Here is a 288358-nt window from a genome sequence, read left to right as displayed (position 1 = left end):
ATGCTCATAAAATTTGTTTGTAAAAGAAGCCCTGTGTTACAAAACAGGCATAAAATTTGGCTAAACTCAGTTGAGACTCTCTCAGAGACTGGACTTTATGCATTAAAATAAAGTGCCAGATTTAGAGATACTAGAATGTAAAAAGATGTAGGCCATGATATCTTTTCTGTAGGTCCTTTAGCAAGAGCAATCTCTTTTAGATGTAACACTTTGGGCCAATGTTACTCTATAAAATCTCCTGTTAGTTCTTGTTTTCTAACCCTAATTCTGAAAGTCTAAAATGGGCAGGAATGTGAGAGCCTGGCCTACACCAGAATTTCACAATATACTGGAAGGGCTTAAACTTGTTAGGTACTGCTGACATTTCCTACTCACATCAAGGTTTGTGTGAGGGACGCTCAGGACGCCAAAATTGGCTCACAACTTACAAGCCAAAGTGAACAGAATATAATGTACAATATATAAATATATATAATACATTATATTATATTATAGGGTGCTCTCAGTGTGAACCCTCAGTGATAGGAGCACAGCTCCGACACTTCACTTCTGGGTCAAGGCGGTAAGCCTCCACCCACACACCATCATCGAGCACCCTGAGTGTGCTGAAATCAAACAAATCAACCAATCAAAGTGAGTAAATCAAACTCAACACAAACAACCTGAGCGACCCCCACACAAACCCTGCCAGCCAGACCCCCCAAGAACGCACAACAAAATCAAAAAACCATACAAAAAATATATCAAAAAGGTATCAAAAAGAACACAATACTTATCTAAAGCTATCTCACAGACTGAAAATCCACGCCAGGAGGAGAGGTTCAACTGCGCTGGTTTCGGGAGGAGCCCTTCTTCAGGAACCTGACCCCCGACGGAACACGAACAAAGAGGTCAGCTGGAGGGCGGGGTGCCCGAGCGGAAGAGCACGCCGCCTAAAACGAATCTACAGGTGACGTCATGCACAAACCAACCAATCATACAACTCAAACACTCAACCAATCATATACAAGGACGAAAACCCACCCATCCATACACTAACCAGAAACCGATTAAAACGCCTCAGCCTAAGAAACCCCCCCCACCACACACACACTGAACCCAAAACCCAATTAGAATCCAAATGGCCCTGTTAAACAATGGTTTTCCATTCCACGCCTTCATTGAGGCCATTGGGATGAACAGATTGTAATTGGAAAATCCAATATTGTTCCCTGAGATTTAAATGGGCCTGTCTATCCCCCCTGAAGTCCCAAGGAACTTGCTCAAGCACAAACCAAGACAAATCAATGAAACGATGACCAAGTTCAGCACAGTGCGGTACAAGGGGGGCAGAATAAGATCCAGTACGAATCCGACTTCTATGTTCTTGCAGTCTGACCCTAATTCTTCTGCTGGTCCGCCCCACATAGCACAATCCGCAAGGGCAGATGATGACATAAACTACCCATTCAGAATCACAAGACGTTTGAGATCTGAGGTGGTAAGTACGTTGAGTCCGGGGATGTTGCCAGGTGGAGATAGACAGAGATAAAGGGCACATGTCACAATGCCCGCATGGTTTATAACTGCCCCCAATGTGAGCCCGACTCCTTGTAGCCAATAAGTCCTTCAGATTCTTAGGACGGGCATAAGCTATACAGGGAGCCTCCTTGAAAACAGAGTGATGACCCAAGACATGCCAGTGCTTTCTCACAATATTTGCTATCTGGTGGGCTTGGTTGGAAAACGATATAACACACACCTGCTGATCTAAAGGTGGCCTGATAACAGGAGCCCTTAATAATTCAGGGTTAGCATAGCGGGCTCTGCGATACGCTCTTCTGATGATCCACTCAGGATAGCCGCGGGCCTTAAAGCGCTGGGATAATAACTTCGCTTGAGCCTTGTTAGTGTATGGATGGGTGGGTTTTCGTCCTTGTATATGATTGGTTGAGTGTTTGAGTTGTATGATTGGTTGGTTTGTGCATGACGTTACCTGTAGATTCGTTATAGGCGGCGTGCTCTTCCGCTCGGACACCCCGCCCTCCAGCCGACCTCTTTGTTCGTGTTCCGTCGGGGGTCAGGTTCCTGAAGAAGGGCTCCTCCCGAAACCAGCGCGGTTGAACCTCTCCTCCTGGCGCGGTTTTTCAGTCTGTGAGATAGCTTTAGATAAGTATTGTGTTCTTTTTGATACCTTTTTGATATATTTTTTGTATGGATTTTTGATTTTGTTGTGCGTTCTTGGGGGGTCTGGCTGGCAGGGTTTGTGTGGGGGTCGCTCAGGTTGTTTGTGTTGAGTTTGATTTACTTACTTTGATTGGTTGATTTGTTTGATTTCAGCACACTCAGGGTGCTCGATGATGGTGTGTGGGTGGAGGCTTACCGCCTTGACCCAGAAGTGAAGTGTCAGAGCTGTGCTCCTATCACTGAGGGTTCACACTGAGAGCACCCTATAATATAATATAATGTATTATATATATTTATATATTGTACATTATATTCTGTTCACTTTGGTTTGTAAGTTGTGAGCCAATTTTGGCGTCCTGAGCGTCCCTCACACAAACCTTGATGTGACTTGGTTGCCTTTTTGTTTTTACTAGTTTACGATTTCTTCGGCAAATTTGGAGTGTTTTGTTGTTGATTCTTTGTCTCACTCCATGGAGTTGCCCTAGTGGCAGCGCACTCTGTGCTTTTCGGCAGATCAGGTGACGTCATGGACGACCAAGACCTCCCTATTTCAGGAGGATCTTGATGTGAATGTGTATGTGCCGGATTTTGTTTCTAATAAAAACACGTGGTGCAATTTACAGAAGGAATTAATTAAGTTAGACTTGCACAGTATGTCTTTGGTGGAATACATCAAAAATCACTATATCCCACGTGGTCTGAGGGTTCATAAACCCCCTGGTATGTTCACCAATAGGGACCCCTTCCGGCATAAATGGGCTGCAATTCTCAATAAGTGCTCCCTGGACCTGATGGTGTTGTTGATTGACACCATCCAGGAGGTTTTTCACGAAATTAATGATCAGAGTACGGAGATACAGTCTAAATTAACTTCTGACCCCATTTCATCACCTTTATTTGCCCAGTGTTTGCCTGATTTGCAGGCAGCACATGAACAGTATCGCAACAAAATCAAGCAGGGTAAAATCAAGAAATTTCATAGGGACGCTGAGGATTATGCATCGGGGTTTGTATACTCCTGGATGCAGCCTCAGGGATCCTCTATGGTGGTGCCGCAAGTCACCACATATCCATCTGATGATGGCTCATCCTCTAGCGATTCTGGCGGACGCAGTTCTTATATGGGGTCAGGTCGTTTTTTTAGGCCGAGGTTCCAGGAGAGGCCCAAGAAGACGGTCCCGGGGCCGCAGGGGTTATCCGGGCCGCAATGCAGCTCAAATATACAATCTTCCAGTGACTCGTTCGCAGGTAGCGAGGGGTCCCTAGTGGTCAACATATCGGGGGTTTCCCTCTCCAATGCACAGACCCTAGTGTTGGAGAAGGGGCTTTCTTTTGTTCCCACCACCGTTTTGGATTTTTTCACAGCGCACAGGGATATGGCTCGGTTTGTTAGGGGCCTCCAGATCAAGCTGTTCTTTTCTACTCAGGAGGGGCCCCGGGATGACTCTTTATTTAGGGTCAAATCTCATTGGATCCCCCCGGGGCCCATGGACGCTTACATCAAAGTATTCCGTGATTTGGTATTACGTGACATTGACCAGCTTAGGCAGGTCCATCCTGGCCGTCACTTTGTTAACACTACTAGGGTTCAACAGCTTGCCCTGGAGGCCCTTAGGAACGCCCCCGACTTGGACATTAAACCCGCCGATAAGGGCAGGGCTGTGGTCGTTCAATCTTTGGCCCAGTATAATGCCCAGGTGGATGCACACATTTCCAACGCAGACTGATATACAAAACTTGAGGAGGATCCCTCCCCCACTCTGCGTAGGGAAATTGCTGTTGTTGTGCAGGAGGCATTGCAGAATAATATCATCACCAAATCTGAAGCCAGATATTTATCCCAGGCTCCCAGCCGCAACCCCCACTTTTACACTGTACCCAAAATTCATAAAACTCTCAATAACCCCCCGGGCAGACCTATTGTGTCGCTCCGGGGCACGATTCTTGAGTCCTTATCCAAAATGGTTGACCATTTTTTGAAACCTAAAGTTGCTCAGGCACGGTCCTTTGTATTAGATACTACCAACTTTCTCAACAAAATCGAGATTATCCAAGTGCAACAATCCGATCTTTTAGTAACCATGGATCTGGAAGCCTTATACAGCAATATACCCCAGACTGAAGCTTTAAAGATCGTTGAATACCACCTATCAGTGGGGCCTCTTCAACATCGTATAACTAAAGCTTTTCTAATGCAATTAGCCACCCTGGTGTTACAAAAGAATTTTTTTGAAGTGCGTGGGGAGTTTTATCTCCAAACGCACGGGGTAGCCATGGGTACAGCCATGGCTCCCAGTGTGGCTAATCTTTACGTCACAAATTTTGAGGAACAGCTGTTATACCCGTCTGGGTGGATGACTCACATTGCCACATGGCTTCGTTTTATTGACGACGTGTTCCTCATCTGGACTGACATCAGGGCCAGGTTTTATGAGTTTCTGACCTGGCTCAATAATCTTGATAGGCATTTAAAGTTTAATGCCACTATCAATGCAACTAGTGTCACCTATCTGGACACCAGAGTTAGCAAAAACGAGGGGAAACTGGTTACTACGGTGTTCCGGAAATCCACGGATCGGACTTCATACTTACACTACACCAGTTGTCATCCGGTCAGGTTGCGTCAATCGCTGCCTGTAGGGCAATTCCTCAGGATTCGTCGTATTTGCTCATCTTTGAGGGAGTACAAGGCTCAAGCGAAGTTATTATCCCAGCGCTTTAAGGCCCGCGGCTATCCTGAGTGGATCATCAGAAGAGCGTATCGCAGAGCCCGCTATGCTAACCCTGAATTATTAAGGGCTCCTGTTATCAGGCCACCTTTACATCAGCAGGTGTGTGTTATATCGTTTTCCAACCAAGCCCACCAGATAGCAAATATTGTGAGAAAGCACTGGCATGTCTTGGGTCATCACTCTGTTTTCAAGGAGGCTCCCTGTATACTTATGCCCGTCCTAAGAATCTGAAGGACTTATTGGCTACAAGGAGTCGGGCTCACATTGGGGGCAGTCATAAACCATGCGGGCATTGTGACATGTGCCCTTTATCTAAGTCTATCTCCACTTGGCAACATCCCCGGACTCAACGTATTTACCACCTCAGATCTCAAACGTCTTGTGATTCTGAATGGGTAGTTTATGTCATCATCTGCCCTTGCGGATTGTGCTATGTGGGGTGGACCAGCAGAAGAATTAGGGTCAGACTGCAAGAACATAGAAGTCGGATTCGTACTGGATCTTATTCTACCCCCCTTGTACCGCACTGTGCTGAACTTGGTCATCGTTTCATTGATTTGTCTTGGTTTGTGCTTGAGCAAGTTCCTTGGGACTTCAGGGGGGATAGACAGGCCCATTTAAATCTCAGGGAACAATATTGGATTTTCCAATTACAATCTGTTCATCCCAATGGCCTCAATGAAGGTGTAGAATGGAATACCATTGTTTAACAGGGCCATTTGGATTCTAATTGGGTTTTGGGTTCAGTGTGTGTGTGGTGGGGGGGTTTCTTAGGCTGAGGCGTTTTAATCGGTTTCTGGTTAGTATATGGATGGGTGGGTTTTCGTCCTTGTATATGATTGGTTGAGTGTTTGAGTTGTATGATTGGTTGGTTTTTACTAGTTTAGGATTTCTTCGGCAAATTTGGAGTGTTTTGTTGTTGACATTTCCTACTCAGCATACGCAACCTACCGACACACCCTTGTATCTTTTGTCCCATCTATACATTTGCACGACAGCTTAGACACACACATGCATCAGATCAGTGGTCTCAAACTTGCGGCCTGGGGGACACATGCGGCCCGCCAGGTACTATTTGAGGCCCTCGGTATGTTTATCATAATCACAAAAGTAAAATATGCCTATTTTGAGCAGTTTTAGGTGGTGCATAATAAAATAACCAAAATATTAAAAACTTAAGTAACCCATTAGATATCAGACAATCAAAACAGATCAGGCAATACCATACATACATGTTTTCTTTGTGTTATCTGAGCTTGACTATGGATCCCATTTTCAAAAAAGAAAGGTGTCCAAAAAGTGCCATAAAGAGGCAGATAGACTTTTTTCTTGCCAAATCCTTCCAATTCGCTATTTTAAAAACCTGTTTTCTAGATGGATGTCTATATTTTTCATCCACACTTTGTCTAAATCTAAAGGGAGCGTGTTAGAGCCATGGTGTGGGCGGGACTACGGCATGCTTATGACTTGAATGTTTTTTTCTGTCTTAATCAAACATTTTAGAATACATCCAGGGCATAATTTGGACATTTGGGGCTAGGCCTGTTTCAATAATGAATAAGTGCCAAAAAGGTGCCCAAACTGACCATATGACCATGGTTCTAGGCATGAACCCCCACACTCCCCTAGTAGTGACTGACCTCCCTTCCACCTACCCCCAAAGAGTACCTACCTGCCTGTATGTCAGCTGCAATAGAGCAACAAGCAGGTGTCTACAGTAGCCTGGTGGTCAGTGCAATGAACTACAGAGAAGGGGACATAGGCCCACATCCCACTCTAACTACTATTGTTGCTGTCTAACTTCTACGATACAGATACAGCTCTCTGCATAGTCTTTAGGTTTTTGTGCTGAAACAAGGACTTCTCTAAGTTACTGGCCACTGTAAGAGCTTCCTGTTCAGCCAACCCCTAATTCTTTAATCTTTGATGTCACCAGTCAGACTCTGAATCAATTCTTTAATAATGAAGCAAACAACTTACAGTCAGATGATAGTTCAATGTAGTTCAAACCTGTACTTCCCTTCTCACCACTAAAATATCACATCTATGCCCACACCATTGAGAGCATGCTAAATTGGTTAGCATCCCTTATATGAACTTAGAAGTAATCTAAGCTGTATTTGATTGTCAGAATTAAAAGGTTAAAAACCTGGTGACACCACTCTCAGGCTCTCACTCTGGCATGTGCTCAGCAAATATGGCCACTGCTCTCTGACTGAAGAAGGAGGTGGGCTCATGCTCTGTGGAAGCAGCCAAGACCACTGGAAAGCAAAGCCCTCTTGGAATTTGAGTCCACAGAGCACCTATAACTACTACACCAGGGGTGCCCAATACGTCGAACGCGATCGACCAGTAGCTCAGGAAGGCAACGTGAGTCGATCGCGGAGCCCATCCCGGGCTCCGTGATAGACTCGTGTTGCCGTCCTGATTTACGGGCCGATCAGCCTTCCTCTCCAGTGTTCTCCCTAGGGCTTTTTAGCTGGGCGGTCCGCCCAGCTGTCATCTGCCGCTGCTGAACATTAAAAAAAACAAACAAAAAACCGGCTTGGAGATTTCAGCCCGTAGCGAACTTATGCTCCGGGCTCTAACGTGTGCATGCCGACTTCTCTTCTCTTCCCTGCGAAAACGGAAGTTATGTCCGGGGGGGGGGGGGAGAAGGGAAGCCGGCACGCACATGTTGAGAGCCCTGAAGCAAGCGTTCGCTACGGGCTAATGCAGGAGACAGGTTAGTGAAGCATTTGTTCTTCTTCCTGCCGGGTCCTGCCTACTTTCTGTTTCTGCGAAGGCAGGATCCGGCAGCATTTCCCCCAATAGGCTGATCACGATCTTAGGCTGATCAGCCTTCCTCTTCCCGACGGCAGAATTGACGTCGGGGAGAGGAATGCTGGTTGGCCGAAGCAGGGAGAGCTTGGGTCCTGTTATTGGTGGCGTTTGGGTCCTGGTCCCCGATGGCAATGGCAGTGGCAGTGGCTTGGGGGAGGGCAGGGAGAAAGAAAGAAAAAGGGCAGGCAGGGAGACAGAAGGAAAGAAGAGAAACAGAAAAAAAAGAAAGGGAGGCAGAGAGAAAGAAAGGGCAGGGAAGAAGAAGGAAAAGTTGGGGGAAGAATGAGGTCTGGAGGAGAGGAAGCATACAGGCTAAAAGAAGGGAAGAAAGATTGTATGCACAGTCAGAAGAAGAAAGTGCAACCAGAGACTCATGAAATCACCAGACAAGGTAGGAAAAATGATTTTATTTTAAATTTAGTGATCAAAATGTGTCTGAATTTATATCTGCTGTCTATATTTTACACTAAGGTCCCCTTTTACTAAACCGCAATAGAGGTTTTTAGCGCAGGGAGCCTATGAGTGTTGAGAGCAGCGCTGGGCATTCAGCGCAGCTCCCTGTGCTAAAAAACTGCTATCGTGATTTAGTAAAAAGGGAGGGCGGTATATTTGTCTATTTTTGTATGGTTGTTACTGAGGTGATAGTGCATAATGCAGCTATTCTAACCAATTAGTGCTGGGCACACCTACTCTCTACCCCCAATATTAAAAAACATTTTCTATTTTTTTAGCGCATGGGTAGCAAGCACCAAACATAAACCTACTGTGGGACACTTGAGCACATCCCGAGGTAGTGCTTGCATTAGTGCTTGCTGCAGTTTTGCAAAGGAGAGCAAAATGTTTTCAATAAGAACAGCACGCTACACCAGTGATTCTTAACCCTGTCCTGGAGGACCACCAGCCATTCGGGTTATCGGGATAGCACTAATGAAAATGCATGAGACAGATCTGCATATAATGGAGGTGACAGGCATGTAAATCTGCCCCATGCATATTCATTAGGGCTAGCATGAAAACCTGACTAGCTGGTGGTCCTCCAGGACAGGGTTGGGAACCACTGCGCTACACAATTTGACCCTGATTCAAAAAAGGCGCCTACCAATAGGCACCTACATTGGGGCATCTGCCAATCTAGGCACCTAACTTCCCTCGCCCCTCTTCTTTTACTAAAGCATGGTAGAGGTTTATATCACGAACCAGAGCACTAAATGCTTTGATGGTGCTCCAACACTCGTAGAATTCCTATGAGCATCAGAGCAGTATTGGAGCATTTAGCACCCCAGGCCACAGTAGAAACTTCTACCTTGGCTTAGTAAAAGGGGGGCGGGAGGTAATTTTTAAATTGCTTTAATTGGTGCTGATAATTGAACATGCCATTAAAAACTGATTAAAAAACAAAACATTTAATTAGTCGGCAGGAACCTAACTCAATAGGCGCTTACCATCTTGCGGTAGGCGTCTACACCAAGGAGCCTACCAGTGCCTACACAGAAAGTAGGTAGGCGTTTACCTTAGGCACTGGTATATTAGACCATGAAATCTCTGGCTTAATATACTGGTGCCTAACATTATGACACCTACTGGCGCCTAAAACGATTTAGGTGCCATTAGGCTCGATTCTACAATGACATCTGTGATTGACAAGCGGTAAGTGCCGCTTTTCTAGGCATCTACTGAGTTAAGCGCCGTTTATAGAATCTGGCCCTCTGTGAATAACCCCTGAGGAAGCCAGCATGTGTTGAGTGAAATGGCGGCTCTGTTGTCAGGTGTCCAGATAAGTGTTCTTTTTGTTTGATATGTAGGCATAATGCAGCTATTTACAAAGATTGAACCTAAAAAGATTTTGGGGGTGAATTTCAGCAAGTTATAAAGATTTTTGTAATAACTGAAGATTATAGGAGTTTTTTGAGTAGACTAATGAATGAAAAAGGAATTATTAATGAAGGACTAAGTTTTATGTCTCACTTGTCAGTTGCTGAGGTCACTTTTTCTCTCTGAATTTTATCTGTATTGAAGAGATATACGGTGGTGTTTTGTTTGGTTGTTATAATTAGAGAATGACACGGGGACAAATTTGTCTCCGTTCTCGCAGGAACTCAATTTCCCCATCCCGTCTCCAAGAGTTTTGTCGCTATCACTGTCCCTGACCCATTCCTGTAAGCTCTGCCTTAACTGCACAAGCCTCGAACACATGATTTTAAAGTGTTTGAAGCTTGTGTAGATGAGGACGGAGCTTAGGCATTGGTGGAATGAGGCATTATGACATCACAATCTAAACTAAGGAATGTTGCTACTTATGATTTTAAAGTGTTTGAGGCTTGTGTAGATGAGGACGGAGCTTAGGCATTGGTGGAATGAGGCATTATGACATCACAATCTAAGCTAAGGAATGTTGCTACTTATGATTTTAAAGTGTTTGAGGCTTGTGCAGATGAGGACAGAGCTTGCAGGAATGGAGCAAGGACATGAAAAGAACTTGCGGGGACGGGACAGGAAAATGAGTTCCCGCGGGGATAGGGAAAAATTTGCCCTGTGTCATTCTCTAGTTATTATCTCGTACATTGTACTGAGCTGTTTTTTGTTGCTAATACATAGGCACCATCATTTCAAAATGGTTGGAGGTGCTAAACACAATACAAATGATCTCTCCGTGGACACAAATTAAGGGATTTGTTCAATATTGAGGGTGCTCAGCATCCAGAGAGCTGGCTTCTATGAGAAAGCCCCACAGAAAAATGTTTTCAAAACCCAAAGATGATTTTTGTGCTACTTTATTTTCTCTCTTCTTTTATGCTAGACCTTGAATCACTCTGCTTAGCTGAGCTTGAAATAGAAAGGGAAGAATTTGGAGGGCAAAATCTCTGCATGGTGGTTTTGATGATGGATTCCTCTCCCCAGCTTTTGATTCTGCTTCAGGCTGGATGATCCCAGCATGCCATTATAGTGAGAAATGCATAGGAGCTTCACAGAACTTACGTGGTCTCTGTACAATTGTATAAAATGAATCACAGCCAGTTCCACTTTGGTGCCTCACCATTCTTCCTACTTCTCCCAGTGAGGTTCCAGCTAAGCTGAATACATGAATAATAAGCAGCCTAAAGTTATAGGGAGGATGAAAGCACTATTAAAATGAGGGACTAGCCAAACATTTTCAAACAAGTAATTTCCCACTGATGTTAGGATTTTATTTTTTTTTAAGAGCGAGACTAGATTCGAAGAACATTCCCTTGCATATGAGCACCCCGTGGGAGTGCAACCGCTGTGCTTCCAGTGCATTAGGGATCTGGGTTAATTTAGTAATTATACAACAAAGAAGAAATGGAAAACTACCATTTGGGGCCTGGATTCCCATTGAGGGATTCTAGTGGCATTGCAATCACAACAAAACAATCAATCTCCGATCTCTTTAGAGCTATGAGACTGAATCGGAATGTAAAGATGGCTCCGTAGAACTCTGCAACCATTATGCGATCAGAGAGAATATTATCTTAGGATTTGGGAACCAAAAATTGGCAAATTACAGTAATTTAACATGTTTGAATATTACCGTGAAAAACAAAATATTTTATGTTAATCAACCCAGCAGACAAATTTATTATCTGTACATTTCTAACTCTAGGAAAAGTGTTGAACACAAAGTGTTGACCACTGGCTGGAAGCTTTTAAGGTTGCTGATGTTGTGTAATTAATTTAGTGGAATTAACTTGAATAGTGAGCATACTTGTAGTCATAGGTACAAATATTTCAAAATGATTGAGGGAGTCAAACACCCCATAAATTATCCTTTCCTAGACTCAGTAAAGGAGATTGTTCAGATTGGGAGTGTTCAGTGCCAAGTACACAGAGCTTAAGGTTAATTAGCCATTTGACCTTGTTCTCAGGCTTCTGTGGATGGCGTCATGATTGCCACATCACTGGAAATCTTACCAAGAGTAGAGGAGTAGCCTAATGTTTTGTGCAGTGGACTGAGAACCTGGGAACTGGGTTCAGTTCTCACTATACAAGGGGCCACTGACATTTCTCAGCCCAACCAAGAAGAGAATGATGTGGAGGCATGAAACCTGCAAGTTATTCCACACTTTTCTTGACACTTTTCATTTCATATCATTGAAATGAAAAGTGTCAAGAAAAGTGTGGATGTGTCTGGTGAAATCCAGACATCTGGTAACCCTAGGCCAAATGGTCCATAGTTGGAGAATCAATTGCTTATTTAGCTTTTGGAAGTTTGGACTGAAGTCATTGTCGATAAGCACTCTAGCAAATAACCTTTTGGCTCTCTTTGGATTGCTACGACCTTGCTTTCAGATAGTATTCTGGTACTATGTGGATTTTAATGCATTGACCCCTGACACAAATATTTATACCCATGCCAGGTCTCTTTAAAAATTCTGCTATCCCTATCCTGGAGGTCCTTGGACCTTTTTTTTTTTTTACTATTATTTAGAACAGAGACAGGTCTCTCTGTCATCCAGCACAGTACTCCCTCGAAATTCGCAGGGGTTCCATTCCAGGAACCCAGTGAAATTAGAAAAACTGCAAATGTGGTTTTTCACCTGTCAAAAGGCAGGGGAGGTAGGAGAGGGCAGCTGGAGCGCCGTCAGGTGAAGAAAATCACTCATGGTCTGCTCTGACTGCCTCTTCCTGTAGTAAAGTCGGGCTACACAAATTGGGAGTTGCTTTGACACGCAGATCCTGATTGGTGTAGCCTGACTTTACTACAGGAAGAGGCAGTTAGAGCAGACCGCGAATGAGCGAGTCTGCGATTCACAAACCGCGAATGAGCGAGGGAACACTGTATAATCAACTGGAACAAGAACAAAGGAAGTGCCTCTCCTCCTTTGACTCTGTCTAATCAGATCCAGTGTGGTAGTCTCCAGTGAATATGCCAAATTGATTTGTATGTGTTATGTTTCTATTTATTGTACTTTATGAAGTTCATAATCGAAATGGAAATACGTCTAAAAACCCACCTAAATCGGTACTTGGATGACCTAAAAGACAGGTTGTCCAAGTGCCGATAATCGGAACGGATTTTAGATGTATCATAAAAGCAGCTTAGGCCTTTTGACTGCTGCTGTGCACCCAGAGTGAAAAGGGATATTTTTCGAGAAGTGGTTAGGGCGGGAGGTAGGCGGGATGTGTGCTGCAGTCGTCCTGCAGTTTAATGAGACTGCCTAGATGGAACTTATACATTGTGACTTAAGCAATCTAAAAACAGGTATAAGTGCTGAGAAGGCATCCAAAGTGACCAGATAACAAATGCAGGGACAAAGTACAGACCCCCCACACACTCCCCAAGTAATTACTGACCCCTCCCCCCCACACAGCCATTTAAATCGTAATAAAAACGTATATACCTGCCTCCAGAACATGGCATAGGAAAGCCTAGTAGAGCTGCACAGAGGTATCTTATGTAGTTTGGGGGTGGGTGGGCTAATGAACCATAGAGAACCAGGCCTATAAGCCACTCTAACCACTGCATTCATGGTGGAACATGTGCACCCACCAACCCCCCACCCCTACCCTACCTGCTGCCATAAGGGCTATTGGGGTGGTAAACAGGTGGGTATAGTAGGTTTTGGGGGTGTTTTGGGGGGGCTCACCTTGACCTATAAGGGAGTTGTGGTGAGATGTTTATGTGGCACCCTTTTTTGTGAAGTTCACAGCAGTGCCCTGTAAGGTGTCTCACTATTCAGTTGCCATGTCTGGGTGGCCAGTCCATCACTTTGCTGGTCCCTCCCACGTCCAAAAGGCATTTTTCTAGGTATTTGGGACTTGGATGATTTTTTTTGGACAAGAATGCGGTATAAAGATAGACAACTTAGCGTCTGGATGATCAAACGGCTAGATGTAGAAGTAGACGGTTCTCAAAAAAATATATATATATTTTGGACTTATTTTTCGAGAATGGATTTTAGATGCTGCCGAGTTTGTAAACTAGCGCTCTAGGCCCAAAACAGACTTAGTCGTTCTTTTTTATTATGCCGCTCCATGTATCCACAAGTTGGACAGGAAGGCATAAATGAAATGCATTAATAAATAAATAATAAATTCTGATATTCTGATTTCCAACAGAACTTAATAAGGTAGAAGTGGCTGTTCCCTGAATAAGTTCAATTGACTGGGTCATTCTTGGATTGTTAGTAGCATTTTCCTGGATAGTGCTGCCTAAAATACAGTCAGAATGCCTTGGCACTAGTTAGCCAGTGCCAGGGTGGAGTCTGGATGGAGACAGGAGTTACCCAGTTAGCTGTGATATTCATTCCACAATCTGAATGACTATCTGAATAAAGATAGGACAGCAAAAATTCCCTGTAAGAGAAACTACTGTATAGAAAGATGAACCTGGAAAGTGGTCAATATATTACTCTTAATCAAGAAAGTTCATCCCCACTCCTTTCCTGAGAGAGCAATTCTGCACCTTCTAGATCATTCTTGTTACTTTTTAAATAAATTTTAGTTGAAAATAAATGCAAAAAAAAAAATGCCTTTATTAAAATAAGAATTCTTTGAAATGCAGACTGATTTTTTTTTTTCTCAGAGAGAGAGAGAGAAAGAGAGAGAGATTGGGAAGCAGGGAACGGCTCCCATAGGAAATATGCAGGATCAATCCTGGCAGAGTGACACTTTGTCATATTATTAAAAGTGACTGCTACATCTGCTAGCAAGGTCCATTACTTGCTCCCTTCATTCCCAAAAGAAATTGTGAAACAAAGTGGGTCACAAGTCGTCCTCAATAAAAGACATCTCCATTGTTGGAGGTGTCATTTGTGATTTCTGTTAAGACAATTATGTACCGAGGCTCTTGTAAGTCATGATATTACATTAGAGTTTACATTTGTATAATGTAAACATCCATAACCAAGCAGGAAGCTCAGATAGACCTGTATTTTTTATCTATATATCTATGAGAGAAAACATTTTGTTTCTTCACCCATTGAGGTTATGAGTATACTGAAATAAGTTGCTATTCTGGCATCCTATGTAAGAAATTTCACAAAAGTCACTGATGAAGTACTGAGGTTGTAATATTGTGGAGAGATATGGAATATGTGAAGAGTGTCCTAACAATAACATATCTGAGAGATCCCACATGCCTATCCCAGGCCCTTTTGAATTCAGACACAGTTTCTGTTTCCACCACGGAATAGGACCTGAGATAGGCACATGGGATCTCTCAGAGAGAGAAAGAGATAATGGTTACTGTGGATGGGCAGTTCTATGACCTCACAATGCAGGTGCAAAGAGCCTTAGCCTATAAGAATAGGAGATGCAAATGTTAAGAGCCTTAGCCAATAGGGAGAGGATGAGATTGTGGATGCTGAAGATGGGTAGACTAGATGAGCCATTTGGCCTTTATCTGCCATCATGTTTCTATGTTCACATATATATAGAAACATAGACATGTAACCCCTTTGTTCACCCAGATGCTGGAAAGGAGCACACAAATTTATTTTATTTGTTGAGGACCAGAGCACGAGCCAATTTCCATGGCTGGGCTCCACAGGAAGCATGCACCAGACTTCCAAGCGCCCTCCCAATGATATTAAACCATACCAGTAAGCTACTTGAATAACTCTAAACTTTATTTCTCCTTGGAACACAGAAAAGGCAGTACTTTTGATTTGTAACAGTTTCTATTAGCAACACTGAGGTATATACAAAGTCCCAAAAGATGTAGTGATTTTCCAAATGATAAGGAATGCCCCCCTTGTTGGGTGGATTCTGTTATAACTCCAAAACACTATTCTATGGTGTGGGATAGACCAAAAACCTGATTCTGGTTTTATTATTCTGGTCAGTCGGTGGGTTCTACCCAAAAAAGACAAACCACTGCCAAAACTAGGGCTTAAATTTCCTCTAGAGCAGGGGTCTCAAAGCCCCTCCTTGAGGGCTGCAATCCAGTCGGGTTTTCAGGATTTCCCCAATGAATATGCATGAGATCTATGTGCATGCACTGCTTTCAATGCATAATCATTGGGGAAATCCTCAAAACCCAACTGGATTGTGGCCCTCAAGGAGGGACTTTGAGATCCCTGCTCTAGAGTGAGGTCACTTTCAAGAGACTACCCTCCAGGAAGTTCAAGAGCTAGTTTGGTTTCTCACATTGCTCTTTGGCTTCTAGAAGTTGTTGGAAACCAAGAGCTGGATCCCTGGCAGTTCCAGAGGCGCCTGTCTGCACCTTCTCTCCAGTTCCCTTGGTAACCCAGGTGCAGATAGCTTCAGTACACACACACAGGTCACCAGCTCAAACATCCTCCCATTGTTTTTTCATTACCACTTCTTTCTGAGACCAACTGCTATACAAACTCTATGCAGTTCTAAGAGTTAAGGTTGTCCCTTGCCTCATAAGGCTGCAGAATACAGCACTGATTGTTTTAAACTCTCCTCCATAGCAGTCATGCGGAATATATGCACCTCCTTTATTTCTTTCCTCAGTACATAATATTCACTCATGGATACAGACATAAACAAATGAAGGCAGATAAAGAGTATCTAGTTTGCCCATCCATGCTATATACTCTCCCTTATACTCCAATAGAGATCCTATGTACTTGTTCCAAACTTTCTTAAATTCGCATACAATTTTCATCTCTAGCACTTCTACTGGAAGGCCATTCCATGAATTCACCACCCATTCTGTGAAAAAGTATTTATTTAGGTTACTTCCGAGTCTGTCCACTTCCACTTTCATCCTTTGCTCCCTTTTTCCTTTATTCCACAAAAGTATCTAAATGTCTCTATCATATCTCCCCTTTCTCGTCTTTCTTCCAAAGTATAAATATTAAAATCTTTAAGTTTAATAGAGTACAACAAAACAGTCTTGGAGGCTTTGGGGTCTTGGTGGTCCTACTTGTTTTCAATGAATTTAGTATTTGCTAATGGTTAGCGTTACCAGATGTCCGGGAAAACTCAGACATGTCCTTTTTAGAGCGCTGTCCGAGTGCCTGGAGGGATTTCCGAAACCCAGCAGTTTGTCCAGGTTTTGGAAGGCCCCAAACTCATGGCCATGTCTGGATGGCCTCTACTCATGTGTGGGAGTTGATGTGATTGGGCGGGGCTTGGAGTGGAGCCGGGTGGGGGCCAGGCATCCATTTTTTTAGAGGAAATCTGGTAACCCTACTAATGATACCCAATTGATACCAGTTGAAAGCAAAGTCCTTCAGGAGTTCAAAGAAGAGGTTTAACATAGGGCAACCTCGGCCCTATTCCTAAGTGGCTGCCTACACGAGTGAGAAGCTAATGCAGTTTCCGTGCTTGTGTAATTTCAGTCTCTTTGCTGAGAGAGACACCAATGATGTGACTAATGATGGAATGAGATGATTTAAGTTTGGAAACCAAACAAGCAGTATTTATTTAAAAAATAAATTGTACTACTCATTCACAGTGTTCTAGGCAGTTTACAAAAATTAACACAAAAATAATACAATTACAAATTAAAACATAAAAACATCTGACCCAAAAAAAATAAACTCTGATCACTCCTTCCCAATAGAGAAAGTTCACTTATTTTATTTGGTCAGTATAATTTGTGGTCATTCCCAGCCTTATCCGGATTTGAAGCAGTAATCTGGAACTGAAAGGCTCCATAAGCCTGAGCAGATTTTTTTTTTTTTTTTTTTTGAGCCATATAGCCCTTGAGAACACAACTATCTAATTCTGGCTGTGACTCATTTTTACAGATGAATATTTGAACATAGGAAAAGATAAAAGGAGGGAGTAGCAATCAGATTGCTTTTGTGTGATTAAAACTTTGCACAGTTCTCTGACCACTGCATATCAATGTGTTTTAATAAAAAATAAATTTCATGATTTATTGCTTTTATCAATAATTAATCATGCTCATCATATCCTCATAAAAAGTGCAAGCCCTTTCGTGCTTTATTCTCTGAAAACACATTATTTAAGCAGTTCAGCACAAACTTCTCTATCCCGAGTGTCTGTCATCATTAGGATGTCATTGTCCCTTTCTTATCTTGTTTCTAAACTAAGGGTTGATGTACTAAACATTTTTCCCAAAGATACAACATAGGTGGTCACCTGCCAATCCATTGAATGGGATATTCAGCGGGAGATTCCTGGCTATCTCCTGCTAAATATTGGCATAGCAAGGTTAGTGATACTTAGCCTGCTAGGAGCCATTCCCTGCTGGCTAAGTGCCGCTGCATATCAGGTGGCTAAGCTCTAAGCAATCATAAATGACTTGAAATATGAAGATCTAATAAATGACTTGAAATATGGAGATCCAAGAGCTGCAGAGAAGAATTAAACTAACTGAAAATCTACAAAGAAAAGGAAAAAAGACAAGAATAACAAAGGGTATACATAATAATTTGCAGCTCAATAAACAAGCAAAATAGGTGCATTTAAATGACTACCCAGAGCCCACATTGATTACCAAATATCCTGGACTTAACCTAGCCTCAAGAGAAACTTTTAGTTGCTCTGGCTTATAAAATACGTAGTATTACTTTCAATTTTCATCATACATTGATGTGGAAATCTGAGCAGAAAATGAGCCTCAAAGAGACAGCTGTCTGCATCATAGGCAGAAATGCCTTATGTCTCTTCTGCTCCAAAATCTTGATGACAGAATCCAAAATATATCCAGAACACTCATCAAAATTCTAAATAAAGTACTGGTACTCTAAGGGTAAGACATTGGGATAAAAATTTAATTTTCAAAAATTTGGGAAAAGGCAGATTTTATCTAGGGGAGGCCATGTCAAATGTGGCAGGTGCTAGTGGTGTAGTATGACCATTGAGGGCGATTGTTGGCAAGTCCCGGGGAGGAACATAGTTTTTAAATCTAAGGGACCCACCAATTGCACCAGTAGCTATGTAGTGTATGCAATTGTCTGCCCGTGTAAGTTGATCTATATAGGACGCATGAGCAGACCGGTGAAGCTGAGATTGACAGAGCATAAATCACAGTTGATTAATGAATGCCTTCAAGCCCCAATGGTCCAACACTGGATCAGAAAAAGACACAGGGTGGAGGAGATGTAGTGGCGTATTCAACAAGGGTGGGGGGGGGAGGTAATATGGAGAAAGTTTTAAATGAAAGGGAACAACGATTAATTTATCAAGTTAGATACTGTGGAACCACAGGGTCTGAATATGGAGGTGGAATGGGCATCATTGATAGGATAAAGACTTCGTCCAATGGGAGGCAGGAGTTATCAGCTGTTTGGAGGGAGCGTACTTAAGCACGGAGATAGGACGCTGCCACCATCTTGTTCTTTAAGCAGTATAGGAGTCGGATGACAGTAGTGGCCACAGTGATTTTTTTTAAATTTGATTGTTAAGCGAATATATATAGATAGGTGAAGCAGTTTAATGGAGGGTATTGACTGTTTTCCATTTTTTGTAGGGGGACCCTTGATAAAGCACAACAGTGCGAAACATGTCAGGTCATTCCCTTCCGGGTTACGCACATTAAGCTAAGCTAAGTTAAGTTTTTGAACTTATATTAAGTATTATTAATTTCACTTTAAATCATAAAGAATGTGTAAAGATTAGGCCATGAGTAATAATTTGTTGGGCCAATGATGAAGAGCCATGTAATTCTCTCTGCTAAAAGTTCTTGCTAGGCGGTGGAGTGGTGGGTCTGAGGCCAGTAGAACAAAGAATAAATAAAATATTGACATCCAGTACTTTATTTAGAATTGTATCTCTTCTGTGCAGACCTATATAAATCAGGAACAAAACCCCCCATATTTCTCATAGCTGGAAAACCTAACACAGAAAGTAACCATCCATGTGCAATCATACTCTAATGCAGGGGTGTCAAAGTCCCTCCTCAAGAGCCACAATCCAGTCGGGTTTTCAGGATTTCCCCAATGAATATGCATGAGATCTATTAACATGCAATGAAAGCAGTGCATGCAAATAGATCTCATGCATATTCATTGGGGAAGTCCTGAAAACCCAACTGGATGGTGGCCCTCGAGGAGGGATTTTGAGACCCCTGCTCTAATGCAAAGGAAGTTCTTAAAATGCTGTAATATGAAACTCTTCAACTTAAGAGTCCAAAGAGCTTGGTCAGGTTCAGACTATTCACAGACAGGCCAATATTAAAACATTGGTGCAATTGCTTGTAGATAATGCCCCTTTAAAACTGACCCCACCCAAACTCCATCCTACACATAATAACAGCTGCTATACAGTTCAAGTATTATCAAGAAAATTTAAAAGAAATTTGTAAAATACGAAGGGGTGCTGAAAGGTTTTCAGCCCAACCAAGAAGGGAATGATGTGGAGCCATGAAACTTACAAGTTATTTCACATATTTACCGCTATGTTCAACACACTTGGAACATCATGTCTGAGTTTTCTGTAGCCCTGGTCACTGAAATACTAATCCGTTCCTGCAATCACCTCAGAATCACTCAAAAATTGTCACTCTTCAAATTCTTTTTTAACGTTTGGAAACAGAAAATAGTCAGATGGAGCACGATCTGGTGAGTGGAGTGTATGGTCCATATAATGAAACCCCAATTGCATCAAAACATCCATTGTTTTGTCAGCTTTGTGGCCAGGTGCATTGTCTAGCAAAATGAGAACTCCTTTCTGCAATTTCCCTCTCCTTTTTTCTTTCAATATCTCCTTTATTCTGCATTAACTATTTGGCCCCTTGGAAGATAGTCAGTCATTACAACACCTTCCCAAAACACTATGGCCATGATCCTTTCCTGCTGACTTTTGGAACTTGAATTTCCTTGGCCTTGGAAAACTTGAGTTCTGCCATTGCATGGATTGCTGTTTTGATCCTAGGATCATAGTAGTGTAACCATGTTTCATCAACAGTGACTAGTTGTTCCAAAAAGTTGGCACCAGCTCACTGAAAATGCTGTAAAATCAACTTGAAAGTGTCCACTTGATGTTGTTTCTCATCAACATTCAAACATTTGGGCACCCACTTGGCTAACAACTTCTGAATTCCCAGCTGTTCATAGATTATACAACTAACACACATTCCCTGGATTTCTGTAATGTCTTGGCTATTGTTTTAGCCAATATTGATCGATCCACCAAAATCAGGCTATAGATATGGTCAACAATTTCAGGAATTGACATTGTTTGAGTCCTCCCAAACCTTGCTGCATCCTCGCTCTCAAAATCTCCATGCTGAAAGTTTGCGTACTACCTCTTCATTGTGGAGTATGATAGGCTATTCTCACTCAGTGTTTGCATCATACATTCATAGATTTCCTTTAGAGTTTTCTTCTGCAGGAATAGGAACTTCATGATGGCTCGGAGTTCCACACTTGAAAATTCCCCGCTTTTCGTTGACATGGTTCAATCAATGATCTGAAACAATGTCAAAACATAGCATTAGGATTCTGTGAATTGGCACTTTGCACAATAAAATAACACTCTTTTCAACTACAGTGGCAAAATAATACTCAGAACTTAGGAAGTTGGTTGGGCTGATAACTTTTAAGCACCCCCTCGTATAATATTTACCAGGGGTACATAATAACAGTCTATGAGGATTGTAACTAGCCTTTATACAGAAGTCTAACCCTCCTGCCCCATGTTCTCCTGTCCCCAAACACCCTGGTGGACCACCAGGTACTTAGGTAGACCTAGAGGGGCCTACCTAGGCATGGCTGGTAGGTGGTGAATGAAATACGGCCTTGTGGGGGGAGGGTATCCTTGAGTGGGGGATTGGAAGGGGAATCAGGGGCTCAGGGTTTTGTGGATTTTTAAAAAATTTTAAACAGTAAAATACTTATGTTGGCCTAAGCTCGATATTCAGCCAGGGCCTGCATAAAATGAGTGGGCAAATTTAGGACAGCTTTTGATCTGTCCTAAATTCACCCGTTCATCATATGTGGGTCCTGTCTAAATAATCAGAGCCCACAAAAGCCTGGCCCACCCCTGACTAGCCCTTTTTTTGGAGCCCAGTCAGAGCTGATATTCAGCGGTACTACCCAGCTTAATGCCGCTGAATATTGGTGTTTAGATGCCAATGGGTGATTTAAGGGGGCCAGAGGCTCTCTGGCCGGCTTAAATCACTGAGTATTGGGCCCTTGGTCTTCACTCCTAGATCTTGAGAGCCACCAATGGGTTAAGTTTCAAGGATATCCTTAATAAATATGTATGAGAGAGATTTGCATGCCTTCTACATCACTGTAATCAAATTTCTTTAATGCATATTCATTAGGAATATTCTAAGAATCTGATCTGTTGGTGGCCCTTGAAGAAAGGAAGAAAAGGTCACGTTTCTAGACTAACCGATGTATTGAGGCATGAACATTCAAGGAAAAGTCTACTTTGCCAGATGCAGTGAACTCTTTTTTTTCACAAGCTCATGCCTGCATTAATAGGGTATTTCTATATGATGCCTCCAGTTTCTGTCATTTTAGCCTAGGTTCAATTTCATTTCATACACTGCCCCAAATTACTCTTAAGCGGGAGGCAATTTGTATGAAGGCACCGGAACGCTTAAACAGCTATCAAAAGCACAGAACATTTTTCCCTGTGTTAACCTTTAGATTTTCAAGGCACTTCCTTTTTTCCTGTCAAAGTTAATTTTAACTGGGCTGAAACAACAGGATAGAAATTTAGGCAGACAGCTGTCACAAAATGGTTGATTATATATATCTCAGTTCCGTAAAATATTTCTGAGCCATATGCATATTAAAATATGTTAAAATATTTAGTCTGTGCTCATTTTTCCGCATGGTAAAAAAAATATTCAGATCCATATGTGGAAATGCTTGCCTTTGTACCACAGATACTTCTATACATAATGAGGTAGTATTCAGTATGGTTTAAGCAGGCAGGTCTCCTCAACTTTAGGGAAGCAATAAAAACATACTTCTTCACCTAACTTCCCTGTCTATGGCTGATGGATAACAAAGAAATGTATATTGATACTAGATCCTCAGTATAGGTCGCGTTAGGATATAAACTTGTATTGATCAATCTTGCATTGTAACTATGGCAAATGTAACCTGTAACCTGTATATTATGTATATTAGTATTAGATCTCTAGTATGTGTCAAGATAAAGACTTGTATCGAAATAACTTGTAACCTGTTAACTATATATTATGTACGTTGACCTGTAACCCATTCTGAGCTCTTTGGGGAGAATGGGATAGAAAATGAATTAATTAAATAAAAGGAGAGGCTCCTGCCTGATTAAACTACACTGAACTGGCCAGCCACTAATATTCAGATGTCAGCTCTTACTGCTATCAAATTCTCCAGGTAGTGCCAGGTCAGTTTAGGGGTAGTTTATGGAACAAAGTGATAATCAATGCCTGTGCCTTACATGGCCAACCAGCAATTAAGAGTGCACAAAAATGATGTGGGGTTTACGCCAAAAGACGTGTGAGACTTGAAGTCGAATTTCTATACCTTAGAGGAAAGGAGGGACAGAGGTGATGTAATACAGATGTTTAAATATTTGAAAGGTATTCAAATAGAGAAGGGTAAGTGGTAGAACTAGAGGATATGAATTGAGGTTATGAGAGGGTGGGGGAGGGGGGAGGATGTTGACACAGGAGTACGGGGCACTCTGTAGGGCAATCGGTTCCAGCACTCCCTTTAATTGATGGACAAATAGCACTAACTTCCTTTTCATTAAATATATTAGATAGTGATTTTTTGAAAATGATGTGGAGAGCACTGAATGGAAGTAGGGCACCTTTTTTTAGCGATGTTTAAAATGAAGTCTACCACAAAGGATGTCTTTAGTAAATATTGATCTTAAAAAATTCACTTGTTTGGTGGACATATATGATGTGTGGAAGCTCAATGCTTTATTTCATGAGTTTCCCCATGACTGATTTTGTCCACTTAGAACAAATTTAGTGCAGGTCTACACCCATATATTTATATGGGATAAGACTTATTAAGAAAGGCCGTTGTGATATTGAGAGACTCGGAGCAGGTTTTTCTATTGTAATTGTGATTTATAACCTCCTCTGGGAAAGAAAACTCTTTTTGAGGCTCGTTGAGTTTTGGACACAGGAGTAATGCCAGGAAGTGCTTTTTAGAGAGAGGGTGGTGGATGCCTTCCCATGAGAGATGGTGGAGACGAAAATGGTAATGGAATTCCAGATAAACACAAAGAGGACCATTTTCAATAGTGTGTCCGACTTTGGATTTTTCCTGCAAGACGTCCAAAAGTTGGGAACGAGAAACATCCATTTTTGAAACCACCAGATGTCCAAACCTTTTTTTTTTTTTTTTCTTCAAAAATCACATTCTTAGATGTCTTGACTGCCAAGACATCCAACCTTAGGATGCCTGTCTTTTTTTGGCCATTTTCAGCCATAAAAATGTCCAAGTTGAAAACTTCCAAACTCAAGCCATATGGACATAGGATGAGCCACCATTTATACTACATTGGTCACACAGACATGCTAGAAGAGCAGTGGGGCACCTACCAGCCATGTGAACTTCACATAAAGAGTGATAGAAATACATCTCATCATAACCCCCCTTATAACGTACGGAATTGGTGAGCCCTCCAAAACTTACTTTACCCACCTGTCTACCACCCCAATAGCCCTTATGGCTGCAGGTGGTACCTACTGTATATGACAGTATAGTAGCATTTTGGTGGGCTCACACTGTACACCATAAATGTAGTAGGTAGAGTGGCTTATGGGCCTGGGTCCTCCTCTCTATGGCTCACTAGCCCACTCACCGAGCTATTTAAAACATCTGTGTGATGCTCTACTAGGATTTCCCATACCAGATACTGATGTTCTAGAGACAGATATGTGCTGTTTCATCTTTTTGGTGGTTGGGAGGGGGTTAGTGACCCCTGGGGAGTGTGTGTGTGGGGTCATTATTTAAATCCTCTAGTGGTCATTTGGTCAGTTTGGGTACCTTTTTGGCACTTAGACGCTTTTTAAAACAGGTCATGATCATCCAGACATCCAAGTTCTGTCCTGGACATCTTAGGAAAAGTTCAATTATTACCACAAGATGTCCAAGTCTATGCACACTCAAAGCTCGCTCATAACACACCTCCAGCATGCCCCCCTTCAATTTTTTTCAGACTGAATATCACACTGTATAAGTAAATATCCCAGTCACTCCTCCAACATTGGCCAATATTATATACTCAGTATCAAAGGACAATGTCTCAGCTATCTCATCAAGTTTTTATCGATTTTTTTATCGATTTTTTTTAGGGCTTCAGACATGCCATTTTGTTTGCCCATTTTTTTCAGCGATACAAAAGTCTTAGTGGCTATGGCTGTGGCTTCTTCATTCGCCCACTCAATAAAAAAATTTTTAACGTTTTTAAATATATTTTTTGTCTTGTTTTTATCTTATATAAAGTGCATAGTGCTCTCATAAATAATTGCAAAGAAATAACTTATCTTAAAAAGGTTGTTTCCTTGATAGGATCGGGTTAGGGACCTGTCACATCGACATGTTTCGCCGTGAGGCTTTTTCAAGATTAAGTCCCCCTTTCTCAGTTTTAACAGACCATCCCGATATCTGAACTTTCTGATCTAACAAAGATCAGAGAAAGGGGGACTTAATCTTGAAAAAGCCTCACGGCGAAACATGTCGATGTGACAGGTCCCTAACCCGATCCTATCAAGGAAACAACCTTTTTAAGATAAGTTATTTCTTTGCAATTATTTATGAGAGCACTATGCACTTTATATAAGATAAAAACAAGACAAAAAATATATTTAAAAACTTTAAAAAAATTTTTATTGAGTGGGCGAATGAAGAAGCCACAGCCATAGCCACTAAGACTTTTGTATCGCCGAAAAAAACGGGCGAACAAAATGGCATGTCTGAAGCCCTAAAAAAATTGATTAAAAACTTGATGAGATAGCTGAGACATTGCCCCTTCAATTTTTGACACACAGTTGCTGAGATGCCTTGTAAGACTTCCAGAACATTGGTTTTAAAAATCAGCACTTGGACGTCTCAAATTAATTTTTTCAGCAAAATTTGGATAAAAGCATGCAAAAATGCATCAAAGTCTATTTGCTTGATAGTTTTTAGGAAAGTTTCGTTTTGACCTAGGTTTTCAGTTCCTGCAGCTTCTGGAAGGGAAAAAATATATCCATAAAACAGTGTGTGATTTTTGCTCCTCTTGGTCCAGAGAAATGATCCCTTTCCCTACTGCAGCCTCTCTGCACATGCACTGTCTGTTCTTCACAACCCCTTCCTGTCTCAGGCGCGCCCTCATGGCCACCAGTGCTTCCACTTTGGGCCTTCCCAGGCCTGATTCTGCTCTTTCCTGCCCTATTATTGAGCTGGGCACACTTCCACGCTTTTCTTTGGGCCCTCTGGGCCTGCCTGAAGATCTTTGGCACATGTGCAGCCTACCATGCAAGTGCCCTTTGCTCTCCCCCTCCGGTCTCGGCGGCCAGTGTATAAGATAAACACGTTGTAGCCACCAAGAACGCACTGCCCCAATGCCGGGCCCTGCCTCCTCGCTTCCCCGACGACCAATGGAACAAACACCGCGGCCACTGGGAAAGACAGCTGATGCCTTCCTCTTCTCTCTGGCAATCAGCCTTCAAATAAATAATGCTGCACTGCTGGAGACGCTGCTCCTGCCATTGGGTCCTGCCTAAAGCCATGATAGCTTGTTACACCTGCAGACAGGGCCCCACTCTAAGCAGCTGCTAGAGCTCATGCCAAGGAGGAAAGGCGAGGCGTGGCTTTCCAGGCACCTGTCAAACAGCAGTGGTCATCAAGATGCTCCAAGGCATCCACACTTACAAGCTGCAGCTGGCTGCTCAGAAGAAGGAGCTAAGGAGGCACCACCTGCTCTCTTGCCTTGCCTGCTCAGCCAATCTGCTGCCTGCTGTCAAGGGAACTGGACTGCATCAGAGCAAAAGCTAAACACCGTTTTACAATAGGGTTGAAAAATGGGGCATACTCCGTACAAAAAAACCCAGTGATTACGTTCAGGTAGTCTTTTTTTAGCACTGAAATTTCATTGTTTAAATTTGCTGTACTTCTGAGGATTCTTAAAGTGATTTAAAATAAATTAAAAAAAAAAAAAAAAGTTCAACCACATAGACTTTATTGCTATTTGTTCTTTATAATTGTTACATTTGAGGTACAGAGCACAGCAGGAGTCTATATTTAGAAGTCTGGGACATTGCAAACATGGTCTTTTGAGCACCAGTTTTGGCACAAAAACTTTTCAAATATATCACTTAAAATTGTAGAGAGAAGAAAATGTGTTTATTACTCGTAGACTTGAAATTTTGGATTTTGGCCCAGAAGAAGCAAATATTGTAAGGAAATGTACAGTTTCATTAGGAGAACAGCTGAACATAATGCAAAGGAAACAACTAAAAAGCTAGCTAAAACTTCCAAGGATCTGTTTTTTAGTCATCCCTTATTAAAATGAATTGATAAGAACATAAGAATTGCCATCAGAACCTGGGCCCATCAAGTCCAGTGATCCGCACACGCGGAGGCCCCGCCAGGTGTACCCTTGCATAGTTTTAGTTCCCATATCACTGTATGCTTCTCAGTGGAGATGTGCATCTAGTTTACCCTTAAAACCTAGAATGATGGATTCTGCAATTACTTCCTCTGGGAGAGCATTCCAGGTGTCCACCACTCGCTACATGAAACAGAACTTCCTGATATTTGTCCTGGACCTGTCCCCCTCAGCTTCAGTCTATGTCCTCTTGTCCATGTCACATTGGACATTGTAAATAACTGCTTTCCCTGCTCCATTTTGTTGAATCCTTTCAGTATTTTGAAAGTCTCGATCAGATCCCCTCGCAGTCTCCTCTTCTCAAGGGAGAACAACCCCAGTATCCTAAGTCATTCCTCGTAGTCTAGGTTCTCCATACTTTTCACTAGCTTCATTGCTCATCTCTGCACCCTCTCTAGCAGTTTTATATCCTTCTTTAGTTATGGAGACCAATGCTGGACGCAGTATTCCAGGTGCGGTCTGACCATGGCTCTGTAGAGCGGTATTATAACTTTCTCTGATCTACTCATAATTCCCTTCTTTATCATGCCTAGCATTCTATTTGCTTTCTTCGCTGCCACTGCACATTGCGCTAATGGTTTCAGGGTCCTATCTATCAGTACACCCAGGTCCTTTTCCTGTTCGGTCTTTCCCAGAGTTACACCTGACATACTATACTTGTGATCTTTATTTTTTCTGCCTAAATGCATCACTTTGCATTTTTCAACATTAAAATTCATCTGCCATTTATCTGCCCACTTCTCCAATTGATTCAAGTTGCTCTGGAGTTCCTCGCTGTCCTTCTGCGATCTGATTGCCCGGCATAGCTTTGTGTCGTCTGCAAACTTGATGATTTCACTGGATGGCAACAGACAAAAAAACATATTCAGTTCTAGAAGAGATGAAGACAAAAGCAAAGAAGGAAGTTGAAGTTATGCATAAAGTATGCATAGGCAGCAAAACGCTGTTTGGTTTGGGGTGGAATCCTGCAGCATGGCCCATCACCATCTCCTGACTCCACCTCCTACCTCTTCCTGATGTTGTACCTTAAATCTTCGGGGCAGCCACCACACAGCGTCAATGAGAAGGCCTGCCCCTGGAAACAGAATGAAGGGTTCCAGAGCAGGCCTGCTTGTTAATGCTTGGGAAATGGGAGGACGGACACCAAACAGCGACTGCCAATTTTTGAGGAGGCCATGGCCCCTGTGGTCTCCCCCGATCCGACGCCTATGAAAGTATATATAAAAGGCCATCTAGCAATAAGCAGTATATATTAGTAGTTTTAGTTCTAAGACTGATGGTTCAGAAAGGTTGATTGTTGTTGTTTTTTTTTTTTTAAGGAAAGGGTCCTTACAAAATAAGATGGCATGATTCTCCTAAGTCTTTTTTCATTTTTGTATTTCACCACTTGGTTTAGGTAGAGTTCCAGCAGTGCTTTAAATATTGATGAAATATCTCTTTCAACTTATATGTACAGTGGCGGCCGCGCTTCATCTGGAGTATTGCGTTCAAGTCTGGTCTCCTTATCTCAAAAAAGATATAGTGTCGCTAGAAAAGGTTCAAAGAAGAATAACCAAGGTGGTAAAGGGGATGGAACTCCTCTCATACAATTTTTGACAGTGAAAATCGATCCACTTGTATCCATTCTACTCCACTCAGGATTTTGTAGACTTCAATCATATCTCCCCTCAGCCGTCTCTCTTCCAAGCTGAAGAGCCCTAACCGTTTTAGTCTTTCCTCGAGCTACCAAGATGATAAAGGAGATGGAACTCCTCTCGTATGAGGAAAGACTAAAACGGTTAGGGCTCTTCAGCTTGGAAGAAAGTCGGCTGAGGGGCGATATGATTGAAGTCTACGAAATCTTGAGTGGAATAGAAAGGCTACAAGTGGATCAATTTTTCACTCCATCTAAAATTACAAAGACTAGGGGACACTCGAAGAAGTTACAGGGAAATACTTTTAAAACCAATATGAGGAAAAAAAAAAATTCACTCAGAGAATAGTTAGGCTCTGAAATGCATTGCCAGAGGTTGTGGTAAGAGCTGATAGTGTAGCTGGTTTTAAGAAAAGTTTGGACAATTTCCTGGAGTCTGTTATTAAGAATAGTCTGTTATTGAGAAAGACATAGGGGAAGCCACTGCTAGCCCTGAATTGATAACATGGAATGTTGCTACTCCTTAGGTTTTAGCCAGGTACTAGTGACCTGGATTGGCCACCATGAAAATGGGCTACTGGGTTTGATGGACCATTGGTCTGACCCAGTAAGACTATTCTTATGTTCTTATATAGAAACCAACAGATTCTGTATAGGTCATTCAAATTTAGGTGCGATCCCAGATCTGCCCAAAAAAGCAGTTAATTGGCAGTAATTAGGAGCAGTGGTGTACTAAGGGTGGGGTGGTGGGGCAGCCTGCTCCAGGTACATCCAGTAAGGGGGTGCATGGAGAAGCTCCGGGGCCATGATCTGGTATGCACAGTAGTTGACTCCACCTGCCACTGCTCACTTTGATGCCAAACTCCTGTTCCAGGACAGTGGACTGGCAGAGCCAATAGCAGTGCCTACCAGACCTCAGCCCTACAATCTACTACTACTATTTATCATTTTTAAAGCACTGAAAAGCCTATACAGTGCTGAACATGACCCCTCTATACCCTCACCCACTGCCTGGAGAAGGGGGTGGTAACCAATGCAGGTATGCCACTGATTAAGGCACAAAGTTATTTAATACCTGGATTTGCATACCTCTCATTAGTTAGGCATGAGCATCTACACTAGATTTTGGCAGGTGTAATTGCTCATTCCCAAATTTAGGAGCAAGAAGCTCACCAGGCTAGTTTTCTATAAAGTACACTATGCTTTATAGAAAACTATCTTAGTGTGAATCATAATGGCACCTAACTTTGGGCGCCATTTATTGAATCTGTTCCAATATGCTGCAGCTATTGCATGATGCGATAATTTGCCATGTAAACTGAACAGACACTGTAGAACAGGGTTTCCCAAACTGTGGGTCATGCCCCCAAATGGGGTCATAAAACTTGCACTTGGGGGTCACAGCCTGGGTGGGCTTTACATAGAAACATCACTGGTGCTTTCTGTGGCCATGATAATGGGGGTCTGTCAGTGCATGGAGCTTAACAAACAGCATTTAATTTATTTTATTTTTTCATTTTTTTGGACATATGCACTAGGCCCAGGCATAGCTGAAGCACCAGTGAAGCAGACAGAGAAAGAGTTAACCACAAGGGAGCTGGATGGATGGAGAAATTCTGTACAAAAATGTTTGCCTTACAAATAAGGCCTGCATGTCTAATTCTTTCTGATCTCTCCAATTACTTCTTATGTGCCTGACTCCAATGTAGTTTATGTGTGTGTCTCCGAAATTTTTAGCAACAGAAACAGGTTTTCTTAACATAGGCCATTCCTTTTAATTGGGCCCTGTCTTACCTTCACTATCTAGCATATGAGTAATGGCTGATGGATGCTTCTGGCCCAAAGTGTAGTTCCCCTAGTTAGATGATTTTCTTTTGGGTACATTTTCTTCTCAGATTAGGTCTACCAGTAATTGGGCTGATGTCCTGGGCATGAGGCCTAGCTTGCTAAAATAATGGACCTTGTCCTAGGGAATTCCTACTTTTACCAACCGATCACTGTGACATTTGATCTTTTTCTGCATGACTGGGACAAGGTTGTGCTGCTTAATTAGTCGTACCCATAAAATTATGTTTTGGGCCTGGGAACAAACAACACCCGTGTATGATCTCATTATAACAGAAAAAGTATTATCTTTCGCTCATTATTTTGCAGAAGTATAGTTATGATTTATGTGAGAATACTGACATTTAAATGAACAGATTTTTATTTACCTGACCCTGAAGGTCAGGAGGAACCAATTGGCATTTCCCATTGTGGCCAATGGAAGCAGAAATATATAAATATCTGTCCATTTCTAATGTTGGGGGAATGAACTACTGGGCTAGTGGTCTGACCCAGTAAGGCTATTCTTATGTTCTTGTGAGTGCCTGTGTAAGCCCTTGTTGGCCGGCTTTCCAGAACTCAGTAGTATGTAAGTCTTTCTGTGTGTTTGCAGCTTTGAGTGCTTGTGAGACGTTTCTTCTCTTTTTGTGTGTGTGCGGAGTAAGGGATTTAGATTTGCTGCTAATCTATTGCTTGCAGATATCTATCCTGCTAGACGTCATAGAGCTATTCTTACTTATACTGTTATAAGAGCATTTTCTCTTCTAGTCTGCTCTAGCTGTTCTTATTACCTAAGAGTCTATTTTTTCAGGTTCCTTAGACATCTTAGGAACGTCCCTTCTATTGTGTTTGTGTTACAGCTTTGCTTGCTAGTACCTCATATTTCAACTGATTAGGAGAAGCTTTCTCTCTGTGTGCATATGTTCTCCCTGAGCCTGCAGCCCTTGCCCGCACTTAGGTCAGGGGTGTCGAAATCCCTCCTCGAGGGCTGCAATCCAGTCGGGTTTTCAGGATTTTCCCCAATGAATATGCATGAGATCTATTAGCATACAATGAAAGCAGTGCATGCAAATAGATCTCATGCATATTCATTGGGGAAATCCCGAAAACCCGACTGGATTGCGGCGCTCGAGGAGGGACTTTGACACCCGTGACTTAGGTAAAGACATTCTTCCTTCAGTAACATTCCTCCATGTATCATACTACTCTCTTTCTCTCACTCTTCTGTGTTAGAGTGTGTACAGAAGCTCTCTGTATTTATTTTTTTCTCAGGTACAAGCATATATTTAACCTTTTCTCTGTAAGTTGTAGTTATTATACATATATTGGATTATACGATTTTCCTTGCATGTGTATTTTTTATATACTACTAGTTTCAAGTTTCAAGTTTATTGACTTTTTAATATACCGACCATCACAAAGTATCTGGCCGGTTTACAATAAGCTTTATAAAAATTTTAAATATAAAATGTAGTGAGTGAACATTAAAACATAATTTGACTAACATGAACGTGCGGATAGAAGGGAAAGGGAGGGGGAAAGTTACATATTTTAGAGAAGAAAGGGAGAAGTAGGGATGGGAAAAAACATATTGGGTATGCACGGGTATTTAATTATAGCAATAACACTGTAAATGGATTCAAATAAAGATACTTTATAGTAGTGAATGAAATTATTGTTTTACAGCTTAATAAAAAGTACAATATTCAAATTATAATGTGAAATATTTGACAAAATGAATACAATACAACTAACGCAAAACGTGATTATAAACAAAATTTTTAGTTTCACCTCCAGGAGCAAGAACATATAAATTGTTGGGTGAACCCACCCTTGAGCAAGCAACATAGAGTTGTGGGCCGAGAGACCCCCAGAACATATCACCTCAGGTAGTGAGGGATCTGCATACCAAGTTTCGTTCAAATCGGTCAAGCCGTTTTTGAATTACTGAGAGAATGGCAGCTTTCTACAGTTTTTCCATTGACATGAATGGGTGATATCTGTTTTTCTGTTTGTAGCTCCGCCCATGTGTGCAGGTGGGCCGCGAGACCCCCAGAACATATCAGCCCAGGTAGTGAGGGACCTGCATACAAAGTTTCGTTCAAATCGGTCAAGCCGTTTTTGAATTACAGTGAGAATGGCAGCTTTTAACATTTTTTCCATTGACATGAATGGGTGAAATCTGATTTTCTGTTTGTAGCTCTGCCCATGTGTGCAGGTGGGCCGCGAGACCCCCAGAACTTATCACCCCAGGTAGTGAGGGATCTGCATACCAAGTTTCGTTAAAATCGGTCAAGCCGGTTTTGATTTACTGTGAGAATGGCAGCTGTGTACATTTTTTCCATTGACATGAATGGGTGAAATCTGATGTTCTGTTTGTAGCGCCGCCCACGTGTGCAGGTGGGCCGTGAGACCCCCAGAACATATCACCCCAGGTAGTGAGGGATCTGCATACCAAGGTTCGTTCAAATCGGTCAAGCCGTTTTTGAATTACTGTGAGAATGGCAGCTTTTTACATTTTTTCCATTGACATGAATGGGTGAAATCTGATGTTCTGTTTGTAGCTCCGCCCATGTGTGCAGGTGGGCCGCGAGACCCCAAGAACATATCACCCCAGGTAGTTGGAATTACTGTGAGAATGGCAGCATTTTACATTTTTTCCATTGACATGAATGGGTGAAATCTGATTTTCTGTTTGTAGCTCCGTCCACGTGTGCAGGTGGGCCGCGAGACCCCCAGAACATATCACACCAGGTAGTGAGGGATCTGCATACCAAGGTTGGTTCAAATCGGTCAAGCCGTTTTTGAATTACTGTGAGAATGACAGCTTTTTACATTTTTTCCATTGACATGAATGGGTGAAACCTGATGTTCTGTTTGTAGCTCCGCCCACGTGTGCAGGTGGGCCGCGAGACCCCCAGAACATATCACCCCAGGTAGTGAGGGATCTGCATACCAAGTTTCGTTCAAATCGGTCAAGCCGTTTTTGAAGTACTGTGAGAATGACAGCTTTTTACTTTTTTTCCATTGACATGAATGGGTGAAATCTGATGTTCTGTTTGTAGCTCCGCCCATGTGTGCAGGTGAGCCGAGAGAACCCCAGAACATATCACCCCAGGTAGTTGGAATTACTGTGAGAATGGCAGCTTTTTACATTTTTTCCATTGACATGAATGGGTGAAATCTGATTTTCTGTTTGTAGCTCCGCCCACGTGTCCTGGTGGGCCGCGAGACCCCCAGAACATATCACCCCAGTTAGTGAGGGATCTGCATACCAAGTTTCGTTCAAATCGGTCAAGCCGTTTTTGCGTGATCGCAGCACATACACACACACATACATACACACACACATACATACCTCCGATTTTATATACAGTATATAGATATGCTATCATATATTATCTCTCTATGTGTGTGATATTTTTTGGTGCTTCTGAAATAAAGGGCTATTTCTGAGAGAAGAGGTATTGGGGTTATTTCTGAGCTCAGACATGAGTCAGACATGTGTGAGTGATTTCTTGGGCACTGAGAAGGTTGCCGTGGTTGTGGGGGTGAGTGGTCTTGGGTGTGGCTCTTGAGGGCCCCTTACAGATCATGACCACAAATCGTTTGATATAATGAGAATAAAATGGTAACTCATGACTTAGGGGTCCTTTTACTAAAGCCCACTAGCCCTTTTTGCGCACGCTAAATATTAGTGCGTGCTAAACACTAACGCGTCCATAGGTTATAATAGATGCATTAGCATTTAGCACACGCTAATATTTAGCATGCGCTAAAATGGCTAGCGCGACTTCGGGCTCCTTTTACTAAGCTGCAATAGCACACACAAGGCCTTAATGCCAGCATTGAGCTGGCATTAGTTGTAGCTGCATTGCGCGGGTTTAGCACACTAAAATCCTGCGTGCGCTAAAAACGCTATCGCAGCTTAGTAAAAGGAGCCCTTAGTAAAAGGACCCCTTAGTCCTATATAAGTTGTGCTAACTATAAATTAAAGTCTTCCTCACAATGAAAATTATAACCTGTAGATTTGTAAATACAATTTAGCACATAATTCAAAATTATTCTCTAAAGTTTAAAAAAAAATTTTGTATGGATCTTCAGAACGCCGTCGGAGATGAAAAATAACCGACTGCATTGGTCTTTATCAATCCAATTACTGTGCCTATAATATTGCATATAACTATGATTTTTCTTTTTAGTTCATTTTCATTTTCAATTTTTTTACATCTGCGTGATATTAAAAGATATTTTCATCACTTATCTTTTGCGTTCATACTTCTATTGTATTCAATTAATGTCGCCACCTCTCCCAACATGCATGTTTCAAAGAAACTTTCTTCAGGGTCAAGGGGTTGTATTATCATATCTGCAACTATAATGGATTCATATGAATGCCATGAAACATGGCGGCAGCATCTATTGCCGAAAATATAAATGCTCAGCTGATTAAATTGTCGGTAATAGAGGCCACCGCCATGTTTCAAGGCATTCATTTGAACCCATTATAGTTGTAGATATGATAATATAACCCCTTGACCCTGAAGAAAGTTTCTTTGAAACATGTATGTCAGGAAAGTTGGCGACATTAATTGAATAATATATGCAAAAGCAATGTTATTCACAAAGTGGTGGAGATACCCACTGAAGCACATTTATTAATAGTGACGAAAAGGCCTCAACTGCATTAAACTGCTTTCTTTTCAGACAGCAACCCAACAGGTTTCTAGCTTTTCAACATATGTATCATGGGCAAAAAACTCCACAGAGACAAAAATGTAATTTTCAAAATGGGTACCCAATCACCACTGTGCACAGGGAAAATAACAACAAAAAGAACAAGAGAGCAATGCTGAACTTAGCTTCGCATGATGAAATCCTCACAGATCGTTGTGCTTTATCGACATCGCTGTTAAGGAACCAGAATTCACTCGACAACGCTTTTTTCCCTCATTTTCCTTTTCAATTTATTTTCTGCATCTGTCTAGATTACGTTCTTATTACCCTCTCATCAATGTCCTTTTTTACTGTCTACCTAAAGCTTGCCACCTCTTTCCCTCACCCCTCCAGTGTTTCCCTAACTCAATCCTTTTCTCCCCATCATGTGCCCTCCTTTTATTTATCCCCTCCTTCCATCATGTACCCTCTTTCTCCAACCCTTCCATCTAGTAACTTCTCTCTCTGTCCACTTCATCCAGCGTCTGCTCCCCTCTTTCTCTCCTCCCATTTCCTTCCTGCATTTGCTTCCTTATCTCTCCCATCTGCACTTCCATCCAGCATAGGCTCCCCACTACCATCCAATGTCTGCCCTTTCTCTCGCCATCCACCCCTCTTCAATCAGCATCTGTCCCCTTTTCTTTCCCTCCAATATCCTTCCCCTTATGTCTCTCCCCTTTCTCTGTACATCAATTCCATCAGCACCACCCTTCCATATCACCCTGCCCCCTTTCTTTCCCTCCACCACTCTTCCATTCCAACAATCCTGCTCCTTTCTCTCCCTTCATGCAGCAAGGTCCCACGATGACTGTAGCTGCTGGCTGCCAGTCCACCTCACTCCGACTTACTTGCTCTGGAGCGGACTCAGCAGTAGCATGCTGGAAGGTCCTGCGATGACTCGTCTGCTGGCTCTGCTCCGGAAGAAGTAAGTTATGTCGGAGGGGGTGGACCCGGCAGACGCAGGGAGTTGTGGCAAAGTCCCACAATGACTGCGTCTGCCGGGTCCACCCCTTCCAACGTAACTTACTTCTTCCGGAGCAGAGCCGGCAGACAAGTCATCGTGGGACATCCCTGCACCTCAGCGCGGCTGCCGACTCTGCTGCAGAGAAAGTAAGTCAGAGGTAACGTGACCATTTATTTTTTTCATCAAAAGGGGACATCTATTAATTAACTGTGTATCCTTTCTTTCATTTCTTTCTTTCTGCACTCAGGCCCAATAATTGTCCCTTTTTATTTCCTCCCTCCTTCCTTCCCATGTCTTTAATGCCCCCAGTGCCTCCTTCCCGTGTCCTTAGTGCCCCCAGTGCCTTCATCCTGTGTCCTTAGTGCCCCCAGTGCCTCCTTCTCATGTCCTTAGTGCCCCCAGTGCCTCCTTCTCGTGTCTTTAGTGCCCCTAGTGCCTCCTCATGTCCTTAGTGCTCCGTCCTGTGTCCATAGTGCCCCAGTGCCTCCATCCTGTGTCCATAGTGCCCCCAGTGCCTCCTTCCCGTGTCCATAGTGCCCCAGTACCTCCTTTCTGTGTCCATAATATTCCCAGTGTCTACTTCTTATGTCTCCCCACTACCTTCCAGATTTTGTCCACCCCCAAAGCCAGCCTGCTTGCCTGCTTGCCTACCTATCTATCTCCCTCCCTCCCTGTCGCGCTAAAGCCAGCCAGCTTGCCTATCTACATCATTCCCTCCCTGCCGCGGAAAAAAAAAGTGCCTCTCTCCTTCCTTTCCCCCGGTCCGCGCCTGCAATCTTACCTCCCCGCTGCTGCTGCTAATCGCCGACAAGAAGTCTTCTTTCCAACGTCAATTCTGACATCGGAGAGGACGTTCTGGGCCAGCCAATCGCTGCATGGAACATCCTCTCTGTCAGAATTGATGTCGGAAAGAAGAATTCTTGTCGGCGATTAGCAGCAGCAGCGGGAAGGTAAGATTGCAGGCGCGGACCGGGGGAAAGGAAGGGTAGGAGGACCCGGACCTGGCCGGCTGTGCATCCCCCCAAGCCATGCACCCTGGGCGGATCGCCCCCCCCCCCCCTTGGTACGCCACTGGGTTTCTGTTTGTAGTTGTGATGACTGGTATTGAGTAGATGTAGTTTGCATTTAAATTTTCTTGTGTGACATTAATTGGATACAATATAAGTATGAACACAAAAGATAAGTGGTGAAAATATCTTTTAGTATCGTGCATATGTAAAAAAAAAAATTGAAAATGAAAATGAACTAAAAAGAAAAATCACAGCTTTATTCAATATTATAGGCACAGTAATTGGATTGATGAAGACCAATGCAGTTGGTTGTTTTTCATCTCCAACGGCGTTCAGAAGATCCATACAAAAAAATGTAAAAACATGAGAGAATAATTTTGAATTATGTGCTAAGTTATATTTACAAATCTACAGGTTATAATTTTCAGTGTGTGGAAGACTTTAATTTACAGTTAGCACAATTTATAAAGGACTGTGGGAAGTCGTGCTAATTGAAGTAGCAGTTATATATTTGAACTCATTACTTAGGACATCTCCTGTATATTTTGTGATTAAAATCCAATTTCAGGGATTTTTGAACAACTATCACAAAAGTACAAGTTAAAACAATCTGAAATTTAAAAGCTTATTATTAAAAGTTTGTACTTCCTTTTTCAACTATATCAGTATTATTCAAAGATCTGCTGAAAAATTTTAACTTTAATTGAGCACAGTGGCAATTCTGAATAAAATGCAACATTCAGATATTTAAGAAAATCATTTGAAATGAACTAAAAGTAGAGTTCATAGCCAAGATTTTTCTTCTACTTTTGGCTACATAGTGATGCACTTGTAGTTCTCTTTTTTTTAAATAAATCTTTATTGATTTTCAAACTTTGACAGTGCAATGCAATTAATTGAACATAAACACTGTATAAAACACACTATTAAATATACAATTAATATATAAAACAATCATTTTCTCACCCCTCCTCCCAATTATTAATACAAAAAGACATATTATGGGATTACAATATTATAATTAAGTAATTTTAATAATCAAAATACATTTCCCTCCCCCCCACTCCCAGATGCGTAAGGAAATCTAATAAAAAGATAGATACATAATAATTATTGCGGTGCAACAAATGCAGTCAATTTCCTCCACATTCTATTAAATGTATTACTAACCCCTAAACATTCCGCATTCATTCTCTCATACTTATAAGTGGTACAAACATTTGTCCACCAAAATGTGTAATTCAATCTATCGTATCTCTTCGAATTATGTGTAACCATTTGAATAGCTATTCCCGTCATGATCAAAAATAGACCACTTTTATATTTATCCAAAGAAGGCTTAACGTGTAAAAGCGTACCACAAATTAAGGCTTCATAAGTTAAGGGAATTGCTGATTCAAGAATAAGATTAATTTGTCCCCAAATTGACTTCCAGAAATTAAGTATCAATGGACATAAATATAACAGATGATCCAAAGTCCCTATATCACTATGACAATGCCAGCATCTATTAGACTTAAGACAAACTGTCTTTAAGAAATGTGTTAAGATACTAAGAAAATTATTTACAAGAAAGATCACAAATTAAGATTAAGGTAGTGAAAATAACGTATTATCTATGGAAGGTTTTTCTAACCAATAAGGGCTCAGTTATTAGGAGTGCAGGTAATGACATTCAAAAGCCTGATTCCTAGGAGCACCTAATGATTTTTTTTTTCCTTCCTTTCCATTATTAAGACAAGTAAATGGTGTTTGTACAAGATAGTATCAATGGATAAGTGAGCCATAGCGTATTCCTTTAATTATATATTCACAGATCTGCCTGCTGCCTTCTTCTCATGATAAATATGTTTAGTTGATACTGCGCTCCACAGAGATTCATTCCAGATTCTCAAATGAATCTCTGAGGAGCGCAGTATCAACTAAACTCGATAATATAGTTGCTGGGAGCCTTGACCCTGAAGAAGAAAAAAATTTTGAAACATGATCGTGTTGGTGGAAGTGCTCCCGCAGCAGTATTGATAAAAGATAAAGTTTATCATTTAACTCTATACATAAAGAAAAGTTTATAAGAATAATTTATATATAAAGAAAAAATTCACAAGAAAAGTCTATGATATACATAGTAATAAAAATATAAAAATAAAAAATAGCACAGAAAAAGATCTGGCGAAGAAATGGATCATGCCATGTCGGCATGACAAGAACACCTATGAGGTGACAGGAGCCTACTGGGGATCGAATGCAACTCTGTATATGATAATATGTACTGGGGCACACTTAAAACCCACTAAAATAAAATTGCCTTTATTTCTGAACGTATGTCAAACAAATACTCCAGCATTTCACAATATAGCAGTTCAGCACAGACTCCAAAGAAAACAAGGCATCAAACAGCTCTAAATTCGTTCACTGACCTCAATTCTAGAAACCGAATCTATCAAAATTCTTGTTCATTCTCTAATTATTTCTCACCTAGATTACTGTAATTCCCTACTCAATGGCCTCCCACAAAAAGAAATTCGCCGCCTCCAACTTATACAAAACACCGCAATAAAACTCATCTATAACCTAGGTAAATATGATCATGTTACGCCAGCACTAAAAGAAGCTCACTGGCTACCCGTGACACATCGAATCACCTACAAAATCATTCTTTTGTCATTCAAAATAAAATCTTCTCACCTGCCGCTATATCTTCACAAACTTCTCATTCCTCAGTGCTCTACTCGAACTTTGAGATCTTCAAATCAAAATCTCTTATTGATTCCGTCTATAAAAGAGTTTTATTACACACGCAAAATAAATTTTGCGGTAACTGCCCCGACATTGTGGAACTCCCTTCCACAACCACTTCGAGACGAACAACACCTTGACAAATTTAAGAAAAACTTAAAAACTTTTTTATTTCGTGATGCATTCTCTTCTATTTAATTTCTCACTTCTTAATTTCTCTTCTATCTAATTTCTCTCTTTTACAAACATTCCATATATTTTATTCCCATCCAACATGTTTTTTTCCCAACCCCTCTTTCTCCTTTTTCTTCCTACAATGTAACTGTACCCATCCATTCCCTCTCTCCTCACTGTCAAGTCCGTCTTGTTAATGTCTTTAATGTTCACTATATATTATTTAAATTACTTAATATTTCTTCAATTGTTCCTACTCCTATCTGTCATTTTTAAATCTAATGTAAACCGTCCAGATATTTGCTTGATGGTCGGTATATTAAAATCTAATAAACCTGAAACTTGAAACTTAAACACAAACCTCATGTAGCAGATACAACTAATGCTTGTTTCTTAAACAAGGATAAATTTGTTTGCTTCTTCAGGTCCATAGGTAACTTGTTCCATTCATAAGGTCCAGTCACAGAAAACAGACCAATGATACTCATCTGGTGTGGGGAAGCATCTAGTAGCTCCTCTACCTTCTTGAAAAATGGTTGTGTCTGACCCTTAACAGTGCATTGGGATGTACCATTAAAGGTCAGTCTGCCAAAAAAAACAATACTTCCCAATAAGGGAGGCAATCATTTCTCTGGCAAACCCCAGGTGGCATATTCTGAGGGTCAGGCGCAATTTTTTTTTTTTAAGATTAATGGAGGTAGGCAGTGAAAACTTATTATTTTAAGATGAGGTGTGGTGATAGAGAGAATAGGAAAAGGTTTCATGTGTGATTTAAGAAGACAGAATGTAAGACAAATGAAGGAATTAGAACTAATGTAGGTGAATCTATAAGTGAGGAATTAGTGGTGGCGTGGAGTGAGTTAAGTGAAGAAGAGATTGGAGGGGTATGACAGCTATACAAGTGAGGGTCATCAGCATAAAAAAAGTATGAGAGATGGGGTACATCCTCCCTCATTCTCCTAATCCTAGAATTTCTCTTCCATGATGCAATATTCCTCTGGTTCCTCTTCTCGTCTCCTCAATGCCTCTTCCCTATCCTTATCCTTCAGTTCTCTGTCCTACAACCTCTTCCATCTCCTAGCCCCCTTCCTAGGGTTACCATATGGCTCCAAAAAAAGGAGGATGTATTGAGACATCCGGGTTTTACTTCCATTGAAAGTAATGAAAGTAAAACCCGGATGTCTCAATCCATCCTCCTTTTTCTGGAGCAATATGGAAACTACACCTTCCACTTCACTCCCACCCTGAGATCCCTTTTCATGCTCTCTCCTCACTCCCATCTCCCTCAAGTTCCACCCCCACCCCCATTCTTCAGATGCATCCCCTAACTTTATTACATGTCCCCTTTCCTTCTTCACAGAACTGATCAATAAGATCCATTTTGCCTAAAAAGAAATTTACTCAGACACCCATGAAATGTCATAAAACAACCTTGTGTTTAATAAAGTCAAAAACAAATTTGCATTATTTAATATGCAAATCTATGCAAGTATGCTACACCCATGGAATTGTCTAACTCCTACCACAGAGCCACCCTTGAACTACTGCAAGAAACTTTGGGCTATGGCTATTGGTTATATATGGATCCAAATATATCTAATTTATATAAAAAGGGAATTGTTCCAATGGCATTCTTCAGATGTACTGGAGATTTTTTTGTGTTGGCACGAAATGATAGAAACCTTTCCAATAACTCTTCCTTTGAGCACATTGAGAAATTTCATCCTAGTATGACCCTGACAAATTTCTGATAGCATTGATACATTGGTAACTACAGAAAGAGAGAAGGGAAAATGAGCTGAAAAACATACATTGTTAGAAAGCTATACTACTGTATTCTATTTTTGCTTATCTACATTATAATGGAAAAATCAAGGGCCATCTAGACATTGCTTTCTTCAATATTATTTCCTCTTGCATTTTACTGATGTCATTAGTTTAAACAGACATCTACTGTGAGTTCTGATTTTCTTTTATACTTTTGCCTGATGCATCGTAGTTATTCATTTTCACTTAAGAAGTAATTTTTAAACCCTGCAGGCAGTTTGCAGATCTCTATATACTTTGTACCTGTGGATCTGAAAGCTAAATTTCAAAAATAATTCTGGTGCAAAAGTAGCAGGGAGCTTAGATTTGAACTAAATGAAATGATTTTTAGAAAATTATTAGTCATGGTTGTTCCCTTTTAGCTGGGGTTCATTTTTCCGATAATAGCTTACGGATTTGCATCTTTCAGGATATTCAGGAAGTCCACTGGTCAGATCAAAAGGTTGTGAAATTTGCTTTCTCATCTAAGATAGCAGTTCAGATTGTTGGAGCACAGGAATTGGTGAGGAACAGAGAAGTTGCCAAGCTAGATAAATTTGTGGTTGACATTGAAGGGCAATTGATAAGATTAGAAGACAAATCAGTTGATGAGTTTGTGAACAACTGGGATGGGTTTATTAGAAATATATTGGATAAAGTGATCCCATGGCATTATAGAAACAAAAACGTTAGTGTCAAAAAGCTGAGATTATGGACAGGTGGAGAGCACTGAGATGCCTACTTGGTGAAATCAATGTTCCTTGAAAAATTAGATTAGAGCCTGATATGAAAAATATTTTGTATGATGTTAAAAACCTATTTGTTCCTGAGGGGTTCAACAGACAGAGGTTCCATGGAAGGTAATGGGGCTAAAGGAGGTTTTAGTTGTTTTTTATAAAAAAAAAAATTGATTCTTTTATTTGGTATATTAATATGTGAGGTCAATATTCAGCCCAAGGTAGTCAGCATTTTTTTTTTTTTTTGGATACTGCTGGATTTATGCCCAGATATTCAGGCATGGGTCATATCTAGCAGAGGCATTCAATATCTAGCTGTATTTAGCCAGTTAAAACATATATAGTTAAATGCAGTATTCAGCACTTAACTGCATAAGATGAACTGTATAAAGACAAGTCTGTGTTTTATGCAGTCCCAATTATGTGATCACTTTATGTGGTTAAGTATTCAGTATTGACACTTAACCACATCAGTGCCACATAAGTGCTGACTCCACTCCTGGACCACCCACAAAATAACCAGTTTTGTATTTGGTGATTAGTGCTGATATTTGGGGCACTAACTGGTTAAGTATCACTGAATATCAGCAGATAACACCATTCAAGTGATTTAAAAGCTAGAAGCCATTCCTGGCAAGTTAAGAGGGATATTTTTGATATGATGTCTAAATTAAAGTTAAAAAAAAAATTCACTTAAAATACCAGAAAAAATATATTTTAAAAATCCTATGCCACAACGATATAGTGTTAATATAAAAATTAGTGCATAAAGTGCTCAGACCAACCACCAGAGTGCTCAATAGGTTGAGCAAAGGTAGCAACGGGACCATCATAACACTTTAAAGGTCCCTGGTGTCTTAAGTGAATTTTTATTATTTTTGGATACAGAGGTATTAAATTGTTTGTACTCCTTTTTTTTATTTAGGCTAAATCAAAGTTAAAACATTTACATAGGTCTGCTCCATACTTCCTTGAAATCAGTCTTTCTCTCCACTACCTCTACCAGGAGACTATTCCATGTATCTATCACTCTTCCACACATCTCTCCACTTCCAGGACTGTGTACCGGTTCTTCAGTTCAAGGGCAGATGGAGTCACAGTATCAATTCTGCATGGACCTGTAATCTGAGTCCAGCTGTCCTCCCTCAGCACGGTCTCTTTAATGCCTCATAAAGCATTTCATTGATGTACTCTCATTCTCATAGATGCTTCTCAGTCTTACCACCATCTCTCTCAGTTCCTTCACTTCTGCATGAGGGATTCAAGCTGAAGACAACTTGCACATGGAACCGCCCTCTGTGCTTGGGTAACATTTTCTGTCTGCCCAGAGACAGAAGCTGTAACTTGGGCAACAGATTTGTTGGCACAATGTTTTCCAGCCATATTGCAGTTGCAGAAGTACCGTATTTTCACGTAGATAACGCGCACCCGTGTAAAACGCGCACACGGGTATAGCGTGCGGAAAACACAAATTTATGTACAGAAATTTTTATATAACGCGCACACCCGTATACCGCGCATGCTGCCCGACTCTCCTTTCACCCGCCCCGACTCTCCTCTCCCCCTTGAAGTCCTGAAAACAAGGGGGTTTGCGTCGAGGGCAGGAGGGCCTGGGATCCCTTCTGCCCGTAATGTAGTGCGGGGTGGGGTAGGGGGGTCGCCGTGGCCAGGAGGGTTTGGGCTCCCTCCTGGCCCGATATTGTCGGGGAGTTGGGGAGTCGGCGGGGCAAGAGGGCTTGGGCTCCCTTTTGCCCCGATCGTGTCGGGGGGGGGGCAAGAGGGCTTGAGCTCCCTCTTGCCCCGATCGTGTCGGGGGTGCCACGGTTGGCTGGGGCAAGAGGGCTTGAGCTCCCTCTTGCCCCGATCATGTCGGGGGTGCCGCGGTTGGCTGTGGCAAGAGGGCGGGAGTGCGTGCGAGCGATCCTTCAGGGTGGGGGTGCGGGTGCGGGTGGGAGTGCGTGCGAGCGGTCCTTCAGGGTGGGGATGCGGGTGCGGATGGGAGCGCGTGCGAGTGGTCCTTGGGGATGCGGGTGCGTGCGAGCGGTCCTTCAGGGTGGGGGTGCGAGCGGTCCTGCGGCGGGGGGGGTGAATCGGACGTCGGGGAGGGGGAAACTATGTAAAAAAAAATTTTGTACAACGCACTCACGCGTATACCACGCAAGGTTATGCTCGGTTTGTAAAAACACGTATAACGCGCGCGTTATATGCGTGAAAATACGGTAATCACACCTGATGAAAGAAAAGAGAAGAGAAAGTAGAAAAGCCAAATGTCTTATTCCTAATTGGCTAAAGACCCTATAAATCAAAAGATCAGCCTTGGGGTAGGTGTGAGCTGGGGAGTGTGCAAGGGAATTAAACACGAAACGGAGCATTCCTCAACTGCTATCTATGCTGTAAACTGATGTTAACTTATGTTTTGAAATGCAGCCTAAACTGCTTATCTAGATTAAAACACTTTCTACATACAGTAAAACCCTAACAAAAGTTCTAAAGGCTACACGATTGTCTAAACCAGTGATTCCTAACCCTATCCTGGAGGACCGCCAGTCAGTTGGGTTTTTGGGATAGCCCTAATGAATATGCATGAGAGAGATTTGCATATAATGGAGGTGACAGGCATACAAATCTGCCCTATACATATTCATTAGGGCTATCCTGAAAAATTGACTGGCAGGTGGTCCTACAGGACAGGATTAGGAACCTCTGGTCTAAACTGACTTAGCTGACAAAGCAGAGCACCAAACTAAAAATGTTAAAGAGAAAGACAATGATATAACCTACTGAAGCCCAAGATTACCTTTCCCCAAGTCTGAATGCTAGCAGATAAGATATTCCAATGGAGTTTTTCTTCCACTTAGCAGCTCCTTACTCAGCACCTCTTCAGATCAAAAAGTAGCTGAGGGCTAGATACACAAAACACAGTCACTAAGACCATGCAAGTCGCTGTTGGCCAATTTTTTGGCAGATTGCAGAATAGCGATCGATGTTTCAACAAGTATCCATGCAAATGATTTGCACAGAGGTTCCCTGTAATCCCCATCAGACCAGCCACCCTGAGAGTGACTGGACACATGTGCAGAGCTTGTTTGGGGAAGCCCAACAGCTGAGCAGCAGGGGAAGCCCCAAAGTAGCCTCCAGCCACTCAGCTATTAGGAATTTTTTCATTTTTAAAGGCACAGATGTGCATGTGTTACACATGCACAATATCTGCCCCATTAAAAAAAATTCCTGTGCTACCCCCCCCCCATGTCTGTTGATGGCTCCCCCCTCCCAATGACCCACTCACTCCGGAACAAGAATGGAGGCAGAAGGGATGCCTACTCTCTCCTGCCCACTGTGAACCTCCCGTGTACTGACCTCCACGCCGCAAGGCCCCATCCCCAAACCAACCCCTCCCCTCTCCACTGTCCTTCCTACAAAAAAATTTAGCAGAAGGGATGTTCAATCTCTCCTGCCACCAGATGCTACCAACCCCCCCCCCCAAGCCCCCCACAATAACCCAACCTTCCCCCCATACCTGTAAATTAGTTTACAGCAGGAGAGATGCACAGTCCCTCCTGCTCCTCAGACCCACCTTAGGGGGCAGGACTTCCCCTTCCCAGTGCATACTGGGATGCACAGGGATGGGCCTAAGGCCCTGATTGGCTCAGATGCTTAAGTACGACTTGGATATTTCAATAGTATAATGGGGCGTCCAAAGTCAGAAGCACAGAAATGTCCAAATAGATTTTTTTGTAAAAAAAAAAAAAAATAATAACCTACATGGACATCTTGGTCACCAAAATGTCTAGACTGCCATTCACCATTTTCTACCACAAAACCATCTAAGTTAGAAACATCCAAATCAACACCATTTAGATGTAGGAGGGGCCAGAACTGTAATGGACTAGTCACAAAGACATACCAACAGAGCAGTGGGACATCTTAGAGAGCACTGCTGTGAACTTCATTTAAAGGGTACCAGATATATATCTCACCATATACCCCTTATAATTTATGGTAAGCCCTCCAAAACTCCCCCAAAACCTAATATACCCACCTATCTATCACCGCATTAATCTTATTGGCTTCAGGTGGCACTTATATGGCAACATAATAGGGTTTTGGTGGGCTCACACCTAACACCATAAATGTGGTTAGAGTGCCTTATGAGTCTGGCTCCTCCTCTCTAAGGTTCACTAGCCCGCCCTCCTGGTTAATTAAGACTAGGATTTCCCATATTAGGTGCTGCTATTCTAGAGATTTTTGGAGGATGGGATGGGAGAGTGTTGGGGGGGACATTACTTAATCTCTCTAGTGGTCATCTAGTCAGTTTGGGTACCTTTTTGGCACTTATACATTTCCAAAAGAGGTCTAGCCGAAAACATCTAAGTTCCATCCAGGATGTTTTGCAAAAGGTTTGATTATCCCCCACAAGACGTCCAAGTCTAGCCTGTCCAAAGCACACCCATAACATGCCTCTTAACACGCCCCCTAGAACTCTGGACGCGCAGCGGGTGAAACGTCTCATTAGAGATCCAGGAAACGGTTTTAGTTATTGACCCTCGGACGTCCCAGCAATTAAGACGTCCAAGTGCCAACTTAAGTGTTTTTTTGAACGTTTTAGTTTTTTTTTATTATGTCCCTTAATTGACAGATAAAATAGAGTAACAGGAGTTAGTTAAAAGTAAGAGTGACTAACTTCAGAAAATATTACACATGAAATCAGAGAAGGTGCATAAAAATGGTTAGAGTATGAATTCATAAGCACATCCTCCTACAATATGTGCAGATTATGTTAGTCCTTGTGTACTGTAACTAATTAGTTGCTTCTTCATTAAAGGCTTGGGAGAAGAGCCAAGCTTCCTGAAGTAGAGATAGTCTTGTGTTAAGTGAAACCTTTTTGTGAGTACCTAAATTGATTACTGATTTCTGCTTAATGAAACAGCAGAAGGGTAGAATAATGAGTTTTTCCTGTAGGAGCTGATATTATCACTAACACTTTTGGAGTATATGTAAGATTGCAAGCCTTCTGGGATCGAGCGCTGAACCTGAATGAAACTCACCTTGAGCTATCAATAAAAAAAAAGTGTAATATCTTTCTTTCTGGCACTGAGAAAGTATATCTCTTGTGCTGAAAGCATTCCAGAGAGAGACCATATTTTCAATAGCTGCAGACAAGAAACAGGCTTGTGATGTGGCTTACCTTATGACAGGAAAGAATTCAAGATTCTTCTGCTAGTTTCATTTTTTTAAAAAAATTTCTGGTATAGAAAATTGAAAAACAGCAATAGTAGTGTACACATATTAGTTAAAAGAAAACAAGCAGGAGACTAAGACAGTCCTATTGTGAAATTGTTGAGCTGGAAGAAAGGTTCCCTGATATTATCAAACTTGGCTTTATCACATTTCAGTTATTAAGAGGAATAAACTATATCATTTTACTAGCCAAGCCTAAAGAATATACTGTAGAGAGTATAACCAGAAAACAGGCTAAGCACATTAGCAATTATATCAATAGAGACTATACAAGTTTCAAATAGTTGAGAAAAAAAGACCTCCGATATCTTGTTCCAGCAAGTCCAAACTTCATGAGACTGAATATATTTCATATATAGGAGCTTCTCCAGTGGCATACCTCAGGGATCCCCTATATCCCCCACACTCTTCAACCTCTACATCGCGTCCCTCGGCACCTATCTAGATAAATCAAACATAATCTCCTACAGCTACGCAGACGACATAACTATTCTTCTCCCTTTTGATCAACCAAAACCCTCCATGGTTGAAAGACCACGAACTGAAACTAAACTCAGACAAAACAAAATTCATTCTCCTAGAAAATGACAAGACCCCATCCATAACAGACCTAGTAATCAACTCAACCACATTCCCCATGCAACCCACTCTAAAACTACTGGGAATGACGATTGACAGGTGCTGTACCATGCAACCACAAATCAATAAAATAATACAGAAATCCTTTGCGATCATGAGAAACTTAAGACAAGTGCAAAAATTCTTTGACAAAACACAATTACGGATCCTAGTCCAGGCCCTAATGCTGGGTCTTCTAAACTATTGCAACATTCTCTATCTCCCCCGCCCCGCAACCATGATTAAACAACTACAAACAATCCAGAACACAGCCCTGAGACTCATCTACTCACTAAGGAAACATGACCACATCACCGAGGTGTTCCTCCACTCACACTGGCTACCAATTCAAGCAAGAATACAATTCAAGTTCTACTGTCTTCTTTTTAAAACCATGAACGGCAACAGCCCAACATACCTAAACAACCGCCTAATCCGAACCACCTCAACCAGACAAAGGAGAACCCACGCTCCATTCACATACCCCCCAATCAGAAGTCAAAAGGAAAAAACTGTACAATGGCCTCCTGGCCACACAAGCAGCGAGATTAGATCACCAACTCTCTACTTTGTTGATAACGACCCCAGACTACAGAACATTTAGAAAAGAAATAAAAACCATACTATTTTTTAAAATCCTGATACCCAAAAATCGAAACCAACCTAATGCCATCCCTACTCTCTAAAAACAACCTAACGCCACAAGAACCATCTCATCTCTACGAACCAACCTATCTATTCTATAATCCCTCTGGAAATGGCCAGATAGATCCTTTATGTAATTCGCTTTGAACCGCAAGGTAACGGCAGAATAGAAATCACTAATGTAATGTAATGTAATTGGTCAAAAAAACTCCACTTTAAGTATATCACTCTATTTCAGTCTTCAAAAAAATTGCAAAAATGTGTCTTTAAGCACAGTTTTCATAGACTCTATCCCATATCATTCACAACTCACAACCATAACAGTTGGGAAAAAAAAAGAAAAAGAAAAAAGCAAAGCCTAGCTGCATTCTTTATCTCACTTTCACAAAAATGCCCAACAGCGGCCCTGTTTCACCTCCAGCTTTATCAAGGGCTGTAGCATTAATTCTCCATTAGCAGTCTTTGCCAAACACAAAATTCTTCACTCTCATGAAGGCATTGTACCAAACGGCTCAAAACCCAGAAGAAACTTCACCAGAAAATGTAATATCTCAGTAGAATTATCTCCCTTCTTTACCTAGACCAATGTTCAATTTAAGGGATATATTTCCAGGAGCAAGCAATAGTAAAACAGACAGTTAGCAGTAAAACTAAGAGACCAGTTTTCTATACTTATAGAGTATGTTTTAATCAAACCAGTTACCCAGTAGATACATGAGAAGTGTTAGAAGTAGAAATTCTTAGCTATTTCATCCTTTCATCCCAATGCAAGGAAACACTGAAGCAATCCTACCAAGTTTGGAAACAGGAACTCAGTGCACCAGATTTTCTAATAAAGGTTCATTTTGGCAAACATATATGGAGTTCCATAGTTTTATTATCAACTCCACTCTTTTAGTACAGATAAACAGTCTCTGTGATGCTAACCAGGACATTTTTTAATTCCTAATACCTATATCTAGATCTTGGTCTTCATTCTAGGCCAGTGTTTCTCAACTTCTTCAAGCCAAGTACCCCCTAAATCTAACAAATATCAACCAAGTACCCCTGCCCAAGCTCCATCCCAGACCTGCCCAAGCTCTGCCCCTGGCCCCACCCCCATAATAATAGTACTAATTGTAATGAAATTTATTCCATTCATTTTTCATATGCACACAATATAATCTTATTAATACATAATGGTAACCACAAAATTATAAAAAAATTCACAAAACACACTGTACACAGAGAAAATGTTAATTATCATTTATATTCTTTTTTTTTTCAACGAGGTCAAGGCATTTTGCTGGCCTACATTGTACGTGTCTCCCGCTAGACTAGGGAAATACATTCGGCCGCCTAAGGCTTGTTCCTGGGCAAACCATGCCCATGCCTAGCCTTAGGCGAGCTTAGGCGGGCATGCAGGCCTCCCTAGGCTCCTGGAGGTGCCGCCAATGTAGGCAGCCTGTCTCGGGAGCTTTTTTTTAAAAAACGTGCATCCTGATTGGCTGGTTAGACAGTGGTAGTACGCCTACCGCTGCCTACAGTCAGGACGCTGTTTGCAGAATCCGGGCCTTAGTGTCTGGATGAAATATCTACAGTACCACATCATTCAAACATTGCTGCTTCAACAACATTTTTACCAAGGTCTTCAACACATCTGGAAATATTCCTTCCTTTAAAGAGTTCCTCATAAAATTTCTTCAAGCAGATATGTTTTGCTCCCCGCTGACAGAGTTATTCCTGAATATTCAAAGCCAGGACCTATGTGGGCTTTGGTTTTGAATATCTGATTATTTTTTACCCAGTTAAGATATAGCCACTTAAGTCATAACCATGACTTAAGCAATCATGGATTACCACATAAAAATAGGACAGACTTTTATGCTGTATAATTTATGTGGTAAACATGGCCGCTTAAGGGCTGAATATCAGGCCTTAAGCGGCCAAATGCTGGCTCCACCTCCGAATGCCCTCAATATAGTGAGCTTTGAATTTGGCACTAACCATGATATTCACTAGCACTTAGCCAATGCAAGCAAGAATACGATTCAAATTTTACTGTCTATTATTTAAAGCCATGAATGGAGACAGCCCAGCCTACCTTAACAACTGCCTTATCTGAACTACCACAACCAGGCAAAGGAGAACCCAGACACCATTCACCCCACCCCCACCCCCACCCCCACACGCCTACTGGCCACGCAGGCAGCGAAACTTGATCACCAACTATCCAATCTACTGATCAGGAAAACCAGACTACAAAACTTTAAGAAAAGTTGCTATTCAAGAAATCCATCAAGACAAACTAACTCCGCAGGAAGCATTTCAATCCCCAGAAGTAACCCGCTCAACTCATCTGGAAATGTCCAGCTAACCTCTAATGTAATCCGCCTTGAACCACAAGGAATAAAAGTCACTAATATAATTAGCCAGAATGAGGTTTTTACTATATATTCTAAGGGGTGACTATTGTTCTATGGGTGATATTTTTTTTTTAAATATATGGTAATGTCACTAACTGTACTGTATTTACTAATAGGGGCTCAGGGTCTTATTCTATAGCGCCTAAAAAACTAGTGCTGACTAGAATGGTGCTTAGCGCTATTCCACACGGTATGCATACCTTTTATAGAACTGTTTTAGGCGCTGGTGCGTCACATATCTTTAAGGTGCACTCATTTAGACCAGCGGTCACCAGGTCTAAATGTCTGTGCCTAAGTTGTGTGTGGATTGGGTATGTTCTATAACAAAGCGCATAACATTTAGGAATGCCCAAGATCCACCCATGCCTCTCCCCTGGCCACTCCCCCTTTACAAATTTGCACACTAGAACCGTTGCATATTTTTATAGACTTGCACTTTCCAAGTTGACATGCAACTTTAAATTAGTGCCAATTAGCATCAATTATGAGGTGCTAATTGCCAATTATTGGCACCGATTGGGCTAATTAATCAAGTTGTGCATGCAAATCGGCTGTGTGTACCAACTTGCACACACAACTTAAGGCACCATATACAAAATTTGAAGGTCAGTGTTTAACCAGTCTACTTTCTGTTACATCAAGAATGATGTAATAGAAAGTAGGATTTTTTTTGTTGAGTCAGGGTAAAGTTTCAAGTTTTATTTTGATTTGATAAATTGCTTATTCAAATTTACTAAGCGAGATACAATACAATAAAAATGAACATACATTTAGACATATTGTTTAAAATTTAAAAATAATGGGTTAGACCAACAAACTTACAGACTAATTGATACACAAGCGATGGAGGAATAAAGTTACAAATCAGTGCTTTAAAGTAGAAAAAAGAACCATAGATGGAAAAAAAAACATTAGAGAGGGGGTAGTATAATCCTGGAAGGTAACTACTTTACAATTTGAGTATAATTTAAAGATTAAAAGCCTCTTTAAAAAGAAAACTTTTAAGTTATTTTTAAAACGGCTGAGATCATTTTCCTCTCTTATATATTGAGGCAAAGTGTTCCAAAGTTGTGGGGCCATCACCGAAAACATATCATGGCGTCTGGTTCCGATAACTTTCACGAAAGGGACTACTATGAGCTTTTGGATTGTAGATCGGAGGGAGTGCGGTGTATTACAAGAAATAAGCATTCTATTAATAAATTGTGGTTCATTGGTGGACAGAGTTTTAAATACTAAGAGTAATATTTTAAAGGTGATACGATGGTTGATTGAAAGCCAGTGTGAATTGATCAGGAAAGGAGTAACGTGATCATATTTTTTACCGTTATGAATAAGTTTAACGGCTGTGTTTTGTATTATTTGAAGATGCTTCTTTTCTTTTTGTGTGATGTTTATTAATAATGAATTGCAATAATCAAGTTTAGCGATAATTAAGGAGTGGATTAAAATTTAGTTTAGTTTAGTGATTTTGGCTCGAGAAACTTAGAAATCGAGCGAATCATGCGTAATATATATTAATAGTATAATGTTTGCATAGTTTCCAGTTGATGAGATAAGCCACCTTGTGGAAGGTCTTTTTATAGCAGGGCACCTACTGTAATTTATGAACATACATAGGCACCTGTATATCTTTATAAAATATAGCTTATGTGGCAGAAATCACACCTTGAATGGAGGTGCAGACATTTATACCTTCTCAATAGTGCCCATAAATTTTCAAATATGTCTGTTGATCAAAGTATTCCTTAATCACCCGTGCTCTGCTCAGAACATTGCTGACTCCAATTCATTCAGAATTCAGCAGTACCACATTGAATTACCTTTAAAATTCTCTCTTTTATTCACAAGATATATTATTCAGGCTCACCTCTTCATCTCTCTCAATGTTTAATTCCTTACATGCCTACCAGGTCTTTAAGGTCCTCACGACTAATTTGTTATATATACTTGTACTTTCCCTCTGCCAAATTTGCTATGACTCAATTCGCTCCAGAATTTTCAGTGTTATAGGTCCTACATTATGGAACTCATTACCCCCTGAAATTAGACTCCAACCTTCCTGTCCCTATTTTCAAACAGCCCTTACAACTTTTGTGTTTAGAGATACATTTACCTTTTTCTCTCACAACCTTCTCTCGGGAGGTCTGCTTTTGGTTGTAATATGTGACCTGCTCTTCAGCATATTAGCACTGACACTCAAATATTTTTATCACCTATACTTCTCCTACTGTCCTATTATGAATGGAATTTCTTCTCACTCTACCTTTACTATTAAAGCAAGAATTAAAATTATAATAGTGAATTAACTTAGGCTATTTTAACAATATGTAAACCACGCTGATGGCTGCTGTTCTGGGACAGTATATCAAAGTCTTAATAAGCTTGAAACTCCCTCAGAACACATCCCTGGATGCATCTACTGGCAAAGTACACATCTTGACAAGGTACATATATTTAATCCAACTGATATTTAATGAAAAACCTGCTAAAATTATCTCTATTGTGTCTTTCTGCATCCCATCAGAATTTTGTAGCCAGCAGTGAGATAAGTAGCCATTTCTAGCTCTGTAGGAAAGAATTGGAAATAATTATTTGTCTTATTACTGGCTGCAATTTCTCATCCACTGGAACTGTGCAAACACTATAACACAAGGATCTCAAAGTCCCTCCTTGAGGGCCACAATCCAGTCGGGTTTTCAGGATTTCCCCAATGAATATGCATTGAAAGCAGTGCATGCACATAGATCTCATGCATATTCATTGGGTAAATCCTGAAAACCTGACTGGATTGCGGCCCTCAAGGAGGGACTGTGAGATGCCTGCTATAACACCTCTGTATAAGAAAAGCACAGAGAGAATTGTGGAGAATGAAGTTATTGATCATCTGAGTCATTCCAAGGTTTGGCTGTGAAGACAGCAAAATGAACAGCACAATGTGAATGTGATGGAGTGGGGGACACTCCCTCACTGATACTGCAATTATACCGCTATGTAGCAGGGGGTGCTACCTCACTGGTACTGCAATTGCATCTCTGGACAGCAGGGAGTGCTAGCTTTATAGAGGTTACAAGTAGACCACTTTGGGGTAGGTGGGATAACCCTGCTGTGTCATGGGGCAGGACTCAGGCAACAAGGAATTCATATGCCCTAGGGTGGAGTCATTCAGAGGCCCTGAGAGAAGAGGTCTCCAGAAGGAAAGATCTTCCATAGCAGTGGACTGAGGAGAAGCCTGGGGAAGTAGAGGGGCTTTGAGAAAGACTGCCACGGTAAACCGTTTGTTCTCTACTTGATTGAGGTAAGCCAACTCCTTAGGTTGAATATATATGGACTGTTTTCGGATCTGGCTGAGACCAGCCCATGGTACCTGACATGAGAAAGACTAGTAATCTGTGTTTGGGGCATGGCAACCATTGGCCATGGACAGTATCTTGGGCCCTGTAAGCCACAGGCCCATTTCAACACTTTTGCCTTTGAACTAAGAGACTATTTTTCTTTCCCTGAGCCTGTAAAGTAACAGGGCTCAGGTTTTTGAACTAAAAAAGAGTTTTGTTGCACATTTCATGTGTGTGTACAGGCTTAACCCCAAAACCTGCTCAGGCAATTACAGTGAAACAAACTTGAATACACTGATGATCCAAAAACAAAGACACTCAAGTTCCTATGAATTTTGAGGTGCTGTATGATTTTTATTATTTTAAAATGCATAATTTCACAGTAGGATACCTATGTAAATGTCTAAAAATGTGAAAATATGATGGTTAAAGCAAGAAGGCTGTTGGCTGTATAGGGAGAAGAATGGCCAGTAGGAAGAAAAGGTGATAATGCCAATGTAAAAGTCTCTGGCAAAGCCCCATTTAGAATACTGTGTGCAGTTCTGAAGACCACACCTTCAAAAAGGTGTGAGTATAAATATTTATTTATTTATTTATTTATTTATGTATTTCGATTTCTATCCCGTCCTCCCAGTAGCTCAGAACGGGTTACATGCAAACATTCACAGTGGAATACATTTGAACAGTACAAAGACTAAACAGCAACTTAAGTACAGGTTAGGAACGGCGAGGAGGGTGCAGAAAGGAGGGGGGAATATTCTCATATTGATACATTGTTGAATGCCGTAAATAATGGCTAATATGAAGGAATTGTTATACTTACTGTTTGCATAACATGTGTTGTATGTTTTTGTGTGCTTTTTTAAATATGACTGGTTTTGGTTTTTTTTTTTTTGTAAAACCTAGTTATAGGCGATTAAGAAATCTTTTAAATACCGTATTTGCCGGAGTATAAGACGACTGGGCGTATAAGACGACCCCCCAACTTTTACAGTTAAAATATAGAGTTTGTTATATACTCGCCGTATAAGACTACCCCTTCTTCCGATTCGCGACCCCCCCCCCCCCAAGCCGGCAAAAACAGCTTTGCACCGCAGGCCCAGCCGCCCAAGACGAGTCGGAGGCCCCTACCCGCCGCATCCTGCACGTGGGCAGACTCACCACAAACGCTGCTGATGGCCCCAATCGACACGCTGACCTCCCCGCGCACGCTGACCATCTTCTCTCTGCCTGCACTTTCCCCGCGGCCCTCTTCGGCAAATCAGCAGGGGCAGCGATCAAGACAGGCTGCAAACGTCGGGACCTTCCCTCTCTGAGTCCCGCCTATTTTGTTTCAACTTCCTGTTTCCGCATAGGCGAGACTCACAGAGGGAATGACCACCTGTCTTGATCGCCCGAAGCTGGGAGGAACAGAAGATTTCTGCAAACACCATCGGGGCAGAAAATTTAACGGGTCCATCTTGCCGGTCCTGTGCGGACCGGCAGGAATTTTCTGCGGACCGGCACGTAAACAGTACCCGGCGTATAAGACGACCCCCGACTTTGGGGAGGATTTTAAGGTACTAAAAAGTCGTCTTATACGCCGGCAAATACGGTAAATAAATTCCTACAATGATACTCAGTAACACACAAATTTATGCCTACTCTAAGAAACTGTGACTTTATTCTGTATGTACGATGGGAGGAAAGCTGGAAAAATGTTCATTTCTTGTTATTACACATGTCGTTTCCAGGTATTTTCATTTTATTTGAGTTTTCTTGATACACTATTTGCAAAGAGAGTGTCCTCTTGTGGAAAGAATATGCATGCTTTCTTGTTCATGTACACATGGGAAATGATTCACACATACACGTCACCCTCTGAATTCCCGGTTTCAGCATTTGCGGTTTCGATTATTCACAGTTTTTAGCTTGCTGGCTCCTCCCCCCAAATTACATCAGCTTGCCTGGAGAAATCGCTGATTCCAAGTGTTTACAGAGAAAATCGCTGATTCCCAGTATTTTCTTAACCATGTTTTGCCTCTCCTTCTGGAACAGACCAGGTCTCCCACCATGTTATTCACGGTTTCACTATATTCATGATAGTTTTTAATAGAAAACAGCGAATAACATATGAAAAAGGTTTTTCTGTATTTGCGGTTCTGTTAATCCCCTATCACGGCGAATATGGAGGGAGAAGTGTATGTGCAATATAACGAGTGCATGATCTTTCCAAAAGAATGTGCCCTCTTAACAAATAGTGAGCACTATTTGCAAAGGATGCATCCTTTTTGCAGAATGCTCACTATTTGCAACGATTGAGCACTGCTATTGGCAGCAGAAAGAAACTTGAACATGCAATGCTTTAAAAAATTAACCTCGCCCCCATAAGATAATTGTGTGAGACTCTCCATCAGAATTATCCACTTACCACTCCCCTGCATGTGGAGAAATTGTACCAATGCTATGAGTACTAGGGGGTAGAAATTAGACAACAAAGGTCCCCTTTTATCAAACTGCGTTAGAGTTTTTTTTATCGCTGGCCGCTGCAGTAAAAGCTCCGATGCTCCTATGAGCATTGGAGCTTTTGTCACAGCAGCCAGCAATTAAAAAAAAAAAACCCTTAATGTGGCTTGATAAGAGGGGGCCTAACTAAGCAATCTGTCTAGCTGAACTTTTGCCCCTTCTGACCTCCTGGTGTTTTATGTGTGTTTTTTAAGCCAGTCCTGGAACACTCTTAGTCAGCTGGTATTCAGATTATCCACAAAGAAGTGCATGACATAAAGTCCATACAATGAAGGCAATCCAAGTCCATAAGAACATAAGAAGTTGCCTCCGCTTAGGCAGACCAGAGGTCCATCTCGCCCAGCGGTCCGCTCCCGCAATGGCCCATCAGGCCTATTGCCTGAGCAGTGGTCCCTGACTATCCCTATGACCTACCTCTACTCCTATCTGTACCCCCTCAATTCCTTTATCCAATCATATCAAGCTCATAATTAGTCATTACAGATGTCTTGAAAATGTGCCTAGATAGGATGTACTCCAGGTTCATCTAGAGAAAAATTGCTTAAATAAATTGAACTGGAAACTTGATAACCTGCCACAGTAAAATAACTTAAAAATAACTAAAGGGGTATTTATTCATTGCCTGTAGAAATTGTACGGTCCATGGCCATAGTTGGGAGGAGCACTCTTTAGGTTTTCCAAAGGGAGCAGAGATTCTGAAACTGAAATGATTATTGCGGCTTTTCTTAAAAGTTCAATTTATGCTTGCATATGTTGCTGGAATGTTTGCAACCACTTACTTCTTGTGGAAAATGGATTTTTTTTTTTTTTTCATTTTAAGACAGCAAAGATTCTCAATAAACATTGATAAAAATAAAATTGGCATTATGTGGCAAATGAGAATCCTTCTAAAATGTCAATGAGAATGATGAACAGATGGTGAATTAAATTAACAGGAACCATACTGCGATCAAAGTCCAATCTAGAATTATTTGTGTTATGCTGCATTTATTTAAGGTGATGGTTAATCCCTCTGTAGCACTCCAGCAGTGAGGATTCATGATGCCAAGTTTTGCACATGGATTACAGTTTTTCCCAAGCATCAGCTTAGACAGGTTGGGCTTAAGTGGTACAGACTGCATTGCTGGCAGCAGAATCTTTATACCTTGTCAACTCACACATAAAGCCTTCTTGCACGTTGCAACGAAGATATACGTAAACTGATTGCCTCTATTCCCTTAAGGCATAGGTAGCCTTTACTCTGATCAGAAATGTTAATGAACGCTTCAGCTATTGAAATATCTTCATTTCTTTGTTCATAACCATTTGCAGAGCAAATGAATTGCTGAAGAATTGTTCCCACATGGCTTGATATTCATATCCTGTAAAGTGTGCCAGGTCAGACCCTCAACAGTTATTTTCCCAGAGTTCCTGTGTTGGTAAGAATACCAGGTACTTCCAGGAAAAAAACTTGTTTTGGGGTTTTGGTTTTCACCTATTGCATATTTGAAACTGTAGTCCTGTTCTGATCCCAACACAAAACAGAAAAAAAGTGAGGGCTGGCTTATTCTGTCCTTGATCACCTAGAAGAGCAATTTGTTGAGTTTACCTCTGTCTCTTTCGATATCATCATTCCTTTGAAAATGGCATTCTGCATAGATGAGCCTACTGGTGTACTGATGCTTATGTTTATTGGTCATTTAATATACCACCTTTCATAAAAGGCAAGGTGGGTTAAAATACAAAATCAAGAAAACAGGAGGTAGAAATGAACTACAAGAAGAAAGGAAGAAGAGAGAGAAAGAAAGAAAAACCCCACAGCAACAACAGATGAGAGAGTACACCAAATATCCATCCATTCAACTGAAGAGTTGCATCACACTGATACTTTAGTGCTACTAGACATATGCAACACCATACATCAAAATACAGAAGGGACAGTCCCTTCTCAAAAGAACTTACAATCTAGTCAAGACAGACAAACTGAAAAGAAGGTGCACCAATACATTGTGCTCAAGTGTGTGTGTGTGTGTGGGGGGGGGGGATTATAGAGGGAATGATAAGACAGATATTGGTGCTTAAAAAGTAGGTTGGAGTTTGGAACTGAAAGCATCTTCAAAGAAGTGGGTTTTGAGTCTGGATTCGAAAACTGCTAAAGATATACCTGGAAAGACTTGAGAGAAATGATGAGTCTTCAGTAGGACCTGAACCTTTAAGTAGGAGGTTTAAGCATGAATTGAAAGTTATAGAATGAGAGGGTATTTGCAAGTTTCTTTGTTATTACACATCCATTGCTAGGAAATTTAAACCAGTTGTATTTTGTTAGAAAAATCATATCTGTGAATCTACATCTATTTTCCTGTGGGATAAAACCAGAACTAATATAGCCTGATGACCTAGATCCATCTGGTAAACCAACTTTGACCAGCAGTGCTGAAACACTCAGGTTTTCTTCTTCCCAGGGCGCATCATTCAGTATAATCAGACTGATAAAGCAAGCTATAAATATAAAAGCAGAGTAGCCCCTAGCCCACCATCATGTCAGATGAGGAGCCTCTTACAAGCTTGGAGGCTATTGTACAACCCAAACTACTGGGGTCCTTTCCTTGCAGTGGGGAAAAGAGGTATTTCAATGCCCTTGGTTGATTGATTGCCATTAAACTAAAGTTTAAATTTAAATTGACTTTCTTCAGAATGTCCTGTCTTCTATTTGTGTGTAGAAACTTTTAATTGGGCATTCACTGTTGTTATGATTGTGTCAATCCTTGTAGTTGCAGGCATTCCACTCCATCTTTTACCTTCAACCTTTCCCTAGTTTTTTTCTATGGATTCTGTTGCATAATATTGCCAAAATATGGCCCTTCGAGGTCATTTGCCCATGAGAAATCCTCTTGCAATGTCTCGAGGAAACAAAAACCACACCATGCACTAGTTGGGTCATTCTTTAATTCCATAGTACACTAGCAAATTACTTGATCTGTGCTATACAGATAGACACAGGGCCGCCATCAGAAATTTCTGGGCCCCTTACTGAGCAATCCTATTGGGCCCCCCATGAACCCCTTCCCCCCCCCCCCCCCCCCCCCTTCTTCCATGGGCCGAATACACACATACTTTTCTCTGTCGCCGCACTCTTTGACCAAAAGATTTGTAAGCCTGCAACCATGTCAAGGTAGACTCTTTCAGCAGCTCCCCTTACCTTTGTGGCCAAGTCAAAATGATCTACCAACAATAAAATTTTAAAAACACAAAGCACGCTGTACGCAGAGAAAATGTTAATTATCATTTATATTCCGCGGGTTTTCAAAGAGGTCAAGGCAGATGACTTTATGCAATGTCACCTCAGTAACAACTATAAAAAATAGACAAATATTCCCCCTCCCTTTTTACTAAACCGCGATAGCGGTTTTTAGCGCAGGGACCTGCGTTGAATGCCCCACGCTGCTCTTGAAGCAAATAGGCTCCCTGCGCTAAAAAACGCTATTGCAGTTTAGTAAAAGGGGGCCATAGTGCAAAATATAGACACCATATATAAATTCTCAAAATGGACACATTTTGATCACTAAACTGAAAATAAAATCATTTTCCTACCTTTGGTAATTTCATCAGTCTCTGGTTGCATTTTATTCTTCTGACTGTGCATCCAATATTTCTTCCCTTTTTTCAGCCTCCTGTATGCTTCCTCTCCTCCAGACCTCAATCCCTCCCCAAACTTTTTCTTTGTTTCACCCTGCCCCCTTCTTTCTTTTTCTCTCTCTCCATACCCCCTTTCATTCTGTATGTCTGTCTTTCTCTCTCTCTCCGTGCCCCATTTTTCTTTGTTTCACCCAGCCCCCTTTCTTTTTTTTTTCTGGCTCCCTGTCCCCCTCTTTCTTTCTTTCTCCTTGCCCTCCCCTATGCCACCACCATTGGGAAAATGCTGCCACCGCCACTGGGGAATAGGCTGCCACTGCCGCTATCGGGAACAGGCCGGCGCCGAGTTCGCCCTGCTTCTCTTCCCCGCGGGGCGAGTTGGTCGGCCCCACAGGGAAAAGCAGGGAGAACTTGGCACCGTCCTGTTCCCAATGGCGGCGGTGGCACTCAAGTGGCTAAAGAGACACAGTTTGCCAGCCTAGGGAGAACACTGGAGGATGGCCAGCTGTTGACCCCCTTGGGGCGTAAACCCGGGGCAGACCGCCCCCTCCCCACCTTGGTATGCCACTGTCTGTACCTCACTCCCTCCCTATGACCAAAAATTCTCCTTTCTTCTATTCCCCGTGTACACAACCATCTCTTTCCCTCCCTTCCTCTCTCCCAAGTCCTTGCCTTCTGTGCCCAAAAACACATTCCCTCCCCCACCTCAGCATCTCTTTCCCTCCCTTCCTCTCTCCCAAGTCCATGCCTTCTGAGTCCAAAAATGCATTCCCTCCCCAACCTCAGCATCTCTTTCCCTCCCTTCCTCTCTCCCAAGTTCATGCCTTGTGTCCAAAACGCACTCCCTCCCCCTTTTGTGTTCCCCGTTTGCCTCCCAGCCCATCTTAGCAACTTTCTCAGCAAAATGTAGCTCGAGCCGCGTAGGCTTGTCTTCTATTTCCTGCCTGTCCCACCACGCACACATAGCCGACCAGAAGTCTTCCCCGACTTCAGCGCTGATGTCGGAGGGCGGGCTTTGCTTAAGCCCTCCCTCCGACGTCAGCGCTGACGTCGGGGAAGACTTCCGATCGGCTGTGTGAGCGGCAGGGCAGTCGGAGTAGAAGACGAGCCTCGCGGCTTGAGTTATATTTAACCCCGCGGGTCCCCCATCGTCCCCGTTCAGCTCTCTCTCCTGTGCACCCCCTTGGGGCGTGCACCCTGGGTGCACCGCCCCCCCCCTAGGTACGCTACTGGCCCGGGCCCCCTGTCAGCTCCGGGCCCCTGAATGCAGGACTGGTAGTACTGCCCTGATGGCGGCCCTGGGTAGACAATTGGAAAAGAAATGACAAAACACTTCAATAACAGACAATTTGGAATATTGTTTCTCTCATTTAAAACAGTATAGAGTAGCTGTTATGACAGCAAAAGTAGTATTTTTAAGACATTAATAGCGAGATCTAATAATGTGCAAAAATTACCTCCAAAATTTTGATACAATTGAAACTTGTTAGTAGGTGTGGGTGAGAGTGATTTAACCTCAGATATGTATACTGAATTTTTTCAAAGAACTAAATACTTAGAGGAATTTACCTCAAGCCCTCCTGGAGAAGAGAAGAGACAATGACTTACAACACTGATTATGTGATGACAGAGAATATTATGGGCTCTGCTCCGTCTTCTTTTACTGATTTGACTGAGGATGAGATTCAAGAATTGTTACATACACTGAACTCTATGACCTCTAAATCTGATCACTGTGTGTTATATTTAATTAAAAGGGGAATCTGTCTGGTATGAAAGCTTTGAAGACAATAGTGAACTCTTTGCTTGAAGAGGGTTCATTACCCTTATCTTTAAAGAAGCAGCCGTCTGCCCAAATGCTGAAATTCTGGAGCTGAAAGTAGATGATTTCCATAATTACTGCCAGGTAGAAAAGTTGCACTTTTTAATGAATGTGATAGAGAAAGAAGCATTGACCCAATTAGCAACCTTTTGACATGAAGTACATTTTTTAGATCTAAATTATGCTGGATTTAATCATAAGTGCAAGAATTTTTTTCACTCATTCATCCTAGCTACATTCTGTCCCTAATTTAAAGACAATTGAAGAAATATCTGAATGTCATCCGCAAGACACTAAAATTGAACTCCATAATTATGCAGCATTGATTCTTAAACCTGTCCTGGGAGAAACCCCCCCCCCCCCCAGCTGGTCAGGTTTTCAAGATATCCCTAATGAATATGCATGAGAGTCATTTGCATACAATGGAGGTGGAAGGCATGCAAATCTAGCTCATGCTTATTCATTAGGGATATCCTGAAAACTCATCCTCCAAGACAAGTTTGAGAACCACTGCTATAGAGTATTCTTACCAATAGAGCTATGTGAATAAACAAAAATTGATAAAATAAGATCCCTGGGTGCTCCAGAGTCAAGTAACACCTAATTCAAATCCCTCTGACTGGATAGTTTAAGCTTTTTCAGATACAAATGAAGAAAACCATTGAAGTGCCTGAATACAATTGTTCAAACTGAATTACAAGATCAACTACATCAAATGCTGCATTCAAATCTAAAATTACATCAGCACCCTGTCTATCATGTAAACTACGATAGACATAGGTAGATAGACATTGTTACACAGAAGCTCCACCAGGGTTAGGGCTACCATATGGCTCCAGAAAAAGGAGGATGGATTCCATTGCTTATAATGGAAGTAAAACCCAGATGTCATAATCCATCCTCCTTTTTCTGGAGCCATATGGTAACCCTAACCAGGGTCAGAACACTCCATTTGTCAGATAGAAGGTTCACCGGCCTCAGCAGATAGCCCAATAAGGACTCAACACCACTTTTAACCAAAGGGGCATGCCAGGCTTTAAAGCAGGGAACCCTCTGTAAAGGGTCCTTTCACAGTTAGGGTAAATTTTACTAGAAACTCTAATGATGCTTCCTAGGAATACTCTGTTGTATGTAAAACAGCCTGCAACAGTTCTCTTTCAACAAATTCAGATTATTTGCACTTTTATTCTTTAAACACAACAGCAATAGATTGTTTTTTCAGCAGCAAGAACATATGCAAATGAATTCTGCCCTTCCTCAGCAGCCTGCAACATCGGTGCCCTTCTTCAGTAGTCTGCAACATTGGTGCCAACTGCTATCTGTTCTCTAGGCTTTCACGTCAATTTGAGAAATAGCCAGTATTTTTTTTTCACTTTAAGCTGTCTCAAAGCTTTCAGCAAAAGTCTTGTTCCATTAGACACTATCCTTTAGATTCTGTAAAGGTCACCAAAATTTGGGTGCAGTTTGAGAATGGACCCAGAACTGCCTACAAACTAATCAGCTAATTAGGTGATAATCTATTATTGGCCTTAACAAGCACTTAATTAGCAGCAATTAGGAATTATGTGGAATCTTCCCTATACCCTCTTCTATAACATGTGTGCCTAAATTTCATAGCATACAACTCCCAAAGGCCATATGGGAGGATCTTGGTGTTCTAGAAATTATGTGTGATGCTATAGAATACCTGTATTTGTATGCCATCAATTTGGCACAGGCATTTATACTAGCTTTTGACAGACTTAAATGCACGTGTCAAAAGTTAGGCATGAAAATCCTGATTCTATAAATGGTGCCTAGTGGATGGTTGACAACTGTGCCATTTTTAGAATCACACCTAGCAGAGCCTAAGCATTCATAGGTGTCGGTAGGTGTTAAAGTCTTAGGTGCACTGCCATTTAGGCCAGGGTTTTCTTGGCCTAAATGAGAGCACCTACGGTAGGCGCCATCCAATGCCTAAGTGAAACCATGCCCAGAATCTACCTCTAACCATGCTTACTTGCCAGTAGACACCATGGTGTAAACACCTATCTTGAAGTGGTAGGTACTAGTGCTGCCCGATTCAGGAAAAAAAATTTTGATTCGATTCGATTCAGCCTATTGCATTGGTTTTTCGATTCGATTCGATTTTCCTGCCCATTTGGGTGTTTTGTTTTGTTTTTAAATCCTGGTGGGTTTATTTTACAGCCTCCTCACCCCCTTTGCCTTCTCCTAACCACACTGGCGCTGTGGTGTAAACAAAATAAACAAACAAAAAAGACTTCCTCTCTCTGTTAAATCCTAGCTCATGTTTGCGGTCTAACACCAGCTCTGGCAGGAAACACATTTCAAATCTGACATATTGTAATCACAAAACTGAAAATAAAATTAGTTTTTCTACCTTTTGTTGTCTGGTCATTATTCAAATTTTGTTGGTCTCAGGCTCTGGTTGTCTTCTGATAACTTGCTTGCCAGGGTCTCCTTCTTTCTTCTTTCTCCCTGCTAACTATCCATCTTCTATCTCTGTCCTCCCCTTCCGCTTCCCTTCCATCCCCTGGAGGTCTGGCATCTTTCCTTTTTTTCGTCTCCCTCCACAGATCCACCTTTTCTCAACTACCCTATCATCCAGCATCTCTCCCTCCTTCCCCACAACCCCAGGGTCCACCATCTCTCCCTTTCTTTTCCCAACTACCCTCCTATCCAGTATCTCTATCCCCCCTCCACACCATCCCTTGCATCAACTTCTCTCCCTTTCTGTTCCTTCCCTCCCTAAATCCCATTGTCCATCATCTCTCTCCCTCTCCTCTATTTTCAGACCCATTTCTTCCTCACCAAAGTCCAGCATATGTACATCTCTTTGAACCCCCTTCCCTCCCTCCATGTACTTCTATACCAGGTCCCCCCTCCCCTGAAGGTCTGTCCCCCCTTGAAGGTCTGTCCCCCCCGAAGGCCTGCACCCCATCCCTAAAGGCCTGTGCCACCATCCCTGAAGTCCTGTTTCCCTCTTGAAGGCTTATCCCCCCTCTTAAAGGTCTGCATCCCACCCCTGAAGGCCTGCCTGTCCCCCCCTTGAAGACGTCCCCCCCTTTAAAGGTCTGCCTCCCCCCCTTGAAGGCTTGTGTCCCCCCTTGAAGGCCTATCCCCCCTTGAAGGCCTATCCCACCCCTGAAGGCCTGCCTGTCCCTCCTAAAGGCCTGTCCTCCCCCCTTGAAGACCTGTCCCCCCCTTTGAAGGCCTGCCTGCCTGTCCCACCCCAAAGGACTGCTCACTTCCCCCCCCCAGAAGGCCTGTGTGCTCCCCCTGGCCTCCTGCTGGGGTCCGGCTTCCCCCCTGGCCTCCCTGCACTATTTACCTTCCAGGAACAGCCTCTGAAGTCAGAGGAGGGGCGGGACCACGACAGAGGAAACAGCTCTGAAGAATTACAAAGATCGCTAGCACCGCAATCTTGTTTGCAGGCTGTTCCTGGAAGGTAAACAGTGCGGGGAGGCCAGGGGAGAAGCTGTACTCCAGCAGGAGGCCAGGGGGGGATGGAAGCCGGATGCCGGGGGGAGGGAAGCCGACAGCAGCACTTCCCGACTGACCCTCCCCCCTCGCCCTCTAAAGCAGGTGCAACAGCTGCCGGCCAGCAAGAGTAGCACTGACACTCCTGCTTTAGGGAGCAAGGAGGGAGGGTCAGGCGAATTGGGAAGCCGATTTTTTTTGTTTTGAACCGAGTCGAATCGATTCACCCGAAGTGAATCGGTGAACCGATTCAAATCGTGAATCGGGCAGCACTAGTAGGTGCCTACTAGCTTATTAATTGTTTAATTGGTTTTTCATACTTTTTAAAAAATTTTATTTATATTCTTTTTACAAGTTGATAAAACATCACTTGAAAGGAAATATAATAATTGAAAAAGAAATCAAAAATCAAACTATAAATTAATTCCACATTAATAACTAAACCTAAAGTCCACATATGAGGAGAGAGAATTAATCACATCCAAGGGAAGTTGGATTCCAGGAAATAGTCTAAACTAATTCAAATTACAGAGTGCAGCTGAAGTCCATTAATTAATGGCCTGGTTAGGTGATTCCATGGAGATCTCTGGAATTCTTTTAGTTGCTTTACCCTCAAGGAAAAAATTTAATTGATCAGGTTCATAAAAAATATATCTGTTACTCTGATATATAATGCAACATTTACAAGAAGAACGTAACTGAAAAGTTGCTCCTAAACTCAAAACGGATTGACGATAAGCCAGAAATTTCTTACATCTGGCTTGTGTCCACTTCGATACATCAGGAAAAATTGAAATTTTGAATCCATGAAATTCCACGTTATCAAGTCCTATACAACAGACAAAGAATTGCTTCTTTATCTTGAAGAAAAACAAAACAAGTCACCAATCAAGTGGCTCTGCCCACAATTTCCTCCTGAGATGACTCCAGCGTACCAGTGAGATCCAATTCTCCTGGTGCTGCTTCTCCTTTTTCTTTATCCACCTTAGGCACATTAAGGAAATATAACTTTTGTAACGGTGGCATATTATTTTCAGGAAATTTCAAAACTGAATTTAAAAAGGAATGAAATAAGCCTCTAGGTGACTGAAATTTGGAGACTGGAAAATTTAAGAATCTCAAGTTCAAATTTCTATTTGCATTTTCCAAATTTTCTATTTTCCTAGTGAGCAAAAGATTTTCCTTCAGTTGTAAATTAGAAGAAACCTTCACTTCTGCCACCATTTTCTCCAATTTGTCCATTCTATCAGACTGTTTTTGGAATTTCTCTTCAAAAGTTTTAAATTGAAAATTAGTATTCTGTACTGAGGCAACAAACTGGGAGCATACCTTGTGTAAGGTTTCCAAACCACTCCAGATTGCCTCTATGTCGATCACCGCTGGTCATATCAGGGGAGCAGGGAGAGATATTCCAGGAGGCTCCCCAGATGGTTTTGCCTCCTCCTTCCCTGCTTCACTCCGGGTTTCAGTTCCTCCAAACTCCAATGCCGGCTGTGGTGAGGTTGGCAAGCTATAATCCACATCCGGGGTCATGGGTGAAACCAGCAATGCCGACAGAGACATCAGCTCCGGCGCTTCCCGCGCTGTTGAAGGCATCCCCGACATCATCCTAGGACGCAGAGGAACTCCAGGCTTCAAAGGGCTAAGCGAAACTTCGCCCTCCAAGACCGAGTTCTGCCCACCTCGGTCTTGCAGACGCGCCCACTCCAACTGGACCGGCATACGCTGTTATTGCCGCCTGTCGTGTCAAAGAAGTGGAAGAGGAGGCAGGAAGAACGCTCCTCTGCTTCATGGTGCTTTTAATTATCCTTGCTGATTAAGCTAATTTAAAAAAATTAGTTAGGTACTTAGATCAGCTAGGCTCGCTGATCTAAGCACCTAATTTCCAGTGCCATTTGTAGAAACTGGGCCAAAATGCACATTATTAGAATATTCTATAAAGGTTATATCACATGAGCCCTTTACAGAATGCCAGCTTAGCCCGCATCATTTTAGAACCTATCTTTGAGTGCTGTTTACAGAATCTAGCCCTATACTTTCCAATCTGCATTCAAATGGCAGGGTTGTCACTCAAGGCTCACTTTCTCCAGGGCCTGGATTGGGGCTCCTCCTTCTCCCTTTCTTCATCCCTTATGTTTATGTTTTATTACCATTTGATATACCGCTTAAGTTTATCTCATACCTGGGAAGTTTATATGCCTTGCACTGGAATTAACATCGCTCCTCCCCTCCTCTGAGATTGAACCACTTTACCTCCTTAATAATGAAGCTAGGATCAGCTCCTTCTTATTTGGTGAATAGATTTTCCTTAGCTTCATATAAACACAGCAGAAAAACTCATCCTTTGTTTAATTTTCCTTCTGTCCAAGGCTGTAGAAGTAAAAAATGTCTTGATCATACACTAGAATACCAAGCAGCCTCTCACGACAAAGGATTTTGAGCGTTATTGCTCACAGCTTATTCTTATAAACATTTTAGAACACAGCTGAAGACATCTATTTTCCAAGTATCTGATTAATTAATTCATTTGTACTATGCTTATCGTTAATAGTCTTTTGTAAACCACGTTGAACTTGTAGTTACGCGGTTAACAAGCACAATGTAATGTAATGTAATGCTAGGGAGTTTCCTTAATAGAGGACTAGTCTTCATAGAAGTTCCTTCTCCCATCCCCTTTCCTTAAAGGATTTGGCTAGTCATTTTCCTTTAATACCTCATGTTAAGACATTGCTACCCTAAGGCATTCTTTTATTAAGGCGTGCTAACCGATTTAACATGTGCTCAATATTAGCACGTGCTAAATGCTAAGGTGCCCCTAGAATATAATGGATGCCTCAGTATTTAGCGTGATAGAGACCTTTTAAGGTTCCTGACTCTATTCCCTGCCACAATAGATAGAATAGACAGAGTGAATGAGTGACTGATTGATTGATAGATGCAGGTGTTAAGTTTAAGAGTTGATGCATGGCCAATATATCTCATTCCTATTGATTTTGGATATGATAAAAACCAGACTGGTTGGGAAGGGGTGAATTTGAAAACCAGTCTGAGAATCAACAGACACCCTTGATATTTTTTTCCATTTCTATTGTTCTAGAATTCTACCAGAAAGCTGTTTATTTTCACTATAAAATAGCATTGCCATTTGCACTAATGACCCATTCATGGCATATAACTAATGTTATGTCATTTAAAGTCATAACTACAGTAATGTGAAAATGAATTGATAGCTTCATCACTGAAGCACCAAGGTCCAGAACAATTTCACAGCAAAATGTTTTCTATTCTAAAGTATTTGAACTGTCTCTGTTACCATGATTGCAAGATCTTTGCTTTCTTTTCTTTATTTCGTTATTTATTCTGCACCAGTGAATAGAAGAACATAAGAAATACACTAGAACAGTGGTCTCAAACTCAAATCCTTTGCAGGGCCACATTTTGGATTTGTAGATACTTGGAGGGCCTCAGAAAAAAATAATGTCTTATTAAAGAAATGACAATTTTGCATGAGGTAAAACTCATTATAGACGTGGGAGGATTGCGAAGTCCTGCAACGTGACATAAACACGCTCGAGAAATGGGCCACGACATGGCAAATGAGGTTTAACATGGATAAGTGTAAGGTGATGCATGTCGGTAACAAAAAGCTTATACACGAATACAGGATGTCCAGTGCGGTACTTGGAGAGACCCCCCAGGAAGGAGATTTGGGAATACTGGTCGACAAGTCAATGAAGCCGTCCACGCAATGTGCGGCGGTGGCAACAAGGGCAAACAGAATGCTAGAATGATTAAGAAGGGGATCACAAACAGATCAGAGAGGGTTATCATGCCGCTATACCGGGCCATGGTACGCCCTCATCTGGAATACTGCGTCCAGCACTGAACGCCGTACATGAAGAAGGACAGGGTACTACTCGAAAAGGTCCAGAGAAGAGCGACCAAAATGATTAAGGGGCTGAAGGAGTTGCCGTACAGTGAGAGGTTAGAGAAACTGGGCCTCTTCTCCCTTGAAAAGAGGAGACTGAGAGGGGGCATGATCGAAACATTCAAGATAATGAAAGGAATAGACTTAGTAGATAAAGACAGGTTGTTCACCCTCTCCAAGGTAGAGAGAACGAGAGGGCACTCTCTGAAGTTAAAAGGGGATAGATTCTGTACAAACGTAAGGAAGTTCTTCTTCACCCAGAGAGTGGTAGAAAACTGGAACGCTCTTCCAGAGTCTGTTATAGGGGAAAACACCCTCCAAGGATTCAAGACAATGTTAGATAAGTTCCTGCTGAACCAGAACGTATGCAGGTAAGACTAGACTCAGGGCACTGGTCTTTGACCTATGGGCCGCGGCGGGAGCAGACTGCTGGGCACGATGGACCACTGATCTGACCCAGCAGCCGCAATTTTTATGTTCTTATAAATCTTTCCTTTTGGTTAAGTCTTAATAATAATAATATTGAAATTTATAGCTAAAGAGACATATGATCAAGAAACTGTTTTATTGTACTTTTGTGATTATGATTATGATAAACATACTGATAAACATATGATTATGATAAACATACTCAAAATAGTACTTGGTGGGCCGCATGAAGCCCCTGGGTCACGAGTTTGAGACCAGTGCACTAGATGGATAGCACAAATACACCAGCTTAGAGATAAAGCATCATAAAACTAATACCTAGTGGTACTGCATAGAAGTGCAATTAAACACATCCCTCCCTTCGTGTGTTTTTATCTAGTGGGGTCTCAAAAAAAAAAATCCCGCTTCTAGTGTCTTTCTCCCCCACCCCATTTTCTCACAGTACTGCATGCATACTCCATTCTCACTCACCCCAGTCAAGCATTCATCCACCCTCACCCCCGCACACACATTTGATGTTCTTGCATCAGCTGTCAAAGATTTTCAAACATGCTTTGCCATAAGATGAAAAATTGTTACAACAAAGGCAATGATTTCAACTTTGTGAAAGCCGTCTCTGCAACTGGACAGCATGGCAAAGAGAGCAAAGATGAAGATGCAAATGATGAGGCTTTACACTACAGCAGTACTTCTAATGCAAATGATAATGATAAAGCATTCTTTGCTTTTCGGAAGTGTTTTAGATATTCAGCCGGGGCCTGCAAAACTGTCTTATGCAGGCCTTGGCTAAATATTGGCTGGAACCCGCATAAGCTCCAGTGGCCAGGCCACATAGGATTAGCACCGGATATTCAGAGCTGATGCTCACATACAGCTCAGGATTGAGTATCCAGGGCTAATTTAGCAGGCAATAGTTTAAAAAAATGCAGACTGCAACTGGCTGAATATCTGTTGCTGTGCTAGTGTCAGCGCTGTTCCTCTGATGTCACTTCCTGAACCCGCGCCTAGGAAGTAATGTAAGAGGAAGAGCAGATGCTGGTATGACAACAGCTTGGGGGTTGCTGCTCGTGCCAGGAACATTACAGAGATACGGGGAAGAGAAGCAGCGTGTGCACAGCAGGAGGGAGTGGGGAAGGAGCATGTGGAGTGGGGGGGGGGGAGGGTGTCACGTCCCGGGTGCCTCTCACCCTCGCTAAGCCACTGCATATGTATATAGACAGACAGATAAATGAATAGACAGATACTTGACAAAAGACACTTGCCTGTTGTGAAACATGCTTAAAAGGTCATAGAAATATGATCAAAGAGGAACCGCTAGTACTGTGAAAAAGGCAAGTTGAGATTTTGAGCAGTCTAGATCAGTGGTTCTTAAACCTGTCCTGGGGGACACCCAGCTAGTTAGATTTTCAAGATATCCCTAATGAATATGCATGAGAAAAATCTGCATGCCTGCTACCTACTTTATAGGCAAATCTCACTCATGCATATCATTAGGGATATCTTAAAAACCCGATGGTTGGGGGTGCCCCAGGCCAGGTTTAAGAACCACTGGTCTAGATCAGTCTGTTTTATATAGCTCAAACGCTTCTAATTAAATATGTTATTTTTCTAATTCTAGTAAACTGATTAAGTTCTCTATCCCTGTGCATTAATGACATATTTCTAGGTTTAGAAATACAGCCTGATTTCTAAAAGACATATGGTTCTTTGCTGGTGCCTCACAACCTAATGGGAGATTCCTGCTAATTCCTGCAGTCACTTTTCCAAAGGAAAATAAATCTCAGCAGAATTATACCGTAAAGGACATCAACTGAGCACAATGATGAACATTTAAAGCAAGACGCTTTTCTACAGCTGGTTGAGTCAATAGTGAAAGAATTACAATAGATCTTTTGTTTTCAAATAATAAGTCCTTCAAGAGCTTGATTTCTTTACACCTGGTTTCTTAATTCTCTCCCAAATTTAATAGATTGGTTTCAAAACCAGCTGAGCCACAGCATTAAACATTCTACTCAGCAGCAGTGCATTTTGTGTTCTAGGGAAAAAAGGTAACAGTATTCATATACGGCCAATTAAAGGGAGTGGGTGACTATCCATGGCTCCGCCCCTACAGTAGACACACTCCCACAGTAGCCATGCCTTTGTCTCCAGCAATATAAAAAAGGCAGAACTGCCAATAGTACACCAGTCTCTAGAATATCAGTTCATCTCTTAATGGGAAAGCAGAACAAACAGAATGTTCCACACAGAAACTACATATTAGCAGAATGTCTCACCTAATCACATATGCATAACATGGATATTACATGACCTTAAAACACCAATATACACCACATTCAAAAAGTGCCCAAAGAAATGTTATGTTATATTATGTTATGCTAATCAGGTTTTCTATTTCACCTTTACCTATTCAGTTCAAGGTTAGATTATAAGAGGTTGAGTCAGTTATCCAGGAAGTTACAACTATTAATACACAGTTAGGTCATAGTTACAAATGCATCGTTACAAGTTCAAGTAGAGCATCATTGACTCATCGTTATGGCCTAGGAATTGCAATAGACATTTTAGAAATGGGCTTTTTCAATTACCATTTCAGTGCAAATTTTGGAGTAGGAGCTGCCTGTGTGAGCCGAAGAGTCCCTGATGCAGATGTCAAAACGTGGTGCCTCGTCAGACTGTGATGGCCAGTTATGAGGAGCTGTATAGCAGCGTTTCAAGATAGGTTTAATTTCAAGATTTTGAATACTAGAATTGATTACATTGCTTTGGGCACTCTTTGAATGTGAACTGGATGACAATGAACCAAGTTTTGATTTATGAAAAAAAATTTTAGTACATAGATCATGAGCCCGCCGGGACAGACAGGGAAAAAATGCTTGAGTACCTGAATTTTTTATACCATTCTCTTCTGGGGACAGGTATAGAAAATTGAATAATTAAACAAACACATTTTATAGAAAAGGAAAACTAATAATGTACTGATACAGAGAACCTTTCAGTTTTCAAGATAGTGCATTTAGCTGCAAGACAAGTTACTGAATTTTCCTCATAATTGAAAAAAATAATAATAATTGGGTGATAAGTACCTATCTTCTTAGGCATGACTCTATAAAAGATAGGTCCATCAAGCCCAGTAGCCCATCTTCATGGTGGCCAATCCAGGTCCCTAGCACCTGGCCAAAACCCAAAGAGTCGCAACATTACATGCTACTGATCCAGGGCAAGCAGTGGCTTCCCCTATGTCTTTCTCAATAACAGACTATGGGCTTTTCCTCCAGGAAATTGTCCAAACCTTTCTTAAAACCAGCTAAGCTATCCACTCTTACCACAACCTCCAGCAATGTGATCCAGAACTTAACTATTCTCTTCTGTGTAACTTCGTTGAGTGCTCCCTAGTCTTTGTAATTTTTGACGGAGTGAGAAATCAATCCACTTATTCAGATTTGATCACATCACACTCAGTGTTCTCCTGTCCAGGTCATTTATAAATATGTTAGAAAGAACCCTGCCCAATACAGATCCCAGGGCACTCTACCATTTACCTTTCTCTTCTGAGAAACCAGTTTTCTATCTTTCAACCAGTTCTCAATCTACAATGGGGCATTGCCTCATATCATGGCTTTTTCTCATACCTTCAGGAATTTGTCAAATGTATTATGAAAATCCAGGTACCCTCTATCAGCCAGGTCATTCTTATTGGCATGTGTCTTAACTCCTTCAATAAATATCTAAACAGATTCATAAAGTAAAACATCCTTTTGTTAAATCATGTTAGGTCATGTATTCTAGTGAGGACTATTTTTTAACATAGCACCCCTTCTCATTGGTACCAAGACCAGCTGCTCCTTTAATCTTGGCCTTCTTAGCATGATCTAATGAGATATTTACTTATTCAATTCTTGAGAAATTGAAATATCCCATTATTGTTGGCTTTTTAAATTTCTGTTAGCCTTTCACTCTCTTTCTTCATCCTGGCCATGTGGATAGTAGTATATCTCCACTACTATACTCTTTCCTATCACTCACGGAACACGGATTCATACAGATTCCACAGAGCATTTTATTTCCTGCAGGACTTCTATCCTGTTTGACTCTATGGCATCATTAATATATAGGACTAGATTCTGTAAATGACAAAAATGGCTCCTCCTAAAAAATCCATATAGAGCACTATTCTATATTCAGTGTTATGAGCTATGTGCCATTTATAGAATAGCTCTTAGAGCCAATATCTGTGCCAAACTATGAATGCAAGGATTTACACCAGCTGAAAATCCAGACATACAATTTAGGCACAGATCCCCAGTATTTGGTAATACTGGGCACATCTTTAATGACCACCCCTGAACCACCCATGCCATATCCCCCTTTTGAGTGGCACTCTGTATGATCTGAGTGCAGATCTTTGAAGAATAGAATTTAGCAAGATGTGCATGCAAAAACAAAATGTTTTTTTTTTTTTAATTTCAAATTTATATACCACTTATAGCCTAAGTCAGGGGTGTCCAAAGTCCCTCCTCGAGGGCCGAATCCAGTCAGGTTTTTGGGATTTCCCCCAATGAATATGCATGAGATCGATGTGCATGTACTGCTTTCAATGCCTATTCATTGGGGAAATCCCAAAAACCCGACTGGATTCGGCCCTCGAGGAGGGACTTTGGACACCTCTGGCCTAAGTGGTTTACGTTCAGGCATTGTTCCCTATCTATCCTGCTAGGCTCACCCTCTATCTAATGTACCTGGGGCAATGGGGGGATTAAGGGACTTAACAAATATCTCTCTTGTTGTATTCTTAATATGTCTCTATTTGATCAAAACAACGATGAATGCTCTTCTCTTCAACTTGTCTTTAAACTTAATCACTTATTTGAATCTTAATTTAAAGGGGAAGGGGCCTCAGATCCCCATGCATTGTGAGTGAATTAACTCAACAACCGCACTAGAAAGGGAAGAAACCTCATTGGCCCCACTCCCCCTCCTGCCCACTAAAACTTGTTCAAAGCTTCCTTAATGGTTGATAAATTCTTCAAAGGTGTAACCAAAAACTTAGGACTCCTTTTACTAAGCTGCGATAGCATTTTTAGTGCGCGCAGAATTGGCACACGTGCTAAACCCGCGCTACGTGGCTAGAACTAACGCCAGCTCAATGCTGGTATTAGCATATAGCGTGTGGGGCAATTCTGTGTGCGCTGAGCCCGTGCTAAAAACACTATCGCAGCTTAGTAAAAGAAGCCCTTATTGTTAGATTTGCAAAGCAAAGGACTTAGCTTAGGCAGGGCTTGCTTGTATACTGCAGGTCTAATAAATCTGCTATTTTTGCCACTCTGCTGTTGCCAATGTGAGCTATCAGGTGTTTCGCTGTATAGCTGTGTCAGGGCAATGGACGACTACAAGAAACAACAAAAATACAGCAGTGTCAAGGCAATGGTGATGAAAAAAGCACACTTCCTTCTGCCCTGACACAGCTATACAGCGAAACGCCTCTTAGCTCACGTTGGCAACAGCGGACCGGCAAAGACGGCAGGAGATTTATTAGACCTGCAATATACAAGCAAGCCCTGCCTAAACTAAGTCCTTTGCTTTGCAAATCTAACAATAAATTTTTGTTACACCTTTGAAGAATTTATCAACCATTAAGGAAGCTTTGAACAAGTTTTAGTGGGCAGGAGGGGGAGTGGGGCCAATGAGGTTTCTTCCCTTTCTAGTGCGGTTGTTGAGTTAATTCACTCACAATGCATGGGGATCTGAGGCCCCTTCCCCTTTAAATTAAGATTCAAATAAGTGATTAAGTTATACAGTAAAGACAAGTTGAAGAGAAGAACATTCATCACTGTTTCGATCAAATAGAGACATATTAAGAATTAAACAAGAGAGATATATGTGGAGTCATTTGATTGGTTCTCTCTTAGTCCTGTACAATATTTAGGATTAAGTGACTTACCCAGGGTCACAAGGAGCAGCATAGGATTTGAATTAGAGAATGACATGGTGGCAGTTACCCGTGGCTAGCCACGGGTAGCCATGGGTAATCCGCCAAAACGGTGAGGGGTGGGGGAAAAGTGCTCACTGCGGGCACAGGGACAAGGCCATCCACCACCCCGTGGAGCTGTGAATGGCTTTGTCCCCGCAGTTAATGGAGGGAAGGTGCGCGGTCACCAATGGCACGCGGCCCCCTCCCTCCCTCCCTACCTATGGCCAAATCTATCTCCCTCCCTCCACCTTACCTTCACGGTGCTTTCGTAAGTTTTGTACGAAAGCGCCATGAAGGTAAGGGGGAGGGAGGGAGATAGATTTGACCGTAGGTACGTAGGGAGGGAGGGGGGCTGCACACTTTCCCTCCCTTAAGTTTCAATTCTTTCTAATGCACTGAAAAGGTAAGGGGGAAGGAGGGAGATTCTCGGGCCACTGAAGGGCAGTGAAGTGGCGAGAGGGAAGGGTGGATGCTGCGGGGACGGGGTGGTGAAGGGGACAGCAGGGACAGGGACGGGGTGGTGAAGGAGTCGGCAGGGACAGGGATGGGCCGGTGAAGGGGACAGTGGTCCGGTGACGGGGCAGTGACGGGGACAGATATTTTCCCCGTGTCATTCTCTAATTTGAATCCACAACCTCAGGGTGCTGATGCTGTAGTTCTAACCATTGTGCCACACATTCCCCTGCCAATTAACATCATTAATTGATTGTTAGAACCCAATTATTGGCACTAATTGATTATTATCCAATTTTTGTACACACATATCTTAGGTCCGTGCACAATTTTGCATGTGGAAATTTGCACGCCATTTATAGAGCCCAGGAGATAGAGTCCACCAATTTGGCATGCCATGTCATTTCAGTATAATTAGTACTCTGGTATCACAGTGTTCCATTGATTATCCTTCTTGCACTAAGTCTCTGAAGTGCCTATTATGCTTATATATTCATTTATTGCCTTATATTCTAACTTTTCTGGCTTACTTTTTTAGAATTCTGGAATTTGCAGACAGGCAATTTAAAATATAAGCTTTGCTTAACCCTTTAATTGGCAGATGATGAAACATCTGCTTTACACAACTTGATGTTGAATGAGAGCAACAGTGCCAAAGTAACAGGCATTTGGATATGCAGATCTCCCATATGATCCATAGAAACACATGTTGCTTCTGAGCAACAGTATTATATAAAGGGTTAAATGCACATGGGCTATTTCTGCCTTTACCGCAATCTTTGTATCAGGATAGTCTAGCTTTCCCATTTTGAAAGTATTCCTTGAAGACATCTTACTCTAAACCATGTGATCTTAGGCAACTCTTGGATTCCAGACAACTGTATATTTATGTGCAGGTTATAGGTCGGCTAAAAAGTAGGATGGAGAACCAGTGGGTGCTAACTTCTTGCTTGGAGGAACTTAAAAAATAATTTTGGTGAATATGAAGGAGGTTGGATTTCACTTTCATTTTATTGGGGGTGGGGGGAGGGTGGTAGGGTTTAGGATTTTTCAGGTGAAAGTTTCTTTTTATTTAAGAAACAAAAGAAATGAAAAAATGAAAGAAAAATGTTAATTTCATGTTTTCACCAGGACTAAAATGCACTATTACAACTCACACTGTTTTAAACTAGAAGTAAATGCTTAGAGCTTTACACATCACCTGATTACTATTCTAAAGTATTATTTTGAAATAACCTTTAGCCAAGGGTAAATATAGTATAGTATATTCATTTTTTAAATCAAACCATGCTATGGATTTCTTAGCTTATACAGTATAACAGAGCCTGAATTTGAATCTGTGACATTATGATTGTCTTTTACCACCAGGTGGCACCATTATATTAACAGTTCCATATACAGTACTAGGCGTTTTTTTCCCCCCCGGAACTGATGTATTTTCACCCATGTATATTCTTAAATTTATCAGAATTGTGCCCCAGATCTATACAGTATGTCATCACAGAGCCATGAAAATCCAACAGAGCAAATTAGTAAATCACACCACAGTACATTTATGTAATAAGTGTGAATTACGTATATTAACAGATATATTATGCTGTGCTAATAATTCCTATGAATTTATGAAATGTTGCTATACCTTTAGATTTTTTTTTCTCTCTATTTAAAAAGATCTAAAATAGGTCATATAAAATGCTAACAAGTTCTTAATAATTTGTCTATACTGAAATTCTTCAGGAAATAAACTTTCTGTTCTTTCTGAAAAGGCCTACATTATGAAGAAAGGATCTATAAGGTCTTGAAAATCTTCTTTGTTGTTGATTTGGGCCAAGTAAAAAAAGTGTCATTACCTGCCAATAATCTGTTCTAATGGGGCTAATGAACGTTTAATTCCAGGGATTACAAAGGTCCCTTCCCTCATATAAAGTGGATACTGGCTGAGGAAGAGAGCTTAGTAGTTCTCGCATTTTGCAACTTCAAAAACATTCATTATCTTTGTCGAAGTTACATTTTACCCAACTACTTTGCTAGATCCTTTGATCTAATTTTACCCCCTCTTTTACTAAGCTGCGCTAGCAATTTTAGCACGCGCTGCAGATTAGCGCGCACTGCCCCCCCCCGCTACGCGCCAAGAACTAACGCCAGCTCAATGGTGGCGTTAGCGTCTAGCGTGTGCTAAGCGCACGCTAAAACCGCTAGCGTAGCTTAGTACAAGGAGCCCTTAGTCTTCACGAGCAAAGGTGATACCATTTTTCCCTTTCCTCTTTGATGTATTGATATTGTGTACCAATAAAGATGTGAATGAGAAAATAATTGAAACGTGCTATTTTTCTTCAGCTGATGCCCCATTCGGCCCCTTCCCTTGGAACTCCGATGGTGTCTGCAAAAAATTGTCTAAGCTCTTATTCTTGAGCAGTACATTCACGTGGCAGCAGCTGTAGCTCTCAAGAAAAAAAACAAACAAACAACAGAATGGTAGTGGACCCATCTCTGCAGATGAAAAGAAGAACACAGTGACAACACAAGACAGGAATAAAGACTTAGGAGTTCAGTGTAATTAAGGTGATTTTTATTGAAGAATCCAAAGATGTATTCTTATTCAGAGACCTAAAAGTGTGGCAATCACAATGACCTGATATGGCCTTGTTTTGGCAAGGTATGCCTATGGAATAGTTCTGCCATTATATTATACTGAAAGGTCACTTGGATACACAAAGTCAGAGGCGTGAAGAAAGTACAAGAGTTTTATTCACAGCATGCCGGGACTCTAAGCAGGGACATACATTTCAGACAGATGCAGTCAATAGATTATACACTGTTTTCAGCTAAGTAAGCCAGAGCAATATTTTAAACAACAGTTAACTATTTCATGACCCTACAATACTAGCGGAACCATGCAATCTTACAGCGCATTTCGAAAAGGGATTAAGACTGTACTATTTGATAAATTCATTTCTTAACTGAAGTTCTATTTTTAACAATAATTTTATACTGTCTATACTTTAGATAACATGTTGTACTTTTATTCTCAATACTTTGTACTCCGCTGATTGTCCGGTTTCTCTTCTGTGTAAACCGCCTAGAAGTCATTTGATTGTTGGCGGTTTACAAGAATAAAGTTATGTTATGTTATAGGTGAAGTTTGGGTAGAGCATGAGTGAACTCACATTGATATGCATAACTTATAGAATACTATAAGATGTTTAAGTACCTCCAGAACTTATGTGCGCGCACACCAGCTCTATGGCTGATGTACTGTAGGTGTTCCCACCTAAATTATGAGTGCATATTTTTTGCTGCTACACCACTATTTTATAAAAGAAAGTAGGCACCTACATTTCTATATAAAATATGTTCCTAACGCTACTCTCTGAGTGAATATTTATGTGTCCAGTTATAGAATTGCTCCCTTGGTGAGGACCATGGAAGAGAACTCATTGCTGGATATGCTGGGGGAGGGGATCTGATAATGGCAATATTTTTGACCAATTTTTGAAGCTATTTTGTTGGGATTTGATTTGTCAGCAGCGTTTGACATTGTGGACCATAATACAGTATATTGGTGCTCATTTTATCAAGCAGCGGTAGAGCATTTTACTGCAGGCCGGCAAGGTAAATGTTCTGCCTCTCATTCATTTCTAATGAGCACTGGAGCATTTGCCTTACTGGCCCACGGTAAAAGGCTCTACCTCTGCTTGATAAAATGAGCCCATAATCCAGTGATTCGTAACCTTTTTTGAGTCACAGACCCCTTTAAGAATCTGATGAAAGCTATGGACCTCCTTCCCCAGAAACACAACTTTGCATGCAATGAAGATAATGTACTTTATTGATCGTCTCAAACATATATAACATACACAAATTATTATTAAACTATAAAGTAAACAATCTAAAAAAACACACTCCTTTTTTATGCAAAAGGTAATGGCCACTCATTTTAATTATGAAATACAATCCTCTTGTGCAAATTAAAAGAGATCTACTACTGCTTCTACTACATCTACTCTCTTGTTATCTGCGAGAATAATCAACAGTACCAGGCTGTATACTGAATATAAATGTTAATTTTTATGACCTTCACAGGCACCCTGAAAGCCATCCATGAACCCCTGTCTTAATCTATCTCCTTTCACAATAGGAATTGATAGAAATGTATTGAATTGATTACATGATTTTCTGGCTACTAGATCATATGTAGTAAATTTTAATAGTAAAATATTCTCTGCATGGTCCCCAGGTTATGGTGTCCCTCAGGGGTCACTATTGTTCCCAATATTATTTAATATATATATATATTAATATATTATATATATATATATAATATATATATACTAGTATTTAAGCCCGTTACAATAACGGGTGCTAGAGTAGATGTCTGTATGTCTTTTTTTGTTTTTTATTTGTCTCTCTCTCTCTCCCTGGATGCTGTCTGTCTGTCATTCTTTGTGTCTGTGTCTCTCCCTGGTCCCCTGTCTGTGCGTCTTTCTTTCTGTCTGTCTCCCTGGCCCCCCTGCTTGCCAAAGCAGCCTCCTTTCCCTCTCCCCCTGTTGTGCAATGCCTGACTGCTTCTTGGCCCCCTTCTGTTCCCCCCCATGATTGCTGTCTGCCCCCAGAACAACCATCCCCCCAAAGCAGCCCCCTTTCCCTCCCCCCCTGGCTCCCAGTTGTGCCATGCCTGCCTGCTCTATGGTCCCCTTATTTCCCCCCCCCATGATTGCTTTCTGCCCCCAGAACAACCATCCCCCCAAAGCAGCCCCCTTTCCCTCTCCCCCTGTTGGGCAATGCCTGCCTGCTCCGTGGCCCCCTTCTGTTCTCCCCCATAATTGCTGTCTGCCCACAGTACAACTCTCCTCCCAAAGCAGCCCCCTATCCCCCTGTTGTTCAATGCCTGTTTGCTCCATGGCCCCCTTCTATTCCTCCCCCCCATGATTGCTATCTGCCCCCAGCACAACCATCCCCCCAAATCAGCCCCCTTTGCCTCTCCCCATGTTGTGCAATGCCTGCCTGCTTCGTGGCTCCCCTTCTGTTCCTCCCCCTCCCTGATTGCTGTCTGCCCCAGCACACCCCTCCCCCCCAAAGCAGCCCCCTTTTGCTCTCCCTCTGGCCCCCTGTTGTGGCATGCCTGCCTGCTCCCTGGCCCTTTTCTGTTCCCCCCATGATTGCTGTCAGCCCCCAGCACAACCATCCCCCCAAAGCAGCCCCCTTTGCCTCTCCCCCGTTGTGCAATGCCTGCCTGCCTGCTTCGTGCACTCAGCACAACCCTCCCACCAAATCAGCTCCCTAGTCTACCTGCTCCATAGCCCTTTTTTGGCTTCCCCTCCCGTTCTTACCTCCGTCCATCCATCCATGGTTCCTGCCGCCGCTGCCACTCCTGTTCCTGTTCAAAGCGGCCTGATGAGGTTCGCGGCCTGCTGTATTGAACATCGCAGGCCGCTCTCCATATGGTTGCATGTTCCTTCTGATGCGATCGCATCAGAGGGAACGTGCTTCATGTGGAGAGCGGCCTGCGAGGTTCAATACAGCAGGCCGCGAACCTCATCAGGCCGCTTTGAACAGGAGCGGCAGCGGTTGGTGCGGGAGGGGGGAGTCATCGGGCTGTGGAGGCGATCGTTGGCTGGTTGCGGTCCCGGCTTGGAGAGGGCAGGGGTTATCTGTTCAGCGTCTTCCGGGGAGTCGCGCATGCGCACTCCTGCAAGGCCACGGACCTACATGTCGGATCAGGGAAAACGGAAGCACGCCATTGAGTGCGCATGCGCAGCTAGCGCTTTATTATTTCAGATATATATAATATTATATTAATCATATATATATATATAAGAACATAAGAAGTTGCCTCTTCTGGGTCAGACCAGAGGTCCATCGCGCCCAGCAGTCCGCACCCACAACAGCCCATCAGGCCCATGACCTGTATGGTGATCTTTATCTGAACCCTTAAATCCCCCTTGGTCTCTATCTATGCTCTCTCTATATCCCATCTCCACCTCTATCTGTATCCCTCAATCCCCCTATCTTTCAGGAATTTATCCAATTTTTCTTTAAAACCCCATAGAGTACTCTGTCCTATCACAACCTCCGGCAGCGCGTTCCAGGTGTCCACCCCCTCTGAGTGAAAAAGAATTTCCTAGCATTGGTTCTAAACCTGTCCCCTTTCAGCTTCTCCGAGTGCCCCCTTGTACTTGTGGTCCCCAATAGTCTGAAGATTCAGGCACCTCGGGCTTTAATCACCAGTAAACAAAGGTAGGAAAAATGATTTTATTTCAATTCAGTGATTGAAATACGTATGTCAGTTTTTAGAATTTATATCTGCTGTCTATATTTTGCACTGTTCGGGAAGAAATGCATTTGTTTCTATTTCTCTGGGGTTGCATTGAATGCAGAGTTTGGCATCTTAGGGTTTTGTTTAAGAATATTATGACTTTTAGTTTGTGGTCTTATATTTCCATAGGGTTTATCTGTGTTCTACATTGTGTGATCAAAGCCAGGTGTTCTAGTAGGAATGAATGTCGAGAAGCGCTATTGGTATCATTCCCCAAGTAGTAAGATATTTGGCTCTCCTTCAGCCCATTTGGACCTAAAACAGCCCTCACTTTAAAATTAGCAAAGACCACTGATCTAGAAGCTGAGTGAGCAGAAGTTTTCTGGCGAGGAAGTAATAAGAATCCTAGCCCAGGAGAGGATATTGTAGAAAAATTTACCAAATTTGGGCATAATCCTGATTCTCTGTTCAGCAGTAGCTCAAGGTAAATTATATTCAGGTACTCAATCTAATTTCACAGCTAAGACATTGGGGAATGTGATAATGTGATTGGGCCGAGCAATTGTTACCCGTCACCTCTCTACTCCCCGGGCGCTGTTGAAACAAGAACAACACGCTTCATTCATACATTCAATTAAAACACTTATATTAAACTCCTGACCAGATCCTGCCAGATCTTTTTCATCATCACCGGATTCCCTGGACTCTGCTTTTCTCCTCCAGATTCTACCTGACCCTCATTGATCCTCCAGGTCTTCAGGCAGCTTCCAGTGCCATTACCGGTCTCCCCACCAGTCACTCACCAATCATCTTTGGCCAATCATTCTCACGGTCTATCAGGCTGCGTCTTAGGGCTCCTCTGGCTATCTGCTCTTGCTCAGATGATCTCGGTGGGAAATAGGCACAGAAGCAGCCAGCCACTACGGAACTAGGAATAACATGGACTTGCACTGCATATTAGGAAAAACTGTTCATGAAGAAAAATGTAAATTGTGGGAAGCCTGGATGCCACATGGGTGAAGTGTGAATGTTGCCAGATTATCACTGTTGGGTAGTTCTTTACGTTTGAAAGAATATAATTTCCTGGAACAAATGTGGAACACATTATCTATCAACCTGTGGTTGGAATTATCTCACAATAAGTTCAAAGCCAATTTAAAAGCACATTTCTGTACTCTGGGTTTTCTCAGCCTGCCTATACCTTCAGGGTCTGATTAGTGGGCCATATGAAAAAGGAACATTTTTTTCCAAGCATATTTTTGGGTTCTTGGATTTTAGGTCAAAGTGAATTCCTGCTTTTATGTTGATAATGTATATAGCTTTTTCCTTTATTAATGTATGCAGTAAAGGGCTATATTCCTTATTAATGTACAATACGCTATAAACTGCTCATATACAGCTGTGGATTGACAGTATATCAAATAAACCTGATCCCGAACAACAATCATCAGTGCTCTTCCTGTTAATTTCAAAGTTGGCTTCCCATGAATTCATGCCTGCACCAGCAGTGTTAGAGTAGTGTAACCTTTTCCCTATGGAGGCAAACTGTGTTACCAATAAAAAAAATCCTTTGAGACCCGGGGAGTTAGATTTCTGTAGCCTTTCTAGTTGCTGGATTCTGTCATGCAGCGAACTCTGCAAAGGCAGTCTCTTCTTGTTTGTTATAAATAGAATAGAAAATATTGTCCCTCATGACTGCTTTGAAAAGGCTCTCGGCATAGTTGGGAAGCGGAAGACACAGAAGAATTATGCAGATTAATAAATTGATGATTACACTGCGGAATGTTGTATCTTTCCTGAATGATGGGCAAAGGCTCCCGTTACTGCCTTGCTGAACTGGAAAGGTCAGTAAGTGGTCATGCTGTAAAAATGCCATATACGAGGGTTGATTCATAAGTCATAGCAACTCTTTTTTTCTCTCGAAAATGCGTCAACACTGGAAATCTAATATATATGTTTGAAAGTGTGTGACATGTACTTCTTAATGTCGCTAGCGGATAAGCGATGAGTGCAGGCATCTCTGGGGGAGAAGCATAAAAACATGACATCTGAAATCATTGTTTTATTATGGCGTACAGTGTACCAACATCAACAACAAAATACAAGTACAAATTGTTTAACTGTTAACGTCCTCCCTATTCTCCAGATCTCAGTCCATGTGACTTTGATTACGTTACATTACAAAGCTTTTTATATTCCGCCATAGTCCTTATGAGTTCCAGACGGATTACAATAAAGCTGATGACCGGAAACAAACCTGGTTAAACAGGCAATATTGAAAAAAAATCATAAAAACAATCAATTCAAAAATGTCTTGAATAAAACTGTTTTTAAAAGCTTTCTAAAATAATTAGTTTCTGATCTAACGGTGAGGGGAAATTTATTCCAAATAGTTGGAGCTTGGTAACTAAAAGAAGCACTAAGTTGACGGAATAGCTTAATTGATTGTAGGCGATGGAAATTGTAAACAGAATTGATTTTGTTGTATATGACCCTGTCTAACAATCATTAAGGAAACTAAATCCAGCAAATAACGAGGAGTTGGCCATGATTCCTAAAGTGAAGAAGCTATTGTTAGCAAACAGGACATTTTAACTGCATTTCGACAAAAGGTGGCACACATTGGTGAATCAAATACAGCTGATGGCATTCACCGCCTTCCCCATCTTGGACAACTTGGGAGACTACTTTGAAGGATGCTAACAGTTAAACAGTTTGTACTTATGGTTTGTGGTTCATGTTGTACAGTGTAAGCCATAATAAAATGATTATCCAGGGGGGGTAAGGAAGGGAAATGTATTTTGAGTATAAAATTACTTAATTATAATTATATTCACATAATATGTCTTCTTGTATTAATAATTGGGAGGGGGGAAATGATTGTTTCATGTATTAATTGTGTATTTAATAGTGCATTTTATGCAGTGTTTATGTTCAATTAATTGTTTTGCACTGTCAAAGTTTGAAAATCAGTAAAGATTTATAATAATAAAATGATGATTTCAAATGTAATGTTTTTTTTGTTTCTCCCCCTACCAGAGACTCCTGTATTCACCTGTTATCTGGTGGCAACATTAAGAAGTACATGTCACATACTTTCAAACGTATATATTAGATTTCCAGTATTAGTGCATTTTTGAGAGAGAAAAAACATAGTTGCCATGACTTATGAATCAATCCTTTAGCCACGGTCCTATTTTTTTTTGTCATAAACAAAGGGGCAAATATTAAGTCGGCAATAGTCAGAGTTTTTTGGCTGTCATGTCATTATGTCTGGATATTCAATGCTGGGTCAGGCATTGGCACTGAATATCCAGACTTATCCTGCAGGCTATCTCTTATCTCGTTAAGTGCAATATTCAACACTTAACATGGAAACATTGAAACATGGTGGCAGATAAAGGCCAAAAGGCCCATCTAGTCTACTCATCCATAGCATCCACCATCTCTTCCTCTCCCTAAAATATCCCACATACCTGTTCCATGCTTTATTGAATTCAGACACAGTCTTTGTCTCCACCACCCCTACAGGAAGACTATTACAAGCACCTACCACCCTTTCTGTAAAAAAGTATTGTCTTAGGTTAGTCCTGAGCCTTTCATTTCTTAACTTTTCCCTCTCATTCCAGAGTTTTCCTTCATTTGAAAAAGATTCACCTCCTGTACAATAATGCTAGGAAGATATTTAAATGTCTCTATCATAAATCCTCTCTCCCGCTTTTCTTCCAGAGTATATATATTGAGATCTCTAAGGGCCGATCCGAGCCTGACCCGGGCAGGTCCAACGAATTCACGAAAGTAAAATATGCAGATGGGGGCGATTGGAGGAATGCCCCCATCTGCCTGCATGGATCGCACATGTGCGATCTACGCGCATGCGCAGACCATCTGTAAATGGTCTGCACATGCCCATCGGAGCCGCAATCTTTTATTTTTTTTTTTTTAGTAATGTTGAGCCCTGCAAGCCCATGGTTTTAACCCGCAGGTTAAAACCATGGGCACACAGGGCGGGGAAGGACAGTGCAAGGTGGCAGGACTTCGGGGCAGAGAGCAGGAGATTCGGAGCAGTGCAGGGTGGCAGGACTTCGGGGCAGAGAGCAGGCAATTTGTGCTTGAGTTGGGGCAGAGAGCAGGATATGCAGTCGGAAACCACTGAACGACTGGTCCCCAGCAGTCACTTTTGGAGTTGATCGGCCAGCCCAGTCGGATTGGATTGATTGTGTTGTGAATCGCTGTCCCTCCCCTCATTTGCATGCACGGCTCGAAGGATGGTCGGCAGAGAGGTAAGTGAATCGGGCCAGAGGGGAATTTAGTCGCCAAGGGGTCGCAAACTGATCGATACACGATTGGTTTGCTTAGTGAATCTAGCCCTAAGTCTGTTCCCATACCAATTATGTAGCAGCCCTCTGGACCGACTCCATCCTATTTATATCTTTTTGAAAGTGTGGTCTCCAGAATTCCACACAGTATTCTAAATGGGTCCTCAACAGAGACTTATACAATGGCACTTTTACTTCCTTTTTCTTACTGGCCATTCCTACTCGAACATCCTCCTGGCTGTGACCATTGCCAGATACAATCACCCCCAAGTCCTGCTCTTCTTTTGAATACAGAAGTACTTCACTCCCTATACTATACTGTTCTCTTGGCTTTTTGCAGCCCAAGTGCATGGCCCTGCATTTTTTAGCATTAAATATTGGTTGTCAATTACTGGAGCATTCTTCAAGTTTTGCTAGATCTTGTTATCCGCACTTTCCAGAGTTTGGTATCATCCGCAATAATATTATTACAGAGTTTGGCATCAACCACAGTAATACAGTGTAGCCTTGGACAAATAATATGCACTGAAGTAGGAGTTAAGGAGTGCATCAATTTTCCCAGAGCTGCCAGTTTTGTATTTTAAAATTACTGGTGCTGTGTATTGGAGTATGAAGGGCAGCCCTAGCTTAGAGCTGCACAGTCTGGCAGTTGGAATAAAACAATAGGTGTTAATGGAGAAGAACTAAAAGGTGTGAACTTGCGACCTAGGAAGTTTGAATCAAACTCATGCACCTAAGTCTCCATGGGAACCACAAATTACATTCAGGCAGGCAGGCACCTCTGAAACTGCCAATAACTCAGTTCTTCAGTTCCATCAGTTTCCTGAAGCCTGAGAAAACCCATTGAGAAGCCCAGCTAGTTCTTGGGACTTCTTGGAGGGGGGTCTCTGTTTGTAACCTCACTCCAGAGGAGATTTAGAGACTGGATTTGGGTGGGAGATTTGTGTTTTGGTCAGAACCCACCAATTGACCAGTGCAAAGTCTGATTTAGAGGTTTGGTTTCTGTTAGTCAGAGCCCAACTTATGATCACTGTAATTTGGAGTTGTAAATTAGAAATAATATCTTGGAGTGAAGGAAAAGGAAAATCTGTACTTAGTTGGACTATGTTCTAAAAGCAACTGTTCACTGTTTGAGTGCCTTCCTTGTTCCAAGAAGTTGTGGAGTTGTGGATTTAACTACATTATGGACTACATTATTCTTAGGAGAGAGTAAAAGTCTGGTACCTGCTTGCATTGGGATCCCATTCCATGAGTGGGTCCCAGCTCTGGTCCTAACAAATAAAGTTAACTTTGTAGGCAAGATTGAAATTAATGCATTTTCAGGATTTGAAAAGCATTTCAGTTTGAGGCTGCATTAGAAGGTTTCAGGGGCTACATGCAGCTCTGGGGCCGTGTGTTGGAGACCATTGCATTAATCTATCATACAGCAGAAACCACTCGTTCTTGCAGGCACTTTCTTAACTTAGAGGGCATTCCCAATCAAGTCAACAAAAGCCTTCGTAAACAGGAAAGTAAAGACAGCTTGGACAATCCATTCCATCTGGGAAAAAACTGTAGCTGGGTCAGTTCAAATATATACGAGGGATCTTCAAAACGCTTTCACACTTTTATTGTTGTAAACATTATTTATTAAATATCTCAAAAGCAAATTACATCACTTCCTGCAAGGTGAGCTAGCTTGCCTGACTGACTAGTCACATGACATTCTATGATACCACTCCTGCCCCCAACCATTTCCTGCGAAAATGTGAAAGCGCATAAACTTTTTGAAGAACCCTCGTATATTTCACATTATTCTATATAGCAATGCATTTTCAAGATAAAGATATACTGGTAAGTGCCAACTAAAGAAAGATTTTATTTTTGTCTGGCATAACTTCACACAGAATTAGATGAAGCCAATATCATGGTTTTGTCTTGCTCTTACTTATTGCATTTATCTGAAATCATTGTCAGATCTAAACTGTCTTGGGAGAAACCTGGCTTTGTCTGATCTTCCCCTACCTTCCCTGATGGTAAAAAAATAAAAAAATAATTTCCCCACAGGTAGCATAGCTGTCTCTGGAGTCTTCAATACTTCAAAAAAACATACTTAAGAGTAAAAACAGAGCGTTCCAAGGGAATCAACCAATCTAAGAACATAAGAATAGCCTTATTGGGTCAAACCAATGGTCCATCAAGCCCAGAAGCCCATTCTCAGGGTGGCCAATCCAAGTCACTAGTACCTGGCCAAAACCCAAAGTGTAGTAATATTCCATGCTACCGATCCAAGGCAAGCAGTGGCTTCCCCCGTGTCTTTCTCAATAACAGACTATGGACTTTTCTTCCAGAAACTTGTCCAAACCTTTCTTAAAACGAGCTACACTATCCGTTCTTACCACATCCTCTGCCAATGCATACCAGAGCTTAACTATTCTCTGAGTGAAAATTTTTTTTCCTCCAATTGGTTTTAAAAGTATTTCCCTGTAACTTCATCGAGTGTCCCCTAGTCCCACAAGAGACTCTTATAGCACAGCTTGCAACTCAAGTCTATCTGTCAGTGATTCAGAGGGTTCATAGACAGTAACGCGGAAGACAAAGGCGCGCGCCGACAACTGAGTGCAAGACGGAGGCGCGCGCTGAAGAAAAAGACTGTTTTTAGGGGCTGCAACGGGGGGTTTTGTTGGGAAGCCCCCCCACTTTACTTAATACAGATCGCGGCGGCGTTGTGGGGGGCTTGGGGGGTTGTAACCCCCCCACATTTTAGTGAAAACGTAACTTTTTCCCTGAAAACAGGGAAAAAGTTAAGTTTTCAGTAAAATGTGGAGGTTACAATCCCCCAAACCCCCCCACAACGCGGCGCGATCTGTATAAAGTAAAGTGGGGGGGGGTTCCCCACACACACACCCGTCGTAGCCCCTAAAAACAGTCTTTTTTTTCGGCGTGCGCCTCCACACTGCGCTCAGTTGTCTGCTCACGCCTTTGTCCCGGCGCGCTTTTGACCTGACACCATTCAGAGTTATTAGTGCATTGTGTTACTGAGGTGATTCTTCCCTTGTAATCAGAAAGAATAGCAGAGGGAGAAGGAGCAGCCGCCCAGGCAAGATGTGCTTATAGTGTCCCCATGCCTCCAACCTACATTTGTCAGTCTGTATGCTACTAGTATCCCCATGCTGTCACTGCTACTGATCTAACAAATCGGAAAAGAGAGACTCTTCTATCAAACTGTGATAGCAGTTTTTAGCACAGGGAGCCGCGCTGAATGGCCGGCGCTGCTCCCGACGCTCACAGGAACTCAGTGAGCGTCAGGAGCAGCGCAGGTCATTCAGCTTGGCTCCTCGCGCTAAAAACTGCCTTCACAGTTTGATAGAAGAGGGCCTAAGGTCGGCTACTATGTAAGAGTAAAAAACAGTATAAACTGAACGAGAAAATGGAAAACCAAATATAGTGTCCAAATAATTATTTAGAATCAAACAAGAATGATGGAACACTGGTTGTGTTTATAATGTAATTTAAATCAAGGGAAAAAAGACCTCAAAATACCCCAAGAGTGTGATCAATGAAGTCACAACTTTTTCGGGGTTGGGTATCATCACTGGTCAAAAACCCTTGAATATAATAAAGTTTTGATTGAATTTTTAAATTTGCTTTCGTGATAGATATTTAAATGAATAATATAATATATATCAATTTTTTATCCATTTTTTTCTTCTTATAGATGAGCATTGAATGACCAGCAACTAATAATTCAATTCCATGTAATTTTTTGTCTTACTTAATTTGAAAATACTATTAAGCACTTATCTTAATAACCCGATGGAGGCCCAGTCCGTTTCGCACCAATGGCCTTCTTCAAGGGTAATGAAAAGGCTTATTGACTTGCCAGTTAGACTTCAATATTGCTCATTGATTAGCCGCTGATAAAGCTGTTGCTCGGTCAAAACATCACACTCTTGGGGTATTTTGAGGTCTTTTTTTTCCTTGATTTAAATTACATTATAAACACAACCAGTGTTCCATCATTCTTGTTTGAGAGTAAAAAACAGACCATTACTAAGGATGAAATGAAAAGTCCAAGCTTAATTTGCTGCAATTCATGGAGCTCTCTTAATTTTAGTAAATAAAGATGCCCCTTTATCATACAATAATAAGCATTAGCACATGCTTGTGTGTTAGGTGCAATTGACTCATGTTCGAGTCCTAGTGACTTGATGTCAAGAAAAGTGTGGAATGACTTTGTAAGTTTCACGACTCCACATCATTCTCGTCTTGGTCGGGCTGAGAACTTTTCAGCGGCCCCTCATAGTTACTATGGTGGCAGAATACAGAAGTAGATTTCCAGGCCTTTCTTCTGCGCAGTATAAATTTGATGTTGTTGCATCAAATGTGATCATCCACCTTCAACACTGCCCATCTGCTGCTGCCCAGATGGGTGGTACACATTGTTAGTCTGACATCTCCGCTGAAACCTGTCTGCCTTGGGATGCCCTACTGGAATTGTTAGGACTCGTACATGAGTCGATGGTTTCTACCATTTTGCCGGGCACCGACATCAAATTCTTCAGTCTATCATTTCCTAGATCACCTCTGGATCCCTTTTTAAAAATTGGTGTTACATTCGCCACCTGCCAGTCTTCCAGTACCATGCTGGATTTTAAAGATAAATTACACTTAACTAACAATAACTCTGCAAGTTCTTTTTTCAATTCTATCAGTGCTCTGGGATATATACCATCAGACCCAGGCAGTTTGCTACTCTTCAATTGGTCAAATTGCCCCATTACATCTTCCAGTGTTAGAGATTTGTTTCTATGACTCATCAGCACTGAATACCATTTCTGGCAGTGGTATCTCCCCCACATCTTCCTCAGTGAAGACCGAAGCAAAGAATTAATTTAATTTCTCTGCTATGGCCTTGTCTTCCCTGAGTGCCCCTTTTACTCCTCTTCATAAAAATTATTCTTTCAAAGGTGAGCTCACTAGGAGATATTCCTAGGAGTCAAAACTTGGAATGGCCCTACAGAAAGAACCAGAACTGAACTTTGCCACATCTTCTTCCGAAGAAAACTGAAAACCCATCTGTTCGATACTTAATTTCCTTTACCCTCTCATCTCTCCCTTTCCCTTCCTCCTCTGTCCCCTCTTTTTCTCTCCCCTTCCTCTCCCTCCTACTTATCCACCTCCTCTCTCTCTCCCCTCTTACCTCTCTTTACAGTCGCCTTGAGCCTGTATAGGTATGAGTGACGCACAAATAGAAGATTAGATTAGATTAGATATTATGTGTCCAAACACCACCCTGTAAAATGATAAATCTCAAATCATAAAATTTAAATTTGTAATGCGTCCTCAGTATTCACAACTCATATACAGGAGGAGTCCTGCTTCAAGAGTTGTAAGCTTTAAATGTAACCCCAAAGGTTAACATAGTAACATAGTAACATAGTAGATGACGGCAGATAAAGACCCGAATGGTCCATCCAGTCTGCCCAACCTGATTCAATTTAAATTTTTTTTTTTTTTTTCTTCTTAGTTATTTCTGGGCGAGAATCCAAAGCTTTACCCGGTACTGTGCTTGGGTTCCAACTGCCGAAATCTCTGTTAAGACTTACTCCAGCCCATCTACACCCTCCCAGCCATTGAAGCCCTCCCCTGCCCATCCTCCTCCAAACGGCCATACATAGATGCAGACTGTACAAGTCTGCCCAGTAACTGGCCTAGTTCAATCTTTAATATTATTTTCTGATTCTAAATCTTCTGTGTTCATCCCACGCTTCTTTGAACTCAGTCACAGTTTTACTCTCCACCACCTCTTCCGCCTGTGCCTTCGCCAAACGTATCTCTCTCTTGGCTTCTTTCAGTTTCACCCTGTAGTACTTTCTGCTCTCCTCTTCTTGGGTTTTTTTTATATTTCATGAACGCCAACTCTTTCGCCTTTATTTTCTCAGCCACTAGGTTGGAGAACCATATCGGCTTCCTTTTTCTCTTGTTTTTATTGATTTTCTTCACATAAAGGTCCGTAGCCATTTTTATCGCTCCTTTCAGCTTAGACCACTGTCTTTCCACTTCTCTTATGTCCTCCCATCCTAACAGCATGAAACATCCTTGGACCTTCAAGAGTGTGTGTGAACAAATCAAAACTACCTGATCAGTGTGATTGCTCCCGAAGAAGACGTTTTTATCCTCCGAAACGGGGCTCTATAGAGTAACCTGAACATTCAGCAAGACATGATAACGCTTCCTGAGATAAGTATAACTGATTATCGAGTTAAATATATATGACATTTGATAATTTTGCTGAAAGAGAAAACTAAGGACGATATCATTAGGAGACTCGACCTCTGATTGGGGATAACGACTCTAATGAATATATGAGAGATCACACATGGAGAGACTTTCCCCCTCTTTCACAAAGGGGTGCTAAGCTTTTTAGCATGTGTTATATTAGCGCGCACTAAACACGTGCCAAACGCTAATGCGTGCATGTTATCCTATGGACGCGTTAGCAGTTAGCGCGCGCTTTGATTCAGCACGCACTTAATCCGCTCTAAAACGCTTAGCGCACCTTTGTAAAAGGTCCTTTATCACTGTTACGATTTTTGATTTTCCACTGTACTTTTGAATCATTCACACACACGTTATTGAAAGCCTTTTACTCCTCAGTCTTCTTTTCCCCGCTCCTTACTTTTAATATACCTAAAAAGGTTTTTACCATGGAGTTTTTGCCTCCAACACAGTATTCTATCCAAGGTCTCTCTTTTCCTTTCTTATCGGTTCTTGCGTTTGACTTGCTATTCCTTTTGCTGTTTCCTATTATTTTCAGATGGATCCTTCTTCCACTTTCTGAAGGATTTTCTTTTAGCTCTAATAGCATCCTTCATCTCCCTTGTTAATTACGCCAGCTGCCATTTGGTCTTCCTTCTTCCTTTTTTTTAAATACATGGAATGGGCAGATCACGGGCAGATTGGGATGTGTAATTACATAATTAGGGCCTCCACACCTAAATTTAGGTGTGGCATTTGCACATTTTCATTGATGCAAATGGCTGTGCCTAAATTTAGTCACTGTTCCCAGGCATAAGCACCGTTCTATGAACTGTGTCTAACTTTAAGTGTGATTATAGGGTAGCACTTTTTTTCAGCGCCTATTTTTGGGCTTCATATATAGAATTTGTCCTGTATGATTTTACTCCCATGCTAAAACAATGACCAGACAAAAACGATTGAAACAAACGTTTATGGAAATGATATGAGACAAAAATGTTCTGGCTATCCATCCCTAATTATGATTTTTTTTTTCCCTCACAATTATAAACCATTTTGTATGTTTGTATGTGTACGGGGCTTTTCCCCTAAGGGTCCTATGGAGTTGGACAGAAAGGGACAGATTCTATAAAGGACATCTATATGGGTGCCTACATTAATTACCTAAACAGTGCCTACATTAATTACCTAAACAATTCTATAAAAGGTGGCATTAGGCACGATTCTAAAAAGAACTTAGGCACTACATTACTGGTACCTAAGTTTTGTGATAGGTGCTGTAAAGCGTGATTCTGTAAATAGTGCTTAAGCATGATTGACATGTAGTCAGCGCCTTTTTTTCAAGGCGCCTGCCGATTTAGGTGCCGTTTATAGAATCTGGCCCCAAATGTTTTGGAGACAGTATGTAAATGAATCAGGCTTAATGTGCGGATAGTTGTTACCTCACAGCCACCACTGCTCACTGCCAATAGTCTGCCTTCTTTAATAGGGGCTGATATTACTAAAGCCTATTGAGGATTTGATAAGACTGTATCAGTCATGAAGTCTCTCGTTATATTCTTGTCAGTGGCCTAATTGCCATTATGTGGCCTCCTCTGCAGTCCCTCAGATAGCGAAACACTTTTTCTTTATTCAGCTATCCTTCATAAGTCAATGCAATGCTCATTTTGTCCCTGTCGTCTCAAATTCCGTTACTAATCATTACAGTGAGACTGACTTGCTAGTCAATCTGTGCTGTGATGATCCTTTAGAACAAACTTAAGAGTTGATCCTAAAAATGGAACCTAAATTCTCATCAGAACCTCAGTCCCGAGGATCGGAAATTAAATCAAATCATTGCATGCTTGAAAATCCTATCAAATGTAGTCTGGGCCTCTCCTGTGGGGGATCTGAGTGTCTCTGTCTAGATTTTTGGAACATTCTTGGACTGTAGTACCACCCACAATAAAAGAGGCTTCACTTTGACATATTATTGAGCCTTTCACCCTCTCTGGTAAAATATCTGCACTCCAGCTTCTTGTGCACTCCACCCAGACAGCTGGTGCTCCCCCACTCGTCCTTGCTGCAGAGAAAAGTTTGGCATTCAGGAGCCATGGAGCAGAATCCACAGGTAGTGCCTCAGCAGTGTCTTCCTGCAGACGTAAGCTTAAATATTCCTTTCCTTCTCTTTTGCTTTTAACCTTTGCATTTATTAATGCCTGTTTTATTGCACTGAGTATTTAAATGTGTAAATGATTACCATCTGCTGTGGTGGGTTTTTTAAAATTTATTTTCTCAGGTCGAGACATTTAAAATCAAGTCGAAGTGCAGACGATACAAGATTTGGGGACTTATCGTCTGCATATTGCTGGCACTTTCTCTATGTCTCCTCTTGTTTGGGCTCAAACATTTCTGGCGCTGGCCACCTGAAAAAGTGAGTAAAGAACTTTATTTTGAAAACCTCAGCAATCCTGCAGCCTGTATGATTGTATTGAGTAATAATGCTAAGCAGACATTTGTCATTTCTGTTTATTTCTGTATTAATTATTCCAACAAAACTGTTTCTGTAAAGAATTTTTATTGCATGACTTCATGCTTTGGTATTTATTTCTCAATCATTATTTTTGAAGCTATACAATAACCAAGAAACACACACATTGTCAAAAGCACAGTGCATATATCAGTATAACTCCCACTGTCACATCCAGTTGTATTTCTTATTATTTTGTAAGACTAATAACATAAGTATGTAGCATGAAGATAGGTACCATAATTGTTTTCTTTGAACTCAGAATTTTCCCAAGCTTAGGGCGTATTGGGTCATAAATGGTCTTAAATCACAACATAGTAATTACAAGGGACCGCTGGAAAGTTCTCAGCCCAACCAATAAGAGAATGATGTGGAGCCATAAAACCTACAAGTTATTCCACACTTTTCTTAACACTTTTTATTTCAATGATATGAAATGAAACATAAAGTGTCAAGAAAAGTGTGGAATAACATGTCAGTTTCATGGCTTCATATCATTCTCTTCTTGGTTGGGCTGAGAACTTTTCAGCGACCCCTTGTAATTACTATGGTAATTATTGTGGGAAGAAATGACAATGTGCTTGATACTGTGGCTCAATATATACTATCACGAGTTTCTAGTTTGGGGTGTTAAGTCGTCAATTTTGGAGTTTAAAATTTTTATGCAGATTTACAACTTGCATGCTTTTCAGTATATTCCTCCACTAACCCATCCCCACCACTTTCTCTCTACCCCTAAGTACCCATGAAGCTGATAGGAATTTATGCAGATGAGGCATCTTCAGCATGGAAAATATGCAGAAATAGCACAGCAAGTCTAAGAACGGGCACATGTAGATGGGAAGGAGAGAAGTGGCATTTTTCTGCTGTTTATATAATAAACATCTTTTTTTTGTATGGATATGTTTTATTGGTGTTTATCAGTTAAACACTGACAGAAGCCCCATATATAATGCAGCATAATTTAATATAAAACAATGTTGCGAAATATAGGTAAAAATAATGTTTTCCAAGATTTTTTTTTATTAATTTCAGCTCAGATTACTATACCTACAAAGAAGACATTTTTCTGGGAGATTAAGTATTTTTCCAGTCCTCCATTTATCTTGCCAGAAGTATATGGAATATTCATTGCCACGTGGACAAAGCAGCCAGGATGCTGCAGTGATGTATTTTCAGGGCTTCGTTTTCTTTAGCACATATCCTGAAGGAAGGTACAGCACTTGCAGCAGCATAGTCAAAGAAAGGTTGGCCAAAAGAGAGGAGGGGCCAGGGATAGATATGCATATTATCATCTGCCCTGAATGGTAGAGAACCAACAAGGGGAGACAACCAAACTTAATTGGATAAAGAGAGATAGCTTGCACGTGACTGACAGCTGAGAGATACGGTATCTTTAGCAAAGCAGGATATGCAAGGGCAAGAAAGGATGACACCCATATCTTGTATATCTCATAGTTATGTAGTATCCTTGGCTAAAGTAGTAGAGGAAAGGAGAATCAGGTAAACTAGTTGGGTCAAATGGTCCTTATCAGTCACCATCTACTATATTTTTGTGTTATGTCACTATGGTTATATTAATTTGATTATATATTGTATACTATAGCATTAAATAAAGAGCTCCTTGAAACAGCCTCATTGGGGCCCTTTTAGTAAAATGTGCTAAAATTTGTACTTACCATGGCTTAACGTGGGACCACACATAGTCAAAAGAACAAGTCCAGATTCTCTAAAGGGTGCCTAACTTAATTGGCAAAATCCTCTCAATAGCTTCAATAACTAAAAAAAATATATATATTTGTGGTAGCTACAAATTTTAGGCAGTACCTTTTGGGTACCACCTAAAATTCACACTATTTTTCATACTATTCACACTATTTTTATTTCCATTCACACTATTTTTATTTCAGTCATACATTCATGTTCCCTTTAGTGCATGATACCTGCTAAGAGTTAATGTGGGATTACTTACAATCTCCTATTTAGAAGGCAGTAAGTGGCATAGCGAGGGAGGTTGGGGCGGTGGTGTCCAGCATTGCCGCACTGTGTGCACCCCCCAATCTTTCCCACTGCTTGATCACCCCCTCCCCCCACCCCCAACCCCAGTGCGGTTACATATTATATAGAGAAATACCTTTCTCTGTCCCCAGTGGGCTCATTCAGGCTCATATGCAGACATGCATTGAATTTCTGGTCTTATTTGTGACTGGCTGGGCAAAGCTGGCTAAGTCTGAATATACCACCCTTTTAGGCGGTTGTCTTTGGCTGCTGAATTCAGATGGCAAGCTGCTGAATATTAGTGGTGACCATGGTATCCCCTGCTGAATATCGGTGGATAGTCAGCCTTGTGCTATTTAGACATCTGGGAGCCTTTCCTGGCTGTCTAAATAGGGTCCATCATCTTTACAATATCTTCTGGCTACAAAATCCACAGCTTAAGTGTTTGTTCAATTAAAAAAATATTTTCTCGTTTGTTTAAAATCTGCTACCTATAGAAGGATCTTCAAAAAATTTCCGCACTTTAATTTTTTTTATTAAATTAATTTTTTAATTTATACTATTTATTAAATATCTCAAAAGCAAATTACATCACTTTTCCACTTAATCACCCTGTTATGTGATATGTTTTTCCCGGCATCCTACTAACTTCTTAATGCCATCAGGAAAGAATGGTCTTGGTTGAGTGCGAAAATATGAAAGTGTGGAAACCTTTTAAAGAACCTTCGTAGTTTCATAAGAAGAAGGTGGCACCTTCCCTAGTACACGGCAACCATCCAATATCCACCTACACAGGGTGTGTAATCAATTTTTTAATGCCCAATAAATTGCTTTAATTCATGCTATAAAACATAGGGCTCCTAATTTGTTGGTTAGCGCATGCTAATTCAATTTAGTAGACACTGAATATTCCCTGTTAAAATTAATTTATGAAATACATGTACTGAAAAAAATCACCCCAAATCTGGAACTGTTTCTGAAAAAAATGCAAAGAAACCAAATTGTTCATGCCTGTGGATACCCTTACTAGCCAAAATATTTTCTTATGTCTACTTAAATAGATGACACATGTCTTGAACTGAAAAGTTATGACGGGATATAAATAAAGCGATTATTATTATACCTAGAGTATATAGAAGCTTCTCCATAGATTTCCTTTTCTGCTGCAGTTGGCCTTAGTTGTACTTTTCAGATATTTGATATTCTATTATTTTTGTTCTCACATACATAAAGAAAGCCTCTCTTTTATTCCCGTATACTATTTTAAGCATCTTGATATACCTCCTTGGTTGAGAATTAATAAAATTTTTAGGGCTCCTTTTACAAAGGTGTTCTAGCGCGTGCTAAAATGCTGCGCACGCTAGCCGCTACCACCTCCTTTTAAGCAGGCGGTAATTTTTCAGCTAGCGCACGCTAATCTTGTGTGTGCTAAAAATGTTAGCGCATCTTTGTAAAAGGAGCCCTTAATCTCAGAGTATATAAGATGATCCGCTATATCCTATACTGTAATTGTGATCCAACTCCCCCCAAATTTTATTCATTCATTCATTCACCATTTGCTATACCACTAAAATAAGACACGCAAGACTAAGCAGTTACAAACTAAGGAACAATAATAAAAATAACTCTTTAGTAAATAGGAAAGGAATATCAATCATATAAAGAGGACAGACAATCAGGCTTACAGAGATAGGGGACCACCAAGCAACAATCCAAGGTCATACAAGAAGAAAAAGCATGCTCAAAAGCCAAATCTTCAAGAGAGTCTTAAAATTTCTGATGGATCCTTCAGCACACAGGTCAAGCGGCATGCTGTTCCAAAAAGGGGGCTGCAGAGGAAAAGGCACGATCACGAGCTAGATATAGTCCTGGTAAAAAAAAAAAAAAACAACAAACAACCGATAGTCATTTAAGGAGCTAAGAATACAGGCTGGAGAATACGAAGTATAGCCAGAAAGAAGAGAGAATGTGAGGAACCCAGTGTCAGGTCAAAACCGCGGAAGACAAAGGCGCGCGCCGACAACTGAGCGCAGCGCGGAGGCGCACGCCGAAGAAAATAACTGTTTTTAGGGGCTCTGATGAGGGGGTGTGGAGGGGAACCCCCCCACTTTACTTTATACAGATCGCGCCGCATTGTGGGGGGGTTGGGGGGTTGTAACCCACCACATTTTACTGAAAACTTCACTTTTTCCCTAAAAATAGGGAAAAAGTTAAGTTTACAGTATAATGAGGGGGGGTTACAACCCCCCAAACCACCCACAACGCCGCCGTGATCTGTATTAAGTAAAGTGGGGGGCTTCCCAACAAACCCCCCCCCATCGGAGCCCCTAAAAACTGTCATTTTCTTTGGCGCGCGCCTCCGTCTTGCGCTCAGTTGTCGGCGCGCACCTTTGTCTTCCGCGGTTTTGTCTATGAACCAAGGAACCCTGACAAAAGACCTTGAAGGTGAGCAAGAACACTTTGGGTTCCTTTTACTAAGGTGCGCTAGCATTTTTAGCGCATGCGGGTAATTACCGCGCGCTACGCGTAAAATCTAATGCCAGCTCAATGCTGGCATTAAGGTGTAGCATGCGCTATTCCGCGTGTTAAAGCCCTAACACAGCTTAGTAAAAGGAGCGATTTGTATTGAATTTGATAGGTTACTGGGAGCCAATGATATTATTTTAATAAAGGTGTAATGTGATCACTGGGGCATGAATGAGTGAAAAGGCGAACAGCCGTATTCTGTAGTGTCTAGAGTCTCTTAATAGTGGATTTACCTGCACCAAGAAGCACTATATTACATTATCAGCAGACTTCAGAATATAACCTGAAGAAAGCCACAGCATGGTGGCTGAAACGTCGGTTTCTACCTGACACAGATGCAGCGAGACCCAGAAACCTGCAACACGCACAATGCCAGCTGCAGAAACCCTGAGAGAATATCATCTTTTCTAATTAGAGAATAAATACTGAATAACACCATGTCATTAGACCTGCTTTGGCTTGATTCATCTAATTTGCCGTAGCCGCCACTCTCCATCTTCCCAGAGACTACCGTATTATCACTCATATACCGCGTACCCGTGTAAAACACGCACACGGGTATAGCACGCGAGAAACTGTAATTTATGTAAATACATTTTTATATACCACGCACACCCCTATACCGCGCATGCCGCCCCGACTCTCCCGTCACTGCCCGACTCTCCTTTAGCCCGCCCCGACTCTCCTCTGGCCAGCCCGACTCTCCTTTAGCCCGCCCCGACTCTCCTCTGGCCAGCCCGACTCTCCTTTAGCCCGCCCCGACTCTCCTCTGGCCAGCCTGACTCTCCTTTAGCCCGCCCCGACTCTCCTCTCCCCCTTGAAGTTCTGTCCCCCCTTGAAGTCCTGTCCCCACCCTAAAAGCCTGATGCCCCCCCCCGATGTCCGATTCAACCCCCCCCCCCCCGCAGGACCGCTCGCACCCCCACCCCGAAGGACCGCTCGCGCTCGAACCTGCACCTGCACCCCCACCCTGAAGGACCGCCGGCGGTCCTGCCCCTTCTCTTAGCCCTGCGTCTACGCTGCTTCCTCTTCCGGCGGTCCCGCCCTTTCTCTGATGTCAGAGGAAGCAGCAGGACGACGGTAGGCAGCTTCTACATGATGGGGGGGTGGGGAGGCTGTAGGGGTGTGAGCGGTCCTTTGGGGTGGGGGTGCGGGTGCGTGTTTGAGCGCGAGCGGTCCTTCAGGGTGGGGGGGTGAGCGGTCCTGCGGGGTGAATCGGACGTCAGGGGAGGGGAACTATGTAAAAAAAAGGGGATAACGCGCTCACGAATATAACACGCATGGTTATACTCGGTTTGTAAAAATCATGTATAACGCGCGCGTTATATGCGTGAAAATACAGTAGTTGTCCAGGGGAAGAGTAAATGTTGACGCTTGTGAGAGATTGTGTAATAGAAAGATAAACTCAGAAAATTAATGATAATACAAAATAAAAGGCAAATGACCACCATGACTGTGTGTCTGTACAGGTGGGAAATTATCATCAATTATTAGTATTAATAATAGTTCAATCTGTCCATAAAAATATTTGGACAAAAGTGCTAAAGAAATCTAATCTTATCATAGAAGTTATTGATATATCCCAATAAATAATAATTATTATTATTACTATTAATCATCATTGTCATCATAATAATAAAAAGCAGAGAAAGACATGCTCATGTGAGACTGAAAATACACTTCCAAATCTGGCTGATGATGGAAGTTTGAAGACAAACACTGCCTATAGGATTTCTCAGGCAATCCTCGAGCAAAATTTATATAAAAAAAATAATCCTAATATTTGAATTTGATAGAAATTGCATCAACGTATGAAGTCCTTTCCCTACCCATTTCACTTCGCCCTTCACCCACTGCATCTGTGCTTCATAAAATAAAAACCACAAAATATGAAGTGGGAACCAGTGAAAGAGAGGAAATATTAGTAAGGTGATTACTTCCAGATGTCTTTCTTTCTCTGCTCTACGCTGTCTAGCCATGCTGAAATGTAGCAGAGTAAAGGACTGAATTATCTCCAGACTCCATGGTATCCTTCAGCTTCTTATGCAGTTATATGCGAAATGTTCCAGGTGCACAATATTCACAATTAGGATTACGAGTGAATTATCAATACCTGTAGCAATAAAACCAAGAAGTAAAATGAACTCAGAATGGTGGAAGTGGGAGAGCAGTGAGAATCAGAGGCTGAATATTGGGTCTGCAGAAGCAGATGCAGAGTGAAAATGGAATTGTCCCTTCAAGCACTGCAATGTGGCATTTATGCTGCCCTTCCATTGTGAGGAAGTAGAGAATGGCACGGGGACAAAATTTTCCCCGTCCCCGTGGGAATTCATTTTCCCGTCCCCGCAAGTTCTTTTCCTGTCCCTGCCCCATTCCTGCGAGCTCCATCCTCATCTGCACAAGCCTCAAACACTTTAAAATCACAAGTGTTCGAGGCTTGTGCAGTTAAGGCAGAGTTTACGGGAATGTGGTAGGGACAGGGACAATGATAAAACTTGCGAGGATGGAACGGGGAAATTGAGTTCCTAAGGGGACGGTGAAAAATTTGTCTCCGTGTATTTTCTATGAAGAAGCTCCTATCACTTGCTCACCATATAGTCTTACTATTCATTGGCTCTTGGATGGAGTGTAAACTCAGAGGCAGAAAAAAAATGGGAGTGATAGAGGAGAACTATCTATCTATCTACCTTTCAGTTTGTGTGGTTAAAATAATATGATTAAACTTAAATATTAAGAAACATTTATGTAGACAACAAATAATATATCAATAAACAAACCATTATAGCACAATGCTACATGGCCATGTTTTGACATCTTGTGTCTGCATTGGCCAATATTCACTCTAAAGCAGAGGTGTCAAAGTCCCTCCTCGAGGGCCACAATTCAGTCGGGTTTTCAGTATTTTCCCAGTGAATATGCATGAGATCTATTAGCAAACAATGAGAGCAATGCATGCAAATAGACCTCATGCATATTCATTGGGGAAATCCTGAAAACTGGACTGGATTGTGGCCCTCAGGGAGGGACTTTGACACCTCTGCTCTAAGGTATGCAGGAGTCCTCCAACTGCATTCCTGCCCATGGGGAGTGCTGTTTAATAATCATGCTTTCAATTCTGGAGACCACACTACCGGAAAGATGTGTTGAGAATTGAGTCAGTTCAGCGAATGGCTACCAGGATGGTCTTGGGGCTCAGGGATCTCACGTATGAAGAAAGGCTAAAAAAACTGCGGATGTACTCACTGGAGGAGCGAAGAGTGAGGGGGGGACATGATTGAGACCTTTAAGTATATCACGGGACATATAGAGGTGAAAGATGATATCTTCAGTCTTACAGGGCCCTCGGTAACCAGAGGACATTCGCTGAAAATCAGGGTGGGAAATTTCAAGGTGACGCTAGGAAGTACTTCAGAACAAACAAACCAAAAAAACTGCAGGTGAATGTACACGATGAAGGCAGTCTTTATTGTGACAAATAAATCTTTTGAATAAAACCTTTTACCAGGTAAGGGACCCAACACGGTCCGTGTTTCGGACTAACCTTCGTCAGGGGTCCACTTTTGATAAAGGGAATTTTATCAAAAGGAAAAAAAGAGCCTTGAGCAAGTAACAATAGTTGACACGCTGAAAAGACCGCCGGCTCAAGGCTCTTTTTTTCCTTTTGATAAAATTCCCTTTATCAAAAGTGGACCCCTGACGAAGGTTAGTCCGAAACACGGTCCGTGTTGGGTCCCTTACCTGGTAAAAGGTTTTTATTCAAAAGATTTATTTGTCACAATAAAGACTGCCTTCATCGTGTACATTCACCTGCAGTTTTTTTGGTTTGTTTGTTCTGGATTGTCTTTCACTGCAGAGAGTTGGACCCTGGTTTTCCCTTGTTTTGGTTTGTTGCTAGGAAGTACTTCTTCACCGAAAGGGTGGTCGATCATTGGAACGAGCTGCCTCAGCAGGTGATTGAGGCCAACAGCGTGTCAGATTTTAAGAGAAAATGGGATATTCACGTGGGATCTATAGGGGAGTAAAAGTCAGGGAGTGGGTCATTGGTATGGGCAGACTCGATGGGCTATGGCCCTTTTCTGCCATCAATGTCTATGTTTCTATGTAAAGGTAGGCAGATTCTCTGGAATCCTGCAAAACTTGCCTGTCCCTTGCTATTGAAAATGTAATGCCAAACAGCACATCCCATTAGTGAGAATGTAGGTGAAGAATTCCCACACAGTTTAGAGAGAACATTGATCAAGGGCATTATTTATAAATGCTAAGAAAAATGCACTCTAAAACTTTGTTTTAAGGCGGATGTTAGCAACCCAGAAAGTCTATATATGAAGGTCTTTTTACTAAAGCACATTCCCCTGGATTCTATATATGACACTTTGAACTGCATGTGCAAATTTGGCCGTGTGGTAAATTTGCATGTGCAAATTAATTGAATAATGAACCAAACTGTGCTGATAATTGGGCACTAACCTGGTGTTAATCCCTGTGCATAAATTTGGCACAGATCCTTCTAATTCAGTGTCTCACAAACTTTCCATCCAGTGGCACACTAATCTCAGTGCCCCGGCCGGAAGTGTGCAGTCGTCACCATGATGATGTCACACGTCTACGTTCACGCATGTGCGGAGGCCCATTTGGCTGCGACCCACTTCTGTGGAGGGATTCAGGAGGTGCGGGGAGAGGAGGAGAAATGCTGGCGAGGAGGAGTCTTCCGCTGACTGCCTACAGGAGGTGCCTCTTGCTGCGAGAGGCGCATCCTGTAGGCAATCAGCTGGACGGATGACTCTCCTCCTCGCCAGTGTGTCACGGCACACCTGAAATCTCAGGAGGCACACTATTTGTGATACACTGCTCTAGTTCTATAACAAGCCTAATTACTAGGAACATCCCTGCTCCGCCCATGACCCTCCTATGACCACACCCCCTTTTCAGATCCTTGCACTAGAATTTATGCACACCTCTTCATAGAATCCAATTAAAAAGACGTGCACATAAATTCTAATCATTGCCAATTAGTTCCAATAATTGCTTGTTTTCATTGGTGTAAATGGTCATGTCTAAATGTAAGAACACACTAGAACTGGCACAATGCACACGCTCAAAAGGTTAAATTTAACTTCAGATTTACCAGTTTTAAACAGTGCTCAGATGTTTAAATCCTAGACCAAACCACGGGACACGTCCGAGCTTTTAGTTGTCTGTGTCTGGACTTTTAATCATCGCACTTGTTTTTGACTGCAATATTGTCCACTTTTTTGAATTTGGTAATCAAAAGTCACTTAATCTGATGGTGTTTGCACTCCTTTGGGTTCTGACGCATTTCGCAGCTGCTGCTTCAGAAAACCCGCACTGCGTGACGCTGAGGGCTCCTTTTACTAAACTGTGCTAGCGGTTTTAGCGCGCGCTTAGCGCGTGCTGCATTGCCGCACGCGCTAGACGCTAACGCCACCATTGAGCTGGCGTTAGTTTTTAGCATGTAGCGTGGGGGCAGCATGCGCTAATCTGCAGCGCGCGCTAAAAATGCTAGCACACCTTAGTAAAAGGAGACCTGACTGAAAGTGGTCTGTCTCTAAATTGCCTTCACTCTTACATGCATTTAACCTTTTCAGAGTTTGCATTGTGCCAGTTCTCGCATGTTGGGTTTTTTTTAATTTTTTTTTGTTAGCTTCTATGCTGGCCAGCTTTATATGACTATAAGTTCCCTGGTTGTGTGAGCATGCTGAAATGTAGTCACAGTTCTCAGTGCCATTCTAAACTGCACCTAACTGTAATTGTGGTTTTTAGTGCTAAGCGTTATTTTTTTTTTGGACACTGATATTTTAGGCGCCATGTATGAATTCCTCCTCATTATGGCAATAGTGCATGTTAATCAGCAATTAGCACAGATTAAATTCCCCATAATGAGTGTTAATTGCCCACCAAAAACCAACCTAAAACTCCAACAGCATATAGTTCAAAACAAAATTCTTGTGGAATTAGGATTCTCAGTCAGACGGTGAGGAAAAAAATAGCTTATGCTAGTTTTTCATGAATAATGCAGTTTGCAAAGCTTAGTAATAGAGAATGACACGGTGACAAAATTCATCACTGTTCCCATCCCCGTGGATAACCACGGGAAATAATGCCATGTCATTTTCTAGTGTCTATTTCAACCTCAGTCCTTCTACACCAGCATTCTTCAAAGCAAAGCTTGCGGGTCAGTGGTTGTGGCCATTCATACTCTGATTCTTATGTGAGCCAAGGATAATGAAGCCATTGTGACATCACTGATGTGATTGGCTCTTAGGCACTGGTGAATGAGGCATTATGACATCACAATATCTGCTCTGGATACCAGAGACTGTCATTCTGTAGTGTCTGTTTCAACCTCAGTCCTTCTACACCAGCATTCTTCAAAGCAAAGCTTGTGGGTCAGTGGTTGTGGCCATTCATACTCTGATTCTCCCTCTCTCCTTAAAGAATGACATGAAGATGGTTTTCCACAGTTATCTGCGGGGACGGGAACGGTGATGGATTTTGTCACCGTGTCATTCTCTACTTAGTAACTCCACAGATGTTGCTAACTCCCCTCCCCACCGTCACCTTCCCCCTTTCCCTTTTGGAGCAGTGAACCACTAATGCATAGCTCAATGCTCCTAAGGAGCAATGTACAGGTAACCCCATTCCTTTTTTTAACCCCGATCCCTTCTCAATTTTCCAATAACTCCCATCCTTGATATTTCTTCAAATACCCTGATCCCCTGTCTAAACCTCCATTAAACTACCGACCTATTACACCTCCTAGCACTTTGTGGGGCTCTCCTTGGCTGGTAGCTGGGAGCAGCAATGATTCTTGAATGCTCCTGCCCCAATGACTTCCTGATTCAAAATGGCAGCCTCAACCTGTTCCTGGCAGTCTTGCATTGCTGAGGGTACTGCAGGTTAGTGGATCCTGTAGTACATTTTTCACTATAAAAGTGTTATTGTAGCATAGGTTAGGAACTAGTCCTTATCTAGTTGCTCAAAGACACTTAAAAGCAGAACAAGAAGCACTATTCTGTCAGATATATGGAGGGAGGATTATTGGTTTCAAAAATAAATTTAGCTGCCAGGCAGATCAATACAGACCTACAAAAGAGGATTTTCAAAGCATCAGACTAGATTGCACATAAAAGAAAAACTTAAGTTGGGCTTTTTTTTTTTTTAGTTCAATATATTTATTAATTTCATATAAAAGTATCAAATACAAACAAAGAATAACAGAAACAAAGACCAATTCTGCACAATGAGAAGTACAAGTGGCAATCCCATAATACAGTAGCTAAGTGATCAGATATAAGTATACTGCAAATCTTTGCACAGAGAACGTACAAGTTTTATAATCTCGAAACAGTTATAACGAGGCACAGTATGAGTCAAAAGGAAGCCAGTCTATTGACACTCAAGATGTCTGGGCCAAGGATACTGGTTTATCTCTGGACGAGGCTCAGTGGAGCACAGTTTGGATGGAATCAATCACATCTTTACACTCTTCATCTGTAACTTAAATCTGCTTACTTTCTGTTACACAGAGCCTTTTGGACACCCTATAAACTATCTAAACTCCCGGATGCGACTACAAATCTTTGTTGGTCGTGCAAGACACACATTGGCACTTTTTTAGATCGCATGATTTTCTCCTGTCCACATATTAGTCCTTACTGGGCAAAAATATGGGAGACGATCTGTAATATACTCCATATTGAAGAAGATCTATCACTAGCAATAATTATTTATAGTGATATAGGTCTAAAGTGCTCTCTAGGAAAATCTGATGTTCATTTACTGAAATGTCTTCCATTAATCACCATAAAAACTATACTTACCAATTGGAAACACCCTGACTCTTCATCGTACAACTCCTGGTGGAATATAGTTTGCTTGAATGTAAAATATGAGAGAATAATAGCAGAAAAGAGTGGTTCTTTGCACAAGTTTCATATAATCTGGGTTCCTTTTGACTCATACTGTGCCTCAAAAACTTAAGGGCTCCTTTTACGAAGGTACGCTAGGGTTTTTAGCGCACGCACAAAATTACCGTGCGCTATAGCGCCCGGCAACCGAAAATCTACCACCTCCTAAAAAGGTAGAAGCGGTAGTGGCTAGTGCGCTTGGAAATGTAACGCGCACTATTTGGCGCGTTAAGGCCCTAGCGCACCTTTGTCAAAGGAGACCTAAGTTTTAATAGACAGAACAGTGATGGCTTCCTTTCAGAGTAACCATGAACAATTTATTAAGAAGTGATAAAAACCGAAATCATGGAAAAACTCTTAAAATTTTTAAAAAGAAAGAAAATGTAAACTTCAATATTAATAATAATAATAATAATAATAATTTTATTCTTGTATACCGCATTACCATGGAAGTTCTATGCGGTTTACAGATGAAGAGACTGTACATTTACAGCGAAGTTACATTTTAAGCGATGCTACGTTTACATTTTTGGCGATGTTACATTTACGGTGAAGTTATTTTACAGCTAGGTTATATTTGCAGAGAAGTTACATTTGCTATAAGTTACATAGAGCGGTGTTACATACAGTATACGAACCCACACATTGACTATTTAAAAAAAATATTTCCAGGAGAGGGTTTGTCATAGGTGGGAGTAGGCATTCCTACATTATCCAGAGAGGAAGTAGTATGCTCTCGAGTATGCAGTTGCTGTGTACTTGACATTAGTACTCAACCTGCATTGAAACATTTTTTTAAATCCCCCTATGAGTGCTATGTTAAATCTGGCCTTACTCTCAGATTCTATATATGGCACCAGCATTTGGGTACCCAAATTTCAGTGCCTTTCCGAGATGCACACACAACTTAATTGGCTAACAAGCTATTAATGAGCAATATTTAGATACTAAACACTAGTTATCGATGCTAATTGGCAGCAATTAGGATTCATGCATACATCTTGCCGCAAGCTGTTCTGCAAAGTTGGGCGGCTAAATCCCATAGCTCGCAACTCAAAGGGGGAGTGGCCATGGGAGGGGGAAGGGCATGTCAAAGGCATTCCAGAAAGTTGTACACACAACTTGAGTGCCAGCATTTATACCAGGTTTCAGCAGGCATAAGTCTGGTACCCAAAGTTAAGGTGCAGGGATCAACACTAACTTTAATTCTACAAAGGGCATGCACCCTTTATAAAATCAAGCTTGGTACCAATTTTTTCTCGCACCCATTTTTGCATGCCTTTTCTAGAATATAGCCCTATGTGTGCAGGAAAATCCCGAGTTAAAACACGCTACACCCAGAATGCACGGCACCTTAGTAAAAGGGCCCCTCAGTGAGCAGTAAAGCAGTAAAGCCTGCAGCTGCTGATCACATGTCAATCATGTGACAGCACTGTTTAGAGACTCACGCCTTCAGCAAAGGTAGGTGCTTGAAATGTAGGTCATTAACATACACCTAACAAAGCTTAAAATGATATATTGCGGGATGCACTCAGGCATCCTGTGGTGACTGCCAAATAAACAAGTGCCAACCACACATTTAAAAAAATGTATATATATATATATTTTTCTTTTGAGGGAACATGCCAGGAGGGCAGAGAGTGAGTGTTCGTGCACTAATCATCTAGCGTAGCTACATTACCACTTGCTAACTGGTTAGCACAGGAATACCGCGTGAGCCCTAACCACTTACAAAATGGGTGACGAAAAGTGCTCATGCGGTAACATTTTTTAATGGATGCATGCTAATAGTAAAATTCGTGCATAACCATTTATACAAAGAAATAGAAAAAGGGCATTTTTACAGATGCAGTAAAAATGGTCTTAGCATTGGGAAAAACCCACAAAAGAGTAAAAACACCCTTTAGATAATACATGGGGAGGGGAATTTACACCTCTCCAAGCTACTGACCAAGACGACCAACTACAAAACATTCAGGAAAGAACTGAAAACTATTCTCTTCAAAAAATTTGTCAAATGATCTAACTAAAACCTTATAAACCCTTCCTCAGATCCCATCGCTCATGTTATCCATCAATTCTTGCAAACTCATTCTATCTATCAACTTTGTAAGCTCCCTGGTAATGCCCAGACCAATTCTCTTTCGTAAACCGCCTAGAACTGAAAGGTATTGGCGGGATAGAAAACAATAATGTAATGTAATGTCCAGGTTAAGGCATAGAAAATTGTCATATTATTTTATTTTTAGAAAAGCCTCTGTCAGATCTAAGTAAGTCACTTAATATATACAGGGAGTAATAATTTTAGAAAGCTGCACATGGGGAAAATTATATAGGGCCAAGTTTACCAAAGAGCTTTAGTATTTTTGCACTTAATGTGGGTTAAGTGCAGTAACTGTTGGGGGCATAGAGGTGGTGTTAAGTTGGTTAGCTTGCATTATTCACCATGCATTAACTGCAATGCACAGGATATGCCCAATCTCTGCCCATACTCTACCCACTCTTTGCCTCATCTTGCCCTAAGCAGGGGACACCCCTTTTAACTAAAGCTTAGTGTACATTAAAGCCTCCTTTTACCAAGATGCGCTAGCGTTTTTAGCGCACGCACAAAATTACCGCGCGCCAAACCGTGCGGTACGCTTCTAGAATAACACCAGCTCAATGCTGGCGTTAAGGTCTAGCGCGTGGGGCAATTTAGCATGCGCTATTCCGCGCGCTAAGGCCCTAACCCACCTTTGTAAAAGGAGCCCCAAATGCAGCACATCCTATATTGTACTTATAAGCCACATGGCACTTAGCTTACGTTAATGTCCATTAGTGCATGTTAAGCTTTAGGAAAGGACCCCCTTAGGCCCAGATTCACAAACAATTTGCCTTACATTAGGTGCCAGCAGGTACCAAGATCGCACCTATCTGCGCCTAAAGTATGTATAAGTGGTGTGATAATTGGTCATGCCATTAAAATCCAATTAAACCCTCATTTAAAAAATAGCTGCTGCTACACGGCCTCCAGGACTGGCGCCTAGGTCCCTGGTAGCTAGAAGTGCATAGTAATACCGAAACTCAAGAAGCAGGCATGTTTAGGGGCAGCGCCGGACTTTGGAGTAAATATGCACCACTGGCCATGATTCTGCCAAGACCCTAGGTGCCTGTTAAACCCTGGCCTATATTTCCGGTGCCTGGGGTCCCTGCTCACTGCAATTCTTGAAACAGCACCTGTCTGGTGGAATTCTGTATGTCATATATACAAAATGGAACTCACAATAGCAACGCAAAAAGGTTATATTAGTAAATTTCAGAAAGTCTGGGGACCATTAACAGATTTTTGTAATGAATGATTAACTTTTCCCATGATAAGATATTTGATTAGGGGGGAAAAGGGGTGGGTTTTACTTGTTGTTATTATATAATACATGAGTATTTGAATAGTTTTCACAGTAAGGATGATTTTATGTATTATTGAATAGGGAGGGAGGGGTGGGGGATTATTATATTCAATTAGAATGATTTAAATTTTAGATTTCTTACATAATATTTAAAATATTATAGAATATTAATTTGTAATGAAATGTTAAACTTTATGCTTATATGAGAGTTAATCAAGTGTGTATCTTTAAGTTCATATGAGTTTAATTACTACACTTGTTGTAACATAAAAAAATGAATAAAGAATTTAAAAAAAAAAGAAAAAGAAACAGCACCTGTCTGTGATTGACACAAAGCAGGTGCCCGTTTTGTAGACACCACTTCCAGAATCAGCCCCTTAGTGTGCTGGCTAATTTAACGTGCATTAGCTGTTAGCATGTACTAGCAATAACAATTGTTAGGTGCCATTGACTCGTGGTCAAGTCCTAGCGACTTAATGATATCATCAAGTTTTCATGGCAGAATATAGAAGCAGATTGCCAGGCCTTTCTTCTGCGCAGTATAAATTCAATGTCGATGCCGTTGTCGCATCAAATGCGATCCTCCGCCTCCAGTACTGCCCATCTGCTGTTGCCCAGGTCATCATTAATCTGGCATCTCCACTGAGTCATGTCTGCCTTGGGAGGCCCTGCCGGCAGTGAAACTACCGACGACATAGCTTTCAACTTCTCAGATGAACGCAAGCCCCAGTGGCACGACAAGCCCATGTACCATTATGATTACCACGTACTGATCACCTCCGTCATTTCGGAAGGGGTGCCGTTCACCACTACCCTTTGAAGCCTACCTCCAAGCCAGTTCCCCACCCATTTCGTCAATGTGTCACCCAATCCTATAGAACTCATCTTGCTCAGCAACCTGCGGTGTGGTACGCTATCGAATGCTTTGCTAAAGTCCAGGTATACGATGTCCAGGGACTCCCCAACATCCGGCTTCCTCCGCCTCCGCTAACAATTTAGTGCACCTTAGTAAGCATGTTCTATAGAGATCTCTCTCATACATATATGTGGGAGCAATACCCTGCTTTCAGGGTTCAATTATTTTATTATTCATTTACACAGAGGAAATGTCTTTGCCATACATTAACTGATTGGCAGCCACTACACATTAATTTTGGCAATTAATGCATGATAACAGCAAAGGACAACCTCATTTTAATAAATAGGATCACAATCCCCTGGATTCTATAAGGGTTGCCCAAAGTTGGGTGCCCAAATTTTGGCACAATTAAGTTTCAAGTTTATTAGGATTTTATATACCGCCTATCAAGGTTATCTAAGTGGTTTTTACAATCAGGTACTCAAGCATTTTCCCTATCTGTCCCGGTGGGCTCACAATCTATCTAACGTACCTGGGGCTATGGAGGACTGAGTGACTTGCCCAGGGTCACAAGAAGCAGCGCGGGGTTTGAACCCACAACCCCAGGGTGCTGAGGCTGTAGATCCAATCATTGCGCCACACACTCCTCCACAATCCTGAGATCCACACACAATTAATTAGTTAACAAGCTGATAACAGTCAATAATTGGATGATAACAATTAATTATTGATGTCAATTGGCACTAAACTAAAAACATAAGAATTGTCGCTGCTGGGTCAGACCAGTAGTCCATCGTGCCCAGCAGTCCGCTCACTATTCTATAAATCTGGGTGCCAAAATCACATAATGGGTAACCCAAAAAAGGGTATGGCTATGAGGAGGGCATGGACAGATCAGGGGCAATCTAAAAATTTGGGCATAGTGTTATAGAATAGCTCCATTTACATACCCAAGTGCCATGAGGATATAAAGGATTTTTTTTTTTTTTTTTTTACTAAACCCACAGCAAAAATGGCCTTAGCATTCCCTTACATGGGTCTTTCCCGCTCACTAAGGCCACTTGTGCTGCATCCGCAAACTGGCAATCAGCGCACAGCCATTAAAACTATTACTGCATCAGCCCTTACCATTTTGCAGGTTGTAAGGGCCTACACATTAATCCCGTGCTAATCAATTAGCAAGTGGCAATACCCCACGTGCTCAGTAACACTGTCACTTCCAATCTCCACCCCAAAAATGACCCTTTCTACAAAAATATAAAATATTTCTTTAGCGTGCAGTGTGTGCGCACAAAGGCCCAGATTCTACAAGCAACGCCGTTATGAAGGTGCTAATAGGCGCTCTACCGGTGCCTAAGTTAATTGTTCTAATTGCCTATTAACAGCATGGTAATTGACTGCACCATTAACAACCAATTTAAAACAAACTAAAAGAAAAAAGTACGCACCCCGAGGCACCTAAAAAACACAGTGCCGGAATCATGTCTACGCAGATGCTTAGCGGCACTGAACATCAAAAGAGATGTGGTTATGGGCAGGATTGACATTTGGTGCCTCTAAGCATGATTCTACGTCAAAGGTAGGCTCCAGAAATGTAGGCCATAGTTTTAGAGGCCTACATTTCTGGCGCCTACCTTCTTCGCAGGACATGATTCTGAAAATAGTGGCATAATCTGAGTGACACACAACTGCCGTTTTTTTTTTCAGGCGCCTGCTGATTGCAGTGCTGCTTTCAGAATCTGGGCCAAATTGGCAAATTTACTGTGGGATGCCTTAGCGCATCCCGCGGTAGGCATCTCTAGCTCACGGTAAGAACGTTTTAGGACTCACCACAGTTTAGTAAAAGAACACCAAAGAACATAAGAACATAAGAAGTTGCCTCTACCGGGTCAGACCAGGGGTCCATCTTCCCAAGCAGTCCGCTCTCGCGGCAGCCCATCAGGTCCATGACCTGTAAGTGATTCTTTGTCTAAAACCCTTTAATCCCCATCTTTCTTCTATCTATACCCTTTCATGATCTTATCTCTACCTCTGTCTATATCCCTCAATCCCCGTATCCTTCAGGAACTTGTCCAATCCCTCTTTAAATCCCCTTAATGTACTCTGTCCTATCACATCCTCCGGTAGCACATTCCAGATGTCCACCACCCTCTTGAGTGAAGAAAATTTCCTAGCATTGGTTCTAAACTTGTCCCCTTTCAATTTCTCCGAGTGCCCCCTTGTTCTTGTAGTTCCCAATAGGCTGAAGAAACTGTCCCTTTCTACCTTCTCTATGCCCCTCATGCCCCTCTATCATGTCTCCTCTGAGTCTTCACTTCTCCAGGGTAAAGAGCCCCAGCCATTCCAGCCTCTCTCCGTATGAAAGGTTTTCCATACCTTTTATCATTCTTGTCGCTCTTCTCTGAACCCTCTCAAGTATCTCCATGTCCTTCTTTAGGTACGGCAACCAATATTGGACACAGTACTCCAGATGCAGTCGTACCATCGCGTGGTATAGCGGCATGATAACTTCCTTCGTTCTGGTTGTAATACCCTTTTTAATAATACCCAGCATTCTGTTTGCCTTCTTCGAGGCTGCTGCGCATTGTGCCGTTGACTTCATTGTTGTGTCCACCAGTACACTCAAGTCTCTTTCAAGGTTACTTCCCTCTAGTACTGATAAGAAATCAAATCAAATCAAATCAAATCAAAATCCCCCCATTTGGTAGCTGAACATCGGGTTCTTTTTCCCTATATGCATGACCTTGCATTTCCCTACATTGAAGTTCATCTGCCATTTATTCGCCCACTCCTCCAGTCTGTTCAGGTCCCTTTGTAGGTCCTCACATTCTAACTAATAGTACACAGTGGACAAAATGAGAAAATATTTTTACCACTCTCTTTGTATAGGATAGCCCCTACATATATGAACATTATGGGCTCCTTTTACAAAGCTACGCTAGGGCCTTAACGCATGGAATAGCGCACGCTAAATTGCTGCATGCGCTAACCGCTACCACCTCCTTTTGAGCAGGCGGTAGATTTTCGGCTAGCAGGCGCTATAGCGCATGCTAATCCGGTGCGTGCACTAAAACCGATAGCGTGACTTTGTAAAAGGAGCCCTATAGACCAGTGGTTCCCAACCCTGTCCTGGAGGAACACCAGGCCAATTGGGTTTTCAGGCTAGCCCTAATGAATATGCATGAAGCAAATTTGCATGCCTATCACTTCCATCATATGCAAATCTCTCTCATGCATATTCATTAGGGCTAGCCTGAAAACCCGATTGGCCTAGTGTTCCTCCAGGACAGGGTTGGGAATCACTGCTATAGACACTATATATTCTTTCCCATAGCTCGTCGTCTTCCTTTCATTGTATGAGTTAATTGTATTGGCTTACTTCATCGAGACTATTTTCCTTTCTGATGTATTTATTTCATTTCATTGAACTTATTAATCACTTTTACAAAATTACAAGATGATATATAACAATTAAGCAATAAATAAAATGGTAACAGTAAACCTGAACATAAAAATAAAACTGAGAAGCAAAATAGGGCCATAAGTAATCAGGATTCAGACAGATTAAAAGCCTATCAGAACAGCCAAGTTTTCATGCCCTGGCAGAAATCAGAGCAATTGCAGCTTATTCTGAGTCTTATGAAGGTTGCTCCAAAGACACAAGGAAGTGACTGAGAAATTTCTGCCTCTGGTTGATCAGTAGTTTGGCCTGGCTGAGTGAAGGAATGGGAAGTCTGAAGGGAGAATAAAGACATTATCACACAAATATTAAGGATGTCATATCCAGGGATTTTTGCTGTTGCTTCAGGGACAATATTGTGAACAGTGGACACTCCAGAGAAAAATGTACACTATTTGCAAATAGCAAACTCTTTCTGAAAAGTAGACATTGTTATTCACACAGGAATAAAAACATAACATTTCTGAAATATTTCTGTCATATAAGGCTAATAAAAGACATAAAACATTGACATTTCCTGTGTTTAAATGAATGTACATCCCTAACAAATACTTCAGGCCTAGTTTAATCTTCAATGCCATCTGAGGTAATTTGAATTAGCCACAGTATTTTATGGGTAACCGATGTAGGGAACAGAAAGCTGTGATATTATGTTGATTAACAAACTTGCAGCTATATTTTACACCTGCTGAAGTCACGTCAAGCTTTTATTAGGCAGGCCAATAGAAAGCATGATTCAGTAGTCAACTAGTGACGCTATGAAAGCATGCACCTATGTAGCCAGCTCTGTTTGAAATAGGTGGCACTACTATCTGAGCTTCTGGGGGTAATAAAAATACTACCCTATAGTATTCTTATCTATATGCTTTAGTCTTGCAGGGCATTTGTCTTCTGGGTCCCTGTACTGAGTAGTACAGTCACTTTGACCCTTGCGTGCTGGCCCAAGCCAGACAGAATTTTCAGAACTAGGGATTTTCTTTTCTGAAATCCCGGAACTTCTTCCCTCCAGGTTCTCCACTATAGATGAATGAATATTCCTCCCAATCCTGGTATTTCAACCTCTGGGCCTCTCTACCACAGTTGAGGGAAGCTGTCTTTATAGTTCTTACATAAGAATAGCCTCACTGGATCAGACCAGTGGTCCATCCAGCCCAGTATCCCATCTTCACGGAGGACAATCCAAGTCACAAGTACCTGGCAAAAACCCAAACAGTAGCAGCAGTCCATGCCACCGATCCAGGGCAAGCAGTGGCCTCTCCCATGTCTGTCTCAACAACAGTTTATGGACTTTTCCTCCAGGAACTTGTCCAAACTTTTTTTTAAAACCAGCTATATTAACCATTTCTACCATATCCTCTGGCAATGCTTTCCAGAGCTCAACTATTCTCTGAGTGAAAAAATATTTCCTCCCATTGGTTTTAAAAGTATTACTCTGTAACTTCATCGAGTGTCCCCTAGTCTTCGTAAAATCTGATGCAGTATAAAATGATCCACTTGTACCCGTTCTACACCAGTCAGGATTTTGTAGACTTCAATCATATCTCCCCTCAGCCGTCTCTTTTCCAAGCTGCAGAGCCCCAACCTCTCTAGTCTTTCCTCATCCGAGAGGACTTCCATCCCCTTCATCATCTTGATTGCTCTTCCTAGAACTTTCTCTAGTGCCGCTATATCTTTTTTGAGATAAGGAGACCAGAACCGAATGCAGTACTCAAGGTGAGGTCGCACCACTGAGCAATATGGAGGCATTACAACATTCCCAGTCCCATTTACCATCCCCCTCCAATAATTCCCAGCATCCTGTTTGCTTTCCTGGCTGCCGCCACACATAGGGCGGAAGGCCCCAGCGCATCGTCCACGCCTTACCAAGTAGTCATAACAGGACAATCTCTCAAGGACTAGGGCTCAGGATAACTGAGCTCACTACTTGTTCTAGGACAGCAAAGAAACGGCAAAAACAAGTTTCAGGTTTCGAGTTTATTTGAGACGTACTATCCTGCCCTGCAGACAAACCATCTGGGTGACTCACCGGTTATAAAAAGAGAGGGGTAAAGAAACTAACAAGATGTCATAAAAAGGGGTGGATAGAAAAGCAGGGGGGAGGCAACAATTGAAGCTAGCAGATGAATCTTCTTTTTTCCCTGCTCCAGCTGATTGGTATTCAAAACCCAATCCATACACAAGGCCTGAGACTCCAGGTTATTGAATACTCAGCCTGTTCTGGGTGGCAGAAAAGAGGCAAAAGACAATCTTTATCTCCTAAAATATGGCTTTTATCCTTTTACCTGACACCATTCATCCTCATGTTCTTTTCCCATGCCCACTCTCATGGAGAAACCATCTGCACATGAGCTTCTCCTGTTTATCTCCCATACTTTATAGATTATCCAGCTATCAGGGCGAATGTCTGCAGCATAAATCCACACTGAAGCAAATACATTACTTCACTAGAGCATGTGAATTAATGTAGAATATAATGCTAGCATAACAGGTCAAATATGTGCCTATAATTTATGCTCAATTACATATACGTGTCAAAAAAGTTGGTTTAAGTGCTTGCATTTAGATTATGGACATACAAAATACCATAGGTTACTATGGTACTTTGTGTGTCTAAGTGCTTTGAAAATGAGTCCCATGAGCCAATGGTGTAGCAAGGCTGAGAGGCACCCGGGGCAGTGGCGCCCCTCCCCTCGCTCCTTCCCTTCCCCTTCCTGCCTTGCGCATGTCACTTTCCTTCCCCCTCACCTCTGTAACGTTCCTGGTGTGAGCAACAACCCCCTAGCTGCTGTCGCTTCAGCATCGGCTCTTTCTCTGATGTTACTTCCCAAGTGTGGGTCCAGGAAGTGACGTCCGAGGAAGAGTCAATGCTGGCGCAACAGCAGGTTGGGAGTTGCTGATCGCACCAGGAACGTTACAGAGGCACGGGGGAAGGAAAACAGCGTGCATGCACAACAGTGGGGGGTTGGGAAGGAGCAGGAGCAGGGTGGAGGACGGGTGCCCTCACCAAGACAGCACCCGGGGCAGACCACCCCCTACCCCTCCTCACTACACCATTGCCACGAGCATATATTTTAGATTATTGTATAATGTGTATACTCTGTTCATTCAACTGTACACCTCACCTGTACTTAGATCAGGGGTGGGCAACTCTGGTCCTTGAGGGCCGGAATCCAGTCGGGTTTTCAGGATTTCCCCAATGAATATTCATTGGGGAAATCCTGAAAACCCGACTGGATTCCGGCCCTTGAGGATCGGAGTTGCCTACCCCTGGCTTAGATCATACTCCACCCATATGAGCACTGACCTGCAACATATGCATAATGTTAATTGAATATTGATGCATACTTACAGTATAGCATGTAGCAGGAAATCACTCATGGAGTGGAGGAGTGGCCTAGTGGTGAGTTCAATTCCTACTTCAGCTCCTTGTGAATCTGGGCAAGTCACTTAACACCTCACTGCGCCATATAAACCACTTTGATTGTGTAAACTACTACTACTTCTACTACTACTATTAATTATTTCTATAGCGCTACCATACGTATGCAGCGCTGTACAGTCACAAAGAAGACAGTTCCTGCCCTAAAGAGCTTACAATCTAAACCACAAACTGTTGTTTGTATGTGCATCCCTGCCAAAATTTTGGCCGGCAAACTTTGGCAGCAAATACAGAATCTAGAAGTTAGTGCGCAAAGTTGCATGTGCAATTTAAGAACATGTGAACATATGATGGCCAGGCTAGAACAGACCGAAGGTCCAACAAGCTCAGTATCTGGTTTCCAACAGTGGCTGATCCAGGTCATAAGTACCTGACAAGATCCCAATAAAGTAAAATAGATATTATGCTACTTATCCCAAGAACAAGCAGTGGTTTTCAAAAGTCCATCTCAATAAAGGCTTTTAGGAAATTGCCCAAATCTTTTTTTAAATCTTACTATGCTTTTACCATATTCTCTGGTAATGAATTCCAAAAGTGGTATATTCAGTATATCCTTACCCTCATATACTGAACATGTTGTGTTCACATACATACATACATACATGCATGAATATCAGCATTTACATACATACTTGCTGTTTAAATCTAGGCAACTCCTTATGAATTACCCCCTTAGTGATCTAGTTCATATTACTATAGTATTTTAGGAAGAATTTAGAGGCCAGAAAAAATAAATTCTAAATGGAGATTCCACTCCTACTCTATGAGGGCTCTCTAATGTGAAAAGCTTTGAAACTAGTCTATCCTTAACTCGGTTTGCTGTGCTCTGACTCTCCAAAAAGAAATTGCCTCTAACATAGACTAATGTAGCGTTTCTCAAACTTTTTTAGCTCCAGCACACTAAGCAAAGCAAATATTTTCCACGGCACATTATAGCTGAAATTAAAAAATTACAAAACCAACAAAAGCTAAAATTTAAAGTTATTTATGTGGCACAAGCAGAATTAGCCTGTCAGGATTGAACTGGGTCATATGGCAATACCACCACCTAGGATTATTCCTTCAGAATGGCAGGGCTTTCACTCTGTGACAGTCCTGTTGCACTGAGCTTTGAAGCAGCCCAGCATGGCACAAATTGATGCAGCTGCTGAAAAACCTGACAACACACTATGTTCCCAGAACCACAGGACGTGTCGCTTCTCAGACAACTGGAGCTATTAAGGCCCTAGTTTATTTCCTCCGAGACCCACTGTCTACATAATGGTTTGGTATGGAAAATATATCACTTTTCAAAACTGTTGTGGGGCAGTGTCTGTGAAAGATATTACAGAACCAGAGCTGTATGCATGGTAGGAGTCTCTAATTCAGAGCTAGCATTTATCTGGAGGTTTGCATGCCACATCCAGTGGAAACAATCATTTTAACGATGTGGACAAGAGAACATTCTGATAGGTGTCTGCAAAGGGTATTAATAGCTTAGAAAAAGCAGTTGCTCTAAAGACGTGTGAAGTAAAATGGAATAACAAAACACATAGATAATTAGAGTACTCCTGGTTAGCCGTTTTATGATTTCAAGCAAATGCTTATCCCTTTTATTTTCTTTACTACCTGCCCACAGCTTTTTAGCACATGGCATGAAACTTATGTAGTGTATCTGTCAAACAGGTGGGCATACAGTATGCTTCCAAAATCATGCCAAAGAATTTGACAGATTTGTATGTACTGTAGGTCTATTTAGCTTTGATAATATTCATGCATATGTAATTAAATGATCTCTTACATATTTTTATTCATGCTCAATTAAAAGCAGTGTAATTTTATATTGCATAGAGCTCTTTATCATAGATACAGATTACAGACACCTGCATTTTTTAGAGAAGGGTTGAAAAACTTTGATATGTAGTTGTGAACATCTACCCCATCCATAATTTTGATTAGATGATGGACCTTAAATGACCACAATTGCCATCCATGGTAAATAAGAGCCCAAGAATTTAAGGCGCAGGGGGAAATAGTGAAGCTCATAAAGTGGCGTACTTTCTATAATCTATAGGTCATAGAAACATATAAAATGACAGCAGATAAAAGCCATACAGCCTATCAAGTCTGTCCATTCTTACTTCTACTTGGAGGCTATTCCACACATCCATCATCCTTTCTATAAATATATATTTCCTTAGATTGTTCCAGAATTTATTCCCTTTTACCTTCATCCTATGCCCCTCCTCCCTATTTTCAGGACATGCATTCAATTGACAGAGGCCCACATCCTGTGCATTTGTACCACAGAGATATCATATGTCTCCTCTCTTTTCTCTTTCAAAGTACTGTATACATATTTATGATGGGCTGGGGAGGGCTTTGATGGAAATGAAGGTAATTTAGAACATGAGGGGTGTTGGGCAGACTTTTATGGTCTGTATCCCACATATGATGTGATGATTTAGATAGACTGAAGTGAGCTTCAGTAGCAGCTACAGTAGTTGCAACCCAAGGTATCACGCTTTGACAATAACTCCAGAAGTTCCAGACAGACGTCTACTATCTAGCACCCAGTAATATGAAAGAAGAAAGATGATTTAATTTAAGCATACAGTTTTATAATGAGTGTAACTGTTGGACAGACTGAATGGGCCCTTCAGGCCTTTATCTGCTATCATTGTGTCAGGGAAGAGCCTGTCACTGGTTCAGATCCTGGTTTTAACCCAAACAATAGGGAAAATGTCCCAGTATCTAAGCAGAGAAACCTGCCCATTAAGTCAATTCTTAACCCTAAGGGAAGACAGTGAGGGCAGATCAGAGGGGAGACTGCAGAGAACAAGAGTCCTGCTACAGTCCCCTATCATTCCTTTTACAAACACACTGCAAGTTCTCAGCTAAACCCCTAACCAAACAACATGATACAGCAAGGGTTAAGGAAAGCAGAGGGACAGAAAGGCACATCTTGCTCAGAGCACAGCCAGAGGTTGCCCTGGGAGACAAGGAGAAGCTAAAACCTCAGTGAGATAAATTAAGCCCATCTGAGAACATGAGGAAGCAATCAAGAACTTGGAAGAAAGGGAGTTCCTCAGAGGGCAGAGAGCATCCTGTCTTTACCTTGCAAGCATTTTGTTCCAGGGTACAGCCATCCTGACAAAAGTTTACTTTCCAGGCAGAAGCTAACTTGGAGAAAGGGGCAATTAGAACAAAGCTGTTCAGACACTGCTCAGAACAGTCTGTTCCCTACTGCAGATTAGGAGGAATCCTTCATGGAAATAGAGGAAGATTCCTTTGAGAGAAGGGAGAGTGAAAATGAAAAGGAGTAGAACCCAGAAGCAGTAGAATGTATGACTGAGGAAAGCTTGTGTGAGTAAAATACTATGAGGGAAGGTGGTCTTAAAGACTGTAAGGAATGAATGTTTATTGAATGAATGAGTGACTAGGATTCCTTAGTGCTGTTAAAGCATAGTAGAAGGAGGATGGGCTAAAAGTGGCTAACGTGTAGAAAGGAAGGAACCTTTAGGGCAGGGGTAGGGAACTCCGGTCCTCGAGAGCCATATTCCAGTCGGGTTTTCATAATTTCCCCAATGAATATGCATGAGATCTATTTGCATGCACTGCTTTCATTGTATGCTAATAGATCTCATGCATATTCATTGGGGAAATCCTGAAAACCCGACTGGAATACGGCTCTCGAGGACCGGAGTTCCCTACCCCTGCTTTAGGGTAATTCAGAACCCTGACATTCAAGATTACATGATAGGGGAAACCCAGGGAGGGAGTTAGACCATCAAAATCTTAAAAGGTTGTATGGTTCTCCATGCTACTTGCCAGGGTTAAAGACTGGTCAGTGGGGGAATATGTAGTTCAGGGAGCCAGGTGGGAAAAAACTTCCTGAAAAGTGTTTAACTGATGCACAGCCACTGTGACAAGCCTAAGGAAAAGAAAAGGAGCCAGGACAGGATGGCCACTATGGCCAGCCCTGGTAGCTGGAACTCCTGAACATTGGTTCTCGGAGCCAGAAAGCTGCAAAGACTGAGGTTAAAAGTGGCAGCTGAACTTTGTTCAGTTTGCGGAGACTTTTTGAGTATTTCAACATGTTAAAAGAATTGTTCTAAGATGATCTGTGTTTTCAACTGAGTGAACCCAAGAGGCTGCCAAAATAATCCAGTGGAAGTGGTACTGGTGAATAAATGTTTGAACTGTGACTTATTTGTGGGCAGCCTTCTTTCTCTTTCCTCTGTTGCCATTATTGTATGGCCCTCCAAGGAGTGATGGGCCTTGCACCTGTGGTGGAAGCTGGGTCTCTGGTGCACTAGGCAGACCCCAGCCCTGTCACACTATGTTACTATGAGACCCTTGTCTCCATCTGCCATATGGCAAAGACACAGACCATTTCATTAGCCACCTTCTGGACTTTTACTGTAAACTCTAAATGAGGTTTCGCTAGAGACTGATACAGAGGCGTTATCATCTTCTTTTCACTGCTGGCTATTCTTCTTCCTATCCTCTCAAGTATCCTTCCAGAGTTTGCCATTGTATTTTCTACCTGTTTGGCTACCTTATCATCAAATATAATCACCAAGTCCACCAAGTCCCACTCCTCTTTCATACATAAGATAAGATAAGCAATGCCTCCACTGGGTCAGACCTGAGGTCCACCGTGCCCAGCAGTCCGCCCATGCGGCAGCCCAACAGGTCCAGGACCTGTGCAGTAGCCCTCTATCTATACCCCTCTATCCCTTTTTCCAGCAGGAAATTGTCCAATCCTTTCTTGAACCCCAGTACCGTACTCTGTCCTATTACGTCCTCTGGAAGCGCGTTCCAGGTGTCTACCACACGCTGGGTAAAGAAAAACTTCCTAGCATTGGTTTTGAATCTGTCCCCTTTCAACTTTTCCGAATGCCCTCTTGTTCTTTTATGCTTTGAAAGTTTGAAGAATCTGTCCCTCTCTACTCTCTCTATGCCCTTCATGATCTTGTAGGTCTCTATCATGTCTCCTCTGAGTCTCCGCTTTTCCAGGGAGAAGAGCCCCAGTCTCTCCAATCTTTAAGTGTATGAAAGGTTTTCCATGCCCTTAATCATTTGTGTCGCTCTCCTCTGGACCCTCTCAAGTATTGCCATATCCTTCTTTAGGTACGGTGACCAATACTGAACATAGTACTCCAGGTGGATGCGCACCATTGCCCGATACAACGGCAGGATGACTTCTTTCGTTCTGGTTGTAATACCCTTCTTAATAATACCCAACATTCTGTTTGCCTTCTTTGCGGCTGCTGCGCATTGTGCTGTTGACACAGAAGTACTTCACCCGCTCCTTTGGGTTTTTGCAGCCCAAATACATGCCCTTTCGGTTTTTTAGCATAAAATCTTAGCTGCCAAATTCTAGATCCTTCTTCATGTTTCACTAGCAATTTCCTCATGTTATCCCATCATTAGGGGTGTCCACCCTACTACAGTTTTGGTATCATATGCAAAGAGGTCAACTTTACCAGACTGCCCTTCCACAATATTGGTATATCAGGTTGTAAAACATAGAGTATGGCAGCAGAAAAGAGCTGACGGCCCAAGTCTGCCCACTCAAGAACCCTCCCTCCTTCAAGAATCCATCTTTTAAGCATTCCTCTGGAGCGACCCCACCTGTCTGTCCCATCATCCCTTGAAGTTGAGCGTGGTACTGGCTCGACTACCTGACGTGGAAGACCATTCCACCAATCAATTACCCTTTCGGTGAAGAAGTATTTCCTGGCATTAAAATTTAGTTGCCAAAAAATGTAAGATAATGCACCTTGGTAGCAGAAATCCATGCAGAACATACACCCTGAATGGTGAAAACCTAACCAGAACTGTAGCAGAACGGGACTTGGAAGTAATCATCCGGGATGATATGAAAGCTGCCAATCAGGTATATCATGCGCTATCCCCTTTCCGTTTCCCTTTACAAAAATGGCTTTTGACACACCATTGGTAATGACCTCAGCCTCAGAGTAAACACCATTTACCACTACCCTTTGTTATCTCCCTCTGAACCAGTTTTTATCCCATTCAATCCCTTTAGGGCCCATACCGAGTGCTCAGTTTATTTATAAATCACTTATGAAGAATCATATCAAAAACTTTGCAGAAATCTTAGTACTAAAAACAAAGGGGCAGTGTAGAACCAACTTGGACAGAAAAGCCAATATTTATTACATAAATTAAAAATACACAAAGAATTGCCAATTTTGTGTAGAACAAAATCTAGCATCAGTCAATATCTTTCAAATCCTGACATGTTTTGGCAATCAGCTTTCTTTAGGGGCTTAGTGCCTTTTAAACAGAACTGCATTTCTAGGCAGAACACAGATGACAGCCTCTCCATGGGGACTAGCGAATGAAGCCAGGAGTCCAGCTGTCCTCCTCTTCCTAACACTGATGTACATTCATCCAGAAGGGAACAATAATGCCTCAAAATCATAACACCCCTGTATAACTGCGATTCTGGGCACCCCATTTAAAATAGATATGGCAAAATTAGAAAAGGTACAGCGAGAGTGACTAAAATCATTAAGGGGATGGAAAAGCTAAAAAGGTTGAGGCTCTTCTTCATGGTGAAGAGACAGTTGAGAGGAGATATGATAGAGGTCTATAAAATCCTGAGTGAAGTGGAACAGGTAAACACAATTGTTTGCTTACGCTTTCAAAAAGTACGAAGACTAGGGGACACTCCATCAAGTTACATAGGGCTCTTTTACAAAGATGCGTTAGCGGTTTTAGTGCACACTTAGCGTGCGCTAAATTGCCACGCACGCTAGACACTAATGCAGCACTGAGCTGGCGTTAGTTCTAGCTGCGTAGCATGGGTTTAGCGCATGCTAAAATTCTGTGCGCGCTAAAAACGCTATCGCAGCTTAGTAAAAGGAGCCCATAGTAATACTTTTACAACAAATAGGAGAAAATATTATTTTTCACATAATCCATAGTAAAACTCTGGAACTTGTTGCTATAAAATTCTATACCATAAAAATTCTATACCTAAAAATTAAACAAAAAATCTCTATCTATGCCGATGATGTGCAACTACTCATACCCATTGAACCAGATTTACCCACAGCTTTGAGAAAACTGCATGCCTGTCTATCCACAACTCAGGAATGGGCAAATTATGATAAACTCTGCCCGAACCCCAAACAAACCACAGATTCTTTGGGTTCCCAGCACAAGGGGACAAATACCTGACTTCAAAATATATTTGGGGGAAGAATGAACTCCTCCTAAAATCATAGGTCAGAATCTCAAGATACTGCTAGATTCATCACTCGCTCTGATCCTGCAAATTCAAACAACCTTTAAATATTGTCTCCATCATCTACTGCAGCTAAGAAATCTCTCGCCATATATTGAAAAGACAAGTCTGACCGCAGTGGTTCATGCCATGATAACTTCACTAGACTTAGAATTAGAGACTGAAATAACAAATGCCGATCTTGACATGATAGCGATATCTGAAACCTGGTTCACGGAATCGCATGGGTGGGATATGGTTATACCAGGGTACAACCTACTTCGCTGCGACCGAGTGGGTAAATTGGGAGGAGGAGTAGCGCTATACACTAAGGAAAGCATCAAAACCACCAGAATCACAGATGTTAGATACACTGGGGAATCCCTCTGGGTGAACCTGGCCAGAGGGAATGAAAGATGCCTATACCTTGGTGTGATATATAGACCTCCCAGGCAACAGGAGGACAAAGACATGGAATTAATCGAGGACATAGAGAATATCACACTGCGCGGGGACTCTGTAATGCTAGGAGACTTCAACATGCCAGATGCAGATTGGGACACACTCTCCGCGACTACGGGTAGCACTAGAAGAATATTAAACTCCATAAAGGGCGCACGTCTCAAGCAATTGGTATTGGAACCCACCAGGGACAAGGCGTTACTAGACCTGGTTCTCACCAACGGAGATAGCGTCACGGAAGTCTCAGTAGGAGAAACACTGGCCTCCAGCGACCATAATATGGTTTGGCTCAACCTCAAAAAAGGATTCCCGAAAACAAACACAGCAACAAGGGTTCTCAACTTTAGAGGCACAGACTTCAACCGCATGGGAGATTTCGTCCATGAGGAGCTACATAAACAAGCAAAAACTGATAATGTGGAGGATATGTGGTCGTCTCTGAAGTCCATACTACACGAAGCAACAGACCGATACATAAAGACTGTAAGTAAACGCAGGAGAAACAAAAGACCCCAATGGTTCAGTAAAGAAATTTCAGACCTAGTTAAACAGAAAAGAGACGCTTTTATCGCCTACAAACATTTAGGCAGAGAGGGGGCAAAAGAGGACTATCTAGACAGATCTAAAGCTGTCAAAACAGCAGTCAGAGAGGCCAAACTCCAAATGGAGGAAGAGCTAGCACGGAAAATTAAGAAAGGGGATAAATCTTTCTTCAGCTATATTAGCGACAGAAAAAGAAACAAAGATGGGATAGTACGCCTGAAGCAATCGGACGGTAACTTTGCAGAATCAGACTCTGTGAAGGCAGAATTACTAAACCAATACTTCTGTTCAGTTTTCACCCGCGAAGCGCCGGGAGCTGGTCCACAGCTGCAGACGGGAGATAACCGGAAAGACCCGTTTCAAGATTTCGAATTTACGCCCAGAAGTGTCTACGGCGAACTTTCGAGACTCAAAGTAAATAAAGACATGGGACCAGATAACCTACACCCCAGAATGCTCAGGGAGTTAAGGGAAGTCCTGGCAGAACCATTATCTGTTCTTTTCAATCTTTCCCTAAGCACAGGAAGGGTCCCATTAGACTGGAAAACAGCCAACGTAATCCCACTCCACAAAAAGGGCTGCAGGACAGAGACAGCAAACTACAGACCAGTGAGTCTCACATCTATAGTGTGTAAACTCATGGAAACACTGATCAAACAGAATATTGACACAATCCTAGATGAAGAAAAACTGCGTGATCCACACCAACACGGGTTCACCCGGGGTAGATCCTGCCAATCTAATCTGATTAGCTTTTTTGACTGGGTTACCAGACAACTGGACGCCGGAGAGTCACTGGACGTGGTATACTTGGACTTCAGTAAAGCATTTGATAGCGTCCCTCATCGAAGATTACTGAACAAGCTGAAATCGATGGGATTAGGAGACATTCTAACTACATGGGTTGGGGATTGGCTGAGCGGTAGACTTCAGAAGGTGGTGGTAAACGGTACCCCATCCAAAGCATCGGACGTGATCAGTGGAGTGCCACAGGGATCGGTCCTGGGTCCGATCCTATTCAATTTATTCATAAGAGATATGACGAAAGGACTTAGAGGAAGGGTATCACTGTTCGCCGACGATGCCAAACTTTGTAACATAGTAGGCAGAGGCTTATTACCTGATAATATGACACACGACCTACTGCTGCTGGAACAATGGTCAAAAACTTGGCAGCTAGGCTTCAATGCTAAAAAATGCAAGATAATGCACTTGGGCAGGAGAAACCCCCGTAGAACTTATGTACTAAATGGCGAGACCTTGGTTAGAACTACGGCGGAACGCGATCTAGGAGTGATCATTAGCGAGGATATGAAGGTTGCCAATCAAGTGGAGAAGGCTTCCTCCAGGGCAAGACAAATGATGGGGTGTATCCGTAGAGGTTTCGTCAGCAGGAGACCTGAGGTTATGATGCCGTTGTACAGAACCATGGTGAGGCCTCACTTAGAGTACTGTGTTCAGTTTTGGAGCCCACACTACCGAAAGGACGTGCTGAGGATCGAGTCGGTTCAGCGAACGGCCACCAGGATGGTCATGGGGCTCAAGGATCTCACGTATGAAGAAAGACTAAAGAAGTTGCGGCTGTACTCACTTGAGGAAAGAAGAGAACGGGGAGATATGATTGAAACGTATAAGTACATCACGGGACGCATTGAGTCAGAAGATGATATCTTCTGGCTCATGGGACCCTCAACCACCAGAGGGCATCCGCTGAAAATCAGGGGAGGGAAGTTTCATGGCGATCCCAGGAAGTACTTCTTCACCGAAAGAGTGGTGGATCATTGGAACAGACTCCCACCCCAGGTGATAAAGGCCAGTAGCGTAACGGATTTTAAGAAAAAATGGGATACTCACGTGGGATCTTTAAGGGAGTAAATTCAGGGGGGGGATACTTGGAATGGGCAGACTTGGTGGGCTATAGCCCTTTTCTGCCGCTTTTTCTATGTTTCTATGTTTCTATGTTTCTATGACTACTGTAATGCCCTGTACAGTGGTCTAAGCAAAAAGAGTTTGCATCAATTGCAACTAATTCAGAATTCTGCAGCATGACTGATAGAAGGCTGTAAGTAGTGTTACCACATTATACTCTTCTTACAAAAAAATACACTAGCTACCAGTACCTTACAGGGCTAAATTCAAAACTCTTTATTAATTTGTCTTAGGACCTATAAAATCAAAGAGTCAGTATACTTAAAGAATAAGCTAATCCTTTACAGACCTCTAAGGTCCTCTCAAAGAACATACTACCTGTATCTCTCATCAAAAGAAATCACACGATGCGATACCCACCTGTGAGCCTTCTTAGAAGTAGCCCCCACATTTTGGAATTTACTCCCAGAGAGGATACATCTAACTCCAGGCTACCTCTACTTCAGGTGAAAGACTGGCTCTTCACCTAAGCCTTTAATGCATAGGGTTTATTGACCACACATTCATTCTGTACCAGGACTAGTTTGCTACACACACCATAACTAAATCAGTTCCTTACATATTGTTTAAATATATAATCAACTTGTTTATCTCAACAGATTTTGGGGTAATCAGCTGTTTATCCCAACAGATTCTGTACTACCCATCTTTTCTCCATCTAATAACAGCACTTAGCCCCTCGGCTTTAGGATAAGCAGTACTGTTGAGGAGCATCCGTGTCATATCTGTTATTTAAATGTTCTAAAAGAACATCTAAGTCCAATTTGGACTTTTGCTGCTAAATATTCAAAGTCAGAAGCACAGAAATGTTCATTTTTGAATGGGACATCCAAATAATTTTTTATTTTTGAAAATCACCTACTTGAACATCTTGGCTTCCAAAATGTCTAGACTGCCAGGAAGTCTAACTTTATTTGCCATTTTTGACCACACAACTGTCCAAGTTAGAAACATCAAGTTTCAAGTTTATTAGGATTTTATATACCGCCTATCAAGGTTATCTAAGCGGTTTTTACAATCAGGTACTCAACATCCAAATCAGCACCATTTAGACATGGAAGGGGCTACCATTCTAATGGACTTGCCACATAGACATGCCAACAGAGCAGTGGGGCACCAAAGGATGCCAGACATATCTCACCGTATACCTCTTATGAGCCTTCCAAAACTCCCTCACCTAAAAGACAGGTTGTCCAAGTGCCGATAATGGAAACACCGTTTTGGCCGTATCCAGGGACTTTTTTGGCCTCTGAATCCCACTGTGCACCTATATCTGAAAGGGGCATTTCTGAAGGAGTGGTTAAGGCATGATGTGGGCCCATAGTTATTTGCGTTTATAATTAGTTTTTCCAGGTCTTTGCCCCATAATGCTGCCTGGTAAGAGAGAAGATGTTGATGGTGTCTTTTAAATTTACATCCTCTAACCGGTGGGGAGATGAACTTCAGGTGTGTACTTCTCTTATGTCTATAGGTTGAGAAATAAAAGAGAACAATTATATATTTAGGGGCTAAACCAGATAGTACCTTAAAGCAAAAAAATCCCAGCTTGAACTTCGCACGTGCCTCCATCGGCAGCCAGTGTAGGAGTCGGTAGGAAGGGGTTATGTGATCTGACTTCTTCAACCCAAGGATCAACCTGACCGCCACATTCTGCACCAGTTGCAGTCTCTGCATGTTCTTCTGTGAGATTGCCAGATGGGCGATGTTACAATAATTGAGATGGCTTAGTATTAGGGATTGTACCAGAATTCTGAATGATGAAGCGTACGAGTAAGAAGTGGATTTCCTCAAGTCCATCTTAAGAATGGCTTATGGACTTTTATTTTAGGAAATTATCCAAACCTTTTTAAAATCTTGCTAAGCTAACTGCTTTCACCACATTATCTAACAACTAATTCTAGAGCTTAATTACACATTGAGTGAATAAATATTTTCTCTAGTTTTGTTTTAAATCTACTACTTAGTAGCTTAATTGCATGCCCCCTAGTCCCAGTATTTTTGTAAAGAGTAAACAAGAAACTTACATCTACCCGCTCCACTCCACTCAGTATTTTATAGACCTCTATCATATCACCCCTGAGCCATCTCTTCTCCAAGCTTGCTGCTTTAGCCTTTCCTCATAGGGAAGACATCCTATCCCTTTTACCATTTTCATTGCCCTGTGGAACTGTTCACACATATTTTGTAAAATTGCCCTGTACGTGACTATTTATATATATATATATATATATATATATACATCAGGAGCGCTCATTGTTGGTTCTTGAGGGCTGCAACCCAGTCAGGTTTTCAGGATTTTCCCAATGAACATGCATGAAATCTATTTGCATTTACTGCCTCCATGGTATGCAAATTGACCTCATGCATATTGTGGAAATCCTGACAACCCAGCTGGGCTGTTGCCCTTGCGGACCAACATTGATCACCCCTGATATATAGTAATATCTGCAAATCCAAAAATTATAAAATCATTGAAGGATTCTTGCCAGACAGAGACACCCTGATATGCAAAATACTGCACTGTATCAGTGTTCGGCTGTTAAAATCATTGCAGGTGATTATGTTCTTATTTCACAGTGCTGATGCCAACTCTAATAAAACAAAATACTTACTTGAGTTAGTTTCTGATTTGAGGTAATCAGCTGATTTTGCCCTTCAGACTTGGTTATTTATATAGACAACCATCTAGACTTTTACTGTGGAGTAGTTTTACCTTTGTTTTGTGACATGGACATTTTAATTCAAGCAGCAGATGAGAAAATGGAGAATAAATAGAAATGTTTTTCATTCACAGACAGCTGTGGTTCTGAACAGTGCTTGTAAATTACATTTTATTTCATCTCTTTCTAGCATCTTTCTAGCATTATTTTACCATCGACATAAATAAAATGTGTTTTGCTTAAAGAACAAACACCTAAATGAATTAGGTTCAAATGAAAATTTAACATTCTCTGTAAAGATTATTTGTGAATTACATTTTTATTGCATTTCATTCTTCCACTAAAAGATTTAGAGGTTGATATTCCATGGAATCTTTCTAAATAGAAGCAGCCACTGATAATGTCACTGAAAATCCTTACTGGCACCCTGGAACTCTCTGGATTGTGTCAAGGCAGTCTGACCCTGAACTGAATATTGTCCAGATACTACCAATATTCAGCACCAGTATCCAGATATCTGGATAACATAGCAAAATAGCTGTTCTAAAAGTGACAGAACATAAGAATATAAGAATTGCCGCTGCTGGGTCAAACCAGTGGTCCATCGTGCCCAGCAGTCCTCTCACATGGCGGCCCTTAGGGAATGGACTCGGACTGCACCTTGTAGTTACTACATAGTAAACTGTTACCACAGATGAAAATTAAAAAGGAGAAGGATAAGGAAGAGGGAGAAATATGGGTGAACAGAAGCAGAAAAAAAAGGGAGTAAAGAGCTGAAAGAGAAAAGTCAATGTTTAGAGACAGGTGTAGTGAGGGAATGGAACAAGAGAGAAAATACGATAAAAGAAAAATGGACAGCAGACCATGGAAAGAGAAATAGTAGATGACAGATAAAGAGAACAGAAAAGAGAAACTGAGACCAATGTCCAGACAACAAAAGTAGAATAAAGTGTTTTATTTTGAATTTATTAACTGGAATATGTAAGCTTTAGGATATGTTCATCACAGATATTTTTATATTGTATTCAGTGGCATAGTGAGATGGCTGATTTGTGGAGGGGGCATGATACTAGGTTTCCTATGATAGCATTGTGCTTATTTGAATCAATTTATTTGCAGAAGTTTTGCTTTGTTTGTCTCTATTTGAAATTTCATATATAAAAAAATGTAAAAGCCAAATTAAAAAATTCTTGTCAGCAAGGGTTGGGGCTAGGTGGGGAGGGACTAGACAAATCAGGGGTAAGACCAGGCGGGGGAATCCACACTGAACTGCGCAGGGCCCCACAGTTGTTAAGACAGACCCTGACTGCTATATGACTGCATGTATGAGAAAGGAACACTTAACCTCCAATGCTGCTCTGATGCTCATAAGAATTCTCTAAGTGTCAGAGAATTGTCGGAGCAGTTTAGCGCTTCAGGCCATGGTAGAAACTTCTACCATGGCTTAATGAAATAGGGGGGGGGGGGTAATTTGAGTAAATGCTAAAAAAAAAAAAAAAAAAACCTGAGAACAACTGTTTTTTAATTTTAGTTGTTCTGTGATAAACTAGAGTGCTGGTCTTTGAAAACAGCCCTAAGCTGTGATTTTGTTATTGTCTTGAATGAGAGTGTAAAAAAAACTGCAGGTGCTAAGAGACAATCTGGGCTCTTCATTAGATTAGGGGAAAAAAAGTACAACGCATAGGCTCCTGGGTCTACAATTAAAACCATATTTCTTTACCTGGCAAGGCACAGTTAATTAAAAATAAGTCCCAGTCAGGGTTCACTGTTTAAAGGCAGAGAATGAGGGTTTTGCCTTATTTGATCTTAATACGGATTAATGCTTGAATGGACTCCAGCTGCTGACCACGGGTCCTGCCACAAGAGAGACCTGTGGTCAGCAACTGTGGGTTGCATGGGGACAGAAATCAAACCTGTCCCTGCTAAGATCCATTCTGTACCTACCTGTCCCCACAAGTACTTGTAAACCTTCAAAAGTAATTATTTCATTTAATTATGCTACTTTAATATGTTAGAGGATCTGGCAGAGATCCATTTACAAAGTTTGTATTCTTCCCAATTAACATTCCCAAACAGGCAGACACTTTATTCATTTGGAAATATCAATTGGAAAGAATATATACTTTGTAAATGGGTCTCTGTCAAAGCCTCTAATACAAATATAAAATATAAATAGATGACAAGAGGAGCCTCAATCTCTGTCAGCTGAAGTCTTCCTCCAAGGTTGGTTAAAACTCCCTTTTACCAAGCATGGCAGGCAGCAGCAACATCCCTGAACTACAGATGCTGGCACCTCGGTGGCTCAAAGATGCTTCCAGTGACTGCCATGCTTGATGGAAGGGAGTTCTGACTACCATTGAAAAAGGTCCTTAGATGGCAGTGCTTAGAAATCCCTACCAACTACAGCAAGGGTCAGGGCCAGTGTTGAACATGCTGGTACCCAGAGCAAAATATAAAGGAGCCCCCCCCCACCCCTACCCCGATCCCCTTTCTTCCCTATTTTCCCTCCAAGCTCCCCACCTGCCATTATTATCATGTTGACTGATCCTCCCCAAATGTAGAACAAAGGTATCACAAACTAGAATCAAAAATATGTAGATAAAAACTGATCTGGAAACCCCAAGAAGTTAAACTCAGCAGGTATTTCAGCACTTGAGAAGTAAAAACAGAAATGCATTACCTTTTCTATTGAAATAATACAAAGACTGCTATACACATTTCTCAAAGCTAACATATTTCTGTCAATAATTCAAAAATAACATGCTTTTTTCACTTGTTATCTGGACATTTTTTTTTCTATCAGGTTGGTTTTAGTTTCTCTTTTTTTTGCTTTCCTGTCTTCTACAAATTGTCCTTCATGCAGCTGCTGTCTATTTGCCTTCTTTTTCTTGTCTTGTTCCATTTTCTCACTACAACTGCCTCTTACATATTAATAAGAACATAAGAACATAAGCAGTGCCTCTGCCAGTTCAGACCACAGGTCCATCCCGCCCAGCAGTCCGCTCCCGCGGCGGCCCAAACAGGTCACGACCTGTCTGTATCACCAGAAGGGGCTCCCTTGCCACCTTGGTTTCTCATTTAAGTCCTGTCTTCCTATCGAAGTCCTAACCCTCCGGTCTTGCACATGCACGACCTGGTTTGGTTTCTATACTCATTACCTGGTTAGCTTTCTATACTTGTTACATCCCAGCTCCTCCCTCAGTATCCCATGATCCCTTTATCCTTCAGGAATCCGTCCAATCCCTGTTTGAATCCCTGTACCGTACTCTGCCTGATCACTTCCTCTGGTAGCGCATTCCAAGTGTCCACGACCCTTTGGGTGAAAAAAAACTTCCTTGCGTTTGTTTTGAACCTATCTCCCTTCAGTTTCTCCGAATGCCCCCTCGTACCTGTTGTCCCCTTCAGTCTGAAGAATATGTCCCTATCCACCCTCTCTATGCCCCTCATGATCTTGAAGGTCTCTATCATATCTCCCCTGAGCCTCCTCTTTTCCAGAGAGAAGAGCCCCAGCCTATCCAACCTCTCGGCGTATGGGCAGTGTTCCAGCCCTTTTACCATTTTCGTTGCTCTGCTTTGGACTCTCTCAAGTACCGCCATGTCCTTCTTGAGGTGCGGCGACCAATACTGAACGCAGTATTCCAGATGTGGACGCACCATCGCTCGATACAATGGCATGATGACTTCCCGTGTTCTGGTTGTTATGCCCTTCTTTATGATGCCAAGCATCCTGTTGGCTTTTTCGAGGCTGCTGCGCACTGTGCAGATGGCTTCAGTGATGCATCCACCAGCACACCCAAGTCTCTCTCAAGTCTGCTGTCTCCCAACAATACCCCCCCCCCCAATTTGTAGTTGAACATATGCATGACCTTGCATTTGTCCACGTTAAAGCTCATTTGCCATTTGTTTGCCCAGTCTTCTAGCTTGTCCAGGTCTCTTTGTAGGTCCTCACACTCCTCCCTGGTCCTAACTCTGCCGCACAGTTTGGTATCGTCTGCAAATTTTATAACCTCGCACTTTGCCTCCTTTTCCAGGTCATTGATAAATATGTTAAAGAGTAATGGTCCCAGCACCGACCCCTGTGGTACACCGCTTGTGACTCCCCGCCAGTCAGAATATTGACCCTTTACTCCGACCCTCTGCAGTCTGCCCGACAACCAGTGCTTGATCCATCTGTGCACATCCCCTCCCACCCCGTGGTTCCACAGCTTCTTAAGCAGCCTTTCATGTGGCACCTTGTCGAAAGCCTTTTGAATCTTTCCATTTAGCTCGTTCCTCTCATTTTTTCTTTTTTCCCTAGTCTACTCAAATTTCACCTTCTTTCTCTCTTCTCTTTGCTTTTCAGCTACCTATCAAATTTACATCTTCTTCTCTCACATACTCTTTCATTCCCTTCCATCTTCAGTCTACTCCCAATGACCATATTTTGGTCATTGTAATCACTATCTTCTCCTCATTCATTTCCCTGCCAACCCTCTCCTTCCCCTGTCTCTCCCATACGGTGCCATCATATGAACATAAGAAGTTGCCTCCACTAAGGCAGACCAGAGGTCCATCTCGCCCAGCGGTCCGCTTCCGCGGCGGCCCATCAGGCCTATTGCCTGAGTAGTGGTCCCTGACTATCCCTATAACCTACCTCTACTCCTATCTGTACCCCTCAATCCCTTTATCCTCTAGGAACCTATCCAAACCTTCTTTGAAGCCCTGTAACGTGTTCCGGCCTATCACAGCCTCCGGAAGCTTGTTACATGTATCCACCCCCTCTGGGTGAAAAAGAACTTCCTAGCGTTTGTTCTAAACCTGTTCCCTTTTAATTCCTTCCTGCCCAGCATCTGCTCCCTCTTTCTCCCCTCCCCACTATCGAATCCTGAAATCTCCCTATCCCTTCCACCTCACCCCCACCAGCATCCTCCTCTCCCTTCTTTCTTTCTTCTGTCCCTCTTATCCAGCATTTCTCCCTCTCTTTTCCCTCTCTCCCTCCCATTGTACAGCATCCTTACTCTCTGCTGCTCCTGGATCCAACATCTCCTTCTTCCTGCACACCATTTCTTCCTCTCTATCTTCCATCCCCATGTCCAACATTTCTCCCCCTCTCTCATTGTCCACAATCTCTCTCTCAGCCCCTCCCATGATGCAAAGAGAGTAGAAAGAGAGATTTGTTGCAGGACTTATCTCTCCCACCCTTTCTACTGTCATGTCAAGTTTCAAGTTTAATAATAAATTTGATTAATCGCTTAATTTTAATTCTAAGCGATGTACATATTAAAATACAGTGTTGGGGAGACAAAATAGTGCATTACAAAAACTGAGTCTTGCAGGGTAATTAATAAACTCGACAATACTAAACACAGAAGGAAAAAGGAGTAGAACTACAAATTATTTGATAGAAAGCAAGACATTTAAGGAAAAAAACATAGGGAGGGTAAAGTTAAAAAGCTTCAATAAAATGATAGAGTAGAATTAAAATTGGCTAAAATAACAAATTTTCGAATGCGTCTTTGAAAAGAAAACTCTTCAATTTACTTTTAAATTATGTTCTTCTCTCAAATAAATAGGAAGAGTATTCCAGGTTTGAGGTGCTGTAACGGAAAAAATGAATTGTCGCTTTGTATTGATAATTTTGAGAGAGGGAACTGTTAGTAGGTGCTGTTCATTGGATCTCAGTATTCTTTTAGAAGTATATGGGATTAATAATTTATAAATGAAAGCAGGAGTTTTATAAAGTAGAGATTTGAATGTTAGTAGGCATAATTTATATGTTATCCGGTAAGCTACTGGAAGCCAGTGTGCTTTTTCAAGAAGAGGTGTTACATGATCATACTTCTTGGCTTTTGATATGAGCTTAATAGAGGCGTTCTGGATAATCTGTAGACGTTTGATTTCATTTTGAGCTATACCCTTGAATAGGGCATTGCAATAGTCAATTTTGGAAATCACCAAAGAGTGAATAAGGATATTAAGAGATTTAGGACAAAGGAATTGTGAGAGTAAACGAATTTGAAGGAGTCTGAAAAAGGTTGATTTAATAATACTGCTAATATGATCATGGAAGGTTAATTTATGATCAAAAATGATCCCCAAGATCTTAATATTACTCACTTGTTGTAAAGGAGAACCCTTAATAGAGATGGGAAAGTTAAGCTTTAGATTGTCTTTCCACGGAAAGAGCATCACATTTGATTTACTAACGTTGAGCGCTAGTCTGTTGGTATTCAACCAATTATGAATTTGTTCTAACTTCTTATTAATTGTAATTGTATCCAAGGGATTGTTAGTATCTAATGGATGTAAAAGTTGGATATCATCAGCATAGGCAAATACGTTAAAACCAATGGATTGACACAATGTCATCAGAGGTGCAGCATCTTTTGCCCTTTTCCACCAGCCCCAAGCCCAACATTTCTCCCTTTATCACCCTTCTGCAGCCCTATGCCACATCTCTTCCTCCCTTCCGTCTCCACCACCACATCCAACATTTTTCTCTCTAAAATTTCTCCCTCTTTCTCATCTCTCCTTCTCTCCTCTCCACCATTATGTCCAGCAATCCCCTATGTCTCCCCCTCCTCCCACTGTACAGCAGATCTTTCTCTCTCCCTCCCTATGCCTAACAATTCTCTCTTTTTCTTCCTTTCACTATGTGCACCCTCTCTCTTTCCCTTCCATTCCATACACCCATTTCTAACCATTGTCCCCCTCCCATACCTGCAGTAGAACATAAGAACATAAGAAATGCCATTTACCGGATCAGACCCTAGGTCCATCCTGTCCGGCAACCTGCACATGCGGAGGCCAATTCAGGTGTTCCCTGCTAAAGACCCTGTTTACCCGTACCCCTCAATATGTTTTGCAAGAAGGTGTGCATCCAACTTGCTCTTGAATCCTGGAATGGTGGTCTCCGACACAACCTATCTCTCCTTCATTCATTCCCCTCCACTCTATGTCACAACAGTTGTCCTTTCCTCCCTCCCGCCCCCGTGTAGCATTTCTTCTCACTTTCAGGCATATCTCTTCAACAGGTCATGGATACCAGTTCCTACATGCTGCCAGCAGGCTAAACTGGAAGCCTTCCCTCTGATGCAAGCCACAAACATATCAGAGAGAAAACTTCTGGCCAGCCAACAGCAGCATGTAGGAACCACTGCCTGCAGCCTGTTGAAGAGATCAAGTGTGGCTGCAGAATTATTGAAGGGAGCTGCTGGTGGAAGCAGATACATTTTTGCAGGGGCCCCACAGGAACCTCTTCCATCCCCAAGGGATCCCTGTGGACCTGGAGGAGATCCCACGGGATCTCTGCAAACTCTGTGGGATTCCTGACAACCCTGTTCCCTTGCAGCACTCTAAGCTAAAAGAGAACAACAGATAAGTGAACACCATAACACAAGCACAGAGCAAAAAGGACTTTGTTAGGGAACAAAGGGAAGGAAACAAATACTTACCTGGCTATAAAGGGTTCAGGTCAGGACACAGGATTTGGAAGGAAAGAAAACACAAAGAATCAATTCTTATTTAGGGGTGGGGTTTTAATTCAATAAATAAGTAAATTTAGAAGGCTAAATTGCAAAGGAAAAAGGAATCTTCTCTCAGGCATGGTGTTGTTCTGAGGTATTGTTTTTGTTCCAAGTTATGGATTTGTTGAATTGCACTAGAAGGAAAAACAGCTGTAGGAGTTCAGCTGAATTCACACATTTGGAAGATTACAATTTATGTTAAACAACAAATGTCACATTCATTTTGGAACATTAATAACAGTTCTAAAGGTTTGTTACCAAATATATCCACCTTGAATATTTCATTCAATTCTGGTTGCCATATCTCAAAAAAGATATGGCAGAATCAGAAAAGGTTCAAAGAAGAGTGACCAAGATTATAAAGAGGATGGAACTCCTCTCGTATGAGGTTAGGGCTCCTTAACTTGAAAACGAAACAGCTGAGGGGAAGTCTATAAAATCATGAGTGCTATAGAACAGGTAGAAGTGAATTGATTTTTTTACTCAATGAAGTTACAGGGAAATACTTTTAAAATCAATGGTAGTAAATATTTTTTTCACTCAAAGAATAGTTAAGTTCTGGAATTTGTTGTTAAAGAACATGGTTAATAGTGGTTAACGTAGCTGGTTTAAAAAAAAAAAAAGGTTTATTCAAGTTCCTGGAGGAAAAGTCCATAGTCTGCTATTGAGACAAACATAGGGGAAGCCTCTTCTAACTCTGGGATCGGTAGCATTGATACTAGTTGGATTTCTACCAGGTATTTGTGACTGCTATTGGCCACTGTAGAAAGAATATTGGCCTAGATCAGTGTATCACAAACTGTGTGCTGCAGCACACTAATATGCCGCCTGAGATTCCAGGTGTGCTGTGAGACACTGGGGGGGAGGGGAGGAGAGACGCCGGCGCTAGCTGACTGCCTACAGGATGTACCTCTCACAGCGAGAGGCACATCCTGTAGGCAGTCAGCCAGCACCAGTGCCTCTCCTCCTCCCTGGCGCCTCTCCACACCTCTTCTCTCCCAGCACCCCCCATTGGCAGCTCAGGGCCCCGTCTGGAAGACCTTCGCGCATGCGATGACATTATGCATGTGCATGACATCATCACATCAACATCTGCACACTTCTGGATGCCCTCAAGCTGCAGCCACCAGTTTAGTGTGACACAGCTTTGTAAAGTTTGCGAGACACTGGCCTAGATGGGCCAATGTTTGACCCAGTATGGCTGTATATTCTTATAAACTTTGGCCCTGATTTTATAAATGATGCCTAAAGTTAGGCACCTAACTAGATTATTTAAAAAAAATAGCCTTAATTAGCGCTGTAAATTGAAAATTTGTAATTAAATTGAGTTTGGCATCTACTCTAAGCACTACCAGAAAGTAGGCATGGTTAGGGGTGTATTGTGGGCAGATCTTGGGTGTATTTTGACTTAGACACCAGAAACTGTAACATATTTACATACCCAAAGATCACAGGCTGCAAATACAAATCCTTCTTGGACAGGTCCTTCATGTACCAAGCAAGCAAACAGCAGTCCTGGCTGGAAATTACCTTAATGGAACCAAGCTGACCAAGGGCACATTCCGGAAAGCAATTAAAACCGCACTATTTGACAAATTCATCTCCTAAACTGAAACCTCACCGCTTATTAAGCTATATGTTCCTTCTGTTCAACCCTGGTGTAATATGTTGTCCTCTTATCTATTTCTCATGTAATAAATTGTAACCCCTCTTCTTGCATTCTGTAATTCGCTGATTGTCCAGCCTTCTTCAATGTGAACTGCCTAGAAGTCTTCTTGACTGTGGCGGTATAGAAGAATAAAGTTATTATTATTATTATTATTATTAGGTGTCTAACTTAGGCGTACTCATTTAGGCCAAGAAAACCCTGAAATAAATACAGTAAACCTAGGGTTTCAACACCTACCAGCACCTACGACCGCTTTATGCACCACCAGGCGCAATTCTATAAACGACATCTAACTTATGATTGACACGTGCGCTCCTTGACATCTACACGTTAGGTGCCATTTATAGAATCAGGGCCTTTGTGAACAACAAACTGATGTCAGTCTCTATCTCCTGGAAAATGCTGAAAATTAGAAATACTTTCTCCTTTTCCTAACTTTGAGTCAGGTGAACGTGGTTAGTTTAATTATGTAATCCTGTCTCAGACTTGAGCTCAGCTCCAGATACAACTTTCATTTATAGAATAGGCTCCATGTAGATGCCCTCTTGGCACTTAAATATAGGTGGTACTGTTAAAGGAACAGTATCAAATAAACATTGCCCCATCCTATTGACTATAGACTTCTAGCTTATAAGGTTTACATCATGGGGCTCAAGAGTATTAAAAACATTTAAGAGACAAGATCCAGAATGCATCATAGACAGGATCCTTATTGCAGATGTGCTGATGGTCTGGCTCTGACAGTTTGTCATCCAAGGAAAAGTCAAGTCCCTTTAGCAGACCTCAGAGATTCTAGATGATTTCCAAATGAGCAATATTTATTGATTGAGGGAAGATTGAAGAACTGAACATTTTTATTTCTTTTCTGGTGTTGAAAAGTTCTCAGTCCAGCCAAAAAAAGAATGGCATGGATATGGTTCAATTAAACAATGTCAAAATGTAGAATTTTGTTTCTGCAAATTGGCACTTAATGAAATAAGATGACACTCTTTTCAGCTACAGAATTTAGGAAGTTGGTTGGTTGGGCTGAGAACTTGCCAGCACCCCTGTTATGTAATAAAAGTGAGCAAAGTATAGGACAATCAAGCCATTGTGACATCACTGATGAGGCTGGCTCTTAGGCATTGGTGAAATGAAGCATTATGACATCACAATATCAGCTCTGGAATGTTGCTATGAGGGAGTGCTGAAAAGTTCTCAGCCCATCCAAGAAGAGAATGATGTAGATATGGTTCAATCAATGATCAGAAACAATGTCAAAACACAGAATTTTGATTCTGCAGCTTGGCACTTAATGAAATAAGATAACTCTCTTTTCAGCTACAGTGGCAAAATAATGTTCAGAATTTAGGAAGTTGGTTGGTTGGGCTGAGAACTTGTCAGCACCCCTTCGTATAAAGATAAAGATAGCAGATACCTAAATGTCATGCCACTCTAGTCCTGTTGGAGGTTTTGGAAGCAAGATCTAAGGAGGGCTTTTATCAAGCCGCGCTAGCGGGGTTAGCGCGTCGGACATCTCATCACACGCTAACCCCTGTGGCTGGCTAAAAAACAAATGCCTGCTCAATGCAGGCGTTAGCGGCTATCGCGACAGGTGGTTTAATGCAGTTTAACCCCTACCGCAGCTTGATAAAAAAAAAACCCTAAAATATCAACAGTGATATCATATCAGCTGTTTGCCAGCATTTGTTCTAAACTGGAAAGGAAAGCCTATTATAAGCTAACATCATCATGCAAATAAATCCTGATGTCAAGAGACCTGAGTGCCATGAGGATCAGCTTTAATTTAAGATCAGATATTTGGCATTTTCCAGTGATCCAGCACTACTAGATTATCCTATTCTCTACTAGAGATCTCAGTCAAACTGGCAAACCAGGTTAAGCATGAAGTATGGTCATATGGTTTTCCATAATTTGAGCTTATCCCATTTAATCAGTCTTGTTCAGTCAACTGACAAAAAAATGGATACTTTTGTAACACACATATTTTTGGCTGCTTAAAAAGATGTTTTGGGGCCATTTCAGAGGCATGACTAAAAACTGTTACTACCCACAAAAACCATTAAAGTTCAAAAAGGACTGAAGACCCAAAACTCCAGATACTTAATTAATACTTTAATTTAAATTTTCAAAAAAATTAATTAACCTAAGAGACAAGCCTCAGAACTGGAGTACATCCTCCCATTATGGGATATCTTTAAGAGAAAGAAACCATCATTTCTCCAACTCCTATAACATCACCGGCTTAGTCCCACCTCCCTACCAAATTAATTCATTATCAATAGTTAAACTACTTACTCTAATTCATCTAACTTACATTTTTAAAAATTATTTTTTAAAACTTTATTAACTCCATATTTAATACCTATTAAAAATTTACTCATTCCATAATTTATTATAAAAATCTCTCAGTTCTCTAATATATAAGATATGGGATTTATATCTCTACACGTCTTCATAAGGATTTGATACTCGAAACCGGTTCATAGACAACGGCGCAAAAGACAAAAGCGCATGCTGACAATTGAGCGCAGCGTGCGCCGCCGCGCCGCTCTAAATTACAGTTTTTAGGGGCTCCGACGGGGGGTTTTGTTGGGGAACCCCCCCTGTTTACTTAATAGACATCGCATCGGCGTTATGGGGGTTTGGGGGGTTGTAACCCTGCACATTTTACTGTAAACTGAACTTTTTCCCTAAAAACAGGGAAAAAGTGAAGTTTTCAGTAAAATGTGGGGGTTACAACCCCTCACACCCCCCACAACACCCCCATAACGCGGCGCGATGTCTATTAAGTAAAGTGGGGGGGTTCCCCCCCACGCCTCCCCGTCGGAGCGCTAAAAATAGTAATTTAGAGCGGCGCGGCGGTGCGTGCTGCGCTCAATTGTCTGGGCGCGCCTTTGTCCCGGCACGCTTTTGACCTGACACCCTCGACACCAGCAGAAAAAAACACAATGTAAAGTGCACTAACGCCTTAAAGTGCTTTATACGTGCTTTTGTATTCTTGATAGTTGATAGTTGAAAATTCAGTTCTTTCCACTTTAAAAATTATTCATAGTACTTCAATTCAGATAAGCTCAGAATGGTTTTTGTGGGTATATTTATTCAACTAATAGATAACCATTTATCATTTTGAATTTTTGTTAGAAACTGTTAGTAACCACTAGAATTTTAAAAATATATGTGGTAAGTAAGTTTAGTCCTCTCTCTCTCAGTGGGCTAAGGGTTTGCCATAGAGGTTACACAAAAATACACAGAGGTAACTAAAAACAAGTTAAGGTAGTCTGATGAGTAAATAAACACAATTTAAGGTATTCTGATGATAGGGAGAGGGAGATACACCAAGGCCCTCACTAGGTGACTCAAAAACCTCCATATTAAGGAATCATTTTAATAAAAGCACATTTATTAGATAATATCCTCAAAATCAAGTATGTACAAAAGTGGCGTACTAAGAGGGGGGCGGTCCGCCCCGGGTGTAAGCCCTGAGGGGGTGCTCCGGCGTCCATTTCATTCCCCCCCCACCCCGACGTCCGGTTCTTCCCCTCTGGCCTCCCCGCACCATTAAGAGTACCGAAGCAGCCTGCAGCAAGAGGAGCGGGTGGGTCCGCGGCGGAGGACTGCACAAGCAGCACAAGATCGCTGACATCACGATCTTGCTGCAAGCTGCTTCGGTACTCTAAATGGTGCGAGGAGGCCAGAGGGGAAGAACCGGACGTCGGGGTGGGGGGAAGGGGCGAGAGGTCCTTTGGGGTGGGGCGGGCAGGCAGGCCTTCAGGGGGAGAGGCAAGCCTTAAAGGGGGGGACAAGCTTTCATGGGGGGAGACAGGCTTTCGGGGGGGGGACTGGCAGGCAGGCCTTCAATGGGGGGCCAGCAGGCCTTCAAGGGGGGGACAGGCCTACAAGGGGTGCAGGCCTTCGGGGGGGTGCAGGCCTTCAAGGGGGGGGACAGGCCTTCAGGGTGAGATGCAGGCCTTAAAGGGGAGGACAAGCCTTCATGGGGGGAGACAGGCTTTTTTGGGGGGGACAGGCAGGCAGGCCTTCAAGGGGGGGACAGGCAGGCAGGCCTTTAAGGGGGGGGACAGGCCTACAAGGGGGTGGGACAGGCCTTCAAGGGGGTGCAGGCCTTCGGGGGGTGCAGGCCTTCAAGGGGGGACAGGCCTTCAGGGGGAGATGCAGGCCTTAAAGGGGAGGGGACAAGCCTTCATGGGGGGAGACAGGCTTTCGGGGGGGGACAGGCAGGCAGGCCTTCAAGGGGGGACAGGCCTACAAGGGGGTGGAACAGGCCTTCAAGGGGGTGCAGGCCTTCGGGGGGGGGTGCAGACCTTCAGGGGGGTGCAGGCCTTCTGGAGGGGGTGCAGGCCTTCAAGGGAGGTACAGGCCTTCAAAGGGGGGGACAGGCCTTCAAGGGGAGATGCAGGCCTTAAAGGGGGGGGACAAGCCTTCATGGGGGGAGACAGGCTTTCGGGGGGGGGGACAGGCAGGCAGGCTTTCAAGGGGGGACAGGCAGGCCTTTAAGGGGAGGGACAGGCATCCAAGGGGGTGGGACAGGCCTTCAAGGGGGTGCAGACCTTCGGGGGGTGCAGGCCTTCAAGGGGGGGGACAGGCCTTCAGGGGGAGATGCAGGCCTTAAAGGGGAGGGGACAAGCCTTCATGGGGGGAGACAGGCTTTCGGGGGGGGGGACAGGCAGGCAGGCATTCAAGGGGGGGACAGGCCTACAAGGGGGTGGAACAGGCCTTCAAGGGGGTGCAGGCCTTCGGGGGGGTGCAGACCTTCAGGGGGGTGCAGGCCTTCTGGAGGGGGTGCAGGCCTTCAAGGGAGGTACAGGCCTTCAAAGGGGGGGACAGGCCTTCAAGGGGAGATGCAGGCCTTAAAGGGGGGGACAAGCCTTCATGGGGGGAGACAGGCTTTCGGGGGGGAACAGGCAGGCAGGCTTTCAAGGGGGGACAGGCAGGCCTTTAAGGGGAGGGACAGGCATCCAAGGGGGTGGGACAGGCCTTCAAGGGGGTGCAGACCTTCGGGGGGTGCAGGCCTTCAAGGGGGGGGGACAGGCCTTCAGGGGGAGATGCAGGCCTTAAAGGGGAGGGGACAAGCCTTCATGGGGGGAGACAGGCTTTCGGGGGGGGACAGGCAGGCAGGCATTCAAGGGGGGGGACAGGCCTACAAGGGGGTGGGACAGGCCTTCAAGGAGAGGACAGGCCTTTAAGGGGGGACAGGCCTACAAGGGGGTGGGACAGGCCTTCAAGGGGGGGACAGGCCTTCAAGGGGGTGCAGGCCTTCAAGGGGGGGTGCAGGCCTTCAAGGAGGGGTGGACAGGCCTTCAGGGGTGAGATGCAGACCTTTAAGGGGGGGACAGGCCTTTGGGGGGGGGACCCTGGTGTAGAAGTACACAGAGGGAAGGGGGTGTTCAAAGAGACGTGCATATGCCAGACTTTGGGGGAAAAGAAATAATGGGTCTGAAAATAGAGGAGAGGGAGAGAGATGATGGACCGTGGGATTTAGGGAGTGAAGGAACAGAAAGGGAGAGAAATTGGACACAAGGGATGGTGTGGAGGAGGGATAGCGATACTGGATAGGAGGGTAATTGGGAAAAGAAAGGGAGAGATTGGGGCCCTGGGGTGGTAGAGAAGGAGGGAGAGATGCCGGATGAAAGGGTAGTTAAGAAAAGGTGGATCTGTGGAGGGAGATGAAAAAAAGGAAAGATACCAGACTTCCTGGGAAGGAAAGGGAAATGGAAAGGGAGGACAGAATTGGCAGATGGATGGTTAGCATGCAGAAAGAAGGAAACCCTGGCAAGCAAATTATCAGAAGAAAACCAGAGCCTTGAAATATAACCAGACAACAAAAGGTAGAAAAATTAATTTTATTTTCTGTTTTGTGATTACAATATGTCAGATTTGAAATGTGTATCCTGCCAGAGCTGGTGTTAGATCGCAAACGTGAGCTAGGATTTAACAGAGAGAGGAAAAGTCCTTTTTGTTTCTTTATTTTATTTACACCACAGCACCAGTGTGGTTAGGAGAAGCCAAAGGGGGTGAAAAAGCTATAAAACCCACCAGGATTTTTGAAAAAAATCACCCAACTGGGCAGGAAAATCGAATCGAAAAACCAATTAAATAGAAACATAGAAACATGACGGCAGAAAAGGGCTATAGCCCATCAAGTCTGCCCACTCTACTGACCCACCCCATTAAGTCTGAGTACTAATGACCTAGTTCCTTAACTCGACCCTCGTAAGGATCCTACTAGGGCATCCCATTTATTCTTAAAGTCAATAACGCTGGTGGCCTTGATCACCTGCTCTGGAAGCTTGTTCCAGTGATCTACAACCCTTTCTGTGAAGAAATACTTCCTTATGTCACTATCGAATTTCCCTCCTCTGAGTTTGAACGGATGCCCCCTTGTGACCGAGGGTCCCTTGAGAAAGAAGATGTCTTCTTCCACCTCGACACGTCCCATGATGTATTTAAATGTCTCAATCATGTCCCCCCTCTCCCTGCACTCCTCTAGAGTGTAGAGCTGCAATTTGTTTAGTCTTTCTTCGTACGAGAGACCCTTGAGCCCCGAGATCATCCTAGTGGCCATCCGCTGAACCGACTCAACTCTAAGCACGTCTTTACAGTAATGTGGCCTCCAGAATTGTACACAGTACTCCAGATGAGGTCTCACCATGGTTCTGTACAGTGGCATTATGACTTCAGATTTGCGGCTAACGAAGCTTCTGTTGATACATCCCATAAGTTGCCTTGCTTTGGATGAGGCCTTCTCTACTTGTTTGGCGGCCTTCATGTCTGCACTGATGATTAATCCCAAGTCTCTTTCTTCTGAAGTCCTAGCTAGTGTTTCTCCATTTAAGGTGTAAGGTTTGCATGGATTTCTGCTACCGAGATGCATAACCTTACATTTCTTAGCATTGAAGCCCAGCTGCCATGTCGAGGACCAGTTTTCCAACGTAAGCAGATCCTGCGTCATACTATCCTGCAGATTGCTTTCACTTACTATATTACATAGTTTGGCGTCATCAGCGAATAGAGTTACTTTACCCTGAAGCTCTTGGGTCAAGTCCCTTATGAATATGTTAAAAAGGAGTGGACCCAGGACCGAGCCCTGTGGCACTCCGCTGGTCACCTCTGATGTCTCAGAGAGGGTGCCGTTGACCACCACCCTCTGACGTCTTCCACTTAGCCAATCATTGACCCATGCAATTAGTGTCTCACCTAACCCCATCGATTTCATCTTGTTTAATAGTCTACGGTGTGGGACGCTGTCGAAAGCCTTACTGAAATCCAAGTACACTATGTCTAGAGACTCTCCCGAGTCTAGCTTTCCTGTTACCCAATCAAAGAAGCTGATAAGATTGGATTGGCATGACCTACCCTTAGTGAATCCATGTTGACTAGGATCCCTTAGATTCCCCTCATCCAAAATCGTATCTAATTTGCATTTAAGTAATGTTTCCATGAGTTTACACACTATTGATGTGAGACTCACTGGTCTGTAATTCGCAGCCTCCGCTCTGCAACCCTTTTTGTGCAGAGGAACGACGTTAGCTGTCTTCCAGTCCAGGGGGACTCTTCCCATACTTAGGGAGAGATTGAAGAGCATGGTTAACGGTTCCGCCAGGACATCGCACAGCTCCCTGAGCACTCGTGGGTGCAATTTGTCTGGTCCCATGGCTTTGCTCACCTTGAGTCTTGACAGTTCGCTGTAAACATCAGCTGGTGAGAACCCAAAATTCTGAAATGGGTCTTCCTTGCTTGGCTTTGCTTCCAGCTGTGGCCCGTGTCCAGGTGCCTCGCAGGTAAAGACTGAGCAGAAGTAATCGTTCAGTAGTTTGGCTTTTTCGGAATCTGTTTCCACATAATTCCCGTCTACTGTTCTAAGGCGTACTATCCCGTTTGTGTTCTTCTGCCTGTCACTAATATACCTGAAGAAGGATTTGTCCCCTTTCTTAATATTCTTTGCTAGAGTTTCTTCCACTCGAAGTTTGGCCTCCCTGACTGCTGTTTTGACCGCTGCAGACCTTGTCTTGTATTCAATGTTAGCTTCTTTCTCCCCGGTGCGTTTGTATGAAATAAATGCTCTTTTCTTGTCCTTGACTAGGTGTGAGACCTCATCAGTGAACCAACGGGGTTTCCTCTTTCTTTGTTGTTTGTTTACCGATTTTATGTAGCGGATAGTTGCTTCGTGTAGTGTCCTTTTCAGTGTTGACCACATAGCTTCCACATCATCCGTTATTTCTTGAGCCTGTAGCGTCTGATGGACGAAATCACCCATGCTTGCGAAGTCAGTGCCCCGGAAATTGAGTACCTTTGTTTTTGTTTGTGATCTAGGGAAGCCCTTTCTAAGGTTGAACCATACCATGTTATGGTCACTGGTTGCCAGCGTTTCTCCCACCGAGACTTCCGTGACGCTTTCCCCGTTCGTAAGTACCAGGTAACCTGGGCCCTAGTGGGCTCTAGCACCATTTGTTTGAGCTGTACTCCCTTCATGGATGTTAATATCCTCCTGCTACTACAAGTTGTTGCTGAGAATGTGTTCCAGTCTACATCAGGCATGTTGAAGTCCCCTAGCAGGACAACGTCCCCCCGTAAGGTGATATTCTCAATGTCTTCAATTAATTCTGTGTCCTTGTCCTCCGATTGTCTTGGAGGTCTGTATACCACATCAAGGTATAGGCATTTCTCTCCGCCTATGGCCAGGTTTACCCAGATGGATTCCCCAGTGTACTTGACATCTGTGATCCTAGTTGTCTTGATGTTCTCTTTGATGTAAAGTGCTACCCCACCTCCCAACTTACCCTCTCTATCTTGGCGAAGCAGGTTGTATCCTGGTATAGTTATATCCCACCCATGAGAGTCTGTGAACCATGTTTCGGATATTGCTACCACGTCTAGGTCTGCATTTACTATTTCTGTTTCTAGTTCTAGAAATTTATTCCCCAGGCTGTGTGCATTTACATACATAGCTCTCCACTCTTTGTGTCTACTAAACTCCTTTAGAGAGTTACCCATCTGAGTTAGAGTTTCTCCTAGCGAATCTTTTTCAGCAAGGGTGCTTACCTCTGACTTAGAAGTGGAGTTTTGGTTCACCTCATCAGGATTGTTACTTACTGCTCTGGTATATAAATGGGTACCCTCCCCCAACTTACCTAGTTTAAAGCCCTTCGAAGCAGGCGGGCTACTCGGTGTCCGAAGACGTTCTTACCTCTGTTGGTCAGGTGGAGTCCGTCTGATCCCTGGAGTCCCTGTAGTGCCTCCCCGTGATTCAGGAATCCGAAGTTCATTTCCCAGCACCATCGTTGTAGCCACTCATTTGTATTCAGAATACGTTCGTCCCTGTCTCTTCCCTTGCCCCTAACAGGAAGAATTGAAGAGAATACTACCTGTGCTCCTGTCTGCTTCAGCCTCTCCCCCAGAGCTCCGAAGTCTCTAGCTATGCCCTCCAGAGTGTTCTTGGCAGTGTCATTCGTTCCGACGTGGATGAGCAGCATTGGGAAGTGGTCCTTGGGCCTGAGAAACCTATCAAGACAGGCTGTCACATCTCTTATTCTGGCTCCAGGCAGACAGCAGACCTCCCTCGACTGCCTATCTGGTCTGCATATTGGTCCCTCGGTGCCCCTCAACATGGAGTCCCCGATGACTATTACTCTGCGCTTCCTTTGGGGATGTTGATCAGATGTCCCCGGAACTGGAGTCATGTGATGGGCGTCTACCAGATTCTCGTTGGCCGTTCCTTCCTGTAAGATCTGGAATCTGTTCCTCAGGGTGAGTTGTGGGGTTGATGTGGAGCTGCCCTGGTGAGAGAAAGAGTGAGAAGGTGAGGGGGGGGGTCTCCTACGTTTACCTGTGGAGGAGGTCACTAACTGCCAGGAGTCAGTGTCTCCATCCATCTCCTGAACTGCAACAGTTGGTTTCTTTGTCGGCGGCCTTGGAGTCACCATGGGTGATCCGTCACGGGCCCGTTCTGTGATTTGGGATAGTTCCTGCACTATCCCATCGATATAGGCCTCATCCTCTCTAATGCCTCTCAGACGTTTCACCTCCTCCCTAAGGCTTCTTAGTTCCTGCATGATGTCTTCATCCAGCTGACCGACCTCCTCTGTCTGTGTAGAGGCCGTGATGTACCGCTGTGGGATGGCCTCGGTCTGCGCGGAGACATCCTTTCCCGGGGCTGTGTTCTCCTCCGTCTGTGTGTAGGCCGAGTTCATCTCCCGGATCATCTCAGTGCAGGGGGTGCCAACCTTGCTTGTAGTTTTCACACTCCTCGTCCGCCCTGCCATAACAAAAGGGGAGAGAGTAAATGAGAGAGAGTAAATGTAAGAGAATGAGAGATAGTATGGGAGTATGTGAGGTTAGGACCTCTGAGGTGTAAAGTTGAAAGTATAAGAGATAGTATGGGAGATAGTTGAAAGTATAAGAGATAGCTGAAAGAGAGAGAGAGAGAAGAATGAGAAGAGGAGAAAGGTCCCCTTTTTTTTTTTTTTTTTTTTTTTTTTTAAATTAGATAATTAGGTTTGCTGCTGAGCTGCCTGGTCTCCTTCTCAATGCTCCTTCGCAAAGGCGCTCTCGCTAAGGCGAGTGCCTTTGCCGCTCGCCTTCACCGCGCGCCGAATGGCTGCGCGCCGTTGGCTTGCCTCCTTTAATGGAGGAGCCCGGTCGCTGTTTGCTTACGTGGTGGGGTGGGCGGAGCTACTACTCTCGCCGCGACCCCAGCAAGTCCCCTCGTGCTCGGCGCTGCTAGCGCCTCTGTCTGCCTCTTGCCTCCTCCTCCTGCCCTGATCCGAACCTTCTCCCTGCCTGCCGCGATCAGAATAGGCTGAATCAAAATTTTTCTTCCTGAATCGGGCAGTTTGCGCTACTGTCTCAGACTTTAGGACCTGGGATTGGGGAGAGATGGCATTCTCAGTACTTTATAATGCAAGTGAAATGAGGATTTGGTCAGACTTTTGAAGGGTCTGCAGAAGAAAAATATTGTATAGGCCGGGGACATGAGACAGCAGGAAATGGCAACTTTTCTTCCTTCTATTTTTGTGAATGGAAAGGCTGAGGATGTCAGAGAGTTCAGTTAAAATATGTGCTTTATAAAAAAATATAATAATGTGTTTTATAAAGTTTATAAGCATTGCTGGCCTACCCAGTGAGATGTTCCTAGTGGTGGTGGTGGTGGTGGCAGTGTGTCAATGTGTTGAGAGGAAGAGGTGGTCTGGGAAATTCTCCTGAGCAAACTCCGGGCCCATTTCCACCCCCCAGTTAGTCCACTCCACTCAACTGGTTCACAGAGTGAGTCTTTGGGTATTGTGCCTAGGTAATTGTTTTGGGATCTCTTCCAGTGGTTTGTCAATATCTCCATGTGGTCCAAGGAAGGAAACTTTGTTAACCTTAGCATTGACCTTTTGTAACAGTGCTGCTTGTGTGGCATTAGGCTATGTAGTGATCGAAAGAAAAAACCAGACCTTTGCACATTTTTGCACTATAGGTGGGTGTATGAGGAGATTCACATTTCCTGCACAGTTAAGTCCGTGTGAAGTTCCCTTGTGCTGTATTTGACATCTAGCAAGGTCTCTGTTTGGAAGGAAAGATCTAAGCTTAAAAATGAAGTGGCCAGAAGTTATGGTAAAAGCAGATAGCTTATCTGGTTTTAAGAAAGATTTGGACAAATTCCTGGAGGAAAAGTCCATAGTCTGTTATTAAGACATGGGGGAAGTGTCTGCTTGCCCTGGATCGGTAACATGGAATGTTGCTACTCTTTGGGTTTTGACCAGGTACTAGTGACCTGGATTGGCTACCATGAGAATGGGCTACTGGGCATGATGGACCATTGGTCTGACCCAGTTAGGCTATTCTTATGTTATGTTCTCATCTGTAGGGGCCTTTGGTTTCACTTCTTATTTTAATGTATTTTTTTTCTGGGAACTTATCAGTGTTTTTTATAATGGGAACAAAAATGGAAGAGAATTAATGTGTGTGGAATTGGGGGTAACTAATTTCTTCAGCTAAATAATTCAATCCACCTCAACCAGACATAGGAGAACTCACGTACCATTCACACACCCTCCAACCAAAAACGTCAAAAGAAAAAAACTGTTCGACAACCTCCTAGTCATTCGAGCTGCAACACTCGACCCCCAACTCTACAACCTATTGACCTCGACCACAGACTACAAAACCTTCAAAAAAGAAATAAAAACCCTTCTATTCAAAAAAACACATAAAACCGAACTAACACAATCAGAACTGTCCCAAGCATCACCTGCAACTACTCCATATGTACTTATCATGTCATGACAATTCAGACATAATTTATGTTATGTTATGTTATGTTTGGAATAATGGTTACATATATGAGGTTCAATAAAAGAATATTTTCACTCCCTGTTTCTATTCTGACCATTTATTCCGTTTCATGGTTATTACAAAAAATATTTTTTACATGGGGGTGTCAAAAAATGATGGGCCCCGGGTGCCACATACCCAAGGTACGCCACTGTGTACAATGTAGCAAAATGAACTCAAATTCTTGTTAGAACAATATTTTTAAAAAAGTGCATTATGAAACCTTCCAAAAATGCAATCCAGCATCAACACCACAGATAGCAATTTTTAGTGAATGTTTTTTTTTCACATCTGGAGGTATTTGGGTGTAATTAAGCAAACTCTTTGAAAGCTATTCCAGAAGTTTAGGCAGAAGAACTTAAGAAGAATTACTGTGATTTTTTTCCACAAGGTTTCTTTCTCGTTTCTCCAGTAAATCATTCCACACATGATGCTGAGATATTTCTTCCATAAGGTTTAGAATTCTTCCATGAATGGAATGCTGTCTATGCTTCTTTTGTCGGAGAACTGAAGGCAAAGTGCCAGCACAAAGTAATTCCGTCCCTACCAGCTGGATGATATTATCAATGATCCTAGCAATGCAGAACTAGAGAGTCATCTCTTTATTCTCATTTGCTGTTCAAATGGAGATGTACATATAGTATAATAAAGGATGCATACTTGGAAGGTGCACCAGGTGGGGCAGATTCTGATTTTGTTGGAGAACAAGAAGAAACTGCAGGGTAAAAACAAATAACTGAGACAATATAATATGCAGTGCATAGTCAGTGGTCACTGTCAGCAGCATTCTATTTTAAGTACCCATCACCTTGCTAATCATATAAAGTTGGGTTCAGTGTGTCTCTAATAGGGCTTGTGATCCTTCTTCCTATGAGCACTTCCCCCCCTAATGATATAAATGGGGTTGTCAACTAGCATGCAATTGTATTCCAAGTCCCATTACCCTTACCCTTTTAGAAGTGAATGAAGAGAAAGTCAATGATGGAAAACAAAGCACATATTAAGTCACCTGGTGCAGTCCTCAACTGGGTCCAGATTTTGGAAGACTACAACTACGAAATCAATGTCTATAGCAGCAGGACATCAGCCAGTTTCAAGTATTCTACCTACTCCCATTCTAGTGCTCATAGTCCTACAGGATGGAGGTGTGGAAGCAAGCCTACATTTCCTACAATGCCTCATGTTACACCGATTTTTAAAAAGGGTTCCAGGAGTGATCTGAGAAATTATAGACCAGTAAGCTTGACTTCAGTGCCGGAAAAAAATACGGTAGTTGAAACCGTTATAAAAGATACAGTTATGGAATACGTAGACAAACATGGTTTGATGAGACAAGAGTCAGCATGGGTAAAGTCAGTGGAGGTCTTGTTTCACCAATTTGTTACATTTCTTTGAAGGTGTGAATAAATATGTAGATAAAGGTCAGTTGGTTGATCTAGTGTATCTAGATTTTCAGAAAGCTTTTGACAAAGTTCCTCATGAGAGACTCCTGAGAAAATTAAACCCCTTTTATAAAACCACATTAGGCTTTTTATTACTGGCCGCAGCTGTATTAGCTCTGATGCTCATAAAATTCCTATGAGCATTGGAGCTAATATCATCATGGTCGGTGATAAAAAAAAAGTCTAACGCAGCTTTGTAAAAGGGGGAGAAAGAGTCATGGGTTAGGAGGCAATGTTTAGTTGTGGATTAGGAATTTGATATTGGACAGAAAACAGAGAGTAGGGTTAAATGGCCATTTTTCACAGGAGATGAAGGTAAATAGTGGAGTGCCACAGGGATATGTTCTGGGACAGGTGCTATTTAACATACATAAAAATGATCTAGAAATTGGAACAAGTGAGGTGATCAAATTTGTAGATGACACTAAACCGTTCAAAGTTATTAAAACGCATGCAAACTGTGAAACATTGAAGGCAGATCTTAGGAAATTGGAAGGCTGGGAATCCAATGGCAGATAAAATTTAATGTGGATAAATGCCAAGTGATGCACATTTGGAAGAATAACCCAAATCACAGTTACTATCTGCTAGGGTCTACCTTGGAGATTAGCACCCAAGAAGGAGATCTAGGTGTCATCATAGACAATATGCTGAAACCTTCTGCCCAATATGCAGAGGCGGCCAAAAAAGCAGACGAGATGCTTGGAATTATTAGAAAAGGGATGGTAAATAAGACAAGGAATATTATTAAGCCTCTGTTTCATTCTATGATATGACCTCAACTTGAGTACTGTGTTCAGTTCTGATCGCCATATCTCAAAAAAGGTATGGAAGAATTAGAAAAGGTTCAAAGAAGAGCAACCAAGATGATAAAGGGGATGGAACGCCTCATATGAGGAAAGACAAAATTGGTTACGGCTCTTCGGCTTGGAAAAGAGATAGCAAAGGGGAGATATGATTGAAGTCTACAAAACCCTGAGTGGGGTAGAATGGGTACAAGTGAATCAATTTTTTATGCCATCAAAAATTACAAAGATTAGGGGACACTCGATGAAGTTACAGGGAAATACTTTTAAGACCAATAGGAGGAAATATTTTTTTACTCAGAGAAGTTAAGCTCTGGAACACATTGCTAGAGAATGGGGCAAGAGTGGTTAATGTAAGAACATAAGAAGTTGCCTCCGCTGAGGCAGACCAGAGGTCCATCTCGCCCAGCGGTCTACTCCCGCGGCGGCCCGTCAGGCCTATTGCCTGAGCAGTGGTCCCTGCCTATTTCTATAACTTACCTCTTACTCCTATCCCTATAACCTACCTCTGCTCCTATCTGTACCCCTCAATCCCTTTGTCCTCTAGGAACCTATCCAATCCTTCTTTGAAGCTCTGTAATGTGCTCCTGTCTATCACAGCCTCCGGAAGCGCGTTCCATGTATCCACCACCCTCTGGGTGAAAAAGAACTTCCTAGCGTTTGTTCTAAACCTGTCCCCTTTTAATTTCTCCGAGTGCCCCCTTGTACTTGTGGTTCCCCATAATTTGAAAAATCTGTCCCTGTCCACTTTTTTTATGCCCTTCAGGATCTTGAAGGTTTCTATCATGTCTCCCCTAAGTCTTCGCTTCTCCAGGGAGAACAGCCCCAGTTTTTTCAATCTGTCAGTATATGAGAGGTTTTCCATACCCTTTATTAGCTTAGTTGCTCTTCTCTGGACTTCCTCAAGTACCGCCATGTCCTTCTTGAGGTACGGCGACCAGTACTGGTTTTAAAAAAGTTTGGACAAGTTCCTGGAAGAAAAGTCCATAGTTTGCTATTGAGACAGACATAGGGGAAGCCACTTCTTGCCCTGGTTTTCAAAGCATGGAATGTTGCTACTATTTGGGTTTTTGCCCAATACCTGTGACCTGGCTTGGCCAGTGTGGAAATAGGACACTGGGCTAGAGGGACCACTGGTCTGACCTAGTATGGCTATTCTTATGTTCCTATAAGGGGTATTCTTGAGCCTAAAAGAACGGGTTCAATATGTCCCTGATATACACGTCTCCCTCCATATTTGCGGGGGATGCGGACGGACCATAGGTGCAAATATGGAAAAACCATGAATAACTTTTTATATGTTATTCATGGTTTTTAGAAAACACCGTCGTTTTTATTATTGAAACCATGAATAACTTTTCTACTGGAGCAGGCGAGCAGCGATTTCACGGCTTGGAGCAGGCAAGCAGTGATTACCAGCGATTCAAAGAGAATTTAGGGCAAATAGCAGGCTAGCAGCGATTCCCAGCAATTTTTTCCATGCATGCTGGGAAGTAGCCTTTCTCTCTATGGATGCTGGAAAGCAGCGTTTTTCTCAGTGCACACTGGGAAGCAGGGAAGCAGCAAATTTGTGGGAGAAAGCATGGAAGCAGCAATTTTCAGAGTGAATGGTAAGTGATAAACTTTTTTATCGGTACAGTGAGAGGAAAAAAAAACTTTAATGATGATGTAATTTTGGGGGGCAGAGTCAGCAGCCGAAAAATCATGAATAAGCGAATCCGCAGGTATGGAAACCGCGGATACGGAGGGAGAAGTGTAACTTGAAGTTATGCAGCAGGTCTGAATACCACACCTATCTCTACGCTGGGATTTTAATGCCTTTTCAAGGCAATTCTATAGCAAAGTGCCCACATTTATATACCCCATGGGCCTAATTGTACAAACAGCACCTAGGTTAGGCACTACTGGGCACCCAAATCACAGAAACTTAGTGGCACCTAACTAAAATTCACACACAACTCAATTGCTTCTTAATGGGTTAAATGGCATGATATTTGACCACAGCATTAAAAACCCATTTTTTTAAAAAAAATTGCTAATTTAGGTTGCGCATGGATATCCTAGCAACGCCTAAGGGCTCCTTTTATCAAGCCGCGGTAGCGGGGTTAACGTGTATGACTTTTCATCACACGCTAACCCCCGCGCTAGCCTAAAAACTACCGCCTGCTCAAGAGGAGGTGGTAGCAGCTACTGCAGCTGGCGGTTTAATGCACGCTATTACGCGCGTTAAACCACTAGCGCGGCTTGATAAAAGGAGCCCTAAGTCAAGGCACCCTCTGATGTCTAACGATGCCTACCTGAAAAGTAGGCATGGTTTTGGTTGGAAAATAGGCATGTTTGACTTAGGTGTCGCTAGGCATCGTAGTTAGGTGCCAATAAATTAGGCCAGGTAAAACTACCTGCCACAAGGATGCTTAGCGACATCTAAGCACACCTAAACTAAACTAAAGCTTAACTTTATATACCGGGTCATCAACCAAAGGAAGCTTGACTCAGTTTACAACAATTAAATAAAAATGAAGAAAGTAAAAACAAAGGTTTCAAAAGAAATTAATTTTCAAAATGTTTAGCAAATAGAAAAGGACTGGGGCTCCTCAGAGTTAAGGGGAATTCATTCCATAGTTGTGAAAATTTAAAAGCCAAAGATTTACTAAAGATTCTAACTCCTTTAATTCCTTTTCTGGAAGGAAGGGAGAGTTTGAATTGTTAGTTGCCTCTTGCATAGGAAAATCTGTAAATGTTCCATAATAAGGGATTTTATAAGTGGTGTCTAGTGGTTGCTTGACAACTGTGCTAACGGTGCCTAGAACTAAGGTCCTGTTTATAGAAGTAGTCTCCTTGTGTGCATAAATGTAAAGAAAATTAGAACCTATGTGCTAAAGCAGCCCAAGGGCTATTCTGAAAGAGAGTGTGAATACAAACTATATCACAGAGACAGAGTGGCTCAGAAAGGTGGGAGCATTGCCATATATGTCAAAGAGGGAATTGAATCTACTGGAGAGAACACACCACAACAGACGGATAAGTTAGAGTCTCTATGGGTCAAAATTCCGGAAACAAATGGACTGGAAACGAAGATCGGCATCTACTTCCGACCCCGAAGAAATTGATGGAGAAATGATGGACGAGATTAAATGCAACTGCAAGGGAGGCAAAGCAGGTATGATGGGTGACTTCAACTATCCGGGGATAGACTAGAACCTAGGCACCTCCGGCTGCGCTAGAGAGACCAAGTTACTGGATGCTGTAGGCGATTGCTTCCTGGAACAACTTGTCAAGGAAAATACCAGAGGAAATGCAATTCTGGACTTAATTCTAAATGGACTGCGAGACTGGCACAAGGTGTAGAAGTAGAAGGGATGCTGGGAAACAGCGATCACAATATGATCTGCTTCAACCTGGACGCAGGGGAGAAACATCGGTCCAGAACGACAGCCGCCGTACTGAAATTCCAAAAAGGGAATTACGAAGGGATGAGACTCATGGTGGGGAAGAAGATTAAGAAGAGGATAAGCACTGTAAAAACGCTAGAGCAAGCTTGGTCCTTTTTTAAGGACACAGTCACCGAGGCGCAAAATCTATATATACCATGTATCAACAAGGGATCCAAGAGGAAAAAAAACAAGGAACCGGCGTGGCTCACTGTAGAGGTGAAGGAAACGATCAGAGACAAGAAAACTTTGTTTAAGGAATGGAAAAGGTCAAGAACAGACAAAAACTGGAATAAGAACAAACATCAACGCAGGTAAGGCGATAAAAGAGGCCAAAAGAGACTACAAGGAAAGAATAGCTAAAGAGGTGAAAAACTTCAAGCCGTTCTTTCGATATATTAAGGGGAAACAAACCGCGAAGGAAGTGGTGGGACCGTTGGATGATCATGGAATAAAGGGAGTGCTAAAGGAGGACAAAGCAATCGGTGACAAACTGAACACATTTTTTGCGTCTGTATTTACCAAAGAGGATATAGACAGCCTACCGGAACCCATCAGGCTATATGCTGGAAATGAAGATGGGAAACTGACAGGGTTGACGGTCAGTCTAGAAGAGGTATGCAGGCAGATCAATAGGCTTAAGAGAGATAAATCCACGGGACCAGATGGCATCCATCCGAGGGTCATCAAGGAACTGAAAGGGACTATAGCTGAACTGCTTCAACTGTCGATCAAATCGTGAAAGATTCTGGAAGACTGGAAGGTGGTGAATGTTACGCCGATCTTCAAAAAAGGTTTGAGGGGAGATCTGGGAAACTACTTACCGGTGAGTCTGACCTCGGTACTGGGAAAGATGGTAGGGGTGCTGATAAAGGACCGCATCATTGATCATCTTGACAGACACAATCTGATGAGGACCAGCCAGCATGGTTTCAGCAAAGGCAGATCTTGTTTGACGAACTTACTGCACTTTTTCGAGGGAGTAAACGGGCAGATAGACAAGGGCAATCCGGTTGACATTGTATATCTGGATTTTCAGAAGGCGTTCAACAGAAAATTGCAAGGCATGGAATCGAGGGTGAAATACTCATGTGGATTAAAAACTGGCTGGAGCATACGAAACAGAGAGTGGGGGTAAATGGACAATACTCAGACTGGAAGAGCATTACCAGTGGGGGTGCCATGGGGCTTGGTGCTTGGACCTGTGCTCTTCAACATCATTAAAAATGATCTGGACATTGGTACGACGTGATTAAATCTGGACATTGGTATGAGGTGATTAAATTTGGGGATGATACGAAGTTATTCAGAGTAGTGAAGACACAAGGGGATTGTGAAGATCTGCAATGTGACATAATCAAGCTCAAGAAATGGGCATCGACATGACAAATGAGGTTCAAGTGGATAAGTGTAAAGTGATGCATGTTGGTAACAAAAATCTCATGCACGAATACAGGATATCTGGGGCGGTACTTGGAAAGACCTCCTAGGAGAGACTTGGGAGTTCTGATCGACATGTCAATGAAGCTGTTTGCATAATGCACGGCGGCGGTGAAAAGGGCGAACAGAATGCTAGAAATGATTAAGAATGGGGTCACGAACAGATCAGAGAAGGTTATCATGCCACTGTAACGGGCTATTGAAGACAAAGTTGGACAAGTTCCTGCTAAACTGGAATGTACGCAGATGAGGCTGGACTCATTTAGAGCACTGGTGTTTGACCTGGGGGCTGCCACGTGAGCGGACTGCTGGGCACGATGGACCACTGGTCTGACCCAGCAGCGACAATTCTTATGTTCTTATGAATAAGAGCTGTAGTGCAGTGTTTCTCAACTCCGTCCTGGAGTACCCCCTTGCCAGTCAGGTTTTCAGGATATCCACAGTGATTATGCATGAAAAAGAAATGTCCATACAGTGTATCCAAATCAAGTTTATGCATATTCATTGTGGATATCCTGAAAACCTGACTGGCAAGGGGGTACTCCAGGACGGAGTTGAGAAACACTGCTCTAGCACATTCAGCAAGAGGGCATACATGTGGATGGAGCCTGGAGGGACAAGGGTGGGGCTCCCGGTTACATGCTTAACTTACAGAATACTGTAAATTGCATGCATCCTTGTTGCATTTACAGTTACGCAACCTCTATGGCTGGTGTAACTGTGAGCACTTAAACATTAGGCACGACAATATCAGGTTATGCTAGTATTCTACAATAATACTTGGGCACTCAGTTATCTTTATAGAATATGGTCCTATTATTGCATGTTATTGGAATATCTAATTGGAAGCATCCGGTTATAGAAAAGGCTTGCTCATCTTTTCTTTGCTCCTTATAGTCCTATTCCTTCCCTCCCTATAACCTAGATTTTGTCTCCATTTACAGCCTGTAACTACTGAGCGAGAGCTGGAATCAAATGAAAAAAAGATTTTCTCAGTTATGTGCATGCTTTTCCTCCATTTTCTGTCTTCTCTTCAGCACAAATATTGCAGCGGCAGTCCTCTGGCTGACAGACATGGATCATGGTTTCCTCTACAAATCAGTCTGTAGGTTTCACTCTTGAGTAATGTCTTGAATGCCTTCCTTTCTGGCTCAAATAGCAGGACCCTAATAATGGAATCCGACCCGGATTACCTGTATGTTACTGCAGGGCTATTAGGACGCTACGACTATGCACTGATTTATGATTTTGACTCTGCATAGGGTCAACCAATGCAAAAGCAGAATTGCAAAAAAAGTTTTTCTTCTCCTCTCAAGGACTTACTGAGAAGCATGGAGTGGAGGAGGGGTACCAGGATTCAATGTATTTTGCAGGGCTAAATTAATGAGTGTTATAAGTTAAATGTTTTGGCTTGTGCATAAATTTCCGTGGTAATGTTAAACCTTGTCATTCCTAAATGTGTTAATTTGTTAGACTTAAATTGTATCTTTTGGGGCTGATTAAAAATTGGATGTCATTTATCACTATTGATTTCTTAATTAATTGTTCCCATGGCAGGCACATTGTGTGAATATCAATTGCCCCGTACCAAACATTTTAAGCATGTTTATGTAGCAGTAGGGACAGAGACCCTTACAAAACCGTGAGTGTAAGAGTCTGATTTCCCGCTTTTACCGTGTCTGAAAAATCCTATATAAAATCTGAACTGGACCTCAAATCTTTTCCTTATCCAAGGCCTTTCCAGCACACAGCACCTCTTGCATTGAGCTTGACGCTTTGCTACCTACAGAGATTGGTTGATGTGGAATTTGTCGGCAGCCTATCTCCCAGCTCTGTCTCCTGGTACTAAGCTTTCTCTATTTTTTTACAAATTTGATTGTAAAGTACTCTGAGGTTAATGTATGAAGGGCGATATATCAAATGTCAATAAACTAAAAATTTAAGGGCCCTTGTTAGAGAGCCACAGCAGCGATGCTGCCATGGTAAATGCACCAAAGCCCATAGGCACTGAATGGGCTTCCGTGCATTTACTGTGGCAGCATCACTTCCGTGGCTTTGTAAAAGGAGCTCTATTTTACTTATCATTCCTCACTCTTGTGATTAATAATGTAACATTGAAGACTGAAAAATCACAACAAATATTAGGAGTTATATTCAATGAGGCCGGTGAGCTTGACCTCGGTCCCAGGAAAAATGTTTCAAGTTTCAAGTTTTATTAGGATTTTATATACCGCCTATCAAAGTTATCTAAGCGGTTTTTACAATCAGGTACTCAGACATTTTCCCTCTCTGTCCCGGTGGGCTCACAATCTATCTAATGTGCCTGGGGCTATGGAGGATTAAGTGACTTGCCCAGGGTCACAAGGAGCAGTGCGGGGTTTGAACCCACAACCAACCACTGCGCCACACACATAGAAAGCAAGGGACAACTGAAGACGAACCAACATGGCTTCTGCAAGGGAAGGTCGTGCCTCACGAACTTACTGTACTTCTTTGAAGGAATAAACAGAGAGATGGATAAGGGGGAATCCATAGACATCATTTACCTTGATTTCCAAAAAGCCTTTGACAAGGTACCACACGAGCGGCTACTTAAGAAGCTGTGGAACCACGGGGTGCAAGGGGATGTCCACCGATGGATCAAACACTGGCTGGCAGGCAGGAAACAGAGGGTTGGAGTAACGGGCCATTACTCAGACTGGCAATGGGTCACGAGCGGAGTTCCGCAGGGGTCGGTGCTGGGACCGCTCCTGTTCAATATATTTATCAACGACCTGGAGACGGGGACGAAATGTGAGGTTATTAAATTTGCTGATGACACCAAACTCTGCAGCAGGGTTAGAAACACGGAAGACTGTGAAGACCTGCAAAGGGACCTAACGAGACTGGAAGAATGGGCAAAAAAATGGCAAATGAGTTTTAACATAGAGAAATGCAAGGTCATGCATGTAGGGAAAAAGAACCCGATCTTCAGCTACAAAATGGGGGGATCATTGCTAGGGGTGAGCAACCTTGAAAGAGACCTGGGGGTGATGGTGGACTCAACATTGAAAGCATTGGCACAGTGTGCGACAGCATCAAAAAAAGCGAACAGAATGTTGGGTATCATTAAAAAGGGTATCACAACCAGGACGGAGGAAGTCATCATGCTGCTGTATCGTGCAATGGTGCGCCCACATCTGGAATACTGTGTCCAGTACTGGTCGCCGCACCTCAAGAAGGACATGGCAGTACTTGAGGGGGTCCAGAGAAGAGCGACTAAACTGATAAAAGGTATGGAAAACTTTTCATACGCTGACAGATTGAAAATGCTGGGGCTGTTCTCCCTGGAAAAGCGGAGACTTAGAGGAGACATGATAGAAGCCTTCAAGATCCTGAAGGGCATAGAGAAGGTAGACAGGGACAGATTCTTCAGACTGAGGGGAACCACAGGTACTAGGGGTCACTCAGAGAAACTGAAAGGAGACAAGTTTAAAACAAATGCTAGGAAATTCTTTTTTACCCAGAGGGTGGTGGACACATGGAACGAGCTTCCGGAGGTTGTGATAGGCCAGAACACAGTACAGGGGTTCAAGGAAGGTTTAGATAGGTTCCTAAAGGTTAAGGGGATTGAGGGGTACAGATAGGAGTAGAGGTAGGTTATAAAAATGGTCAGGAACTACTTCACAGATCATAGATCTGATGGGCCGCCGTGGGAGCAGACCCCTGGGCGCGATGGAACACCCCAAGTAAATTCAGTGATTAAAAAGATATTTTATGAAGTTAAAAAGTTAAGAAGAATGGAGCTAGCTTACCCCTCCCCCTTTTAACTTATAACACTCATTAATTTAGCCCTGCAAATTAAAACTGAGGAAGCGGTTTTTAGCACCGGCCAGCACTCTGAATTAGAGAGTTGCACGTGGACAGAAATCCCACCCATCCTCTCCCATCCCCGCCAGGATCCTCTCCGTCCCCACCCATCCCCGCAAGGCATTACCTCCATCCCTACCTGTCCCCATAAAAAGCAACAATTACTTCTGACAGGATCATCAATTCCACAGTTTCTTTTGTGTTTGCACTGCTATTTTCCTTGTGGAATCTCTTTAGTGGAACCCTTTTTTTGTTTTCTGTTCAAGTAATTAACTTATAAACCCCCCTCTTTTACTAAGGCTGACATGTCCATTATATTATATGGACGAACCCTGCTTCCAAAGCCTTCCATCCCCGTGGAAGTCCCTTTTGGCTAGAGGGGGTCCCCGTGGGAGTCCCATGGGTTAGGGGGGATTCCTGCGGGACCCCCAAGGAACCCGCGGGATTCCCGCAATCCCCGTTCCCGTGCAGACCTCTACTCTGAATGCTCAGTGCTGCTCCCGACACTTATAGGAACTCTATGAATGTTGGGAGCAGCGCAGAACATTCAGTGTGCCAGCCTGTGCTAAAAACCACTTCCACAGTTAAAGGGGGGCGTTAAAAATCTAATAGTTTCAAGACTATTGTCCAATCCTTAATATTAGCTCATATTGATTATTGTAACTCTATATTGGTGGGGCTGTCTGAGGGACACTTGAGAAAATTAGACTTGACAGAATACAGCAGCCCTGTTAATTTATGAGAAATGTACCTATTATAAATTTCTTTCAGCTCAGTAACTCTGCCCTCTCTCCATGACACTTTAACAGTCTTCCTCAAGGTGATGTACAAACCTCCCTCTTGCAATAATGTAACCTTCTTCCTTCCTCTATAAAGTGTTGTAACTTTTTCCCCTATTGTAACAGTGTATCCATCCTCTATGACAGGGGTAGGGAACTCCGGTCCTCGAAAGCCGTATACCAGTCGGGTTTTCAGAATTTCCCCAATAAATCTGCATGAGATCTATTTGCATGCACTGCTTTCAATGCATATTCATTGGGGAAATCCTGAAAACCCGACTGGAATACGGCTCTCGAGGACCGGAGTTCCCTACCCCTGCTCTATGACATGATGTAACCTTTACCCACGATGCTGAATGGACCTCTTGCCTTGTAAATGGCCTTGAACCTGTACTTGATAAGTGTGATTAAGCAATCCTGATTAGATTAGGTTAGACTTTCTAATTTCAAGTCAGTTTATTTCAGATCAGCTGAGGAATCTTCACTAACTTAAACTACATACCATTGCATGAACTGTCACCAGAATATCTGGTCAATCTTACCTATATAGAACAAGGGTGTATTTAGATAGACTTCCACTATTATTGCAGTTCTGAACTCCTAGAAATATAAAGGTATGAAATGGTATTTAATGGATTATTTTTGTATCAGTCCACCAAATGGTGGAATGCTTTACCATTAGGTATAAGGAAGTTTGATAATTATAGAGCTTCTAGGAAAGCTTTAAAAATGCATCTTTATAAACTTTTTTGTTAATATATTTTATTTGAATAAGCTGTAATTCCTAGAAAATGTCCAGTTTCTTTAATTTCTAAACTGCATTGAACTCAGATGGAATTTAACACAGTAAATGACAGCAGAAAAGACCCCCATGGTCCATCCAGCGTGCCCAACAAGGTGACAAGAGCTTCGCCCACCACTCTACGTAGGCTCAGGTCACCCATGTTTAAATGCTGGTTGTGAATTCACCACCGTGCCAAACATGATGGGGATAATATGTGTTCATATTCAACTTACCCTCTCTCTAAAGCTGCATGGTTCCCCCACTCGCAGAATGAGACAATAAAACGATCAACCTGCTGGAGTGGTCAAATCTTCACCTGTCTCTTGCTCTGTGCAGAACACAGACTATACAAGCCTGTCCGGCATCAGGCTCCACGCCCACATGCTGGATTTTCTTTTTCTCTTGCCACATGTGGGACACAGACTGTACACGTCTGTCTGGCATCACTATTCTTGCTCAAGGTAACACCTCAATAGCCATGTTGCTTTTCCATCTTCTTTCTATTTAAGCATCTCCTGTGTCTATCCCACACCTTTTTGAATTCATTCGCAGTTTTAGACTCTACCATCTCTCTCAGAAGGGTGTTCCAAGCATCCACCACACTCTCTGTGGAAAAAATATTTTCTGAAATTATTCCTGAGTTTACCTCCCTGCAATTTCAATTCATGTCCTCAAGTCCTACCACCTCTACATCTCTGAAAGAGGTTTGTTTGAATATTAATATCTTTCAAGTACTTAAAGGTCTGTACCATATCACCTTTCTCTCTTCTTTTTTTCCAGGATATACATAATCAAGTCCTCCAGGTTTTTTTCATACATCTTATGGCACAAACTCTGTACCATTTTCGTCACCTTCTTCTGAACCACCTCATCTTTTTACATTCTTGTAGAGATGAGGCCTCCAAAACTCAACATAGTACTCCTACTGGGGCTTCACCAAAGATTTGTACAACCTCCTTTCTTCTGCTGGATACATCTCTCTGTGCAGCCTAGTATTCTTCAGACAACAGCCACCATCTTGTCATAATATTTTGCCACTTTGATATTTTCAGTCACCATCACCTCAATGTCTCTCTCTTGATCTGTGCATGTCAGTCTCTCACCCTCTAGCACATACTGCTCTCTTGGATTGATGCATCTCAAGTGCATCACTTTGCACTTTTTTTTCATTAAATCTTAGTTGGCAAACATTAGACTATATTCCTAAAGTTTATAGATCCCTTCTTATATTGCCCACATCCACCGGTGGGATGGGGGGGTGGGGGGGCCGAGTCCACTCTGTTGCAAATCTTAGAGTCATTCACAAAAAGGCAAACTTTTCCTACTAACCCTTCAGCAATGTTGCTCACAAATATGTTGAATAGGATCAGCCCCAGTACAGATCCCTGAGGCACTCCACTACTTATATTTCTAACCTCTAAGAAAAATCCATTAAGTACCACCCTCTGTCTATTAATCAGTTCTCAATTCAGTTCACCACTTTGTATCCTAACTTTAGCCCAATGAGATTATTTATGAGCCACCTGTGATGGACCATGTTAAAAGCCTTACTAAAATTCAAGTAGACTATATCCAGTTCAAGTCCACTATCCAATTCTTTGGACACCCAGTCAAGGAAATCATTTGGCACAATTTTCCTGTGATGAAGCCATGTTGGTACTCAGATCATGTAACCCATTGGATTCTAGGAAATTCACTATCCTTTCCTTGAGCAGCATCTCCATTACCTTTCTAACCACTGACGTAAGGCTAACTGGCCTATAGTTTCTTGCCTCAACTTTGCCTCCACGTTTGGGAAAAGGGACCACATTCACTGTTCTCCAATCCTGCAGAACCTCCCTCATTGCCAAATCTTTAAGAGAACCCGCCTGAACTTCTCTGAGCTCTGTCAAGATTCTGAGATGAATCTCATCCAGCCCCATGGTTTTGTCCACTTTCAGCTTTTCAAGTTTTTCATAAGCATTTTATTCCATAAATATTGTAGCATCAATTTCAATTTCAGATGTACGTTTAACAGCCGATGGAGATCCTAACTTCTGGATTTTCCATGGTGAAGACAGAACAGAAATATTTGTTAAGTGCCTCTACTTTTTATTCATTACTGTTCATATAGAAGTTCAGTCTTACAATTCCATTTCTAGCCTTCCTCCTTTCACTAATATACCTGAAAAAGATCTTGTCACCTTTCTTTATGTTTCTGGCCATTTATTCTTCCACCAAAGCCTTCACCAGCTTTATTTTACCGCTTTACTTCCAGTTTTATCTAGTAATCCCTTCTGTCTATCTCATCATGCATTCCTTTATATTTCATGAATGCCACATCCTTTACTTTTATTTTGGCAGCAACATTTTTGGTAAACCATATCAGTTTCATTTTTCAATTGCTCTTGTTTACTTTCCTTATAAAAGTCTGTTGCTGATCTTATAGCTCCTTAAATCAAGCCCCCCTCCCCAAAGGCCCGACCCCAAGACAAAACTCTCCCCAGAAGACACTCCAAAAAAGATAATGATCCTCTGCCCAAAAGGACCCCAGATAGCAAAGATTGATACCCATCTTCCCATAGACTCACTTCCAGGCCTACCTTTAAACATCTTTGGTGTCTAGTGGAATTGGGCAGGAACAATCCCTCGTCAATCCCATCCATTAGTGCAAGGTTCAAAATGGTGTCAACAACCCTAGCAGTAGTCTTGTGGTGCTACCGCTAGGTGACAAGTTTCCATTTGAGGGCCTTTTGCTCTATCCTTCAACTAACTGTGATACACTTCTCATGAGAGAGACTTGGCATATCTGAACTTCCTGAATGACCATGAGTGACCTTTATACTAGGATTCCACCCTTGAGAAGAATCTGCCATATTAGTTCCAAAGACCTCATTCTCTGAGAAACCATCCCTTTCCAGAAAGTTCCCCCTTTTTAACATCTAAGGGCACCTTAAACCCTGATCATCTTAGTACGCCCCTGGCAGAAGGATCATACCATCTTAATATAAAAGGAGATGTAAATAATTTTGTGACAGCATACCCTGCTAGACTTGCTATAATAGTTTTGCCTAACTCTATATAAGCCAGTGAACCCTACTATTGGGTATTGAAGAAACTTTTGACAAGTGTGAGTCTAGAGAAAGGGATGTGGAGGTGACATCCGTTTCACATTTTCAATGGAGGACGGCTAACGTCATTCCACTCCATAAGAAAGGCTCAAAGATGGAGACAGCAAACTACAGACCAGTGAGTCTAACATCGATAGTGAGCAAACTAATGGAAACTCTAATCAAACACCAATTGGATAAGATCCTGGATGAGGAGAATCTACGGGATTCCCGACAACATGGATTTACTAAGGGGAGATCATGCCAATCCAACCTGATCAGCTTCTTTGATTGGGTGATGGGGAAGCTGGATATTGGGGAGTCCCTGGACATCGTGTACCTGGACTTTAGCAAAGCATTCGATAGCGTACCACACCGCAGGTTGCTGAGCAAGATGAGTTCTATAGGATTGGGCGACACATTGACGAAATGGGTTGGGAACTGGCTTGGAGGTAGGCTTCAGAGGGTAGTGGTGAACGGCACCCCCTCCGAAATGACTGAGGTAATCAGTGGAGTGCCGCAGGGATCGGTCCTGGGCCCGATCCTATTCAACATCTTTATAAGAGACTTGGCAGAAGAGCTGCGAGGTAAAATAACATTATTCGCCGATGACGCCAATCTAAGCAATGTAGTGGGCAAAAGCACAACAGACATAAATTCAACGTCTGACAACATGATGCAAGACCTACTCCTATGGAGCGCTGGTCTAGGTCCTGGCAACTCAGCTTCAATGCCAAAAAATGCAAAGTCATGCACCTGGGCAGCCAAAATCCATGCAAGACTTACACCCTTAATGGCGAGATCCTAACAAGAACTGAAGCAGAACGAGACTTAGGGGTGATCGTCAGTGAGAACATGAAGACTGCCAATCAAGTGGAGCAAGCTTCATCCAAGGCAAGGCAAATCATAGGTTGCATACGCAGGAGTTTTGTCAGCCATAAGCCTGAAGTCATTATGTCATTGTATAGATCCATGGTGAGGCCCCACCTGGAATACTGTGTGCAATTCTGGAGGCCGCATTACCGTAAGGATGTGCTGAGACTGGAGTCGGTCCAGAGAATGGCCACCCGGATGGTCTCGGGACTCAAGGATCTCCCGTACAAGGAACGGCTGGATAAGTTGCAGCTATACTCACTCGAGGAATGCAGAGAGAGGGGTGACATGATCGAGACATTCAAGTATCTCACGGGCCGCATCGAGGCGGAGGAAGATATCTTCTTTTTCAAGGGTTCCACGACAACAAGAGGGCATCCGTGGAAAATCAGGGGCAGGAAACTACGAGGTGATACCAGAAAATTCTTTTTCATTGAAAGAGTGATTGATCGCTGGAATAGTCTTCCACTACAGGTGATTGAGGCCAGCAGCGTGCCTGATTTTAAGGCCAAATGGGATCGGCACATGGGATCTATTCACAGGGCAAAGGTAGGGGAGGGACATTAGGGTGGGCAGACTAGATGGGCCGTGGCCCTTATCTGCCGTCTATTTCTATGTTTCTATGTAATATACAGAAATAATTAAGATAGCCATACATGAAAACATTGTGCTAGAATCTGGTATCTTATTACTACCGCTGAAAGTGACTTAGCGAATCGATCCATTTCTAGCTTATGACTGTAGTATCATACATAAATATTAGTCTGCATCAAAATCAATTTATAGGAACATATTGCAATTTAACACTCCTCACCAATGCTCAAATCTGTCCTTCTTAATTGCTCTTCCTTCACATTTTTCTGTGACAGAGAAATAAATCAAGTGTTAATTATTTCCCTACCACAGTGATTCCCAACCCTGTCCTGGAGGAACACCAGGCCAATCGGGTTTTCAGGCTAGCCCTAATGAATATGCATGAGAGAGATTTGCATATGATGGAAGTGATAGGCATGCAAATTTGCTTCATGCATATTCATTAGGGCTAGCCTGAAAACCCAATTGGCCTGGTGTTCCTCCAGGACAGGGTTGGGAACCACTGCCCTACCACATTAAAAGAGTAAAATGTGATGACAAAATGTTAAAAAGACAATATGGGGAAACATTATCAGTGTGGGTTGCCATTAAGATGGGACATTTTCATAAAATAGCATAACTTGTGGTAAAATAACACATCTTAAGAGTAGCCCGCACTGACAAATTTCCCCCTTAACTCAATGACAGAAGGTCAATTACCCTAGCTCAGGAGTAGGCAATTCCGGTCCTTGAGAGCCGGAGCCAGGTCAGGTTTTCAGGATATCCACAATAAATATGCATGAGATAGATTTGCATCTCAAGGAGGCAGTGCATGTAAATCCATCTCATACATATTCATTGTGGATATCCTGAAAGCCTGACCTGGCTCCAGCTCTCGAGGACCGGAATTGCCTACCCCTGCCCTAGCTGAAAGTAAATTTAAAAGGATAAAAATTGCTATGATAGAGAATTTTAAATTATGCCATCTTCTCAGCAGTTTTTGTTGTTGTTTTTTTACTTTTGATAGATCAAAGAAGGCATTCTGGTAGGCACTTGTCTGTTGGCGAGATGGTATTCAGGTTCAAGGACCTTTACGAGTGGTGTGACCGTCTCTGTGGGTGTCATTACAGTTCTGTTGCTCTACTGGTTTTACTGTAAAATCAGTAGATTCTAGTTGACAAGTGTTTACTAGAATTTCCAGTTGACTGAAAATCAAAGGGGTCCTTTTATTAAGGCCCGCTAACTGATTTAGCACATGCTAATCTTTAGTGTGTGCTAAATCAGTTAGCGCACCTTAATAAAAGGACCCCAAAGTTTGCCAGTGGGGTACAGTTCCATATCAAATTATTTTGTTTCCATTGCATGTAGTTTATCCAATTGTAATTGGTTAATAAAAATTTTCTATCTCCCCTCCTCACTTTGGGAGATCCCTTGCAATCAAGGATAAAAAAAAAAATGCATAGCCAGGACTATCCATCCAGTATGCTGGTTTCTGAAGTATTAGATTGCAAAGGCACCAGGATCTTCTGTGAATGAAAAATGCTTTATGAATGTAAAGTATTATTCCTGAGAGAGCTTGGTGCAGAGACTTTCATTTTAGCTGAGATGGATTGGAAATACAAAAGTAATTACCAAATTTAGAGCTACCAAGAGATCAGGCCATACTCACTTGAATGGGTCCCTTAGGCTGAGGGTACTCCTCAATGCCCAAAAGATGTTAGATGTTTCTAGCTAAAGCTCAAATATTGAAGAAAACAGCTTTTTAGTATATTATCTGGCACCATAGCTACAATGCAAAAGCAGTGTCAAACAACAACCTATATATAACTCTGGATCAGTAAGAATTTGTTTCTCTCTTGTTTTTGTAGATCTACAATGCAGAATATAAATTTTTCTCCGATGGGGAGAAGATGACAGTTTTCATGGAAATCTCCCCTTTGAGCCGAACAGAGACTTTCTGGATGGAGAATGGTACAGATAAAGTTGTAGAGATACACGACTTTAAAAATGTGAGTGAAGGTGGAGCCTGTACAATGTGTTAGCATTATATACACAAAACAGTCATCGCTGTAGTTTGGCATGAAGAGGGGGATAACTACTCAGGATACAAAGTACTAGAGGGGGGTCAAAAAATGACTGGAACATATGAATGGACTGGCAGCAGATGAAAAGCCTAGAAGAGTTTATGGATGAGATAGATTTCCATACAATTAACCTTTACTAGAATTCAGGAGTGAAATGGTGTGACGGCCATGTTGGTCCACTTTCCAATGTAATATACAGAAATAAAACAAAGGAAATAAGGTAATACCTTTTTTATTGGACTAACTCTGTGCATTTTATGATGAGCTTTCGAAGGTAACCCTTCTTCAGACTTTCTTATATTTCCTTTCATGTCTTCCTTATATATACACTGATATTTGTCAACATTTGCTTATTTCTGATCTGAAGAAGAAGGGTTACCTTCAAAAGTTCATTATAAAAATGCATTGAGTTAGTCCAATAAAAAAGGTATTACCGTATTTCCTTTTTTTGTTGTTTTATTTCTAGAATTCAGGAGAAAGAGAAGAGCAAAAAGGAACGAAGATCAGATTGGAAGGAATGGGGAAAGATAGGAGAAAAGAGGAAGTCAGAGGAGGAAGGGAGGTGGGTGAGGAAGGGATCAAAATGACAACATGTCAGATACAAATACTCTTGCCTGCTCTGCGAACCAAAATTCCTAATTACAGCTCTGAAGACAATATCTAAAGTTTACTTTCTTTTTGTCAGAGTCCGTTTTAGTTCTCCGATTTGAAACAAATTTATTTAATGCATTCTGCCCTTAGCTTCATTCTCATTCTGCTATTCTTTTTATTGCACTGTTTGTTCTGCCTCAGAAAATGTCATTCTTATATAAAGGTCATCATTTACAAAATATAGCTGTCCTTACTGTCTAATTCACATATGAATCCAGGACAGAAGAGAATTTAACAAATTCTCAAAGTGCATTACCGTCTCTGGCAAAGGGCATTGCAAAGTGACACAGTATGCTGTCAGACTGGAACAAATTTACATAGCTGGTGATAGCATGTTATGAATTTATACATCATTTTATGTATTCAACAAGCATTACATCATAAGAAAGGGGGTTTCTTTTGTTGATGAATTGGAACCAAGTGCTCTTCTGGGCTAAACCCACAGTAACCTCTTCTGGTTTTCCATTCAAAGGCACTGTAAAAGACATTAAAGGCTCCTTTTATTAAGCTGCGGTAGCGTTTTTAGTGCGCGCTGAAGATTAGTGCGCTAACCCCCGCACTACACTGAAAAACTAACGCCAGCTCTTTGTTAGTGTCTAGCGCGCGTGCTAAAACCACTAGCACAGCTTAGTAAAACGAGCCTTAAAAGTTGTTATTGTTAGGTGCTGTTGACTCCTGTCCAAGTCCTAGTGGCATTAAAAGTTAGGTGTCCAAAATCTAGGCACCAACCCCCAAATTCTATTAAAAGCACTATAAATTGGGGCCCAGATTCTCATTGGGTCGCTGAAAGCTAGGCGGTAGTAGGCATACTTCCACCACCTAACTTAATTGTTTTAATTGGTGCTAAACAACGTGGTTATTGACCGTGTCATTTAAAACCAATTAAAAAGTAATTACAAAAGAAAAAGGTGTCACTACAAGGCCTCCGGGACTGGCGCCTAGATCCTTGGCAGCTAGCTGTGTATAGTGACAATGAAGCCCAGAAGTGGGCATGGTTAGGGGTGGTGCTGGACTTCGACATCACTATATGGCACTAGCCATGATTCTGAAAGGATCCTAGGCACTAGGAAATGTAGGCCTATTCCTCCAACCCCGCTGGTACCTTTATATCCTTTATTTCTTCACCAGCAGCATATTTTCTCTGCTTGCATTAGCCCAAGCCTTCCCTCTGATGCCACTTCCTGTTCATGGGACCAGGAAGTTGCATCAGAGGGAAGGCCTGGAGCCTGCATGAGCAAGGGGAATAAATTGCTGCTCGTTGCCTGCAAAGACCTAAATTCTTTAAAGGTATGGGGGTATCAGGGGAGTAGAGTTAAGTGATCCACATCTGAGGGGAAGGGAGAGCTGTTGAGCCAGAGGGGGCAAGTTTGTCGTGCCCACCCACTTTGGGATCAGGCTCACCCAAAATTGGGTGTCTGGCTGTCTGGTTATACTCCTGCCTCAGGGCACCTAAATGAAAGCAACTAGTTAAAGAATGACCCCCATCAACACAACCAATCACACAAAAAGTATTGAAATATGAAAGCAAGCATTCAGAATTTATTCCATGATTAAAGTTGGACAGGCACTCCGACGAGCAAAAGGAATGAGCGAGAATCCAGCTGTGAGTATACAAATGGAACAAACAGAATGTGCAAAGCAGGAGAAAAAGCATAAAATGCTCAGCATAACAATGATGATCCAAAAGAGAAAGCAAAGAACATACTTTGATAACTTGCAGATTATAACCAACTTCCCAACAGATCATTCTTGCCTACATTATACTGCTTAGATCAGCAAACACGGCAAAATAAATGGCACATGCACAGACACAGTGGGGAAACATAAATTGTTACTCCTGGAGCTGTACATGGATGAAGCCGCCGACATATGAATGATTAAAGATAGAACTGAAACTTTAGGATGAGTAATTGACAGTAACAGCTCAAGACAGTGTATTACAGACAAGATAGGTCACAGCCAACAGAAAAATCTGGTACAACAGATATCTGTAGATTCAGTAGTAGTAATAATAATAATGAGAGCTGGAAATGGTTACTGTGAAGGACTGATGGCAGAAAATTTCTATATGGAAAGGCAAAACAAAGTGGCACATCTCATTCATTGGAAACTTTGTACACATTACAACATTACATAGAGAATGGCAGGGGAACACATTTTCCGAGCTCTGTCCCTGTCTCATTTCTGCAAGCTCGGTCCTCATCTGCACAAGCCTCGGCACACTTAAAAATCATAAGCATTTGAGCCTTGTATGGTTAAGGCAGAACTTGCAGGAATAGGACAGGGACGGGGCAGGGATATTGAGATCCTGCGGGGATGGGAACACATTTGTCCCTGTGTCATTCTCGTGTAGCAGCCCGAGGAATTCAGCAGTGAGACATATTTGTCTGAATTCTCAGTGCTTCAACTTTAAACCATCAACAGAATAACTGGTATTATCCGATGCTGCTCAACCACTTTGGCAATAATGATACTGCCACTATCTCAATATGTATACTTTGGAGGAAAGGCGGGAAAGGGGAGATATGATAGAGATGTTTAAATCTTGCATTGTTTCTTGTTTCTTTTTCCTGTGCACAGTGGTGGGTGTGTAGCCCATGCTGAAAGTTGTATTTTTCTACTGTGGAGTTTTTTTTGCCTGTGATATATAATTTCAACGGCTAGAAATCCAACTGGATTGCCATTTGATTTTGAATATAGTTGAGGTTTTTCTTCCATAAATTATTAAATGTGTGTTTCAGTGGGCACCACTTGGCTAATAACATTATTTTCTTCATTTGGATCTGTTTAATATTGTTATTATCTATTTTTTTTCTTGAGAGATGTTTAAATACCTACAGTATATGGCATAAATGTGCATGAGTTGAGTCTATCATTTGATAGGAAGCTCTGGAATGAGAGGGCATAGGATGAAGTTAAGAGGTGATAGGCTCAGGAATTATCTAAGAAAATACTTTTTTTACAGAAAGATACGTGGAACAGTCTCCTGGAAAGAGTGGTGGTAATAAAGACTGTGTCTGAATGCAAGAAAGAACGAGGGATCTCTTAGAGAGAAGAAGAGATCTTGTTTACTGTGGATGGGCAGACTGGATGGGCCATTTGGCCTTTATCTGCCATCTTGATTCTATGTTTCTTTAACACTTCTAATCTGACTTCATCTGTAGACAGGCAGACTAGTGAGTGGTAGGTGCAGATTCTGACTCTTTCCAGAGAAGGGCAGGGAATGGGAATTTGTATACTGCCTTTTTGTGGCTTTGGGATTCAAAGCTGACTAAAGTAGTGTATACTGGAGGATTAAGTGACTTGCCCAGGGTCACAAGGAGCAGCACTGGGATTTGATTTCACAATCCCTGGGTGCAGACTAGCAGCTCTACCAGTGAGCTGGAAGTAAGTTGCATGAGCTTGGTAGAACAAAAGGAGTGTCCATTATAATTAGTGGGAAAATCTGATGACAGCAGAGTCCTCCTGCAACTTTAAAGCAGAGACACCACATAGGGACAGTGTCTTAGGTTTTACTTTCCCCAGCCTCTTGAGTACCTGATTGTAAAACCACTTAGATAATCGTGATAGGCGGTATATAAAAACCTAATAAACTTGAAACTTGACCATCCACCAGCTAGGGAAAGCCTTTAAGACATGCCTTATCAATGTAGATCTCAGAAATATGAGTCATGGAGGCACATTTTCAATAGGACGTCTAAGTCCGATGTTAGACATTTCCACAAGGGCGTCCAAAAGTCGGGTCAGGAAAACGACCTGTATGGCAGTACAGCAGGTTTTGTAGCCTCACACTTTCCACCATAAATGTAGTGGTTAGGGTGGGATATGGGCCAGCATCTCCCTCTCTATGGTTTACTACACTGCCTACCTGGCTACTTCAGATATCTGCTTGCTGCTCTATTAGGATTTCCCATACTATCTGCAGCTGTCATAGAGGTTGGTATATACGGTTTCTTTTACATCTTTGGGGGGTAGGAGGGGGGTCAGTGACCACTGGGGGAGTATGTGTATGTGTGTGTGTGTGTGTGTGTGTGGGAAGGGGGGGTTCATACCTTCATGCATCCAGTAGTCAGTGAGAACAAGGAGGACTATGTTTGACCCTACCACTCCCTGTGGTAGAAATTTGGAAGTGCAGGAGATAACAGCACTAGTGTTTAAACAGAAGTGGCTTTGTAATAGTAATGAAACTGTTGCCACATTATTAATTCTTTTGCCACTGTTGCTCCTATATGCAACTTTATTCATTAAGGACATTCCATTGGTTCAGAACAACTAAGTTTGAACTGCTTATTCAGCCTCCCAGAGTAATTCAGTCCTGGCCTTGGTCCTGATTAATCAATAAATATATTTGTATACCTGGTCCCATTCCATGGGCCATGTTCTAGACAGCCACCTACGCAAATACCACAACCTGGGGTTACAACATCATCACCTGACAGCAAAAGTATCGTATGTGCATTTGATGCAAAACAGAGAAAATGAGAAGTGAAGTTTGATGGGCTTTTTTTAAAACACCAGTAGTATATCCATTTTTAATTTTGTACGGCCTTTCAGAATTTACAACAGTTGGACATTCAAAAGGATCTTTCAGCAGTGTATTGAAATATGTCTATCTCGTTTCAAGTCATAATTGCACATATGACACGTTTGATTTCAGGTGATGACATGTAAAAGCTGTGCAAGATTTCTAAAATGACTGCCAGAGTCTATCAGCAACAGCTGATGAAATGACATCACTACATTTCTTTTTATTTTCTATGAGGCTTCAAATCTTTGGTGTAAGTAAGATAATTTCTCAGAGGTAATTTCTCCAAGTAAATTACTTTTGTGCATAATGTGACAGGAATGAGCCTCACTCCTAAGCCAGGACATATGGAGTATGATCTCAGTCTCTCAAATGCACTGCTAATGCTCATTGTGCCCCCCACCCCACCCCCCCAAAGAAAAAAAAAAGTAGCTTCTTTCTGGAGTTCATAAGATGTAACATGTACAGGCAACTCATCCAGGTACACCTTGAAGTTCTTTTTAATCAAGCCTGTGGCACTCAGAACAATGGTCAAGGAAAACCAAATAAACTGGATCTCCACAGAAATAGCCAAATCAAAACAGAAAATGGAGTTCCAAGTATAGTCTAACCATGGGATAGAAGAGTGCTTTAAAAAGTCTTTATTAATCTCAATAGCCCAATTACCCAACATGGTCTGTGTTTCAGCTCTAATGAGCCTGTATCAGGAGTCATGTTGGATCATCCTCACAGACATTGAATAAAAGAGGTTCTTCTTATCAACCCATGAGAGATCTTTTATTAACAAGAACATAAAACAGTGGTTCTTAAACCTGTCCTGGGGGACCCCCAGCCAGTCAGATTTTTCAAGATATCCCTAATGAATATGCATGAGGCAGATTTGCATATAATAGAGGTGACAGGTCTATTCATTAGGGCTATATTGAAAACCTGGCTGGCTGGGGGTCCCCCAGGACAGGTTTAAGAACCGTTGACATAACATAAAGAGAACTTGACACGGCCATGTTTCTGCAAGGAAGCCTGCATCAGGGGTCTGCATCAGCAAACATGAAATGCAAGAATAGCGCATAAGCAGATTTGCATATGTTTTAATTAGTACCAGTTAACTCCAATAATTAATTGTTAGCACCTAATTGACTAATTAGTTTTTGCACACATCTGAGATCCATGTTTAAATCTGGGCCTATATTTTTATTACCTATATAGGGCTGGATTAACAAACATGCCCGATCGGGCCCGATCCAGGCCCGATCCATGCAGGTCCGATGAATTCTTTAAACTAACATATGCAGAGGGGGGGATGATCGGAGGAACGCCCCCATCTGCTGGCATGGATCGCTGTTGTGCAATCCCCGCAAATGCGCAGACCATCTACATGCGCATTCCTGTCCAAGCCTCAACCATTTTTTTAAACTTTTTTTTAAATTATAGTTTTTAGACCTGCTAGCCCATGGTTTTAACCCGCTTTAAACCCGCGGGTTAAATCCAGGGGCTTGCAGGATGGGGAAGGGCAGGAGAGATTTGGGGTAGGGCAGGAGAAAACCAGTGTTCGGGGCAGGCAAATCAGGGCTGCAGGAGGCGTTCGGGACTGCAGGAGATCGGGGCTGACAGGGCAGAGAGCAGGGCTTCGATAGAGCAGGAGAGTCGGAAAGATGTTTTCGACCGCTCCCCAGCAGTCACTTCTTGAGTGGATCGGCCAGCCCAGTTGGATCGTGAATTTTGTGTTGTGAATCGTGTCCCTGCCTACTTTGCATGCGTTTCTCCTCATGTGCATGCACGGATTCGAATCGGGTCGCAGCAGAAGTTAGTGAATGGGGCCCGAGGGAAATCTGGTCGCAAAGGGGTCGCAAACCGATCAGTACATGATCGGTTTGCTTTGTGAATCTAGCTCATAGAGTCCAGAAGATAGTGCCTAAGAATGAATGGGTTGTACCAGTGGGCGTTCCACCTAGCAATGCACTTACATTATAGAACAGTATCGGATGCATGCATTGCAAAGCACATTTAGATGTGACAGCTTAAGATTGGCATTGACCAGGCGTAAGCTGTCATGCTGCGTTAGCGGTTTAACACATGTAATAGCGCACGCTAATTTGCCGACTGCGCTAGCCGCTACCGCCTCTTGAGCAGGCGGTAGTTTTTCGGCTAGAGCGGGGGTTAGTGCGCACTAAAAAAGGTGCGTGCGATAATGCTGCTAACGCGGCTCCGTATAAGGAGCCCTAAGTGTTAGCATGCCAAATCAGCTTTGCGCTATTAGGGGTAAATTCTATAAAGCAGGGGTGCCCACACTTTTTGGGCTTGCGAGCTACTTTTAAAATGACCAAGTCAAAATGATCTACCAACAATAAAATTAAAAAAAAAAAAAACGCACACTGTACGCATAGAAAATGTTAATTACCATTCCTATTCCAGGGTTTTTCAAAGAGGTCAAAGCAGATGACTCTATGCACTATCACCTCAGTAACAACCATACAAAAATAGACAAATATACCCCCCTCCCTTTTTACTAAACCACAATAGCAGTTTTTAGAGCGCAGGGAGCTGCGCTGAATGCCCAGCGCTGCTCTCGACGCTCATAGGCTCCCTGCGCTAAAAAACTCTATTGCGGTTTAGTAAAAGGGGACCTTAGTGTAAAATATAGACAGCAGATATAAATTGAGACACATTTCGATCACTAAATTTAAAATAAAATAATTTTCCCTACCTTGTCTGGTGATTTCATGAGTCTCTGGTTGCACTTTCTTCTTCTGACTGTGCATCCAGTCTTTCTTCCCTTCTTTCAGCCTGTATGCTTCCTCTCCTCCACACCTCATTCCCTCCCCCAACTTTTCCTTCCTCTCCCCTGCCCTTTCTTTCTCTCTGCCTCCCTTTCCTTTTTTTCTGTTTCTCTTCTTTCCTTCTGTCTCCCTGCCTGCCCTTTTTCTTTCTTTCTTTCTCCCTGCCCTCCCCCAAGACACTGCCACTGCCATCGGGGACCCAAACTGCCATCGGGGACCAGGACCCAAACCGCCACCAATAACAGGCCCGAAAGCCGACGCCAATAACACGCCCAAAAGCCGACGCCGCCCCAACCTCTCCCTGCTTCGGCCGACCAGCATCGCGAGGAACTGTTGGGGGAAATGCTGCAGGGTCCTGCCTTCGCGGAAACAGAAAGTAGGCAGGACCCGGCAGCAAGAAGAGGAAATGCTTCATTTACTTGTCTCCCGCCTTAGCCCGTAGCGAACGCTTGCTTCAGGGCTCTCAACATGTGCGTGTCGGCTTCCCTTCTCTCCCCCCCCCCCCGGACATAACTTCCGGTTTCGGAGGGAAGAGAAGGTAAGCCGGAACGCACACGTTAGAGCCACGGAGCATAAGTTCGCTACGGGCTGAAATCTCCAAGCCGGTTTTTTGGGTATTTTTTTTAAATGTTCAGCAGCGGCAGATGACAGCTGGGTGGACCACCCAGCTAAAAGGCCCTAGGGAGAATACTGGAGAGGAAGGCTGATCGGCCCGTAGATCAGGACGGCAACACGAGTGCGATCGACTCGAGTTGCCTTCCTGAGCTACTGGTCGATCGCGATCGACGCGTTGGGCACCCCTGCTATAAAGTTTCAAGTTTATTAAGGCTTGATATACCGCTTTACATTGCTAAGTGGTTTATATCATACATTGTTAAAAATTAATTAAAATGAACAAATCATACAAAAAAAAATAAACAAACTAGAAACAGAAGGGAAGCGGTGGGGTTCCATTGCTTAAAAAAGCTAAAAAGTTTTGGGGATGGAAAAAAACCAAACGGGAATGAGAAGAATAATGCCTTAGTCCTGGTCTAGATCTCGTACACGTCTTTGAAGAGAAAGATTCGAATTTAGAGCAGTTAGATTCTTGCCGCAGTGTTGATGGTAATGAGTTCCATGATGTTGGAGCTACCACTGAAAAAATGGTTTTCCAGTTGCCGAACGGAGGGAATTGCAAGTCCGCCTACAGTTAGATGTCTATACTGGCATGCCTAGCTGATATAGGCATCCAACTGGATTGATTAATAGGCTCAATCAATGCTGATAATTGACCCCATAATTGACGTTCATTTGACTTGACAGTTAAGTAGCTAACTGGCTAGATGTGATTCTCTAACCGTTAGGTGCCTTGTTCACAGTACCTACCTAAAAGTGGGCATGGTTAGGGGCGGATTGTGCATGTGTTTTGGAGTTAGGCATTTGCTTTTTACTTAGGTGCCACTGCACCTAACTTAGGTACGCGCGTTTAGGCCAAGAAAACCCTGGCGTAACTATGGTGCACCTAAAATTTAGGGCACCTAGCGGTCTAACTGCTTAGGCAGCACTAAGGGCTCCTTTTATCAAGCCGCGCTAGCGGGGTTACCGCATGCGACTTTTCAACATGCGTTCACGCGTTAACCCCCCGTGCTGGCCAAAAACTACCGCCTGCTCAAGAGGAGGCGGTAGCGGCTAGCGCGGCCGGCAGTTTAGCACGCACTATTACGTGCGTTAAACCGCTACTGCGGCTTGATAAAAGGAGCCCTAAGTGTGATTTTATACAGTACACATAATATTTATAGAATCGCGCTTTGCGCCACACTAGTTGGCACCAATTTTTTTAGGTGGCCTATATAGAATCATGCCTTTACTGTATAACAGGATAGGCCTTAATGCTGTTATAGAATTGGCGCTAAGTGTAGGGAGAACGAGAGGGCACTCTCTAAAGTTGAAAGGGGATAGATTCCGTATAAACGTAAGGAAGTTCTTCTTCACCCAGAGAGTGATAGAAAGCTGGAACGCTCTTCCGGAGGCTGTTATAGGGGAAAACACCCTCTAGGGATTCAAGACAAAGTTAGACAAGTTCCTGCTGAACAAGAACATGCGCTGTTAGGGCTAGTCTCGGTTAGGGTGCTGGTCTTTGACCAGAGGGCTGCCATGTGAGCAGATTGCTGGGCATGATGGACCACTGGTCTGACCCAGCAGCAGCAATTCTTATGTTCTTTGTTGAACCTACATTTAAACACCACTGCATAGAACTGCCCCTTAAGTTTGTAGAATACCACTTAGCACCCAACTAGCACATATGCACATGGATGCTTCATTTTTCCTTGTATGTTCTACATCAGGGGTGCCCACATTTTTTTGACTCGCGAGCTACTTTTAAAATGACCAAGTCAAAATGATCTACCAACAATAAATTTTTAAAAAACACAACGCACACTGTACGCATAGAACTGTTAATTATCATTCCTATTCCGGGGTTTTTTCAAAGAGGTCAAAGCAGATGACTCTATGCACTGTCACCTTAGTAACAACCATACAAAAATAGACAAATACCCACCCCCCTCCCTTTTTACTAAACCACAATAGCAGTTTTTAGCGCAGGGAGCTGCGCTGAATGCCCAGCGCTGCTCTCGATGCTCATAGGCTCCCTGCGCTAAAAACCACTATTGCGGTTTAGTAAAAGGGGACCATATTGTAAAATATAGACAGCAGATATAAATTCAGACACATTTTGATCACTAAATTTAAAATAAAATCATTTTTCCTACCTTGTCTGGTGATTTCATGAGTCTCTGGTTGCACTTTCTTCTTCTGACTGTGCATCCAATCTTTCTTCCCTTCTTTCAGTCTGTATGCTTCCTCTCCTCCACACCTCATTCCCTCCCCCAACTTTTTCTTCCTCTCTCCCTGACCTTTCTTTCTTTCTCTCTTCATGCCCCCTTTCTTTTTTTTCTGTTTCTCTTCTTTCCTTCTGTTTCCCTGCCTGCCCCCTTTCTTTCTTTCTCCCTGCCCTTCCCCAAGCCACTACCACTGCTGCTGCCATTGGGGAACAGGACCCAAATGCCATCAATGGATAATAGGCCCCAAAGCCGATGCCCACGCCGCCCCATGCTCTCTGCTTCAGGCCGATCAATCTTCCTCTCCCCGACGTCAATTCTGCCGTCGAAGAGGAAGTTCCGCCCAACCAGGCAGCGATTGGTTGGCCCGAACTTCCTCTCCGACGGCAGAATTGACGTCGGGGAGAGGAAGATTGATCGGCCTGATAGATCGCCAAGGCAAAGGGAGTCCTGGATGATCGACTCTCTTTGCCTTGGCGAGCTACCGGTCGATCGCGATCGACCTATTGGGCACCCCTGTTCTACATGGTAATGTGAGTGAGGGTGAGCCTGGAGCCAGGACAACAGTTTCAGGTAAAAGAAAATACTATTTATTATAAGTATCAGCTAGGGGTCCTGTCCTGTTCACAGGTAGGGGAAAGAAATTCATAAGTGTTCTATAGATATAGAAAGGATCTCCAGTGGCTTGCTCAGCAGGGTCACAATCAGTGGTGTAGCAAGGGTGAATGGCACCTGGGGCGGTGGCACCCGTCCCTGCCCTCTTCTATGCCCCCCCGACTCCTTCCCAACTCCCCTGCCGCCTGCACATGCCCCTTCCCTTACCCCGTACCTCTTTAATTTTCCTGGCACAAGCAGCATCATGAACTTGCTGCCCGCGTTGGTGTCGGCCCTCTCTCTGACATCATTTCCTAGGTGCAGGACCCAGAAGTGATTTCAGAGAGAGAGCTGACACCGACGTGGGCAGCAAGTTCATGATGCTGCTCGCATCGGGAAAATTAAAGAGGTACAGGGAAAGGAAGGAGCACATGCACATGGCAGGGGAGTCAAGATGAAGCAGGGGGTAGAGAGGAGAACGGGTGTCAGTGCCCCCACCAAGACGCCACTGGCCACAGCATACATTGTCTCTCAGTACAGCAGAACACTATTTCCAGCCAGGTTTCTCAGAGTTACCAGTGTAGTTTTTTTTAGCACTTAGCAGTTACTTGGATTAAAATCCAAAGTTGCAAGGTTCCAAATTGAACTCGGCCTACCTGACTGTAGCAGTTGCAATTCACATGCAGATGGTAGAGACAAATCTAATTGAGCGTCGCCACTTTCATCTGGGCCTCCTCAACCTAGAAGTGCACTGAGCTTTAATACTTCCTGGACAATTCCCTCTTGACTTTAGCCTTCTGTGTCACTTCCTCTAAGGGTGGGACTATGAGTTTTAAGGTGGTTCTGACTTTGTGAGGAGAAGTGACCGTGCTCATATTGTGGCATTCTATAATCTTAGCACTCAAATAGCACTTACATTTAGGCGTTTATATTACATTTAGGCGTTTATATTAAGATTAGGGGGATAGTCACAGAAACATAGAAACATGAAGGCAGATAAAGGCCAAATAGCCCATCTAGTCTGCCCATCCACAGTAACCATTATCTCTTGCTCTCGCTGAAAGATCCCACGTGCCTATCCCAGGCCCTCTTGAATTCATACAAAGTCTCTCTTTCCACCATCTCTTCCAGGAGACTGTTCCATGCATCTACCACCCTTTCTGTAAAAAAATATTTCCTCAGATTACACCAGAGCCTATCACCTCTTAACTTCATCCTATGCCCTCTCATTGCAGAGTTTCCTTTCAAATGAAAGAGACTCAACTCATGCACATTTATATTACGTAGGTATTTAAATGTCTCTATCATATCTCCCCTCTCCCGCCTTTCCTCCAAAGTATACAGATTGAGATCTTTAAGTCTGTCCCCATATGCCTTATCACGAAGACCACACACCATTTTAGTAGCCTTCGTCTGGACCAACTCCATCCTTTTTATATCTTTTTGAAGGTGCGGCCTCCAGAATTGTACACAATATTCTAAATGAGGTCTTACCAGAGTCTTATACAGAGGCCTTTAACACTCAATTTAAGACCAAGAAAAAAATTGTCACTTTGTGAGTTTGTGAACTCACAAGGCTAAGAGGGAAATCAGGAATCCACAACAATCCTGACTTAAGTACTCTTTTACTATTACTGTTTATCACTTCTGAAAGGCATACGCAGCGCTGCACATTTTGACATTTAATGGACGGTCCCTATTTACAATCTTAACTCAAACAGACAGACATGATATATAGTAGGGGTGTCAAAGTCCCTCCTCCAGGGCCGCAATCCAGTTGGGTTTTCAGGATTTTCCCCCACTGCTTTCATTGTATGCTAATAGATCTCATGCGTATTCATTGGGGGAAATCCTGAAAACCCGACTGGATGGCGGCCCTTGAGGAGGGACTTTGACACCCCTGATATATAGGGTCGAGGATGCAGAACCAAGGTGAGAGGAGTTAGGAGTTGAACGCAGTCTCGAAGAGGTGGGATTTTAACTTGGACTTGAACACTGCCTAAGACAATCTAGTGACTACCCTGCACTAACAAGTTCAGTTTCTTAATCAGATCCAATAACTGGGCCATAATGAGATGAAGCCTTAAATGTTGCTGCTACCCATGACACATATTGCTGTCCCTGCTGCCTTATCAAGGGCAGAGCTGCCTCCGCTGAACGTGTCATTTGGTGAAAGGTTACAGCCTGTGCAGTGTAGCCCAAAGTGCTTTGCTCTCCCCCAATATATTGCTAACGATGTCTGATTTCACTTATCAAGGCAAAGAAAACAATTTAGTTTGCAGATTGAGGATTAAGCACTACACTCAGCTAAGCTGCTGAATTGCAAAGAGGATATAAATATAACAGATGGGCAAAGCACCAACATGATTCATCACACAGGAGCTTGGAAATGACATACTGGCAATAATAATGAATTTTCAGTTTGAATGAAATTGTTTCAGGTAATGCAAGGGGCTTGATTTGTGTTAATGAGAACCTTCTGAGTCATGTCCTCAGTTCTGCTGTTGCCATTTGTCACTTGCCTAGTGATGGCTCAGGTCCCTGAGCAGAATATCCCACTTCTCAGCAGTCTTCCGCTCTTCAGCGGACGTTTATTTTTTTGCGTTCTCCCACAGACCTGGAACCTACATTCTGAGCGTAAGAATTGCCGCTGCTGGGTCAGACCAGTGGTCCATCGTGCCCAGCAGGCCACTCACGCGGCGGCCCCCAGGTCAAACACCAGTGCCCTAACCGAGACCAGCCCTACCTGCAGTACTTAGGGCTTATCATATGTCTTCTATTAAGAGAACATGTTCTCCTTTTGGACTTCTTCAGATATGACTTACAGGGTTGTTGTTGTTTTTTTTTTATTTTTAGGAAAATATCCCTTTCTTTTTTTGTGACATAACCAACACACTTTTACCACATAACGAGAGAAACCATTTCTGGCCTGTGACAAGTCAGTCGTAGTCAGTCTGGACGCCTGGAGGTGTGAAAGTGAGAGAAAGGCATTTGCAGATCTCCTCTCTGTTTCCCTGTTGATTGAATCTGTCAAAGGCATTTTGATCGTGAAGCACAACTATAAGCATATGCCTTGCAAAAACTTCTCAGAAGCCAGGCAAAGTTGTTGATGGGTATCCACTCTTCTGATACGTATGCTTGGGCTCAGTCAAACTCAAATCTGGAAGTTTTTGAAAAGTAGATTATTGTCTACTGCTTTACTGTAAGTCAGTTAGGGCCGGATTCTCAAAAAAGTCACCGAAAGTTGCTAGTTGCGCCTGCCAGCGCCTAACAAGTGTTTTAATTGGTTTGATAATTGATCGTATCATTTAAAACAAAACAAAACAATTAAAATGAATTTTTTTAAAAAATTGGATACTGCTATGCACCCTCCAGGACTGGCACCCAAGTCCATGGTGCCTAGTGGCACTGAAGCACAGAAGTTAGCATGTTTAGGGGACAGCGCCAGACTTCGGCAGCACTAAGCGCCACTGGCTACAATTCTGCAAGGACTCTAGGTGACAGAAAAGTAGGCCTGTAAAACCCTGGCTTACATTTCCAGTGCCTAGGGTCCTTGATAGTAACGATTCTGTAAGCAGTGCCTGTCCATGACTGACACGCAGCAGGCCCCACTTTTCAAGGCACCTGCCGCGTCAGGCGCCACTTACAGAATCAGCCGCTTACTGTTTAATAAGTGTTAAGAACATAAGAACATAAGCAGTGCCTCTGTCGGGTCAGACCACAGGTCCATCCTGCCCAGCAGTCCGCTCCCACGGTGGCCCAAAAACAGGTCAAGACCTGTCTGAATCATCAGAAGGGGCTCCCCTGCCACCTTGGTTTCCCCTTTAAGTCCTGCCTTCCTATCGAAGTCCTAGCCCTCCGGTCTACACATGCACGACCAGGTTGGTTTACTCATTTCCTGGTTAACTTCCTACACCCGTGTTACATCCCAGCTCCTCCCTCAGTATCCCACGATCCCTCTATCCCTCAGGAATCCATCTAATCCCTGCTTGAATCCCTGTACCGTACTCTGCCTGATCACTTCCTCCGGTAGCGCATTCCAAGTGTCCACGACCCTCTGGGTGAAAAAAAACTTCCTTGCATTTGTTTTGAACCTGTCTCCCTTCAGTTTCTCAGAATGCCCCCTCGTATTTGCTGTCCCCTTCAGTCTGAAGAATCTGTCCCTATCCACCCTCTCTATGCCCCTCATGATCTTGAAGGTCTCTATCATATCTCCCCTGAGTCTCCTTTTCTCCAGAGAGAAGAGCCCCAGCCTATCCAACCTCTCGGCGTATGAGCAGTGTTCCAGCCCTTTTACCATTTTCGTTGCTCTCCTTTGGACTCTCTCAAGTACCGCCATGTCCTTCTTGAGGTGCGGCGACCAATACTGAACGCAGTATTCCAGATGTGTTCATTAACTAAAAGTCACTTACATGTCTGCTGTTATTAGGGTGGCCAGATTTAGTGGGGGGGGGGGGAAAGAGGACACGAGGCCCTTCCCCCATTCTGCCCCAGCCACAGCCCCATACAAACTTCAACTGCCCCCTTTCCTAGGGGTCCTTTTACTAAGCAGCAGTAAGCATTAACATGTCCTTACCACAGCTAAAAATGCCTTACTGGAGGGTGTGCTCAGGCATCCTGTGGTAATTTTGGCATCGGCATGTGCTACTCATGTGCTAAAAATATATATATATATATTTGTTGATACCGGGAGAGTCTGTGGCAGAGAGTGAGCAAGCTCTATGCTAATAATTTAGCACAGCTGTATTGCCGTGCACTAACCAATTAGCACATGGTTAGCATGTGAGCCCTTACTGCCTTTAAAATAGGTGGCTGTAGGAGCTCATGTGCTAATAGTCATGTGCTAATGGGAAAATTAGCACATGGCCATAAATAGAAAATTTTTTTAAAAAAATAGGCCATTTTATACCCACAGTAAAAATGGCCGTAGCACATAGAATGCTCACAGGCCGCTTTTTTCCACAGTTTGGTAAAAGGGCTCCTTAAAATATCTACATAAAGGATCTATTTTATGAATCAGTGACTGGTTAATAAATTATCTGGTATTTATATAAGTATATTTTAATTAGGTATGCTTTCTGTCATTTCCATTCTTATCCTTCTAAAGTGAATGTTAAGATTTTATACTTAATTTTAAACTTGCTGCCTGCTATCTTTATTTTCATCTCTTCCCAGTTTTATATTTGGTTTTATGGGTTCTTTATTTCCATATTCCACTTCTTGAGCTAACAAGCATGAAAAATGTTGCTTTAAAATTTTATAGATTTATTAAACCCTGAGGGGGTTTCTCAGTTTATAAAATATGTGTCTCAGTAATCAGATTGCAGGTGAACACTCACCCATTGGGTATAATTCCAATTGTCAGCTCTGCTTTGCAATCTACAACACCATTGGTCTGTAATAAAGAGCTCCTGATTTAACTGGAAAAGAACTACATTAGTAACAATTTATTACAAGTTCATTATAGAATATGTTGTAATAATATCCCATTTCAAGCTGGAGAGCCAGAGGAAGGTAAGAAAGTGGCATAGTGAAGAGAGGAAAATTAATAGCTTCTGCTTATGAGTACAAAGAAAGAACTCTATAATATATGGAGAGGATTTGTATAGAAATGTTAAAAAAAAAAAAGATTATAGCAGCAAACTATGGCCCCTAGAGTTCCAAAAGTGATCTTCAGTGTTTATGTTTATTAAAATTTAATATCCCGCTGAAGCTTGCAACAGGTCTCAATGGCTAACAATAAAAATACATATTCAATAAAGGAAAATAACTCTATAACGTATAGGAGAGACCTATGCAGTCAAATGAGGAGGAAAAAAAGGTGCCTGTGTACCTTCTAAAAACACTCTACATAAAAATACCTATATGCCTTCTTTTTTTTTTTTTGAGAAGGAAACTAGAATCTTTGGAAAACGTTTCTCGCAACAATAATCTTAGATTGATTAATTTTCCTAGAGTTGCGACAATACCACCTAGAGATATGTTGAAACGCTACATGATGGAAGTTGTGGAAATATCAGAGGATCTGCTGCCACCATTTTCTCAGGTGTATTATCTACCTATAAGAAGAGAAGGACAATTAAAATCACAAGAAGACGATCAGCAATCACCTAATATTACATCGATCTTGGAATTCTCGGATAGGGAAGTGGCGACAGCGGCAACACTTTTTCTTACAGTAGCCTTAACACCAGATAAAAATCGGTTACTTAGGGCTCCTTTTATCAAGCCGCGCTAGCGGGGTTAACGCTCGTGATGTTTCATCACGCGCTAACCCCCGCGCTGGCCTACAAACTACCACCTGCTCAAGAGGAGGTGGTAGCGGCTAACACGGCCGGTGGTTTAACGCGTGCTATTACACACATTAAACCGCTAGTGTGGCTTGATAAAAGAAGACTTTAGACTTTCCTTCAAAAATAAACAAAAGGAATTTCTTGGATTTAAAATACAAATGTTTCTAGATCTGGCAGGAGACACACAAAAATGTAGACATGAATTTCTGATTATGAAACCAGGTGTTATTGCTCTTGGGGTGACTTTTTTCCTTCGTCACCCATGTAAATGTGTGATACAATATCAAATTCAAAAATATGTCTTTTTTGACCCTAGCCATCTGACAAGCTTCTTATCTGCGGCTCAACTGAAAGCAGGGACAACTTGAGTGCTTACTGAAGTTTGATGTACTTCCTTAACTCATGGATTTTTTTTGGATTTCTTATGTTTTTCTATTTGAGTTATTAATTCGCTCGCTGATTCTATGTCTTGGATCCTATATTGAGGACTTGAGTTTAAAGTTAAGCTATCAAATTCCTATTATTTTGCTAGATCATTACGATCGGTAATGCATCTTTTCTTTTTCTATTTATCATTCTGTACAAGTGTATACTTGATATGTTAATGAAAATATGATAAATAAATAATAATTTTTAAAAAATGTGCCTTCTTAATACATATGATCATTTTTAGGAATGTCCGACCCGAAAGCTGACCGGAAAAAAAAAAAAGTTTTCAAAAGAGTCTTGAAGGTTTTTAAAATTCAGCTAAGGATGAATGTTGTTAGGAAGTTTATTCCAAGAACTTGGTGCAAAAAAAAAAAAAAAAAATTACATCTGGTAAATTTCCAGTTGATTCTATTAAGTGATGGAAAAACTAATCTATTGTTTTGTAAAGACACCTAAGCATTCATGATGGAACATATGGAATAGTTGAGGAATTCAGATAACTAGGTTCTAATGTATGAAATGCTTTGTGTGTTAACATCAAGATTTTGAATTGAATATGATATGAGATCGGTAACCGATGATATTGCAAAAAGAATGGTGTTACATGATCGAATTTGCTTTTATGTCCTAACAACTTTATGGCAGTATTTTATAATGTTTGAAGTCACAAAAGAAATTCGAGCATAAATAACATTGCAATAGTCGATCTCAGAGGTAAAAAAATGCATGAATCAAAGTATGAAAATTCTTATTATCAAATAGATGTCTTACAGCTCTTAAAGACCTCAAAAAATAAAAACATTTCTTTGTTAATTCTGAGATTTGATCAGTAATATTTAGGGCTCCTTTTACTAAGGTGTGCTAGCGTTTTTAGCGTGTGCTAAAGATTAGTGCACGCTAACCCCTCCCTACATGATAAATACTAACACAAGCTCTATGGAAGCATTAGAAACATAGAAACATAGAAATAGATGGCAGATAAGGGCCACGGCTCATCTAGTCTGCCCACCCCAATGACCCTCCCCTACCTTTCTCTGTGAATAGATCCCACGTGTCTATCCCATTTGGCCTTAAAATCAGGCATGCTGCTGGCCTCAATAACCTGAAGTGGAAGACTATTCCAGCGATCAACCACCCTTTCAGTGAAAAAGAATTTCCTGGTGTCTCCGTGCAGTTTCCCGCCCCTGATTTTCCACAGATGCCCCCTTGTTGCCACAGGACCCTTGAAAAATAAGTTATCTTCTTCCACCTCGATGCGGCCCGTGAGATACTTGAATGTCTCGATCATGTCCCCCTCTCTCTGCGTTCCTCGAGTGAGTACAGCTGCAACTTATCCAGCCGTTCCTCATACGGGAGATCCTTGAGTCCCGAGACCATCCGGGTGGCCATTTTCTGGACCGACTCCAGTCTCAGCACATCCTTACGGTAATGCGGCCTCCAGAATTGCACACAGTATTCCAGGTGGGGCCTCACCATGGATCTATACAATGGCATAATGACTTCAGGCTTATGGCTGACGAAACTCCTGCGTATGCAACCTATGATTTGCCTTGCCTTGGATGAAGCTTGCTCCACTTGATTGGCAGTCTTCATGTTCTCACTGACGATCACCCCTAAGTCTCGTTCTGCTTCAGTTCTTGTTAGGATCTCGCCATTAAGGGTGTAAGTCTTGCATGGATTTTGGCTGCCCAGGTGCATGACTTTGCATTTTTTGGCATTGAAGCTGAGTTGCCAGGACCTAGACCAGCGCTCCAGTAGGAGTAGATCGTGCATCATGTTGTCGGACATTGAATTTATGTCTGTTGTGCTTTTGCCCACTACATTGCTTAGATTGGCGTCATCGGCGAATAATGTTATTTTACCTCGCAGCCCTTCTACCAAGTCTCTTATAAAGATGTTGAATAGGATCGGGCCCAGGACCGATCCCTGCGGTACTCCACTGATTACCTCCGTCATTTCGGAGGGGGTGCCGTTCACCACTACCCTCTGAAGCCTACCTCCAAGCCAGTTCCCAACCCATTTCGTCAGTGTGTCGCCCAATCCTATAGAACTCATCTTGGTTGCTCAGCAACCTGCGGTGTGGTACGCTATCGAATGCTTTACTGAAGTCCAGGTATACGATGTCCAGGGACTCCCCAACATCCAGCTTCCTTGTCACCCAGTCAAAGAAGCTGATCAGGTTGGATTGGCAGGATCTCCCCTTAGTAAATCCATGTTGACGGGGATCCCTTAGATTCTCCTCATTCAGGATCGTATCCAATTGGCGTTTGATTAGAGTTTCCATTAGTTTGCACACTATTGATGTGAGACTCACCGGTCTGTAGTTTGCTGTCTCCATCTTGGAGCCTTTCTTGTGGAGTGGAATGACGTTAGCCGTCTTCCAGTTCAACATGACATTACCCGTACTAAGGGAGAGATTGAAGAGCGCGGATAGCGGTTCCGCCAAGACATCACACAACTCCTTAAGCACCCTGGGGTGTAGGTTGTCAGGTCCCATTGCCTTGTTAGCCTTAAGCTTTGACAGCTCGCAGTAGACACTGCTGGGTGTAAACTCGAAATTACTAAATGGGTCATCTGCATCAACCCTTGTCTGTTTATGAGGGCCAAGTCCTGGCGCCTCACGGGTGAAGACTGAGCATTTAACAGTTGGGCTTTTTCCGAGTCCGCTTCTACATAGTCTCCGTCTGGTTTCCTAAGACGTACTATCCCGCCTGAGTTCTTATTTCTGTCACTGATATACCTGAAGAAGGATTTATCTCCTTTCTGGGTGTTCTTCGCTAGAGACTCCTCCATGCGGATTTTGGCCTCCCTAACTGCTGTTTTGGCAGCTTTTGACTTGGCCAGATAGACTTCCCTAGAGTCCTGTTTCCCTGATTGTTTGTAAGAGATGAATGCTTTTTTTCTTCTCCTTGATGAGGTCCGAAATCACCGCAGAGAACCACTGTGGCTTATTGTTCCTTCGCCGTTTACTTACTGATTTAACATAGCGGTTTGTTGCTTCTTGTATGGTGGCTTTCAAAGTCCACCACATTTCTTCCATGTTATCGGTTTCTGCTTGGCTTTGTAGCGCCTGGTGAACGAAGTCTCCCATTTCTTTGAAGTTTGTGTCCTTGAATTTGAGGACCTTGGTCAGTGTGGTAGATTTAGTGAAACCTTTCCTGAGATTGAACCATACCATGTTGTGGTCACTGGAGGCCAATGTGTCGCCCACTGAGACCTCTGTGACACTTTCTCCATTGGTAAGTATCAGGTCCAGTATTGCCTGATCCCTTGTTGGTTCCAACACCAGTTGCCTGAGTCTTGCTCCCTTCATTGAGTTTAATAGCTTCCTGCTGCTGCCGGAAGCAGAGGAAAGCGTGTCCCAATCCACATCAGGCATATTGAAGTCACCTAACAATACTGTGTCCCCACGCAAGGTGATATTCTCTATATCTCCGATTAATTCCATATCTAGGTCATCCTGTTGTCTTGGGGGTCTGTATATTACGCCAAGATACAGGCATTTGTCCTTCCCTCTGGCCAAATTTACCCAAAGGGATTCCCCAGTGTAGTGGACATCTGTGATTCTAGTGACATTAATGTCATCTTTAGTATATAATGCTACACCTCCTCCCATTTTTCCCTCCCTGTCCTGGCGAAGCAAGTTGTAACCGGGTATGACCATGTCCCACTCGTGGGAGTCTGTGAGCTAGGTCTCAGATATCGCCACCACATCCAGGTCGGCATTCCTCATTTCTGTTTCTAATTCCAGGATCTTGTTTCCCAGACTGTGGGCATTTACGTACATAGCCCTCCATGTTGTATGTTTGTTACGTCTCAGTGGGGATGTTCCCGCTTGAGCTACTTGGACACCTTTAGCATTATTCGCATGTTTTGTACTTTCCCTAGACCCAGAGTTACAACACGCACCTATTCCAGACTCCCCAGACCCAGAACTACAGTGTGTTCCTATCCCAGACTCGGAAATGTGTGTACCCTGTGGGGGTATTCCCGTTTGGGCTACTTGAACTCCTTTAGTACAATTTGCAATGTGTGTTCTCTCGCTGGACCCAGAATTACAATGTGTACTCCCTCTAGACCCAGAATTACAATGTGTACTTCCTCTAGACCCAGAATTACAATGTGTAATCCCCTTAGACCCTGAATTACAATGTGTACTCCCCTTAGACCCAGAATTACAATGTGACCCAGAATTATAATGTGAGCCAACCCCAGACTTGAAAGTGTGTATACTCTCCCCTGACCCAGATCGGTGTTTACTTACCTTAGTCTCAAAAAAGTATTGGCAGCTTAGCTTGCCAGGTAGGTTGTTTGTGCCCGTACCCTCCCCCAACTTACCTAGTTTAAAGCCCTGTGTAGTAGGCGGGCTAGACGGTGTCCAAGGACATTCTTCCCTCTTCTGGTCAGGTGTAACCTGTCTGGTTCCTGTAGTCCTTGCAATGCCTCTCCATGGTGCAAGAACCCAAAGTTCATCTCCTTGCACCATCCCTGCAGCCAGTCGTTTGCCCTCTGGATGCAATCCTCCCTGGCACTGCCCTTGCCCCTTACTGGGAGGATCGAGGAGACCATCTGCAAATCCATCCTCCTCAGCTTCTCACCCAGGGCTCTGAAGTCTTCAGGTATACTCTCCGGGGTGCTCCTGGCGGTGTCGTTGGTTCCGACGTGGATGAGAATCATGGGGAAGTAGTCACGGGGCTTGATGAGTCTGTCTAGGCAAGCGGTTACATCCCGGATCCTGGCCCCTGGCAAACAGCAGACCTCTCTTGATTGCAGGTCTGATCTACAAATTGGACCCTCATTGCCCCTCAGCAGCGAATCCCCGATGATCACCACTCTGTGATTCTTAGGGGTGGGACGATCTGTTGACTCCGGAACTAGAACCGTCTGCTGAACAACTTCCTGTTCCTCGTTGTCAGGACCTTCCTGTAGCAGCTGGTATCTGTTCCTCAGGGTGATTTGTGGTGTCGATATAGAGCTGCCCTGTATGTGAGAGAAAGAGACAGAATAAGGTCTTCTGCATTTTCCTGTGGAGGAAGTCACCAGCTGCCAGGAATCAGCGTCCCCAGCCACTTCCTGTATTCCGACGGTTGGTCTCAAGTTTGCAGGTTTGGATGCTTTGGGTGTCTCTAGGATGGTCTTGTCAGGTTCCTGTTCGGCGATCTGAGACAGCTCCTGGATGACTCCGTCGATGAAGGTCTCGTAGTCTCGGATACATCTTAAGCGCTGAACCTCCTCTCTCAGGCTCCTCAGCTCTAGCAAAAGGCTTTCATTTTGCTGATCCATTCCTTCCGTCTGTGTGGAGACTGTAGACATCTTTGAGGGGATGGCCTCGGTCTGTACAGAGACCTCTGCCTTCCGTCCTGGCTTCCCTTCCATCTGTACGAAGACCGTAGCCATCCCCTGGTGACTGGACTGCCTGTCTTGATAGAAGTCTTGCTGCTTCTAGTTCTACCTGCCATTTACAAAAGTTGTTTTATTGTTTTTTTTATATTTTTTAGGATGGGAGCTGTTAGGTGTTGTCAGAAAGTGTTGAGGTTGGAGGGATAGAGGTAGCTAGTTAGTTCTTGGTCTAGGAGATAGAGTAGTTAGTTAATTGTCAGTTAAGGTTGCCTGCTTGTTAGTGTGCTAGTGAGGTCAGTCTGATTAAATGTTAAAGGATAGTGTGATCTGCCTGTTAAAATGGTTTGGGGATAGAGTGATTGGTGTGGTCCGCCTGTTAAGTGTGAAAGGTTTAGTTGCTTGTTGGTTAGGTAGAAAGTAGAAAGTTGAAAGTTGAAAGAGTTGGAAGAAAGTTGAAGAAAGACTGAAGTCAATTGGTTAATTAGCTAGTTGTAGAAGTTAAGAGACCGGCTAAAGTTGATAGCCCTTCCTTGATGCCCTTCTTGAGGCCCTTCGCAAAGGCGCTCTCGCTAAGGCGAGCGCCTCTGCCGCTCGCCTTCGCCGTGCGCTGAACGGCTGCGCGCCGTTGGCTCGCCCCTTTTATGGGGGGAGTTTGGCTGGTGAAGTCGGGGGTGGGCGGAGTTAGCTCTCGCCTCTTCCCCTGCTAGCACCGCCTTCTCTGCTCCTCTCTCTGCTTCTTCCTGCTAACACACTCTGCTCCGCTCACTGTTCTGCCATGTGCTCAGGACTAGGCACAGCTCCTACAGTCTCCCTTCGGCTGACCTTGCACTGTGGACTCTCTGCCGTTGGCTTGTCCCCTTTTATGGGGGGAGTTTGGCTGGTGATGTCGGGGGTGGGCGGAGTTAGCTCTCGCCTCTTCCCCTGCTAGCACCGCCTTCTCTGCTCCTCTCTCCGCTTCTTCCTGCTAGCACACTCTCTGCTCCGCTCACTGTTCTGCCATGTGCTCAGGACTGTTCTACCATGTGCTCAGGACTAGGCACAGCTCCTACAGTCTCCCTTTGGCTGGCCTTGCACTGTGGACTCTCAGCCGTTGGCTCGTCCCCTTTTATTAGGGGGAGTTTGGCTGGTGACGTCATAGCGTGTAGCACGCGGGGCAATGTAGCACGCTCTAAGCGCATGCTAAAACCGCTAGCGCACCTTAGTAAAAGGAACCCTTAATTGCCAATCAACAATAATTCTAAGATATTTATACTTCTTGACCAAAGAAATTTCTGAATTGTTGAGGGTTAGCTTTAAATCCGGTGCTGAAGCATGTCCAGTGAACCAGCATGAGTGACTTTTCTTAAAATTCACAAGTCTATTTGTGTTCAGCCAAGAAACTATTAATGAAAGAATGATACAAATTAAATAATTTTTCTGTTTTGTTCTCACAATTTTCCAAAGCTTTATTATCCTATGGGGAACCTCTACTGAAAGTCATAGACTGATATTTTCCAGCTATGGCCATAATCATTATTTCATATCTTCCATATATGCATTGTTCCCTTAGAGCTCTATTCTGAAGATTTCACATAGACAAGTATATAAAACCTGGTTTTAGTGATCGCCTAGGCAGCTGCCTAGAGCATGCCTAAGAAGTGAGAACTGTATACACAAACAAATGTATTGATTTTGGCACCAAGACTGGAACCAGATAGATATCTAGCAGGCCAAATAAACAGTTCAGACTTATAATCTTCGCACAGTAACTCAGTTGGCTCCAATAAAGTTGTTGTGAACCAGGATTTTTACTAATGTATAACTTCAGCAGTGGCAAATGCAATCAGTATGTAGCAACAGAACTTTAACTGTAGCAAAACTATTTAATGTTTCTCCTTCTTGCACACCCTCCCTCCTGGTTTCCCATATCTGAATAAGCAGGAGCGGTGCCCACTCATTCCTGCCTCCAGTACCATCATCCAGAAACTGGAGTCCCTTGACCCATGCAATGCATCTTGGGATACACCAGATTGGGCCACTCTGCCATATAAAGGAAAAATTTTCTTATATAGCAGGTTGGCCCTGCCTGGTGTATCCCAGGATGCCCTACACAGGGTAGTTCACTACCATTGTGTGGATGATGGCATCAGAGGCAGAAGAGGGTATTGTTCCTCCCTCTTCAGGTACGGGAGTCTGGGGGCTTGCATAAGAACATAAAAAGTTGCCTCCGCTGGGTCAGACCAGAGGTCCATCGCGCCCAGCAGTCCGCTCACGCAGCGGCCCATCAGGTCCATGACCTGTAAGTGATCCTTTGTCTAAAACCTTTCAATACCTTTTCATCATCCTATCTCTGTCTCTATCTATATCCCTCAATCCCTCAAGGGGTCACGGGGTGGGTGGATGCCACTCAACTCCGGGGAGTGGTTCTTTACAGTAAGGGGAAAGGGAAAAGAGGGGGGGTGGGGCATCAAACTATCAGAGACTTTATTTTTAAATACAGATTGGGCAGGGAAGAAGGAGGGGTGCCACCAGACATCAGAGCAGTATTAAGTTGGGAGGAAGTGAGGGGTCCGGTCCTTTAGACACCAGAGAAATAAAATTATTTTTTAATATTGTATGGATAGGATGGGAGGAAATGGGTTCAGGCTGGAGGATGCTGGTACAATCGGGGGAGGAAGGGTGTCGAAGGGACATTTATTTTAAAATTTAGTAGAACAGAGAGGAGAGAGATGGAGCTGATACTGACCACAAGAGATCTATTCCAGCCTCAGACCTGGTGATAGGTTTCTGGCACTGAGACAGACATCAACGTACACCCCTGCATTGTTGCAGAATAGATAGGCTCTTTAGCATGTATTTTTAATGTGCTGTGAATTGATGTCTATTGCAAGAGTAAATGTCAGCGCAGAAACCTCTTTTGCATACAGTGGCTATTAGCAAGCCGATGCTTCAGAGTGTCTCTTTGATGTGCACGCTAGATATACCAAGACCCTTCAAGACTCCTGCTGAAGTGATAAGGAATGATGTTATCCTTTAGCCTTCAGAATAGATGTTCCTGAACACAAAAGTTGTGGCCAGGCACCTCATTGTTATTCACAATACTAGCTCAGTTTTTCCTTCTCCTTTCTGTGATTAGAAGGAACGCAGAGGGACCACTCCACCCTCAAAGATCCACACATTAGCAATTTGTTAGGTTCTGTTCTTTAGTGTTTTTTAGGTTCTGTACTTTAATGTCATCTTTATGTCTGACTACAGATCTGAGTGACACAGTATAAGATTCATTTTAAAGACCTACATTAGCAAGGAAATGAGCATGGGACTGTAGCACTGTGCATCCCCCTGCACCTCCCTCAGCACCTCCTACTTGCTGCTTGTGCTGGCCTCAGCTCTCCCTTAGACACTGCCTGGTCCCGCAACCAGGAAGTGTTATCAGAAGGAGAGCTGAGGTCATCGCGAGCAGCAGGTAGGAGATACTGCTGCCAAAATTTGAAGAGGTGGGTGAACAGAGAGGAGGAGAGGTCCTGGAGTAGCTGCTCAGATAGCACCCATCACCTTGCTCTCCCCCACTCCCTCACCCTTCACTACACTGTCCTACATTGATAAGGCTTGGCTTGGAAGGCTCTCCGTAGCAGAAGGAAGGTCAAAAGCCATGAGGTGTAATACCTAAGACATTGCTCCTGTCTATATTATATGGTAAGAAGAAGATTCTGCTGCCACCAGAGCCCCCCCCCCCCCCCCATTGATATTGGACTCTCTTCTTGTTCTATCACTTTCCTGTAATTTCCAGTTTCCTCTAGATGAACACTGGGCTCTGTCTGCCTACAAATGTAAACTAGAGAGTTTGTTTTTTGGTTGGGGTTTTTTTTTTTCTGTTGGTGCACTAATGAAGAAACACAGAATTCAAGCAAAAATTTCTCACTGCTGATTCCTCAGACTGCCACAAAGGGTTACACTTGTGGTACTCGACAGAAAAAAAACATCATTTCAGTATTTCTCATTTCTATGAATAGATAAGCATCCAGTAAACAGTTAATTTCTCTTTGTGCCAGCTAGCTTATTGTTTACCAATCATTCAGATCATACTGGCCCTTTTGGGTCTTTCCTAATGAAATATTCCATCTTTACTTTCTGTGTCAATCCCATTCCTGCTAATGTCTACAGTTTAAAGTATTAGGACATTGTCTTCAGGTACAAATGTCTTGAGTCATTATTTCTCTCACTCATGTTTCAAAATATCTTCTTTGTTTTAGGGAATTACTGGAATCTTTTTAGTTGGATTTCAGAAGTGCTTCATCAAAAATCAGATTAAAGATATCCCTGAAATCACTGATAGAGGAACTGAAGAACCTGAGGTGCGTACAGAGATAACTATAACCATTAGGACACAGAGTGGCAACTGTTGTGGACCTAGTGGTCCAAAAAAAAGAAAAAGACAGTATATAACTGTTAACAATTTTGTTTATCATGAGAAGGGGCATCCTGTAGAGCAGGGGTGTCAAAGTCCCTCCTCAAGGGTCCAGTCAGGATTTCAGGATTTCCCCAATGAATAGGCATAAGATCTATTTGCATGCACTACTTTCAATGTATGCTATAAGATCTCATGCCTATTCATTGGGGATATCCTGAAAACTCAACTGGATTGCGGCCTTCGAGGAGGGACTTTGACACCCCTGCTGTAGAGAATCAGCTGCACAAGGGGGGTGAGTTCTTCATCATCCCTAAGAAGAACTAGATGCCCCCTGGTGCCTTCAGCTCTTCTACTTTTCCTTGAATACCAGCACCATGAGCTATTGCAAACCTCACAGGCAAGCTATGTTATTCTCACAATGCATGAAATTCACACAGCCAGCCTATAAATCTTGGAACTGCTTACATTGCTGGCATTTGGAAGAACTTTGAAAGTGCCATATGGCATGCATGCTCTAAGACAATCCTGATTTTAGAAAACTGTGGCATGCAGTAAAATATATCCTATGACACAGCTTTAATTTATAATATTAGGGAATTTTCAAATCAGTTCAGATGCAAAATCTATAGGCACTTTTTGGTGGACTTTGCATCGGTTCTCAAAGGGAAATATTTTTAGGATATCCATTAAGAATTTATGTGCAGCTACTTAAACCATCTGGTGCTGGGAAGACTATTCTGCCTCTACTGAATATCCACTAGCAGTGCAGCTTCCTGCTGTTGCTGTTTGCACAAGAAGAGCTTGAAGCTTATGCTTACCTGTGGTGGCCTTGCTGAATGAGTATAATTTCTATACTAAATGATAAGGAATAAAACTATTATATACTAGCATCACATGGACCAAGTTAAAAAGGTGATAAAGATGGTGTTAGGAATAATGCAAAACCTTCAGGAGAAGATAATGTCGCTGGTGCAATAATAGACCATGGTGAACTTGTTCATGTATCCAGTGATTAGGAGATTAACCACAGAAATTAATAAAAATGTTAAGAGGATAAAATACAGTTAAATGGACTCTTAGGAGGTAACATAACTCTGAAAACATAGGTAAATAACTGAGCTTTAGACAACCTATGAAAAAAAAGTAATTAATTTTTATCCACACCTCCAGTAGCAAGCTACTCCAGAAAGTTGGTCCAAAATGTTAAAAAGCAGAAACATGGGTACTCGTCAGCCTGGCGCTGATAATACAAAAATTGCAAGCGAACTCTGCAGAGAAGACTGCAGTGTTCTCTTGAGTGCATGTGGTCCCAACAAATGATGAAAACCCCCAACCAATCAGAGTCTCACATCAATTAGAAGCCAATAGAGGTTGGTCAAAATTTGTGTAATATTATCAAACTCTACTTGCAGCTGTGTTCTGAACTAGCCGTAAGCTCCATATGCTAGTCCCAAGCAACCCAACAAACGGCGAATTGCAATAGAATTACAACAGACTTCCCATTCTAAAAGCCTTCCCAAACATTGTTGCTTGAGGGCCCCTTTATTTGAACTTTTTCCAGTGGCTAAACTCTTCTGGGGCTTCACTGATCAACACACACTGGTAACTCCTGGAGGGGAATATCATAGCAAAATGGTTTAACCTATTATACCCTGACAACCTCAATATGTCTTCCACAGGAGGGGAGGGAGAGCACAGACCTTAGTGGAAAAGGCCCTTTTATTTTAACATTAGCCATTCTTGACCAAATGTACTGTACTATCAGTTGTTTTTCCATATTGTGCTATGAAAAAAAAATCCTTTTGCACATGTGGCCTTTATTAACAGTATGTGTGCTAAACTGAAGCCTAATCACTTCAGTTGTACATGAATAAGAGTGTTATATAAATGAAAATAGTACTACTTAAGTATCAGGCAGAGGACAGGAGATTAGACCATAATTGTTCACACCTGGATCATCTACTTCTAATAGAAGACTTGCTATTCTGCTTTCTAGAGAAAAGTGATTTCATTGGTGCATAAATTCAAACTAAAAAGCTAAATGAAAGGAAGTCAAACTGTAGCACCAGATAACAGTTTCATCTTGTTAAGATGAGTTCCAAAGCAATAGGACTTGGATGTTCTCCAGTAGTGATTGCTTCAACACTTCCATAATCACAGATTGAAGAGGCCTTAAAGGGTTGAAGCCCGTTCTGTTTTCGATAAGTACTATAATATGGTAGCAATAATTTGCAGCCTACAATATCAGACACTGAAGTCCTTACATTAAAGTGCACTGAGGAGAGTGTGACATAGTGGTTAGAACTACAGCCTCGGCACCTTGAGGTTGTGGGCTCAACACTGCGCAGCGCCTTGTGACCCTGGGCAAATCACTTAATTCTCCACTGCCCCAGGCACATTAGATAGACTAAGCCCACCGGGACAGACAGGGAAAATGCTTGAAGTTCCTGTATGTAAACTGTTTTGAGTATGGTTGTAAAACTACAAAAGAGGCAGTATACAAATCCCAATCCCTTTCCCTAATACTTCTTGAAATATTAACAAGCCTTAAGAATGCTGTTCCCATGTGCAATATAGTTTATTTACATTATTAGCACTTTAAGGGGAGTAGTTAGTAAGATACAGTAAAAGTTGAGCTTATACTGCACCTTTAGGTTCTACAGCAGTGACTAACCTGAGGTAGCTCAGTACCACAGTACTTCTTGCAATCAACCTCATAATCAGCATTATATTATCATTCAAGGAACATTGAGCCACAAAACCAATGACGGATGCTTCTGGGCACTTCTTAAATGGGCCAGACAAAGAGGCAGAACTCCCCCGATACCCTCCCCCCAATCAAACCCCCTCAACTAAGAAGTACCCTCAATAAAAGCCCCCTCCACCAGTAAGCCCCCTAATAAATGTCCCCTTCACTAGGAAGCCATCTACCAGTACAAGCCCCTCCACCAGGAAGCTTCTCTATTCAAAGTCCACTGATCCAAAAGGATCCCCCACTCATCAGAGCCCCAGAGGCCATCTGACCTGGAAAGAGCCCTATATCAAAGCAACTCAGCATAAAGACCTTTCCCAATCAGACATCCCTCCCCCACACACACACACATACACACCCTGGGCCTTGAAAATTTCTAGGGTCTAGTGGGGTCTAAGCAGAAGTACACCCCATTTGCTCCTGCCCTAGCCAGGATCAAATTCAAGATGGTACCAGCAAACCCTAGTTGTGATCTCACAGTATTACTGCTAAGGGTCCAGCTGCTCTATAAAGGCTTTATGTTCTTTTATTGCAGCTTGACTCCTAGTGTGGTCACCGGCATCATTTTGAACCTAGTGCTGGCAAAGGCAGTAGTAACTGGGGAACACTCTGGGACCCCATTAGATGCCAGAGGTTTTCAAGGTAGACTCAGGGAGCCCTAAAGGAGGGTGATAAGGAATTGCATAATAGGGCGGGTCCTTCTGGGTCAGAGCGAGTTTGCTGGGGAGGGGCTCCTTCCAAGCTGGGAAACTTTGTGGGTGGAACTTTCCAGTGAAGGGGCTTTTATTGGCAGGGGGAGGGGTTATCAGGGAGAGCTGTCTGTCTCTTTTGCCTACCCCTTTAAAAAGTGCCCAGAAGCATCACACCATAGCTTTGCAGCCTAGTACTCCCAGGACAGAAAAATGCCAGCAGTTTTTTGCTAGCAGTATTTTTTCTGGAATAGCACAGTTTGCACGATCATATGTACATACTAGGAGGTATTGTACATGCATTTGCAATCCATGTTGACATCTATCATATGTCACGGTAATATAACATGCCTTACTACCCTTTAACTCATTCTAAGGGGCAAACAGCAATATGTTATAGCCATAACATAGCTCAAACTAACTCCCTTAATGAGTATGTTAGCTTGTGAGAGCTTTAACAAGGAAAGGCAATGAGATGTATAACTAAGGGCTCCTTTTACTAAGCTATGGTAGCGTTTTAGCGCACGCTGCAGATTAGCACGCGCTGCCCCCCCCCTGCACTACACAGAAAAACTAACGCCAGCTGTGTTAGCGTCTAGCGCGTGCGGCACTGCAGCGCACGCTATGCGCGCTCTAAAACCGCTAGGGCAGCTCAGTAAAAGGAGCCCTAAGTAAAATAGCTCATTACTTATTTCACAAGGAAAGCTCAGAGAGGTGCAGTTAAGTTTCTGTAATCACATCTCGTTTTTAATACTTGAAAATTAGCACATAACTTATTTGCATGCCATTTACATGGGTATTAATCCAAGCTAATTAAAATGCATTCATAATACTCTTTAGTACATTGAACCCTTTGGTTGAAATAATTATCCTTCGCTTCTTCTCTGGTCATCTCATAAAACTTTTGAGCAGATTTCAAATCTGTTCCTAATGAGAAAACCCCATTGCAATTCTGTGCATAAATTTCACACATTTTAGTTTAATCACACATTTTAATGAGTCTAATGAAAGCTACAATATTTAGGCATACAGTGGATAAATATATTCATGAATTATATAAATCATTTATATACATGTATATACTGTATCTATATATATTTTTTAAAATCTATTTTTAGGGAGATGAGATTACAGCAACCTACTATGAGCAATCCATCGTGTGGGTTCCAGGAGAGAAACCTATTGAAGACAAAGAATTTCTAAGAAATTCAAAAATATTTGAAATCTGTAAGAATTTGCCAGTACACTGGATACATCCAACCATTTTAACAGGTTTGGTTTACTATTTTTTTTAAACTTCATCTTAACCACAAACATTTAAAAGGGCAAGCTCCAGTACAATGGTGTATAAATTTTAACTGATACTGGTTTCCTGCTTAAATACCACAGTAGTTAGAGTACCTTAATCTCCCGTTTGAGGGCTAGAGATGCTGCCTCCTCTGGAATCCATTCATGAGCTAACCATTTGAAGTCACTCCAGTACAGTGTAATGGCAGATGACATTTATGTGAGCAAGTGCAAAGTGATGCATGTGGGAAAAAGGAACCCAAACTATAGCTATGTGATGCTGGGTTCTATGTTATATGCCCAGGAAATGGATCTAGGTGTCATCGTTGAGGATACGTTGAAACCATCAGCGGTGGCTAAGAAAGCAAATAGAATGTTAGGAATTATCAGGAATGAAATGGAAAACAAAGATGAAAATGTTATAATTTTATATGATAAGATGAATTATTTAGAATCATAATTTTTCATGTATTAATTTAAGCTTTATGTACAATTAAATTATTGTAAGAATGAAAAATTTATAAATAAAATATTTAAAAAAAAAAAAGAAAATGTTATAATGCCCTTGTATCGCTCAATGGTACGGTCGCACCTCTGGGGGCGGGTCTAGGGGTCCAGATTTTCCAGACGGAAAATCTGGTAATCCTAGTAAAAGGGGAGGAGGGAAGTAAAATAATATTGTCAAAAAAAACTTCATCAAGGAATAGTAAATCACATAATCAGCAGACATTCATTCCAGAAATATACTGTCTTTCTCAGACAGACACTGCAGGCCATTACAGAGGGAGTTAACCATAAGTCAATTCAAAAAGGTGTGTTTTCAAAGCTTTCTTAAAAGTAAGGATCTTTCTGATGGATGATGGTAAATTAATCCACAATTTTGGGGCAGCAAAAAAGAAAGCAGCGTGGTGAGTGACTTTATAATATGCTCTCGAGGGGGGAGGGAGGATTAAACGATTTGCATCCAAGGATAAAAGTGCTCTTGTTGGGGTATATGATGGGCCACTGAAAAGTTCTCAGCCCAGCCAACAAAGTTGTGTCAGTCTCCGTCGAGGGCTATACACTTCCAAATCCAGTGATTTTCCATTTTTTTCATTCCATATTTTCCAGATGGAACAAAAAAAGTGGAAAATCACTGGACTAAGTGTATAGCCTTCGATGGCGACTGCCCCATCTTTGTTGGTTGGGCTGAGAACTTTTCAGTGGTCCCTCATAGGAAGGAATCATGTTTGAAAGATATGAAGGGATACCTTGGTGGAGGGCTTTGTGAGCCAAACATAAACTACCTGTAGCCAATGTAGGATTTTAGAAGAGGAGAATAGTGGTCATACTGGCCAACATTGCAAAGGAATCTGGCGGCAGTATTCTATAATGTTTGGAGTTGTCTAACTTTTGTTTAAGAGATGCTAGCCTAACTGATGTTATAGTAGTCGATATGAGAGAGGACGAAAGCTTGAAGTAGAGTGTAATGCTGTGCAATCTAGAATGTTTTTTTTAGTGGTCTGAAGTGGCACAGGGTTGAAAAACCTTTCTTCAAAACATTAGAAACATGTGTATGGAATGAAAGGGAAGTATCAAGGTGAACGCCCAGGTATTTAATACAATTGACCGTCTTAACTGGAGAGTCAAATAAAGTTGGAATTATCGTTGGATGAAGTAAACATCAGGCAGTGGTTTTATGAGGGTTTAGAATGAGCTTGTGCTGGGTGAACCAATTGGCCTTCGATTTCAACCAAGATTGTGATGTAGAGAAATCTGGGGAATTGTGAAAAACTGGGTAGACAATCATCTGCGTATATTGTGGTGGGGCTGTGAGAGGCCACTGGGCGATCCCTATCTTTCGCCACAGGCGTTGATCCTGCATCTCCCTGGAGTGCCAATAGTACTTGACTTTTCAGTCAAATTCAGCAATACTCTCAACACCATAAATTGCAAAGAAAAATTGCTTTATTTCAGCTACTAGTCTTCTTTCCACAAACTCTCATTCCAGGCAATATTGCTCCAACAGTTCTCACACTGTCTTTACCTGGGCCACTTGCCCCACAAAAAATAAAACTCTTTTAGTACAATAATATTCCAATCCTCATCTGAATGAGGTGACTGCCTATGGTGGGCCTAGTCAAATTATCTCAGTCTTGGTAGCACCTCTGCTCTGGGCTTACTCCACACCCAGGCTTCAGGTCACCCAGCACTTGAGCCACTTCAAACAGTCTTTTAAACTGGTCACTGTTCAGTCCAATACAGCACTATAATTCTTAGTAGCACTTGTGCTTTTCCAGGCTATAGCACCCCTAACCTGCTTTAGTACCTTGTCAGGGTGCAGGGGACATTCCTCCCAATTGATTAGTTGGCTCTTAATCCCCCCTCAATCCTCAAATCAAGTGCTTTGGGCAACTTGGGATAAGGGCAGGCTTCCCAATTTTACCTGTCCTTTCCTTTTACCTGTCTCTGCTTTCCCTTAAGCAACAACCCACCAGACTCCTTTATCTCTCGGGGGACTCTGTTAACTCACATTCACAGCACAGATAGTAACCTAGAACCAACTGCTTTTTTTCAAATGACCATTCTCACATTACAGAGCTTTATTCACTCACACCTTCAAACAAGCTGTCTTCTTTAGCAGACATCCACTCCGTGCCATTCCCGGAGTCACTAAAATCAGGTTCACTGGCTCCCAGTTCCATTGAACAGTCAGCTTCCATTGCTCTCCGACTGTGGGGATGAACATCAGCTCAGGACTGCCTCAAAAACTTGCCCATCCCCCCCGTCTTTCCCTCCCTGCTAATTTAGGTTTAAGAACCATCACTTTTCCAGCTTGGTTCTCCCTGAAAGCAGATTTCCTTGGGCATGAAGGAGCGGGGACTTTCCTTCCTAAGGAGCCCTCATGTTTCTCCCTGTAACCTGGTTTACTTGTCATTCTGGTCTGCCCCACCCTCAACACTACAGCTGAGGCTAATTTACCTGCAGCTCATTTTCTTCTTGCTTGGCAAACTGTGGCCCTCCATTGGCTGCACAGCTTATGGCTCAGTTCCCTTAGCTGTTCAGGGTTTCTACAAAAGGAATAATGGGAAGGTGTACAGGTCTGTCTATTCCTGGTAGAAATCTCCTTAGTGGGCTGCCCCTCTGACTGCCTTCTACCCCCCTCTCCTGTATTCAAAGGACTGTCCATACTCATAGGACTTGGGGCTGTTTTAACCCTGGCAGAAAAAAAAAAATGGAGGATTTTTACATGTGACAATATGTAAAAATAAATGTTCAGATCTTGATGAAGCACCATGAGTGGCACAGGAAGAGTAGGAGGCACCCCCTGCTCTCATCTCTGCCCCTGTTCTTTCCTCACCTCTCTTCTGCGTGCACCTTCTCTTCCCATCTGTACCTCTTTAACTCTTCACTGGTGTAAGCAGCATATCCAACCTGCTGCCTACACTGGCCTTGGCTCTCCCTCTCATGTCACTTCCTGGTCCTGCGACCAGGAAGTGACTTCAGAGGGAGAGCTGAGGCCAGCACAAACAGCTGATGGGAAATGCTGCTTGTGCCAGCAAAGAGTTAAAGAGGTATGGGGATGGAGAGGAAGAGACGTGCCAAAGCACCCACCAAAACAGCGCCTGGGGTGGTCCACCCCTCACTTCCTTACTACGTCACTGATGTACAGGGATATTTTGGGAGGAGGGGTTTATTTCCCTTCTGTTCCGCACCATATATAAAATCTTCTCTTTTACAGCACAGGAACTTCCTCCAAAACACATCCTCCCTTCCTGAGATGAGGAACTTTCAATGCTTAGCCCTCACAGCCTTCCTATTGGCTAGATCCTACTCCCAGTCTGTAGTAGTTATACAGACAGAGGATCTGAACATGGAAAAATTCTTTCTAACTTCTGTGGGATTGGAAAGTATATCAAGCCCGCTAACAGTATATACTGTACATGGTACCCATGAATTACAACAGCCTTTTTCATTTAATTTTTGTAACAGTGTACCCAAAATAACATAAATATATTTTACAAGCTGGCAGCAATATGTTCCCCAACAGTCTTCATATAATATATGCAATCTAAAAAAATGATTGTCACCTTTTTTATGCATTAACCAGAGGCAAGGAATGTTTCAGAAACAATTTTGCTCATTAACTGACAGCAAGTTATAAATCCAGCACCACAGTACTCACATGCTGTAAGAAAAAGAATTCCATTTTGTCCATCAGATCAATCCAGAACAAATGGGTTTTGCTCCTCAGCCACCAGATGGAGACAAAGTTAAGAACTATAAGCCCTACCTTATTAAACGTTCTATGCAGCCTAGGTACTACTTCAACATGTTTTATCTCCAGCAGATGGCAACAGGTATTTTGTGCAGCAGAAGACTAGTTTAGTGAGAGAGCTCCTCGGCCCATTTGAAGAACTGATTACACAGTTAAGCCTGAGTAGTGGAAGAGAGATCCAGGGTCTTGACAAAAGTGGCTGTCCAGATCTCTCTCCATACCAGGCAGACCTTATATGAGTTGTTTTGGTTGTCTCTTTCCCCCTCCTCCCGTCTAGTTTAATTGGAGTTAATTAAAAATACAAAAAAAATTTTAGTGAGAGCAGCTGGTCTGTATATGACATGCTGAGGGGAGTGGGGTACGCATGTAAATGATACTGATGCTTTCTCTTTCACTCTCTCACCTAGAGGCTATGAGATTCCTCAAGCTGCTCTCTCTCTTTTCCAAGTTGGCACAAGCAGCAGTGCTTTTGGAACAGCTATTTTCACAGATACAGCGAGGTTTTATATGGGTCGCAAGAAGGTGCTCCAGGGCTGATTTGTATTTCCTATCCCCTTCATGCATGTTTTCACCAGGAGCAGCACAAAAATGGACATTAAAAACAGCACTTGGCATCAGCTAAGGTGCATGCTGAGGAGGTCTCGCTAAGTGGTGGATGCATTAATCTCACTGACAAAACTTATAGAGGTGCCTTAAGAGCATGCCAAATATTACTCCCTGTGTAGTGAACAGTACACCACAGTAGCACAGGTCAGTGGGCCTCTTGCTGGGTTCTTCTCAGATAAGCACTTTAGCTTCCTCTCACGGCCCCGGACAAAAGCACAGGAGAAGTGGCCATTTTGTCTGCTCCTGCAAACACAGCTCCCCACCTCTCTTCTCACTCTAGCCCAGAGAATGCCTTAGCTGGATAAAAGATCTCTCTGTAGGATCCTCCTGGGAGTTTTGTGAAGGGTTCTGGCTAGCTGATGCAAACTGGGGCTTTTTCTTCTGAGTTTCTTCTATTACTGCATAAAACATAAGCAAGGTTCAGGCCAGGAAATTAGGAAGCAGCTGAGAGCTCTAGAGAAGTCCTAACAAGTAGACTCTGCTCTGAGATGCAGGAAGACTGGGGGAGAGGGAAGCATAGTTGGTGGCAGTTGGTTTGGAATTCAACTACTACAGTGCAGCCAGATTAGTGGAAAGGGGCTCTTCTGTGGTGGATCCCTTAGAGGAAGATGAGCTCCCCATTAGGAGGTTGATGTCCCCGCAGCAGTCCATTTCTTTCAGAGGAAAGAGTTTGCAGCTATGATTCTGAGGCACTCGAAGCTTTAAGTATTTCTAAGTCCCCATTGCAGAGGCAGGTCTTCAGGAAATCCCATTTTGGAGGATAACTGTAAATCAATCAAAGCCTTCTGGCAAGCTAGGTGATAAAGGCTCTCATCTCGTACAGTGGGCCAGCCTCAGTGTTGGAAGAGCAATAGATAAGCTTTACATATTGGTCCCAGAGGAAAAAGAGAAACTGAAGTTGTCAAAGTGAATGCCCTGGTGACAGAGGTAACCAAGAAGATGCCCATCCCATGGAAGGTGGAATGGCTCTGAAGGACATTCATGACTGCAAGTTTTAATATTTGCTGAAGTAGACCTTTAAAGTACATAAGAACATAAGAATACCCATACTGGGTCAGACCAATGGTCCATCTAGCCCAGTGGTCTCAAACTTGAAGCCCGGGGGCCACATGCGGCTCACCAGGTACTATTTTGAGGCTCTTGGTATGTTTATCATAATCACAAAAGTAAAATAAAACAATTTCTTGATCATATGTCTCTTTAGCTATAAATTACAATATTATTACTAAGACTTAGCCAAAAGGAAAGTTTTCTAAACTATAGAGTTTTACCTCATGCAAAATTGTCATTTCTTTAATAAGAACATAAGAAATGCCTCCGCTGGGTCAGACCTGAGGTCCATCGCGCCCAGCAGTCCGCTCACGCGGCGGCCCATCAGGTCCAGGACCTGTGCAGTAATCTTTTATCTATACCCCTCTATCCCCTTTTCCAGCAGGAAATTGTCCAATCCTTTCTTAAACCCCAGTACCGTTCGTTGCCCTATAACGTCCTCTGGAAGCACATTCCAGGTGTCCACCACATGTTGGGTAAAGAAGAACTTCCTAGCATTCGTTTTGAATCTGTCCCCTTTCAACTTTTCCGAATGCCCTCTTGTTTTTTTATGTTCTGAAAGTTTGAAGAATCTGTCCCTCTCTACTCTCTCTATGCCCTTCATGATCTTGTAAGTCTCTATCTTATCCCCTCTAAGTCTTCTCTTCTCCAGGGAAAAGAGACCCAGTTTCTCCAATCTCTCAGTGTATGAAAGGCTTTCCATCCCCTTAATCAGTCGTGTCGCTCTCCTCTGAACTCTCTCGAGTAACACCATATCCTTCTTAAGGTATGGTGACCAATACTGGATGCAGTACTCAAGATGCGGACGCACCATTGCCCGGTACAGCGGCAGGATAACTTCTTTCGTTCTTGTTGTAATACCCTTCTTGATTATCCCCAGCATTTTATTCGCTCTCTTGGCGGCCGCTGCGCACTGTGCCGTCGGCTTCATTGTCATGTCCACCATTACCCCCAAGTCCCTTTCTTGGGTACTCTCATTCAATAACATCCCTCCCATCGTATAGCTGTGCCTCGGGTTTCTGATTCCCACATGCAATACTTTACATTTCTCAACATTGAACTTCATCTGCCATCTCTCTGCCCATTCCCCCAATTTGTCTAAGTCCCTTTGCAATTTTTCACAGTCCTCCTTTGTCCGAGCTCCACTAAATAGTTTGGTGTCGTCTGCAAATTTTATTATCTCACTCTTTGTTCCTGTTTCTAGATCATTTATGAATATATTAAATAGCAGCGGCCCGAGCCCTGAGCCCTGCGGAACACCACTCGTGACCTTCCTCCAGTCTGAGTAGTGTCCCTTCACCCCTACCCTCTGTTTCCTACCCGCTAACCAGTTTCTGATCCATCTATGCACGTCTCCGTCCACCCCATGGTTCTTCAGTTTCCGGAGTAGACGTTCATGAGGCACCTTGTCAAAGGCTTTCTGGAAATCTAGGTATATGATGTCTATGGGGTCTCCTTTGTCCATCTGTTTGTTAATTCCCTCGAAGAAGTGCAATAAGTTGGTCAGACACGATCTCCCCCTGCAGAAACCATGTTGGCTGGTTATCAGAAGTTCGTGTTTTTCAAAATGTTCATCAATTTTTTCCTTTATTAGTGCTTCCGCCATTTTCCCCGGAACAGAGGTCAGACTCACCGGTCTGTAGTTTCCCGGGTCTCCTCTTGATCCCTTTTTAAAGATGGGCGTAACGTTGGCTATCTTCCAATCCTCCGGAATCACACCTGTTTTCAGAGATAGGTTGCAAATTTGCTGTAGTAGTTCCGCTATTTCCTCCTTTAGTTCCTTCAGCACCCTTGGATGGATTCCATCCGGACCCGGGGATTTGTCAGTTTTTAGTTTTTCTATCTGTCTGCGCACATCATCAAGGCTCACTTCTATGGATGTTAACTTTTGTGCTTGATTTCCATTGAAGAATTGCTCAGGTTCCGGTATGTTGGTTGTGTCTTCGTTTGTGAATACAGATGAAAAGAACATGTTAAGTCTTTCTGCGACCTCTTTCTCTTCCTTCACCGCTCCCTTCCTGTCTCCGTCATCCAGTGGTCCCACCTCCTCCCTAGCCGGCTGTTTCCCTTTAACATATCTAAAGAACGGTTTGAAATTTCGTGCTTCCCTGGCTAGTCTCTCTTCATACTCTCTTTTGGCTTTTCGAACCACACGGTGACATTCTTTTTGATACTTCCTGTGCTCTCTCCAGTTTACCTCAGTTTTGTCCTTTTTCCATTTTCTGAATGAATTTTTCTTATTGCTTATCGCTTCCTTCACTATTTTAGTTATCCACGCCAGGTCTTTTATTCGACTCTTGTTGCACCCTTTTCTGAATCTGGGGATATATAGATTTTGCGCCTCGCTCACCGTGTCCTTGAAAAAGGACCAGGCATGTTCTACCGTCTGCCATTTTTGGGAAGTGTTCCTAAGTTTCTTCTTTACCATTCCCCTCATTGCTTCGTAGTTACCCTTCCTGAAGTTAAAAGTTGTCGCTATGGTTCTCTTTCCTTTCAGTATTCCTACTTCCATCTTGAACTTGATCAAATTATGATCGCTGTTTCCCAACAGTCCCACTACTTCCACTTCCTTTGCAGGTCCCCTAAGCCCATTTAGGATTAGATCCAGAGTGGCATTTCCTCTTGTCGGTTCTCTAACAAGCTGTTCCATGAAGCAATCTTGTACAGCCTCCAGAAATTCTGTCTCCCTAGCGCATCTTGAGCTTCCGAGACTCCAGTCTATCCCAGGGTAGTTGAAGTCTCCCATAATAACCGTGTTACCGCCTTTGCATTCTCGCTTCATCTCGGCTTCCATTTCTTCATCGATGTCTCCGGTTTGTCCGGGTGGACGATAGTATAGGCCTATCTTTCTTTAACTATTTTTTCTTAGGCCCTCCAAGTACATACAAATCCAAAATAAGGCCCTGCAAAGGTTTTGAGTTTGAGACCACTGATCTAGCCCATCTTCACAGTGGTCAATCCAGGTCACCAGCTGCTTTTGGTCTCTAGATGACTGTATGCAAGTGCTTACTTGTCATGCATTTGGTGACATGGGTACAGCATGCAAACAAATGTTCAGAAGATAGAAAGTATAGTCCAGGACACTACCTGCATGGATGTGGGCAAGGCCTTTGTGGCAGATGCCTTATATGACATCATTAGGACCTCAGCATGGACTGTGTCAGTATTTGTTTCCTCTAGGTGCCTCCTATGGCTCAGGAATTGAGCTGTAAATATGGCCTCTAAATCATGACTCAACAGTCTTCTTTTTCAAGGGAAGCTTCTCTATGGAAGCAAAGCCTCAAAAGTTGCTGGAAGACAAACTGAAGTGTTCTACTCATTTAGCCACAAATAAGGCTAGATTCCAAGAGACTAGATCAGGGATGGGCAACTCCATTCCTCGAGGGCCGGAATCCAGTCAGGTTTTCAAGATTTCCTCAATGAATATGCATGAGATCTATTTCCATGCACTGATTTCAATGCATATTCATTGGGGAAATCCTGAAAACCTGACTGAATTCCGGCCCTCGAGGACTGGAGTTGCCCACCCCTGGACTAAATGGTTTTGGCCATACAAAAGAAATTACTCCCAGCACTTGCATTTGCAGATTAGATTTTCCTTCCATTTTGATTAGAAAGACCAGGGAAGCCTTCAAAGGAGTATAATGAGATGTTGTATGCCCAAGCCTTGACAGCAATATGCAGGCACTATGGTATCACTATTTGACAATTGTAACCAGTCCACTCCTCTATAAATGTAGATATACTATTCACACCATGTTCCTCAGAATGCCACACTGTATGCTATGTGTGGTAGCCATCCTCATCGGAACCTTTTTGACATATGATGTATAACTACAATGAATTGATTTTTTTATATAATAAATTATAAAGTGTCAGTGCTCATTTTTAATGCAATTAAATAGAAGACTATAAATAGTTATAAACTTATCTGTTAACCGGATATGCCTTGTTCCCCTCCGACGCGTTTCAAGATTTTCCTCAGGGTTGGGGATACAAAGGCTGCAAAAAAACCCACAGATTGGCAAACTGATAAACTAAAGAAACAACGAAATTAGAAAAATATATATAATTACCAAGGTTATCCGGAACTGTAGCAAAACGCTAATCTACATGAATGTTCGCCGGGTTTGTTAAAATGGCCTCTCGGCGTTCATAGTAGACTAAATAAACCTATGCCCCCTTACATGTGACCCCTAGGGACCAATGAAAAGCCACAAGAAAATATAGGGGGTGTAGGTTTATTTAGTCCACTATGAATGCCGAGGCCATTTTAACAAACCCGGCGAACATTCATGTAGATTAGCGTTTTGCTACAGTTCCAGATAACCTTGGTAATTATATATATTTTTCTGAGGAACATGGTGTGAATAGTATATCTACATTTATAGAAGAGTGGACTGGTTACACAAGCCTTGACAGAGCAGATGGAAGGTTGGCTACTTGAATTCTTCAAGGAGTTGATTCAGATCACTTTCTGAATATTGTGCAAAGAGGCTATATATTAGAGTTTTGCCACCACCTTACAATATATTGTAGTTTCCCCCTGTCATTCGATGGCAATAAAGGTAACACAGGTGTCCAAGTTGAAAATGAACCCTAGAAGCAGGAGCTCCCATGCCCAAATAATGGGACATTACTCCATATATTTTGTAGTACCAAATAAAATTCATTTCAGCTCATCCTGAATTTAAAACCCCTTGAATTCCATACTTCTGAATGGAGACATCACATTGGAGAGTTCCACATGACACTGGATCTAAAGGAGGTATACCTACATTTTCCAATTTGGAAGCCACATTGAAAATTCCTAAAATTCATTGTTTTGGACTGCCATTACCATTTCAAGTGCTCTCCTATGGGTTGTTCATGAACCCCCCCCTCCTAAACCTTCTCCAAAGTTATGGTGGTAATGATGGCAACCATCCATAAAGAGGGAGTTCTAGTCCATCCATATTTAAATGATTGGCTCATAAGAGCAAAGTCAGATCTTGAAATCTCTAGGATGAGTCATCTTCTCAAAAAAAGAGCAAATTAGGGATCACTCAATGCTTAGAATATCTAGGGGCACATTTTGATGCCTGGAAGGGAAAGCCATTTTTCTCTGTCTGTCCCTGTGGGCTCACACTCTATCTAATGTACCTGGGGGGGGGATTAAGTGACTTGCCCAAGGACACAACCCGAGGGTGCTGAGGATATAGCTTTAACCACTGCACCACACACTCTCCTCTACTATGTGGAATGGAGTTATCACTACTCTTTTGCAAGCAAGGAAAATATTTTTTTCTTTAACTTGTACTAGAAACTGGAGAGATTTTGAGTCTTGGTGTGCAGAGCAAGATATGTCCCAGTTCAAGTTTCATTTCCATAAATTCTGGTGTTACAATATTCTATAAGCAATCTGAGTAATTGCTGGTCCTGCCTAAGACAAGCCTATGTCCTGTCCCTGTGAATGTCCCCTTTACATTTACAAATTAAGCCATTTGAAGACGTAATTACAGAATAACAGGTGTGCTATGTAAGTTCTACTCAACTGTAGCATTCTTTTTTAATCATTGTAAACCGCATAGAACTCCACGGTCCTGCGGTATATAAACTGCTATTATTATTATTATTTACATATAAGTGTACACTTACCCACATGAATGGCAGTAGTCCATAAATTTAAGTGCACAAATGGTATTTAAATTTAGGCAACCAGTTATAAATTAGGAGATTAGTGGCAAAATTCCATCATTACATCTGACGTGTTCAAGTTCAAATGCAGAAATACCAGAAATAATTTAAACAGATAAGTTCTGTTTAAAGTTGAGCTGGCATTTTCAGTATTCACACTTGGATACTTAGCTTAAAATGGATCACATATCCATTTAAAGTTATGCATTAGCCATCCTACTGATTTCGTTATTCCTTATCCCTTTTCCGCTTTGGAGGCTCTCATTTAGATCAGGCCCTAGATTGATATTCATATTGCCACAGCTGGCTATTTATACGCTTCTGAAATATTATAATTGCACAGCACTTTATGGTCCAGTTTTGATGAAAGATGCCATATTTTATTACTTTACAATGTAGCATTGCTTGTGTAGTTCTTGTCAAAGAACAATTTCAATGCCGAGTGACAATATATCGTCATGCATACCAGAGCAAGGGTCTTGTAACATTGTCAGATCCAGTCTGCTGAGTAAGCTAAGGTCATTAATCCTGACAAGCTGAAGTTAAGTAAAACATGCAAATCATAATTGGTATTGCTATTATGAATGCTTAATGACTTCCAAGTAGACTTAGAACATAGAGCAAGAAAACTTGAAAGTTCAGAATTTCTCTGTCATTTTCTCATTATGTTACAATAATAATAATAAAAAAAAAAATCCATTAGGTAGCCTTCCTCTACTATATACAAGTTTATTTGTCATTTGATATAGCGTCTATCCAATATTATCTAAATGGTTTACAAGGAGTTGTATATAAGTAAGGATAATAAAACAAGGATAAAAGAAAATTTAAAAACAATAACACATTGAGAGGGAGTTGTAAACAATGAAGAACTGACATGACAGGAAGGAGAGAGCACCAGGGAGTAAAATTACATTGAGATATAAATAAAGTTAAAGTAATGATGGGGGAATGGTAAAACACAAAAGGGCAAGGCCGGAGAGGGGGGCTCAATTCTTTGCAAGCGTTTGTCATTGTCTGCTGATAAGTCCATTCATGTTCAGAGAGGGAGAGGAATGTCAGGTATTGTAGGCGTCCTTGAAGAGAAAAGTTTTGACTTAGCTATTTTTCAATTGTTTTCCTCTTTTCTTTCCACTGTGTGTCTTGTGCATTCTTTTTGCTCTAAATGTTTTTAAAGCATTTCAAGATAGTCTGTGTCATAGGCAGCAGAATGCTTTTTGCCCGGGGTGGAGGGGGCAATAGCTCTGCCCAGGACCCTGCCCAAGCTCCACCCCAGACATGCTCAAGCTCCGCTCTAGACCCTGCCCTGTCCAAGTTCCACCCCAGACATGCCCAAGCTCCGCTCTAGATCCTGCCCTGCCCAAGCTCCACCCCAGCCATGCCCAAGCTCCGCTCTAGACCTTGCCCCGCCTAAGCTCCACTCCAGACCCCGCCCCCATAATAATGGTACCAATTGTAAATTAATTTCTTCCATTCATTTTTCATATACTGTACACTCAATATACCGTATATACTCAAATATAAACCGGGATTTTGTGGCCGAAAAATTGGACCAAAAATGGAAGTCATGGTTCATATTCGAGCCAGCATCCAGCGCACACCCTTCTCCCTCCCAGACTTATTGCAGGCCTCCACCGGGCTGCAAGGCTCTGCACCCTGTCCCCCTCCCTGTCCTGCCCATCTTACCTCCTCTGCAGCTGGAATCCCTGGTGGTCCAGAGGTGTAGCAGGCAAGAGCGAGCTTTCCATGCTCCTGCCCCACTGCTAACCCAGTCGGTTGCCGGCACAAGTTCCGTCTTCAGCCGCTGAGCGGTACCGAGCAGGAGCATGCTTTGGTGCTGCTGTTTGGTGCTGAGTGGATTCATGAATGACTCCCATGAAGGAGGGATGGGGCAGAGAGCCTGGGAGGGAGGGAAGGGGCCTGTGTGCAGTGCCTGGCAGGGAGGGAGCTGGGTGCAGAGCCTGACAAAGCAAGAAACTGGGTGCAGAACCTGACAGAGGAGGGAGGAAAGGGGGCTGTGTGCAGTGCCTGGCAGTGAGGGGGCTGGGTTCAGAACCTGACAGGAGAGGGAGGGGGCACTGGGTGCAGATCCTGGCAGGGCACTTGACTATTAAGCCGCCCAACTTATATTCGAGTCTACAATTTTTCCTCCTTTTGGGGGGGAAAAATGGGGGTCTCGACATATACAAATCGACATATTCGAGTATATAGGGTAATCTTATTAACAATACATAATGACAACCACAAAATTAAACTACACAAAGCACACTATGCAGAGAAAATTTTAATTAACTATCATTTATATTCTGCTTTTTTCAGAGAAATCAAGGCAGATGACTTTAAAATGTGCAACATCACTTCAGTACCTTCTACAGAAATATAGACAAATGTATGCCCCTTTTTACTAAGAAGCAGTAGAGGTTGCTACCATGACTTGGGGTGCTAAATGCTCTGACGTTATTATGAATTCTATGAGAGTCAGAACATTTAGCCCTCTGGGCTGCAATAGAAATCTTTGCTGCAAATTAGTAAAATGGAGGAAGGGGGGATAGTGCAAAATAAAGACAGTAGATATACATTCTCAAAACTGACACATTTCAACCACTAAATTAAAAATAAAATCATTTCCCCTTCCTTTGTTGATTTTATTTTTCTTATCATCTTTTCCCAGCCTCTGGTTGTACTTCTTTCTGCCTGTGCTCTTAACGGTGTTTCAAGGGCCTTCTTATCCTTTTGCTATTTTTCTCTCCTTCACCTTCTGCTCTATATCCATCTTTGGCATTAACTTTTAACAATCAACTTTCTTCCATTTTTCTGCCTTCTTCTCAAAATGTATCATATTCTTCCTGTTTCTTCTCCCCTATTCCTATCAATAAACAGCAGACCTCCCTTCCTCCTTTTTGTCCCCTGTAGTCCAGTATCTCCCCTACCTTCCTCCTTTCTGACCCCCCTCCAGTCCAACATTTCTCCCTCCTTTCCCTCCACTAGTCCAACATTTCTTTCTCTCTGCCTCCTGAAAGTTTCCTCTCCTCCAATCCTCATTCCCTCCCCCAACCAAAATCACTCTCTCTCCCTCTCCCTCCATGAGTCCAGCTTTTAACTCTCTACCCTCTTCCCTTTAACCTATATATGAGATTTCTTCTTTCCTCCTTTCTGCTCTCCCCATCCAGTATCTCTCCCTCTCTCTCTCTTCATGAGTCCAACATTTTCTGCCTCCCACACGCTTTCTCTCTCTCCTCATTCCCTTCCCTCGAGTGTGACATTTCTCCCTCCTTCCTGCCCCCACACCCACCCAGCGATCTACCTTTATTTGCAGCCAAAAGGATGTCACTGGAGGTAGCCAATTACATACGCTGTCCTGATGCTAGCACCAATGACTTCTCTCTTCTGAGGGCCCACCTCTGAGGAAATGGAAGTTATGTCAGAGAAGAAAGACTGTAGTAGAGAGAAGATGCCAGTACCAGCAACAGAGCAGCATATGCAATTGGCTGTCACCGCCAACATCCTTTGGGCCACAAATGAAGATGATTCTGGGCCACCAAATTTGGGGGGGGGGGGTCATGTCCCCTGTGCTCCCTCTGTACCAATGTCTATGTTACCACATTTCTTTCTTAAATACTTTTCCCTGAAGGATATGCTCAATGCTCCTGAAAGAAGGATTTCCTCCTATACTGTTCCTGTTTATCTTATTCTGCCCTTGAATTTCAAAACTATACAGATGGGGTTGAGGCAGAAGAGAGCAGTATTCCAGCAACAAAATTATTCAGACCAAAAGAAAATAAGGACTTCCAAATGGATGATAAAACCAAGCCAGGACAAAAGCGTCAGGCCCGAGATCTCACTGATGAAGAACTGCCAGTCAATGACTATGTAAGTGCAGAATCAACCTGTAATTAGTTGGTTGTGATTTAATTATGTGACAATTTTTTTTTTGTTCTTGGGTAATAAGTGTTCTTTCTTAATTGCCTATACCATAAAAGTATAAAACATGGCTATCACTCCTCTCAAACTTTGTTTATGTGACCAGGACATTGATACTTTGAAATATACCTTTTTACAAAATATTCCAGATGGATTACAAGCTGAGTAAACTTAGAAGCCCATTTACATTTACTAAGGCATGGTAGGGTATTGCCACATGGCAAACAATACCGCATGCATGCTGCACTTGCCACTATGGTAAAAAAAAGATTTACCATGCTGCAATTCAGGCAGTAAGTTTACAGTAGCTGTGGGCAGAGAGGGGCAGAGGAAGGGGCGTGTTGTGTGTGTGCATACCCTCAATGCACTGGCATGATGAGCTAATTTTGGCTATAGGCCACAGTAAAATGGATCCTTAGAGTAACTTCAAGAATTTTCTAGAACTTTTCATCAATATAAATAGTAGTATAATATAACTATAGAGATCTTAAGCCCAACAGCTCAGTTCAGTTCCAACTGCCTAAGTGGTAACATATCTGCATTGTTTTAGATGGCATCCAGAGGCTGCAAACATCCAGCAGATGCATTTTGCTATTTATGAGACCAATTTATAAAGACAAGAAGGAAAAGTACTCCATAGAAGCATCTGCTAAGATGTGTGATGCCTACAAGGCATATTTTGACATACCTGTTGGGGATCAAAATAAATCTTGGGTACCTCACTTCACATCCGAACACTACAAAAAAAACAAACCCTGGAAGGTAAGACAATTTTGTTTCTCACTAGAATGGAGGAATTTTCTGCTATAAAATTTCTCAGAATTCTTACTTTTTAAAAATATTTAAATTTTAACATTTTCAATGTTATTTAAAAATATATCATATATATGTTGTGAGAATCTCATACACATTATTCATATGTGAAATAAATGTATTGTTTTCATTACCACAATTTCATTTTGTTCTTCTACAGGATGGTACAGAGGGAAAAAGAGAGCCATGAAGTTTTCTATCTCAAAAATTTGACAGGACCCCATTGACCACTCAAGCAACTGCTACTTCTGCATGGTGGTCCTTTCCAAACGTCGAACTGGCAAGCATGCATCTGCAATCACATATCTGGACATTTCTTTATCCATTGCCCCAGTGCCACATTGCCCTGAGCTCCCCATACCCACTCCTTCAGAGAGAGAGCAGCTGTATTCAGAAGAGAGCAGAAAGTCAGAGAGTGAGGGAGATGTTGATGATCCAGTTTATAATATCAGTGGTGCAGCTGATGAGAGAAACCCATACTATTCAAACCACATAGACCTCAACGACTTGATCAGAACTCTTGGTCTCACCAAGTCCAATGCCAAGCTTTTGACATCTAGGCTCTCAAGCAGTAGAACTTGTTACATAAAAGTGTGCAAGTCACAGATCAGAGGAAGCATCACCAAGCTTTTTCCACCTACTTCACCCATCAAGATGAGCTTTGCTTCTGCCACAATGTGACCAGTTGTTTGAGCAATTGGAATCACCTGTAACCTGAAAGAGTGGCATCTCTTCATTGACAGCTCATCCAGAAGTATCAAAGCCGTGCTGCTCCATAACGGGAATATGTACACATCTCTTCCCCTTGCTCACTGGGTGCACCTTAAAGAGGATTACAACAGCATCAAAACCTTACTAGGTACCTTGAAGTATGATGAGTATGACTGGGAGGTCATTGGAGACTTCAAAATGGTGGCATTCCTAATGAGTTTCCAAGGCAGTTTTACCAAGTTCCCTTCTATCTCTGCCTTTGGGACAGCACAGACAAAAAGATGCACTACAAAAGGCAGGACTGGCCATATCAGACCAAGTTATCTTTGGGGAGAAAGAATGTCAAATGGAAACCATTGGTGGACCTCCAGAAGGTGCTGATGCCAGCAAGGCACATCAACTAGGATCTAATGAAACAACTTGTCAGAGCTCTAGATAAGGAGTAGGCAGCCTTCAAGTACCTTCAAGACATCTTCCCTAACCTGTAGTTAGGTAAAATGTTAAAGCTGGTGCTTTCATCAAACCACAAATAAAGAAGATTCTGAAGTGCATGAAATTTTCCAAGAAGTTAACTAGGAAGGAGAAAGCAGCTTGGAACAGGTTTGTCGCAGTTGTTTGGGGCATCCTGGACAATCACAAGGTCAAAAACTACGTGGAGTTGCTTGAGAATCTGATAAAGAATTACAGTAAAATGTCCTTGATACTTATCTTGAGACATCCAAGGTGAACATGAGAGCATACTCAGAGGAGCAAGGTGAACACTTCCACCAGGATATACTGGGCTTTGAACGTCACTACCAAGTACAAAATTATGAGAAAATGATGGGAGACTACATCTGGGATGATTCGTGAAAGAGACTTACATGAGTGGAGGAGTGGCCTAGTGGTTATGGCTGCAGCCTCAGCACCCTGTGATTGCAGGTTCAAGCAAAGCTCTGCTCCTTGTGACCCTGGGAAGTCACTTAACACTCCATTGCCCCAGGTACATTAGTCAAACTGTGAGCCCACTGGGACAGATAGGGAGAAATACTTGAGTACCTGAATGTAAACCATTTAGGCTATAAGTGGTCTATAAATACTAAAATAAAATACGTAATTTATTCAGTACCGGGAAAAGCTTTGGATTCTCGCCCAGAAATAGCTAAGAAGAAAAAAAAAAAAAAAAAAAAAAAAAATTTAAATTGAATCAGGTTGGGCAGACTGGATGGACCATTCGGGTCTTTATCTGCCGTCATCTACAATGTTACTATGTTACTATTTTTATCAAAGTGGGTTACACAAATACATACATATTAATCAATACAAAGATTCATAAACAGCAGACAATTACAAAAACCTCCTCATGAGCACATCATTCAAATCCTACGATATGTTTAAATCTATTTTATTCATTTTCACATCAAAGATCAAAAAAAAGAACACTTTGATACAGGCAACTAAATACATTCAGGAAATTATTATCAAGGCATAAATTCCAATACAATGATCATAGTCCACATTAAGGGAGAGTGAAACCATACACCAGGGGTGCCCAACGCGTCGATCGCAATCGACCGGTAGCTCAGGAAGGCAACATGAGTCGATCGCAGAGCCCATCCCGGGCTCTGTGATAGACTCGTGTTGCCGTCCCGATCTACCGGGCCTATCAGCCTTCCTCTCCCCGAAGTCAAAGACGCCGACGCCGGGCATTAGGCTGTTTTTGTCATTTCGGGGGGGGGGGGGGGCGTGGTGGCGTGGCGGCGGCAGCAGCAACAGCCTGAAAAAGAAATCATCCTGACCCAGGTCGGTGTCATACTCCAGAACTTCTACCTCTTCCAGCAGCCCTCTCCCTTCTACCTGCTTCCGGCCACACCCCCTGCTCCGCGGCTCTCTTCTGCAACTCAGCAGCAGCGATCGACACAAGCTTCTGACGTCGGGGCCTACCCTCTGCGAGTCCCGCTTGTTTCAACTTCCTTTTTCCACAAAGGCGGGACTCGTAGAGGGAAGGCCTCGATGTCGGCAGCTTGTCTTGATCACCGCTGCTGACGAGTTGCTTAAGAGAGCCGCGGAGCAGGGGGGTTTTGCCAGGTGCAGGTAGAAGGGAGAGGGCCAGATGCAGGACTCGTGGGTGAGGGAGCAGAAGAGAGAGAGAAAGAGAGAGGGGAGGGAAACAAAAGAAAATATTTCATACTGGGCTGGGCCGGAGTGGAGGGAGGGTGGAAAGATTCTGGCTACAGGGTGCATTAACAAAGGAAAAGGGGGGAAAGCTGAAAATGGAGATAGTGACACAAAGAAGAGAAAGAGTAAACAGGACCTACTGAATAAGGATAGAGATACAGAGGGGACATGAAGAGGAGGTGAAATAGAGACAGAAGTAATGCTGAAAAAGTGTGTGGGGGGGAGATAAAGACATTGAAAGGGCAAATGGTGAACATGGGGTAAAGACAAGGACAGAGACAAATGAAGATTCTGAAAAAGTGGTGAGATAGGGATATAGATGATGGACACAAAGAAGGGTGATGCTGGAAAATAGGTGGAATGGTAATTCTGACAGACTCAGAAGGGAAATGCTGGATCAAGGAGAGATGGGGCTCAGGCTGGATGGAATGAGGAGAAATGCCTTGTTGGCCCGGAACTTCCTCTCCTACGTCAGAATTGATGTCAGGGAGCAGAATGCTGGTAAGCACGACGCTTCTGCAGGGAAAGCTTGGGACGGCGGTGGCTTGGGGGCTGTTCCCCGATGGCGGTGGCAGCAAACCAAGTGGCTTGGGGGAGGGCACGGAGAAAGAAAGAAAGGGGGCAGACAGGGAGACAGAAAGAAGGGGGAACAGGGAGACAGAAAGAAAAAGTTGGGGGAGAGAATGAGGTCTGGAGGAGAGGAAACATACAGGAGGCTGAAAGAAAGGAAGATTGGATGCATAGTCAGAAGAAGAAAGTGCAACCAGAGACTCATGAAATCACCAAACAGCAAAGGTAGGAAAAATGATTTTATTTTCAATTTAGTGATCAAAATGTGTCGGTTTTGAGAATTTATATCTGCTGTCTATATTTTGCACTATGGCTCCCTTTTACTAAACCGCAATAGCGTTTTTTAGTGCAGGGAGCCTATGAACATTAAGAGCAGCACGAGGCATTCAGCGTAACTCCCTGTGCTAAAACCTACTATTGTGGTTTAGTAAAAAGGGAGGGGTGTATTTGTCTATTTTTGTATTTTGTTACTGAGGTGACATTGCATAGAGTCATCTGCCGTCCTCTTTGAAAAAACCCGGAATATGAATAATTAACATTTTCTCTGCCTTTCAGTGTGCTTTGTGTTTTTTTTTAATTTTATTGTCGGTAGATCATTTTGACTTAGTCATTATAAAAGTAGCTCGCAAGCCCATAAAGTGTGGGCACCCCTGCCATACACAATCAAGGGTAGTTGAATTGAAGAAAAACTAAACTCGGTCATATTTACATATGCCTCAAATATACAGAGTTCTTTGGTTAATTACATTAGGGCCTAAGTGGTTGAAATTATAGAGGGGTCGGGAGCCTTAATGGCAACCTTGCCTTCCAAGAAAAATTGCAATTGTTCTGGATCATAAAATATATACTTGTTTGTTTGATAGGTAATACAACATTTACAAGGAAACCTAAGTTGAAAGGTTGCTCCCAAAGCCAAAACTGACTGATGAAATGTCAGAAATTTTTTACGTCTAAGCTGCGTCCACTTTGAGACATCAGGAAAAATTGCAATTTTGTGATTGTAAAATTCAACACTTTCAGTTCTATAGTAGAGACGAAGAAGAGCTTCTTTATCTTGTAAGAAAACAAAAGTTACTAGCAAAGTAGCTCTCGCTGAAATCTCAATCCGTGAAGATTCTAACATCCCAGTGAGGTCTAATTCTCCGGGATGGATAGTTGACTTGTCCTTATCCTCTTCAACTATATTAAGGTAATATAGTTTTTGCAATGGTGGCATATTTGTCTCTGAAAATTTTAAAACTGAAGTCAAAAAAGAGTGGAAAAGTTCTCTCGGTGATAATATTCTAGATACAGGAAAATTTAAAAGTCTCAGGTTTAAATTTCTATTTGCATTTTCTAAATTTTCAATTTTCCTGATCATTAAGTTTTTTTCTTTCATTTGAGAATTTGATACAAGTTTTATTTCAGAGACTGTCTTCTCAATATTATCCATTCTAGTTGCTTGTTGTTGAATTTTCCCTTCACAGTTTTTAATTTGAACTGCAGTTTGTTGGGTTGAGGAAATAAATTGGGAGCATACCTGGTGAAGGCTCTCCATGGCTCCCCACAACGCCTCCATATCTACCACTTTCGGCTTAATCAGGGGTTTCAGAGGTTGAAGTGGAGAAGGGACTCCATTTCCCACACTCGTTACTCCCTGAACGCCTCCTCCTCCCTCTGCCGTTTGCTGGTAACCCGGCATAGTTTGAATCACCTCCAGGGTCAAAGGCAGCTTCATCGGGTCCAACAGGGATTCACTCCCCGAAGTCTCCCGTTGACCCGCAGGACTGCCCGACATCATCCCGGGACGGGGAGGGATCGCAGGACCCAGCGGGCTCAGCAAAAAGTCACTGTCCAGTTCCGAGGTTTGCCCCCCTCGGAACACGGATTCGCCCAGACCAAAGGGAACAGCAAAGGCTGTTATTGCTGTCTGGCGTGTTACTGATGAGGCAGAGGAGGCCGGGAGATCGCTCCTCTGTTTCCCCCTACGCTTCGCCATTCCTTTAATGCGAAACCGGTAAGTCAATCTTGAAGAATAAACTGAGAACGCCGATAGAAGGGGAGCCTCTCACGACACGTCTATCCCTGGCGCCATCTTGGTTCCTCTCCAAAACTTGAAATCCTACGATAAATATAAGCGCTCAATGCTCATATTTCATTTTGCAAAATGATATCATTTCAAAAGTTTCTTAACAGTAATCAAACCCCCCTGCTGTCTAATGTATAGCGGGGATATTGTTCCAAATATCAGGGCCAATACATGAAAATGAACCTATTCTAGTTGTATGCAATCTCCTTTGCTTTAGAGAAGGGACATTCAAATCCTCTCCATCGACAGGATCTGGGATGGCGTATAAAAAGAAATGTGGTCAATCAGATATTTCGTCGACAATAACAATTTATACTGAATCTTGTATACAATATAATCACCGTGCTGCTCCATAATGGGAAGATGTACACATCTTTTCCACTTGCTTACTCAGTGCACCTTAAAGAGAATTACAACAGCATCAAGACCTTACTAGACACCTTGAAGTATGAGCGTCAGGAGCAGCACGGGCGATTCAGAGCAGCTCCCCATGCTAAAAACTGCTAGCGCAGTTTCATAAAAGGGAGGGTTAGTGTTCTGGACTCTAATCTATCCGAAGACAGGGTAGCAAATTGAATTAATCCAATATGTGATTAGTACCAATAGAATAATCTTGTAACTCTACATTTATATTGGTGCAAATATGTTGTGGATACTAATCCCTGTATTTTGATTGGACAAAGGTGTGTACTTTTGTTTTTGCACACGATGAATAGATGTTATCAGAATGATCTTCTATTTGTCAAAAGTTTGCTGCATGTGATCATACAGAGTCCAGAATGATTTCTCCTGTGGCTATGATAATAGTCTATTGAAAGTAAAAAAGGTGACAGCAGGCTGTCACACATCACCTCAAGCACTTACTCCCATCTGCATGCTCAGTATAAATACTACCCTGATGGAAATACATTGCTGGCATCTGTACAGGTCCCCTGAATTAAGACAATAATTCATAGCAGTTGTTTTACAGAATAGACATTGCCAGGCAACTAAGAAAATACTGATGCCATAAGAGACACATATTCTGGCTATTCTACTGCTACTTATAATTTCCATAGCACTGCTAGGCACATACACAGCACTGTAAATTAAACATATAAGAGGCTCGGGTACTGTTCAAGCTGGGCTGCTTCTGCTATAAGGCTCTTTAGGGTAGAGCACCTCTTTATCTGGTTAACATATTTTCCTTAGCTTCCTACAGACATAGTAGAAGAACCTATCCTTTGTTTAATTTTCCTTCAGTCCAGGGCTGTAAAAGTAAAAAATTTCTTAATCATGCCTTGGCATCTCAAGCAGCTCTTCACGATAAAGGATTTTGAACCTTACTGCTCGCGGCTCACTCTTATAAACACTTTAGAATGCAATTGAAGACCTATTTATTTTCTAAGCATTTGATCAACTAACTCATTTTCTTCCATGCATTATGTTCATTATGTTTATTATTAGTAATCTTTTGTAAACCTCGTTGAATTCATGGCTACGTGGTCAACAAGCACAATGTTATGTTTTGTTATGTTATGTAATCAAAACGGGCAAACAAGACAAATAAGGGATTAAGGAACTGCTTATGGTGAGAATGATTAAAACGGGGAAGCTGAGGGTGACAGAGAGGTACAAAGAGACCTACAGGGACGTTGTGGAGAGGTCCCACCTCCAGTCTGGCAGCCTGGAGGAGGGAAGTCTCTTCAATGGAGAGCATCACCCACGTGAAGTAGGAAATAATCCTGTAGCCAGGACTTGCCCACCAGGGGATACAATATCCTCTCACACTGAGGATGTGTCTCCAGGGGCTTTTGCCCAGGAGGGAAGGGTTAGGACAGCTGTTGTAGTTGGTGATTGGATCATTAGGCATGTAGATAGCTGGGTGGGTGTGAGGATCACCTGGTCACTTGCCTGTCTGGTGCAAAGGTGGCAGACCTCACATGTCACTTAGAAAAGATTTTAGATAGTACTGGGATGTTCCAGAAGCCAAATTTAGGCTCTTAGGTAGAAAACTGAAATCCAAATCCTCCAGCGTAGCATTTTCAGAAATGTTCTCTGTTCCACAAGTAGGATCCAAGAGGCAGGCAGAGCTCTGAAGTCTCAATGTGTGGTTGAGACAATAGTGCAGGGATGAGGGATTTAGTTTTGTCAAGATCTAGGCAACCTTCTGGAAAAGGGGGAGCCCATTCCGAAAGTATGGACTCCACCTTAACAGGGATGGAACCAGGTTGCTGGCGCTAATGTTTTATAAGGAGATAGAGCAGCTTTTTAAAAATAAGATGGGGGGAAAGCCGACAGTCGCCCAGGAGCTTATGGTTCAGTGTGGAGTATCCTTGTAGGATACTATTGAAACAAGAAATATAGGGGGTCCCAATAGAGAGATTTCAATAATCTAATCTAATCTAATCTAAACCTTAAGTTTATATACCGCATCATCTCCATGAGAATGGAGCTCGACACGGTTTACAGGCACTTAAAATAGTGGGTAGAGAAGAAGAAAAAGGATTACATGAACTTATGTGTAGAAGGGGGGAGAGAAAGGGGGGAAGGATAGAGCTACAATTTGCTGAAAAGCCAGGTTTTCAGTTGTTTGCGGAATAACTGAAGGGAGCTCAGGTTCCGCAGCGGGGTGGTGAGGTCATTCCAAAGACCTGTGATTTTGAAGAGAAGGGATTTTCCCAGTTTGCCTGAATAGTGGATGCCGCGTGGAGAGGGGAAGGCTAGTTTAAGCCTTTGGGCAGTTCTGGAGGAGTCGGGACTGGAGGAGTTGAAAGACAGTGGGATAAGAGGAGGCAGGATTCCGTGAATGATCTTGAAAGCCAGGCAGGAACATTTGAAATGGATTCTGGAGATTATTGGGAGCCAGTGAAGTTTGGCAAGGAGTGGGGAGGCATGGTCAGACTTGCATTTTGAGAAGATCAGTTTGGCTGCAGAATTCTGGATTAGCTGGAGTCTTAGAATACTTTTTTTTGATAGATTTAAGTAGATGGAGTTGCAGTAATCTAGTTTGGAGAGGATGATGGATTGGACAAGGATGGCAAAGTGTTGTTGGCTGAAGTAGGATCTAGCTTTCCTCAGCATGTGAAGGCTGAAAAAGCATGATTTTGCCAAGGAGTTGAGGTGGTCATTGAGGGAGAGAGAGGAATCAATAGTGATACCAAGGACCTTGCATGAGAACTCGAGCTGTAGTGTATCGCCTGTGGGTAGTGCGAAAAGTGTGGGCAGGTGTTCGAATTTTGGGCCGAGCCAGAGTAGTTTTGTTAAAGATTCATTTAGTTTCATCTGTACCGAGAGGGACCAGGCACGGAGTCTCATTATGCAAGCTGTAATGTTTTCGTGGAGGTTGGTGAGGTTCTGGTCAGTCTCAAGGAGGACAAGGATGTCATCTGCATAAGTGTAGATTGTTTCCAGGGGGGATAGTTGAAAGAGTTTCAGGGAGGACATGTAGATGTTAAAGAGAATAGGGGAAAGGGGTGATCCTTGAGGGACACCGCAAGATGGAGTCCAAGGAGTGGACATGGTGCCATTTGTGTTGACGGTGTAGGAACGGGAGCGTAAGAAGTTTGAGAACCACATTAGGATGGTGGAGTCGATTCCAATCTCGGAAAGTTGGTAAAGTAGTATGTCATGATGGACGACATCAAAAGCAGCGGAAAGATCGAATTGTAATAGGACAACGAATTTGTTACGTGAGTGTAGTTGTTGTACCTTTGAAATTATGAAATAATGGTGAAAGAAAGCCAGGAATGTTTAAGAGGAAGGCAGAGTAAAGATTAAAATGATCCCTGTCATCTTCACGGCAGCCTATAGATACGAGGAAAGAACACAATTTGAAGTGTCTGTATACAAATATATACAAGTTTCAAATTTAATAGTTTTTTTGATTAATCGCTTAATCATACTTCTAAGCGATGAACAGTTTAAAAATTACATTTGATGGGAAACAATACAATAAAAAAACAGAATTTAAATAATGACAAGGGATTGAAATTTAACTTAACATACTCATAACATTGGGTAAAGGAGGAGTGAAATACAAATCAATAAAGTAAAGTAGATACAAAAAGGGAAAGATACAGAAGGTAAACAAAATAACAATAAAATATTATAAGATGAAATTTATTAGAGCTATGGGGTATTAAAATTAGTTTTCAAAGGCATCCTTGAAAAGAAATGTTTTTAAATTACTTTTAAATTTTCCAAGTTCCTGTTCTTCCCTTAAAAACATTGGAAGGGCATTCCAAGTCTGTGGTGCGGTAACCGAAAAAATAAATTGCTGGCTTGTATTAATAACCTTCAGCGAAGTAATAGTCAATAAATTCTGTTCATTGGATCTCAAAACTCTATTTGGAGAGTAAGGAATTAATAATTTGTATATAAATGCTGGAGTTTTATTACAAAGAGATTTGAAAGTCAGTATACAAAGCTTATATGTAATTCGATGGATAACTGGAAGCCAGTGTGCATTTTTAAGAAGCGGTATTACGTGGTCAAACTTTCTGGATTTGGTTATAAACTTAATGAAAGCATTTTGAATAATTTGAAGATGCTTTATTTTGTTCAACGCAATTCCCTTGAAGAGAGAATTGCAATAATCGATCTTAGAAATCACCAAAGAGTGAATAAGAATATTAAGTGATTTTGAACATAGAAATTTGGAAATAGATCGAATTTTACGTAATCTATAAAAGGTAGTTTTAATAATATTACTGATGTGATCATGGAAATTCAATTTATTATCAAAAATCACCCCTAAAATTTTTAAATTATTAACTAATTGCAGGGGGACGTTTTTTATAGAAATTGGAGTAACAAGAGAAAAACTATCTTTCCATGGGAAAAGCATCATATTAGTTTTTTTTAATGTTAAGCGCCAATCTGTTTGTATCCAGCCAATGATAAACTTGGTCAAGTTTCTCATTAATCGCTAAGATTTCAGAGGTATCATTAGTGTTTAATGGATGTAAGAGCTGGATATCATCAACATAGGCAAAAACTTGGAAACCCACAGATTTGCATAAAGTCATTAGAGGGGCAAGAAAGATATTGAATAGTAAGGGGGAAAGAATAGACCCTTGGGGGACCCCATGTGTGGTCTGTGAGGATTTAGAAGTTGACTCTTTGAAAAGAACAGTAGAGGTACGATCAGTAAGATATGATACAAACCAAGAGAGAACTTGATCTGTAATACCAATAGATTGAAGTCTGTCAAGAAGAAGTTGATGATCAATCGTATCGAATGCTGCTGAAAGATCAATAGAAATTAACAGTATCGATTGATGATGATCTAAAAAATATTGGATAGAGGTGGTCATGCCAATCAATGAGTGTTCAGTGCTATGGTGGTGTCTAAAACCAGTTTGGTTAGGGTGTAAAACGTTGGTTTTTTCCACGAACTCTGAAATTTGATTAAAAACTACTTTTTCTGTCAATTTTGCCAGAAATGGAATGTTTGCTATAGGTCTATAGTTAGACCTAATGGTGTGGGCTAGAATCATGGTAAAATCCTGAAATTCTAGATCTGAAATGTTAACGATACCTCCCCTCAAGTCTAAGAAATAAAATAGGAGAGTTAGAGTATCTAGCAATCAATTACGAGGTAGATATAATAGGAGTCTCAGAGACCTTGTGAAAGGAGGACAATCAATGGGACACTGTGCCACCTGGGTACAAATTATATTGCAATGAATAAGTAGATCAATCTGGAGGGAGGTTGGTATATGTTAAAGAGGGAATTGAATCAAACAAAATAAACATGCTGCGTGACATAGATAGCAGTGTGGAATCCATATAGATTGAAATTCCATGTGTGAAGGGGAAGGAATATATGGGTAGGGTTATACTACCATTCACCGGGACAGAATGAGCAGACAGATGAAGAAATGTTTTTAGAGATTAGGAAAGCTGGCAAATTGGGCAAGACTATAATAATGGGTGATTTCAATTACCACAATAAATTTCTTTGGATAGAGAACAAATATCACACAGTAGCAAACAGCCGGCCCCAAATTAAATAGTGAAATGAAGTGTTTCTATCAGTCACCTCCACACTCACCCTACAAGGCAAAAGCACAAAATAAGAAAAAATAAAGGAATAAAGAAAAAAAACCTTAGTTGAGCTTCATAGGTTAAAAAACCCCCTCCATTTCTATATAGTTCAATAGGCTCCCTAAGGAGCAATTCATGTCCAAAAAGAGTACTGTAACTTATGAATAAGACAAACAGTAACTTGAAATAGGAAAAACACCTTTAGTATAGCACACAGATATCCAATATAATTTAAAAAATCCACTGTTGTAGGAAAAAAAATATAATGTAAACCAAGGACTTATTTCCTGGCTGAGCTCTCAATCACCAAAGTGCACTTCTTCACTTTGTCTCAATGCCGGAATCCAGTAGTCCAGTGGAAGATCAGACCAGGTGTATTCTACATATTAACAAAGGTTGAAAGATAAGAAAACGAGAGCTGGCATGGTTAAAAGGTGAAGTGAAAGAGGCTATTAGAGCAAAAAAAAAAAGAACCCATCCTTTAAAGAATGGAAAAAGGATCCAAATGAAGAAAATAAGAAGAGACATAGGGCTCCTTTTACTAAGGTGCACTAGCATTTTTAGCGCATGCAGGAAATTACCGCGCGCTACCCCACACGCTATGCTTCTAGAACTAACGCCAGCTCAATGCTGGTGTTAAGGTCTAGCGCGCACAGCAATGTACATAAGAACATAAGAATTGCCATCTCCGGATCAGACCTTCGGTCCATCAAGCCCGGCGATCTGCACACGCGGAGGCCCAGCCAGGTGTACACCTGGTGTAATTTTAGTCACCCATATCCCTCTATGCCTCTTGTCATAGCTGTGCGTCTAGTTTGCTTTTAAATCCTAGAACGGTGGATTCTGCAATAACCTCCTCTGGGAGAGCAATCCAGGTGTCCACCACTTGTTGCGTGAAGCAAAACTTCCTGATATTTATCCTGGATTTGTCCCCCCTTATCTTCAGTCCATGTCCTCTTGTCCGTGTCACATTGGACATTGTAAATAATTTTTTTTCCTGCTCTATGTTGTCGATTCCTTTCAGTATTTTGAAAGTCTCGATCATATCCCCTCGCAGTCTCCTTTTCTCAAGGGAGAACAATCCCAGTCTCTTAAGTCGTTCCTCGTATTCCAAGTTCTCCAAACCTTTTATTAGCTTCGTTACTCGTCTCTGCACCCTCTCCAGCAGTTTTATATCCTTCTGTAGGTTGGGAGACCAATGTTGGACACAGTATTCCAAGTGTGGTCTGACCATTGCCCTATAAAGCGGCATTATAACTTTCTCCGATCTACTCATGATTCCTTTTTATCATGCCTAACATTCTATTTGCTTTCTTTGCTGCTGCCACACATTGTGCCGATGGTTTCAGGGTCCTATCAGTACACCCAGGTCCTTTTCTTGTTCGCTCTTACCCAGAGTTGCACCTGACATTCTATACTCATGTTCCTTGTTCTTTCTGCCGAAATGCATTACTTTACACTTTTCCACATTAAACTTCATCTGCCATTTCTCCGCCCATTTCTCTAACTGACACAAGTCACTCTGGAGTTCCTCACTATCCTTCTCCGATCTGATGCCAGGCATAGCTTTGTGTCATCTGCAAACTTGATGATCTCACTGGATATTTCTTCTTCTAGGTCATTGATGTAAATATTAAATAAGATGGGACCAAGTACCAAGCCCTGGGGCACACCGCTAGTCACTTTCTCCCAGTCTGAGAACTTCCCATTTATGTCCACTCTCTTCTTTCTGTTCTCCAGCCATTTGCCTATCCATCTAAGTATATCTCCCTCTATTCCATGGCTTTGAAATTTCCTGAGAAGTCTTTCATGTGGAACATGTTATGGGCCAGCTGTTTCAAGCCTACACCCAATGAGAGACCTCACACTCGATATACTGTGCTTGAGCAGTAAGTATTTTTATTAATAAATCAGTAACAGCTTACAAGAATAAATCTTTCAGCATATAGAGTAACAGAGCATACAATCATCAGGCCTGAGATCTTGTGTCTCCTAAGTGCATAATCAGCAGAGCTATCTTTATACTATTCTAAGGGACCAGGGCCACGTTGGCTAAGTCATATGATTAGTTTTTATTGGTTATTTCTCTCACATCATTACACTTGTTAGTTCACTAATTGGTTTATAATATTTGTCACATGCTATATGTGTGTCCTGTTTACCAGAAAATCTACCTTTTTCCCATTATATGCCATTTTAACCATCAAGTCAGCAATTCCAAGGCAAAGGCCAGTAAATATCCACCCCTCACAGGATATTCCATGCAAATAATGTATTTGTATATTCTTAGTCAGGATATGTCTTAATCCTTTTATGTTACTATAGCAGATGTGGCGCCTGTTGTCATGTGAAAGGATAAGTTTCGCTTGACTTGCTTATCTTAGCATAAGTTTCACTTCACTTGCTGTTTTCAGCAGGTTGTTTTTTAGCAAGCATATATTTGTGCAAAAGTTGACAGCTATAGCCAAGGTATTTTTAAAATCATTTTTAGGCCTGCAATATGGCCTAGGGATTTCAGAAGTTCTTCACCTTTGGTTAAAGGGTTGGGGTCTTCACCTGTATCAATACAAGGACTTGCTCCCCTCATCCTCTATCATCCCCCTCTTCAAAGCCTAAGAAGGTTTTGACTCCCTGAGAATAGGGAGTGTCACACAGGTGATGGTGGATTAGTGTTGATCACAAGAGGCAGGCTTAAGGCCCAAGCACGTGGAATTGAGCTTGATAAAAAATTAAAAGGACAAGTGACCCAACCCCAAACTAAATTAGAAGGACCATTAGTATAGTATGACTCAATGCTAATAAAGCATAATTGAAGAAATATAATGTTGAAATCAATGTTCATTCAAATCATAAGTACATATGTGTAATCATAAAATTGCATGGAGTGGCAAATAGACTAATTATAACTGTGTGTCAGGTTCAGTTAAGTCAGGAATATCTGAATATACAACTGAGGTTGATTCTGCATTGGGAGGAAAATCAGCAAATATATTTGTAAGAGGGCGGCATAGTCTGATACTTAGGATCAACAGGTTGTGGAGTGAGATGACAATATATATGAGCAGCTAACATTTGATACTTGTGCAGTCGTAGTTTTAACAAGATTGATACAGCAAGGAAGACAGCAAGGGACCAGCAAAAAGATAAGGCAAAGAATTCCTAAAAAGATAAGGATAGGACGAAAGGCTCCAAAGTTAGGAAACCACGAAGTAAACCAATCTGGTTGTACTCCATTCCAGGTTTGGACAGGGACATGCGCAACCTCTTTCGTTCCATCTGTAATGTCTTTTACTACCTGTCCTACTTCGTCAATATGCAGACAACAATTTGATAAGTTAAATTTACCACAAACACTACCTTCAGTAGCCAATAGGTAATCTAAAGCCAGTCTGTTTTTTTGGTAAATAGCATTTCTGAGTTGGTCATCATGTGCTGCTAAAATATTCATGGCAAGAGAAGTGGCATTGGTAATAGTTTTGACTACTGCTTGCAATCTAATAAGCCTATTCAAAATGTAAATAGGGGTGCGATATCCCCACATACCATCAGCTGCCCAAGTGGCAGGACCATAATAGCTAATAATACGGGGAAGGGGGCCAATCATTGTCTTTCCACTCACCTATTTGTAATCCTTTTGTAACATCTACAGCACGCTTACTTCTGCTACGGGATTTATATACCTGGAAACCTAGATTTGCACCATGTTCAAGTGGGAGAAGAAAGAAGCTAGGTCAGATGATACCAAGGATACATGACCATACCAATTCTTTGGTAACCAGGCATATGCTTTATTCTCACATATCCAATAAAGACCATCGGGAGCAGGCCAATTTACTTGTTCAGCAGGAGTCTTACTTAATTTAGAATATTGAGGGTGACTGAGAAGTACAAAGAACGTGTCATGAAAGGGTCGAGTACCATTGGGCCAACTGACCCAACTGGAATTATCCGGTACCCAAGTATAGGTACTTGTATAAGAAGACCATCCTGCTTGAAAGGTATCCGGCATTCGGAGCCTAACAAGACAATGATCAGGAACAAACAAAGTTTTTTAATATCCAGGGAGAGCCTACTGTTATGGGAGGAGGTCTGGTAAAATTAACTAGGAAAGAAGAAGATTTAGTAAGATCTACTTCTTGTGCTTCCCAAGGCCAATGCTCTCCCATGTGAGTTCCTCCACAGACGTAACAGTCTGTTACATTTAGTGTATCAGCTATGGTTTCAGCTATGGTAAGGAACAGATTGGTTGCAGATGTGCCATATTCAATATTGTGTTCTATTTCTTCTGTATGGTGGATTTTTATGGAAAGAAACTGTCTGTGTAAGTTCAATTCCTACCTCCATAAACCCGTATGGAATAGTTCTACCTGCATCCATACCAATTTGGTATCTGCGTGGGGTCAAAAAGGCTTTGGGGTCTTGCATACGAAAGTAAATTAGAGAACAAGTATTTTGCCGAACACATTGCTCAGGAGGAGGCTTCGAACTCTGTGTTAACTTTACTCCCAGAAGTTGTGGTGGAAACTACCATTCTAGGATTTAAGGGCAAGTTGGACGCACATCTTCTTGCAAGACACATTGAGGGATACGAGTGACCAAGGTCCTCGTCAGAGAATACCTAGCTGAGCCTCCGCAGGTGCGGACCACCGGACTATATGGACCCATGGTCTGATCCGGTGCGGGCATTTCTTATGTTCTTATGTTAATGGGTTCCCCCCAAATGTGGGGTTTTGGGTGTTGGCTATGACCTGGGACCACCTGCTATACCAGTAATACCTATAATATGCTTCTCTGTCCCAGGCAAACCAAGCTATCTCTGGACAAACCTTGTCGAACGCTTTCTGGAAATCCAAGTATATTATGTCCACCGGTTCTCCACTATCAATTTGTTTGTTCACAGTCTCAAAAAATTGAAGTAAATTCGTCAAACATGATTTCCCTTTCCTGAAACCATGTTGACTGGCTCTCATCAGGTCATGTGTATCTAAGTGCCGGACTATGCTATCTTTAATCAGTGCTTCAACCATCTTTCCAGGGACAGACATAAGACTCACAGGTCTGTAGTTGCTCGGTTCTCCTCTTGATCCTTTTTTGAAAATTAGCGTGACGTTCGCTATCTTCCAATCGTCCAGTATCTGACCAGTTCTAATTGACAGGTTGGCAAGTTTTTGCAAAAGCTCTCCAATTTCAACCTTCAGTTCTTTTAAGACTCTCGGGTGAATTCCATCAAGCCCTAGCGCACCTTCGTAAAAGGAGCCCATAAACACTGGCAAGTTACATTGAAAGCATTGATAAAGAAAGCTAACATTGGATAAGAAGATAAACTTGCCAAAGAGGCAAAAATTCATAGTAACAATTTTCTTAGGTAAATCAGAAGCAGAAAACCTGTGAGGGAATCTGTAGGACCATTAGATGATCAAGAAGCATAAGGGGCGCACAGGGAGGATAAGACCATAGCAGAAAGATTGAATTAATTTTTTGCTTTGGTCTTTACGGAAGAAGATGTAAAAGATCTACCTGAACTGGAAATGGTTTTAAGGGTGATAATGTTGAGGAACTGAAAGAAATCACTGTGAATCTGGAAGATGTACTGAGACAAATTGTCAAATTAAAAAAGTGATAAATCACCTGGACTGGATGGCATACATCCCAGGGTATTAAAAGAACTCAAACATGAAATTGCTGACCAGCTGTTAGTGATCTGTAACCTGTTGCTAAAATTGTCTGTTGTACCTTAGAATATAAAGAACATAAGAACATAAGCAATGCCTCCACTGGGTCAGACCCGAGGTCCATCGTGCCCAGCAGTCCGCTCACGCGGCGGCCCAACAGGTCCAGGACCTGCGCAGTAGCTCCCTATCTATACCCCTCTATCCCTTTTTCCAGCAGGAAATCGTCCAATCCTTTCTTGAAATCCAGTACCGTACTCTGTCCTATTACGTCCTCTGGAAGTGCATTCCAGGTGTCCACCACACGCTGGGTAAAGAAAAACTTCCTAGCATTTGTTTTGAATCTGTCCCCTTCCAATTTTTCCGAATGCCCTCTTGTTCTTATATGTTTTGAAAGTTTGAAGAATCTGTCCCTCTCTACTTTCTCTATGCCCTTCATGATCTTGTAGGTCTCTATCATATCTCCTCTGAGTCTCCGCTTTTCCAGGGAGAAGAGCCCCAGTCTCTCCAATCTTTCAGTGTATGAGAGGTTTTCCATGCCCTTAATCATTCATGTCACTCTCCTCTGGACCCTCTCAAGTGTTGCCATATCCTTCTTAAGGTACGGTGACCAATACTGAACAACCGATATAACGGCCCGATATAACGGCAGGATGACTTCTTTTGTTCTGGTCGTAATACCCTTCTTAATAATACCCAACATTCTGTTTGCCTTCTTCGCGGCTGCTGCACATTGTGCCGTTGACTTCATTGTTGTATCCACCAGTACACCCAAATCTCTTTCAAGGTTACTTCTCTCTAATACTAATCCCCCCATTTGGTAGCTGAACATCGGGTTCTTTCTCCCTATATGCATGACCTTACATTTCCCTACATTGAAGTTCATCTGCCATTTATTCGCCCACTCCTCCAGTTTGTTTAGGTCCCTTTGTAGGTCCTCACACTCTTCCGTAGTTCTAACCCTTCTACAGAGTTTAGTGTCTTCCGCAAATTTTATAACTTCACATTTCGTCCCCATTTCCAGGTCATTAATAAATACATTAAACAGCAGCGGTCCCAGTACAGACCCCTGCGGAACTCCGCTCGTGACCTTCCTCCAGCCCGAGTAGTGACCCTTCACTCCAACTCTCTGTCTTCTGCCTGCCAACCAGTGTTTGACCCATCTGTGTACGTCCCCTTCCACCCCGTGGTTCCACAGCTTCCTAAGTAGCCGCTCATGGGTACCTTGTCAAAGGCCTTTTGGAAGTCGAGGTAAATGATGTCTACGGGTTCCCCTTTGTCCAACTGGCTGTTCACCCCCTCAAAGAAGTGCAGTAAATTTGTTTGGCACGATCTTCCTTTGCAGAAGCCATGTTGGCTCGCTTTCATCAGCCCATGTTTTTCGATGTGCTCACAGATGCTGTCCTTTATCAGTGCTTCTACCATCTTGCCCGGAACCGATGTCAAACTTACCGGCCTGTAGTTTCCCGGGTCTCCTCTTGACCCCTTTTTAAATATAGGTGTAACATTTGCTATCTTCCAGTCCTCCGGGATCTCCCCAGTTTTCAAGGATAGGTTGCAAACTCGTTTGAGTATTCCCGCTATCTCATTAGAGGGGGGCCAATGTTACATTGATTTTTTAAAAAGGTTACGGGAAGATCAGGGAAATTACATACCAGTAAGCCTGACTTCAGTGTTGGGCAAAATAGTGGAAACAATTATAACAAATAAAATTGTGGAACACATAGACAAACATGATTTAATGAGACAGTCAGCATAGGTTTAGCTGAGGGAGATCTTGCCTCACCAATCTGCTGGACTTCTTTGAATGTGTGAATAAACATGTGGATAAAGGTGAGCTGGTTGATATAATGCATCTAGATTTTCAGAAAGTTTTTGACAAAATTCCTCTTGAGAGGCTTCTGAAAAAATTAAAGAGTCATGGGATAGGAGGCAAAGTTCAGTTGTGGATTAGAAATTGGTTATTGGATAGAAAACAGAGGGTAGGGTTAAATGGCCATTCTTCTCAAAGGAGGAGGGTAAATAGTGGAATGCCACAGGGATATGTATTAGGACTGATGCTATTTATCGTATTTATAAATGATCTGGAAATTGGAATGAGTGAGGTGATTAAATTTGCAGATGAGATTAAACTGTTCAAAGTTGTTAAAACACATGCAGATTGTGAAAAATTGCAGTCAGACCTTAGGAAATTGGAAGACTAGACATCCAAATGTCAGATGAAATTTAATGTGGACAAATGCAAAGTATGCACATTGGGAAGAATAACCCAAATTGTAATTACCAGATGCTAGGGCCAACCTTGGAGATTAGCATCCAAGTAAAAGATCTGGGTGTCATTGTAGACAATATGATAAAACCTTATACCCAATGTGTAGCAGCAGCCAAAACAACAAACAAGATGCTAGGAATTATTTTAAAAGGGGTGGTTAACAAGACTAAGAATGTTAAAATGTCTCTGTATCATTCCATGGTGTGACCTCACCTAGAGTATTACGTTGAATTCTGGTCGCCTTATCTCATGAAAGATATAGCGGAACTAGAAAAGGTTCAAAAACGAGCAACCAAGATGATAATGAGAAATGGAACTCCTCTCATATGATGAAAGACTAAAAAGTTTAGGGCTCTTCAGCTTGGAAAAGAGACAGCTGAAATATGATTGAAGTCTACAGAATCCTGAGTGATGTAGAATGGGTACAAGTGGATCGATTTTTCACGCTGTCAAAAATTACAAAGACTAGAGGACACTCAATGAAGTTACAGGGAAATACTTTTAAAACCAATAGGAGAAAATAGTTTTTCACTCAGAGAATAGTTAAGCTCTGGAATGCATTGCCAGAGGTTGTGGTAAGAAAAGTTGACATAGCTGGTTTTAAGAAAGGTTTGAACAGTTTCCAGGAGGAAAACTCCATAGTCTGTTATTAAGGCAGACATGGGGGAAGCCACTTCTTGCCCTGGATTGGTAGCATGGAATGTTGCTACTCTTTGGATTTTTGCCAGGTACTAGTGACTTGGATTGGTCACCTGGAGGATGGACTACTGGGCTAGATGGACCACTGGTCTGACCTGGGAAGGCTATTCTTATGTTCTTATATTCTAATATGATCAGGGTTTGCGCGCATCAGGGGACAGATTGGGAAGGGGGGTGGTGGTAGAGAAGAGGATAAGTGCTGGCACCCCGAGCAAGATGGTGCCCAGGGCAGACCGCCCCCCCCCCCTTATTAAGCCACTGAGCATGCACCTTTTATAGAATCACATTTAACGCTGATTTTTTTTTTCCATTACTGATTTCCGAATCCATCCCTAAAAGTTTGTTTAAAATTATTGAAACTTTTTACAAAATTACGCAACAGCAAATTCTACAATCAGAAATGTGCCAAAGCATAACAACTCTATCAAGCAACACAATTATAAAGAAAAGAAAGAATTATTTTTTAAAATTCTTTGGCAAGAAATAAAAAAGCATGTGGAAAGAGAGATATAAAAGAAATAAAAACCCTAAGGGGCAAATTTTGTAAGAGATGCCTATCTTAAGTTTTAAGTTAGGTGCCATTAAGCGTGATTGCCATGTAATAGGCCCATGCGGCTGATTCTGGAAGCAGTGCCTGCTGCGGAGGTACCTATAAAACGGGACCTACCGCATGTCATAGGAGCATAGAAACATGATGGCAGATAAAGGCCAAATGGTCCATCTAGTCTGGCCATCCGCAGTAACTATTATCACTTTTTCTCTCTGAGAGATCCCATGTGCCTATCGCAGGCCCTCTTGAATTCAGACACAGTCTCTGTCTCTTCCACGTCTGGGAGACTGTTCCACGCATCTACTACCCTTTCTGTAAAAAAAGTATTTCCTTAGATTACTCCGGAGCCTATCACCTCTTAACTTCATCCTATGCCCTCTCATTCCAGAGCTTCCTTTCAAATGAAAGAGACTCGACTCATGCACATTTACGCCACATGGATATTTAAACGTCTCTATCATATCTCCCCTCTCCCACATTTTCTCCAAAGTATACATATTGCGATCTTTAAGACTGTCCCCATACACCTTATGATGAAGACCATGCACCATTTTAGTAGCCTTCCTCTGGACCGACTCCATCCTTTTTATATCTCTTTGAAGGTGTGGCCTCCAGAATAGTACACAATATTCTAAATGAGGTCTCACCAGAGTCTTATACAAGGGCATCAATACCTCCTTTTTCCTACTGGCCATACCTATCCCTATGCAACCTAGCATCCTTCTAGCTTTCGCCGTCACCTTTTCAACCTGTTTGGCCACTTTAAGATCATCACATATAAGCACACATAGTCAGGCGCTGCTTCTAGACTTGTGGTGAGCAGGGACCTTAGGTGCCTGAAATGTAAGCTAGGGTTTAACATTTCTGGCACCTAAGCTTGACTAGTGGTGCATAGTGATGCCAAAGTCCACCGCCACCCCTAAGCATGCCCACGTCCAGACTTCAGCGTCACTATGCACTGCTAGCCACCAGGTCCCAGAGGTCATGTAGCAGCAGCTACTTTATTTTTAATGAGGGGTTTAATTGGGTTTTAATGGTGTGACCAGTTATCAAAGTGATAAGCACAGGAGAAAAAACCTTCTTACACTGGAGGAATGGAAAGAACTGCGAAGGCCACCTCACACGGCCTACATCAGGAATCTTAGGAGACTTGCTCAGCAAATATCTCCTCACTCTATTTTAGTGGCTTCCTGTGAGGAGACATATGCGGAGCAGGTCTCCTAATCAACACATCTAGAAAAGTAATTCATTTTTGTCACAAAACACTGAGTGCTTTCAGAGTTCAAGATAATAGAGGCTCGCCTAATAAGATCCAGACTTTTGTTAAGTCCCCTGATGCAGGCCATGTGAGTCTTTATGTGATTGAATAAACGATATAGAACACAGAGGTCACCTTCGCTGTTCTTTCCATGTGGCCAGTTATTATGCCATTTAAACCCAATTAAACCACTTACCACCGATAGGCGCAATCTAGGTGCGTTTGTGAATCCGGACCCATAATTATAGGCACCTATCTTTTTAGGCGTCAATTACAGAATCTGGCCCTAAATATTTTAAACTATAGTTAATTGCCAAAATGGTATCGAAATATTTTTTCTTAGAGTAATCAATATACATTGTGAAGAATGTAAACCTCTAAGATATATCATGTCATTCAATTTTCCATATCATTCAAACACATTTAGTTCATTGATTGACCTTGAACATTTAATTCATTCATTAAAGATTATGTATCCAAAACCTCAGATATACCTTTCCTCCGCCCCAAATTCATTGTCTCATAGCGGGGAATGTCTGGTATTAAATCCTCATAGGTTTGGGCATTTTAATCACTTTTATATATATATATATATATATATGTTTTTTTACTTTTATCTTTACTTATCTGAATAATTGTAGATGTAAGTCTTTTTAAAGATTTTAAGCAGTTATTGTGGCATGTTAATGAACCAAATGTGCATTTATGAATGCATATTCTTAGTGCAGGCAAGATGGTGGCCACCAAAGCGCCTCTGTAGCTTCGGAACCTTCCAGTGCTATGACTGGTTTAACCCTCAGCAAAAATGTTTGCTATTATATTAATGTTTAATAGGCTAGCAGTTACCCTTTTTATTCAATTTGAATGAATGAATGAACATAACATTGAAACTGAATCATGGGAAAAGAGAAAAGTTCAATAATAGATTAATTCTTTATTACCTGTTGGGTAGCAACATATCCTAAGCTATAATACAACAAAAACCTTAGACAGCTGGTCAAAACAGAAGTTATGTGTAAATGAAGATAAATAATAAATGCAAATCTTTTAATATTTTCACTAAAGAGATCAAAAATGTGTTTGATTGAGAATATCTAGGAGACACATTTTGGCCCAGAAAATTAGTCGAGAAGCTGACTTGTAAATGGATGAAGAAAAGGAACAGTCAATAATGAGTAAGTCTTGCCAGCTTGGCCATCTGAAACAGTAAAAGATGACACAAAAACAACCTTTAATGTTGATGCTGCCAAGTGCAGAAGGAGGCTTTTGATGAGTCTTTATCTCACAGCTCTGTGTATTGCAGAAAAATAAACAGGACCCAAAAGGGGTGGGAAGAATCAAAAGGGATCCCTGCATGCTTCTCTCTAAGCCAGCCCAGAGAAGAGCACACATCAGACAGTGAATGCAACAGATGGGCCATCAGTATTCATCACATATGACACATCCAGATATTGTAGTTGTTTATAATGTATCTCTGCCAGCCAACAGGTTTGTGGATTAGAATTTTGATAGATGTTGCCTATTGGGACACAATTACATCTAAAGGCCGTATTTTCTGCTCTTCCTTTCCACAGATTCTGTCTTCCATCTTTTTCAGTAACCATGTCAGGGAATATTCAATGTTTATGTGCTTTTTTGTGCTTTCTAGCTAAAGCTGGAAAATACTAGTAGAGTGGTTAATTACCTCTGCCTGTCCATCTGAAGGCACAATAGCTTGCCTGCCAGTGAAATCTGAGGGGAGGAGTGGACTGCGAATCTGGGATTGTGATACTGAAAATGACAAGAGATGCAATAGGAGTAAGATCATTTTCACTAGGGTCAAAGTTTTAATTAGAAGTAAGTTCAATATCTACATAAGATAGTGATTCTGAACTCTGCCTTTGATCCCTAGAAATCAGTAGATGGGAATAGCAAAATCTCTGTCTGTCCTATTTCTTTTCCCTGTCTCATTCTACCTCTCCTTCCACTTTTTTTAGTACTGGAGACTAGTTAGTTTCCAGGTATGGTGGCAGTGCAGTAAAAAGTCATATAACACAAGCCAGGGGTAGGCAATGCTCAGCACTCATGCACTGTGATTAGTACTCATTTTCAAGATTTACAGGCCAATTGTGCTAATCTTGCCCTGTACAAGATTATAAAAGCTTGCCCATGAATTTTTAAAACGTGGTACCAATGTTTGCAGGACAGGTAACCAGGGTGCTCCTGTCTCAACAGAGGAGGTTTGATTTGTCAGGCTAACTTCCTCCCCAGGGGAGTGGTTGACATGATAGCCTCTCCTGATCATTTGCATGTTTTGGGCTGATTCCGTTTTAGGCCACACCTAATGAATCTTGGCACCTGTACTCTTTAGAAAGAGGGGATTCAACTCAAGTGTTGAAAAATGTATCAATGCTATCCATCCATTTTCTTGACGCTTGGAGTTTATAGACACCTGAGCAACTTATTCTTCAAGCAAACACAGAGTTGCTGATTTTTGTTTTTATTTTTCTATAATGTTTTCCCAGAGAAGCTCAGAATGGTTTACATTTATTTATTCAGATACTCAAACATTTTCCCTGTCTGTCCTGATGGGCTCACAATCTATCTAATGTACCTGGGGCAATGGGGGGGAATAAGTGACTTGCCCAGAGTCTCAAGGAACAATATGGGTTTGAACCCACAACCTCAGGGTGCTGAGGCTGCAGCTTTGACCACTGTGCCACACTCTCCCCTTCCCATTAAAGTTTTGCCAGATGAGATAGTAATAGCAAGATATGGCCCGACTGAATATTTGGGTCTAAATCAGCCTGATGTCCCCATGTGCTAGCTGAACTAGTACAGTTTACATTCTTCTGAAGTAGGCCTTACCATGGTCGGAGGTATACAGTGAATCAACTCTTATACTATTGTGCAAAGAAAGTAGCTAACTGGATAAATACTGCCAAATGTTCATAGTAGAGCAGATGGTAGGGGAGGTGAGCTGTTAATCCCATAATATCTACACATGAAACAACCACTCGGGACACCTGCTTACTTTTTCTATGCACTGCAACAACTTATAAAACCATCAATTCAAGGTTCTGTAATATATACTGGAATATTACCTTTTCTATTTAGGGGGGTGGGTGAGTTTAATGTGGAAAAGCCACCTTTGTTTGATCTGTATCCATAGAAATAAAATTAAAATGCTCTGAAATCTTGAATATTTTCTCAACTTCTTCTGGTATCCAAGGATACCATATCTCATTTTCGGCCTGAACAAATGGGAACACATCACTCCTTTCTACCACCAACTACATTGGCTACCTTTCGAATCCAGAGTCCTTTTCAAGTTCGCCTGCATCTGCTACAAAACAGTATTTGGTCTATCACCAAAATACCTCTCCCCCCTCTTCACTATGTATTGCACCAATAAGAAATCCCGCAGAATTCAGCTGTTCGCCTTCCCCTCCATAAAGTTATGCCAGCTCAAAAGATTCCTCGACAAAACCTTCGCCTTCCAGGCTAGCCCAAATGATGCTCGAAGCCCCGACCTACCTCGACTTCAGAAAACTTCTCAAAACATACCTTTTCCGCGAACAGGACCCTTAACCTCATTCCCCTGCAATAAACCACCTCCTGCCCCACCCCATACTTTCTCTCCTCCCCTCCCTTGGTTCCCCTCTCCCTCCCTAGTTCCTTCCAATCCAACTCTGTTAAACCTCTGCTAAAACCCCAACACTTCCTTCCTCGTTGCTTGTAATTCTGACAAAATGTTGTAAATCCGTGTTCAGATCGGATCCTAATTTAATTGATGTGAACCGCCTAGAACTCTTTGGGTATGGCGGTATACAAGAACATAATAATAATAATAATAATATCTAATACAACCAATCTAGATGATGCTCTTCCTGGCTCCACTACCCTAAACTCTTCAATAACTAAGACAGATGTATTGAAGATGTTGCATCAGATAAAACTGCTAAGACTGGACATTAATAAATCCGAGATTAAGCTCAAAACTGAAATAAAATCTTTGGAAGATCAAGTTGATCAGATTGAAATCCCAAGTTACATGTGTGTAAAGAAACAACTAAAACAGGATGCTACAGAACAGTCTAGAAAAGTTGTTATCTCAGGATTGTGCTGGAAGACAAATGGGAGGTTGTATTTAAAATTGTGGAAGATCTTTGTCATCAATGTGTTGAAAGAGTTTACAGAATTAACCAGCGTGCAGGCTATGGGCCTTTTTCTATTTGCCAAATATGTCTTGCTTTCATTACTTGGAAGATAAACAAAAGCTTAAGACTGCTATTAGGAATAAGGATGTCTAAAGTACAAAGGTGAGCCCATCAAGATCTACACTGACTTGTCCTACTTCACTCATTGACAAAGAAGAAGAACTCACACATTAAGAACTAAGAACATCAAATATAGGTGGACTTTTCCTTTTGGACTAAACTTTATGAATCAAAGTATAGAAGAATTAGAGGACAATGCAAGAATTAGCTGACAATGCAAGAACTTCAGAATTAGAAGAGTGTTTCAATTGGATGCGCACATTGGAAAGCTGACATTCTTGCATTATCAGCCTGCCTGTTTAAGTTATGAATATCAGGTGTTAAGCAGTCACGCTCCTGGAACGTCCCCAATATTGCTGGCTTATTTTTTGGCACTAACAGGCATTTTCAACAGCGATAACTAGTCCCAGCTCTGACAGAAACTAAACTAAAGTAAACCTTAAGTTTATATACTGCATCCTCTCCATGATTATAGAGCTCGGTACGGTTTACAAGAGCTTAATAAAGGAAGGGATAATACATTGGGTTTAGTGGTTGAGTATAAGAGGAGGAGAGCATTACATACTTATTCAAATCATTTTACTTAGCAGGCAACTTAAAACAAAAATAAAGCTTCTTAAAATATTTGAATTCAAAATCGGAATGTGTCTACCAGATGTATGCATGCAGAATTTTAAAGATATTTCCAGCCAATATTCAGCGCTATAAAGTGGGCAAATTAGGTGGCATAAAAAGAGTAGACCTATTTTTGCCCACTCAGGCCATTGCCAATTAAGTCTTAGTGCTCCTTTTACTAAGCTGGCGTTAGTTCTAGCCGCGTAAGAACATAAGAACATAAGAAGTTGCCTCCACTGGATCAGACCAGAGGTCCATCCCGCCCAGCGGTTCGCTCCCGCGGCGGCCCACCAGGTCCTTTGACCTGTGAAGTGATTTGACCATTTTTATATCCTACCTCTGCTTCTATCTGTACCCCTCAATCCCTTTATCCTTTAGGAACCTATCCAAACCTTCCTTGAACCCCAGTACTGTGGTCTGGCCTATCACAACCTCTGGAAGAGCGTTCCATGTGTCTACCACCCTCTGGGTAAAAAAGAACTTCCTAGCATTTGTTCTGAACCTGTCCCCTTTCAATTTCTCCGAGTGACCCCTAGTGCTTGTGGTTCCCCACAGTTTGAAGAATCTGTCCTTGTCCACTTTCTCTATGCCCTTCAGGATTTTGAAGGTTTCTATCATGTCCCCTCTAAGTCTCCTCTTCTCCAGGGAGAACAGCTCCAGCATTTTTAACCTGTCAGCGTATGAAAAATTTTCCATACCTCTTATCGGTTTTGTCGCTCTTCCCTGGACTCCCTCGAGTACTGCCATGTCTTTCTTGAGGTACGGTGACCAGTACTGGACACAGTATTCCAGGTGCGGGCGCACCATTGCACGATACAGTGGCATGATGACTTCTTTCGTCCTGGTTGTGATACCCTTTTTGATGATGCCCAGCATTCTGTTTGCTTTCTTGGAGGCTGTCGCACACTGCGCCAATGGCTTCAATGTTGCGTCCACCATCACCCCCAGGTCTCTTTCAAGGTCGCTCACCCCTAGCAATATTCCCCCATTTTGTAGCTGAACATTGGGTTCTTTTTCCCTACATGCATGACCTTGCATTTATCCACATTGAAACTCATTTGCCATTTTTTTGCCCACTCTTCTAGTCTCGTCAGGTCCCTCTGCAGGTCTTCACAATCCTCCTTGGTTTTGACCCTGCTACAGAGTTTGGTGTCATCAGCAAATTTAATGACCTCACATTTCGTCCCCGTCTCCAGGTCGTTGATAAATATATTGAACAGGAGTGGTCCCAACACCGATCCCTGAGGGACTCCGCTCGTGACCCATTGCCAGTCTGAGTAATGCCCTTTTACTCCAACCCTCTGTTTTCTGCCCGCCAGCCAGTGTCTGATCCATCGGTGTACATCCCCTTGTACCCCGTGATTCCACAGCTTCTTAAGCAGCCTTTCGTGAGGTACCTTGTTGAAGGCTTTTTGGAAGTCAAGGTAAATGATGTCTATGGCTTCCCCCTTGTCCATCTGGCTGTTTATTCCCTCAAAGAAGTACAGTAAGTTCGTGAGGCACGACCTACCCTTGCAGAAGCCGTGCTGGCTCGCCTTCAGTTGTCCATTTTTTTCTATGTATGTTTAGCGTAGCGTGGGTTTAGCGTGCGCTAAAAACGCTATCGTAGCTTAGTAAAAGGAGTCCTTAATATCACCTTTTCCTGAATGCAGGACAGATATTCAGACTAATACCTACAACTTATCATTTCACTAATGCTACTAGATGTACATAGCACTGTACACAATCATACAAGAAACAGTCCCTACTCAACAATGCTTGCAATCTATTCAAGAGAAAAACTAACCCCCTCTTCTACGAAACTGCAATAGCAGTTTTTAGAGTGGTGAGCCGCGCTGAATGACCCATCATGCTCCCGACGCTCATAGAGTTCCTATGAGCATTGGGAGCAGCACGGGCCATTCAGCGCGGCTCTTTGTGCTACAAATTGTTAGCGCAGTTTAATAGAAGAGGGGTAAGTTCAATTCCATTGTGAACAATGTGGTTCATCATATATTCAGCACAATGCTCTGAGCTTAAACAAGTATAATATACCAGTAATGAGTTAATATGAGGGTAAAACTTACTTGGTTAAGAAGAAAAATAGCATTTTTCATTTGTTGTGAGAAATGTGGAATAATTACAAAACTCAGTACCAGACGGATAGACTGTAGTCAAAATAATCTAGTAGACTGGACAGCCAAAAACTACAATTTCACACTGCTTTAGGCTGAACTGAAAACTGACTTCAGCTCTGTTAAGTAATGCATAGAAAAAAAATCCTCAGTCTGATCCATGGGGTGCTGTATAACTGGTCTTTGAAATGAATGGGGCTCGACAGTTCAGACCCAGATGTTTCTACCCTGCCAGCAGCAGGAGGGAGGGGGATAGAAAGATCACAGTCAGCTAATAACTCACTTTTTAGAAAAGCTGAAGCAGCGGAGTGGGCGAAAGAGGGGTGTGGAAGAAGGGGGGCCTGAACTTCACAGACCTTTTTCTTCACGCCTCCTCCACAGAACTGCTTTCTTATGAATTAATATTCTCTATCATATAATAAAATAGTTTGCAAAAATGTTTTGCTTGAGAAGAGTGAAAATATAAAAACTTACAATAGGAGAGAATTGTGAAGTATAAAGAGATTTGGGCATGTGGTATCAGTGGCTAACTAAGGAGAAGCAGGTGATGTGAGTGGTCATTCTGACTTAACTTGCGGAAAGAGAGGGGTGGAATCATGAAGGAGGGAGATGAGTTCAAAAATTTATTGCTCTTTTTCATGTTACACCACTGAAGGAACCGTTGTGATCCAGGTATTGTTAAATGCAGAAATAATTTTTTAAAATAGTTTCCAAACTCTGGAGCCTCTGGTTGGATATTTGAACTAAGCATCTTTCTCTCATTCCCTAAACTTTTCTCTGTTTCATGTTTTTTGTTTTCTGTCTCTTTTTGGTGGATCCATTCTTTTATCTTTTCCATTCCAGTTTTATCTCTTTTCTGCGGCAGTGGGTATTTTAGTACTTTCTCTATACCTTTCTCAGTTCCAGCTTAACCATTAGCAAACTAAGGGCCATTTTCTATATATGATGCCTAAAATATTGGTGCCGAAAAGGATGCATTGTTGAATTAAATCAGATCCCCCCTACTTTTTCTCATTGGCGTGCCTTGATGATACAGCAGGCATCCACAGAATGTCTTTCATTGACATCATTGGATACAACATTGCATCGGACATTTTGTTCTGACTCTGACTCACTCAGCTAGAAGTCATTTGCTTAACCCATGATTTGCCATTGTTCTAGCTCATCGGACTGGAGATAAGTGGAATGGCACTTATGACTTAAAGAATTTTTGAACTATAACTTAAAAAAAACTTCAAAGTTTACTTAGCTTATATCTGCCAGGGACTCAATATCACTGACCTGAATCATGTTTCGCATATAACAGCTTTTTCATGGCTCGCCACCTTTAAAGTTCCACTTTGCCAGCTTTGCACTTATTTCAATAGCTGCAAGAGTTAACGCTGAAAAATTATTTAAATGATAAGTGCCTAAAAGCCTGATTTATGAAAGAGTATTTATGAAATTTAAAAATATAAAAGCTGTTGGGTTTAGTGATGATTTGGTGTATAAAATTTTAATCATAATGAGTAGCACTGCTGAGATCCCTGAAGAAATTTAGATATTTAAAGTTGATCTACACTATCTGCCTCTTTTACAAAGCCGCGCAGCATCGGCCCAAAGCCTTTTAAATCTCTATGGGCTTTGGGGCCATTAGCGCAGCAAATAAAAGAGGCCGTATGTTGTTATTAACTATAAGATAGTTAGAAAAACACAGGAGAGTCAAATCCACAAGCACAACACTGAGACTCAAAATGGTGGAAAGGTCCAGAAAAAGACTGGTGAACTCAAAATTTCACACACAATTCTTTATTTCTTTAATACACCATATGTTGACTCACATATGGTATATTAAAGAAATAAAGAATTGTGTGTGAAATTTTGAGTTCACCAGTCTTTTTCTGGTTATTAACTATATACCTAAATTTAGGCACAGATGATCTTATTACATAATTACATACATAATTAAAATAACACCCCCAAAATCCATGACCCACTCAAGGTCCACCCATTTCTGTGCCCCCTTTTTTGACTCATGACTCATTTTTTTTTTTTGCTACTTCAGCTTGTCTGCGGTGTTCTTTGCTCACATGTTTAAAGACAATAGGCTGTTTTCAATCCAATTCTTTATATGTGAGTTCGTAAACCATTGGACCCCTGAGGAAGGTGTGTTCACCGAAACACGGACCGTGTAGGGTCTGGCTAGATTTTTATCACAGTATTTTTTATCATTGTACTTTTTTAATTGAATTTTCATGGTTTTATATGTCAGTGTTTAATAAATTATCTCCAGAACATCTGTATCCACAGTTTTTGTTTTCATCGGTGGATTGTTTTCACTGTGGATCATTGGGTCTCTCCATTTTTCTAAATTTACGTGTATAATATATAATTGATTTTAATTAGCACCAATAATTGTTTATGAAGCCAATTATTGGCACTACTTAGCCTGTTATTCAATTAAATTGCACGTATAATATGGGTACATGACCAAAATTGTGCAAGCAATTTTTGGCACTTTTTAGAGAATTTGGGAGATTGTGCTTTTATATGAAAGGATTTACTGCTGCTTTGAGTATACTTCAGGCAGACTTCAAAAAGACAAATAAACACATATCTAGGTGACTTAGGAATAGGAGCAAAGAAAGAGAATAATATAATTAAGGTAAGTATAAATATAAGTAGATAAACTTCCAGCTTTCTTTCAATATCTTTGCTCTGATCCTTGCAAGTAAGCTGGAGCATGTTTAAAAAAATTGACTAATTCCCCAACCAACATCTCTCTCTGTCCTTCCATGAGTCCAACTTTTTTTTTCTTTTCTCCCTGTCCCCTCCTCCTCTTTCTTTCTCTCTCTCTCTCCCCTTCTTTCTTTATGTCTTTCTTTCTTTCTCTCTCCCTGCCCCCCCTTTCTTTCTACCTGTCTTTCTCCCTTGTCTCTCTCCAGAGAAGGCAGCACTGTTAGTTGGTCATTGGAGGAACAGCAGCTTGTTTGTTCTAGGAAGTATGAAGCTCTGTGTCTTTCTTTCTCACTCCCTGCCCTCTCCCCCCAAGCCACTGTCTTTCTTTCTCTCTCCTTGCCCCCCCCAAGCCACCACCTCCTGCCCCCTCCTCCAGCCACCGCTGTTGACAACGGTGATTTCTCCCTGCTTCCCCGATGCCGCAAAAGCCAGGCACATGCAGCCACTGCACAAGCACCGGGCCCACAAGCCTCCTCCCCCGACGTCAATTCTGACATCAGGGGAAGCAGGGAGAACGCAAAGGCAATGTGAGTCTATTGCGGAGCCCCTTATGGGCTCCGTGATCGACTCATGCTGCCCTTGTGATCTACTGGTCGATAGCGATCGACCTTTGGGGCACCCCTGTTCTAAAACTTCTAAATGTATGTGCTCTGATATAATTCTCATCACCCAAATCCACAAAGGGATTTTTTTTTTCTTTTAAGAATTATTTGGCTCACAACCTCCTGCTTTTCAGATCTGATCTTATTTCAAAAGCAGAGAAGCACCATGCATGCTGATAAGCATCTTGGCACAAATAAAGAATAAAGACCAAATGCTAAATATTATAGCATGTTTCTACTTATATCTACAGACTTTGGAAAGAGTTTATCAAAGGCGCATAATAAAGATTTTGGACAAGTTGCTATTGCAATTAGGCCAGGACTGCTGACAGAAAGCCCACAAAATAGCAGAACATCCCAGCAACTTCCAAAACAATGATTTCATTGCTTTCTTTAATCTGTTTACTCTTACACAGCCAGTTTTAGCCGTGTCTGCGACATCAGATGGAAAAAAAAAATCATTGGCAAGGGTGCATAATTGTAGTTTCTGAGCAGCCATCATATACCAGGGGCTCACTTAATTCCAGGGTTAAGTTCCAGGGATTGTCTGGCATGGATTCTATAATAACGGAAGAGGTTCTTTGTTTTAGGGCCAATATATACTATCAAAGTTCAAGGAAGCACTTCAGAGAAGATAGTGGTATTCCAAATTAAACGTCTTTACTGTTAAAACTTTCTTCAAAGAAAAACAGTAAATGGTAAGTTCAGATGCAGCTTTAGTGCATACAAGTGCAACATTCAGAACAGGGGTTTGATTCTATCTTCCACACACATCTAGGACAGACAGCTTCCTTCCCATCCTTTGGATCTTAGGTTCCTTCTGGGCTTTTACTTGGCTCCCTGATTCCCAAAGACCTATTTTGGTACTGGTATACCAAATACTTAGATTTCTCCTTTGTGCTTCATACAACTGGTGTAAGGGTAAGTGTCTAAATGCAGCAGGGGTAGAGTAAATTACAGTATAGGCATCAGAACTGGGGGTCCATGGAGGACATGGCCCCCCAAAGAAATTGGCAGTAGGAAGTTATATGACGTATAAATACCTACCGCCTTCTGTGCAGTGTCTGCTCACCTCCTGCACACACCTCACTGCTGCCGTCGCCACCAGACTGCCTCCAGGTTCAGGATCCTCTTCAGCACTGCTGTGTTCACTGCCGTCTGCCACATGCCACCAGACTGTGCCATCCCAGGGCCACCACCTCTGTACTGCTGTACTGCCGCTGCTGCTACTACTACTGGGATCTCTGTTCTGCTCCAGCCTGATTAAGGTTAGTTGGGCTGGGGCCTGACCTGGGGAGCATAAAGGGGGGAGAGCGGAAAAGCATCAGGGAGAGAAAGCTGGAGAAAACAGGGGCTGTAGAGAACAGCATCAGGGAAGGGGCCTGGAAATCACAGGGGGCTGTACAGAGAAAATCATCAATGATGGGCCTGGAGATCATAGGGGGCCATAGAGAACATATTTGAGGAGAAGGGCTGGAGAACATGGGGGGATGTAGAGAAAAGCTTTAGGGGACAGGACTGGAGAGCATGGGAGGATGTAGAGAAGAGCATCAAGGAGGAGACCTGGAGAAGGAGGGAGGAGAGCATCAGGAAAGAGACCTGGAGATCATGGGGGTAGGGGGGGGGCGCTAAAGAGAAGAGCATCAGGGGAGGGGGCTGGAGAACATTGAGGGCTGTAGAAAAGAGCTTCAGAGGGATGGGACTGGAGAGCATGGAGAGATGTTGAGAAGAGCATCAGCGAGGAGGCCTGGAGATCATGGAGGCTGTAGAGAAGAGCATAAGGTAGATCTGGAGATCATTTGGGGGTGGGGAGCTATAGAGAAGAGCATCAGAGAGGGGGGTTGGAGAGCATTGAGGGCTGTAGAGAAGAGCATTGGGGGGGGTTGGAAACTGACAAAATCCTATAAAACCAGTTTGCTAAAATACTAACAAGAATTTGTCTGGAAAGACCACACTTCTTGTTGTACATTTCTGTAAAGAAACTGGGGTGTGGGAGGAGAGAGGGCAATGTCAGCAGAGGTAGATGGGAGTGACATGGCGATATCAACAATACTGAACATGAAAGCAGAGTATAGGATTTAAAATTCGAGCACTTAAAGATAACTGAAAGGGGCACTGACATTCAGAAGTCGGGATGCTACACTTTAAGCATCAATTCACATGTAATTGCAATTATAGAATAGTAGCTTAAGTTGCCATGTCAATGGCTGATGTGAATGACCACAACTAAATGCTGTATTTGCGCTTGTAACTTACAGTATTATAGAATCTTAGTGTGTTAATGTTAAGCACACTCCTGATCTATCCTGCATATGGAAAGGTGGTGGAAGGATCAAAGAGAATCTGAGGATTTTTTGGTTATTCTCCATAGTGCAACCTCACCTTGAGTATTGCGTTCAGTTCTGTTCGCCGTATCTCAAAAAAGATATAGAAGAATTATAAAAGGTCCAAAGAAGAGCAACCAAGATGATAAAGGGGATGGAACTCCTCTTGTATGAGGAAAGACTAAAAAGGTTAGGTTTTCAGTCTGGAAAAAAGACAGCTGAGGGGAAGTATGATTGAAATCTACAAAATCCTACAAACTTTTCTCTGCATACAGTGCGCTTTGTGTACTTTAATTAAGTGGTTACCATTATGTATTTTTAATGAGATTATATTGTGTGTATATGAGTTTATTCATTTGTATCCCACTTTATACAAAGTGGCCTGGACGATATTCAGCCAGACCTGCATAATTGAGTTTTCTGGTCCCAGTTGAATATCAGGCTGGGGCCCACTTAAGTATTTTTTTTAATCCCAACCACCCCAGAGCCCACGATTTCCCTCCCAAACCCTCCACAATGCCCCTTCCCCTGATTGTCTCACACCATCTCCCTCCTCTCATCAGGTCCCCCACCCCCCTGCTTAGGTAGGTATCTCTGGGCCTAACTAACTACCAGGTGGTTGAGTAGGGGGGGTTGCTGGTGGCTTGAGGGCAGCTCTCTTGCTCCTGCCCCATCGCTGGTGCCTCCAAAATGGCTGCTGTGACCTCTTGTGGCAGCTCACGGTATCACTGAATTTACCTGCTTATCTTATGTGGGTCCCAGCTGAATATTGCCAGTGCCCACATAAGTCTCAGCTCCTCCCCAGCAATACTCCCTGACCTGCTCCTGACTGGCCCACATTTTTGGGAAACACACTCAGTGCCAAATTCTCTAAAGGGCACCTAAAGTTAGGGGCCTAGCTTACCCCTCCCCCTCCCCCTTTTTACTAAGCCATGGTAGAAGTTTCTACCATGGCTTGGAGTGCTAAATGCTCTGATGCTGCTCCAACACTCATAGAAGTTCTACGAGCATCAAAGCAGCGTCAGAACACTTATCGCTCTTGGCCATGGTAGAAACCACTACTGTGGCTTAGTAAAAAGCGGGGTGGGGGTGTGTTAATTGGCAAAATCCCCTTAATAGCTTCAATAATTTTCTAAAAATAAAATTAATTGGACGATAGGTGCCTACCCAATTCTATGAAAGGTAGGCACTTATCGCATGGTGATTAGCAAACCCTTAATGCCTAAGTGGGCGTTTTTATGGGCAGAGTGTGACTTAGGAACCACTAAGAGTGATTCTTCAAAAACTCAGCCACCTGAAATATAGGCCTTTAAAACCTTGGCGTACATTTCAGGTGCCTATGATTTTACATAAACACCACTAAGCGCGATTCTGTAAATGGTGCCTAAATGTGCCCGACACGCAGCTGGTGCCATTTTTCTAAGCGCCGGAAATTTAGGCGTTGTTTACAGAATCCAGGACATAGCACATATGGTCCTAATTTTGGTGATTGCCAACATTATAAAGCATCAACCCATATGGCACACATTCTAGTCTCAAATGAAAAAGATGATTTGAAAGAATAACAAAGTATAATAGACCTGATTTAGGGACCTAGCATTAAGCTCATCTTCAATATGCAGTTTATGACTCTAACAAGTGTCATTAGTCCATCACTTTTATGAGTTCTAAAATCTAAACAATTGTGTTTAGAAGCCTACAATGCAGCACTATTGTTTTGCAATAGATTCTGGTTCTGATTTTGACTGGCATTTTATTTATTTTCGTTTTAAGAGTGAAGTTGGACTTGAGCTCGATCCCATATTCGACAACAGAGGATTCTGCTGCCACAACTGTCGACGTGGTCAAAGATATTGTCGGCGAGTGTGTGAACCTATGCTGGGCTACTATCCATATCCATACTGTTATGGTGGAGGTCGTGTCATCTGCAGAGTCATCATGCCATGCAACTGGTGGATCGCACGAATGTTAGGGAGAGTATAAGAGAGGCAGCTTTAAAAGTGGCATTTAGGGAGGTGCATTCATTTGAAACTACCTTCTTATGTCATTTCGTGTCATTTTTTAACCTAGAATGATAGGAAAAAGCCCCAAAGTTTAGATGTTTGTTTGTGGCATCAATGAGGACAGCACCTTATTTAGAAATAGGGTGTACTATTTGAGCAGTAGGGTATGCTATTGATGACACTGTCTTGAAACAAAAAAAATAAAACAACAAATTCCCAGAAATTAAAAAATTGCATAAATGACATGAGAAAAATTTTGGCTGCACATACCATTTAGATGCTCATTTTCACAGCACATAGACTTACAAAGCTGCAAAGTTATATATTCTATTCTATTATTGCTACCTCTATTCTTCAGTTTTCTTGGTTCAACACAGATTACTAAATTAGGAAACCCTCTATCTAAGGAGAAGTTTAATAAAACTTGATTAATAAGATAAGAAGGGCTTAGAGCTGAGCTATGTCTTTTCAATTACTTTCTGGACTAACCCCCCTTCCCCCTTTTAAAAAGCCACAGTAAAAGTTTATATCATGGCCTAGAGTGCTAAATGTTCCGACTCTGCTCCAACACTCATAGAAGTACTATGAGTGTCGGAGCAACATAAGAATAGCCTTACTGGGTCATCAAGCCCAGTAGCCCATTCTCACGGTGGCCAATCCAGGTCACTAGTACCTGACCAAAACCCAAGGAGTAACAATATTCCATGCTACTGATCCAGGGCAAGCAGTGGATTTCCCCGTGTCTTTCTCAATAACAGACTATGGACTTTTCCTCCAGGAACTTGTCCAAACCTTTCTTAAAACCAGCTATGCTATCCGCTCTTACCACATCCTCTGGCAACGCGTTCCAGAGCTTAACTATTCTCTGAGTGAAAAAAAATTTCCTCCTATTGGTTTTAAAAGTATTTTCCTGTAACTTACCTTGGCTTAGTAAAAGAGAGGCTAAGTGTAAGAGTTAATTTATCTAATTTGCAAAGATAGATTGTTCCAGACAAAAGCTGCCTAATAAACAAATGTAAATTCATGAAAATGTTTTGGGCAGACATTTTGCGCTAAAGGAAAGTTAAGTTGAAAATGATTAATACTAAGAGAAATAAAAAAATGATATATGCAAATTTGTAAGTCTATGTGCTTTGAAAATGAGCCTTTTAATATTTTATCTTCAGTTGCATTACATGTATGTGTTATTCTTTCACATTATCTTGCATTAACACAATTAGATTCTCTTTCTCTATTTGGCATTTTTTTAAAATAGTGTTATATTATTTCACCTAAGACTTGAAAATATGAGCTACTCATTAAAATACTTCTTTAAGAGGTAGAGACTTGACAAGATAGCCGCCAGAGCATAACATTAGGTAGACAAGCTCCTACAACTCCTGATTATTTTTTTTACCTTTTTGCTGTTTTCTTCATTAGAGATGGGTAAAAGAAAAGGAAAATTAAAATCTTCTTTGCCAACTATTCTTCCAACCACTCTGGTAATGATAATTAAGTATACAGTACTAGACCCATTAGGTCTTGGGAGCTGTTGGAGGAATCTTCATGGAAGCAGGTATAGAGGGAGGACTATCCTGAGCAGAGAAGGAGATGACCTTAGTCCATCAGGCCAAACTCTCTCCCAGCTGGCTGCTTCTAGTTCCCTGATTGAGAGCACGCTTGTTCTCCCTGGAGTTTCTTTCCAGGTCAAGGGCCTAGCAGCGACACCTACACTGAATGAAGAACCAGACTCAGAAGGTGTGAGAATAGGACTTGAGTTCTTCCTATCTCCAGGAGCTATGCTAACAGTGCTGGGAGCTAATTCTAGCAGCGGTGAAGCAAAACCCAAAGGAGATTATTATTCCCATAGGGATAGGAAATTAAGGGCGAGTAACAATAGTAACTCTAACTCTAGAGGCTATTTGGGAAGTGATTACTGACCTGAAAATATGTAAATTCTAGATTGAACCAAATTCAAGCATTTTTTAACGCCAGCTGGTGTGCTGAATGATCTGCACTGCTCCCAACGCTCAAAGAGTTCCTATGAGCGTCAGGAGCAGTGCAGAGCATTCAGCATGCCAGCTTGTGCTAAAATCCACTTTTGCAGTTTTATAAAAGGGGAGGGGGGTGTTAATTGGCACAATACCCTTAATAGGCTCAATAATTGCTAAAGAAAAAGAGGCACCTAACTTTAGGCACCCTTTATAGAATTAGCCCCACATTGTCTAGTAAATATTTTGAATTGGAGAACAATTTGGCTGTGAATCATTAAAGGCTGGTGAGGTTGGGCAGAAATTGAAGGAAGTGAAATCCATCCAGTATAAGATTGTGCAAGACTGCATTAATATCCACTGGAAATAAGAACAGCTGGAGCATGGTCTAAGCTCAAAGGAAGTGTAATTTAAGGTGTCTGAACTTTCCTCGAACAGCTTATATGCCACCTAGAAACTTGTTTCAAAAAAATATGCTTGAGGTGTTAAAAATTCCATTGGAAGATATACCTTCCATTGTGATCATGTGGCATCCAGTGATCACCACATGGTGTGGTTTAATATTAAGAAAGGTGTAGAGAGGGCTCATTCAACAGTGAAGGTTCTAAACTTTAAACAACAAATTAATTATGTTCAGATGGGGGATTATGTCAAGAAATTGTCTGGATGGGAAAGCAGTGAGCAAAACTGAACTGTTAGAGCCACAAACAATTTTTTGAGGAAAAGAAGGCTGCTTTGATTTTCAAAAGTAGTAGCTTAAAAGGTAAGGAATAAGAGGTTAGCCTTCATAAACTACAAAAGATCGCAGAAAGACAGGCAAAACTGTCTGGAAAATTTAAGAAAGGCTGGTTGAGTAATCAGGAAAGCAAAGATCCAAATGGAAGACAAAATAGTAGACAATAAAACGGGGGGAGACAATTCATTTTTTTTAGATATATTAGTGATAGGAGGAAGTGAAAAAGTGGCATTGTGAGACTCAAAGGTGAAGGGGAGAAATATGTAGAATCATATAAGGATAAGGCTGAATTGCATAACAAATATTTTTGTTCCGTGTTCACAGCTGAAGGGTCAGGAGTGGGACTTCAGAAAACAAAAGCAAATAGGGCTGGAGGTGTGGTAGACCCTGATCGATTTTCAGAGGATTATTTTCATGAGGAGCTCGCTAAACTAAAGGTGGATAAAGCTTTGGAGCCGGATGGTATATATTCAAGGGTACTGAGGGAACTTAGGAAAGTTCTGGCAGCTCCAATGGCTGATCTTTTCAATGATTCTCTAGAGCTGGGAGTGGTAGCAAAGAACTGAAGAAGGGCAGATGTGGTATCTCTCCACAAAAGTGGAAGTAAGGAAGAGGTAAATCTGACCTCTGTGGTAAGTAAATTAAGGGAAATCCTTTTAAAAGAGAATAGTGCAGTTTCTGGAATCCAGTGAATTACAGGACCCGAGACAACATGGATTCACTAGAGCCAGGTCTTGTCAGACAAATCTGATCAATTTCTTTGACTGGGTGACCAGAGAATTGGATAGAAGGAGTGTGCTAGATGTGGTGTATTTAGATTTTAGGGAAGCCTTTGACAGTGTTCCACACAGGCATCTAATAAATAAACTGAGTGCCCTCAGTATGGGCCAGAAGTGACAGACTAGGTCAGGAACTGGTTGAGTGGAAGGCTACAGAGGGTAGTGGTCAACAGAGATTGCTCTGAGGAAAGGGATGCTACCAGTGGTGTGCCTCAAGGTTCGGTTCTTGGGCCTGTTCTTTTTTAACATTTTTGTAGTCGATATTGCTGAAGGGCTGACTGATTTGTCTCTTTGCGGATGATACCAAAATCTACTATAGAGTAGACACCTCTGATGGTGTGAACAACATGAGGAAGGACCTAGCAAAGCTTGAGGAATGGTCTGAAATTTGGCAGTTAAGATTTATTGCTAAGAAATGCAAGATCATGCATTTGGGCTGTAGAAGCCCGAGGGAAAGGTACAGTTTAGGGGGTGAAGAACTTTTCTGTACAAAAGAAGAGCAGGATTTGGGTCTGATAGTATGTGATGATCTTAAGATGGCCAAATAGGTTGAAAAGGTGATGGCAAAAGCTAGTAGGATGCTAGGGTGCATAAGGAGAGGAATGGCCAGTAGGATAAAGGAAGTACTGATGCACCTGTATAGTGTACAATTCTGGAGACTGCACTTTCAAAAAGATATAAACAGGATGGGGTTGGTCCAGAGGACAGTTACTAAAATGGTTGATGGTCTGCGTCATAAGGCGTATGGGGACAGACTTAAAGATCTCAATATATATACTTTGGAGGAAAAGTGGGAGAGGAGAGATATGAAAGAAACATTTAAATACCTATGTGGCATAAATACACAAGGCAAGTCTCTTTCAATTGAAAGGAAACTCCAGAATGGGAGAGCATAGAATGAGGTTAAAAGGTGATGAGGTTAAAAGGCTCAGGAGTAATCTAAAGAAATACTTTTTCCAGAAAGGGTGGTAGATTCATGGAATAGTCTCCCAGTAGAGATGGTGGAGACAAAGATTGTGTCTGAATTCAAGAAAATGTGGTACAGGCACGTGCGATCTTTTAGGGAGGAGGATATAGTAATTCTGCGGTAGGACAGACTGGATGGGCCATTTGAACTTTATCTGCTGTCATGTTTCTGTGTTAAGATCTGTTATATGCTTTTTGAGAAATAGCAAGTGGGTAAATAAGATGCACGAGTAGAGACTGTGTTACCTGAACATTTAAATGTTACCAATTTACTGGAAATATCTATATACAATGTGGAAGATTGAGTCACCCTCCTTGTTTCATTTGCCTTTGAAATGGAAAGAAATCATATTTTAAATGTATTTTTTTGCCATTGTAAGAACTTGTTTGGGGTCAAAAAAAGTATGGTGTTTCCAAGATGTGTGCAGAGAGACCTGGCTCTGTGTCCAAAGATGATACAGAACGGTGGTACTTTTTTTCTGCGGTTCCCTAATGTTTGATAAAATTTGAAAATGCTTAACATATTTTCTTTAACCCTAAACAATTTATGGCATTCATTGATAATAAATTTCCTGTAGCACCTCCCCTAATTATTAAATTAAAGGACATATACTGGTGAAGATTGAGTATAAATTTAAAAGTATTTAGACATCCCTATTCTTACATAGTTTATTGAACTTTATAATTTACCTTCTAATTTCTGAGGTCTCCAACTTAGTGGGCTAAGAAAGTACATTTTTATTTTTCTTCTTAAGTAAGATATGATGTTTGTTCATACCTTTGCTTGGTGTCCTATTGACCTTCTCATGGCTTTAACAAGTGTTTTTCTGCTTGTAATAGTTAAAATTCACTATAAATAAAAAGTTTTTAAAAATATGTCTATAAGAGATTACTAGAGAATAACCATCTCTATTCTTGAGAAATGATGCTCAACAATGTATTGTCCATACATGAACTGGATTCAAATGTTGTCTTCAGAAAGCTATCTCTTCTCTGAATGTAAGAGAAGCTGAGAAGAGAAAAGCTGTAGGGCAAAAACTGTTTGGGGTGGGAAGGGTTCCAAGTAAAAAGGGATAGAAGGGCTAGCAAAAATGAAAAAGAATATCATCTGGCATTCTGGCAGTCATCTTGATCTTCAACTTAAAGTCAGTAGGAGTGTGTGGCGCAGTGGTTGAAGCTACGTCCTCAGCACCCTGGGGTTGTGGGTTCAAACCCCGCGCTGCTCCTTGTGACCCTGGGCAAATCACTTAATCCTCCATAGCCCCAGGTACATTAGCTAGATTGTGAGCCCACCGGGACAGATAGAGAAAATGCTTGAGTACCTGATTGTAAAACCGCTTAGATAACCTTGATAGGCGGTATATAAAATCCTAATAAAATTTAATAATTGTGAGAGTGGAATGCTCCGAAGAAGATAGTGATATTCCTAACCAACCATTGGTGACTCTTGATGTGAAACTGCAACGTGTTAATAATACATTAGAAACAACAGTTTTCCGAAAGTCTGCAGATCAGAACACAGTTTTGCATTATGAGAGTTTTCATCCTGTACATGTCAAACAGAGTCTGTGGTATAAATGGCCTTAGCGCACAGAAAAGATCTACATAAGTCTGTTTTCAAATGATTGTGAATGTCTACCTGTAACCTGTTCTGAGCTTCTGGGAGAACGGGATAGAAATAGAAATAAATAAATAAAGGCACACTACGGCTAATTCTTGCCACAGCTTTTATAAATGGACCTCTTTCTGACTAACCACCACCATCCCACCACCCACCCTCAGCCCCCATTTTACAAAACAGGGAAAGAAGTTTTTAGCGCAGGCCAGCACATTGAATGCTCTGTACTGCTCCAGACACTCCTAGAGTTCCTGTAGAAACAGGAAGTTACATCAGTGAGAGTGGAAGGCTACAGGGGAAGTTTCTGGGTTTGTCCACTGGCACTGCAGGTGAATTGCTACCACCACTGGCAAGATGTAGACTCAGAGACACCATTTAAGATACAATGTAGGTGGTGGTGGGGGGTGTCATAGAGAATGGAAGATGCCAGTATACTGGGTAGAGAGGTTCAAACACTGGAGCAGGTGATGAATCCTGGGGTAGGACCCACCAAACTTGATCGCATAGGGTCCCGCAAATGCTAAGGCAAGTCCTGCTTGCAGCAATTTTGAAAGCAAAGCAGCAGAAAGCCTAGGGACTGAAGCACTAAGAACCAGGAAATCCAAGGTCCAAATTCTGCTTCTTCCACTGATCCACCCTGATCAAATTATTTCACCTGCACTGCAACTGAAAGGGCTAGATTTACTAAAGTGTGCTAATCCCATTAATATAAAAGGTTCCATTACATGAAATAGGACCTGCTATAATTTACACTGAAGTGCCTGTTAATAAATATATTCTTTAGAACATAAGAACATAAGAAGTTGCCTCCGCTGAGGCAGACCAGAGGTCCATTTTGCCCAGTGGTCCGCTCCCGCGGCGGCCCCTCAGGCCTAATTGCCTGAACAGTGTCCCTGACTAATTTTGTAACTGCCTCTAATCCTATCCCTATTTCCTACTTCTACTCCTATCTGTACCCCTCAATCCCTTTGTCCTCCAGGTACCTGTCCAGACCTTCTTTGAATCCCTGTAGTGTGTAGATTGTAAGTTTTCTATGGAAGGGGCCTACCAACTGTACATTTCATAATTCACCTTGCATTCAGGTTAAAAAAGTTAATTAAGTCCAAATCCTTCAGAAAGTTTGTGCATAGATAGCAGGTCCCAAGAACCTTGCACCAATGCAAGCATGTTGAAAACTGCTCCAGAACATACCATTAAAGTTCCTGAACTAGAGATAGGCCCGTGATATTGCTTCCACCATTTTGGGTCTGGAAGAAATTCATGGTTAATTGAAACCACAATATGAAAAAAGAATCAGAGGACCAGCAATTTCCTGAAATAAAATTTCAAGCAAAATGAAACCTCTTCAGAAATAACGGGAATTCCAGGCCAAGAACTTCTTGTCTTAAAAAGCTTGACTCAGGAAGAACACTTAAATTCTAGAACTCATCCATCTGCACTTTGTCAGCTAATATTACAACATTGGCATTCTACTTTCTCCTGGACATCTGGAAAGCTGAATATAAAAGTTGTAAAACACATTTTGTCTGTATAGCTAATTGTGTATGCAACGTTGTTCTTGTTAATTAGAATCACACTATGTCTGCTGCTATTTTGCATTGTTGAATCCTGTAAATCTTTCACAGTTTATGTGGAAGACACTAGTGCAAGTCAGATGCTACCCAGCTCAGATTATGATCCAAATTACAAAATCAGCAATGACACCACTGAAAATAAATGCAGAATCATTCATCTGGACTGCAAAATTCCAAATTCATACAATCTAGATAAATGGACTATATGAAAAGTGCCCATTGTCCCAGCTGTTATTTCTTTTGAGTTTGTGTGGTTGCTTGGATTGCGGCTGCCCTTTGGTGCCTCCCAAAAATTGCTGCCAGAGGCAAATGCTTAGTCCTGCCTAATAGTGGGACAGCCCTGCCTAGAATACAAGTAGCAAGAGTCCTATATATGAAAAGACAGTGGGCCTGATATTCAAAATGATTTAATGACCAGAAGAAGCTCCTGGCCATTTAATTGCCTGTCTGGGACTAGCTGGGCATTTTCTGTGGTACTTCACCAGATAATGCCACTGAAAATGCCCTGTTAGTGCCAAAGCCAAAACTGGCTATGATGGGGCATTCCAGGGGCAGTGTCGGTACTTAGCTGGTTGAGTGCTGATTTTCATAGGGTTACCAGATGTCCGGGGGTCCAGACGGCTTTTCAAATCGCATCTGGCAGGGAGGAAATCCGCACAGACAGTGGAGGGCAGGGCAGAGGCGGGGCTATGGTGGGATTAAGTCATTACAGGGCGGGGATGGGTGGAACTGGGCAGGCCTGGGGGGCAGGTCCAGGGGTCCGGATTTTTCGATTGGAAAATCTGGCAACCCTAGATTTTCAGCACTTAACCAGCTAAGATAACCACATTAGTAGGAATGCATAAAACACAGTCTTATCTTTATGTGGTTCTTCATATCTGATTAAATGCCGAATATCACTCTTAACCAGCTACGTTTTTGCTACTTCCATATACCCAGAGAATTCAATGTCAGAGTCCAAATTTGACCTGCTATATAATTTCCTGTTATAATGCAAGCAGCGGTCAGCAAAATACTGAGCACCACCAGCTGAATATCAGGTCCACTATTGCTAATATTACAAAACTATTGCTAATATTACAAAACTATTTTGATAAAACTTCTATTCAAAAATACAAATTAGCTGGGCTGTTAAAGATCTGTGTACATAGTGGTATAACACTTCACCTCAAGCAAAATGACAGACAGATCCTCACCATATACAGAACAAGTGACCACAAATTAGATGCAGAAACCATGCAGACAAAAAATTGATCTGGAAACCCCAAGAAGCCAGACTGCAAGCAGAGCAACACTGGAAATGCATTTCTTCCAGCACCGTGAAAAATACAAAAACATAAGAGAGTGCCATTTTTCAAAGCTGACAAAGACAATAAGACTTTCCACAATGAATGAACAGGAAAAACTCAGTATAATCCTCCGAGAAACAAAAAAAAAAAAATAATAAAAATAGTGGCTATAGAAACATAATGTCATAACCTGTAATCAGGTCAAAAATATAGTAAGAACAGAAATGCAGCATCATTAGAATTTTATAATTATTAGGACAGTCAGAAAAATTTGGGCCCTCTTTTAACAGCCACAGTATAGGTTTCCACTGCAGCCTATAGCGCTAAATGCTCCAATGCTCATAGGAATTTTATGAGCACTGGAGCAGCTTTTGAGCATTTAGTGCTCTGGGCCGCGGTGAAAACCTCTACCGTTGAAAGGTCACTTGGACACACAAAGTCAGAGGCGTGAAGAAAGTACAAGAGGTTTATTACAGCATGCTGGACTCTAGTGCAGTTAACAGCCTGCCTACTAGAGTATCAGAATCAGGAAATGCACGGACTTTTATGCCCTTTTCACTAAGCATAAGCAAACTAATATATGCAAAAACTACAATTTTCATTTGTTACTTCTATAACTTTTCTACAATTATTATTGGTCTTAAGCCAGCACTTATGATAGGTTCAGGGATACAATTTATAGTCCTATAGGAAACTAGCTCATTTCTCTGCATATCTAAATCTTACAGTTCTAAATGTTACATGTACAGAAGGGCAGGGTACATCATAGCTCAAACTCTTATCTATTTAGCTTACAAAGGTAGGGACATACATTTTAGGCAGATGAGGTCAGTAGATTGTACACTGTTTTCAGCTATGTAGATCAGAGCAATATTTTAAACAACAGTTAACCCTACACCGTGACTTAGTAAAAGGGGATGGGGGTTATTTGGTGTCATACCTATAAACTGTATATTACATATATCGGTATTAGATTCCTAGTATGTATCAAGTTAGGATAAAAACTTGTACTGTAACTATGGCAAATTGTAACCTGTTAACTGTACATTATGTATGCTAACCTGTAACCCGTTCTGAGCTCTTTGGGGAGAACGAGATAGAAAGTGAATTAACCCCTCCCCCTTATACAAAAGCATAGCGTGGTTTTTAGCGCCAGCTATGGCAGTAACAGCTCCGACGCTCATAGAATTCCTGTGAGCATAGGAGCTGATACCGCCACGGTCGGCGCTAAAAACCACGCTACGCTTTTGTAAAAAAGGGGGGGGGGATAAATAAATAAATTTCCTATGGAATTTTTATTTTATTCATTTTTGTTGTTTTGTCAGTTGCTGATAATAGTGTGCACTGTTGAAAAGAGTGCACACTGTGTGGAAAGAGGGCACACTTTTTCCCTGGTAGGGCCTGCATGCACACACAGGCATGCTGAAGCACACTAGTGTGTGGTTGTGCATTAGGCTGTGCAAGTGTGGTGGTTCTGCTAGTGGGAAAGAATGTACCCTCTTTCCAAAACAGTGTGCACTATTATTAACAAATGACAAAACACAAAATCTTGTGTATTTTTCTGCTCATTTTTTTTTAGTCATGACATAAAGTGACATGGGCAGTGACGTAGTAAAGGGAGGGGCGAGGGGGGGCGGTCCGCCCTGGGCGCCATGTTGATGGAGGTGTCGGCACCCCGCCTCCTCTCCACCCCCTCCGCCTCTTGCCATGCGCACGCCCCCTTCCCCATACCTCTAATTGTTCACTGCCATGAGCAACAGCTTCAATGTGTTCTCGACCGCAGACGTCACTTCCGGGTGCCGCGCATAGGAAGTGACATCAGAGGAAAAGCCACCGGGGTCATAAGGAGCATGCTCAAGTTGTTACTCGCAGCGGTGAACAACTAGAGGTATGGGGGAAGGGAAGGGGGCACACACTTGGCAGGGGGGATCGGAGCAGGAGTGGGGGGGTAGAGATGAGGGGAGGGGTGCCCTAGCCCCGGGTGCCTCTCATCTCTGCTACGCCACTGGACATGGGATATGTTGTTTTGGCATATCCTATGTCATTGCAAATGATAGCTCATCTGTAGTATATGCGGATGACATTACATTTATTATTCTCATAACCTCACTGACTCAAGAGACTACACAATTTAAATTAAAACTGAATTCAGATAAATTCAGATAAAAATAAGTTCTTTTAGGCACAAGATCACGAATACCTCTTTGAGATTAAATGGGTCAGACTACCCAATTAATTCTACCATTAAAATCCTGGGTGTCATCTTGGACCGAAGCTTGACTTTCAAAGATCACACTAACTCTCAGGTTAAAAAATGTTTTTTTCACTTTATGGAAACTTCGTACTATTAAACGCTATTTTGACTTCTTCTTTTTTCGACTCCTGGTTCAATCTTTGATCTTAAGTATCTTATACTATTGCAATATTATATACTTGGGATCCTTTAAGAAAACCATCAAATGATGAGAATCATTCATAATGCTGCAGTCCGTCTCATCTACAGTCTCAAGAAATCAGATCATGTAAGCCCGTATTACAAAAACTACACTGGCTGTCTGTGAAAGCAAGGGTTATTTTTAAGTTTGTTTGCCTTTGTTTCAAAACCATAACAGGTTCATCCCCAATCTATCTATCTCATCATTTCGATCTTTGATCTTAAGTATCTTAGACTACTGCAATATTATATACTTGGGATCTTTTAAGAAAACCATCAAATGACTAAGAATCATTCAGAACGCTGTAGTCCATCTCATCTACAGTCTCAAGAAATCAGATCATGTAAGCCCATATTACAAAAAACTACCCTGGCTGCCCATGGAAGCAAGGGTTATTTTTAAGTTTGCTTGCCTTTGTTTCAAAACCATAACAGGTTCTTCCCCAATCTATCTATCTCATCATTTCAACTTTCCAGGCACAACTTGTACACGTAGTGCCTACTTGTTCACTTTCCCATCCTTGAAGGGCTGTATCTACAAGAAATTCCTTGATAGAACATTATCATTCCAAGCAGGCAAATGGAATAAATGTTTAACCAACTTTATCCCAAATGCTCTTTCTTACCAAACTTATCTCTTTGACAAATTCCTCTGACTCCATTTCTACCATGATATACTTCTAAAACACTTCCAGGAAAAATTGATTAATCTTACCATGTTAATGTAATTTTGAAAGTTTTTTGTAATATCGCTGTCTGGATACAGTCTCTTCCTCTGTAATCTGCTCTGAACTGTTTGTGATATTGCAGTATAAACTGTGGTATATAAAAATAAAATTATTATTATTACTATTAATAAATATCCTGTCTAATCCATATGCTTATACTCTTTTTTCTCCTAATTTAGTCCAAGGCAGATCACAATAGTAAGAAACCTTCTTAAGTATTGGGAATAAACAGTATAAATCAGCAAAAAAAATTTAAATCCCACATATTATTAAGGGGCCCTTTTTCTAAACCATGTGGCAACAAATTTACAAAACAAGCAAAAAAAGGCAAGCGAGATGTCTAAAACAACCAAAAGTTACATTTATTCTCATAAAATCCTTTCACATATGGTCCCATTAGAGTTACTTGACTTGGCGTACTTACTCCCTGAAGACGCCAACTCGACTTGAACTTCTGGTACTACTTGGCTCAGATTCGTATTCTTGTTCTGAATCGTAGTAAGTTACTTGTTTGCCCCCTGAAGAAGGCATTCCAGACTGCTGAAACTGGGATCCTAGTCGGGACCTCAGTTTAAAAAATTGCATGCCAAGTCAAGTAACTCGACTGGGACTTTGAAAGGATTTTATGAGAATAAACGTAAGGTTGTTTTAGACATCTCTTACCTTTTTTGTTGGTTTCATTCATATTGAGGCAAGTTTTCTTCTTTTCTATTGCAACAAATTTACAGGCATTAAATATTCATTTAGCCATGACATTCTGCAGCAGCTGGAGCCTTTTCAAAGATTTAACTGAAACCTCTGAATATAAGGCATTTCAATGATCTAATAAAGGGAGAATCAAGACGAATAATAAGGCTACACTGTTCTTCATATCATATTCTTCAGTCTCTCTTCAACACAAACAAATCTTGTGCCTTTTGAAATGTTCTTCATACAAATTGTATCTAATAAGTCTTAAATGCCTGAGCTTAAAAGAGACTTTTTATTTGGTTTTTTTTTTTAATTTTATTATCGTTATTTTTCACCAGAGGGTTCACTGGAAGATCCATGGTAAAGGAGGAATTTAAAATAGCCTTCAACCACTGTTCCTCCTAAGCTGAGCTGGAGTCCTTCATCTACAATTTTGCCAGTAGGGGATGCTGTTTCACTATCACATTTTCAGTAATGAGGGACAGACAAGCTCTGCAGTAATCCATGGAACCTGCCTGTCCCTCTCAATTAAAACACAGCATTGAAGCACCAGCCCCTGCTGTGAGCCCACCAGGACAGCCAGGGAATTATGCTTGAGTACTTGAATAAATTCATGTAAACCGTTCTGAGCTCCCCTGGGAGAACTGTATAGAAAATTGAATAAATAAATAAAATAAAAACTAGCAGCAATGTAATTGGAGGACTCCCACTCAGCTTAGAGGGAACAGTGCCTTTAATACTTTTATTTCCATGTACGTCTTTATTCACATTTTTTAGACATTACAAATAAGGACTTTGCTTAATGTAAAAATTACAAATACAGTGGTACCTCCCCTCCCCCCGTGTAATCCAGCACCCTCCCCCCCCCCGCTCGTGTCACCCCCCCCCTGCCGCGATCTGACATCCTCCCCGTACCCATCACCCACCCGAACACATCACTTACCCCCATCTGGCACCCGGCACTGGCACCAACGCACTGGACATGCCGATGCCAGTGTCATCCTTTTTGCTGGGCCTTAGTTCCTTTAAGAAAAAGACTAAGCTCAATGAAAGATACCCTGGTCCTACTTAAACTGTTGAATTAATCTTTTATGATTGTACAGCGCAGGCATCTGAGAGCTGAGTCTTACGAGCACATACAATTTGTTAAGTGCTCTTTGTGTTAAGATGATGTATTAAACAGGTCCTTGGTTTGATATATCAGTTGATACCTTTAACCTTTTTCCATTGTGATAAGTTTGAGTGGGCTAGTGAGCCATAGAGAGGAGGACCCAGGCCCATAAGCCACTCTAACTACTACATTTATGGTGGAAAATGTGAGCCCACCAAAACCTACCATAATCCTACTATACTGCCATCTAGGTGCCATCTGCAGCCATAAGGGCTATTGGAGTGGTAAACAGGTAGGTATAGTATTGGGGGAGTTTTGGAGTATTCAACATACATTGTAAGGGGGTATGGTGAGATGTACTTCTGGCACCCTTTATGTGAAGTTCACAGCTGTGAAGGTGCCCCACTGCTCTATTGGCATGTCTAAGTAGCCAGTCCATTACAAGGCTGGCCCCTCCCATGTCCAAATGGACAGTTTTGTGGTCAAAAATAGCAAATAAAGTTGGATGTCCTAAGGTTGGATGTCAGCGGTGTTACCTGCTTTGAAAATGGCCATTTTCCTGCCTCTGACTGTGTGGGAAATGTCTAAAGTTGGACTTAGACGTCCTACTGAAAATGCCCCTCCATGTCTTTTTGGATTGCAAGGCTTTATGGAGTCAAACAGCATTAGGAGCTTCGTATTTTCTAATTGTTCAAAGCTGAGTCCACCATTCAAAGAAATTGAGTTTTAAATTATCCTTCCAGTGTCGGATAATTAATTGAGATGCTAAAGCCATCATAATTTTGAATAGTCTTGCATAATCTTCTGGGATATTGACATCTGGGCTTGATGACCTAAAAATTACATGTACTATGCTGTAAGAAATAAATGTAGATTTCCCTCTTGGAATTACTGAATTAATTTTTCCCCAAACTCTTTCCCAGTATATTTGTAGATTGGAGCATCGATATAAAAGATGGTCACCAGGTTCTTGACAGCAAGACCAGCATTTGTTAAAGTAACAAAGGAAATCTTTGCTAATTTTGTGGGAGTCCTATATGCTTAGCGCAGGATGAAAAATGAGGACTGTGTGATAGCTGTAGACATAAAAGGGTGCATACTTGTAGACCATAGATTTTGCCAATCAATGACATCTGAGAGATATTTAGAATATGTTCCCAATCAAATTCTAGAGATTGACAAGATCTGGTATCAGACTTGTAAAGTTTTATACATTTTCAAAGCTGTTTCTATGGCAAGTGAGAAGTCAGGGGAGATTTCAGCCAGCTTGGGAGGGCAATCATTCAAATTGCTCAGCCATAATATCTTAGTTGTAGGCCTATTCAGCTGTCAGAAATGGCTTGAGCTCCAGCCTTCCATAAAGCCAATACATTCTTTAATTCTATGAAAAGTCAGCGTTAGATCTGTAAAAACCAGAACCAGCAGGAGAATATCATCTACATAGGAATAACAGCTAATTCCTATCTCTTTCAGAATTGTACTAAGCAAACTCACATAGATATTAAAGAGCAAAGGTGACAGCGGGGGCCCCAGAGGAACACCGCAGCTAAAATGCCAGACAAAGGAAAGCTCACAGTTTTTAATTTACTTTATATTTCCTGTTCCTTTAGAATTCCCCAAACCACTGCCTATAATATCTATCTCACTTAATTTTAATAGAAGTAAAGAATGATCGATGGTGTCAAATGCTGCTGATACATCAAGTTGTAGGATTGTCATCTGTTTGCCATGGCTGAAAAATCTCTTTGCCTCTGTAACTAGGAAAGAAGATTTTCAGTACTGTATAAACTTCTAAATCTAAATTATGAAGGTTGCAAGCAATCGTGGCAATCTAAATAACTAGAAAGCTGAAAGGCAAGCTGAGCTTCTCAAAGCATAGCCAAAATGTGAATGCTAGCTATAGGTCTATAATTAGCCGGTACTCCCACATCCATTCCATTATTCTCCTCAAGGGCTTGACACCGTACCTGAGCCTAATGCTCCATCCACAAATAATGTTATCCAATGAATAAATTCAGCCCTGGATTAACCATTAAGCAAAATAAGTACATGCTTAGGACACCAAGGGGGGGGGGGGGGAGGGGAGGACCACAGTTTTTTTTTCCCCTAGCTTTCATGCCCTTAACTCTTTCACTGCCATTTGTCATATCCATTATCCAACAAGAATTTCAGTGTTTTACTAATCATTATAAATATATATGATATTTTGTTTTGTGCAATCATGGAATGTTGCTATTTGGGGTTTTGCCAGGTACTTAGTGGACAGGCTACTTTGCTAGATGGACCATTGGCCTGACCCAGTAAGGCTGTTCTTATAATTCTCAGTACTTATTGAGTCTTAATGTCTTTTTAGTTAAGCAATGGAAGGGCTAAGGGGCACCCCATTGTTGGGCTGTGCTGGGGGCATCAGCTTGAATTAATCCAGCTCTGTATAAATTCAATGTATAATTTCAACTAGGGAGTCATTTAAAGGAAAAGAACAATTATCAGCAATGCAGTTGGAACAAGCCATTTGGAGGTAATTCTGTAACTGAGCACCCAGGCTTACGTGCCATCTGTGCTCGTGAATATCCTGAATGCCTGCATGGGTGTGAATAAGTGCACATTTTGCATGCATAAGTAGCAGCAAAATACCTAGCTACTATTCTATAAGGGCGTGCATAAATGCAATATTATGTAAATGCAAAGGGAGCATTCACATTGGCAAAGTATAGGAGCGGTATAGGGCGGTGCTGCAACTTACGTGCATTTAGGTGCCTGCCATTATACCAGGTCAATGACCGGTGCAACTGTGGGGACCTAGACATTAGGCACCCCTATAACGGGTTAGGTGAGTATTTGGGCTCTCAGGCCGTGATTCTATATAAGACTACAGTTAGGCATCTAGATCAGCACACCTAGCTGATCTAAGCGCTTAATTTATTTATTTTTTAAATTAGCTTAATCAGCACCGATAATTGAAAGCACCATTAAAAAAAAACAATTAAAAAATTATTTTTAAAAAATGGATTTTCCGGCAGGCGTCTACTACTTTGATATAGGTGTTTACACCGAGACACCTACCGGCAAGCAGACATGCTTAGGGGTGGAGGCAGGGCGGAGTTTGGACATGGATTGAGTTAGGTGCTGGTAGGTGCTCAGGGCAAGATTAACAAATAGGCCCAGTAAGCACGTGCCTAGGACCGAAAAGGTCAGGGGGGGCCCGATGAAGGAGGGCATCAACATTGTTTTTTCCAAACGGTGATGGGCCCCTCCAGCATCGATCAGCAATGCGGGCCCCCTGATCAGCAATGAGCCCCCCCCCCCTCCCCCATCGATGGAAAATAAGACAAGCAAGCAACACGGGTAAGAAAGGCAACGGGAACTGTAATTGTGCAAGTGGTGCTGCTTGTCTAAAGCTTCCCTCTGATGCAGCTTCCTGTTTCCGCCTGGGCGCATGGTGAGGTGGGGCAGGGCAGTGGGCCCCAGTTTACTTGGGTGCCTAGGGGCCCTCGACGAATTAATCCTGCCCTGTAGGTCCCTACCCTAGGCACACTCATTTAGGCCAAGAAAACCCTGACCTAAATGGCTGTGCGCCTAAGGATTTAATGCCTACCAGTGCCTAAAAAATGCTTAGCCACCGCTAAGTGTGATTCTATAAATGGCACCTAGCGGTTGATTAACAACCGCACCAAATGGTGCCTAGGAGTTAGACGTCATTTAATCAGTGCCTCTTTGTGTATCATCAGAGTTACCTAAAAGAGGCACCCACTTATAAAATTACCTTTTTTATGCAGTTGAGATTTCACATCTTAAAAAAAAAAAAAATCAGCTGGTAAAAATGTCAACCATAATCTGTTTACTGCTGTTCATGATTGTGAAGTTTCAAAGTCAACATTTAAAAAAGGATTATCATCCAAAGAAAAAGACTGTCAAATCAAGTTAATTTTACCCCACAATAGGATGCTACATTGAAAGTCGTATGCAAGAAGCAGCAGAAGAAAAGAGAAGACCCTAAGACCCTTAGGTAAACAAAAAAGTTGTTTTTAATCTAACTGGTCTCTTTCAACCAGAGCTGAAAAAATATATTTCTGAGCAGCTATTAATAAAGATTTATACAATTTCATTGAAGTGCTCCATAACAACTGGACTATTGAATCACCAGTCTTTCTCCAAGCTCATTCAATATGGCGACAAACCTGTTTCTGTAATTGTTGAGAGTACCAAGTAAAGAAGTTCTCCCAGAGATGTGTTTTATACTTAGAGGTGCTCGTAATGGATCTAACTGTTCCAGAATTATTTGATTCCAGTTGATGAGCCTGAATCAGCAGTGTTAAGAGAAGGAACGACTTTGGCCCAAAAGTGATCCTTTTCAATTTTAGCTCTACTCAAATGTTCCTTAAATTGAGTCCTGGGCTTTGTCCTATTCTCTGAAAGCAATAACGTACAATCTAGCATAAAAGATCTGATCAGACAACTGGAAGCCAATTATAGTTGGAGACTAAACTATTTTTACAAAGAACTGATGTAGCAGCAATAAAATCTAAACAATGCCTCTTTGAATGTCTGGCTTGGATATTGTGCCATTATAACTGCAAAGCATCTAAAAATGTTACAAAATTGAAAACATTTGGATTTAATTTTCCATTGATATATACTGTATACAGTATATTCAAATCTCCATGTAATACTATTTGGGTAAATAATGTTTTGTATAGTAAAATAAATTCATAAAATCAGATTAAACATTAGCCCATTTTTCATGGGTCTACATACTAATGTGACACCCAATAAGCTTGAAGAAGACACATCTAAAATAGTGCAAGCCATTATTTCAAGTTCGTTACAGAACAAAATTCTTTATAAACAAAGGCCTAGGTTTGTTCAAGATCTTGTAACCTACTGAACAAAAATTACTGTAATTAAAGTGGGTTATTCATATCAGGTTTTGTTTTACTTTTGCAATGTACATGCACAAAGCAAATTCTTTGTTTCACAGTACTGCACTTAATAAAGAAAGTCTATCATGCAAATAAATGCCATGCTATGCAAGGATTAATGTGCCATGCATGCCATTTATATAAGCAGAAAATCATAGGAACCAGCTCTGCAGAGATCAATGGGTACTAAGCACCCTCAATATTTAGGCAAGCCCCTTTATTTTGTCCAGAGAAGCATAATCCACCACCCACCCCCACCCTCCCCATCATTTTAAAATGTTAACACCTATGCAAATGTTTTGCAATATGCTGTAGGAAGCAAAATGCATCTCCAACACCTGTGAAATCGCTATACAAATGTCAATGTAGTTTACTATACCTTCTGCCTTAGGGCAACAATTTAGGTGGAGGTGGAAGAAGACATCTTCTTCCTTATAGGCCCTACGGCGACAAGAGGGCATCTGTTAAAAATCAGGGGCGGGAAATTTCATAGTGACATTAGGGAATACTTCTTCACCGAAAGGGTGGTTGACCGTTGGAATGATCTTCCACTTCAGGTAGACTGACTTTAAGACGTGACTGACTTTAAGAACAAACGGGATCAACAAGTGGGCTCACTTCAAAGAAGAACTTAGAGGGGAGGGTTATTTGAGTGGGCAGACTTGTTGGGCTGAAGGCCCTTTTCTGCCGTCATATTCTATGTTTCTATGGTCAGCATTTTCTTCAACACTGAGTGTCGCTGGGTAAATTAGCCTCCAGTATTCAGTGCCACTCCACATCCGGGCATCAGCACTGAATATTGAGAGCTAAATATGGGCGGGCTGGGCACTAGAGCTTATGCGGACCTGGCCAATATTTAGCATTCTCACCCCCGAAAATGCCCCTTCCCCAGCCCACAGCTGGAAGCAATTCCCCTGCCTCAACCCCCCCCCCCCCAAGCTGGCCTACCCCTATCCCTAGTGATCCAATGAATGACATAAGGGCAAGAGCACCGCAGCTGCCTGTCAAAATGGCTGTCGCGACCTCCCACTGCAGCTTGTGGTTCTTCATGTAGAACAGTTTTTGAGCTGTCCTAATTTAGACTGCTGAGTGCTGCGGATGCTAGTATTGATTATTACCAGCACCTGCATAACCCTAGGCTCCTTCCTAATGCCGCCTCCCTGTACTGCCCCTGACCTGCTCATTTTTTGGCAGTAGTCAGAAGCAATATTCAGCAGCAATGTACGCTCTAGTGCCGCTGGATATCAAGGCTTAGGCGGCAACAGGGGATTTGAGCAGGCAGGAGCTTCTTCTGCTCTCTTAGATCACTTTGATTATCGGTCCAAATATTATTCTAGTGAATGTTATTCTGGTGAATATTTAAAGTTCTGATCAAAGAGCCTAACACGGTTTTGTAAAAGGGGGGGGGGGAGGTATTTGGGAATAAGCGCACAGAAACATAACACACCTGTCATAATGCAGTCAAACCACACAGCACCCAAGGGTACACATTGAACATGGCCTCACACATCTTCTGTTACACACAATCGCCCTAAACATCATGGACCAAAGCCAAGACATGAGTTTCTCTATAGTTTAGGTTTGGACTGAAGAGGATTTCTTAAAATAATTTTTTTTTTTTTTTTTTTAAAGAAACAAAACAAACATCAAACGAAACAAACACATATCAGTGCCCACCCCTAATAGAGAGTAAACACTTTTAAACCATAATCCTTGTCACCTTCCTTTCGCTCTGTCTCCCACCAGCCCAGCCCTGGCTCACCCCTCCCTCTTCCTGAGAGCCTGTCATTGGAATGCCTTCATGTTTCACCTATATACACTACAAACAAAATATGGACAATTGCAATTTGTTCAAAACAACAAGAATCCAATCAAATGGAGAACAAATTGATGCAGAAACAACATGAATTCTTCCCAAGACCTCAAACACCCCAGACACTACTTGAATTTTCTTCGTGTCCTTACTGGGGGGTGACGTGTTCATCACTGGTCTTGTATGGGCTTGAGTTGAGACTCACAAACTCAAAATGAACAAACTGGTGTATATATGGGTCAAAAAATGTATTAAAGAAGAGCACTTAACTTAAGCCCGCCGGGTACCCAGCCGTTTCACTCCAGATTTCCTCAGGGGCTGTGTCTCTTCTATTGATTTACACCTCAGCTTTTTAGCTTATGAGGGAAAGCACTTCGCTCTTCTGATATGAAGAAGGGTTACCTTTAAAAGCTAATAAAAAAAATGCATTGTTAGTCCAATAAAAAAAGGTATCACCTTATCTCTAGGAGCTCCTTTTACTGAGTCGCGTTAGAGCTTTAATGCGCGGAATAGCGCACGCTACATTGCTGCGTGCTCTAGACCAGTGATTGTCAACCCTGTCCTGGAGGACCACCAGGCCAATCGGGTTTTCAGGCTAGCCCTAATGAATATGCATGAGAGAGATTTGCATATGATGGAAGTGAGAGGCATGCAAATTTGCTTCATGCATATTCATTAGGGCTAGCCTGAAAACCCGATTGGCCTGGTGGTCCTCCAGGACAGGGTTGGGAACCACTGCTCTAGACCTTAACGCCAGCATTGAGCTGGCGTTAGTTCTAGAAGTGTAATTTCCTGCGGGCGCTAAAAACGCTAGCGCACCTTAGTAAAAGGAGCCCTATGTTTTATTTCTCTCTATGACCTCTTAAAATAGACTAACACGGCTACCACACCGTTTTGCTCAAGTCATATTTCCAAACTGCTCTTTATTTACCTGTCTCTCTTTTTTACTATCATCCTTTCACACTGATTAGCCTACTAACCAACTTGCTACTTATGTACAGCTTCTGAGTAAATGGCCAAAAAACCTGAAACTCCTTTTTGGCCAGATCTTCTTCTAGGATTCTCATTTCAGATCCTACCTACAGAGTTTCCCACATTTCGCAGTCTCAATTTCCTTTATGGTCACAGTACTTTATGTCCATGTTTAGCTTCCATACCTTCCAAAACAAAATCTCAAATCTTCTGCCTCAGGGTCTACCCCTGAGCTATCTCAGAAAACCGAGGATTTTCATTATTGGGTTTAATTTAATTGGGTCTCTCGTGTGAACTATGCCTGGAAACTTTGTGTTGGCGTAGGCATGATAAAATACACTGCCAGTAATATCAGATTACCACTATTATTACTATTTATCATTTATATATGATAATATTTCTTAAATATTTGAATTATGTTATATTTTAGCCAAAGCCATTTCATTGATTAGAATTGTGCAATCAATTAATATTCATATCAGAAGTATTATATTGTTTTATATAAATTCAAGAGATGCTGACAGGGTTGATAAAATGGGAATATGCAGTAACTATTTTGAACAGAAAGGCTGATTTTATGGAATATTTTTTTTCTTTTAAATTAAGTAAACCTCCCCCCCCCCCCAAACTTTTACGAAACTGCTTTAGGCTTTTCTATCACTGGTCGCAGCGGTATTAGCTCCAATGCTCATAGGAATTCTATGAGCATTGGAGCTAATATCGTTGTGGCCGGTGATAAAAAAAAGCCTAATGCGGCTTTGTAAAAGGGGGGGGGGGGTGAGGCAAATAATTAAAATACAGGTCAATGCTTACTGAATGATTGCTATTATTATTGATAGGCTGAGCCCCAGCAGTTGCCTGACTAAAAGTTGAGTAAAGAGAGGGGAGATATAAAACATAAGGATCTGCACACTAAAGCTGAGAAAAGAGTAGATCCAGGTAAGGTGAGGTGGGAGAAAAAGAAAAGCAGCAAAGTTCAAAATACACAAAAGGAGTAGGGAAGGATCAATGGACTTCCAAAAATAAAAAAGAACCCCAGAAGTAAAAACAAAAAAAGTTTATTTTGGAGATGCGTTGGCCCTTCCCTACTCCTTTTGCGTGTTTTAGAATAAGAAAAGAACTGAGTAGCGTGGCGGAAGGAGATGAAGCACAGGAGGGTGGTACGAGGTGAGATAGGAAGGAGAGGAAATTGAGATGAAGTGAGTCGAGGTGGGGAGGGGGGAAGAAGAGCCAGGTAAAGCAATATGAGGTGAGGTTGGTGAAGGAGAAGTTCAGAGAAGGTGAGGAGATACGAGGTAGTAAAAACAGAGATGATATAGATCATGTCAGGTGTGAGAAAGATGAGGTCCAGGTAGAGTGAGAGAGAGAGAGTGAAAGTGACTGAGTGAAAGAGAATGAGAGAGAGTGAAAGTGAAAGTGAGAAAGAGAGCGTGAGTGAGAGAAAGAGTGTGAGTGAGAGTGAAAGAGAATGAGAGTGAGAGAGAGAGAGAGAGAAGATCCAGGTGAATTAGAGGGGGGGGAGCTGAGAGAAGGTCTAATTGTGATGAAGTTGAGGAACAAAAAAAGGTCTATAAGGAGAAGCAGTTCACAATTGGGTAGGGTGGGGTGTAGAAATGGGTTCCATGGATAGTAGAAAGCAGGGATGGGGTGGGAGTGGATGTGCATGGGGTAGAGTTAGAGGTGGAAACTCTGCAGGGAAGGAAGGAGGAGAGAAGAGGTTCTCTATTTTGTTCTTTGCTGGACCTTCTCCTTCCCATGCTCCAGGGTGACAGCTCTCCATGTCTACAAGCATTGCTTTGGGGCACAGACTCCTATCTCTTTTTGGCAACTCTCTGGAACATTTGTGACATGTCAGAGTGTGGGTGCCCCCTTCCTCCAGCCATACTTTGGGACTAATAGTTCCTTTTTCGCACTGGCTAAGTTCCAGGGGCAACGGATCCTCTCATCTACCACCAAACAGCCACAGTACTAGCTTTCTACTTCCACCCCTGCCACTCTAAAGATCTAACTCTCTTCTGCTGGCAATAGCTCTTGTATGGCTTGTTTTCAAGGGTTCTAGGGTAGTCCGTGGGTGGTAGTTTGGGATGTCTGGATTATTGCACTGCACTAGGTTGTAAACTGAAGAGACACAATAGTGCTCATGGTGTTTACTTGCAATCACATTGTATAGTTCGATGAACCAGATTCAGTCTGTTGCCATGGGAGTGTATGTTTAGTATGGAAGAAAGATAACACACAGAAAATCATTCCATCACATAATCTAATTGACTGATTATGCTTTTTCAGATGTGTCGCTTCCTTGTTTGCAGAAAACAAGGAATTCCCAGCCTTAACAATGCCCTTTTCATGATGATATTCCTAAATATGACCTTGATAGTCCTATAGTACTAGCAACATGTCATGCCTTTCTGCAGATTATCTGCCCTGCCTGCTTTTACCAGGGAACCAACATATAAGGAAGAGAAATTAATGTTTGAGAACAAAATCCAGAGAAATTAGAAAGAAAAGGTTTGTGAGAGATTTTCATCTTTTTAAATAAATGAACCCATTTTCTGTGCTCCCATTTTTTTTTCTGCAGTTTACACTTCACAGGATATTTGTTTAGGATGCATGATGCAATAGTGACATCTAGTGGCCAGTCTCTTTAGAAAGTAAATGATTACATTTGAAGATATCCAATTAAAAGTGACAAAAAGAAAGAGATCTTCAAATTTTGTCATTGAGATTTTATAAACTTATACTCCAGATTCCATCCCTCATTCTAGCTATAATATTATTGTACATTTACTGTAGATGTGACACCAACAAAACAAAATTTCACCTCAATAAGGCCCCTTTTTCAAAGCCATGGTAACGAGTCCCAGCACAGCAAATGCGACACAGCCCACAGGAATTGAATGGGCTGTGTCACATTTGCCGTGCAGGAATCACTACCGTGTCTTTGTAAAAGGGGCCCTATATGAAAGAATGTACAGTACTTACAAATAGTGTGGAAACTGAGGCATATCAGTATGAAAGAACTTTAGGGGGGTTGGGAAGGTTGCATTCTGACGTAAATTCAATGAGCTGCAGTAATGAAACAAGCCTTTACTTTTTGGGAATTCATTATGCTCTTCAAACATTACATATGCCCCAGAAAAAAAAACACACAATCATACAGTCTATTAGTGTCTAATTAGTATAAATAAATATATGCATGTACAAACTCCTCCAATCATAGGGCTCCTTTAATCACGGTAGCGATGCTGCCATGGTAAATGCACCAAAGCCCATAAGAATTGAATGGACTTCAGCGCATTTAGCACGGCAGCATCACTACCATGGATTTATAAACAGGCTCATAATCACTGTTCAAAATACCATTTAATAACAATTTTACCCCTTCCTTTACAAAGCCAGACTAGTTTTTTTAGTGCCAGCTGCTGTGGTAACAGCTACGACGCACAAAGAATTCCTATGAGCGTCCAAACTGTTACCGCCATGACTGGTGCTAAAAATGCTAGTGTGGCTTTGTAAAGGAGGGGATGAGTGAAACGCTCAGAAGGGGCAACAATAACATATAATATCATTAATATAACTTATCCGTGCACCATAAATACTGTAGCTTATAGAACTTGGGCCATAATATTAAAAAAACTAGTTCTTTCATACTGATATGCCCCAGTTTTCACACTATTTATAGACACACTCAATATATTGAGGTGAAATTTTGTTTTATTGGTATTATATTTTTCACTTTTTTTTTTTTTTTTTTTTTTTGGGGGGGGAGTAGAAGTAACACCAATCGTTTTCCTATGTCTTACCAGTGCGAGAGTTCAAGAGGTCCAGTTTTAACTATGCAGTAGTAGAAGTGGGAAGTCAAAGAACCTAGGCTGGGAATTTTATAGGCTAGGGGAAAAGGTAAAAATAACTTCCTAATTGTCATGCATTGAACTAGATAAACCCAAATCTGTAATTACAGAACTGACCAGGAAAGTCAGCTGACATAATCTAAAAAGTGGAGTCAAGCAAAATTGTCAATACAGGTCCTCTTAAGTTAACTGTCTTGTTGGTCAGGAACTCACCAATAACTTTCTTTTCCACAGATGGATGTTTATCATGGACTTCTAATTTACAACACTAGTCTGGACTACCATACAGCCTCTTTGTACAATACAATCCAAACTGCCATTACAAACAGGTAACAAAGTTCTCTAATTACAACTGTTCTGATACTCCATGATACAGTCTATGAGCTTTCTTCTGTCTTCACAAGGTACCCTGCACATTGTTTGAAATCAAGCTAATCCAATATTTGTAACATCACCATGTGAAGACTCAAACCAGTGTTATGGCAAGGGGGAGTAGGGGAGGGCAGTCTGCCCAGGATGCTGTTTTGCCAGAACTGGAACCTGTCCTCCACTCAGACCGCCCACCTCTTCAAATCTTCACCTGCAGCCTCTCCTACCTGCTGCTCACACCCACCTCAGATTCTCCTTCTGAAGTTACTTCCTGCATATGTGAATCCTTCCCATATAAATATCAGTGTTCACTTTATAAAGTTACCCTCATTCCCCACCAGGTACCACACCTGGGTTGGTCACTGTTGGAAACAGGAAACTGGGCTTGATGTCCCAGTGTGGAAATTCCTATGTTCTTACATGAGCCAAGCATAGGACAATCAAGCCATTGTGACATCACTGGTGAGGCTGGCTCTTAGACATTGGTGGAATGAGGCATTATGACATCACAATCTCAACTCTGGAATGTTGCTACTCTTTGGGTTTCTGCCAGGTACTTGGGGCATGGGTTGGCCACTGTTGGAAACAGGATACTGGGCTTGATGGACCTTCAGTCTGTCCCAGTATGGCAATTCTTATATTCTTATGCCCTTGCACAAACATACTTGAACTGATGAACAGATAGATAGATGGATGCACCCTCAACAACAGGCACTATTATAGCCTGTGGCGAAATGCATTTAAGTTGTCACAAGAGTTTTCTTGTGGATTCAAAGTTAAAGAAACATTCATTTTTTTCACCCGGACTATGTAATTGATCTTCTGAAAGAATATGATACTATCACAGTAAATGTGAGGTGATATGCTATCCATTTATCCTTCCAAACTACATAGTCTACTATCTTTTGAGAGTTTGTTTGCATCCATCCAAAACTTAATTTCTCTTAAACACTGATTTAACCTCCCAAGTATCCCATGATGAGCTCAAGGTGATGCATCATCAGAGAACATCTGAAAATTAAATCTTAGCTTTAATGTTTTTAACCGTCTTTGATAGTAGTGCCCCTTGTGGAAGTGTGTAGTTCAGTGGTTAGAGCTACATCCTCGGCACCTTGAGGTTGTGGATTTGAATCCCACACTGCTCCTTGTGACCCTGGGCAAGTCACTTAATCCCCATTGCCCCAGGTACATTCGATAGAGTGGGAGCCCGCTGGGACAGTTAGGGAAAATGCTCGAGTACCTGCATAGAATTGTAGGATATGCGGAATATAAATTATTATTTTTTTTTAAATGCAGATAATGACTAGAACAGGTTCCCATATTCAGAAACTAGATCCTGATGGACAAAACTATTTCCCTAGATTTCGGGTTTAGTTCTTACACTGTTAAAATCAAACTCTGCATTTATCAGTCTCATCTCAGTTGCTCATTCAAGGGAGAGGATTCAAATTTTCAGCGCATGTCAGTTTGGGTTTTCTCTATTCAGCAGGTTGGGACCAGCAGACATTTCAAAAGATCTAAGCAGTTCTTTCATTCACTCTACAGCTTGCAGGAGCAACTGTGTAGCTGTGAGAAAAATCTGTTGACTTTAGCAGTCGTTCTAACAAATAAATAAAACAGGCCCATGTACTATATAAGTGATGAAATGCATACAAGTTCTTCTGGAGGAGAAATATGAATTTCTCATTGAAATGACATAAGGCTGGTCTGGTGGCTCAGTGACAGTTCGATACACTGCCATGAAGAGAAACAAAGATTTGATTCTCAGCTTATCTTCTACTGCCTGGATTGACCAAGCCTGGTTTTATTGCAGAGAAAGTGTTCGGGAGGAGGGATTTATAATCACTGCACAATGGTGACACTTAATGGCTGGACTGAAAGAATGATTGCCAATTTCTAAAAGGCACTTGGTGCATAGATCCCTGTTCAAGAGCTGATGCTCAGTGACGTAGTAGGGGGGGTACTCCCCAGGGGCCACTAGCACCAGGCCTCCTCTCTGCACACCCGCTCCTTCCCACTCCTCTCCCCGCCACACATGCACCTTCACCACCCCGCCCCCCACCCCCACCGTATATCTAGCTCTTCACTGGTGCATGTAGCAACTCCAACCTGGTACTCATACCAGCATTGGCTCTCCCTCTGAGGTCACTTCCGGGTCCCGTGCCTAGGAAGTGATGTCAGAGGGAGAGCCAACACCAATGTGCGCAGCAAGTTGGTGATGCTGCTCACGCCGGGAAAGAAGGAGGTACGGGGGAAGGGAAGGGACATGTGTGTTGCATGGGGGGCAGGGAAGGAGTGGGGGCAGAGAAGAGGACGAGGGATGGGCATAAGAACATAAGAATAGCCTTACTGGGTCAGACCAATGGTCCATCAAGCCCAGTAGCCCGTTCTCATGGTGGCCAATCCAGGTCACTAGTACCCGGGTGCCTCTCATCCTTACTACGCCACTGCTGATACTGCATGGACAAGACTAATGCTGGGTTTTGCTAAGTAGCGTAAGAGCATTTTACTGTGGGCCAGTGAGGCAAATAATAATAATAATAATAATAACAGCTTATATACTGCAATACCATGAAGTTCTATGCGGTTTACAAAGATTAAGCAAAGGTACAAATTGATTGACTTTAAGAGGGGAGGAAGAAAGAGGGTTAATAGGACAGGAAATCCATTTTTGAGGAGAGTACAAATGCTCTGATGCTCACAGGAATTCAATGAGCATCAGAGGGGAAGGGGTAAAACGCGGACCTTATGGACCTCTCGGATCTAAAACCGCACGTCCTTAAAAATGTGAGGTCCGTGTCATTTGTAGTTTCTGGCTCTGACAGACCTGTATGAAAATTTAACTCTGATGGATCCTAATGCTTGTCCCTCCCTATGCTGAGACTAGCGGCAAAACTTTTACCTTGAGGTCTGTGCCACTTTTAGTCTCAGCTTAAGGAGGAAAAAGCATTAGGATCTGTCAGTGCTAAAATGTCATAGAGGTACTTTCCCCTAGCATTGAACATTTACATAAAGACTCCCAGCATTTTCTCACCTTTGCCGACTCCTAACGAAAGATACTATACTGAAGGTGAGGAATTACTCAATTAAACTTGCACAAAATTTTGTGTTATCTTTGCTTAATATGATGAGTTGAGGAGGGCCGTGCACAGCTACGGGTAGTTGAGGTGTGAAGGACTATTAAATGTATATGGAGAGAGGTCATAAAAAAGAACAAAAAAAAAATCCTTTAGCAAATTACAGGGAGGTTTTAAAACCCACGACCCAGCTTGTTTGCATTTCAATAATATATTGGGAGGGAGGGAAAAGCATTAGGATCCGTCAGCGACTTCATTGCACAGACCTCAGATTTTTAAGGACGTGCAGTTTTAGATTCCGAGGTCCGTGTTTTACCCCTTCCTGCATCAGAGCATTTA

General features: G+C 42.1%; 1 protein-coding gene across 2 annotated transcripts; it reads left to right on the top strand.

Annotated features, from left to right (window-relative positions):
- Nucleotides 1-96071: 96071 nt before the first annotated feature.
- Nucleotides 96072-259801, top strand: TNMD (tenomodulin). 2 transcript variants are annotated; one of them, XM_033946525.1, is made up of 7 exons: nucleotides 96072-96148; nucleotides 96317-96451; nucleotides 173422-173562; nucleotides 201295-201396; nucleotides 206012-206165; nucleotides 221489-221640; nucleotides 258894-259801. In XM_033946525.1, exons 1-7 carry the CDS (start codon nucleotides 96131-96133, stop codon nucleotides 259101-259103), a joined length of 912 nt encoding a protein of 303 aa, XP_033802416.1. In that variant the 5' UTR covers nucleotides 96072-96130; the 3' UTR covers nucleotides 259104-259801. The 2 variants fall into 2 exon arrangements, with proteins under 2 accessions (XP_033802416.1, XP_033802415.1); XM_033946524.1 differs by having other exon boundaries at nucleotides 96084-96178.
- Nucleotides 259802-288358: the final 28557 nt, after the last annotated feature.

This window comes from Geotrypetes seraphini, chromosome 5 (assembly GCF_902459505.1).
Source record: "Geotrypetes seraphini chromosome 5, aGeoSer1.1, whole genome shotgun sequence".
Lineage (NCBI taxonomy): Eukaryota > Metazoa > Chordata > Amphibia > Gymnophiona > Dermophiidae > Geotrypetes > Geotrypetes seraphini.
This window is presented reverse-complemented; position numbering and strand designations above follow the sequence as displayed.

Excerpts from the sequence above, each read along its gene's own strand:
- TNMD (XM_033946524.1), top strand. The coding sequence starts at position 96,131 with ATGGAGCAGAATCCACAGGTAGTGCCTCAGCAGTGTCTTCCTGCAGAC. Across the intron at positions 96,179-96,316 it reads AGCAGTGTCTTCCTGCAGAC|GTCGAGACATTTAAAATCAA; the intron begins GTAAGCTTAAAT and ends TTATTTTCTCAG. Across the intron at positions 96,452-173,421 it reads GGCGCTGGCCACCTGAAAAA|ATCTACAATGCAGAATATAA; the intron begins GTGAGTAAAGAA and ends TTGTTTTTGTAG.